This window comes from Tachysurus vachellii, chromosome 2, assembly GCF_030014155.1.
Source record: "Tachysurus vachellii isolate PV-2020 chromosome 2, HZAU_Pvac_v1, whole genome shotgun sequence".
Lineage (NCBI taxonomy): Eukaryota > Metazoa > Chordata > Actinopteri > Siluriformes > Bagridae > Tachysurus > Tachysurus vachellii.
This window is the reverse complement of record NC_083461.1, coordinates 1,756,004-2,044,361: the sequence shown is the minus strand read 5'-3', so window position 1 is coordinate 2,044,361 and position 288,358 is coordinate 1,756,004. Positions and strand designations below refer to the sequence as shown.

Here is a 288,358-nt window from a genome sequence, read left to right as displayed (position 1 = left end):
TTGCCGCTGCTGCGCTAAAGTTGCTGGGACACATGAGACGTATACTGTACAGTGACGCCACACTCGGCGCTGTGATGGTTCTCTAGCCGGTGGAAAGGCAAACCGTTTCTTAGAAGGTTCGCCAGTGGAACCAATTTTGAACCAGCACCAGCCCAAGCTCTGAACCAGCACCCGGTTCTTTCCGGTGGAAAAGAGGCATGAGAGGCTCAAAGCAGTTCCATCAGAACCTTGCCCCTATACACAAAATGAGCTCCACTGACACTCAAGTTCTTTCACTCAACCGTATCACACCGTGTCTTCTTCAAGCTTCCGGTATGTCAAGATACAAGAGGAAGCAGTGTTGGCAGCAGGTATGTACATATCAAAAAAGACTGCCAGATGATCAGACAACCCTAAGTCAATAGTGGACAACTGAGACACAAAAGATCCATTAGATATCACAAGGTCTAAAATATGTCCTTTGTTATGTGTCGTACAGTCAACATACTGATACAATCCAAAGCACTCCAGCAAAGCCAAGAAACCCTTTGTTAAAGCAGACTCCTTTTTGTCCATCTGGATATTAAAATCCCCCAAAAAAAGAGTTCTCTCAAATTTGAGGCACAGATATGACAGCAGATCCGCAAACTCCGATAAGAAGTCTTTGTTTGCTTTAGGAGGCCGGTAGACTGTAGCTATAGCAGTTGAGTGACACTCGGAAACTGACAAAACGAGACATTCAAATGAAGAAAACAGAGGAATTGTTACGGGTCTCAATTTGTATTGCTGGTTGTACAATACAATAATGCCACCACCTCTACCAGTGGATCGCGGGAGATCGAATAACCGTTAGCCAGCAGGAGTAAGTTCATTAAAGAGAAGACCGTCCGATTGTTTGTGCCATGTTTCGACTAGACTTAAAAAGTCGAGTTTTTCTTCCAGAATGATGTCAGATATAGTCACAGCTTTGTTGTTGACAGAGCGAGCATTAAAAAACGCTGATTTCAAAAGGCTCAGGGATTTAGAAAACACTCGTGTACGCTCTTTATATGAGAGCACAGACAAATTGTTATAGTTAATCCCAGCAGGGTTATACACCAACCTGTGGGGTTTTCGAAGAAATGTAGGATAGGAAACAGCATCAGATGATGAACAAGTAAAACTGCGCCTTGAAGAGCGATGTAAGTAGCGATTACGCCGGAGTATACCAGCATCACCACAGTTAGCGTAGGTATCATGTGCCAGATAATAATTCCATTTCAAGTTCAACAGTTGGCGAGCAGTGTACCTCAGTGCCATGCAGGAGGAATCCACACCAACAGCAGACCCGCAGAAGTGTAAATCCTGAGCAGGGCAACAGGAGATTTGGTTCCAGCGGCAGACGTTGAGAATTAGGGATAAAAAGCTGACGAGTAAAACGTAATCCCACATCGCAGTACAATAAAACAAAATATTGTTCACTCTTCCGATGCTCCAAAACTGTTGTCTGATAATTCAAACAAACAAACAAAGCGGGAGAAAGGAGCGGCAGCCAACATGCGCCAGCGTTCCCCTTCAAGCCGGAAGTAAACAACCTTGCAACACCTTGATGCAACACCTTGTAGAGATGTGCCTATCTCAGGCGTCATCGGGCATCAAGGCTTAGGAAGAACAACATAAAGAGTAGGCTGCTGGTCTCTTTTTACCGCTCTACAATAGAGAGTGTGTTAGTGTACTGCATTTCAGTGTTGTACTCCAGCTGCACTGCAGCAGACAAGAAAGCCCTTCAAAAAATAGTAAACACATCCCAAAAAATCCACTACCCTCCCTGGAAAGCATTGCTCACTCCCATTATCTCTCTAGGGCCAAAAACATCATCAAGGACACATCCCACCCAGGACACCACCTGTTTAATCTTCTGTCCTCAGGCAGGAGTTACAGATCATTAAGAGCAAAAAGAACAGTTTCTTCCCAGTTGCTGTCAGGACTTTAAACTCAATGCACTAATCTCAAACACCATTCCAACCATGCTATTGTTATCTATAGTCACTTATTTCACTTAAATCTCTTCTGTCTATGCTGCTGCTATTCTTATATATGGTCACTTTACAAAATAGGCACTTTATTACTATCAATGGTCACTTTACTCAATGGTCACTTTATTCAGATTACTTAATGTGAATATCACTTGGTGTATTTGTGTGTAAAAGTGTATTGTTATTGTCTGTGGTAATGTCTGTTTTTCTTACACCAATCAGGAGTAGGGTTAGGGTTAGTAACGTATGGTGAGAAGTTTACTAGTTAAGTCCTGTATCTAAAGTACAGTTAAAGTTCACATAGTGAGGGTTTAAAACTGAAATTCAAATATATAATCAAAGGATTAATCACTATTCAGATGTTACACACTAGTTCTGTGAAAAAGAAAGTACACTCTCCTTCAATTCTATGGTTTTATTCATTAACGTCCAAATAACAATTGCACCCAACTTCCATAAACAATCTAATAGCCTCCGTTAACAAGAAGTATACAGTCAAAATGAAACAAAAGGTGGGAAAGCTGGGAAAAAAATTGTTTATTGTTGATGACATTTATACACAGTTCTCTTAAGATCTCACCATCTCAATGAAGTCATGGTTCCTGTTTCTCTCAGTATATTGACCTCCTTTTCATAGTTCTGCTTCTTTTTGAGGAATTAGTGGAAGAAAATGAATGACTGTTGGTTTACTGGACATTATCTGCTTTGTAAAAATTAAAAATGTCCCTAAAACTATGACACATGGCCATAAAAGTGAGTTGTTAACTGTGTGAGGGGGAAATGCCTTTTGTCTATCTGTGTGTATCTGGAACATCTCACATCTATCAGTAATCACATTCTACTGTAAATCATTTTGATGCTGAATCAGCAGTTTGTTAACTTCCTGTTCAGTGTGTTAAAGGACCCAGACTTTGGTATTTTTCAGAGCAACACACACACACACACACACACACACACACTTCATAGTATGCACACAGTGTAAAGGAGCAGATCTCAGTGTTTATAATGATTTATAATCCCACTCTCAGTGTTTATAATGATTTATAATCCCACTCAGTGTTTATAATGATTTATAATCCCACTCTCAGTGTTTATAATGATTTATAATCCCACTCAGTGTTTATAATGATTTATAATCCCACTCTCAGTGTTTATAATGATGTATAATCCCACTCTCAGTGTTTATAATGATTTATAATCCCACTCTCAGTGTTTATAATGATGTATAATTTCACTCTGAGTTTATAATGATTTATAATCTCACACTCTGTGTGTCACCCAGATGAGGATACAGAGTGTCACTGGATCTAATGTGAATTACAGTGCCTTGCAAAAGTATTCATACTCACTGAACTTTTTCACACGTTACAACCACACTTTAAAACCTCCCTGACCTGAGAGAGGTCTGAGTGAAAAGATTCGGAAGTTGAAGTGATTCAGCAGAGCTTTACCCACCTAAATTACGGGCTGATATCATACAAATAAAGTGTGACTGGCCTGATGAACATGTGTGTGCAGGGCACTCAAAACATAACAATGGAAGAAAGGCCCTTTACAGTATTCTCATAATTCATCTGCAAGATGCATGTCAAAGCACTGACAGTGGAAATGGACATGATTATAATCGCAATGTGCAGCAACAGAGAAAGGTTTTCCTTTACTGGCTCATGGAAATGCACAATGTGCACAGTGGACTTACTGAGGTGAAAGTGAGGGGAAAGTGACAGCATACCAGGTGCACTTGAGAAACAGCCTTTTTATTGGACTGAACACAGAAATATCTGACAAAGTGAAAAAACTATGCATCATGTGGGAAACCAGGAAACTGAGCGTCACTGAACTGCATGGTCTTCATGCAGAGAAACTGCTCACACAAAGCAGGCTGCAGAAGACGGGGGAAAAAGAGAAGCACAAGCTCACAAAGTTCAACTCACAGTGATGCAAACAATGGTCCAAGGGGCAAAAACCTGATCTCCTTGAGGAAGGAGACAACCTTGAGGAGAAAGAGGCAGAGGCAAAGGAGGAAGAGCGCGTGAGAGTTGATGTTTTATTTGAGGAGAAGGAGATCACTGGGCAAAGTAATGCCCTTAAAAACAAGACGTGGAATGTGCATGAGCATCAACATCTCAGGTCGGGGTCAAGGAGGTCAGTCCTGAAGGGATGAGTGAGTCAAAATCTTTGATGCTTTGCAATGAAGAAACGCTTCAGCTAACTTCTGATTCTGACTTAAATGCTAAAGTTTTGAATGCTATTGATTTTCTTGAAACGAAACATGCTCCACAAGGCACATAAGCAAAGTACACTTTAGATGCCTATAAGCACATGACAGTACACACATTAAATGTAGAAGGGAAATACATTGTGTTTTTAGTAGATTCTGGTGCAGGAATTTCTGTGATAAAAATGAATAAAATTGAACAGGTGACAAAAATGAGAGGTTAGATCCCTGAATACACCAGAGCTTCGAGGTGTGTGGCCTCTGGGTTGAGGTACGGGCCTACCTGGATGAGACTCATGGAACTTCTGGAGAAGATTGGGGACTAGGATATCATTAGGTACCCATAAGTGTTCCACAGGTCCATACCCCTCCCAATCGAAGAGATACTGTAGAATCCCACCTCGACATCTGGAGTTTACTTTACCGAGTAAATCCCGGTGTCGTCTTCAAGGGTAGGGGGGGGGGGGTACTTCTTTGGCACCAGGACCTGGGAGACAGGGAAGAGAGACAGGTGAGTAATATGGTTTGAAGTGAGATACATGAAAGACTGGGTGTATCCGATAAGTGCTTGGGAGTTTGAGTTTAAATGCCACCGGATTGATCTCCTTCATGATTTTGAAGGGTTCAATGTAACGAACTCAGCTGTTTCCAGGGAAGCTTGAGACGAATTTTCCTCATGGACAACCATACCTTCTGACCCTCTTGGGACAACGGAGTGGATGAAAAACAAGTATCTGCTGCCCTCTTGTGTCTTCTACTGGCTCCCTTCAACTGATGATGCGCTGAGTCCCATACCCTCTCACTCTCACGGAACCAGTAATCGATTGACGGAACACCCGAAGGTTCAGCCGAACAGGGAAAGAAAGGTGGCTGGTAGCTGAGTACACACTGAAATGGCGTTAAGCCAGTGGTTTGTTGCCTCAGGGAGTTCTGTGCATACTCAGCCCATGGGAGGAACTGACCCCAGGTGTCCTGGTGGAGTTGACAGAATGCTCTGAGGAATTTACTGATGTATTGGATCTTCCTTTCAGCCTGACCATTAGATTGAGGATGATATCCGGAGGAGAGACTGACTAGAAGTTTTCTTACTTCTTAGGTAAATAAATCATTGTACAATGGCCTCATTTCTGATCTTCTTGATGCAGTCCAATGAATAAAATCTATTGCTATATGTGAATTTGAAGCACATACATGGAAGACTGACTCCATTTCACAGGGTAATGCCAAAGCAGATGCAGCAGCAGCAAAAAAAAAAAAATCCTCTGTGTATAAAGAAACTTTGTGTATTTTGAAAATATGAACTCCCACAGATGACCTTGAGGATCTTCATGCATGTTTCACAGCAGAAGAAAGAGCAGGTTTGGTACTGTACAGCCCCAATGACAAACCATGCTTGCCAAATAAATTGTTTCCTTACTACAATAAGTTGATTCATGAGTAAGACCATGCATCAAAAGGAGGGAGGTACGCCAGTATCTACGGATATCGGTACACCAAGGGCTCCCAAATATTTTGTGAGCGATGCTGTGTTATTGTGCATCTTTCACAAATAAATAAGCAGGTGAAGGAGACACTGCCTAAGGTGACTGGATGGTGGTGAAGGATTTCAGGAGGAAAAGCTGGAGAGCCAGGCAGTGGCGTGGGTCCTGACGTTCTTTCTTGCTCCTTTTAGCAGCTGTAGTTTGCTGATTTTTCTCTTGGTGCTGCCACAAGCTAACAATAGCTAATGTAGCCTGCTTGGATATTATGTTTTATAACACAACATTGTTCGTATGTGATATATATTTTGATGGATGAATGTATTGTTATGGCCCTTTAAGTTGCACCCTATCCTCAAGCATAGTTAATGGATGTCTTAAGCTCATTGGCTCAAGGCTTGATCTGTTAATTTGGATAAGTGTGATTGGATGGGGGCGGGTCTTTGTCGTGAGGAATTGACGACGAGAAGAGAGAGTCGGACATTTTTTTTTGTTTGTTTGTTGTGTGTGCTGGAGAGACACGTGGAGGTGTCGCTCATTAAACGGATCTTCCGAGGACATTTTTTTTGTTTGTTTGTTTCTTTCCACCAGTTGGTACTGTCAGTGTGGCAGTATACAGTGTTCAATGGACACTTTGAAATAAATAGCGACTTTCGTGGAGCTATTTTTTTGTTTTTGGAGCATTTTGCCAAAGTTTGCTGCGGATTATAGGTGTTGTTCCCGAACTTTCCTTTTGCCACTGAGGGAAAAGTGCTCATGCGTTTGTTCGTGGATCACAAAGGCTATTTCCGAGTAACCTAAGTGGAATATATATTTATTTTTCCTTTGACCCTGGAGTCAAGACTACGAAGGACTGTGAGTAAGTTTTTTTTTTTCCGTTGTTCTATCGTTAAAAAAAAAGAAGGGGTGAAGTAGCTTGTCGCCACAACGCTCACAAGCATCGTACAGGCCTGCAACGTTTTTTTTTTCTCTCTTTGTTTTGCTAATTTGGTCATGACCATAACATGTTTCAGTGAAAAACATTAGTAAGGTTAAAGATAGAAAGCTCATTGCGAATTCTAAGTGGTTTTTGTTAAATAATAAAGGGAAAAATATTGTTTTATTTGTCTTCTGTCATGCGATTTATTTACTAAATGACTATTTAAGTGTTGTTGGTTACACGGCTAATTTTCTTTGTTTAAATTCAATACATACACTGTGATTGGTGACTTGCTTAAGTTGTTTTTTGATCTAGTTAATGAACCCAGAGCGCTCTTATCGTAAAGGGTGGGATAGGAGTGCTACATATAAAATGGAGGCACCGCTGGGATAGTTAATTTTTTCCCCTTAAATTTTGGCAGTTACAGATGCTCTTTGTGTAGTTAGTATGGCGACATCCCTAGAACTTTCAAAGCCTGAGTTGATTGAATGGTGTAAGGGACTAGGAGTTGACCCTTCACATGCTCTGATTATTTGTGGTGTACCAACTGAGGCAGATGTCTCTATTATAGAAGATATTGTCCAGACAGTGAAGGTGTTTGGAAGAGTTAGGGTCAGGGGTGATAAGTACAGTTCTCAACTGAAATGTCACTTGGTTCTGTGTGAGTGTCGTTACCCTGTAGACCCAGAACGTACTCCTCCTGAGATTAGACCTGCCCAGGGTGAACCCTGGAAAACAATATTGTTGACTCCATTAGTGAGTGCTCCTGAGCAATTTTCTGATAAACTTAGCAGATTATTGAGAGAGGAGGGAAAGACAATGGATGATGTTAGAGCCCTTTTCCCTCAGGGAACTGTTTCAGGTAGCTCCCCTGATAGTATTATTAGGGCAGTAGGAGATCTGCTGGAGAAAACTATGAAACCACCCAGTGAGAGTAACACATTTAGACGATTGAGAGCTTTCTCAGGGAAAACTCCCACACCGCCAGGTGAGGAGAATTTTGACCATTGGCTTGACCAAGCCCAATTAATGGTGGAGGAATGTAGCTGTTCAGACCGAGAGAAGCGTTCCAGAATTGTTGAGAGCTTGAGAGGCCCTGCCTTAGACATTATTCAGGCAGTGAGGTTGAATAATCCAGAAGCTAGCCCCTCTAATTACCTACAGGCATTGGAAAATGTATATGGCACTTCTGAATCTGGTGAGGACCTGTATTATGCTTTCAGAAATTTACACCAACAGGCTGGTGAAAAGATTTCAGATTTTTTGCAGAGGCTGGAGAGATCCCTTCGCAAAGTTGTGCAGAGAGGTGGCCTAGCACCTTCAAGAGTGGATCAAGCTAGATTAGAGCAGCTCATCAGGGGCTCCTTAGAATCTGACCTGACACTAGTACATCTCCGTCTTAGGGAGAGAAAACAGAAGCCTCCTACATTCTTGCAGTTGATGAATGAACTCCGAGAGGAGGAAGAGAATAAAGCCACTCGCCACAAGCTACATGCTTCCGTAAGGCAGGTCCAAACTGTGGCCGAACGGAAGTCAGAATCTACTGAAATTCAGGAGTTAAAAAATGAAATCAAAGTTTTGACCTCCAAACTTGATGGGTTAACAAAAACCAGAGACACCGAACGCGAGACGAAAAGTAAAAGCCTTAAATCATCAGCTGAGTCCAGAACAGAAGGTGATGTTCAAGTTTTGCAGAAACAAATGAAACAGCTTAACGAGCAGCTCAGTGTATGGACTGTGGCCCATCGTCCCATGGAGCGTGGAGAATCTAAATGGAATGAAGGAAAAAATCAGCCTACTCACCGTAAGAAGCACATGTTTCACAGCGAATCATTTGAGTTCTTTTGCTACCGGTGTGGGGAAGATGGCCACATTGCATCTCATTGCAATTCCCTCGAAAACAACCCAAAAGTTATCCACAAACTGATAAGTGCTCTGCGGAAAAATAAGAGTGGAAGAGATTCGGCTGAGACTACAGTAGCGACCAGGAACTGTTCAGTGCGGAGAAGCACAATACATCCTCACAGGTCCAATGCGATTCCGGCAGGATTAGTTGGTCCATCTCCTTTTGCTAAAGTAACAATTGAGGGACAACACTGCAAGGCCTTGCTGGACAGTGGGTCTCGAGTCACCATAGTGTTTGAGAGCTGGTATAAGAAGCACCTATCTCATGTTCCACTACAGGCGCTGACTAACCTTGCTATCTGGGGTCTTAGTGACTCCACTTATCCTTACAGGGGTTATATTTCTGTAGATTTAGCATTCCCCTTTAATAAGCAGTGTTCTAAAGAAAAAGTTACACTTTTAGCTTTGGTGTGTCCTGATCCCAAGAGTCCTGAAGCTGTGTCTGTTATTTTGGGCACAAACGCCCCTAAGCTTAAGACCTTATTGGCCAGCTGTGAAGAGTTTGCTGATCACAGTACTATTCAGTCATTTCGGATACTCCCCTTTGAGTGGAACGTAAAAAGACAACCCGTTGAGTCACACTGCAGAGAAACTAAAGATGTGGTCGGTCATGTGAAATGGATGGGACCAGGCTCGCTAAACCTTCCACCTCGTAGTACTATCTATCCAGTATGTAGGGTTACACCCCATCAGCCTTTAGAAAACAGCATACTTCTAGTGGAGTCTACTGAAGTCAATAAACTTCCGGCCAGTGTATTGGTTCCCTCCTTGGTGATGACCTCATCATCTATTGATGTAACTAATTTCTCCTTACCCCTGCGGAATGAATCTCAGAAAGGAATATCTATTCCAATGGGTACTCTTCTTGCTCAGGTATTCACTGTGGACACGGTAGCCGTACCTCAGAAATCCACAGCTACAGAAAAGATTTTGGATCCTTCCTTGTTCGATTTTGGCAGTTCACCCATGCCGGAGGCCTGGAAACGTCGTTTAGCCCAAAAGTTGTCAGAGAGAGCGGGAGTCTTCTCCTTGGACGAATGGGATGTGGGATTGGCTAAAGGGGTAGAACACCACATCAGGCTCATTGATACTAAGCCATTTCGTGAACGATCCAGACGAATCACTCCGGCTGATATAGAGGACGTCCGCCGCCACTTGCAAGAACTGTTGGCTGCAGGGATTATTAAAGAATCACGTAGCCCATATGCATCTCCTATAGTGATAGCTAGAAAGAAGAATGGTCGAGTGCGCATGTGCATTGATTATCGCACTTTGAATTCTAGAACCATCCCGGATCAGTACACTATGCCACGCATTGATGATGCTCTTGACTGCTTGACTGGTAGTAAATGGTTTTCTGTCCTTGATTTGAGAAGTGGATACTACCAAATAGCAATGGCAGAGGAAGATAAAGAGAAGACCGCTTTCATTTGCCCGCTGGGTTTCTATCAATTTGAACGAATGCCACAAGGGATAACAGGAGCCCCGGCGACATTTCAACGTTTGATGGAGGCTGCGGTTTTGAGATATGAATCTATTGCAAGTGATTGTTTACTTGGATGATCTAATAGTGTTTGGGAAAACACTCGAAGAGCACGAAGAACGGCTCTTAAAGGTATTGGATCGGCTGGAGGAGTGTGGTTTAAAACTCTCGATTGATAAATGCCAGTTCTGTCAGCCACAAGTAAAATATGTGGGACATATTGTTTCTTCGGCTGGTGTAGCCACCGATCCAGACAAGGTGAGGGCTGTACTAAACTGGAAGAAGCCCACCGATTTAAAGTCCCTTCGGTCCTTTTTAGGCTTTTGTGGATATTATCGTCGCTTCATTGCAAATTATTCCATTATTGTCAGACCACTCACTGAGTTAACGAAGGGCTACCCACCGGCTCAAAAGAAATGGAAAGTAAACAATCATAGAAGACAGCATTACTTTAAGGTGCGTGAGCCTTTTGCTGAAAGATGGGATGAAGCATGTGACTCTTCATTTAAGAAAATCATACATTGCCTTACCAATGCCCCAGTGTTAGCCTTTGCTGACACCAGTAAGCCTTACATCTTGCATGTGGATGCGAGTCTTGATGGTTTGGGAGCGGTACTCAACCAACAATATCCTGAAGGCCTGCGTCCAGTTGCTTTTGCCAGTCGAAAATTGAGTCAATCGGAACGTAACTACCCAATTCATCAGCTGGAATTTCTTGCTTTGAAATGGGCCATAGTGGATAAGTTTCATGATTATTTGTATGGTGCTAAATTCACTGTGAGGACAGACAATAACCCACTTACTTATGTGACCACCACTGCCAAACTCAATGCTACGGGCCACCGATGGTTAGCTGCATTGACGACATATGACTTCAATGTACAATATAAACCAGGAAAAAACAATGTTGATGCTGACCTCTTGTCCAGGAATGCGCTGGACGGATCGGAAGAATGGGAGGTCATTCCACCTTCTGGCGTTAAAGCTGTGTCGACAGGTCTGCACTGGCAAGACCGATGTTGTTCCCCGACGTGTGGATCAGCTTGGGGTCCCTCCAGATGCCCTCCCTGATGTTTTCTCATTTCCTACAAAACTTGAAATAAGCCCTCTTGAGCGGTTGAGTCAAATAGAATTAGTTCAAGCTCAAAGAGCAGATGCAGCCCTCGGAGTAGTATTAAAGCAGTTAGAGGATGGAAAATCCATTCTAGAATTAAGTTCGCAAGACAGAGAAATTGTGATACTCCAAAGAGAGAATTCTAAAATCCTTTTGAAGAAAGGTTTACTGTCTCGCCTCATTCAGAGGCATGGAAAAGAAGTGTATCAGTTGATACTGCCTGCTGAGTTCCGACCAATGGTCCTAAAAGCTATGCATGATGACATGGGTCATTTTGGAACAGAACGCACCATAGAGCTCATTAAGGACAGATTTTACTGGCCTCGAATGGCTTTTGACATCACTCAATACATCAAGAATTGTGGCAGGTGTGTTGCGCGTAAAACAGTGCCCCAGAGATCTGCACCACTACATCGGATCACTAGTACTGGTCCCCTAGATTTAGTGTGTATAGATTTTTTGTCCATTGAGCCTGACTCAACAGGAATTGGCAATGTGTTGATTGTGACTGATCATTTCACTCGATATGCCCAGGCATTCCCGACACTAAATCAAAAGGCACTGACAGTTGCAAAAGTACTGTTTCAGAAATTTTTTGTTCATTATGGACTACCAGCTCGGATTCATTCCGATCAAGGACGTGACTTTGAGAGTCAACTCATTAAGGAGTTGCTAGGAATACTTGGAATCAAAAAATCACGAACCTCCCCATATCACCCTCAAGGAGATGCACAACCTGAGAGATTCAATCGTACCTTGCTGTCTATGCTGGGAACTCTCGACCCTAAAAAGAAAGCGAGATGGAGTCAACAAGTGAGCCAGCTTGTGCACGCATACAACTGTACTAGAAATGATGCCACTGGGTTTTCTCCATATTTTCTAATGTTTGGCAGGGAAGCAAGATTGCCTATTGATTTGTGCTTTGGAATATCTCCTGATGGTGAAAACGAAATGAAGTATCGTCAGTATGTAGACACGATGAGGCATGAACTGAAAAGTGCGTATGAGCTAGCTGCAAAAGCTGCTTACAAAAACCATGAGAGAAACAAAAGACTCTATGACACCAGAGTCAGAAATCAGATTCTTGAAGAAGGTGATCGAGTACTAATGCGTAACTTGGGTCTCCCCGGGAAGCATAAGTTGCAATATAAATGGAATCCATTCCCTTACATTGTAGTGGAGAAGCTTCCTAATATACCTGTCTACCGAATTAAGCCTGAACGAGGGTTTGGTGTTGCAAAGACAGTACACCGTGATCACCTTCTGCCGATTGGGTACTTGGTAAGAATGCCTGTGGACAAGCAGGAACCGCCAAATGTCCAGCAGCCAAGGACAAGAGCCCAACGGGCTACCCTGTTGGAAGAGATTAATAAACAGGGCGAGCCTAAAAGTGAGTCAAAGGACTTGCACGAAGAGTGGACTTCTGAATCTGAAGAAGAGGATGGGTATCCTTTGATGCAATTTAGCTTTCCTCAGCCACAGTGGTTAGAGACCTCTCCTAAAGTTGATGATTTCTTAACTGTGCTGACTGATGCTGGTGCTAGGGATAAGACTAGTGTCCCAAAAGTGGCTGAGACTGAAAACAGAGATGAATTGGTAACCGATGATGAAGGTATGCTAGAGACAGCACACCCTCTACCACCTGTCCAGGAACCGGTGGTGGACACTGAACTAGAGGGGGGAGACGTCCTTTCTTCTAGTGCCTCGGATGAGGAGGTAGAACCTGTCCCTGATATCAGACCGAAAAGAGAAGTAAAGCCTGTTATTCGTCTTAGTTATGATGAGCCAGGAAAGCCAATAAATCAGCCAGTTAAAATAGTACACAGAGGTATGACGATTCAAATTTCTTATCAGTAAGAAATCAGAAACACCTAAGTTTATTATAGTAATTTTCTTGTAGTCTGGAACAAAGCCATCCTTTCTTATTCAATTTTGCCGTTAACACAGATGTTAGGCCTATATTTAAGTCTCATGAGGACATGAGGACATTCTAGAAGGGGGAGGATGTAGCCTGCTTGGATATTATGTTTTATAACACAACATTGTTCGTATGTGATATATATTTTGATGGATGAATGTATTGTTATGGCCCTTTAAGTTGCACCCTATCCTCAAGCATAGTTAATGGATGTCTTAAGCTCATTGGCTCAAGGCTTGATCTGTTAATTTGGATAAGTGTGATTGGATGGGGGGCGGGTCTTTGTCGTGAGGAATTGACGACGAGAAGAGAGAGTCGGACATTTTTTTTTGTTTGTTTGTTGTGTGTGCTGGAGAGACACGTGGAGGTGTCGCTCATTAAACGGATCTTCCGAGGACATTTTTTTTGTTTGTTTGTTTCTTTCCACCAGTTGGTACTGTCAGTGTGGCAGTATACAGTGTTCAATGGACACTTTGAAATAAATAGCGACTTTCGTGGAGCTATTTTTTTGTTTTTGGAGCATTTTGCCAAAGTTTGCTGCGGATTATAGGTGTTGTTCCCGAACTTTCCTTTTGCCACTGAGGGAAAAGTGCTCATGCGTTTGTTCGTGGATCACAAAGGCTATTTCCGAGTAACCTAAGTGGAATATATATTTATTTTTCCTTTGACCCTGGAGTCAAGACTACGAAGGACTGTGAGTAAGTTTTTTTTTTTTCCGTTGTTCTATCGATAAAAAAAAAGAAGGGGTGAAGTAGCTTGTCGCCACAACGCTCACAAGCATCGTACAGGCCTGCAACGTTTTTTTTTTCTCTCTTTGTTTTGCTAATTTGGTCATGACCATAACATGTTTCAGTGAAAAACATTAGTAAGGTTAAAGATAGAAAGCTCATTGTGAATTCTAAGTGGTTTTTGTTAAATAATAAAGGGAAAAATATTGTTTTATTTGTCTTCTGTCATGCGATTTATTTACTAAATGACTATTTAAGTGTTGTTGGTTACACGGCTAATTTTCTTTGTTTAAATTCAATACATACACTGTGATTGGTGACTTGCTTAAGTTGTTTTTTGATCTAGTTAATGAACCCAGAGCGCTCTTATCGTAAAGGGTGGGATAGGAGTGCTACACTAACATGAATCCACGTCGCTCTCTTTGCAACCTTCAACGCAGTCTGCATGGTCAGAAGTACGTGAAAAGCCACTGCCTGGCTCACGTAAAGTGTCTGAGTCAGAAGAAAACCCTGATATATCACAGCTTGCTCAGAGAAAAAGCAGCTTCATCTGAACCCGCAGGACAAGGAGACACACACCTCACACACTGAGAGAGTAACACATATAGGCAGACACCTACGACAGCAGACGACTCTGAGTGCGTAGTATTATGTACTGACTATGACACCAGTTTCTTACACACACACACAGAGTTAGAAGCTTCTGTTAGGATGAGGAGCCCTCGGGACTGACTTACTCAGACTGATCCAGACCCAGACAAAGGCGAATGCGGACAGTAGAGACTGTGACTTTCAAAGAAGTTACAGCTTTTGCCTTTAATTGCTTTTTTATGTACAGTTCCTGTCCCCATATTGTCCACTGAAGAACATGTATTTTATGAAGCATTCATGGAAACCTTATAGGGGAAATGATGCGCTGAGGTGAGATTGTATGTGATCAAGCTTAGCTTTACGAATATATGAATATACTCATGATTGATTGATTAACTATACAGTTATTTAGACTTTTTAAAGCTTAGATCTTTGTTACTGATTAATTATGTCGCTTTGTAGAAGCCAACATTCTGTTTTCCTATTTAAGCTTAGACAAAAATAATAAAATTTAATGCGGCTTAGGGCCACATGCACCAAATTCGGATATGTTGTAGACGCTGGTCTGAAGTTTGTTACTATGATTTTTATAAGTGATCCGAGTACCGGAACTTCCGGTACCGGGTCTCAAAGTGGCCTTTTTTCCCATAGACTCCCATTATAAAATTTGGAGGTTTATAACTCTGCAAGCTTTCGAAGTATCTACACCAAACTCGGCCAGCTCCTTTAGGGTGAGACTCTGAACAAAGGTTTAAATTGGTGTATCAACTGGCCTTTCGGTTGTCCCGCAGCCCCGCCCCCAAAATATGCAAAATCAAAAAACTTTTTACAACATGGACATGTGACATATCAAAACACTCAGAACAATGAGGCGAACTTCCTCACGTTTATTCGAATGACTTCACATGCTCGTCTCCACTCCAAATGCCTCCAAATGTTTTGGCACCCTATTTTTCTGTCCACTTGCCTCCAAAAGTAACACTGACCCTTATGTTCACTCGTCTCCAAAAAGCACCGGCCTTTGCGAATACTTGCCTCATCAAAGCCAACGTCAAAGTTGGTCGCGACGAACTTTACAAATCTAGTTATTATTAAAATTCTGTATATTGTCCCAGGGCCAAAAGGAGGGAATTGTGATGGAAATTTTTACTAAAAAGAATGATTTTTAATCCCACTCTGTGTATATAATGATTTATAATCCCACTCTGTGTTTATAATGATTTATAATCTCACTCTCTGTGTGTCACCCAGATGAGGATGAAGTTCTTTTTTCAGTCTGGTTCCTCTCAAGGTTTCTTCATATGATCTCAGGGACTTTTTCTTCCACACATTTGCCTCGGGCTTCCTCATTAGGGATACATTTTAATTTAATTTTAAAATGTTATCATTGTTAATATATTATATTATTATTATTATTATTAGGTGACTTGTACATGAAGAGTGACACTTGATAATAAAGGTGATTAAGAAAGTAAAAGAGTGGAATGAGTTTGATTGCGAAAATAAATCTTTAGATTAGATTATATCAGTGTCTGAGCCTCACATTTCTGACACATAGCTTTACATGTAGACTCTTGACACTGACAATAAAGTGCACTGTATGTGGTTTATACACTTTGAGAGACTCAGAGTGTTGAGTTATACAGCATCGCCACGAGTCAGTGTGTTTCAGTTCGGTTTAATGACTCGGCTTTGTGTTTGATGCATTTTTGAGATTCAAAATCAAAACCTGCTGATAGCTTGGGAGATAAAGTGAAAGTGGATCATTTTCTGGATATAAAAACTCCTGACGCACCTTTTCAGGACACTCGCTTACTCTCAGGCTGAGCTGAAACCATCACGGGAGAGAAAACAGGTAAGAATCAACACATTGATTCAGCACCAATCATTTCATCTTTATGTTTCAGATGAACGGTCACTTGTACCAGCAGCTCATTTACTGTGTGTGATGTAAGTAATAAACACTGTGTGTTGGTGTTACAGTAAAATAATGACAGGTGAAGGCTGGGTGTGATTTATTGTCTAATAACTGCGTTTCATTCCTCTCGTTCCACTGCAGTTTATCACTTACTACATTTTTTATTTATCAAAATACCTTTTCAACAATTTAGAGTTGTGGAACATCCACGAAACGAGTTAGTTCCTGTTCTCAAATTCGTTCTCTCAGCTACAGTGGGGTGAAAAAGTATTTGCCCTCCTGTTAAAACATAACTGTGGTTTATCACACCTGAGTATAATGTCTCTAGCCACACACACCCAGGCCTGATTACTGACACATCTGTTCACTATCAATAAATCACTTAAATAAGATCTGAGTGACAAAGTGATGTAGACCAAAAGATCCTCAAAAGCTACATCATGCCGAGATCCAAACACATTCAGGACCAAATGAGAAAGAAAGTAATTGAGATCTAACTTCAAGTTAATAAGACAAAAAATTACAGCTTTTGTTATTAAGGAACTGTAAAGAAGTGTAAACTCATCTGTCCTGAAGATGTGGGAAAACTGGAGAGTTGCAGCTTCACACAGCGATGATGTTCCACATCACAAATTCACACACACACACACACACACACACACACATTCACACACTTATACACACACACACACATTCACAAACTTATACACACAAACACACACACACACACATTCACACATGCATTCTCTCTCTCTCACACACACACACACATTCACACACTTATACACACACACATACTGTATATACACACACACACACACATACACACACATTCTCTCTTTCACACACACACATACACACACATTCTCTCTCTCTCACACACACACACACACACACACACACACACACACACACATACACACACATTCTCTCTCACACACACACATTAATCAGTTTTGGTTTTGTCTCTTCTCTGCTTTATAGAACAACGTCATGGCCAGTAAGAGTAAACAGTGGGTTCTCCTGGCAGCAGGTTCTAAAGGATGGGAAGACTACAGTGTCCAGGTGAGAATATTAAACACATTTGGTGTTAGATGTTGTGCAGACGTGATGCAGATATGTTACACAGTATGAGTCTATTTTTAATTGTTTTTATATGTATAGATCAGTAAAATGATCAATTTCTGTTGCAGGCCAACGTGTGTCACGCTTACCAGGTGATGCACCGTAACGGCATTTCAGATGATCAGATTGTGGTGATGATATATGATGATATCGCTTATAATCAGCAGTGAGTATCGTGCTCGAGATTAGAATAATAACTCAGATTACACAAGGCAAGTTTTCTTTTTATAGGTTGTGTAAATGTGTGATTTTCTTTTATTATGTAATTGTACAGTTTTAGTATTGTTTTGTTGTTGTTTTTAAATGTTCATCCTGTGGTTTATTTTCATCATGATATCATGTAAATAATCCCACAATGCATCAGACATTACAGTATTGTACAGTACAGTGATGTTCCAGTTGTCTGACTCATGTGATGTAATTATATTTTTATTTATTCTATTCTTCATATTCAGAAATTCTGTATCTTATGTATAATTGTATAATGAATATATAATAATAATTATGTATAAATAAATATAATAAATAGAATAATATAATAATTAGAGTATTATTTTAGTTGTATATGTTATATTTGTGTTCAGAAATCCAAGTCCTGGAAACATCATCAACGTACCAAACGGCCCAAACGTTTACCCCGGGGTTCTAAAGGACTACACCGGAGAGGTAATGTGTTCTGTAATAAATAAATAAATAAATACTCTGATGGGGTTATTAAGTTTTTTGGAGTGGAGTTGATGGTTTTAACGGTTCATTATTAGGATGTTTCAGCTGAAAACTTTCTGGCCGTTCTGCGTGGAGATTCGGCTGCTGTCAAAAAATCAGGACCAAAAAAAGTAATACGAAGGTAGAAATCATCTCCATTCTTTTTCTTCACCAATTCTATGTATAATTCAGATGACTGTTTACGAGTTAATAAGATCCTTTAAGGGAAAGATGGAGAGAGGGAAAGGGGGATTACGGAGTGCATCAGAAATGTGTTTTCTGCACCATGGAGATTCTCCTCATAAAGACAGAAGATTGTGTTAGTTTCCCAAGTCGAGTTTTCTGTCCTCTTTACCTTATTTGTTTGAGTCTGTGTGAGTATTAATATAGCCATAAAACAGTAAAACCTTGTCATCACAAGTTGCTGCTCTGAAACTGCTCACTTGGCTCAACTGCTGTGTTTATTATGATCAGCGTTTGTGTCTTTTGAGTGAAACACGGCGCTCTCTGATATTATAAATCATTATAAACACTGAGAGTGGGATTATAAATCATAATTAAACCTACATGGCTGTTAGGCTGGTCGCTTAGCAACTGGAACCCAATCATAATCCAAACCGTGAGTGAAAACCTGATATCAGGTGAAAACCAGGACGCAGAGACACTTAACACAAACGGCTCGGTAGATACAGTCAGGAGACTAAACACTGAACATCACAGAAGTGTGTGTCGTAGCGAGGGGGAAATACGACACACTGAAGTCTGATACAGAGGAACCAACGTCTGGTCGACTACAGGACAAAGTTGAGACAAGAAAGATGAGAAAGCTGTGAAAGATAACAGAAGCTGCTCGGGTGATGAAGCACAGAGCTGAACTTTTTTCCTCACCGACGTGAAAGCGTGAGACGAGCCTTTATTTAAAGAGGTCACGCGCCGGATTTATCCAATCAGGATGTAGATACGTGAATATGTAAATAAGAAGAAGGTTGCAGCAGGTTTAGGAATGTAGAGTGTAGAGAAACATCAGATTGTGAAGAGCCAGGATTCAGTGTTAACTCCAGGGAAAGTAGGAGCAGTGTGAAACCTCAGACTACACAAACACACCATCATGTTTACACCGGTTTATAATCACACACGGACACGGATCAGTGTGAGGAACTCTAAAATGTGTGAAGGCTTTCTTTTGTATCATTAGTTGTTATGGGATCAGTGATGTGAGGACTCTAGATGATAAAGAGCTCATCTTCACTCTGCAGAATAAATGTCACATAATATCTGTTTTCTCTTTCAGTGTTGAAAATGATTCGATCTTCATCTACTTATCAGATCATGGAAATAAAGGAATATTTCACTTTCCTAACTCCACTGTAAGTTCAGTACATCGTGTCCTCTCGTGCGTCCGAGCCGTATTCTGAGCTCCGACAGTAACGTCGCTGTGTGTCTCGATCAGATCTTTCTGATCCTTCACTCCTCAGTTCATGAATCAACTTTTCTTTTTTATCTTGTTTCTGTTCCAGCTTTATGCACATGATCTCATTAGCACAGTGAAGGCCATGTCAGAGAATCACAAGTTCTCTAAGGTATGTGTTTTAACTCTTAAAGGACATTTCAGCACAGCTCTGTATCTAAAAGTGTTATTACCTGACAAATCAAGCTCAATACAAATCAAGGTCCTGACCATCACTCTATCTGAAAAACAGCTTTAAAAAACATTCAGTCGAAGCCAAGATCAAAATATCAGATATCAGAAATCACATCAAATAAAGATAAGAACAAGCACAGACTCGAACTGTGGGGTTTCGTTATAACTGAAGAGTTCATGTGCTTTGTATCAAGTAGAAACAGGAAGTGAGAGAAATAACAACAGCAGAAGTTCAGAACTTTGGTGAGGCGCCCTCTGTTGGTCAAGAGAGGAAACAAACAGGTGTAGCTGATAGTCTCCTTCGTGCTAGTGTCCTGTGTTTTAGTTCCTTTCTCTCTATTCCTTTAAAAATAAACAGCACAGATTATAGCACAGCTCTATCTGGATTCTGATTGGTCAGATGCAGTTCTGATTATTTTCCTATAACGGTGCTGACCCTAATCGTTTTATTTACCTTATTACCTTATAGCTATACCATAATTAATTAAACATTGATTGTAATATTTATGATAATATTTTTATTTAGTTACATTTAATATTCAGATATCATCCTGTCACTCAGATCAGTCACCATCACCTTCATTTGGTTAAACATTCCACTACCCTGGGGTTAAAAGTGGGGTTAAATTCAGCACAGTGTAAAAAATTCTTCAGAGTAAACGTCTTTATATACTCGGTGTGTGTGTGTGTGTGTGTGTGTGTGTGTGTGTGTGTGTGTGTGTGTAATGAGTAAATACATTAATTTAATAGACCCTCAGTGTTCATGTTTGTACTACGGAGCTCTCTTCATGTTTTCCCTCAGTGTGTCTCTCATTTATAAACCGTGAGAATGTTAATAATCCCAAAACTTTTAAACCTTTATATTTTTGTGTCTTTACATGTGTTTGTGTTTTTGTGTGATTTTGCTGATCTTTTGTAAATCCTGGTCAACGTTTGCAGATGGTGATTTATTTGGAATCGTGTAATTCAGGGTCCATGTTGGATCATCTGTCTGAGAGCAGAGGTTCGTACCGAACTGACCAGTTCCAGCACTGATGTGTTCAGGTTCGTTCTTCTCACGTGATTGACAGCTCTTCATCCTTTCGTTTCAGTGTATGCGGTTTCTTCGTGCAGGCCTGATGAATACACCTACGCCTGTTTCTTTGACAAGAAAATGAATACCTTTCTTGCAGACATCTTCTCCTTTAACTGGCTGCACCACATGGACACAGTTAGTGTTTGTTTTTATTCTTCTTCTGACAAAAATTTCTGACATGTTTGTGAAGTATTCGATTTAGACATCGTTCATTTATCATCACCTTAAGGTGAAACCCACCGTCACGTCGTTCGGAGAGCAGTTTTCCTACCTGGAGAAAAACGTGAGTAAGGATGCGAGGAAGGCGGGAGTGACTGAGACACCGTGTAACTATGGCGACAAGGTGTGTACAACAACAGTAACAAAGCTTATCTTCCATAACAAAACAAGTAATTAACGCTGGAAAATGTTGTATTATTGTTGAAAATAAAATAACAATATTTGGTGTAACGTCTGATTGTTTTCCTTCCTGCACGCTATTTAGAGCATGATGAAGTTAATGTTGAGTGAAATTCTTGGAGAATCGTCCGTCTCTGTCAGTGAGGCCTCCACGCCTCGACCCCTGAACGTTCAAGTGTGTGATGTTGTAGAAACTACCGAAGTTCCACTGATCGTGCAAGAAAACAGGATTAAAAACGAACAGGACGCAGAAAAAAGACAAGCGCTGCAAAGACAATACGACGATCTTAAAGAAGTGAGTAAGTCACTTCTACAGAACTGAATCATTTCAGTCTGAATCGTGAATCGACTCAATCCTCACACTCACTGTGTCCAGACCCTGAGTCTTATTCACAAACATAACTCTAGAATGATAGACGTAATAAAGATGAAGCTGTGAAGACGTGATGTGGTGATGAGTGAAGAGGCTGATGATGATTTTTACTCCTTTTACACCACAACAATCTGACGATAATAAAAACATTTCATCTTGAATTAATTCCTGTTTTTAACCTACAGATGTTGGAAGTGAATATAAGCAGCTTCAGTGTGTAACAGTAAAACTTTACAAATTCACCAGTGTTTATTACTCAGTTGTGTCACATCACACATTTCTGCTCAGGGTCATGATTTTGCTATATTCTACCATACCTTAATTCTCACTCTTGACTGCAAATATGTGCCTTAAACCCATCTCTGTACTCAATTCCTACACTCGCAGACACTCTCGTCCACAGAGCAGAGGTCACAATCCCAGTAACCTCATCTACCCTCCTCTGTTGTGTAAGTCTCAAACAGTGGTGGTAGGTGGGCTCTGGAATTGCCAGTCTGCTGTGAAAAAAGCTGATTTTATCTCTGCTTTAACTTCCCATTACTCCTTTGATTTTCTTGCGCTAACAGAGACCTGGATATCCCCACAGAACACTGCTACACCAGCTGCTTTATCCTCTGCCTATGCTTTCTCTCACTCACCACGAGAAACAGGCAGGGGTGGTGGTACAGGTTTATTGCTGTCAAAGAAATGGTGCTTTACACCTCTCCTCTTGTCTCATTTAACCATCTCCTCTTTTGAATTCCATGCCATTTCAGTTACCTCTCCAATTAACCTTGTTATCATTGTTGTTTACCGCCCTCCTGGTCCCCTAGGTGACTTCTTGGAAGAAATGGACACACTGCTTAGTGCTTTCCCTTCTGATAGCTCCCCCCTGACAGTGCTTGGTGACTTCAACCTCCCCTCTGACAAGCTACATTCTTCTTCCCTCCTGTCTCTTCTTGACTCATTCACACTCACACTCAACAGCTACATCCCCACACACAAAGGAGGCAATGTGCTGGACCTGGTTTTCACCCGTCCTTCTCCAGCTACAGACGTGACTGCTACCCCACTACACGTCTCTGATCATCACCTGGTATCCTTTACCATCACTCTCCCTACCCTACCTAAAACTACCTCTCACCCCCTCGCTCTAACCCGCCGCAACCTTTACTCTGTCTCCCCTTCTTCTGTAGCTTCTGGCACTCTTTCTTCCCTTCCTGATCCTGAGTCTTTTTCCTCACTGCCCTTGGACTCGGCCACAGATACTTTCCTCTCATCTCTTTCCTCAACTATGGACTTCCTCTGCCCTATGTCCACTAAACCCAAGAAAACTTCTTGTTCTTCTCCTTGGCTTTCAGATGTGCTGCGCAACAATCGAAGAGAGCTAAGATCATCAGAGAGAAAGTGGAAGAAATCACAACTTGATGCAGATCTTGATTCTTACCGAACACTCATGGCCAAGTTCTCCTCAGATGTGACTTCTGCCAAGACTTCCTTCTACAAGGAAAAGCTTGAAGCTTCCTCACATGACCCTCGGAAATTCCACAACATCATCTCTTCTCTGCTCAACCCCCCGGCTCCACCTTCTTCATCCTCCCTGACTGCAGAAGACTTTGCTTCTTTCTACCAGGAGAAGATTGAGGAAATCTGCCGGACCTTCACTTCAGCCCCGACTGCACTTACATCTCAGAGTATGGACTCCCCTACACCTTTGTTGTCACATTTCTCAACTGTAACAGCAGAAGAGATTCTAAAACTCATCCAGTCTTGCAATCCTACCACCTGCCCATTGGATCCACTCCCTTCCACTTTGCTGCAGACCATCTCGCAAGACCTTCTGCCCTTCATTACAACTATCACCAATAGATCCATAGCATCTGGTCAGGTACCAACTACCTTCAAGAGAGCAAGGGTTATTCCCATCCTGAAGAAACCTGCTCTGGATCCATCAGACATCAGTAACTACAGACCGGTATCACTTCTCTCGTTTCTTTCAAAAATTCTTGAACGCATTGTCTTTAATCAACTGTCTGTCTATCTCTCACAGAACAACCTCCAAGACCCCAACCAGTCTGGCTTTAAAGCAGCTCATTCCACAGAGACAGCCCTTTTAGATGTCTCTGAGAAACTACATGCTGCTAGATCAGCCAATCTCTCATCTGTCCTTATCCTCCTTGACCTTTCAGCAGCGTTTGATACGGTCAACCATAAGACTCTCTTAGCCACCCTCAGGAGTCTTGGGATATGCGGATCAGCTTGGGAATGGTTCGCTTCCTACCTGGAAGGACGCTCATATCAGGTAACATGGAGGGGAGTGACATCTGCTCCACGCAGACTCTCCACTGGCGTCCCACAAGGCTCAGTACTTGGTCCTCTTCTTTTCTCCCTGTATACTCACTCTCTTGGTGAAGTTATTTCCTCACATGGGTTCTCTTACCACTGCTATGCTGATGATACACAACTTATCTTCTCTTTCCCACCCGCAGATGCCACAGCTTCTGACCGGATCTCTGCATGTCTGGCAGAAATTTCATCATGGATGACTGCTCATCAGTTAAAGCTTAATCCTAGCAAAACTGAGCTGCTCTTCATCCCAGGTGATTCATCCCCAGGTCATGATCTTGCTATATCCTTGCACAACGATCTGATCTCCCCTTCAGCCACAGCTCGCAACCTTGGGATAACCATGGACAATCAACTGTCCTTTTCCTCTCATGTTGCTAATGTGACTCGCTCATGTCGGTTTCTTCTCTACAACATTAGAAGGATTCGACCATTTCTGTCCACACAGGCTGCTCAGGTACTTGTTCAGTCTCTTGTCATTTCTAGACTGGATTACTGCAATGCACTGCTGGCAGGTCTACCTATGAACGCAATCCGTCCTCTGCAAATGATCCAAAATGCAGCTGCCCGGCTTGTTTTCAACCTGCCAAAGTTCTCGCATACCACCCCGCTGCTGCGATCCCTCCACTGGCTTCCGGTAGCTGCACGCATCAGATTCAAAACACTGATGCTGGCCTACAAAGCCAAAAATGGACCAGCTCCCTCTTACCTCAAAGCCCTCATCACTCCTCGCACTGCACCCCGCACCCTCCGATCTACCAGCACTGCTCGACTGATTCCACCATCTCTCAGGGTAAGAGGCAAGTATACTACAAGACTCTTCTCTGTACTGGCACCAAGGTGGTGGAACGAACTTCCCCTAGAGGTCCGGACAGCTGAGTCACTGGCTATTTTCAAGCGGCGGTTGAAGACCTACTTATTCAGGAAACACTTCAACTAGCACTTCTTTCATTATCTTTTGCATTTAAAAAAAAAAAAAAAACACACCTTTGACACTTTCATTGTAACTTTGAACAAATGTTTTAAACTCATGGTATCTTAAGTATGTAACTTAGTGATCCAGCATTAATGTATTCAATGTTAGAGATTTAAGCACTTATGTACGTCGCTCTGGATAAGGGCGTCTGCCAAATGCTGTAAATGTAAATGTAAATGATGAAACTCCGCCCATTATATACTTAACCCCGCCCCTTCATGCTACCTACATGTTAGATTGTTATTCAGTGATGAACTTTAATGTCATTATGTCAGAAATTCTGGATGAATTACATTTTATCATGTAACATAAAAAGCCTTTTGTATTTTATAAACAGTCACTTTAAATGTCTTTATGATTAAATGTGTGTCATGATCACATTTGTAGAAGAGGAAGACTATGGATGAAGCACTGCAGAAGATTGCAGAGCGACTGGAAGCCCCACAAACTCTGAGGGAAAAATGTGAGGTGACTCGTACGTACGAGCTCAAAGTCGTGGCTGAACATTTTAAGAACAATCTCTTCAACTGGGAAAAGGAGCCGGTATGTGTGGTTTGTATGTTACACAATAATAAGTAAATAATCTTCACTTTTATGTTGTGATTTTTCCAAAACAATAAACTGAATAATCCAAGACATGTTATCAGAATCCTGAAAACTGTGTAAAAGATGTTTAAAGTTGAATCCTGTTGTGGTCCAAAGATAATATGTAATATGATAATATGTAAATAATCCATTATGTACAGTACAGTACAGTATGTAGCTTTATTAAAAAAGCTCTTTTTTTAATAATATAGTAATAATGTAATAGTTTGTACAGGCTGCAAACACTTAACACATTTTACATTTAAAGGCTATTAAAGGTAGGAACTTGACCTCTAGTGAGAAAGTGATTTGACTCTGAATCGACTCACCTGCAAATAGAACATGGCTTTACTTAAAATAAATAATCGATTTACTATTATTATTATTATTATTATTGTTGTTGTTGTTGTTGTTGTTGTTGTTGTTGTAAAATTTTGTGGCTTGTTCTGTAGATGTGCAGATCATACTAACTTATAGTCATCTCTCTCTCACTCTCTCTCTCTCTCTCTCCTTCTCTCTCTCTCTCTGTCTGTCTGTCTCTCTCTTTCTCTCTCTCCTTCTCTCTCTCTCTGTCTGTCTGTCTCTCTATCTCTCCCTCCCCTTCTTTCTCTCTGTCTCTGTCTCTCTCTCTCTCTCTCTCTCTCTCTCTCTCTCTCTCTCTCTCTCTCTCTCTCTCTCTTTCTCTCTCTCTCTGTACAGTTTGTTGTCACTCGTTCACACCTGCAGGTTTTAGTCAATCTGTGTGAGTTTGGGCTGAAAGTTGAAAGGTTTGTTGATGACTTTCACAATTTCATATTCAATTTAAATTAAAAATGTTCAGTCCATTCTAATTTTACTTCTAATTTAATTTCTACTTTGTTTATTTCCATCAGCATCACTGAAGCCATCACTCATGTGAGCCAAGAGATTACTTTTTAAAGAAATCACACGCTCATTTTCTTTCACACTTTTTCTTACTTGTAATAAACTGAGGGCATTTTGTGTAGATCATCTTTTTAAAAACAACATTGTACTTTTTTCCCTTCTTTTTTTCATTATGATGCTTTTCTAAGCACATATTAATCAACTTTTTAACTAAAATGACAATAACAACAAACCCTGTCAAACACCATAATAAAGAAACTGCAAAGAAAAAAGCTTATTTTTTTAAAATAATTTTTTGTATTAAATTTTGCCTCAAATTAGATCTAAGACACTGACCGCCAGATCCGTGTTAAAGGGCAATGTGCTGCAATACCGGTACTGACCACCAGGTGTCAGAAATTACATACATGAATTACAGTTTTTTTCAGTCGCTAACAAGCGTTTGTCCAAACAGTTGTCACATTTTCAAAACTCTAAACACAATTAGCACAGCATCAGTCTTTTGTGGCCATACCATTCACACATTTCATGTCGTTTTCACACAATATGCAATCAGTGAACACATTTCCACAATGCTTACATTTTCTTAACAGACAAGCTATACCTCCCAACAAAATTATGGATTGTTTTTGTAGTATTCACGAATGTTAACACACAACATCCCACAATAGCAAAAACAATATTCCAAACCTTAGATACAGTATAAAAACCTCTGCTTCTGCAATGATATCAGTTCAAAAACAATATATCTCAGCTGATAATAAACAAACAATTGAATAATTGACACGCAGCTGATTTATGTTGGGTGAATTGGGCCAACCACAGCTGATTCCAGTCTGGCTTAGACTCAGTGGCAGGGGTTATTTTTTTCTATTACTATAAAATGAGGACTTTGAGGAGTGATGTTTTTGGAAACAGAAACAGAAAAAGACAAACACTGTAATGTCTGGACGTGGAAGAGGAAGAGCAAGGGGCCCAGGGAGAAGACCAGCTCCAGTGAGAGATGCAGGGCCAGGGAGAGGTGCAGTGAGAGGTGCAGTGAGAGGTGCAGTGAGAGGTGCAGTAGGAGGTGCAGGTGCATTGAGAGGTGCAGGTGCAGGAAGAGGAGCAGGCCAAAGGAGACGGCAAGGTAGAGGTGTAAGAATGCGTGGTGGTGGCATTCCAAGGGCTGCAAGAACAGTAGTCAGTGATGAAATTCGTGCCACTATCATTGACCATGTAATCAACCACGGTCTCTCACTAAGAGAGGCTGGTGAAAGAGTGCAACCCAATTTGAGGCGGTCAACGGTTGCCTCCATTATTCGCATCGTTCAACAAACCAACAGGTAAGTATTGCATTTTACATGGATTGTTTCTATTCTCAATTGACATGTCAATAAGGTCATACAGTAATGCATATGTTGATTTTTTTCCCCTCTAAAGAATGCAACGTCTTCCACCCTCTGGGGGAAGAGGAAAGCTCCTCAATAATGATCAAGAGCTTGCAATTGTAGAAATGGTTGTTGCAAATAATGCAATAAAACTGCATGAAATTAAAACTAGAATTGTGGAGGACCATGAGATATTTGGCAATATAGAAAGCATCAGCCTCACAACCATTACACGGACATTGTCCAAACAGAGAGTGCGGATGAAGCAGCTCTACACTGTTCCCTTTGAGAGGAACAGTGAGAGAGTCAAGGAGCTACGACGACAATATGTCCAGGTATAGTGTATATTCAATTCAATGTCCAGTTATATAAGCTTTGCACTTTGCAAGTAGGTAACCTACACAGTAATAGGTTACAGTACAGTACGGTATACAGTAATGACATGATATACATAAACTTTGTTTCAGAGAGTTATGGAATTGAAGGCCAACCAGGCCCTTCATGAATTCATTTACATAGATGAGGCAGGATTCAATCTATCCAAAAGGCGTCGACGTGGACGAAATATAATTGGAAAAAGGGCCACAGCTGATGTGCCAGGACAGAGAGGGGCAAACATTACCATGTGTGCAGCAATGGCAAATGCAGGATTACTCCTTCACAGATGTCAGGTTGGACCCTATAATACCGAGCGCCTCCTTGCCTTTCTCAATGATCTCCACCAGCGCCTGGTACCAGAGCAGGATCAGGAGGGTGAAAACATGAGGACCTTTGTAATTACCTGGGACAATGTTGCTTTCCATCATTCGCAAGCAATAACAGCATGGTTTGAAGTCCACCCAAGACTGATAAGTCTCTTCCTTCCACCCTATTCACCTTTCCTCAACCCCATAGAGGAGTTCTTTTCTGTATGGAGGTGGAAGGTTTATGACCATCAGCCACATGACCAGATGTCCCTCCTTGAAGCCATGGATGCTGGCTGCAGGGACATCACAGTTAGAGATTGCCAAGGGTGGATCCGACATACCAAGCGGTTTTATCCCAGGTGAATCGCCTTGGATGATATCAGATGTGATGTTGACGAAAACATGTAGCCTAACCCTGAAGATCTCAGGGATTAGATACATTAATTTTGTGCTATTTTTAGTTCCCCCCTTTCTTATCTGGGCTTTTTGCTGTTTTGTTTTTTGTTTTGTTTTTTGTTTTTCAGAATGCTCTTATTTATGATATTTTGTTCACTGTAAGCAATACTGTAAAACTTTTTCTGTTCTATTATATTGTGTTTCTACTGTACCTCCTTTAGTAAACAGTAAAGAAAAAAATAACTGATTTGCTTTTTACTGGAATGCGTTTGAATGTGAACATTACTGTACATGTGGACATACAGTTCCCAACTAAGAAGTTTTGTGTAAAAGGTGGATTGCATGTTACCTGAAACATAAAAGTCTTTCTAGTTTTTCTAATGTCAACAACAGCCAGTATTTTGAAACCTGGTGTACTTTGATTGACTGCATATACCTTGTGAAGTGAAAACAAGTGTTATTCTTTGACAGAATAATTTTATTTTGAGTCAGATTTCCAGTGTTTCGGTAAAGTTACTGTGTGCAGAGAAAGATGTGTTCTGTTTTGAAATGGAGAGTTAGTATATATTTAACAAAATGTGTTTTTGAGAGGAAAATTATCAATTTGGCCAATTGTGTTTTGTAGGTATAAGTCTGTGTTAAGAGTTTAGAAAAATTATCTTAAGTATAGGTAAGCGCTTGTTAGCGATTGAAAAAAACTGTAATTCAGCAAAAGCAAGCAGGTTTTAATTATTTTAATGATTTTAAACAGCAGTAAACACACAAATTAAATATCTGTAATGTTGCTTTTTTTAATGTGAAAGAGTTCTAACTCTATATAACTCTAAATAAATATATATATATATATATATATGCCATGCCGTTTAGGAAATTATTCATGAGAGAATTGAATGAAAAGTCTGAATATGTTGAATGGATTCTGACGTCATCAAGACACACCCGATATCACTTGAGTAAAGTTGGCCACATATTCACAGACTCGAGTTTCCCGAGTCAATAACTCCTGAGCTAAACGCTCTAATTACACAAATAACACCTCTTTATTGTAGTAATGTAGAGACGCAGCTACAACACAATTCTCCTCAATATCAGCTTTCCTTCGCGTTGGATAAAATACACAAGTCTCTGTGCGAACACCTAGAGACAGATTCCAAGGGACCGTCTGCAAAGTGCAAAAAGCGAATACAAAAGAATTCAATAACTTGACCAGACTGTCAGAATCCATTCAATATATAATATATTCAGACTTTTCATTCAATTCCCTCATGAATAATTTCCTAAATGGCATGCCATTATATATATATATATATATATATATATATATATATATATATATGTATATATATATATAAAATTGTTACTAAAAAGTAAAAATAGTTTGTAAGGATTTGGAATTCACAAATAGATCAACTGGAGGCCAAAAACCTCACTACAGCATCCATTAGGAACTGCACATCATACTAAACATTATTCACACACATTCTATTTATAAATAAACAAGTTAATAAAAATAATTAATAAAAATTATGATTTTACTCTCACTAAAGTGTGGGGTCATTGGCAGTTCATTTGTAATCTGTAATGGAGTTAGTCAACATGACATGAGAGCATTTCTGATAAACCTTCACTTTCAGTTCAGTTCCATACGCTTTTAAATATGATTATAAATGATTTTAAAAAATCATACAGCTGACTGCAGCATGTTTATTAATTCTTCCTCCGTCATTAGCTTTAATTTTACTTGTGATAAGTGTATGTTAGTTAGCTCTCTGATGGTGAAGATTTCAGCCTTAGAGGTGTGCATCCAGACACTAGAGAGGGTTAGCGATAGTAGTGTAGTTTCTGCAGGGGAAAATATGTATAGGCGATATATATTAAATATATCTAATATTAATCTTGAATTTTTGTATTATATTCATCTTTATATTATTCTTTATATTTACCTTTTGTTTTAAATTTGTTTTTACGTTTTGTTCTGTAAAGCTGCTATGAGGCAATGTCAACTGTAAAAACTTGAATAAACTTGAATTGAATTGAATCTATCATTAATTCCTTTAGAGAAAAGGTATTTTAACATTAACACTGTGCTTCCTTGTTAAAACATCAGTTTAAAGATCAGGGCCCGTATTCATGAACACACTCAGTGTAGAATTTGTCTTAGTGACATAAATCTCACCAAATTCTAAGAAATGTGGGAGTTTCCCCTTAAAATAAAGAGAAGATCGCAGTAAAGATAAAAGTTCTTCATGAGGCATCTTAACCCTTAGCTCATAAGGTGTAAAAGTGTTAGGAGTAGTGAGGAGGACTTTTAAGAGGATGAAGAGTTTCTTTATCAGAGGAGAAAATGGCTGAAAGGTGAAGAGGGAGAAGAAATGTGTTGTATACAATATTTAATAATGACAGTGAGTTAATAAGATGACAGAGATTAGATCGTGTAAGGATTATTTTTGTGACCAATTTTTTAGAGATAATGTCTCAGACACGACGCAGAAATCTGTGTGTGTGTGTATATATATATATATATATATATATATATATACAGTGTATATATATATATATATATATACACTGTATATATGCTTTGACTTATGCTGTAGACTGTGATGGCAATGATAACTAAACAATATGCTTTTTATCTCCATCTATGTTAAAGATACATTTTTATTTAGAAAATTACATTTTCTTTGCTTTACATGTGGTGTTTTACTGACTGTGTTCTACTGTAATGATTTTGTGCAGCGTAATTCATGATATTTCAAGCTCTTATACAATATAAATAAATTACATATGAATTCATATAGAATTTTTTAACTTGCTTTATTAGTTTACGATGACACCTCTCATCCTAATTAAAGAGAAAATTTGTTTATTAATAAATAAAGTTCTCTAGAAGTGAAATAGTTAAATATATATTCAGATTCAGAGGCAGAGACGTTACTGAGACACATTTTGCACAGATTTCTTTTATTGTATAAAATATTCTTTACAAAGTCCTAAAGAAGAGAAATAATCCCAGCTGAGAGAAAGAGACTTTTTTCATCAGTAGCTCAATTATATTAATTTTGTTCATTTTAACTAAAACTTAAATTTCACTTTTACCTAGCCAAACCTATTTTTATTATGTAAAGATTTTGTCTTGTTTTTCAAAAGTAGCTTTTACAGACACCACAATTTGGTTTTATGAGGAAAGTCTTCCAATAATCATTAAAGAGTTAAATCTATGTTTTATATATTAAACTGAATAAAAAAAGCACATTTATCAACATGATGCAGTTAACAAATGGTAAATCTTCTCATTTTATTCAAAATGTTGTACATCCTGTTTTTAAAGACTAAGTTCATTTATGCGAGAACTTGTTAATAAGCAACACAGTTTATGGCAGGTTGTGGAAATTTGATTGAATTTGATCATTTCTTCCTCTCTGCTTTATTTCTTCATCAGTGGTCTTATTGTTTTTCTATGCTCCATTTGTATTCTTCTTTGATGCTGAGGGAAACAAACAAACAAAAAAAAACATGAAACAAATGAGCTGATGTTTGAGTAGATTATTAATAAACCCAGTATCATCAAACAGAAGTATTACACACGTGTACTCTGATCCATCCGTAGCACGCACACGTTGCTTTCCGCTCACAACAACTTTCACCTGCAGAAGAAAGAAAGAGAGAAACTCAGGATTGCACAAATAACTCAAATAACATAAATGTCAGGACTCAGCCCGGACTTTGGCAACGTGCATTTGTTTATGTTCCTTTTGTGTTCTGTTGCTGTTCTTACGCAGTAAATTTGAATAATTTATGTTTGATGCTGAATCTAATCACCTCTTCCGAAGGCTGTTTCATAATTTTCTGTTTAGCTTGATTTTGTCCCGAAGGCACAAGTTGTCTGTCTGAACCTTTAAATTGTTTAGAGCTGCGCTGACTCATGGTCTCCTTTTTTTCTGGAAATGGCATAAGAACATTTTTAATTTTAATATCTAACATTACAGAAATACATTACAGCAGATTCATTTTTCTAACAGCAGCCTGGAAATCACAGGTTTATATATAAACAGTGTAAGAGTAACTCACACACACACAAACACACACACACACACACACACACACACACACACACACACACACACACACACACACACACACACAGCCATTTTACACGTAGCTAAAATAATACTTCAAAAGTAAATCTGCAAAAATCAGTAAATTGTTCTTTATACAAATGTTAAATCTACTCTATAATTTAGTCTTTAACACATTGTTCATTACTTCAGATACTTTTACCTCATTATTATTATTATTATTATTATTATTATTATTATTATTATTATTATTATTATTATAAATACAATACAATAAGGCTACAAACACAGAGAGATTCTCACCTGACAATATCTCACTCTTATAAAGACAGATGGAGTCTTTTCGGTTTTCAGCACAGCCTTTATAATTTCAACTCAGTTTAACTTTTGCTTTCGTTTGTTACAGGTTCTCCAAAAAAAAAAAAAAAAAACATTTCTGAGAAGTGTTCAGTAAAACTTCATCAAACCAGCCAAACAGGTCCCTCAGAGCTTTCCTTTGTCACACACCAGCTTAAAACTTCTGACTTATTTCTCACATTCAGATATTCCGCGCCTGAGTTGTTATGATGATTAATGTTAATCAACAAAAACAATATAATATACAATTTTTCAAGATTTCAAATTAAGTTTAAACTTGACATTGTTTGATTTTTTTTCTTTTCAAATAACACATTCTTAAGCAATGATCGTAAGTGTTTGTTACACCAGCTAAACAGGTTCCTTAATGCATTCCTGTACATTACAAGAAACACATCAGTCTTCAACACAAAAATGTTCAGACCCTACACACGCAAGTCTGTCTACACAATCTAATGTCAGGGACTCGGACTTGTTATGGTGATATAAACAGTGCCATCCATTCATTATATTTTTTAGCACATACACTGTCGCTTAAAAGTTTATGAACCCTTTAGAAGTACCTGTTTTTCTGCATAAATATGCCAAAAACATCATCAAGTTATAAAAAGGAAACAAAGTGAATGCAATGAGCTCAAACAAATGACTCAAAAATATATTTCTTCATTTAATTATTTAGAAAAATGATCCAGCATTACAGATCTGTGACTTGCTAAGTATGTTAAGCTTTTCTTTCAGTATCTGTTGTGACTCCTTGTGCAGTAATAACTGTAAGTAAAGTGTCCAGTAACTTTTAATAAGTCCTGCACAATGTCTCAGAAGAATTTTATTCTGTTCCTCAGTACAGAAGAGCTTCAACACTGAGATTTTACTGGGTGCTCTCACATGAAATGCTCGTTTCAGATCCTTCTACAATTTTTCTTTTGGATTAAAGTCAGGACATTGACTTGGTCATTCTAAAACACTATCTTTGTTCCTCTTTAATCATTCTCTGGTACACAGCCTTGGTACTTGGGCTTGTTGTCTTGGTGTATGACCCATTTTCTCTTGAGGTTCAGTTCATGGACAGATGTTCTGAAATTTTCATTTAGAGATCACTGGCATAATCTAAATTCATTGTTCCATCAATGATGGCAAGTTTTCCTGGCCCAGCTCCAGCAATACAGGCCAAAAGCATGATGCTACCACCACCATGTTTAACAGACGGTAAAAGGTTCTTATGCTGGAATTCAGAATATTCCTTTCTCCAAAAATAATGCTTCTCATTTTAAAACAAAAAGTTCTATTTTGTTTTTATTCCTCCACAAATTATTTCTCCAATAGTCTTGTCCACATGATCTTTAGTAAACTTCATGGACAGCAGTGTTCTTTTTGGAGAGTAGTGACTTTCTCCTTGTGACTCTGCACACTGAGGATGTTCAGTGTTTACCTGATGGCAGGCTCATGAACATTGACATTAGCCAAAGTAATAGAGGCATTTAGTTGTTTAGAAATTCCCCTGTATTCCTTTCTGACCCAACAGACTGTTACTTTTGGAGTGATCTTTGTTTGTTGAACACTTCTGGGGATGTACCAATGGTCTTAAATTTTCTGCATTTCTACAGAATCTGTCGGACTATAGATTTTTGGAGTCCAAACACTTTTAAGATGATTCTGTAACTTTTTCCAGCCTCATGAGCAACAATAACTCTCTTTTAAGTTAGTTTTTTTTTACCATGATCAACTTCCACAAACATGCAGCATGAACATTAGACTTTGATATATCTCTGTTCTTTAAATAAAAAGAACAGTACCTATCCCATTGACTAAAATCAGATAGACTGATAGAATTTGACTTTAAAAGTAAATGCTAATCATATAGTTTCACATACTTTTGCCTTTCACAGACAAATAACATTGAAACAATTTCCTGAATAACAAAATTACCAAGTATAATATTTGTGTCTACTTTCTTTGATTGTTCTGCTTTTGGGACTTGTGTGAAAGTCAGATGATGTTTTGGGTCATATTTGTGTAGAAATATAGAAATTTCTACAGGGTTCACAAACTTGCAAGAAACCTTAGGATTCCACAGGCTTTGGCTTTGACGATAGCAGCAAATATGCTATGATATAAAACTTATGTCCCATCGAAATGTGACCGACTTTGTGTTCACATAAAGTGAGATTGAGAGGACTCAGGTACGGTTAAGGCAACTTTATTGAAAACAACAGCAAAAAGTTCCAAAATGTGAAGAAAACACAAAATCAGAAACCGGCAATAGTCAGGCAAACAGCAAGAACTTGGGCTGTGCAAAACACATGAGCTAGTCAAAATTCAGATAATCATGCTGAACATCTACTTCACAGTGTGTGGAATGAAAGATATCCCTTTTAAACAGTAACGGTTAGTGTGTGTGGTGATTGAGAACAGATGTGTGATCAGTAAGACAGGTGATCAGTATGGAGTTTGCAGGAGGTGCCCCTTCACACAACCCCCACTTTAGGATGGTGATCTTTCTCTGTCTACCCCTGGGTAAGTACCACAACATTCTGGGTCACTGGCATGGAATTCTTGTCTGAGGTTGGGGTTGAGGATGTCATGAGCTGATACAGAGCACTGTTCCTCCAAGAGGTAACTTTCCCACTTGATTGGGTAATTCAGTTTGCCATTACACTGTGTAAGTTTGACATGGTCTTGACTAGGTAAGCTTGTTGGTCTTTTTTCTTTGGTTTCTTTTTCCCCTGTTTGTTTTGGTGAGGAGTTAGGAAAGTTCCACTGTATTTCAGTCAGGTCCACTTGAGTCAAAATAAAGACAATTCTTTTAGACATATACTTAAATTTTTATTTGCAAGATTGTTAAAATTACATTTGGCAGAATGGCTCTGTTCTGAATTCCCCATCCTTTTCATGAGCTTCATGAAAGCTAGTCGGGGAACAGCAGCAGCTTCTGGGGACAATCTCCCATTTAAACTGGGAAAGCAGCAAAAAAAAAAAAATCCTCCCCAAACAGACCATCCCAGGCAATCATCCCTGGCTCTTCCTGCTAAACTGAAGAGCCAGCAGAGGATTAAAATGAGCATTTCAATAAGCCCATCTTATTAGTAATAATAATAAAAAAATAAATAATAATAATAATAATAATAATAATAATAATACCAGTAGAACTACCTAAAGCTAGGGCTAATGAAATAGTAAAAAAGCCCATTAGTTACTGAAGCAATATTTATTTCAACTACAGATCACAAGCATTACTCATAGCTTTCTGAGCCTCAAGGATGGCTCAAGTATCTGGCCAGAGGTACCGTTCATAAGCTGCCAAAGACCATCTTCCCATAGCTTTCAGGGTAGAAATGGAAGTAGAGGAATCTGCAGTTGTACTGTAGCAGCCCCTATTCGCAACGAATGAGCTGAATAACACTCTGGGGAAAGCCCGCATTATTGACAAAGCAGGTGGAAACTGGATGCAAACCAGCTTCTGGACATAGGCTTTCCCTCCTCTGTTGAAAATAATGGGTCCTCCATGGGAGCTTGTGGACAACACCTCAGATAAGCCAGCATGGAAGACAGAGGACAATAAGCAGAGTTAGTTTCAGAAACAAAAACAAAAGATCCTTCCCGAATTCCTATCAGTTTTTGAGTGCTTTAGAAATATGGTGAAGTGGTGTGAAAAAACTGAAACATCAGAAATTGTGAGCTCATGTGATGAATTAAAGGAATCTGTGCGTGTAGAAAACTTGCCACCTCTGAGAAAGCCATAGAAAGCCATAAGCAAAACAGATTCTCACATTATATCAGAATAAATCCCAAAGCATCCCTCTTTCAGACGTGATATTAATTTTTGCAAAAGTGGAAGTGTGAGAGGGAGACGATGATCATTGCCTTTAGGTTTCTCTTTTTAAGTCCATTAAGTAGGAGACGAATTGATGAATTTTTGAGCAAGCTGATGGTGGATGGATCCAAGCAGCGCAGGTGGAATTGGATGCCGGCAATCATACTTTTGATGGATGAAGGCTGCATTTTACGGGACTCAAAACAGTGGACTATAAAAGCACTAACATATGAAACAGGAAGTACATCTACATTGAAGGTGGCACAGAAAGAACTAAAATGAGACCAAGCAGTCTCATATATTTTTAATGTCGATTTTGCTAGACCACTACGCATGTACTTTGCTGCTGAATGCAAATAAGATTGAAGGGTCATGTCTAATCTATAACAGTTTGGCTGAAAAGAGGGCAGACCAAGCTGGCTGGCGCTGAATCCGGACACAGGAGGTGGAATTTCTGAAGTTCAAATCGAGAAAGAGAATCAGCGATTTGATTATTTAAACCTGGAATGTGAACAGCTCGAAAAATGAAGTTATCCATGACAAATAGCCAAGTAAGGCACCTGACGAATGTGTGGATAAACAGAACTGATGGGCGACCTTTGTTAATAATATTAACAATTGGCTCATTGTCACAAAAAAACAGAATTTGCTTTCTAGACCATTGTTTTCCCCACAGAATACAAGCTATCACTATGGGATATAATTCCAACAGAGCAGTGGACATGTTATCAAGGCACAGAAAGCAGTTCCTTTGGCCATTTACTAGCAAACCACTGACCATTAAAACCCCCCCAAAACCAATGGAAGGCACAGCATCTGTATGCAATTTAAGGGCTGCAGAAGACTCCAGATCCTCATGATGAAAAAAAAAGAAATGCCATTCCAATTTTCAAGGACCAAAGACCAGAACCTGAGATCTGATCTGCAGCCCGCATCTAAGGTAACATTGTCCTTAAGATCTTTAACTGATTTGGATAGATTCTGGCAATAAAAGACCTGCCTTGGGGAATTATACGCATCGCAAAATTAAGATGGCCTAGTAGAGAACGCAAATCTCTTTTTCAAAAAGATACAGACATCTGAGCATTTCTCATGATTTCTCTAATGTGATTTAATTTCTCAATGGGCAACGAGGCTTGCATTAGATTAGAATCTAATGTAATGCCTAAAAATTCAATGACTGTAAGAGGGCCTAAAGTTTTTTCCTCAGAAAGAAGAATACCTAAATCTGCAAAAGTTTGTCTTAACGCCGAAATGCATCTTTCTGGCTTTGCAGTTTTTTTTTTTTTAAATCATCTAAAAGAAGATGGAGCACATGCGGTAATTTGCAGTTATTAAGGAGAATCCAACATAGCCATAAGTGAGCCTGACCAAAAAATATAATTTCTTTTCTCCATTTAATTCCAAATAAATGCCACTGCGAAGGGTGTAAAGGCATAACTTTGAAGGCATCTGAAATATCTGCCTTTGCGAGCCATGCACCCATACCTGCTATCTTAATCATTTTAATTGCGTCGTCAACGGTTGCATAAAACAGAGAAAACGGAGCCAGAGGAATAAGACTGTTAATACTCTGAGCAGCATCTTTATGAGGTGCGGACAAGTCAAAAATTAAGCGCTTCTTTCCTGAATATTTTTGAGTAGCTATCCCTATAGGATTAATCCGACAAATTGAGAAAGGAGATTTTTCAAAAGGTCCAATTAGAAATCCTTTCTTACTGTAACTTCATTTTCCAACAAAGAATCAACAGTTTCAGGTTCTTTAAAAGCAGAAAGCAAATTATTACAGAAAAAAGAATAAGTAGGCAACCAAGACAATCCTGCAAAAAACCTTGGATAAGTCCAGTTAATAAATAATTGACAAAGCAGCGGTTAGGATGCTTTCTCAGTGCCTGCCCCAGCTTTGGAACATTGACAGGGGTTCATGGCTTTATTTCTTTTTTTCCCTTTTCATAAAGCAGGTTAGTCTTGGGTACACAGATTTTGGGTGCCGTCCCCACAGTAACTACAAGCATGAGCATATTTACTATTATAGAATTTGCAAATATTTTGCAAATGCAGACATTTTGCAAATGGTGTCACCATAGAGTCAACAGTTTTAGATGGCTTAGAAACCAGGCTTAGATGGAGGAGATGCAGATTTTGGGCATACAGTAGATTGAGAGTGTGAGAATGAGAGCCACAGATCGAGCAGGAGAGAGCTTGATGACCAGTGAAATGTCTGCTTATGAGGTTTAAGTCAACTACAGACCAGTCCAATCTTTGATTAAGACGTTGAATGAACATAGCAGCTTTTGTGGAGAATGATTTATGATATTCATAGAAGAGAGTTCCTCCATAAGTCAAAGCCAAGTCAGAAATGATTGCTAAATACGTGTCCAGCTTCTCTCAGATGACGTCTCTGTAAACCCCAAATGCCACATTAAATTCAGCCAGTGTTAACATTTTTGAAAGTCGGGGGTCGCTCTCTGTAAGCATAACAGACACATCACCGCAATCACCAATGCGCTTCTCACTCATTTCTGAGCACAGCAACATTTTCACCAGGTTTACATCATTACCTGCTATGATTTGGCTTCTTAACTGATGAGAAATCGCAGCAGCCGGCGGAAAGAATAGAGAGCTTGTAATCATGGGAACTGCACTTCCCATGGTTCTTCATGGTATAGTCACTGAATTGATGACGTCATCATTCTGCTGCGGAGTAAACACGGGCAGCCGCGCCGTGGCCGATGAGGGCCAGGGATGGGAAAGTTTGCCGAGGACCTAGATGTTGGACCGGACTCAAGAGCTTGAATTCTGGAGTTCATGTCGGAGAGCGAAAACTGAATGCTGGACAAGGCTGACAACACTGGGTCATTGCTTGGGACTGAGGAAGAGTAGACTTCTTAGGTTGAGACGTCAGAACCACCTGCTCACTTGGGTGCAACATCAGCCGAAGTGGAAGCCGGTTCAAGGTTCTTTCTCTTCTGCGCTTGTTTCTTGCCGGAGAGTGAAGGAGGAGGAACATCTGCTGCTGGGACATACATTTTTTCACAGAGCAAAGCGAACAATTCCTTATGCGTAGCTGCAGTCGGTGCCAGGATATTGTGTCTGTACAAGATTTCCAGTAACTTCGGAAGCAGCCAGTCAATGATGCTGGGAGGACTAACCTGACAAGAGCTCCGGGGGACAGAAGCGTTGCTTTCGTCATAAATCACTTCCTCTGCTTGACTTAACGTTATTTGTTGCTGAGTTTCTTCGGTGGATTCAACTTGCCATGGATCTGTATCATTTGCGGCGGTGGACATGGTCAGCAGTTGGGCGAGTACAGCAAAGTAAAAGCGTAAACTCATTTTATTGCAAAAAGCTGCGCTCTTGCAAGCAATGCAGAGGAAACAGCCAAGCAGACAGACTGCAAATGCATTTAAATACGGCGCCCTGTTTGAAAAAGAGCAATTGAGCGCTTAGGAATCAGATCAGCTGAGGGGGCTGGATTAGAAATTTTTGACAATCAGCTGATAGCCGAACTTGACTATGCGGCCTGCCTGAACTGACGCTGAACGCTATATTTTTATATTCCTCCTCGAATGCCGCTGATTTTGTCGGCTGTTCAGAGGGGGGAAGCTCCTCCACGCCCACATCAAGCTCCTTGGAGCTTGACGTGGAAAAAGTCTTGCTCACTTCCGGGTCGGGAGAAATCGCAGCGCGAGCTCCCGAACCGAAACCGAGCAAACGGAGTTAGGGGAGAGGGAAAGAGAAAGGGAACTGTCTCTTGCTCCATTTCCGCTAACTTAACCTGCAAACCCCATGATCGAAAACGCCACGCCGCCTCGGCGGATGCGGGACTCGAATCATAGGCGCAGCTGAAGCTGAAAATACAGCCAGGCGGGATCGGAGAATACACCGAGGGAATAGCTCAAAATGCATGCGGGCGGCTCCCTCGAGAGACACTTCTTCCAAACAAACAATGCAAAGAGAGTGCGTGTCGTCCCGCGTGATAAAGCGGGGGCACGGATGCACGTATCTCTTAAAATGCTTAGATTGCAACATATTGTTTCTCTCCCTTTTTAGACAGGACAAACAATTGACACACATACACAGAGCGCTTCCTGAAGACAAAGAAGCTGGAGTAGTGTGACATAGATGCCCTTATATGGACTTACGGTTGCGTAATCACTCCGTCATGTGTCCTTCCCGATGTGTGCACACAGAGCTTCAGACACAACTTCCTTACAGAAGCATTCCCATAGCGTCAGCACTGACGCAGCGTCGAGTTCCCTCGAAAGGGAACAATATATGTAAACTCCATGTGATCTTTTACAACAACACAACATTTATCAGACTGTATATTTATAATCACACCCCCAGTGTCACCCAGATGAGGATGAGTTTCCCCTTTGAGTCTGGTTCCTCTCAAGGTTTCTTCCTTTACCATCTAATGGAGTTTTTCCTCCCCACAGTCACCTGAGTCACCTCAGACTTGCTTATTGGGGATAAATACATACACATTTAAATATATCTAATATTAATCTTGAATTTTGTATTATATTAATCTTTATATTATTCTATATATTAACCTTTTGTTCTATGTTTATGTTCTGTAAAGCTGCTTTGAGACAATGTCAGTTGTAAAAAGTGCTATACAAATAAACTTGAATTGAATTGAATCTATCATTAATTCCTTTAGAGAAAAGGTATTTTAACATTAACACTGTGCTTCCTTGTTAAAACATCAGTTTAAAGATCAGGGCCCGTATTCATGAACACACTCAGTGTAGAATTTGTCTTAGTGACATAAATCTCACAAAATTCTAAGAAATGTGGCAGTTTCCCCTTAAAATAAAGAGGAGATCGCAGTAAAGATAAAAGTTCTTCATGAGGCATCTTAACCCTTAGCTCATAAGGTGTAAAAGTGTTAGGAGTAGTGAGGAGGACTTTTAAGAGGATGAAGAGTTTCTTTATCAGAGGAGAAAATGGCTGAAAGGTGAAGGAGAAGAAATGTGTTGTATACAATATTTAATAATGACAGTGAGTTAATAAGATGACAGAGATTAGATCGTGTAAGGATTATTTTTGTGACCAATTTTTTAGAGATAATGTCTCAGACACGACGCAGAAATCTGTGTGTGTGTGTGTGTGTGTGTGTGTGTGTGTGTATACAGTATATATATATATATATACTGTATATATGCTTTGACTCATGCTGTAGACTGTGATGGCAATGATAACTAAACAATATGCTTTTTATCTCCATCTATGTTAAAGATACATTTTTATTTAGAAAATTACATTTTCTTTGCTTTACATGTGGTGTTTTACTGACTGTGTTCTACTGTAATGATTTTGTGCAGCGTAATTCATGATATTTCAAGCTCTTATACAATATAAATAAATTACATATGAATTCATATAGAATTTTTTAACTTGCTTTATTAGTTTACGATGACACCTCTCATCCTAATTAAAGAGAAAATTTGTTTATTAATAAATAAAGTTCTCTAGAAGTGAAATAGTTCAATATATATTCAGATTCAGAGGCAGAGACGTTACTGAGACACATTTTGCACAGATTTCTTTTATTGTATAAAATATTCTTTACAAAGTCCTAAAGAAGAGAAATAATCCCAGCTGAGAGAAAGAGACTTTTTTCATCAGTAGCTCAATTATATTAATTTTGTTCATTTTAACTAAAACTTAAATTTCACTTTTACCTAGCCAAACCTATTTTTATTATGTAATGATTTTGTCTTGTTTTTCAAAAGTAGCTTTTACAGACACCACAATTTGGTTTCATGAGGAAAGTCTTCCAATAATCATTAAAGAGTTAAATCTGTTTTATATATTAAACTGAATAAAAAGTAAATTTATCAACATGATGCAGTTAACAAATGGTAAATCTTCTCATTTTATTCAAAATGTTGTGCATCCTGTTTTTAAAGACTAAGTTACTGATTTAATATACTGTATGAGAAAACTTGTTAATAAGCAACACAGTTTATGGCAGGTTGTGGAAGTTTGATCATTACTTCTTTTACCAGAGGTCCAATTCTCCATCAATACTGTATTTGTATTCTGTTTTGATGCTGAGGGAAACAACAAAAAAACAAAAACAAACATGAAACAAATGAGCTGATGTTTGAATAGATAATTAATAAACCTAATATCGCAAAACAGAAGTATTACATATGTGCGCTGTGATCCATCCTTAGCACGCACACGTTTCTTGCTCCTAACAATAACTTCCGTCTGCAGAAGAAAGAATGAGTGAAACTCAGGATTGAACAAATAACATAAATAACTCAAATAACATAAATAACACAAATAACACATCACTGAAACACTAATACAAATAATCTTAGCTTTAGTCTTATTCTAATAAGATATTTTCACATCCTAAGCTGTTCTTATGCAGTAAATTAGAATTTTTGGTTTGGTGCTGAGCAAAAATCCACTTTTGTAAACTTTTAGTTCACGTTAAAAATCTAATCACCTCATCAAAAGGCTGGCTCATAAATTTCTGAAATAGTTTGACAGCTTGATTTTGTCCCAAAGGCATTAGTTGTCTGTCTGAACCTTTAAATTGTTTTGAGCCCTGCTGATAATGTCATGGTCTCCTTTTGATCTGGAAATGGCATAAGAACATTTTTAATTTTAATATCTAACAGTACAGAAATACATTACAGCAGATTTATTTTTCTAACAGCAGCCTGGAAATCACAGGTTTGTTAATTAACAGTATCTAAAATAATACTAAAATAGCTAAAATAATACTGCAAAAGTAAATCTGCAAAGGGACCCTTTTTTACGAATACCACAAATCTTTCTCAGCCAAATCAGCCACGTTCATCCATAGATTCAACCAAAAACTGGACTGGTCGGCAGTGGACCTAGCTCTCATCAGCAGACACTTTACCGGCCATCATGCGCTGTCCTGTTCCCTATGCGTGCCTTCACACACACCCCTTCTCTATGCCTGAGATCCGCTAAACCCACTAGCGCGGCAGACCGCTTACCCAAAGCCAGCGACGAAGAACAGGTCAAACCCATGATCCATACTCCCATGTGTTATAATTTCAATGAAAATGTGTGCAGGTTTCCCAATTGTAAATATGTTCATGCTTGCATGAACGTCCCTCTAGACGTAGCGACTAGGAAGTATTCGGGAAAAAAGCGGCTAATCATAGACTCATCAGCCCCTCATAACAACCCTCATGTGCCTAGTATTAACAGCTCGATCCCTCTCCCTAACTTTTCCCTGTTCTACGCTTCGGTCGACAACGCTATCCTATTCATCAAAATAGCTGGCCAAGGGGCATGGCTGGGCAAAGTCGACGTTGTAGACGCTTTTAAAATCATGCCGCTCCATCCATCACAACGGCACCTGTTTGGAGTTCAATGGCACCAAAGAATTCACCGTCAGACTCACTTTCGGCTGCCGCAGCAGCCCTCGCATCTTCAATAGCTTATCAGAAGCGCTCTGCTGGATTCTCCTAAATAATTGCAAGCTGCCATTTGTCCTTCACCTATTAGACGATTTTCTCATCGTAGACTACCCAAACTCTCAACCTGAGCGATGCATTAACACCCTAAAAGTAACCTTCAAAAAGTTAGGCATCCCCCTCTCAGACAAAAACCGTGGGTCCATCACACTCATTAGAATTCCTCGGGTTTAATTTAGACAGCAACCTAATGCAAGCTTCGCTGCCTGACGATAAACTTGATCGCATTAGGAAAGCCTTAAAAGACATCCTACTACGCGACGCCATTACAAAAAAAAACTGCTCTCTTTTCTAGGACATCTAAATTTCGCGATGCGGATCATCCCACAAGGTCGCTCCTTTATTTCTAGACTCCTCGACATTTCTGGTCCGTCCTCTGCAAAGGATGGAACGGAATTTCCTTCTTTCACAACGACGTGGTAGAAACTTCCGTCGCGCTAAAGTTCTTTACCGAGAGAGGATTCGGTGGGTTTTTCCATAACCAGTGGTTTGCCAGCGCTTGGCCAAAAGAATTGTCAGCCCTCCCTCCTAACGTCCTGTCCACAGCTCTGTTAGAATTATACCCTATCGTCGTGGCGTGCATCCTTTGGGGTAACCAGTGGTCCAGGAAACGAATCCTCGTTTATTGCGATAACGAAGCAACCGTCCACATTATTAACAAAGGGCGTTCCTCAGTCCCCTTCATCAATAAGTTCCTAAGGTGTCTCATGTGGACTTGCATTACTAGGAGCTTCACGCTGCGCACAGCTCACATACCCGGCCTCGATAATACCATAGCTGACTGCCTGTCTCCTTTCAAATTTCAGGAGTTCAAAACGCTGTGCTCAGACGCCTCTCTTTCGAGCCTGCCTTGCCCAGCATTCGCCCAGACTGTCCTCGACTAAGCCCTACTCTGCAGTCCTACCTTTCCGCAGCTTCTAAGTACATGAGATCAAGTATAGCTAAATCCACATTAAAAATGTATGACTCCGCTTGGGCTCGATTCGCTAGTTTCAGCGCTTATTTCTCAGTTCCTGTTTTACCAGTTAACATTGTTATCGTGAGCGCTTTTATCACGCACAGATTCTTAGTGAGAAAAATGCAACCTACCTCCATCAAAAGTCAAGTCTCAGGCATCCAATTCCATCTAACATGCCTGGACCCATCCGTCCACAGTCTGCTGGGGCATCCATCCATCCGCCTGCTCCTCGATGGCATCAGAAAAGAAACACCAAAAGGCAAAGACAAACGACTCCCTCTCACTCTCCCACTAGTCAAAAAACTGGTCACTAAACTGTGGCAGGGGTGCTTTAGCCCCTACGTGGATTCAGTTCTGGAAGCTGTATTTCTCTTCGCTTTCTATGGGTTTCTCAGGGTCGGCAAATTCACCACACGCACCAATAATTTCGATGCCTTCTATGACCTCACGGTGTCTGATCAACCTCTCATGCAGCCGAGTCTCCAGGCGCACACTTCCCCAGCCTCACGGTGTCTGATATCACCTTTGACGAACATTACTTTTCTATTTTTCTAAAACACTCTAAATCTGACAGAGATTCTAAAGGCATTCCCGTAATGATTGCTCACACTAATACAGCTTTCTGCACTTTTCATTCTATGTCCTGGTATCTGGGTTTCCACCCTCACGCACGCCCTGACGAACCGCTATTCATAACCGAGGAGAGAAAAGCCATGACGAGATCCTGGATCGCCGCCCGTCTACGCTACGCATGCCAATCCTGCGGCCTCTCTCTAGAGCTCTACACATCCCACTCCTTCCGCATCGGAGCAGCTACAACGGTAGCCTCGGTCACCACGACCCCCACTTTGAAACGGCGTGCCAATGATCTTCTGCGGCATTCGAACGCTACGTGCGTCCGGGAATTCAGGACACCTTGGATGCGCAAAAAGTCATGGACTCCATCTGATCACGTTATGTCATCGTGACGTGCTCTTTCTCTCTTCCTCTCCCCCTCCTCCTTCTCCTCTGTTCCGCCTAGTTCTTTGCATTTCACCCCGCATACCTGTATATCAAACTCTCACGCAGCCGAGTCTCTGGGCGCACGCTTCCCCAGCCACTCCACTACAGCTAGTGGTTATGCAGTGCTGTTGCCGCAGTTGCAGGGAGTATTTAGCTTAACCCCCAAGATCCGCACTCAGCCTACCCGACCACAGCAACATGCTTGTTGCTATCCAGCCGCCTGTCGCTCAGCCCGGGGTGATGCTTCCCCCGATTGCAGCTAGCTCCGGTCAAGCACTCAATATCAGCGCACGAGCACCCAAGCCCCTTCAGGGCGCACGCTTCTCCTATCCGCCACCATTACGTCCGGCGAACACACAAAACACGCTCGTCCTCAAAGCAACATGCTGTTGCATATCTGCGCATCTGCTCAGCCCAGGGTGACGCTTCCCCTGATCTTCGATCGCGCCGCACGGGTCAACTACCCCCCCCCCCCCATTTTGGTATTGGTATAGCACAACGCATCAGTTATGTTGGGGGAACTCTTTGGCATATGGTTGGTTTTGGGGGTCTCTCTCGATTCTCCAGACGCCGCTCTCCCTCCTCCGTCCATGCATGCGCATGGAAGGCGCACGAGAAAATTAGCCCAGAACAGAACCATACCGCCAACACTAACTGTATGCATATCGCTCAGTAAACCTTCTTCTTGACAAAGTGGTCCTGACTGAAATTAAGCTTTGCGTTAGTTCAGGCAGGCCTTGGAGTCAAGTGCAGCTGCTAATTAGCCGTTTCCGGCGCGCCCAATCCGGTACAACTTCCTTAAATCCCGACCCTTTAAATTCCCCTCTCTCGATCTGCTCTCACGCACCACCGCTGCTGCATTTCTAATCCCCCCTCCACCCTGCCTCCTCCCAGCCAGAACCCATCGTCCCTTCCATCAGTACCTTCCCGCATCGCGTCTCCTTCCCCTCTTCTTCTCCCTTCCCCTCCCCCCTCTCTCCCCTATTCTATTCACCAATCCATGTCTTTTCGAACTGCAAGCGAACTCTTCAATTACATGCACGCCTTGGTTCTGTTCTGTAGCAGGGGGTGTCTTCGATTCTCCAGCCGCCACTCTCCCTGCTCCATCCATGCATGCACATGGAAGGCACACGGGAAAATTAGCCCAGAACAGAACCATACCGCCAACACTAACTGAATGCATATCGCTCAATAAACCTTCTTGACAAAGTGGTCCTGACTGAACTGATGGTTCCAGTTCCTTTCACATTTCCTGCTTACACCATCAGACTGAACAAGCTTCAGGAACACAAAAACTGATTCCCTTTCACCCCTGTGAAAGGCAGTTCTGTATTCGACATACCGAGAATTTGTTTTGAACTGTTTCAGCTTCCGGGTTTGACCACTGCTTGGCCTGTGCTGTACTTTTATCTCATGTATGTTATCTTATCTTATATTCACTTATGTATGTTGCTCTGGATTATGTATGTCACCTGTAAATGCTGTAAATGTAAATGTTATCTGATCACCAGACATTTTGACTGATTTGACATGTCCTTAAAAAAAACCCACATTTCTGTGAAGTGATTGGAAAATGTTCATCAAACCAGCTCAACAGGGTCCTCAAAACATTCCTGAACATTAGAAAAACACCAGCTTAAAAATTTCTGACCTTTTCTGTCACATTCATATTTTCGAGTGATTAACATCACTCTTCAAAAACAAAACCAACATCATAAACAATATAATTCTTTTTCATTGTTAATCCAATTGTTAATTGTTGTCTTTTTCATTGTTAATTCCATTGTTAATTGTTGTCTCCAATGATACAAGAGGTAAATTCATTCATTTAAAGAATTTTTTTATTATAATAGATTAAAGCTCTTGCATTTGTGTCCACAAAAATCCACGAGACAATTATACATTACACATAAAATATCTTTATTATAGAGATTATACATTTCTTGATATAGATCATGTCATTGAAAATAGATCTGTGTGAAGTTTAAGTTCATTGTTGGGCAACTTTTATATGCCAGAGCTCAATTATTTTTGTTTAAAAATTAAAATTTACACTGAAACCCATCTTCCACCCAGTCATACATAGTTTTTTAATTTTTCTTTTAAATGTGGCTTTTACATGCACAATTTAAGTAAGTTTTATGAAGAAAAGTTAAAAGTATGTTAATATTTAGCTCGTTAGAACTTATGTAAATTAACCACACAGCTCTTCACAGTTCTTCACCAGAGGTCCACATTTCCATCTATGGTGAATCTGCACTCTTCTGTGATGCTGATGGATATAAAAAAGATAAAAAAAGGAAGCATAAAACAATCAGATGGTGATTAGATCATTAATAAACAAAAAAAAAAAGTATCGTAAAACAAAAGCATTACATACGTCACAGGCTTTAGTTTGCCGTTATGGTAGACATAAATACTCTTCTTACGCCTCATAATCAATTCCCTCTGCCGAAGAAAGAACGAGTGAGAACACAAATAACACGTATCATTGACACTCTAAAAAAAAACAATGTCAGGCTTGAAATACAATAATCTTTTTCTACTGGAGAAAAAGGAGCAAATTCATCTGTCAATATTACAAGACAGTGTCTTAAATGTGTCTAGAAATAGGTTTAATAATCTTTGTTTTTGGTTATTTAATTTAATATACAAGATATTTTCCTAAGATGTTTTTATCTAGTGAAGAGAGTTTTGATACTCGTTCTTCTTCTATTAAGTTCAAATAAAATCACCTCATCATAAGGCAGCCTCATAATTTGTTGAAAAAAACTGTCTGCATGAAAGATGGATTGATTTTGTTCTCCATGAAGGGTCAGTTGTCAAAGGTGAACTGCCACAGGAACAAGCGCACCTACAGCCCTGATGATGATTCATGGTCTTCTCTTCTTCTGGAAATGACATTAAAACACTTTTAATTATAATATCAAACAGTACAGAAATATATTACAGCTGAGTCATTATTCAAACAGCAGCCTGCAAATCACAGGTTTATATATTAACTCAACACACAAAGGTGTTTTTACATGTAGCTAAAATAAAAAGGTAAATCTGCAAAAATCAGTAAATTGTTCTTTTGTAAAGATAATAATAATAATAATAATAATAATAATAATAATAAGCTACAGATTTTTAAGTCATCACCATAACATTACTCATTACTACAGATCCCTTTACTTCAACAGTATTACTATTTAATAAAAATTGAAGATCACAAATTTACTGTAAATTGAAATCTAATGATATAATCAGAGCTTGTACAGTTTTTTTTTTTTTGTCCTAGGACAGTTTGAATTTTTTTATTTATTTATTTTATTGATTTTAGGCTATGAACACAGAGACATGCTCAGCTGATGATGTCTCACCCTGGGACTGACGCATTTTGCCAGCCAGATTTTGTCCCGAAGGCACAAGTTGTCTGTCTGAACCTTTAAATTGTTTAGAGCTGCGCTGACTCATGGTATCCTTTTTTTCTGGAAATTGCATAAGAACATCTTTAATTTTAATATCTAACATTACAGAAATACATCACAGCAGATTCATTTTTCTAACAGCAGCCTGGAAATCACAGGTTTATATATGTATCATCATCATGATCATCATTATTTTTGTTATTATTATTATTATTATTATAAATACAATACAAAAAGGCTAAAACCACAGAGTGATTATCACCTGACGATATCTAACACTAAGACGGATGGAGTGTTTTCAGTTAGATGGATTTCAACACAGCCTTTATAATATCAGCTCAGTTTAACTTTTGCTTTCATTTGTAACAGGTTCTTTGCCCCCCCGCAAAAAAAAAAAACAAAACAAAAAAACAAAACAAAAAAAACACATTTCTGTGGAGTTTTCAGTAAAACCTCATCAAACCAGCCGAACAGGTCCCTCAAAGCTTTCCTTTGTCTTAGAAAAACACACCAGCTTAAAACTTTCTGACTTATTTCTCAGATTCAGATACTTCGAGCCTGAGTTGTTATGATGATTAACGTTAATCAACAAAAATAAACAATATAATATACATTTTTTCAAGATTTCATATTAAGTTTAAACTTAACATTTAAATGATTAAGCCATATTTAGAAGTGATCTTTCATCTAGTAAACTCTGTCACACACTGTTGTGTTTTAAAACATTTAAAAAAAAAAAAAATTCCAAATTAATCTTCTATCTGTACTTCTAATTACTGTATATTTATAAGAGTTTAAAGATTCCACCCTGCAGTTATCAGAGATTTTATAAGCAGGAATGTTTGTGTCTGATTTTAGTTTCATGCTAAAAGCTCAGGTTAATTTTTGTTGTATTGAAATCAGAGGCTCATGAGAAATTTTTCACGAGAATTAAAACAATAAATGTACAGTAATATCCTATATCTGAATAATAAAATATATTATTTCTATGTGTTGTGGGTTTTAGGTGAGTCCTAACTGATAATATTCTAGTAATATCTATCCACTTTTTCTTTACAGATTTGTTAGTCGATATCAGTTCATCTTCACTGATCACGGCACCATGAACATCACCACACAAACACAAATACAACCCCTCAGTATCTCAGCCACTGACGGCGATCCATTGACAGCCTCATCATGCCATGTCTCACACAGTGGCCAGGTACCCACTGTCACCCCGCTGTCGCTGGTCCCTCTAACAATTGTGTTCAGCTCAGATCTTCACCAGACTTGACCTCAGAACTACATATTATCTGGATCAGGCTTGAAACACAATAATCTTTTTCTACTGGAGAAAAAGGAGCAAATTCATCTGTCAATATTACAAGACAGTGTCTTAAATGTGTCTAGAAATAGGTTTAATAATCTTTGTTTTTGGTTATTTAATTTAATATACAAGATATTTTCCTAAGATGTTTTTATCTAGTGAAGAGAGTTTTGATACTCGTTCTTCTTCTATTAAGTTCAAATAAAATCACCTCATCATAAGGCAGCCTCATAATTTGTTGAAAAAAACTGTCTGCATGAAAGATGGATTGATTTTGTTCTCCATGAAGGGTCAGTTGTCAAAGGTGAACTGCCACAGGAACAAGCGCACCTACAGCCCTGATGATGATTCATGGTCCTCTCTTCTTCTGGAAATGACATTAAAACACTTTTAATTATAATATCAAACAGTACAGAAATATATTACAGCTGAGTCATTATTCAAACAGCAGGGTGCAAATCACAGGTTTATATATTAACTCAACACACAAAGGTGTTTTTACATGTAGCTAAAAAAAAAGGTAAATCTGCAAAAATCAGTAAATTGTTCTTTTGTTTAAAAAAAAAAAATAATAATAATAATACGGAAGCGTATTGCATTCACTTGAGTAAAAAAAATCTACTCTGTTTTTCTGAATTAACGACTTAATTTTTCAGGAAAAATTTTGTTTTGCTCTGTTTTTCTGAATTAACGACTTAATTTTTCAGGAAAAAAAACATTTTGCTCTGTTTTTCTGAATTAACGACTTAATGTGGATTGCATAGAAGTAAACATGTCCCGCCTTTCAAGTTTAATCCGGTTTTATTTTACTTTGGGTTTGAGACATTGGGAGATACTGCTGTCTTTAAATAATATAAATGGTGTTGTTATTAGTGCATCAACTTTGCGCAGACACCTCAAGACTTTGCGCCTGTTCAGACGAAAAGAACATTCTGATCTGCTTGACGTTGCTGTGTGTCTTTAGGATCAGTTGAACCGATATGGTCTGCTTCACGGTAGCCGTATCACCATTCGTGAAAACCCGTCGATTGCACCATTCATGCAGATCCCATATGGTTTGAGTTTATCATATGAATCAACATGCCATAAAAAGTTCGGGCCTGGATTATGATACAAACGTCGCCAAAGACGATTCCGGTGCCTCAGTTGCGCTCCATGGGGATCCAGTATTTTCAACAATTGCCTGATTTTCTCTTGTGTCACCACATAGCCAGCCTGAATGCATTTCAGATGCATCATCTTATATCCGTGAAGCATACCATATCGGTTCAACTGATTAAACTTGAAAGGCGGGACATGTTTACTTCCATGCAATCCACATTAAGTCGTTAATTCAGAAAAACAGAGCAAAAAAAATTTTTTTCCTGAAAAATTCTCATAATTTTGAGATAAGTAAGTCGTTAATTCAGAAAAACTGAGCAAAAAAAAATTTGTCCTAAAAAATTATCTCATAATTTTGAGATAAGTAAGTCGTTAATTCAGAAAAACTGAGCAAAAAAATTTTTTTCCTGAAAAATTAAGTCGTTAATTCAGAAAAACAGAGTAGATTTTTTTTTACTCAAGTGAATGCAATACGCTTCCGTATAATAATAATAATAATAATAATAATAATAATAATAATAATAATAATAATAATCAGCTTATCCTTACTTTTGCTTTCCCTTTTTAAAGTAAACCACATTCCAGTGAAGATGATGGTATGTCTTCATTGAACCAGCTGAATAGGTTCCTCATTGCATTCATGTGCATAAAAAAATCAGATCCTATACACAAACAGTTCAGGGTACAGATCAGGGCAGATACAGTAACCCACCAACAACGACATTAGAGCCTTCACAGCGAATGGGTGACAACTCTGCGACATAGTCGCAAATACAAAGCTTGCCCACAGGAGCACCACAACTCTCTGTTTCACATGTCTAACGGGTTTGATCTCATCAGTGAAACACACGCTGAGAAACCTGAAAGAGCTCTAGTTATAGGCGACTCCATCTTAAGGCATGTGAAATTAGCTCAGCCTTTAGGGGTCCAGCAGCACTGGTTAGGTGTCTTTCAGGAGCCAGGTTGCAGGACATAGCAGGTAATCTTAGGGTCTTAGGCAAGCATCTGTACTTTAAGGGAGCTTTCTAGGTAGGAGCTAATAATATACACCTTCTTAAGTCAGTGTGTAAATTAGTGAAGGCGATGTCCGATGCTCTAGTATGATCTGGTCCCATCCCAATGTGGCATGGCAATGTAGCTAACAGCAGGTTATGGTCGCTGAACTGCTGTATGTCCAGGTGGTGCTCCGAAAACCATGTGGGCTTCATAGATAATTGGAGCACTTTCGAGGGCAAGGTTGGCCTGTTAGGACAGGACGGTCTCCGTTCCACTCAGGAAGGTGCTGCTCTCATTTCTTGCAGCATAGCACATAGTTTAAGAGCAGTCCTAGTTAATCAGTGACAATCCAGAGACAGGGCCAGGGAACAGACAAGCAGGCTAATCCGACCGTCTGCTAGCTGCATTGAGTCGTCACCCAGGGTTCGCAATATAGAGACTGTGTCTGTTTCCTGAGCTAAACATTCATTCATTCATTTTCTACCACTTATCCGAACTACCTCGGGTCACGGGGAGCCTGTGCCATCTCAGGCGTCATCGGGCATCAAAGCAGGATACACCCTGGACGGAGTGCCAACCCATCGCAGGGCACACACACACACACTCTCATTCACTCACAAACACACACACTACACACAATTTTCCAGAGATGCCAATCAACCTACCATGCATGTCTTTGGACCGGGGGAGGAAACCGGCTTGTCCACCCAGTTATAGTTATATACATCAGCCACGTCTAACAGACAGATGAGGAGGTGTTGCAGTTACTCAAGATGATAAGCTCTGCGTCAAGCAAGAATCTAGACACATGTTTAATGCTGTATAGAAATACAGGCTAATTTAAGACAATAAAAATAATCATAAATTTTTATTTAATACTGTATCTAAATTAACTAGGAATAAAAACCCTTATTTGTGCACACCATCTATTTGTAGAAGTAATGACTTACTGCTACAGATACAGAGTAACTCTGGATGATCTTTCTATTACATCATGTGCAGCAGTAAAAGACCTCGGTGTGATTATTGATACTGGTCTCTCATTTGAAGCTCACATAAATAATATCACAAGGGTAAATCCATACTGTATATAGCTATTGCAGTACATTGTGAAATGAAACAACATTCTTCCAGGACCATGGTGCTACACAAGACAAGACAGAGCTGCATAAGACAAGACACAACTACATAGAACAACACAACACTTAGGACTGAACAGGTTGTTGGCTCTACACCAGGCAGTTAGAAGGTGAACTACGACATTGTAGTAAGTCCACTGTAGAAAGTGCACTGAGCTGAGCGCCGTGCTGATATGATCATCCTACCATTAAGTCCATCTCACCTTCCTCCTGCATCTGTATTAGAGGCAAATTATATATAAAAATATTTGTTTTTCTTGTCTTGAAGATGAACATAGTTGATAGTTGCTCTAATGTAACTGTTAATGGATAAGAGGTGTTATGTTAAAGTGTAAGAAAAGATTGTACTAGCACTTTTTATTTGTTTTTACTATTCTTGTTTTTTTGGTATATTAAACATAAACTTTACAACGGCTGATGAACAAAGAGATGTTTACATGATGGTATAGAACTTTAAGACAGTCTTTTCTTTATAAAAGGTTTATATCAAAGCTTAGTATAACTTTTGTTTGAGTTTTTTTTTTTCCAAAAAAAAAACACATTCTTATGCAATGATCGCAAGTGTTTGTTACACCAGCTAAACAGGTTCCTTAACGCATTCCTGTACATTACAAGAAACACATCAGTCTTCAACACAAAAATGTTCAGACCCTACACACGCAAGTCTGTCATAAACAGTGCCATCCATTCATTACATTTTTTAACACATACACTGTCGCTTGAAAGTTTGTGAACCCTTTAGAAGTTCCTATATTTCTGCATAAATATGCCAAAAATATCATCAGATCACATCACCAAGTTATAAAAGTAAACAAAGTGAATTCAATGAGCTTAAACAAATGATCCAAAAATATATTTCTTCATTTAATTATTTAGAAAAATGATCCAGCATTACAGATCTGTGACTTGCTAAGTATGTTAAGCTTTTCTTTCAGTATCTGTTGTGACTCCTTGTGCAGTAATAACTGTAAGTAAAGTGTCCAGTAACTTTTAATAAGTCCTGCACAATGTCTCAGAAGAATTTTATTCTGTTCCTCAGTACAGAAGAGCTTCAACACTGAGATTTTACTGGGTGCTCTCACATGAAATGCTCGTTCCAGATCCTTCTACAATTTTTCTTTTGGATTAAAGTCAAGACATTGACTTGGTCATTCTAAACCACTATCTTTGTTCCTCTTTAATCATTCTCTGGTACACAGCCTTGGTACTTGGGCTTGTTGTCTTGGTGTATGACCCATTTTCTCTTGAGGTTCAGTTCATGGACAGATGTTCTGAAATTTTCATTTAGAGATCACTGGCATAATCTAAATTCATTGTTCCATCAATGATGGCAAGTTTTCCTGGCCCAGCTCCAGCAATACAGGCCAAAAGCATGATGCTACCACCACCATGTTTAACAGACGGTAAAAGGTTCTTATGCTGGAATTCAGAATATTCCTTTCTCCAAAAATAATGCTTCTCATTTTAAAACAAAAAGTTCTATTTTGTTTTTATTCCTCCACAAATTATTTCTCCAATAGTCTTGTCCACATGATCTTTAGTAAACTTCATGGACAGCAGTGTTCTTTTTGGAGAGTAGTGACTTTCTCCTTGTGACTCTGCACACTGAGGATGTTCAGTGTTTACCTGATGGCAGGCTCATGAACATTGACATTAGCCAAAGTAATAGAGGCATTTAGTTGTTTAGAAATTCCCCTGTATTCCTTTCTGACCCAACAGACTGTTACTTTTGGAGTGATCTTTGTTTGTTGAACACTTCTGGGGATGTACCAATGGTCTTAAATTTTCTGCATTTCTACAGAATCTGTCGGACTATAGATTTTTGGAGTCCAAACACTTTTAAGATGATTCTGTAACTTTTTCCAGCCTCATGAGCAACAATAACTCTCTTTTAAGTTAGTTTTTTTTTACCATGATCAACTTCCACAAACATGCAGCATGAACATTAGACTTTGATATATCTCTGTTCTTTAAATAAAAAGAACAGTACCTATCCCATTGACTAAAATCAGATAGACTGATAGAATTTGACTTTAAAAGTAAAAGTAATTTGGGTCATATTTGTGTAGAAATATAGAAATTTCTACAGGGTTCACAAACTTGCAAGAAACCTTAGGATTCCACAGGCTTTGGCTTTGACGATAGCAGCAAATATGCTATGATATAATTTCAACTTATGTCCCATCGAAATGTGACCGACTTTGTGTTCACATAAAGTGAGATTGAGAGGACTCAGGTACGGTTAAGGCAACTTTATTGAAAACAATAGCAAAAAGTTCCAAAATGTGAAGAAAACACAAAATCAGAAACAGGCAATAGTCAGGCAAACAGCAAGAACTTGGGCTGTGCAAAACACATGAGCTAGTCAAAATTCAGATAATCATGCTGAACATCTACTTCACAGTGTGTGGAATGAAAGATATCCCTTTTAAACAGTAACGGTTAGTGTGTGTGGTGATTGAGAACAGATGTGTGATCAGTAAGACAGGTGATCAGTATGGAGTTTGCAGGAGGTGCCCCTTCACACAACCCCCACTTTAGGATGGTGATCTTTCTCTGTCTACCCCTGGGTAAGTACCACAACATTCTGGGTCACTGGCATGGAATTCTTGTCTGAGGTTGGGGTTGAGGATGTCATGAGCTGATACAGAGCACTGTTCCTCCAAGAGGTAACTTTCCCACTTGATTGGGTAATTCAGTTTGCCATTACACTGTGTAAGTTTGACATGGTCTTGACTAGGTAAGCTTGTTGGTCTTTTTTCTTTGGTTTCTTTTTCCCCTGTTTGTTTTGGTGAGGAGTTAGGAAAGTTCCACTGTATTTCAGTCAGGTCCACTTGAGTCAAAATAAAGACAATTCTTTTAGACATATACTTAAATTTTTATTTGCAAGATTGTTAAAATTACATTTGGCAGAATGGCTCTGTTCTGAATTCCCCATCCTTTTCATGAGCTTCATGAAAGCTAGTCGGGGAACAGCAGCAGCTTCTGGGCACAATCTCCCATTTAAACTGGGAAAGCAGCAAAAAAAAAAAAATCCTCCCCAAACAGACCATCCCAGGCAATCATCCCTGGCTCTTCCTGCTAAACTGAAGAGCCAGCAGAGGATTAAAATGAGCATTTCAATAAGCCCATCTTATTAGTAATAATAATAAAAAAATAAATAATAATAATAATAATAATAATAATAATAATAATAATAATACCAGTAGAACTACCTAAAGCTAGGGCTAATGAAATAGTAAAAAAGCCCATTAGTTACTGAAGCAATATTTATTTCAACTACAGATCACAAGCATTACTCATAGCTTTCTGAGCCTCAAGGATGGCTCAAGTATCTGGCCAGAGGTACCGTTCATAAGCTGCCAAAGACCATCTTCCCATAGCTTTCAGGGTAGAAATGGAAGTAGAGGAATCTGCAGTTGTACTGTAGCAGCCCCTATTCGCAACGAATGAGCTGAATAACACTCTGGGGAAAGCCCGCATTATTGACAAAGCAGGTGGAAACTGGATGCAAACCAGCTTCTGGACATAGGCTTTCCCTCCTCTGTTGAAAATAATGGGTCCTCCATGGGAGCTTGTGGACGACACCTCAGATAAGCCAGCATGGAAGACAGAGGACAATAAGCAGAGTTAGTTTCAGAAACAAAAACAAAAGATCCTTCCCGAATTCCTATCAGTTTTTGAGTGCTTTAGAAATATGGTGAAGTGGTGTGAAAAAACTGAAACATCAGAAATTGTGAGCTCATGTGATGAATTAAAGGAATCTGTGCGTGTAGAAAACTTGCCACCTCTGAGAAAGCCATAGAAAGCCATAAGCAAAACAGATTCTCACATTATATCAGAATAAATCCCAAAGCATCCCTCTTTCAGACGTGATATTAATTTTTGCAAAAGTGGAAGTGTGAGAGGGAGACGATGATCATTGCCTTTAGGTTTCTCTTTTTAAGTCCATTAAGTAGGAGACGAATTGATGAATTTTTGAGCAAGCTGATGGTGGATGGATCCAAGCAGCGCAGGTGGAATTGGATGCCGGCAATCATACTTTTGATGGATGAAGGCTGCATTTTACGGGACTCAAAACAGTGGACTATAAAAGCACTAACATATGAAACATTGACAGGAAGTACATCTACATTGAAGGTGGCACAGAAAGAACTAAAATGAGACCAAGCAGTCTCATATATTTTTAATGTCGATTTTGCTAGACCACTACGCATGTACTTTGCTGCTGAATGCAAATAAGATTGAAGGGTCATGTCTAATCTATAACAGTTTGGCTGAAAAGAGGGCAGACCAAGCTGGCTGGCGCTGAATCCGGACAAAGGAGGTGGAATTTCTGAAGTTCAAATCGAGAAAGAGAATCAGCGATTTGATTATTTAAACCTGGAATGTGAACAGCTCGAAAAATGAAGTTATCCATGACAAATAGCCAAGTAAGGCACCTGACGAATGTGTGGATAAACAGAACTGATGGGCGACCTTTGTTAATAATATTAACAATTGGCTCATTGTCACAAAAAAACAGAATTTGCTTTCTAGACCATTGTTTTCCCCACAGAATACAAGCTATCACTATGGGATATAATTCCAACAGAGCAGTGGACATGTTATCAAGGCACAGAAAGCAGTTCCTTTAGCCATTTACTAGCAAACCACTGACCATTAAAACCCCCCCAAAACCAATGGAAGGCACAGCATCTGTATGCAATTTAAGGGCTGCAGAAGACTCCAGATCCTCATGATGAAAAAAAAAGAAATGCCATTCCAATTTTCAAGGACCAAAGACCAGAACCTGAGATCTGATCTGCAGCCCGCATCTAAGGTAACATTGTCCTTAAGATCTTTAACTGATTTGGATAGATTCTGGCAATAAAAGACCTGCCTTGGGGAATTATACGCATCGCAAAATTAAGATGGCCTAGTAGAGAACGCAAATCTCTTTTTGACAAGGATACAGACATCTGAGCATTTCTCATGATTTCTCTAATGCGCTTTAATTTTTCAAAGGGCATCGAGGCTTGCATCCGATTAGAATCTAATGTAATGCCTAAAAATTCAATGACTGTAAGAGGGCCTAAAGTTTTTTCCTCAGAAAGAAGAATACCTAAATCTGCAAAAGTTTGTCTTAACGCCGAAATGCATCTTTCTGGCTTTGCAGTTTTTTTTTTTTAAATCATCTAAAAGATGGAGCACATGCGGTAATTTGCAGTTATTAAGGAGAATCCAACATAGCCAAAAGTGAGCCTGACCAAAAAATATAATTTCTTTTCTCCATTTAATGCCAAATAAATGCCACTGCGATGGATGTAAAGGCATAACTTTGAAGGCTTCTGAAATATCTGCCTTTGCGATCCATGCACCCCTACCTGCTATCTTAATCATTTTAATTGCGTCATCAAAGGTTGCGTAAAACAGAGAAAACGGAGCCAGAGGAATAAAACTGTTAATACTCTGAGCAGCATCATTATGAGGTGCGGACAAGTCAAAAATTAAGCGCTTCTTTCCTGAATATTTTTGAGTAGCTATCCCTATAGGATTAATCCGACAAATTGAGAAAGGAGATTTTTCAAAAGGTCCAATTAGAAATCCTTTCTTACTGTAACTTCATTTTCCAACAAAGAATCAACAGTTTCAGGTTCTTTAAAAGCAGAAAGCAAATTATTACAGAAAAAAGAATAAGTAGGCAACCAAGACAATCCTGCAAAAAACCTTGGATAAGTCCAGTTAATAAATAATTGACAAAGCAGCGGTTAGGATGCTTTCTCAGTGCCTGCCCCAGCTTTGGAACATTGACAGGGGTTCATGGCTTTATTTCTTTTTTTCCCTTTTCATAAAGCAGGTTAGTCTTGGGTACACAGATTTTGGGTGCCGTCCCCACAGTAACTACAAGCATGAGCATATTTACTATTATAGAATTTGCAAATATTTTGCAAATGCAGACATTTTGCAAATGGTGTCACCATAGAGTCAACAGTTTTAGATGGCTTAGAAACCAGGCTTAGATGGAGGAGATGCAGATTTTGGGCATACAGTAGATTGAGAGTGTGAGAATGAGAGCCACAGATCGAGCAGGAGAGAGCTTGATGACCAGTGAAATGTCTGCTTATGAGGTTTAAGTCAACTACAGACCAGTCCAATCTTTGATTAAGACGTTGAATGAACATAGCAGCTTTTGTGGAGAATGATTTATGATATTCATAGAAGAGAGTTCCTCCATAAGTCAAAGCCAAGTCAGAAATGATTGCTAAATACGTGTCCAGCTTCTCTCAGATGACGTCTCTGTAAACCCCAAATGCCACATTAAATTCAGCCAGTGTTAACATTTTTGAAAGTCGGGGGTCGCTCTCTGTAAGCATAACAGACACATCACCGCAATCACCAATGCGCTTCTCACTCATTTCTGAGCACAGCAACATTTTCACCAGGTTTACATCATTACCTGCTATGATTTGGCTTCTTAACTGATGAGAAATCGCAGCAGCCGGCGGAAAGAATAGAGAGCTTGTAATCATGGGAACTGCACTTCCCATGGTTCTTCATGGTATAGTCACTGAATTGATGACGTCATCATTCTGCTGCGGAGTAAACACGGGCAGCCGCGCCGTGGCCGATAAGGGCCAGGGATGGGAAAGTTTGCCGAGGACCTAGATGTTGGACCGGACTCAAGAGCTTGAATTCTGGAGTTCATGTCGGAGAGCGAAAACTGAATGCTGGACAAGGCTGACAACACTGGGTCATTGCTTGGGACTGAGGAAGAGTAGACTTCTTAGGTTGAGACGTCAGAACCACCTGCTCACTTGGGTGCAACATCAGCCGAAGTGGAAGCCGGTTCAAGGTTCTTTCTCTTCTGCGCTTGTTTCTTGCCGGAGAGTGAAGGAGGAGGAACATCTGCTGCTGGGACATACATTTTTTCACAGAGCAAAGCGAACAATTCGTTATGCGTAGCTGCAGTCGGTGCCAGGATATTGTGTCTGTACAAGATTTCCAGTAACTTCGGAAGCAGCCAGTCAATGATGCTGGGAGGACTAACCTGACAAGAGCTCCGGGGGACAGAAGCGTTGCTTTCGTCATAAATCACTTCCTCTGCTTGACTTAACGTTATTTGTTGCTGAGTTTCTTCGGTGGATTCAACTTGCCATGGATCTGTATCATTTGCGGCGGTGGACATGGTCAGCAGTTGGGCGAGTACAGCAAAGTAAAAGCGTCAACTCATTTTATTGCAAAAAGCTGCGCTCTTGCAAGCAATGCAGAGTAAACAGCCAAGCAGACAGACTGCAAATGCATTTAAATACGGCGCCCTGTTTGAAAAAGAGCAATTGAGCGCTTAGGAATCAGATCAGCTGAGGGGGCTGGATTAGAAATTTTTGACAATCAGCTGATAGCCGAACTTGACTATGCGGCCTGCCTGAACTGACGCTGAACGCTATATTTTTATATTCCTCCTCGAATGCCGCTGATTTTGTCGGCTGTTCAGAGGGGGGAAGCTCCTCCACGCCCACATCAAGCTCCTTGGAGCTTGACGTGGAAAAAGTCTTGCTCACTTCCGGGTCGGGAGAAATCGCAGCGCGAGCTCCCGAACCGAAACCGAGCAAACGGAGTTAGGGGAGAGGGAAAGAGAAAGGGAACTGTCTCTTGCTCCATTTCCGCTAACTTAACCTGCAAACCCCATGATCGAAAACGCCACGCCGCCTCGGCGGATGCGGGACTCGAATCATAGGCGCAGCTGAAGCTGAAAATACAGCCAGGCGGGATCGGAGAATACACCGAGGGAATAGCTCAAAATGCATGCGGGCGGCTCCCTCGAGAGACACTTCTTCCAAACAAACAATGCAAAGAGAGTGCGTGTCGTCCCGCGTGATAAAGCGGGGGCACGGATGCACGTATCTCTTAAAATGCTTAGATTGCAACATATTGTTTCTCTCCCTTTTTAGACAGGACAAACAATTGACACACATACACAGAGCGCTTCCTGAAGACAAAGAAGCTGGAGTAGTGTGACATAGATGCCCTTATATGGACTTACGGTTGCGTAATCACTCCGTCATGTGTCCTTCCCGATGTGTGCACACAGAGCTTCAGACACAACTTCCTTACAGAAGCATTCCCATAGCGTCAGCACTGACGCAGCGTCGAGTTCCCTCGAAAGGGAACAATATATGTAAACTCCATGTGATCTTTTACAACAACACAACATTTATCAGACTGTATATTTATAATCACACCCCCAGTGTCACCCAGATGAGGATGAGTTTCCCCTTTGAGTCTGGTTCCTCTCAAGGTTTCTTCCTTTACCATCTAATGGAGTTTTTCCTCCCCACAGTCACCTGAGTCACCTCAGACTTGCTTATTGGGGATAAATACATACACATTTAAATATATCTAATATTAATCTTGAATTTTGTATTATATTAATCTTTATATTATTCTATATATTAACCTTTTGTTCTATGTTTATGTTCTGTAAAGCTGCTTTGAGACAATGTCAGTTGTAAAAAGTGCTATACAAATAAACTTGAATTGAATTGAATCTATCATTAATTCCTTTAGAGAAAAGGTATTTTAACATTAACACTGTGCTTCCTTGTTAAAACATCAGTTTAAAGATCAGGGCCCGTATTCATGAACACACTCAGTGTAGAATTTGTCTTAGTGACATAAATCTCACCAAATTCTAAGAAATGTGGCAGTTTCCCCTTAAAATAAAGAGAAGATCGCAGTAAAGATAAAAGTTCTTCATGAGGCATCTTAACCCTTAGCTCATAAGGTGTAAAAGTGTTAGGAGTAGTGAGGAGGACTTTTAAGAGGATGAAGAGTTTCTTTATCAGAGGAGAAAATGGCTGAAAGGTGAAGAGGGAGAAGAAATGTGTTGTATACAATATTTAATAATGACAGTGAGTTAATAAGATGACAGAGATTAGATCGTGTAAGGATTATTTTTGTGACCAATTTTTTAGAGATAACGTCTCAGACACGACGCAGAAATCTGTGTGTGTGTGTGTGTGTATATATATATATATATATATATATATATATATATTACACTAAACAATATGCTTTTTATCTCTAGCTATGTTAAAGATACATTTTTAATTAAATTACATTTTCTTTGCTTTACATGTGATGTTTTACTGTGATGATTCTGATATTTCAAGCTCTTATACAATATAAATGATTACATATGAATTCATATAGAATTTTTTAACTTGCTTTATTAGTTTACGATGACACCTCTTATCCTAATTGAAGAGAAAATTTGTTTATTAATAAATAAAGTTCTCTAGAAGTGAAATAGTTAAATATATATTCAGATTCAGAGGCAGAGACGTTACTGAGACACATTTTGCACAGATTTCTTTTATTGTATAAAATATTCTTTACAAAGTCCTAAAGAAGAGAAATAGTCCCAGCTGAGAGAAAGAGACTTTTTTCATCAGTAGCTCAATTATATTAATTTTGTTCATTTTAACTAAAACTTAAATTTCACTTTTACCTAGCCAAACCTATTTTTATTATGTAAAGATTTTGTCTTGTTTTTCAAAAGTAGCTTTTACAGACACCACAATTTGGTTTCATGAGGAAAGTCTTCCAATAATCATTAAAGAGTTAAATCTGTTTTATATATTAAACTGAATAAAAAGTAAATTTATCAACATGATGCAGTTAACAAATGGTAAATCTTCTCATTTTATTCAAAATGTTGTGCATCCTGTTTTTAAAGACTAAGTTACTGATTTAATATACTGTATGAGAAAACTTGTTAATAAGCAACACAGTTTATGGCAGGTTGTGGAAGTTTGATCATTACTTCTTTTACCAGAGGTCCAATTCTCCATCAATACTGTATTTGTATTCTGTTTTGATGCTGAGGGAAACAACAAAAAAAACAAAAACAAACATGAAACAAATGAGCTGATGTTTGAATAGATAATTAATAAACCTAATATCGCAAAACAGAAGTATTACATATGTGCGCTGTGATCCATCCTTAGCACGCACACGTTTCTTGCTCCTAACAATAACTTCCGTCTGCAGAAGAAAGAATGAGTGAAACTCAGGATTGAACAAATAACATAAATAACTCAAATAACATAAATAACACAAATAACACATCACTGAAACACTAATACAAATAATCTTAGCTTTAGTCTTATTCTAATAAGATATTTTCACATCCTAAGCTGTTCTTATGCAGTAAATTAGAATTTTTGGTTTGGTGCTGAGCAAAAATCCACTTTTGTAAACTTTTAGTTCACGTTAAAAATCTAATCACCTCATCAAAAGGCTGGCTCATAAATTTCTGAAATAGTTTGACAGCTTGATTTTGTCCCAAAGGCATTAGTTGTCTGTCTGAACCTTTAAATTGTTTTGAGCCCTGCTGATAATGTCATGGTCTCCTTTTGATCTGGAAATGGCATAAGAACATTTTTAATTTTAATATCTAACAGTACAGAAATACATTACAGCAGATTTATTTTTCTAACAGCAGCCTGGAAATCACAGGTTTGTTAATTAACAGTATCTAAAATAACACTAAAATAGCTAAAATAATACTGCAAAAGTAAATCTGCAAAGGGACCCTTTTTTACGAATACCACAAATCTTTCTCAGCCAAATCAGCCACGTTCATCCATAGATTCAACCAAAAACTGGACTGGTCGGCAGTGGACCTAGCTCTCATCAGCAGACACTTTACCGGCCATCATGCGCTGTCCTGTTCCCTATGCGTGCCTTCACACACACCCCTTCTCTATGCCTGAGATCCGCTAAACCCACTAGCGCGGCAGACCGCTTACCCAAAGCCAGCGACGAAGAACAGGTCAAACCCATGATCCATACTCCCATGTGTTATAATTTCAATGAAAATGTGTGCAGGTTTCCCAATTGTAAATATGTTCATGCTTGCAGCTATTGCGGGGACGTACATCCAAAGTCCGTATGTCCCAGGAGGATGCGCGCTCCCTCCAAAAAGAAAAAATAAAGCCATCGCCTGTCAATGTTCCCGAACTTGACAAAGCCTTGATGAAGCATCCAAATCGCTGTTTTGTTCATTTCTTGACTTCCGGTCTTGTTCACGGTTTTACGGCCGGTTTGACTTCGCTCCCCCTTCATTCTTACATCTGTAACGATCTTCAGTCCGCCCTCACGGAACCTGAAGTAGTTGACAGTCTGCTGGCTAGTAGATAAAGAATACATGATTGGCCCCTTCGACAGTTCCCCATTCCCAGTCTTTAGGATTAACCCTCTAGACGTAGCGACTAGGAAGTATTCGGGAAAAAAGCGGCTAATCATAGACTCATCAGCCCCTCATAACAACCCTCATGTGCCTAGTATTAACAGCTCGATCCCTCTCCCTAACTTTTCCCTGTTCTACGCTTCGGTCGACAACGCTATCCTATTCATCAAAATAGCTGGCCAAGGGGCATGGCTGGGCAAAGTCGACGTTGTAGACGCTTTTAAAATCATGCCGCTCCATCCATCACAACGGCACCTGTTTGGAGTTCAATGGCACCAAAGAATTCACCGTCAGACTCACTTTCGGCTGCCGCAGCAGCCCTCGCATCTTCAATAGCTTATCAGAAGCGCTCTGCTGGATTCTCCTAAATAATTGCAAGCTGCCATTTGTCCTTCACCTATTAGACGATTTTCTCATCGTAGACTACCCAAACTCTCAACCTGAGCGATGCATTAACACCCTAAAAGTAACCTTCAAAAAGTTAGGCATCCCCCTCTCAGACAAAAACCGTGGGTCCATCACACTCATTAGAATTCCTCGGGTTTAATTTAGACAGCAACCTAATGCAAGCTTCGCTGCCTGACGATAAACTTGATCGCATTAGGAAAGCCTTAAAAGACATCCTACTACGCGACGCCATTACAAAAAAAAAACTGCTCTCTTTTCTAGGACATCTAAATTTCGCGATGCGGATCATCCCACAAGGTCGCTCCTTTATTTCTAGACTCCTCGACATTTCTGGTCCCTCCTCTGCAAAGGATGGAACGGAATTTCCTTCTTTCACAACGACGTGGTAGAAACTTCCGTCGCGCTAAAGTTCTTTACCGAGAGAGGATTCGGTGGGTTTTTCCATAACCAGTGGTTTGCCAGCGCTTGGCCAAAAGAATTGTCAGCCCTCCCTCCTAACGTCCTGTCCACAGCTCTGTTAGAATTATACCCTATCGTCGTGGCGTGCATCCTTTGGGGTAACCAGTGGTCCAGGAAACGAATCCTCGTTTATTGCGATAACGAAGCAACCGTCCACATTATTAACAAAGGGCGTTCCTCAGTCCCCTTCATCAATAAGTTCCTAAGGTGTCTCATGTGGACTTGCATTACTAGGAGCTTCACGCTGCGCACAGCTCACATACCCGGCCTCGATAATACCATAGCTGACTGCCTGTCTCCTTTCAAATTTCAGGAGTTCAAAACGCTGTGCTCAGACGCCTCTCTTTCGAGCCTGCCTTGCCCAGCATTCGCCCAGACTGTCCTCGACTAAGCCCTACTCTGCAGTCCTACCTTTCCGCAGCTTCTAAGTACATGAGATCAAGTATAGCTAAATCCACATTAAAAATGTATGACTCCGCTTGGGCTCGATTCGCTAGTTTCAGCGCTTATTTCTCAGTTCCTGTTTTACCAGTTAACATTGTTATCGTGAGCGCTTTTATCACGCACAGATTCTTAGTGAGAAAAATGCAACCTACCTCCATCAAAAGTCAAGTCTCAGGCATCCAATTCCATCTAACATGCCTGGACCCATCCGTCCACAGTCTGCTGGGGCATCCATCCATCCGCCTGCTCCTCGATGGCATCAGAAAAGAAACACCAAAAGGCAAAGACAAACGACTCCCTCTCACTCTCCCACTAGTCAAAAAACTGGTCACTAAACTGTGGCAGGGGTGCTTTAGCCCCTACGTGGATTCAGTTCTGGAAGCTGTATTTCTCTTCGCTTTCTATGGGTTTCTCAGGGTCGGCAAATTCACCACACGCACCAATAATTTCGATGCCTTCTATGACCTCACGGTGTCTGATCAACCTCTCATGCAGCCGAGTCTCCAGGCGCACACTTCCCCAGCCTCACGGTGTCTGATATCACCTTTGACGAACATTACTTTTCTATTTTTCTAAAACACTCTAAATCTGACAGAGATTCTAAAGGCATTCCCGTAATGATTGCTCACACTAATACAGCTTTCTGCACTTTTCATTCTATGTCCTGGTATCTGGGTTTCCACCCTCACGCACGCCCTGACGAACCGCTATTCATAACCGAGGAGAGAAAAGCCATGACGAGATCCTGGATCGCCGCCCGTCTACGCTACGCATGCCAATCCTGCGGCCTCTCTCTAGAGCTCTACACATCCCACTCCTTCCGCATCGGAGCAGCTACAACGGTAGCCTCGGTCACCACGACCCCCACTTTGAAACGGCGTGCCAATGATCTTCTGCGGCATTCGAACGCTACGTGCGTCCGGGAATTCAGGACACCTTGGATGCGCAAAAAGTCATGGACTCCATCTGATCACGTTATGTCATCGTGACGTGCTCTTTCTCTCTTCCTCTCCCCCTCCTCCTTCTCCTCCGTTCCGCCTAGTTCTTTGCATTTCACCCCGCATACCTGTATATCAAACTCTCACGCAGCCGAGTCTCTGGGCGCACGCTTCCCCAGCCACTCCACTACAGCTAGTGGTTATGCAGTGCTGTTGCCGCAGTTGCAGGGAGTATTTAGCTTAACCCCCAAGATCCGCACTCAGCCTACCCGACCACAGCAACATGCTTGTTGCTATCCAGCCGCCTGTCGCTCAGCCCGGGGTGATGCTTCCCCCGATTGCAGCTAGCTCCGGTCAAGCACTCAATATCAGCGCACGAGCACCCAAGCCCCTTCAGGGCGCACGCTTCTCCTATCCGCCACCATTACGTCCGGCGAACACACAAAACACGCTCGTCCTCAAAGCAACATGCTGTTGCATATCTGCGCATCTGCTCAGCCCAGGGTGACGCTTCCCCTGATCTTCGATCGCGCCGCACGGGTCAACTACCCCCCCCCCCCATCTTGGTATTGGTATAGCACAACGCATCAGTTATGTTGGGGGAACTCTTTGGCATATGGTTGGTTTTGGGGGTCTCTCTCGATTCTCCAGACGCCGCTCTCCCTCCTCCGTCCATGCATGCGCATGGAAGGCGCACGAGAAAATTAGCCCAGAACAGAACCATACCGCCAACACTAACTGTATGCATATCGCTCAGTAAACCTTCTTCTTGACAAAGTGGTCCTGACTGAAATTAAGCTTTGCGTTAGTTCAGGCAGGCCTTGGAGTCAAGTGCAGCTGCTAATTAGCCGTTTCCGGCGCGCCCAATCCGGTACAACTTCCTTAAATCCCGACCCTTTAAATTCCCCTCTCTCGATCTGCTCTCACGCACCACCGCTGCTGCATTTCTAATCCCCCCTCCACCCTGCCTCCTCCCAGCCAGAACCCATCGTCCCTTCCATCAGTACCTTCCCGCATCGCGTCTCCTTCCCCTCTTCTTCTCCCTTCCCCTCCCCCCTCTCTCCCCTATTCTATTCACCAATCCATGTCTTTTCGAACTGCAAGCGAACTCTTCAATTACATGCACGCCTTGGTTCTGTTCTGTAGCAGGGGGTGTCTTCGATTCTCCAGCCGCCACTCTCCCTGCTCCATCCATGCATGCACATGGAAGGCACACGGGAAAATTAGCCCAGAACAGAACCATACCGCCAACACTAACTGAATGCATATCGCTCAATAAACCTTCTTGACAAAGTGGTCCTGACTGAACTGATGGTTCCAGTTCCTTTCACATTTCCTGCTTACACCATCAGACTGAACAAGCTTCAGGAACACAAAAACTGATTCCCTTTCACCCCTGTGAAAGGCAGTTCTGTATTCGACATACCGAGAATTTGTTTTGAACTGTTTCAGCTTCCGGGTTTGACCACTGCTTGGCCTGTGCTGTACTTTTATCTCATGTATGTTATCTTATCTTATATTCACTTATGTATGTTGCTCTGGATTATGTATGTCACCTGTAAATGCTGTAAATGTAAATGTTATCTGATCACCAGACATTTTGACTGATTTGACATGTCCTTAAAAAAAACCCACATTTCTGTGAAGTGATTGGAAAATGTTCATCAAACCAGCTCAACAGGGTCCTCAAAACATTCCTGAACATTAGAAAAACACCAGCTTAAAAATTTCTGACCTTTTCTGTCACATTCATATTTTCGAGTGATTAACATCACTCTTCAAAAACAAAACCAACATCATAAACAATATAATTCTTTTTCATTGTTAATCCAATTGTTAATTGTTGTCTTTTTCATTGTTAATTCCATTGTTAATTGTTGTCTCCAATGATACAAGAGGTAAATTCATTCATTTAAAGAATTTTTTTATTATAATAGATTAAAGCTCTTGCATTTGTGTCCACAAAAATCCACGAGACAATTATACATTACACATAAAATATCTTTATTATAGAGATTATACATTTCTTGATATAGATCATGTCATTGAAAATAGATCTGTGTGAAGTTTAAGTTCATTGTTGGGCAACTTTTATATGCCAGAGCTCAATTATTTTTGTTTAAAAATTAAAATTTACACTGAAACCCATCTTCCACCCAGTCATACATAGTTTTTTAATTTTTCTTTTAAATGTGGCTTTTACATGCACAATTTAAGTAAGTTTTATGAAGAAAAGTTAAAAGTATGTTAATATTTAGCTCGTTAGAACTTATGTAAATTAACCACACAGCTCTTCACAGTTCTTCACCAGAGGTCCACATTTCCATCTATGGTGAATCTGCACTCTTCTGTGATGCTGATGGATATAAAAAAGATAAAAAAAGGAAGCATAAAACAATCAGATGGTGATTAGATCATTAATAAACAAAAAAAAAAAGTATCGTAAAACAAAAGCATTACATACGTCACAGGCTTTAGTTTGCCGTTATGGTAGACATAAATACTCTTCTTACGCCTCATAATCAATTCCCTCTGCCGAAGAAAGAACGAGTGAGAACACAAATAACACGTATCATTGACACTCTAAAAAAAAAACAATGTCAGGCTTGAAACACAATAATCTTTTTCTACTGGAGAAAAAGGAGCAAATTCATCTGTCAATATTACAAGACAGTGTCTTAAATGTGTCTAGAAATAGGTTTAATAATCTTTGTTTTTGGTTATTTAATTTAATATACAAGATATTTTCCTAAGATGTTTTTATCTAGTGAAGAGAGTTTTGATACTCGTTCTTCTTCTATTAAGTTCAAATAAAATCACTTCATCATAAGGCAGCCTCATAATTTGTTGAAAAAAACTGTCTGCATGAAAGATGGATTGATTTTGTTCTCCATGAAGGGTCAGTTGTCAAAGGTGAACTGCCACAGGAACAAGCGCACCTACAGCCCTGATGATGATTCATGGTCTTCTCTTCTTCTGGAAATGACATTAAAACACTTTTAATTATAATATCAAACAGTACAGAAATATATTACAGCTGAGTCATTATTCAAACAGCAGCCTGCAAATCACAGGTTTATATATTAACTCAACACACAAAGGTGTTTTTACATGTAGCTAAAATAAAAAGGTAAATCTGCAAAAATCAGTAAATTGTTCTTTTGTAAAGATAATAATAATAATAATAATAATAATAATAATAATAATAATAATAATAAGCTACAGATTTTTAAGTCATCACCATAACATTACTCATTACTACAGATCCCTTTACTTCAACAGTATTACTATTTAATAAAAATTGAAGATCACAAATTTACTGTAAATTGAAATCTAATGATATAATCAGAGCTTGTACAGTTTTTTTTTTTTTTTGTCCTAGGACAGTTTGAATTTTTTTATTTATTTATTTTATTGATTTTAGGCTATGAACACAGAGACATGCTCAGCTGATGATGTCTCACCCTGGGACTGACGCATTTTGCCAGCCAGATTTTGTCCCGAAGGCACAAGTTGTCTGTCTGAACCTTTAAATTGTTTAGAGCTGCGCTGACTCATGGTATCCTTTTTTTCTGGAAATTGCATAAGAACATCTTTAATTTTAATATCTAACATTACAGAAATACATCACAGCAGATTCATTTTTCTAACAGCAGCCTGGAAATCACAGGTTTATATATGTATCATCATCATGATCATCATTATTTTTGTTATTATTATTATTATTATTATAAATACAATACAAAAAGGCTAAAACCACAGAGTGATTATCACCTGACGATATCTCACACTAAGACGGATGGAGTGTTTTCAGTTAGATGGATTTCAACACAGCCTTTATAATATCAGCTCAGTTTAACTTTTGCTTTCATTTGTAACAGGTTCTTTGCCCCCCCGCAAAAAAAAAAACAAAACAAAAAAACAAAAAAAAAAAACACATTTCTGTGGAGTTTTCAGTAAAACCTCATCAAACCAGCCGAACAGGTCCCTCAAAGCTTTCCTTTGTCTTAGAAAAACACACCAGCTTAAAACTTTCTGACTTATTTCTCAGATTCAGATACTTCGAGCCTGAGTTGTTATGATGATTAACGTTAATCAACAAAAATAAACAATATAATATACATTTTTTCAAGATTTCATATTAAGTTTAAACTTAACATTTAAATGATTAAGCCATATTTAGAAGTGATCTTTCATCTAGTAAACTCTGTCACACACTGTTGTGTTTTAAAACATTTAAAAAAAAAAAAAATTCCAAATTAATCTTCTATCTGTACTTCTAATTACTGTATATTTATAAGAGTTTAAAGATTCCACCCTGCAGTTATCAGAGATTTTATAAGCAGGAATGTTTGTGTCTGATTTTAGTTTCATGCTAAAAGCTCAGGTTAATTTTTGTTGTATTGAAATCAGAGGCTCATGAGAAATTTTTCACGAGAATTAAAACAATAAATGTACAGTAATATCCTATATTTGAATAATAAAATATATTATTTCTATGTGTTGTGGGTTTTAGGTGAGTCCTAACTGATAATATTCTAGTAATATCTATCCACTTTCTCTTTCTTTTCAGATTTGTTAGTCGATATCAGTTCATCTTCACTGATCACGGCACCATGAACATCACCACACAAACACAAATACAACCCCTCAGTATCTCAGCCACTGACGGCGATCCATTGACAGCCTCATCATGCCATGTCTCACACAGCGGCCAGGTACCCACTGTCACCCCGCTGTCGCTGGTCCCTCTAACAATTGTGTTCAGCTCAGATCTTCACCAGACTTGACCTCAGAACTACATATTATCTGGATCAGGTTCTGGAAGGAAATGAGTGGAAGACAGTCTAAGAGTATTGTGTAATGTAATATGTTCTCCCCCAGCACTGGACAGATGGTCGTCCATCCATTCATGATATTCACTGATCACAAAAATCTCAAGTACCTCAAATCATCCAAACATTTGAACCCTCGCCAAGACTGATGGGTCCAGTTCTTTTCACATTTCCTGCTTACACCATCAGACTGAACCAGCTTCAGGAACACAAAAGCTGATTCCCTTTCACCCCTGTGAATGGCAGTTCTCTATTCGACATACCGAGAATTTGGTTTGAACTGTTTCAGCCTCCGGGTTTGACCACTGCTTGGGCTGTGTACTGTTATCTCATGTATGTTATCTTATCTTATATTCACTTATGTATGTCGCCCTGGATAAGGGCGTTTGAAAATGCTGTAAATTTAAATGTTATCTGATCACCAGACGTTTTGACGTTTTGACCGTTTTTATTCTTGTCTTTAAAAAAAAAAAAAACACATTTCTGTGAAGTGTTTGGAAATGTTCATCAAACCAGCTCAACAGGGTCCTCAAAACATTCCTGTACATTAGAAAAACACCAGCTTAAAAATTTCGGACTTTTTCTGTCACATTCATATTTTCGAGTGATTAACATCACTCTTCAAAAACAAAACCAACATCATAAACAATATAATTCTTTTTCATTGTTAATCCAATTGTTAATTGTTGTTTTTTCATTGTTAATTCCATTGTTAATTGTTGGCTCCAATGATACAAGATGTAAATTTATGCCAGAGCTCAATTATTTAATTTCATTATCAACTAAAAATTTAAATTTACACTGAAACCCATCTTCCACCCAGTCATACATAGTTTTTAAATTTTTCTTTTAACCTTCCTATTTTCCCTGGGTCTTTTTGACCCAGCTGGAAGAATTTAATGTGTCATAACTTCGGTTTTCTTCCACATATTTGCCTGAAATTTTGCAGAATTTCTAGAAATGGGTTTATGGGTTTTTTATTTATGGGTAATCTTTCATTCATTCATTTTCTACCGCTTATCCGAACTACCCCGGGTCACGGGGAACCTGTGCCTATCTCAGGCGTCATAGGGCATCAAGGCAGGATACACCCTGGACGGAGTGCCAACCCATCACAGGGCACACACACACACACACACACACTCTCATTCACTCACACAATCACACACTAGGGACAATTTTACCAGAGATGCCAATCAACCTACCATGCATGTCTTTGGACCGGGGGAGGAAACCAGAGTACCCGGAGGAAACCCCCGAGGCATGGGGAGAACATGCAAACTCCACACACACAAGGTGGAGGCGGGAATCGAACCCCGACCCTGGAGGTGTGAGGCGAACGTGCTAACCACTAAGCCACCGTGCCCCTGGGTAATCTTTGTTTTTGGTTATTTAATTTAATATACAAGATATTTTCCTAAGATGTTTTTATCCAGTGAAGATAGTTTTGATACTCGTTCTTCTTCTTCTATTAAGTTCAAATAAAAGCACCTCATCATAAGGCAGTGTCATAATTTGTTGAAAAAAAAACTGTCTGCATGAAAGATGGATTGATTTTGTTCTCCATGAAGGGTCAGTTGTCAAAGGTGAACTGCCACAGGAACAAGCGCACCTACAGCCCTGATGATGATTCATGGTCTTCTCTTCTTCTGGAAATGACATTAAAACACTTTTAATTATAATTAAATATCAAACAGTACAGAAATATATTACAGCTGAGTCATTATTCAAACAGCAGGGTGCAAATCACAGGTTTATATATTAACTCAACACACAAAGGTGTTTTTACATGTAGCTAAAAAAAAAGGTAAATCTGCAAAAATCAGTAAATTGTTCTTTTGTTTAAAAAAAAAAAATAATAATAATAATACGGAAGCGTATTGCATTCACTTGAGTAAAAAAAATCTACTCTGTTTTTCTGAATTAACGACTTAATTTTTCAGGAAAAATTTTGTTTTGCTCTGTTTTTCTGAATTAACGACTTAATTTTTCAGGAAAAAAAACATTTTGCTCTGTTTTTCTGAATTAACGACTTAATGTGGATTGCATAGAAGTAAACATGTCCCGCCTTTCAAGTTTAATCCGGTTTTATTTTACTTTGGGTTTGAGACATTGGGAGATACTGCTGTCTTTAAATAATATAAATGGTGTTGTTATTAGTGCATCAACTTTGCGCAGACACCTCAAGACTTTGCGCCTGTTCAGACGAAAAGAACATTCTGATCTGCTTGACGTTGCTGTGTGTCTTTAGGATCAGTTGAACCGATATGGTCTGCTTCACGGTAGCCGTATCACCATTCGTGAAAACCCGTCGATTGCACCATTCATGCAGATCCCATATGGTTTGAGTTTATCATATGAATCAACATGCCATAAAAAGTTCGGGCCTGGATTATGATACAAACGTCGCCAAAGACGATTCCGGTGCCTCAGTTGCGCTCCATGGGGATCCAGTATTTTCAACAATTGCCTGATTTTCTCTTGTGTCACCACATAGCCAGCCTGAATGCATTTCAGATGCATCATCTTATATCCGTCAAGCATACCATATCGGTTCAACTGATTAAACTTGAAAGGCGGGACATGTTTACTTCCATGCAATCCACATTAAGTCGTTAATTCAGAAAAACTGAGCAAAAAAAATTTGTCCTAAAAAATTATCTCATAATTTTGAGATAAGTAAGTCGTTAATTCAGAAAAACTGAGCAAAAAAATTTTTTTCCTCAAAAATTAAGTCGTTAATTCAGAAAAACAGAGTAGATTTTTTTTTTACTCAAGTGAATGCAATACGCTTCCGTATAATAATAATAATAATAATAATAATAATAATAATCAGCTTATCCTTACTTTTGCTTTCCCTTTTTAAAGTAAACCACATTCCTGTGAAGATGATGGTATGTCTTCATTGAACCAGCTGAATAGGTTCCTCATTGCATTCATGTGCATAAAAAAATCAGATCCTATACACAAACAGTTCAGGGTACAGATCAGGGCAGATACAGTAACCCACCAACAACGACATTAGAGCCTTCACAGCGAATGGGTGACAACTCTGCGACATAGTCGCAAATACAAAGCTTGCCCACAGGAGCACCACAACTCTCTGTTTCACATGTCTAACGGGTTTGATCTCATCAGTGAAACACACGCTGAGAAACCTGAAAGAGATCTGGTTATAGGAGACTCCATCTTAAGGCATGTGAAATTAGCTCAGCCTTTAGGGGTCCAGCAGCACTGGTTAGGTGTCTTTCAGGAGCCAGGTTGCAGGACATAGCAGGTAATCTTAGGGTCTTAGGCAAGCATCGGTACTTTAAGGGAGCTTTCCAGGTAGGAGCTAATAATATACACCTTCTTAAGTCAGTGTGTAAATTAGTGAAGGCGATGTCCGATGCTCTAGTATGCTCTGGTCCCATCCCAATGTGGCATGGCAATGTAGCTAACAGCAGGTTATGGTCGCTGAACTGCTGTATGTCCAGGTGGTGCTCCGAAAACCATGTGGGCTTCATAGATAATTGGAGCACTTTCGAGGGCAAGGTTGGCCTGTTAGGACAGGACGGTCTCCGTTCCACTCAGGAAGGTGCTGCTCTCATTTCTTGCAGCATAGCACATAGTTTAAGAGCAGTCCTAGTTAATCAGTGACAATCCAGAGACAGGGCCAGGGAACAGACAAGCAGGCTAATCCGACCGTCTGCTAGCTGCATTGAGTCGTCACCCAGGGTTCGCAATATAGAGACTGTGTCTGTTTCCTGAGCTAAACATTCATTCATTCATTTTCTACCACTTATCCGAACTACCTCGGGTCACGGGGAGCCTGTGCCATCTCAGGCGTCATCGGGCATCAAGGCAGGATACACCCTGGACGGAGTGCCAACCCATCGCAGGGCACACACACACACACTCTCATTCACTCACAAACACACACACTACACACAATTTTCCAGAGATGCCAATCAACCTACCATGCATGTCTTTGGACCGGGGGAGGAAACCGGCTTGTCCACCCAGTTATAGTTATATACATCAGCCACGTCTAACAGACAGATGAGGAGGTGTTGCAGTTACTCAAGATGATAAGCTCTGCGTCAAGCAAGACACATGTTTAATGCTGTATAGAAATACAGGCTAATTTAAGACAATAAAAATAATCATAAATTTTTATTTAATACTGTATCTAAATTAACTAGGAATAAAAACCCTTATTTGTGCACACCATCTATTTGTAGAAGTAATGACTTACTGCTACAGATACAGAGTAACTCTGGATGATCTTTCTATTACATCATGTGCAGCAGTAAAATACCTCGGTGTGATTATTGATACTGGTCTCTCATTTGAAGCTCACATAAATAATATCACAAGGGTAAATCCATACTGTATATAGCTATTGCAGTACATTGTGAAATGAAACAACATTCTTCCAGGACCATGGTGCTACACAAGACAAGACAGAGCTGCATAAGACAAGACACAACTACATAGAACAACACAACACTTAGGACTGAACAGGTTGTTGGCTCTACACCAGGCAGTTAGAAGGTGAACTACGACATTGTAGTAAGTCCACTGTAGAAAGTGCACTGAGCTGAGCGCCGTGCTGATATGATCATCCTACCATTAAGTCCATCTCACCTTCCTCCTGCATCTGTATTAGAGGCAAATTATATATAAAAATATTTGTTTTTCTTGTCTTGAAGATGAACATAGTTGATAGTTGCTCTAATGTAACTGTTAATGGATAAGAGGTGTTATGTTAAAGTGTAAGAAAAGATTGTACTAGCACTTTTTATTTGTTTTTACTATTCTTGTTTTTTTTGTATATTAAACATAAACTTTACAACGGCTGATGAACAAAGAGATGTTTACATGATGGTATAGAACTTTAAGACAGTCTTTTCTTCATAAAAGGTTTATATCAAAGCTTAGTATAGCTTTTGTTTGAGTTTTTTTTTTCCAAAAAAAAAACACATTCTTATGCAATGATCGCAAGTGTTTGTTACACCAGCTAAACAGGTTCCTTAACGCATTCCTGTACATTACAAGAAACACATCAGTCTTCAACACAAAAATGTTCAGACCCTACACACGCAAGTCTGTCATAAATAGTGCCATCCATTCATTACATTTTTTAACACATACACTGTCGCTTGAAAGTTTGTGAACCCTTTAGAAGTTCCTATATTTCTGCATAAATATGCCAAAAATATCATCAGATCACATCACCAAGTTATAAAAGTAAACAAAGTGAATTCAATGAGCTTAAACAAATGATCCAAAAATATATTTCTTCATTTAATTATTTAGAAAAATGATCCAGCATTACAGATCTGTGACTTGCTAAGTATGTTAAGCTTTTCTTTCAGTATTTGTTGTGACTCCTTGTGCGGTAATAACTGTAAGTAAAGTGTCCAGTAACTTTTAATAAGTCCTGCACAATGTCTCAGAAGAATTTTATTCTGTTCCTCAGTACAGAAGAGCTTCAACACTGGGATTTTACTGGGTGCTCTCACATGAAATGCTCGTTTCAGATCCTTCTACAATTTTTCTTTTGGATTAAAGTCAAGACATTGACTTGGTCATTCTAAACCACTATCTTTGTTCCTCTTTAATCATTCTCTGGTACACAGCCTTGGTACTTGGGCTTGTTGTCTTGGTGTATGACCCATTTTCTCTTGAGGTTCAGTTCATGGACAGATGTTCTGACATTTTCATTTAGAGATCACTGGCAAAATCTAAATTCATTATTCCATCAATGATGGCAAGTTTTCCTGGCCCAGCTCCAGCAATACAGGCCAAAAGCATAATACTACCACCACCATGTTTAACAGATGGTAAAAGGTTCTTATGCTGAAATTCAGTATATTCTTTTCTCCAAAAATAATGCTTCTCATTTTAAAACAAAATGTTCTATTTTGATTTTATTCCTCTACAAATTATTTCTCCAGATCAGTCCTCTGTCTTGTCCACATGATCTTTAGTAAACTACTTGGACAGCAGTGTTCTTTTTGGATCCTCAGACCTGATATGCAACATCTTGACCTTGAATGTGAACATGTGAACTTGCATGTTTCTGTGTACAATTCCGAGCACACAGGAACAAGTTTGGGTCTAGATCCTGTCGTTCTTAGAAACCAAGAAATGTCAGCTGTAAAGGCAGAGGCTGGATTGGATTCTGTAGCCTTTTCCCACAGTACCCAGAAACCTCTGCAACACACCTGACAACAATCTTCAAGCTCAGAGCAGACAATGCTAAACATTATTCAGGCCAATCTAAGTTAAACTTAGTATTGGACACTGAGCTCCTCAGAGTCCAATGAAAAGTATTAGTTCCTTGTTCGTGTCAGAAGAAACTGCAAAGCTCCACTAACTAAGCCTGCAAGACCCTTTATCTAAGTTTACATGCTGCCTCAGCAAAAGCAGAACCAAAGCCACTAGGTGCAGGTGCTTAGCTGAAGAAAAGCTTTGTGTACTATTTACAGCAAGTAACTTTCTGAACTTGCTCGATCTCCTAATATTTTAAATATATATTTTTTACCCTAGTGTAGACAGTAAGGGACAAACAATAAACACAAACATACACAGAGTGCTCGCTGAAAACAATGAAGCTGGAGTAAAGTGAATAGAAGCCCTTTTATGGTATTAATGGCTCTCTCTCCTTTGTCACATGACCTCTCCGAGGCGATAAATCTGCATGATTTCATACAGTGGGAAAGGGAATTAGCACCCTGGTATAATGACCACACACATACCAAAACAATTAGCCCAGTAAATTAGAACATTAAAGACATCAAACTCAATTATTAGTTATTATTCAATTATCATGGAAGTAGAGCCTTCTGAGCTACAATAACACAGTTCTATCTATAGCCACTCTATCTGTGAAGATAATTTTCATATAATGTCATGAAAACCAGATATTGCTACTGTCAAATTCTTCAGAATTTCCTAGAATGAGGAAACAGGAAACCAGACAACAGTCAGGTTGTAGATGTATAGGAAATTTATTAAGTCTATGCAAGTGGTGTAATAAACACAAAGAGGTGATACACAGTGATAGTCTGATCAACCACATTTTTATGTCTCCAGAGTATGTTTGGTATCTGGTCTGATTTTAGCCAGGTCTGATCTGACATATCATTAAAAACACACAGACTAAGTACAAACATCTTTAAGAACCGGTCCACGTTATGATAGATCAAACATATAGTAGGACGTCTTCTTAGTGATCATATTCTCAGAACAACACTTTTACATGTCACACAGTTATAATATGTAAATCATCACAATCATATACATTTGGGTACAATTAAAATCAACACAAGCAAATAAAGAAGAAAAACAAAGGAATCCCCCAGTGGTCAGGAGTGGTACTGCAGCACACTGCTGTAGAATCATTTTAATAAACAAATCAAATGAAGATTAAACTGAGCTCTCACTGTCAGTACTATTACACATGATGAAACTTTACTAACCTACAAATCTAAATATTCAGAAACCCTAAGATTAATATAGTGATTAAAATTGTTAGACTTAAATTTTAGATGGTAAAATGTGCCACATGATTCTGTATTGTACTTTAACTGTGTTGTTGCTAAATATGCAACAAATTTAACAACTAAAAATCAGAAATTAATTTAATAATAATAATAATAATAATAATAATAATAATTATTATTAAATATATTATAATAAAAATTATAATTATAATTATTACTAATTATTTAAAACTGACTGATGATTTTCTATTACAAATACACCAGGATGATTCTTTGTTCCCCAAAATCAAAAAGTTCTAAAAAGATTTAAAAATCTGAAATTAAATGATTATGATATTGAAAGAAAAAAGAGAATGAAATCAGATGACTGAAGTCTTGTGTGTTTTCTTTAGAAAGAAATCTCCTTGCTCACACGAGTAATGGCTTCGTTGATGCTGAAGGAATCAAAGACAGAAATTAGAAAAACAAATAAAAATATGGATAAATTCCAGTTTAGAGTAAATACTGATAAAGCCATCACATACCTCTTAACCTTCAGCCCAGACTCACACAGATTCACCAGAACCTGGAGATGTAGATGAGTGACAACATGCTAAAGAGAGAGAGAGAGAGAGAGAGAGAGAGAGAGAGAGAATTGTTTAATCTTGACTCCAGGTCGTGTTTGTTAATGAAATAAATCATGTTAACTCACCGGCTCCTTTTCCCAGTTGAAGAGATTGTTCTTAAAATGTTCAGCCACGACTTTGAGCTCGTACGTACGAGTCACCTCACGTTTTTCCCTCAGAGTTTGTGGGGCTTTCAGTCGCTCTGCAATCTTCTGCAGTGCTTCATCCATAGTCTTCCTCTTCTACAAATGTGGTCATCATACACAATATTAGTACAGAATTAATGTCCAATCTATAAATCTAATATCTAATACAGAACCCTAACCCTGTTTCATTTGTGTTAATGTGTAATTCATCATTAAAAAGTAAACTGTCATTTTTAACACTATTGTTATGTCACAAGTTTCTCATTAACCTGCAGTGACCAGGTGATGCTGCACCTTTTCTATTTAAACCCCAGGGCTAAATGTCATTATGTTATTATGTTGGCTTTGTAGAAGCCAACATTCTGATTTCCTTTATAAGCTTATTATTATTATTATTATTATTATTATTATTATTATTATTATTATTATTCTTAGCCACAAATTTATCAAGAGTAACTCGTCCTAGGGCTTTCGAGCCACATGCACCAAATTCGGATATGTCGTAGACCCTGGTCTGAAGTTTGTTGCTATTACTTTTCTAAGCGATCGGAATTCCGGCATTCCCGGTACGGAAGCTGAAAGTGGCCTTTTTTAGTATCCGCTTCCATTATAAACTTTGGAGGTTTATAACTCGGCAAGTTTTCGAGCGATTTACACCAAACTCGGACAGGTTCTTTAGGACGTTACTCCGGACAAAGTTCCGGACTCGGCGTTCCGACTGAACTTTCGGTTTTCCCGTAGTCGACGATGGAACGTCCCATAGACTTGAATGGGGAATCCCTAAAATTCCTCTAAGCTTTCACACACGCAGCGTGCGCAGAGCTCAGGCACGGCTTCTCTCCTGTGTTCTATGCAGTACAATAATAAGTAGAATCCCATAATGACTGCAGTATTGACATGAAATGTCCAAACCCTCAGTAGCCACTTTTTGCCAAAAGTATTGGCACCCCACCGGGTATACTGGTGACATCACGTGACGTCACGTGTAGCCCCGCCCCCAGAATAAGCGAAATAAAAAATGAGCACAATATGGACATGTCATATATCAAAACACTCAGCCCAATGAGGGGAAGTGCCTCACGTGTATTTTGGTCACGTCACATGACGTCACGTGTATAGCCCCGCCCCCAAAATAAGCGAAATCAAAAATTTGCACAACATGGACATGTGACATATCAAAACACTCAGCACAATGAGGGGAAGTGCCTCACGTGTGTTATGGTCACGTCACGTCACGTGTCGTCACGTGTCGTCACGTGAAAATAAAAAATGAGCACAACATGGACATGTGACATATCAAAACACTCGGCCCAATGAGGGGAAGTGCCTCACGTGTATTTTGGTCACGTCACGTGTCGTCACGTGTATAGCCCCGCCCCCAAAATAAGCGAAATCAAAAATTTGCACAACATGGACATGTGACATATCAAAACACTCAGCACAATGAGGGGAGCTGCCTCACGTGTATTTTGATCACGTCACGTGAAGTCACGTGTAGTCCCGCCCCCAAAATAAGCGAAATCAAAAATTTGCACAACATGGACATGTGACATATCAAAACATTCAGAACAATGAGGGGAACTGCCCCACGTGTATTTTGGTCACGTCACGTGGTCATGTGTAGCCCCGCCCCCAAAATAAGCGAAATCAAAAATTTGCACAACATGGACATGTCATATATCAAAACACTCAGCCCAATGAGGGGAAGTGCCTCACGTGTGTTATGGTCACGTCACGTCACGTGTTGTCACGTGTCGTCACGTGAAAATAAAAAAATTAGCACAACATGGACATGTGACATATCAAAACACTCAGCACAATGAGGGGAACTGCTCATGGGTATTCGGATCACGTCACATGCTTATGTCCGCTCGCCTCCAAAAGTATTGGCACCCTAGCGGTCCAGTAGCTTTCACAATCTTTCTGTCCACTTGCCTGCAAAAGTAACACTGACCCTTATGTCCACTCGCCTCCAAAAAGCACCGGCCTTTGCGAATACTTGCACCGTCAAAGCCAACATCAAAGTTTGTCTCGACGAACTTTACAAATCTAGTTAATATTTGATGTTAATTCTTGAAATCTAGGCGTGGTCGAGCACCGGTTTGTGAATGGAGAACAGAGCCGAGGGGATCGAGTGGTGAGGATCTCACACACATACACACACACATAAACACGCACACACACACATACACACACACATACACATACACACACACACACTTTTATCTGGATACCTGACCCGATCTCATCCACATAACAAATGTCACCTGTATGTAGCAGGTGTGGGCGGGGCTTAGTATTTGAATTGCAGAGTTTGATTAAAAAATTGTGTAAAAGTTGCTGTAAAAGTTTTCTTACGCTTCTTTAAAGAGTTTACACTTCTTCATGTGACAACAAGAACTAGCTCTAATAGATATTAAATGTTACTTTAAACTGAAAGTATGGTGTCATTTATTAAATAAAGGAAATGTAATCATTGTAAAGTTTCTGTTGTGTTATAGGAATTAAACACTTTAGGGACATGGTGTTACTTCATCACTAAATTCATCAATATTTCTACATTTCTGTAAATCTGCTTTATTACAATCTACAATGTTAACAGTTCTACACAAATAAAACTGAACTGAATATTTCACTGTAACATCACACAGTTTATTAGGTTCATATTTCCTTTATTTTCTACTCAGAATGAAGAACTTTAAATAAACTGCAGTTCAGTAGAAGTGGAAGTGGTTTACTCACTCGTACAAGATCATCATATTGTCTTTCCAGGATCTTTTTTTTTTCAGGGTCCTTTTCATTTGTAATCCTGTTTTTTTTTATTAGCAGTGGAATCTCTATGGTGTCTATCAGGTCAGTCACTGTGAAGTCAGTAGGTGGGACTGGTCTGGCTTTTGTGACAGGGGCTCTCAATACAGGGGTGGGTGATTCACAAAGGACTTCACTCAACATTACTTTAGATATGTTCTAAATAATGTTGAAAGAATAAAAAAGAATAAAAAGAATAAAATTTAGGTGTTCTAAATAATGTTGAAAGAATAAAATAGAAATTAACATTTTACTAAATAAATCACTGTATGATTCGTTTTACTGATAAAACACAAACCTTTGCATTGGTAAATCATTTGCTTATTACAGTAGTTGAATTTGTTTTTGTGATGCACTGTTAAAGTTTTTTTAAAGTAATGCTTTACTTTATTTATTAATTGGCCATCCATTCATGGTGGAATGACTAAGTCTTTAAAATACTATATAAATATATATAAAACATACCATGTCACCGTAGTTACAAGGCGTCTGAGACACTTTAGCAAGTCTCGGAGCCTCACTGACTTTTTGGTTCACATAGACAAACTGATCTCCAAATGAAGTCGTGTTAAGTTTTACCTTTAGAAAGAAGAAAAGAATAAAAACAAATGAATAAATAGTTTCAAATATCTATTTCCATATATATCCATATGTGTATTCATCTATATAACACTAACGGTCTCAGTGTGTCGTAGCCAGTAAGCAGTGAAGACATCAGAAAGACAAGTGTTTAATCTTTTGTCCTCGTAACAACCATAGCTGTTTTCATCAGGCTTGCATGCTGCAACTGCATAAACTGAAATATAAAAATAAAGGACTTTTAGACGTATGAGAATATTAAAATTAATTATTACTTTTTAATTTAATAAATTGTACTAACCGTTGCTTTCCTTCAGCTGATCCAGCATTGATCCAGAATGACACGCTTCTATATAAATCACCATCTACAAACATTGACCAGGATTTAAAGAAATTCTGATTGTGAGCTCGACAAACATGAGACTTTCCAGTCATCACCACACACTTGATCAGTGTACACCTACACATTGCAGGTAATTATCTAATCAGCCAATCATGAGGCAGTATGTAAATAATATATGTGTAATATATAAATCACACAGATACAAGTCAAGAGTTTCAGTTATTGTTCACATCAAACATCAGAATGGGGAAAATTGTAGAGATTTTAATTGTATTTAAAACATATAATGCCTGTCCATGACCATGAGAATTAACTGTCACTTCTTAAAATTTTATAATAGACTTTCTGTAGGATTTTGACTAAGAACTTTGGGTGTTTGTTAATTTACATATCTACTGAAACTGTATATTTTACCACTTAAAAGAATTAAACACTGTAAGGAACCTAGACTCGGTATTTGAACCTATATTCTCTCACCACTTGGTCTTCTGTAGATGACCAAAGAGAAATACAATTCAAAACTCAACAACACTGTGGTGCAATCTGTGATATTTGTAATATATTATATCTTTTTGCACAGAAATATGAAATAGAAAGAATAAAATTAAACAAATTTATTTTTAAAATACTTACCTTTGAAAATTTGCCTGCCTTTGACATTGCTGTCACTGTTTTAATGAGGTCATCTGCATAAAGCTGTAACAGAAAACATCTGATTATTACTAATCCTGATCTCAGTATTATATGGTACTTAATATATAGAGACTTGTTGTGTCCACTTCCTTCATTATTAATTTACAGTTGTGCTAAAAAGTTTGCATACCCTAAAAGAAATTGTTAAACATTGCCATTCATTTGGAAAATATGACTGATAATGCAAAATAATTTTTTTTCATATTTAAAGATAGTGGTGATGTGAAGTTATATGAAGTTGATGTAATTATCACATACATTGAGGGAAAAAATTATTAACATTTATTTCTGTATATCTCTTATTGATTTGTACGTTTGTTCACTGACAAAGAAACAGTCAGTCTATCATTTTAATTGTAGGCTCATTTTAACAGTGAGAGACAGAATAACAACAAAAGTGCTTTTCAAAAAAAAATTATCAATTGATTTACATTTTAATGAGTGAAATAAGTGTTTGACCTCCTATCAATCAGCAAGATGTCTGTCTCCCATATGACTTTTACACAGGTAACGAGTTAGTCTTAAAGGAAAATGCTCCTAATCTCAGCTTGTTGCTTGTATTAAAGACACCTGTACACAAATACAATCAATTAATCAGATTCAAAACTCTTCACCATGGCCAAGACCAAAGAGCTGTCCAAGGATGTCAGGGACAAGATTGTAGACCTACACAAGTCTGGAATGGGTTACAAGACCATCGGCAAGCAGTTTGGTGAGAAGGAGACCACAGTTGGGGTGATTATTCACAAATGGAAGAAACACAAAATAACTCTCTCCCTTGGTTTGGGACTCCATGCAAGATCTCACTCCAGGGAGTTTCAGTGATCATGAGAACGGTGAGGAATCAGCCCAGAACTACAAAGGAGGATCTTGTCAATGATCTCAAGGCACCAAGAAAACAAATGGTAACACACAATGACCTGAAGGACTGAAATCCTGCAGTGCCCACAAGGTCCCCCTGCTAAAGAAAGCACAAGTACAGGATCGTCTGAAGTTCACCAATGAACATCTGAATGATTCAGAGGACAGGTGAAATTGTTGTGGTCAGATGAGACCAAAAGCAAGCTCTCTAGCATCAACTCAACTTGCCGTGTTTGGAGGAGGAGGAATGCTGCCTATGACCCCAAGAACAACATCCCCACCATCTAACATGGAGGTGGAAACATTATGCTTTGGGATGTTTTTCTGCTAAGGGGACAGGACAACTTCACTGCATCAAAGGGATGATGGACAGGGCCATGTACCGTCAAATCTTTGGTGAGAACCTCCTTCCCTCAACCAGGGCATTGAAAATGGGTTGTGGATGAGTATTCCAGCATGAAAGTGGCCTAGCCAGTCTCCAGACAAAATATGTGGAGGGAACTGAAGGTTCGAGTTGCCAAACGTCAGCCTCAAAACATTAAGGACTTGGAGAGGATCTGGAGTGGGAAAAAATGTTGTGTATGAAGCCGCCCAGAGACTGTCATCCCTTCTTTTGAACCAATGTTATGTCAGTCAGCTGTATGGTCTGGTCTTTATCAGCAGTCAGGTCTGCATTGAACTCAGAGTTTACGATGACCCATTAGTTCCTCAGGAGCTCTCAGTTGCACTATTATGAACTATTGTGGAAATTACATTATTTACATTTACACTATTTAATGTAGAGTGTCACCCAAATGAGGATGGTTCCCTTCTGAGTCTGGTTCCTCTAAAGGTTTCTACCTCATATCATCTCAGGGAGTTTGTCCTTGCCGCCGTCTCCTCCGGTTTGCCTTTTTAAAATTAATTTTAATTAATTTAATTCATTCATTCATCTTCTACCGCTTATCCGAACCACCTCGGGTCACGGGGAGCCCGTGCCTATCTCAGGCGTCATCGGGCATCAAGGCAGGATACACCCTGGACGGAGTGCCAACCCATCGCAGGGCACACACACACACTCTCATTCACTCATGCAATCACACACTACAGACAATTTTCCAGAGACCTACCATGCATGTCTTTGGACCGGGGGAGGAAACCAGAGTACCCGGAGGAAACCCCCGAGGCACGGGGAGAACATGCAAACTCCACACACACAAGGTGGAGGCAGGAATCGAACCCCCAACCCTGGAGGTGTGAGGCGAACGTGCTAAACATTAAGCCACCGTGCCCCCCCTCACTTTGGATTCATTTGAAGTAATAAAAAACTTAATAAGGAAACAAGAGCAATAATAAAGGACTCTGTGTCCTTCATAAAGCATTATATTACACTGTAAAAAATTAACTGTAAAATTTACAGTAACTTACTGGCAACTTTGGTTGCAAATACTGTAAAATTTCCAAGAGTACTGTAAATCATAAACTACAATTTTACTGTAAAAAACACAGCACACTGCCTTATATACATGTATATGCTGTACATTTTTTACAGCTGTAACTAAAATTTAAGTCGAAATAATGTTTATGAATGCAAGTGAAATTACAAGAGCAACAATGAACTTACATGTACTGCTATACATTTTACAGTAAAGTAGAGCATTTGATGTGGAATTCAATTCACTATTTGTTTGCTGTAAGTTAAAGCATTTTTGTCAAATAAAACTTACAATAACAGGTTCACTAACATAAATTTATTGTAATGGCTATTTAACATAACCAGATTCCAAAATGTATTTGGTGAAACAATAAAAAAAAAAGGAGATTGCACATTGTAAGGCTTGAGCCTTGGAAAAAACCTCAGAGAACAGCAGCACTTAAATATTAACTATGCAGTGCACACATTCCTAAAGTGATTGTTCTGAAGTCATTAACTAAAGAAATGGTCTGAACTGTGCCTACCTTAAAGGCAAGAATATGAACTTGGAAATCAGAGTGTAATTCTATTGAAATACTTTAAATGACAAGCCATTCAAAGTCCATTAGTTTACGCAACATGTTACTAATAGGGATTTTTGATAAGGAGAGAGAATGGTTCAGAGACAACAACAAAAACAGGGCACAGAGAGAGCTAACTGTGGAAGGAATATAGGACTGAGAATATAATTGTGAATAGAATACAGGAACAGAGGTGGCAAAAATCAATTTATAAAATGGCCATTAAAGTGAGAAGAAAAAAAACAGTACAGGACAAAGAGGTACAAGAGCTACAGTAGAAAGCAAATAATTGATGGAGACAGACACAAAGTAAAGCAACAAACCTTGAATGATCAATGCGGGTGAATCCGGTAATCCCTCTCTTTCCATGTCGGCTGCAGTTGCTGCTGCCTAAGAAAAACAAAAATTAATTTTGCATTAAATATTTGCAATTAAATATTTAAGACATTAAAAATCTAAATGTTATACTTACATCAGCTTCAATTAGAAGTGATTCTGTTCTCTCTTTTAAATGGGCCATTAAGAGTTTCAAGATGCACAGGACAAGAAAATTTCCCTCTTGATACTTTGACAGAACAGCACACACCTCTTTGTTTGTTGGTTTTTCTTGAAAAAATCTTAGAATCCTCTTTCCTTTCCCTTCAATGCTCTCCATGATTTTTTGTAGCAGTGAGATGTCAGTAAGCAATTGGAAATGTAAAAAGATCCCCTTCAGACAAAACAGGTAAGGCCATGAGTTCTTTAGTTCAGACAGTGGTGGAGTGGCGTTTATATCACGGCGCTGACGGTAATATGTGACCTCCATCAACTTGTGAAGTTCTCCTCTATTGGCTCCAGACATTCCTTCAGTAGAATGAAGCAGCACTATTTGCTTGTGCTTCTCTTCTAGAGTGTCATCATTTTCTCCTGCAGGAAACTCCTCCGGCTGCCAACTGACACAACCATATTGATCAGCCAGCCTTCTTGAGCTCTGGCTTACAGTTCTACATGATGATCGCAGTCGTTCTTTTCTCCGATGAGCTAAAGTGTTGTTTCTGTTTACATGTTCAACACGGGTTTTAACTTGTAAGAGCAAAGAGGCATACCCACTACCTATTTTTGTTCCATCAGACAGAACATCAGCAAAGCTGTCCGGGTACTGCTTAACAATATTCTGCACTACAATCTGACACTGTGCCTTTGATGGGTTTACTTCATGTTTTTGCATGTTATCCACTAACATTCTTACTAGCTTCCTTCAATCAGCTGGTGATGGTCTTTTTTTATTTGCAATGGCCAGTTTAATTTTGGAAGGCATGACTTCCCAAGGCACCTTAAATGTTTCAGCCCAGGCGCAAGAAAAAGCAAGCAGTAGAACGAGATGGTGTAGAACTCTCTGATCCTGGGCTTGACATATCCGAAAGAATTTGACGCGATGATCGTTGGGGAGTCGAGCAGCTGGATTGTTCTAACACAAATAACCAAATTTTAAAAAAAAATTCATTTGAACATGAAACATTTTACAATACGAGACAAATGGACATTAGTCATTTTAAATCAAATCAAATAAAACATACCTTCATTTTTTCATGCATTCAGTAGTTTGCGGCATTGTATAGGCCTGAGGAATTCCATGAGGTCTTCTTCTTTGACATACCGGAGGTCATCTTTTGTCTCAACACCAATAGCAGAAAGACCATGGATAAATTTTTGAAGCGTTTCATCAGAGAGACCAGGTAACGAAGAGGAGATGGCAAGTTTTATTTCCTCTAAATTAGACATACCTTAAAAAGATGGAAAAGAGTGTAACACAATCACAGACAAGCCACATGTGTTATACTCCTGGAGAGGGTAATAATCTAATATATCCTCTTGAAGTACACAGACATGTCTTGGGTCCTCATCTGTTATGCAGTATACACCCAAATCCACCAACCGGACAGCACACCGTTTCTCAGACACAAAGTAAAGTAAACCACAGAATTCTGGTGAACAAGAATTAGTTTAATTCTGCCAACCTCCAAACCCTCATCATTAATGGCCAAAAGAACAACCATGCCTTTCCTGTACTTTGTTCCTTTCAAAGTGATTTCAGTAGCTACTAATGTATTGCCTGGCTGAAAATCAAAATGATCAACTGATTCCCTGATCGCTTCGTTAAAATCACAAGAATAAAATTCAGAGCCTTTTTCAACTTGCACAGAAAGCTGAAAGAGGTTTCCAGCACTTAAATAGGCTTGGAGAAGCTGGTGCCTTTCTGCAAGTGTTGCACATACATTTTTTAAGTTGTGCAATTTTCTAGCACATTGTTTAAAAAAGGTACGTTTGCTCTCAAACCGCATAGTCCATAAGCGAATGAGTGGTACAAATTGTTTTATAAGCTCTGGGTAATGGCACAAGTAGTGATGTTTAGGCTTGAGAGGCTTAGAAGGGAAAGTCACATACCTAAAATGAATGTACTCATCAATGAGCACTTTCAGATAAGCAACCTGATCTGCCAGTATCGCTGGTGCACAAATTAGGTCTACAATTTGTCTGAGGAGTAGAACGAGCTGCCACCCTTCTGATTCTGGATCCTTAATTCGGTGTCCAACAATAACTGGTAAAAGTCTTAGAAGACACCAGTTCTGAACAGCGTGACCACAAAGCTTCTCACTCCCCAAGTTAACCTCAACTGGCTTATTGGCAGCATCATTTCCCATGTACTTAAACTGTTTAATATAGCAATTAAGCTCTGTGAAAGTAAAGAATTTTTCTTGATTTACCAAGTAATCAATGTACAACTTAAGATCAGATGCCACAACACCCTCAAAGAGGTCATGTCCAAGGCAGGGGGGCAAGCAAGGCTGACAAACATGAAAAGAATTCAGCTGATTAAAAGGAGAGTTAAATTTGACTCCATCAACTACATTATCGCCTAAGGTAGCAAGTTCCTGAATGTTTCTCTTGTAAGACTCCACAGTTTGCCTCATAGCAGGTTCTAAAGGTGTGGCATGGAATGAGTCTCTCTCAATGGTGCAATACCTGCAGGAATGTAGGCTTCGGCTAAAGTTCTCGACAAAACCACCAATCATGTGGGATCCCAGGTTGTCACCTACGATGGAACACAAAGAAGCTTTCAAAGTTTTGCCATCATTCACCACAACACCATTCTCCACAAGATCTTTGAAATCTTCAATTAGTGATCTAAAAACATGAGCTGGTCCAAAGTACTTAAAATCTTGCTCATTACACAAAAGAACAAGTTGCATGTAGTCTATGTTTGACCTGTTGTGAGGTAAAATATCAGACAAGGTGAGATAAACTGCCAGTAATTTGTGTTTTTTTTCTAGCTGAGCCTAAAGGATTTACCACCTCAAATGAATCCTGGTAAATGATCAAACCCAGAGATGATGGATCAGTTTGAAAGAGAGAATTTTCAGAAAAATTCTTACCATCCTTTACATCCTTTACATCATTTTCAGCTGTTTGCGAGTGCATCTGTTCATATTGATCCCTCACAGACTGGCACTGAAACAGAGCACTGATGGTCTATATAACTGGGACATATTGAGCAAAGCACTCTTTCCCATTTCTTTCACTGACTCCTAAAAAAAATAGGGACTGGCTCAACATAGTGGAAATCTTGCTTGAAAGTAGTCTTTCTCCTCTGTGCTGTACTTAGAACTCCACTATTACATGCTGTCAGCAAGTCCTCCCTAGACAACTGATCAATCACATCATTAATCCTTTCCTCTGGTAATTCAAGCAAAGCAAGCTTTTCTCTCAGTTTGCTAAGAAAATATGACTGCCCAATGTCATGGATGTTTTGAAATTCTTCAACAATGCCTTGAATGGTAGACTCAGGCAATAGCAATTTAGCTTGCAGTTTCAGATAGAAGAGGGTTAAATTTCTTAGAAAAAGAGATTCATCCACAAATTCAGAAAGATTTTGCTCCACAACTTCTGATCTCTCACTCTCAGACACGACATCTGAAACTGGGGTTTCCATGGTCATAGCAGGCTCTATCAGATGGTTTACAGAGCACATTTTATGTGTATGTGATGCAAATGTACAGATGCAGCGACTCAAAGTTGTTCTTTTCCAACGTGTGACTGACCTTAGTCAGACTTTCATCACACCATTATCACACGTTTAGCAGACCTTTGTCATGAGCCCCCCCTCTCTACAGGCAGCTCACAAATACTCTCTGACCCTGACTTTACAGGTCAGAGAGAACATTTTTTTAAGAGTATAGAAGCAGTTTTCTCTTTCACCTTTTACCTGTCCAGCATAAATAAATAAATATGTATATATATATATATATATATATATATATATATACAGGGAGTGCAGAATTATTAGGCAAATGAGTATTTTGACCACATCATCCTCTTTATGCATGTTGTCTTACTCCAAGCTGTATAGGCTCGAAAGCCTACAACCAATTAAGCATATTAGGTGATGTGCATCTCTGTAATGAGAAGGGGTGTGGTCTAATGACATCTACACCCTATATCAGGTGTGCATAATTATTAGGCAACTTCCTTTCCTTTGGCAAAATGGGTCAAAAGAAGGACTTGACAGGCTCCGAAAAGTCAAAAATAGTGAGATATCTTGCAGAGGGATGCAGCACTCTTAAAATTGCCAAGCTTCTGAAGCGTGATCATCGAACAATCAAGCGTTTCATTCAAAATAGTCAACAGGGTCGCAAGAAGCGTGTGGAAAAACCAAGGCGCAAAATAACTGCCCATGAACTGAGAAAAGTCAAGCGTGCAGCTGCCAAGATGCCACTTGCCACCAGTTTTGCCATATTTCAGAGCTGCAACATCACTGGAGTGCCCAAAAGCACAAGGTGTGCAATACTCAGAGACATGGCCAAGGTAAGAAAGGCTGAAAAACGACCACCACTGAACAAGACACACAAGCTGAAACGTCAAGACTGGGCCAAGAAATATCTGAAGACTGATTTTTCTAAGGTTTTATGGACTGATGAAATGAGAGTGAGTCTTGATGGGCCAAATGGATGGGCTCGTGGCTGGATCGGTAAAGGGCAGAGAGCTCCAGTCCGACTGAGACGCCAGCAAGGTGGAGGTGGAGTACTGGTTTGGGCTGGTATCATCAAAGATGAGCTTGTGGGGCCTTTTCGGGTTGAGGATGGGGTCAAGCTCAACTCCCAGTCCTACTGCCAGTTTCTGGAAGACACCTTCTTCAAGCAGTGGTACAGGAAGAAGTCTGCATCCTTCAAGAAAAACATGATTTTCATGCAGGACAATGCTCCATCACACGCGTCCAAGTACTCCACAGTGTGGCTGGCAAGAAAGGGTCTAAAAGAAGAAAAACTAATGACATGGCCTCCTTGTTCACCTGATCTGAACCCCATAGAGAACCTGTGGTCCATCATCAAATGTGAGATTTACAAGGAGGGAAAACAGTACACCTCTCTGAAGAGTGTCTGGGAGGCTGTGGTTGCTGCTGCACGCAATGTTGACGGTGAACAGATCAAAACACTGACAGAATCCATGGATGGCAGGCTTTTGAGTGTCCTTGCAAAGAAAGGTGGCTATATTGGTCACTGATTTGTTTTTGTTTTGTTTTTGAATGTCAGAAATGTATATTTGTGAATGTTGAGATGTAATATTGGTTTCACTGGTGAAAATAAATAATTGAAATGGGTATATATTTGTTTTTTGTTAAGTTGCCTAATAATTATGCACAGGAATAGTCACCTGCACACACAGATATCCTCCTAAAATAGCTAAAACTACAAACAAACTAAAAACTACTTCCAAAAATATTCAGCTTTGCTATTAATGAGTTTTTTGGGTTCATTGAGAACATGGTTGTTGTTCAATAATAAAATTAATCCTCAAAAATACAACTTCCCTAATAATTCTGCACTCCCTGTATATATATATATAAACATGCATCACCAAGCTTAACAACACTGCACTATTAGAGACATCAGTTTTAATAGGAATCCTCAGATTTTTTTTTTGATTTTTCATTTCATTTTTACTTACCAAAATGAAAACTAAGACAAATATACTGTATGCCAAGAACATGATTTGAACCAAGGACAAGATCTTTTCAGGACGTGCATCTAGGACCTGTTTAGACTTTAACCCTCTTATTACAGTATGTTGCAGGTCAAATTGACCTCAAATTGCTAAGGTTTGTCATTGCCATAGTACATATGATATTTATATAACCCTTGTGCAAACATAGGGTCTATTTGACTCATCTGGAAAGTTTAATGTGTCATAACTTGGGTTTCCTTCCACATATTTTCCTGAAATTTACCAGGACTGTTCCAAATTATGAACATTGCAAGTAAAATTAATACTTTCCTCCTCAAGTCCTCCCGAGTCAATTTGACCCGGCCACATTTAGTGGGCAATAGGTCACACTTTTGCCCTTTTCAGCACAATGAACATACATACAGACACAAAAATGCACACATAAAATGTCCACTAACACACACACTCAAAACACACACTCACACCCCACACACACACTCACACACACACACACACACACACACACACACACACACACACACACACACAAATTGGGCATTGCATTTCATTAGGCCTCCAGAAAAAAAGCCACACATTTGTAAATATTTCACACTTTTGATATGCCTTTGCCTAGCAGAGGGCAAAATATGATCTAACGAAATAATGCTACACACACACACACACACACACACACACGTTGTGTTTTCATATTCAAATCATATTTAATGGTCAAAATGGTTTCAAAACAATCTTCTGGCTTTCAAAGAGACAATGCTCCGAGATAGATTCATTTCAATTATGCAACACCTTCCAACAGACAAATTTACTGCGGTCTCCGACATCTGGACACGCTTCAACAAGAACTGTGCTGAGAGTTTCACTCCAGGAGAACACATGACCATAGATGAACAGCTGTTCCCTACCAAGGTTCGTTGTCTATTCACACAGTATATCGCAACCAAGCCAGACAAATTTTGGATCAAGTTCTGGATGGCCACAGATTTGGAGACCAAATATGTCTGCTATGCATCTCCTTACTTGGGAAAGGACCACAGTCAACAAAAGGGAGAGAGGCTGGCAGAGAGCGTGGTCATGAATCTGATGGAGCCATTTTTGGATGATGGCAGAAATGTCACGTCGGTCAATTTCTTTACTTCACTGTCACTGTTCTCCTTTTGTTCTTCTTAAAGACCTGACACACCTCATCTTCACTGAACTGAATTTTAGGTGTGTTGGAGTCAGGGCTTACAGGAGGTGAAAATTGGGCTTTTTCAAACCTGCAGTAGAACTCATTCAGGTTGTCTGCCAGTTGTTGATTCACCACAGTACTGGGGGATGGTGTCGTGTAGTTGGTGATGGCTTTCAGACCTTTCCACACTGAAGCTGAGTCATTAGTGGAAAACTGAGCTCGTAGCTTTTCAGAATAATTTCTCTTTGCCACTCTGATCTCCTTTTCTAGTGTGTATTTGGCCTGTTTGTACAAGACTCTATCCCCATGAGCACTTTGCACAAAAATGCTGAAAGCAGCACATGCGAGAACCAGAAACTGAGGTTTGTTGGATGGATATGTTTCCTACTGTAAGTGCAACGTGTCAAAGCGTTACAAGAGGTGTGATTACCCCGTTGACATTTTCACAGTTCTTCAGCTCGATTCTCCTCCTGCTTTTGTTGTGCAAACACCCCCATCACCTGTGAGGCCAGGCACATTTGCATTTGTTCACTCAGAGTAGCTCAGATCCAAGGCAGGCCAAACCTCTGTGTGTGACATGGAAACCTTCAGAAATGCCCAAATAAATAAATGCCTAAATAAATGCAAAATAGTCTGTTTTGTTTATAAAAAATTGCGTGAAAACACAATGAAAAGTTGCTAATACAATGACATGGGGTATATTTGACTCATCTGGAAAGTTTAATGTGTCATAACTTGCATTTCCTTCCACATATTTGCCTGAAATTTACCAGGATTGTTCCAAATTATGAACTTTGCAAGTAAAATTAATTTTGTCTATTTTCATTGAAATATTTGTTCATAAAATAAATACTTTACTCCCGAGTCAATTTGACTCCGCCACATTTAGTGGGCAATAGGTCACACTTTTGCCCTTTTCAGTGCAATGAACATAAATCCAGACACAAAAATGCACACATAAAATGTACACTAACACACATACCCAAAACACACACACACACACACACACACACACACACACACACACACACACACAAACTGGGCATTGCATTTCATTGTGTGTGTGTAGCCCGTTTTTGGGTGATCAGATGGCATCTGGTAGGCAAAATAGACATAAGTGTAAAATGATTACAAATATAAGCTGATCACACAGAATGGAGATCATTGTAGAATTTTTGATTTGTAAGCATTCAAGTCAATTTGACCTGGAAAAAAACAGTTTTTATTATTTACTGACATTAAAAATGGTCAAAATGGTTTTAATTTAATTTAGAGACGTTTCATTGGTTAATGCCAGCAGCTGTTACACTGATCATGGCGCCACCTGATGGATCAATGCGTCATTGCAACAGACGCGCATAGGGGCGTGAATGAGGCAGCTACTCATTAACTACCTCAGAGTGGGGGAACAAGATCATTGTAGCACTCCTGGTGGATGTCTGGCAGAATCACACAGCGATCATGCAGTGATTATGCAGTAGTCAAACAGCAATTCTGAGCTGCTGCATCTGCAGATGCAGGGGCTCAAAATTGTTCCTTTTCAACGTGTGACTGACCTTAGTCAGACATTCATCACAAATTTATCACACGTTTAGCAGACTTTTGTCATGAGCCCCCCTCTCTACAGGCAGCCAAGGACATGTGAATATTCTAATGTAGCCACCCCCATTTTTAGCTGTTGTAATGCAATTCCAGGGCACAACCAGAAGATGGGGCTTTGCTCACAAATACTTTCTGGCCCTGACTTTACAGGTCAGAGACAACATTTTTTTAAGAGCATAGAAGCAGTTTTCTCTTTCACCTTTTACCTGTCCAGCAGGAAGATATTAGGAAGGACCTGAAACTTTAATGTCATTATCACACAATGGAGAGAGACAGACAGACAGATGGATGTTGTATTTGGTGACACTGTGGGTTTTGAACTTGTACAAATTAAAGTCAGTTTATATATATATATATATATATATATATATATATATATATATATATATATATATATATATATATATATATATAATAATAAAACATGCATCACCAAGCATAACAACACTGCACTATTAGAGACATCAGTTTTAATAGGAATCCTCAGATTTTTTTTTTTCATTTTTCATTTCATTTTTACTTACCAAAATGAAAACTAAGACAAATATACTGTATACCAAGAGCGTGATTTGAACCGAGAACAAGATATTTTCAGGACATGCATCTAGGACCTGTTTAGACTTTAACCCTATTATTACAGTATGTTGCAGGTCGGATTGACCTACAAGTTTTTAAAAAATTAAACAAATAGTTAAAAGTATTTTTTCCGCTTAAAACTTCCTCAACATGTAAAATAAAATTGGTGAACATCACATATTTGCAACCCTCCCTACAGTCGTAGGGTTAGAGTACTGTAGGTGTAAATGTAGGACTTTTTTGTTTGCAGCTGTGAGACATATTTAATTCTCACACTCTCCTACAGTATATTGTCTTGACATCATCTATAAGGTGCCAAAATGCAGTTTTGTTATGACTTTTGATTGGAACAACATAACCTGTAACAATTTGTTCACAAACTACAACCTGGGCCAGGAGCTTCTAAAGAAAAAGTCCATGTTTGTCTTCACATACTGTTCAGAACAGCCAGTAACAACAATAATGTCTTACTGCCCCAACAAGGGAAAAACTTTATTCTCATGAGCACTTTGCACAAAAATGCTGAAAGCAGCACATGCGAGAACCAGAAACTCAGGTTTGTTGGACGGAGATGTTTCCTACTGTAAGTGCAACGTGTCAAAGCGGTACAAGAGGCACATCTTCTCTAAGGACCAAGGACCCAGCTGCTGTACAGTGAGGATCCAGGACAGGATGTCACCTTGTGCACCAGCACGCCAGGTAAGAGTCTCTGAGCATGTACAGTACAGCAAGTACTGTACAGTGGAGTACGTTTATGAATTTATGTTGTTTGTGTCTTGGGATCAGCAATAAAACACACTAATCATCATCCTCTTCTTTCCAGGTTGTTACTGGGGGAAAAGAAAGAGGAAAAAGCAGCCAGGTCTGCAGCCATCTGATGATGGCAAGACTAACATGTGAACCACATCACAGCGTGGTCTGTACAAATGACCATTCACAGGGTCCACACTGTGATACCATGTCCCTCATATAATGTGTAGATGCCCACATATGCACCTTCTTCATTTCTACCTATAAATGTTTGTATTTCTGTACATTGTGTCATGTGCATAGTGTATAGACACATCACATGTGCGCTGTGGCGACGTACATATATTGTGTTCATATTGTCAATATTATATTGTGGTTGGCTGTTGTGTTCATTTTTGGTTTAATATTTCTGGAAATATTAATGTTTTAGTTAATCTGAAATAACTTAAAAATAGACAAAAAAACGGTGGTCCACAAAAACAAAAGCTTAATCAAATTATGTACCTAGAGCCTTTTTTGACAGTTTAACCTTCAATATCAAAAACAATAATATTTGTTTTTTTTACATTTTAGAAATCTGCTGCACTATTACAAGAAAAAATGCTGAGAATACCTGAAGAAGGCTTAGTAGAAAAAAAAAAAACAGACCATGTCTTCTTACAGCTCACTTTATGCGTTACGTGGCAAACTAGCATCTCATGGTTTCGTTGCTAAATCCTTTTCACATGCTCCACTATTACCTGGGGTTTCTATTTTTGTGCTGTGACACTGGGGACAACAAAATGTTAACCGTTTCTACAAAATATAAAGGTTCATTTGTATTTATTTAAAACTTGCACACAAACTGTTGCTGAATTTTAACAACTTTGACGTGGTAAAATGACGTGTCCTCATGCTGGTGTTTAGTTTGAGATCATCTCACACTAGCCGATACATGGGAAAGTCAATGGAAACAACAAACCTGCTGAAAATTGTTTAGTGCTTAAAATAGGAACCAGAGCTTATTCTGTGTTTTTGGGGCTATAAATGAGGGCACAAGGCAACTGTGGACTGAAATATAAGATTTGTTTATTAATTCTCTACTAAACAGAAATTTTAATACAACCAGTGAAGTCATTTAGAGACATCTGTGGGAATGAACATGTTGCTAAAATTAGCTTAAATAGGAACACAAAAAATACACTGTGGTATTTGTCATATTTGTTAATGTAAATAGTCTGAAAACATTTAAAATAAAGCACTTCTTGGCACATCATCGGTCTCAACATACATTTTTAATCTGATTTAATGTTCAGTGTCTGAAATTTAATTTCAGGTTAAACAGCCACATCTCATCAGTAATGTTGGAATCTTTATATTCAGCCCTTTTTCACTTACAGGCTCTTAATATTTCTGGAAATGTTCATGTTTTATTAATCTCAAATAACTTTAAAATGGACAAAAACAGTGGTCCACAAAAACAAAAGCTTAATTAAAAACCTTCAATATCAAAAAACAATAATATTAGTTTTTTACATTTTAGAAAACATCTGCACTATTTCAAGAAAAAATGCTGAAAAAACCTGAAGAAGGCTTCAGTAGAAAAAAACACAAAAGTAAAAAATACAATTTCTCTATTTTATTTTAACATGAGCGTAAACGTCTTCATGGCTCTTGGCTCTGGAAGTTCTGGAGGATGAAGGTTTTTTAGCAAAACTCACAGCTGCATAGTTCAAGACATCATCATCATCAGCAGTCTGATGAAGAACAAGAGCCGTTTATTAATCAGAGCGGATTAAAAGACTAAAATAATGACTACACTGATATTTAGGTGAATAGATTTCTATTAAAATTCTCTGTGCATTCAGATGTGGATTTATTTAACAGAACAGAATCCCAGTTAATAGAAGACTGGATTACCTGATTGGTGGGAATTTGATGGTTGCTTGATGAAGCATCTGAAAAATAAAACACACAAGTAACATGATGCAACAACTTTATACAATACCTCTATAAATAACAGCAAATAAGAGGAAACAAACCTTTTCGGTGATTTTTATATAAAACTCCAACCAGAAGTGTGATTACGATAACAGAGAATATATTGGAGGCTATTAAGGAAATAATCCAGTTGTGTTCGCCTGGAATGATGAAAATACACACAATGTATAAATCTACAACTTGTATAAATATTGTATGATTTATGAACAGTGAGAGGTTGTCGCTATGGAACATTCTGTTATAGACAGTGAAAGGAAACCAAATTATTACTTGTTTCTGGGCTGCTAGATGAATCTCCTTGTGTAGTTTTAGATGTATTACGGTGTGTCTTCTCTTTGTCTTTACAGATAAATGAGAAAAGCAGCAAATAAACAGAAATGATACTAAATATAAATAAAGTGAAATATTCAACATTTAATACATATGTAGACATAATTCTGGTTAAAGTGTTGATCTGGAATTAGCAGGTTATCAGAGTAAAACTGTTTACCTGCAAATTGCAGACGTGTTCCAGAAGTGAACTTCACTACATTTACTTCCATATCTCCACAGAAATATTCTCCTTTATCATTTTTGCTTGTTTTTTTAATACTGAGATCAAATTTATTGTCATTTACACTAATACTGAAACGAGCATCATTAAATCCTTCATCAAATTTGTAGCCCAATTCGTTCATGTATAGTTTTGCAAAATACTGAAGTAATTTTTGTGAACTCTGTCTGTACCAAACTACATTAACTTTCTTTGTGACACTGCTAATGTTACACTTCATAGTTACATCTTCTCCACGCTTTACTGTTATCACATCAATCTCCTTGATGTCAGAAGTTTTCACTGTAAAAACGTTTAATATTTAATGTCAGTAAATGAGTTAAATATAAAATATTATAGTTTAACATTAAAGTTTCAGAAAGTTACTCACCAGCTGTGAAGAGAGAAAAAAGAGCACAAAGAGCGACAAAGAGTCTGATCATCGTTCCTGTTCAGACCAAGTGATCTAATGAACTTGTGTGTTCAGTAGAAAACCAGGTCCAGACTCGCATCTGATTGGATGTTTTGACGATGTGGACTGATTTGATTGGTCCATTAGCCATAATGAGGTGTGAAGCTCACAATGAATTCTTGTCTATTCTGATGGTGTGACGAGTCACATGACTTTACAGATATGATACACTGGAACTTTATCAGTCCTGTGTGCTGAAATCTCTCTAAAAAATGTTAATCTTCTACTTTGACTCAAACTTAAGAACGTAGCTTTACTTTAGAGCTTCCAGTTAAAGCTTAAGCTCCAGTTTTTACCTTCAATGACCTTAAATATTTATTTACTTTCATATTTTTGTAGTTAAATATACAAAAACATATTTAACCATCCCAGTAAGAAGCATTGAAAAACACACTTCTGATACTTGTTAATGGCATTTTGTTTTCTTTGAACACTAATAATAGCATAAAACATGTCCATGTCATCTGAACCCATAGGTTCTTAACAAAAGTCATGAACTCATTTAACAAATGAACTACAACAGTTTAAGAAACCTTGTTCAGTCTCAGACACGTCTCAACCATCAGTTATGAACTGGTGCGATTTGGGGGATGTCAGGATGTAGCCCGGACTTTTTCCGTGTACCTTTAGTTTATGTTTTGTGTTCACGCGTCTGAACCACTCTATTCCTTCCCACCTCAGCAAACCTGCCTCTTATGTGTCTAACTGTCTTTCTTATTTATTCATGCTGTGTTGCTTTTTACATCGCAGAATCTTTGTTTTATCTCTGTAATGCCTTCATCTTCTGTGTTTTGTTTTTTGAATCTTGGTTTTCTCCCCCACCCCCCAGTGTGTCCCAGTTTTTGTTGTGTTGTGTTTTTATTTAATAAATCTTGTGTTTTTAGCTATCCCTGCATTTTGGTGTGAATTTTATTCACGAAGACACCCCTGTTCTCTGACAGAAATTTTCCGCCACTCTCCGACCCAGCAGGATAGCGTCTAGCCTGGCAAAATATTATGGCAGCATTTTTTTGCATTATTCTTTCTGCCCTTTAGCTTTTTGGTTTGTTCCCTGGAGTTTTAGTTTATTTTTCATTTTTCTTTTTTTTTTTTAGTGGACATCACGCATCTGTTCTAGTAGAGGACGCCGCCTCACTTCCTGTTTTCCCGTGGAGGACGCCAAGCCCGGATAAATAGAGAGGGTTGCGTCAGAAAGGGCATCCGGCATAAAACATTGCCAAATTTAACCATGCAAATCGTCGGTACGAATTTCATATCGGATCGGTATGCCATCCACCGCCATTGGTGCTGTTGACCTACAGGGCACCGGTGGAAATTGGGCTACTGTTGGTCGAAGAGGTAGAGGAGGGAGGAGAGTGCACAGACAGAGAGAGAAAAGAAAAGGTGAGTGTAGGACTGAGAATAGGAACTCTGAATGTTGGTACTATGACATCGAAAGGTAGAGATCTGGCTGATATGATGGAGAGAAGGAAGGTGGATATACTGTGTGTACAGGAGACCAGGTGGAAGGGTAGCAAGGCTCGTAGTATAGGAGCAGGTTTCAAGCTGTTTTATTATGGTCTGGATAGTAAGAGAAATGTGGTAGGTGTGGTCCTGAAGGAGGAGTTTGTGAGGAATGTTCTGGAAGTGAAGAGAGTGTCAGACAGGGTGATGAGTCTGAATTAGAGATTGAAGTGGTGATGTTGAATGTTCTTAGTGGTTATGCCCCACAGGTAGGTTGTGAGTTAAAGGAGAAAGAGAAATTCTGGAGTGAATTAGATGAGGTGATGGAGAGTATTCCCACGGGTGAGAGAGTGGTGATAGAAGCGAATTTTAATGGACATGTTGCTGAGGGAAACACAGGTGATGAGGAGGTGATGGGCAAGTTTGGAGTTAAGGAAAGGAACCTTGAAGTACAGATGGTAGTGGACTTTGCTAAGAAGATAGACATGGCTGTGGTTAACATTTATTTTCAGAAGAGGGAGGAACATGTGACTTACAAGACTGGAGGCAGGAGAACACAGGTAGACTACATCCTATGTAAAAGAGGCAATCTCAAAGAGATTAGTGACTGTAAAGTGATAGTGGGAGAGAGTTTAGCCAGACAGCATAGGATGGTGGTGTGTAGGATGACTCTGATGGTCTGAAAGATGAAGAGGTCAAAGATAGAGAAGTAAACCAAGTGGTGGAAGCTGAAAAAGGTGGAGGAATTTAGACAGAAGTTGAGGCAGGCTCTGGGTGGTCAGGTAGTGCTGACAGATGACTGGGAAACTACAGCAGAAGTGATCAGGGAGACAGGGAGAAAGGTGCTGGGTGTGTCATCTGGAAGGAGGAAAGAAGATGAGATGTGGTGGTGGAATGAGGAAGTTCAGGATAGTATCCAGAGGAAGAGATTAGCCAAGAAGAATTGGGATATGGACAGGACTGAAGAGAATAGACAGGAATACAAGGAGTTACAGCGCAGATTGAAGAGGGAGGTGTCTAAGGCCAAGCAGAAGGCATATGACGAGTTGCAGACTAGGTTAGACACTAGAGAAGGAGAGAAGGCCTTGTACAGGTTAGCTAGGCAGAGGGATCGAGATGGGAAGGATGTGCAGCAAGTTAGAATTATTAAGGTCAGAGATGGAAGGGTGCTCACAAGTGAGGAGAGTGTACAGAGGAGATGGAAGGAATTCTTTGATGAGCTGATGAATGAGGAAAATGAGAGGGAAAAAAGAGTAGAAGGGGTGAACTCTGTGGATCAGAAAGTAGATAAGATTAGAAAGGATGAAGTCAGGAAGGCTTTGAAGAGGATGAAAAGTGGAAAGGCAGTTGGTCCTGACTACATCCCGGTAGAGGTCTGGAAGTGTCTAGGAGAGGCAGCAGTGGAATTTTTAACTAGTTTGTTCAACAGGGTTTTAGAGAGGGAGAGGATGCCTGAGGAATGGAGAAGGAGTGTGTTAATGCCGATCTTTAAGAATAAGGGTGACGTGAAGAGTTGCAGCAACTATAGGGGGATAAAGCCACATGATGAGCCATACAATGAAGCTGTTGGAAAGAGTAGTGGAAGCTAGGTTAAGAAAGGTAGTGAAAATTTGTGAGCAGCAGTATGGCTTCATGTCCAGAAAGAGCACAACAGATGCAATTTTTTCTCTGAGAATGTTGATGGAGAAGTATAGGGATGGTCAGAGGGAGTTACACTGTGTGTTTGTAGACTTGGAGAAAGCATATGACAGGGTGTCAAGAGAAGAACTGTGGTACTGTATGAGGAAGTCAGGAGTAGTAGAGAAGTATGTCAGAGTGGTGCAGGACATGTACTGTATGAGAGGAGCAGAACAGTGGTAAGGTGTGCTGTAGGTCAGACAAAGGAGTTCAAAGTGGAGGTGGGACTGCATCAGGGATCGGCTCTGAGCCCCTTCCTGTTTGCTATAGTGATGGACCAGTTGTCAGAGGAGGTCAGACAGGAGTCTCCTTGGACGATGACGTTTGCAGATGACATTGTGATCTGTATTGAGAGCAGGGAGCAGGTGGAGTTCAACCTGGAGAGGTTGAGGTTTGTGCTAGAGAGACGAGGAATGAAAGTCAGTCGTAGTAAGACTGAGTACATGTGTGTGAATGACAGGGAGGGAAGTGGAACAGTAAGGTTACAGGGTGAAAAGGACAAGAAGTGGAACAGTAAGGTTACAGTGTGAAGAGGTGAAGAAGGTACAGGAGTTTAAGTACTTGGGGTCAACAGTCCAGAGTAATGGAAAGAGTGGGAAAGAGGTAAAGAAGTGAGTGCAGGAAGGTTGGAATTGGTGGAGAAAGGTGTCAGGAGTTCTGTGTGATAATATCAGCAAGAAATATCAGCAAGAATCAAGGGGAAGGTGTACAGGACAGTGGTGAGACCAGCCATGCTGTATGGTTTAGAGACAGTGTCACTGATGAAGAGACAGGAGCTGAAGATGTTAAGGTTCTCTTTGTGAGTGACAAGATTGGACATGATTAGGAACGAGTACATCAGAGGGACAGGTCATGTTGGACGTTTGGGGGACAAAGTTAGGGAGGCCAGATTAAGATGGTTTGGACATGTTCAGGGAGGGAGAGTAAGTATATTGGTAGGAGAATGTTGGACATGGAGCTGCCAGGCAGGAGGCAAAGAGGAAGGCCAAAGAGGAGGTATATGGATGTAATTAATGATGATATGAAGCTATTAGATGCAAGTGTTGAGGATGCAGAAGATAGGGATAGGGGGAGAGAGATGATTCGCTGTGGCGACCCCTGAAGGGAAAAACTGAAATAAGAAGAAGAAGGAACAGTAATATTGGTAATATATTCCACAGCACTGGAATAGTTATAAAATACACAGCACAGTAACAGTAATGTAATCCAAAGCATGGAAACAGTAATATTCGATACAGGACAGGAACAGTAATATTATCCACAGCACAAGAAGAAAAAATTTACAGCATTGGAACAGTAATATAAAAAACTGTGTAAAATCTGATAAGCAGAGACCAAAAAAATGTCCAGTTAGGCTGGTCGGCAAACAGCAGCAGCAAAGGAGATGCAGGAGCCTGACAGGGCTTATTGTACTGGAGACTTCAACAAACCCAAACTCAGAAGAGAAACTGTGTTTTAAACCTAATGCTTGCAGCTACTGGAAGCCAGTGAGGGAGCACAGCAATGGGGTGGTGTATGATAACTTTGGAAGGTTGAAAAATCCAAAGACCCTTTCTAAGGTCAAGTTGTGCTTAGATGTAAACCTGCCATCAGAGGGTTTCAGAGACTGAACAAGCACCTGAGTGGCCTGTGTGGATAAAAATGGCCGCATACTTCTGATGTTGTGAAAGAGAAACCAACATGAACATGTTAAATTGGCAATGTGTGAAGAAAAGGACATTTGCTTATTCATGGTTACTCCAAAGTTGAGTGCAATGGATGAAGGGGATATCAGCAAATTGTACAGGGAGAGCACAAGATCCTGACATGGGGATCAATCACCTGGGACAAACAGCAGTTTGGTTTTGCTGGGATTGAGTTTCAGTTGATTAGCTCCGAGCAGAAGCCATTGTGGATGAGGGCAGGTAGGAAGGAAAAGACAAGTAACCTATGGGAGGACAGCTTTACTAAGAAGGTGAGGGACAAATGTGAACCAAGTGGTGAGCCGTGTGTCACAATAGAAAAGCTGCATGGAGCGGATATTGATCCCCTCCGTGTTACCTGTTATGAGCAATCTTCCAGGTATGAGACAAATATTTGTTTCTCCATGAATATCAAGTCTTGTGGTTGGCTGTATTATACAGTGCAGAAAAGTCAGGGTCGGGGGCTGAGAGGGAATGGATGAGGACACATGACAGCTTGGCTGATCTAGCATCACGTAATTTTTCAGTGACAGCCGTTAAACTCAACAACTAGAAAGGCAGCGATGTTCATAGTGGACTGTTTTCTTTTGGAATGCCTACAAATCCCAACCTTGCCCTTTCTTCCAATCAGATGACTCTTCCAACCTGCCTCTGCCCATTTATACCTGCCCTCAAACCACCCAATACTAATTAATCAATTCGGAATCTATGCAAAAAAACCAGGGGTCTCATTTATAAAACTGTGTGTAGGATCCCTACTAAAAGTTTACGTATGCCCAAAAGCCAAAAATGGCGTACGCCAAAAAAAATTCCGATTTATAAAACCGTGCGTACGCACTACTGTAAGCAATGTTCCCTTTATAAATCACAGATCACCCACAGATGTGCGTACGTCAACCAGCCTCAAATCCCGCCCTGTACACGCCCATTTTTAACCATAAATAGTCAATGCAAATCACTGCGCGGGCACGAGAGTGGACCTCGTTATAATGAGTTTCCTCTGCGCTCTGCGGGTTAAAAACGGGGTGAGGAGCCAGCGTCTCAGGGGGTAGCCACTGTCGCCTGCAGGTTATAATTATATTAAAAGCAACATTGTTATAATTATATTAAAAACAAAATTGTTACAGTTTCTACTTTTTAATATTGTTAAACTCACCAAGAAGCCAGCCATCACGTACTGCGCCTGCATTTAGTCTGTTCACTACAGTTATGTGTCAAGATAAAGGAATCATGTGTTGTACCAGCCCAGCGTGCCACAGTGAGGGTTGTGAGGGTCATGTTGGAGTCACATACAGTATGATTTGCACATTAATAGAATGCACATGCTTTCTATTAACATAAGCACATTCATTTTCAGATGGTGCCCTTATAGCAACATGAGCGCAGTCAATTGCGCCAATTACATTTGGGAAACCAGACATTGCTGCAAATTGCATTTTAGTTTCGGCCTGTTCTCGCACAGTGTAGGGGAACCTGATGTATCGACTACCCATATTAAGTATACCATTCAAAACGACAGATATTATGGCACTCAGAGATGGCTGTGATATACCAGACCTTTAGGGTGAGATGATAGATTCCAATAGAATTATTTCATATACAAAAAGGTCTTAGACACAAAGTTGAGGATTACTTATAGTTTTTTTTATATAAATAATTTACCTGTCTGCCAATTCCCGCTGGAAACAGCCGGTTGCCAAGAACCCCAGAGTGGTGAGGACTTGTATTTGGACTGGGATAGCGTGGTTCCGGCGTCTTGCCCTCTCTAATACTGGACCCAATTCAGCACATAGGTCTAAGAGCACAGCTCTAGGGAATCTAAATCAGCTTATTAGCCAGTCATCATAATGGGCCAGTCATCATCATGGTCCCTGAAAACTTGTTCTCTCCTTATTCTGTCATTGGCGTAATCCTCCAACAGTGCCAGCAGTGCCATCATGAAGCATTACATACCCGGGTCACCGGAGGATTTATATGTTTCTAGCAATTAGACTGATCGTTAACACCTTGACAAAATCACAGAATTAATTTGTGGGCGAAAATTTAAGACGAAAATGTTATAGTGAACACATACTTCTTCATGATGGTTTTGTAATGAACACCGTAATAGTTAGGACCGATGATGAGTAGCGATTGTGCTTCATGACTGTATTTGCAGACTTTGACATTTTATGATAGCTATATGTACATTAAGGAAAATATTTCGTAAACACGTCTCAAAGTTTGCTTAAAGGTGCGCACATTTTCCCGTCAAGTTTGTTTTTTCATAGATCACAACCTTTGAGCGAAAACTGGCGTACGCACGTTTCCAGCCCCGTTTTGTGCATACGCACGCTTTATAAATGAGACCCCAGATCACAATGACAGATCCCATTAAGGTAGAGTTTTAATCTGATACCAAATATTCTTACTTTAGGAAAGTGTTTTTTCTTTTCTTCCCTCTTCTTAATCCTCTTCCACCTGGTTGACATTTGCTGTTTTTAATGTTGGCTGTTGACTCTGTTGTGTTACACTTTATAATATAATAACTGCATATTCATTTAAAAAAGCTGTCATTTTGACCTCTGACCTTTTCTTACACACTGAGTTTATTTGGCACTTTATGTGCCAGTGTTACAGAACGGTTGTCTTGTTGGTCAGGTGTAAGGTGTAAGTCAGGTGTAAGGTGTAAGTCAGGTGTAAATTATCATTGTTTAATAGAGAACTTTCGTTCTAGTGTGAATGTGTTGGTCACTGCAACACCATCTTTACAAGAAAGATACTGACATGTCCATGTGTTGAAGTGATGAACTATATTAATTTTATTTTTAAAGTATTCCCTCTCTACTTATTACTGAAGTTTCTCAATAATGTAATGTGTCTCTGAACTTCAATTTCTGTTCTAATGTTCTAATGTCTTGCTTTATAAAAGTCTAACAATTCTTTGTGTCATTTTGTCACGGGACGCAGGATAAAAGGGACCCAAACGCAGGATAGGAAAATAAACAGGGTTTAATAACGAAAAACATGAAACATAACACAGACTAGACCAAACAAAGACAACAGTTGATTCCACGCTGCACAAGGCAACGCGGCACAGTTAAATACAAAAGACAATGAGACACGATTAGGAACAGGTGTGGAGACAGGGAGGGGCAGACGAAGGCGGGGCAGACACGTGACGAGGAACGTAAACAAAGGCACATGGCCAAGAGTCCGGGCTGAGTCCTGACACATTTGTTTGTATCTTTCAGATACAAAACCACAGAAATGTTTCCATTAACAGTGTCACACACACACACACACACACACATACACATACACACACACACTCACACTATCTGGTGTGATGGAAAGTACAGCACAAACAAAGGTGTGAAACTGCCGGACTTATACTGCAGACTACAACAGCACTTTGCCTAAACATTTTGCAATAACACTGTATATGTTTTATTCAGGTTAATCCTTAGCATTCTACATGATATTTATTTGAGGCATTTTATTAATAAAGTTAAGCTTTTGTGTTTTAGCCTGAGATTCTATTGTAAAAACATTTAGCTACAGTCTAAAACGCTTTGAAACACTCGTCTCTGAAAATCAGAAACCACATGCTATTTCTGTTAAACTGAAACTACTGCATGGTGTGACAAAGAGCTGCTGCAGACAATAACAATGACTGAACATATGAACTTTACCATCACTTAATATTTATAAGTCCTGTTGATTATCACAAGGAGGCGAAAGCCTGTGCCAGGCTAAAAACGAACCTTAGACAGCCGTTCACTCAACCATCATGTTCTCTAATGTTTGCTCCCTTAGAATACATCCAAGTCCAGCAAGTTACACAGCATGAGTTTAGAAACTGCTGTGTCTTTGGGCAGAGACATGGCTCAGTGACAGAGCTCAGGATACCATCATTCACCAATATGGGCTCAGCTGTTTTAATGCTGAGAGGAATGCACCTGTGTATGGTAAGGCACATGGAAGTGGCTTGTATGTTTACCTCCCGACTGAATAGTGCAAGAACTTCGTGCTAGTTTTATAGTTACTGCCCATTGCTGGTGGAGATTGTGACTGATAGATGCTGACCATGCACACCTATTGTGTTGAAATGCTTTGAAAGTTTAAACTCATTGGACTTCCTTCAGTTTTTATCCAAAACACACATTGGATGATGCCATTGCTACCAGCCTCCACCTGGACTGGCTATTCTACTTGATATACTCAAAAATGTTCGTGTTAAAGGGACAGCCCTCTCCTGGCCCAGGCCTTATTTGACTGACCATTATCAGTTCGTAGATCTAAATGGTGACATATTTACGCATGCTATGGTTATGTTCTGTGTTCCACAAGGTACTGTTTCAGGCCCACTGCTTTTCTCCTTATATATGCTAGCCCATGCATCCATCCATCCATCCATCCATCTTCTACCGATTATCCGGGGCCGGGTCGCGGCGCAGCAGTCTAAGCAGGGACACCCAGGCTTCCCTCTCCCCAGATACTTCCTGCAGCTTCTCCGGGGGAATACCGAGGCGTTCCCAAGCCAGCCGAGAGACATAGTCCCTCCAGCGTGTCCTAGGTCTTCCCCGGGGCCTCCTCCCGGTTGGACATGCCCGGAACACCTCCACAGGGAGGCGTCCAGGAGGCATCCGGAACAGATGCCCGAGCCACCTCAGTTGACTCCTCTAAATGTGGAGGAGCAGCGGCTCTACTCTGAGCTCCTCCCGAGTGACCGAGCTCCTCACCCTATCTCTAAGGGAGCGCCCAGCCACCCTGCGGAGGAAACTCATTTCGGCCGCCTGTATCCGGGATCTTGTCCTTTCGGTCATGACCCAAAGCTTATGACCATAGGTGAGGGTAGGAACGTAGATCGACTGGTAAATAGAGAGCTTCGCCTTGCGACTCAGCTCTTTCTTCACCACAAAAGACCGGTATATCGACCGCATCACTGCAGAAGATACACCGATCCGCCTGTCAATCTCCCCCTCCATCCTTCCTCCACTCGTGAACAAGACCCCAAGATACTTAAACTCCTCCACTTGAGGCAGAGGCTTTCCACCAACCTGAAGGAGACAAGCCACCCTTTTCCGGCTGAGAACCATGGCCTCGGACTTGGAAGTGCTGATTCTCATCCCCGCCGCTTCACACTCGGCTGCAAACAGTCCCAGTGCATGCTGAAGGTCCTGATTTGAAGAAGCCAATAGGACTACATCATCTGCAAAAAGCAGAGACGAAATCCCGTGGTCCCCAAACCGGACTCTCTCCCGCCCCCGACTGCGCCTAGAAATCCTGTCCATATAAATAATGAACAGGACCGGTGACAAAGGGCAGCCCTGCCAGAATCCAACATGCACCGGGAACAAGTCTGACTTACTGCCGGCAATGCGAACCAAACTCCTGCTCCGGTCATATAGGGACCGGACAGCCCTTAGCAGAGGGCCCCGGACCCCATACTCCCAGATCACCCCCCACAGATCACCACGAGGGACACAGTTGAATGCCTTCTCCAGATCCACAAAGCACATGTGGACTGGTTGGGCAAACTCCCATGAACCCTCCAGCAAACTGGTGAGGGTATAGAGATGTTCCAGTGTTCCACGCCCTTGGTGCAATTATTTGTAAATTTGAGATTAGCTTCACTGTTTTGCTGATGGGACACAACAATATGTTTCAGTTATGTCAGATGTTAGTCACTAGCGTTATAAGATTGAAGATTGTGTTAAGGACATTAGACCCCATGTCTGTCACATCTTAGCCCCCATGTCTGTGTCACATCGCAGGCTCTGGATGTTCTGGAGGATGAAGGTTTTTTAGCAAAACTCACAGCTGCATAGTTCAAGACATCATCAGCAGCAGCAGTCTGATGAAGAACAAAAGCCGTTTATTAATCAGAGTGGATTATAAGACTAAAATAATGACTACACTGATATTTAGGTGAATAGATGTCTATTAAAATTCTCTGTGCATTCAGATGTGGATTTATTTAACAGAACAGAATCCCTGTTAATAGAAGACTGGATTACCTGATTGGTGGGAATTTGATGGTTGCTTGATGAAGCATCTGAACAATAAGACACACAAGTAAAGATGAAATTCACATCATACAACAACTTTATACAATAACTCTATAAACAACAACAAATAAAAATAAACAAACCTTTTCTGTGATTTTTATATAAAACTCCAACCAGAAGTGAGATTACGATAACAGAGAATATATTGGAGGCTATTAAGGAAATAATCCAGTTGTGTTCGCCTGGAATGATGAAAATACACACAATGTATAAATCTACAACTTGTATAAATATTGTATGATTTATGAACAGTGAGAGGTTGTCGCTATGGAACATTCTGTTATAGATAGTGAAAGGAAACAAAATTATTACTTGTTTCTGGGCTGCTGGATGAATCTCCTTGTGTAGTTTTAGATGTATTACGGTGTGTCGTCTCTTTATCTTTACAGATAAATCAGAAAAGGAGAAAATAAACATAAATGATACTAAATATAAATAAAGTGAAATATTCAACATTTAATACATATGTAGACATAATTCTGGTTAAAGTGTTGATCTGAAATTAGCAGGTTATCAGAGTAAAACTGTTTACCTTCAAAACAGTGTTCCAGATATGAACTTTACTACACTTCCTTCCATTTCTCCACAGAAATATTCTCCTTTATCATCTTCTGTTGTTTTTTTAATACTGAGATCAAATTTACTGTCATTTACACTAATACTGAAACGATCATCATTAAATCCTTCAACAAATTTGTAACCCAATTTTTTATCCTTGTATAGTTTTGCAAAATACTGAAGTAATTTTCCTGAACTCTGTCTGTACCAAACTACATTATCTTTCTTTGTGACACTGCTAATGTTACACTTCAAAGTTACATCTTCTCCACACTTTACTGTTATCACATCAATCTCCTTGATGTCAGAAGTTTTCACTCTAAAAACATTTAATATTTAATGTCAGTAAATGAGTTAAATATAAAATATTATTGTTTTACATTAAAGTTTCAGAAAGTTACTCACCAGCTGTGAAGAGAGAAAAAACAGCACAAAGAGCGACAAAGAGTCTGATCATCGTTCCTGTTCAGACCAAGTGATCTAATGAACTTGTGTGTTCAGTAGAAAACCAGGTCCAGACACACGCCTGATTGGATGATTTGAAGCTGTGGACTGATTTGATCGGTCCATTAGCTGTAATGAGGTGTGAAGCTCACAGTGAATTCTTGTCTATTCTGATGGTGTGACGAGTCACATGACTTAACCAGTCAAGTTTATCAGTCCTGTGTGCTGAAATCTCTCTGATAGAAGTTTAATGAAGAGCAAAAAAATTTTTTGTTTATCTTTTACTTTGTCAAACTAAAGAGCACAACTTTACTTTAGAGCTTCCAGTTTAAGCTTAAGCTCCAGTTTTGTACCTTTAATGACCTTTAATATTTATTTACTTCCATATTTTTGTAGCTAAATATACAAAAACAATCTCTTAATGGTTCCATTCCAGTGACAAGCATTTAAAAACACACCTCTGGTACTTGTTAATGGCATTTTGTTTTCTTTGAAGTAAACACTAATTATAGCATAAAACTGGGGCCTGTTTCAGAAAGCAGGTTAAGTGAAAACTCTGAGTATGTTAACCCTGAAATGAGGGAAACTCTGGGTTTTCCGTTTCAGAAAGGGAGGTAAGTTAAACCCAAGAAAGCAGGTTAAGTTAAGCCCGTTTCTGAAAGAGAGGTAACTTAACCTAACCTGGTTGGGAGCAGGTTTTCTTCGGTAAACTCAGAGTTTCTTTCGGTCTCCTCCCCTTTTTAAAGGGGAAGCGACGTTTAAACACGTCATTCATTGCCCACGTTTCAGTTACGCAGTTCGCAGCAACGCGAATGTGGGATGTGGTAGCTCAGTGGTTAAGGTATTGGAATACTGATCAGAAGGTGAGGGGTTCAAATCCCAGGTCCACTAAGTTTTTCTGGACACAATTGCTCAGTTGTATAAATTGAAACAAAATATATGTCACTCTGGGTAAGGAGGTCTGTTAAATGCCGTAAATGTAAAATTAATGAAGTGGCGTGTCGTTTTATGGATGATCCTGTTGATGAAGAGTCTGTATTAATTCTTTTAAGTGGATTTTTGTCACATCTCTATGCATTTTTATTTGAGCGGTAACGTTATTCTTTACAGTCAATAAGCTCCATAATCTCATCCATCCTTACGTCAGCCATCACGGCCGTGCTCCTTCATCCGAGCAGATGCTTTGCATTAACTTACGTTTCTTTGCAAATGGTAGTTTTGTGTATAACATCGGGGATGCAGAACATATTAGTAAGGCTACTGATTGCAGAGCGGTCAGGAAAGTGTGTCTCGCTCTTAAGCGCTTTCTGAAAATTTTTGTGTTGTTTCCTGATAAAATAAAATACTGTTTTTCCGGTTTCACCTCTGATATTATAACAGTTGGGAATTTACTCTAAAATACTTCTTAATTACTAACTACAAATTACATCTTCAACCAGTCTAATTAGATTAATGTAATAATTACTATCTCTAGAAAGTATTGGTCTACTTACTTATTAATTACTTTCTAAATCCCAAATCAACATCAACCACTTGAACAATAAGGAGAGACAAGAAATAAACAATATACAATTGCATGAATTATCCTTGAATTGAACAAAGTGTGTAACTAAGGGGAGAAGTTTACATGAAAAATATTTAAAAAAAAAACTTTAAAGGTATATATATATATACACCTTTTAAAATTTGATGTTAAATCCACTATAGTTTTATACAGCAGTGTTTCTTTTTTCTTAAATACATGTTAAAATTCTCCATATGCTTGCATAAGCACTTCCGGTTCTGCTGGCAAGAAATATGCGAATTTTCTTTTGTCTGACGTTGTTGCCATGGTGACTCGTAATATCTGCGCTCCATGGATAATGGCTTTTTTCAGTTGTAGTGCACGCGCTGAACTCAGAGTCAGTCAACTTAGAGTTGATAAAACTAACTCTTTTCAGCTGTTCTGTAACCGAAAACTCAGTTTCCCATCTCGGAGTTTGTCAACTCAGAGTTCAAGTTTAAACTCCGAGTTGGTTGAACCTCCTTTCTAAAACGGCCCCCTGGTCATCTGAACTCATAACAAAAGACTTAACAAAAGTCATGAACTCATGTAGGTTTGCATTCAACAAATGAACTACAACAGTTTAAGAAACCTTGTTCAGTCTCAGACACGTCTCAACCATCAGTTGTGAACTGGTGAGATTTGGGGGATGTCAGGATGTAGCCCAGACTTTTGCCATGTGCCTTTAGTTTAACTTTTGTGTTCACGCGTCTGCCCTATTCTTGTCTATTCCTTCCCAGCTCAGCACACCTGTCCCTTATGTGTCTAATTGTCTTCCTTATTTATTCGTGCCTTATTGTGAATCCTCGTCTTTGTTTTATCTCTGCAATATCTTCGTGGTCTGTGTTTTTTTAAGTCCCATTAATGAATTCCTGCCCAGACTCAGCCCGGACTTTGGCCATGTGCTTTTGTTGATGTTCTGTGTTCACGTGTCTGCCCCGCCTTTGTCTCTTCCTCCCCGCCTCTGCACACCTGTTCCTCATGTGTTAATTGTTGTTAGTATTTAGTCGAGCCGTGTTGCCTTGAGCAGCGTGGAATCCTCTGTTGTCCGTTTAATTAATGATTGGTGAACTTGGGATTAGCTTCACTTTTATGCTGATGGGACACAACAATATGTTTCAGTTATGTCAGATGTGAGTCACTAACTTAATAAAATTGAAGATTGTGTGAAGGACATCAGACAGTGGAGGCTTACAAACTACATCCTGCTTTACTCTGACAGGCAGAAGTTCTTGTACTAGGACCACATGGAGTCAGAAGTAAGCTTTCTGATTCCAGAGGAACTCTGGTCTTTGTTTCATTACGTGCAGCAGTAAAAGACCTTGGTGTGATTACTGACTCCTGTCTCTCTTTGCTGACTGTGGAGCAGTTGGACACTTTATGTCCCAGGAAGCCCCCATGTCTGTCACATCTTAGCCCCCATGTCTGTGTCACATCGCAGGGCACACACACTCTCATTCACTCACTCACGCAATCACACACTATGGACAATTTTCCAGAGATGCCAATCAACCTACCATGCATGTCTTTGGACCGGGGGAGGAAACCGGAGTACCCGGAGGAAACCCCAGAGGCACGGGGAGAACATGCAAACTCCACACACACAAGGCGAAGGCGGGAAACGAACCTCCACCCCTGGTGGTGTGAGGCGAACGTGCTAACCACTATGCCACCATGCTCCCATTGAAGACTTCAGCAGGAAGGAATTAGTGTTAAGTCTATAATGAACTCAGACATTACCCTGACCCATTTGTTTCTCAGGTACTGATATCTCAGGAGTACTTGGTTGCAGAATTCTACTTGACTTCAAACTGTTGTAGTCACACAGTTGTATGATGGCACTGTGGGCACATATGCACTTTGTTAGGGGGATACAGAACATCATCAGCCTCTTCTTCACTGTAGTGGGTGTTTAAGTGTGTAAAAGTGTATTATTAATTGCTAGTCCAACACCATACTGATATTGGCCACCAGGAGGTTGCCTCTCCAGATGAATGTATAAGCACCTCCCACTTCTTTCAGAGAACCTTTGCATAGGAGCCTTCACTGAGAGCAGCAATATCTATACTTTTCTATTAGAGCGTGCTCCCTTAGCCTTTGTCTTTGAAGTCTTACCTAGCAGGTTAGCAGGGCAGTGGCTGGCCATGAACAACCTCTGGGCACTACTGCAAAATGCCCTACCAAATGTAGACTGGGGCAATGCACCCAGTTACAGTGTCTGGAAGCAGTGAGGGCTGTCAGGAGTCTTGTTGAAGAAGATGTTATGTACTGGCAAGAGGAGGCTTACACTCAAGGCTGTTCCCCATTTCACCACAAGGGATAGCCAATGGCAGCAGATTAGCAAGTTAGCAAGAAAGCATGCAATGCCTACTTACTGCACTTCCACACAAGTTGCATCATGTCACCATACATACAAACACACACACACACACACACACACACACACACACACACACACACACACACACACACACACACATGCACCTACATTTCCCATTTAATAATAGCTTTATTCCTGAGAAATGTAGATTTGTTAGAACTCTGTTAGAAAAGACAGCAGGATAAAAGATCCATAACCAGACCATAGGGTGACAGCCATGAGAGTGAGTAACACCATTTGATTAGGGGAAAACTTTAGAATGAGAGCGTGAACCACAACTTCAGCATTAAAGCCTACACAGTGGAGCAAATAGGTGATGATTAGGTGACATAGCTGCAAAGCCAAAGCTAATGCTAAGGCTCACTTCACTGGAACTGAGAGGCTCAAAGCAGTTCCATCAGGACCTTGCCCCTGTACACAAATTGAGCTCCATGGACACTCAAATTCTTTCACTTAACCTTAACACACCGCATCTTCTTCAAGCTCACTATGTGCACAGGGACATTGTCATGCTAGAACAGTGTTTGTCCTTAATGTCTTACTTCCAGTGAAGTGGAATCTTAAACTGCACCATTCATAGACATTCTAGACAAGTCTACACTTTCACCTTTGCTCTGTGTGCATTGTTTCTAGGGAAAGATATCAACAGTAAGTTGTGAAAGTATGGTGTGAATGGGTAAGCTAGCATCTTGTGGTTTGGTTGCTAAATCCTTTTCACATGCTCCACTATTATCTGAGGTTTCTATTATTGTGCTGTGACACTGGAGACAACAAAATGTTAACCGTTTCTACAAAATATAAAGGTTGTATTTGCATTTATGCAAAACTTGCACACAAACTGTTGCTGAACTTTAACACCTTGACGTGGTAAAAACCACACACTGTCCTCATGCTGGTGTTTAGTTTGAGATCATCTCACACTAGACGATGTGTTTAGTGCTTAAAATAGGAACCAGAGCTTATTCTGTGTTTTTGGGGGCTATAAATGATGGCACAAGTCAAATGTGGACTGAACTGTAAGATTTGTTTATTAATTCTCTACTAAACAGAAATTTTAATACAACCAGTGAAGTCATTTAGAGACATCTGTGGGAATGAACATGTTGCTAAAATTAGCTTCAATAGGAACACAAAAAATACACTGTGGTATTTGTCATGTTTGTTAATGTAAATAGTCTGAAAACATATAAAATAAAGCACTTCTTGGCACATCATCGGTCTCAACATACATGTTTAATCTGATTTAATGTTCAGTGTCTGAAATTTAATTTCAGGTTAAACAGCCACATCTCATCAGTAATATTGGAATCTTTATATTCAGCCCTTTTTCACTTCCGGCTCTTAATATTTCTGAAAAAGTTAATGATTTAGTTAAAACAGAAAAAAAGTTTAAACAAATTGTCCACCAAGAAGCTTTTCTTGACAATTTAACCTTCAAAATCAAACAATAATATTAGTTTTTTACATTTTAGAAATCATCTGCACTATTTAAAAAAAAATGCTGAGAAAAACTGAAGAAGGCTTCAGTAGAAAAAAACACAAAAGTAAAAAATACAATTTCTCTATTTTATTTTAACATGAGCATAAACATCTTCATGGCTCTTGGCTCTGGATGTTCTGGAGAATGAAGGTTTTTTAGCAAAACTCACAGCTGCATAATTCAAGACATCATCATCAGCAGCAGTAGTCTGATGAAGAACAAAAGCCGTTTATTAATCAGAGTGGATTATAAGACTAAAATAATGACTACACTGATATTTAGGTGAATAGATGTCTATTAAAATTCTCTGTGCATTCAGATGTGGATTTATTTAACAGAACAGAATCCCAGTTAATAGAAGACTGGATTACCTGATTGGTGGGAATTTGATGGTTGCTTGATGAAGCATCTGAAAAATAAGACACACAAGTAAAGATGAAATTCACAACATACAACAACTTTATACAATAACTCTATAAATAACAACAAATAAGAGGAAACAAACCTTTTCTGTGATTTTTATATAAAACTCCAACCAGAAGTGAGATTACGATAACAGAGAATATATTGGAGGCTATTAAGGAAATAATCCAGTTGTGTTCGCCTGGAATGAGGAAAATACACACAATGTATAAATCTACAACTTGTATAAATATTGTATGATTTATGAACAGTGAGAGGTTGTCGCTATGGAACATTCTGTTATAGACAGTGAAAGGAAACCAAATTATTACTTGTTTCTGGGCTGTTGGGTGTTGTTGTATTACGGTGTGTCTTCTCTTTGTCTATACAGATGAATCAGAAAAGCAGCAAATAAACAGAAATGATACTAAATATAAATAAAGTGAAATATTCAACATTTAATACATATGTAGACATAATTCTGGTTAAAGTGTTGTCTGGAATTAGCAGGTTATCAGAGTAAAACTGTTTACCTTTAAATTGCAGACGTGTTCCAGATGTGAACTTCACTACATCTCCTTCCATTTCTCCACAGAAATATTCTCCTTTATCATCTTCTGTTGTTTTTGTTATATTGAGATCAAATTTACTGTCATTTACACTAATACTGAAACGAGCATCATTAAATCCTTCACCAAATTTGTAGCCCAATTTGTTCGTGTATAGTTTTGCAATAAACTGAGGTAATTTTCCTGAACTCTGTCTGTACCAAACTACATTATTTTTCTTTGTGACACTGCTAATGTTACACTTCATAGTTACACCTTCTCCACGCTTTACTGTTATCACATCAATCTCCTTGATGTCAGAAGTTTTCACTGTAAAAATGTTTAATATTTAATGTCAGTAAATGAGTTAAATATAAAATATTATAGTTTTACATTAAAGTTTCAGAAAGTTACTCACCAGCTGTGAAGAGAGAAAAAAGAGCACAAAGAGCGACAAAGAGTCTGATCATCGTTCCTGTTCAGACCAAGTGATCTAATGAACTTGTGTGTTCAGTAGAAAACCAGGTCCAGACTCACACCTGATTGGATGATTTGAAGCTGTGGACTGATTTGATTGGTCCATTGGCCGTAATGAGGTGTGAAGTTCACAGTGAATTCTTGTCTATTCTTATGGTGTGACGAGTCACATGACTTTACAGATATGAAACTCTTGAACTTCATCAGTTTTTACCTTTAATGACCTTAAATATTTATTTACTTTCATATTTTTGTAGTTAAATATACAAAAACATATTTAACCATCCCAATAAGAAGCATTGAAAAACACACTTCTGATACTTGTTAATGGCATTTTGTTTTCTTTGAGGTAAACACTAATAATAGCATAAAACATGTCCTTGTCATCTGAACCCATAGGTTCTTAACAAAAGTCATGAACTCATTTAACAAATGAACTACAACAGTTTAAGAAACCTTGTTCAGTCTCAGACACGTCTCAACCATCAGTTATGAACTGGTGCGATTTGGGGGACGTCAGGATGTAGCCCGGACTTTTTCCGTGTGCCTTTTGTTTCTGTTTTGTGTTCACGCGTCTGAACCACTCTATTCCTTCCCACCTCAGCACACCTGCCTCTTATGTGTCTAACTGTCTTTCTTATTTATTCATGCTGTGTTGCTTTTTACATCGCAGAATCTTTGTTTTATCTCTTTAATGCCTTCATCTTCTGTGTTTTGTTTTTTGAATCTTGGTTTTCTCCCCCACCCCCCAGTGTTTCCCAGTTTTGGTTGTGTTGTGTTTTTATTTAATAAATCTTGTGTTTTTAGCTATCCCTGCATTTGGGTGTGAATTTTATTCACGAAGACACCCCTGTTCTCTGACAGAAATTTTCCGCCACTCTCCGACCCAGCAGGATAGCGTCTAGCCTGGCAAAATATTATGGGAGCAGTTTTTGTATTATTCTTTCTGCCCTTTAGCTTTTTGGTTTGTTCCCTGGAGTTTTAGTTTATTTTTCATTTTTTTTTTTTTTTTTTTTTAGTGGACATCACGCATCTGTTCTAGTAGAGGACGCCGCCTCACTTCCTGTTTTCCCGTGGAGGATGCCAAGCCCGAATAAATAGAAAGGGTTACGTCAGAAAGGGCATCCGGCGTAAAACATTGCCAAATTTAACCACGCAAATCGTCAGTATGAATTTCATATCGGATCGGTATGCCATCCACCTCCATTGGTGCTGTTGACCTACAGGGCACCGGTGGAAATTGGGCTACTGTTGGTCGAAGAGGTAGAGGAGGGAGGAGAGTGCACAGACAGAGAGAGAAGAGGAAAGGTAAGAGTGTAGGACTGAGAATAGGAACTCTGAATGTTGGTACTATGACATCGAAAGGTAGAGAGCTGGCTGATATGATGGAGAGAAGGAAGGTGGATATACTGTGTGTACAGGAGACCAGGTGGAAGGGTAGCAAGGCTCGTAGTATAGGAGCAGGATTCAAGCTGTTTTATTATGGTCTGGATAGTAAGAGAAATGGGGTAGGTGTGGTCCTGAAGGAGGAGTTTGTGAGGAATGTTCTGGAAGTGAAGAGAGTGTCAGACAGGGTGATGAGTCTGAAGTTAGAGATCGAAGTGGTGATGTTGAATGTTCTTAGTGGTTGTGAGTTAAAGGAGAAAGAGAAATTCTGGAGTGAATTAGATGAGGTGATGGAGAGTATTCCCTCGGGTGAAAGAGTGGTGATAGAAGCGAATTTTAATGGACACGTTGCTGAGGGAAACACAGGTGATGAGGAGGTGATGGGCAAGTTTGGAGTTAAGGAAAGGAACCTTGAAGTACAGATGGTAGTGGACTTTGCTAAGAAGATAGACATGGCTGTGGTTAACACTTATTTTCAGAAGAAAGAGGAACATAGAGTGATTTACAAGAGTGGAGGTAGGAGATCACAGTTAGACTACATCCTATGTAGAAGAGGCAATCTGAAAGAGATTTGTGACTGTAAAGTGATAGTGGGAGAGAGTGTAGCCAGACAGCATAGGATGGTGGTGTGTAGGATGACTCTGATGATCTGTAAGATGAAGAGGTCAAAGATAGAGAAGTAAACCAAGTGGTGGAAGCTGAAAAAGGAGGAATATTGTGAGGAATTTAGACAGAAGTTGAGGCAGGCTCTGGGTGGTCAGGTAGTGCTGCCAGATGACTGGGAAACTACAGCAAAAGTGATCAGAGAGACAGGGAGAAAGGTGCTGGGTGTGTCATCTGGAAGGAGGAAAGAAGATAAGGAGACTTGGTGGTGGAATGAGGAAGTTCAGGATAGTATCCAGAGGAAGAGATTAGCCAAGAAGAAGTGGGACATGGACAGGACTGAAGAGAATAGACAGGACTACAAGGAGTTACAGCGCAGAGTGAAGAGGGATGTGTCTAAGGCCAAGCAGAAGGCATATGACGAGTTGTACACTAGGTTAGACACTAGAGAAGGAGAGAAGGACTTGTACAGGTTAGCTAGACAGAGGGATCGAGATGGGAAGGATGTGCAGCAAGTTAGAATTATTAAGGTCAGAGATGGAAGGGTGCTCACAAGTGAGGAGAGTGTACAGAGGAGATGGAAGGAATACTTTGAGGAGCTGATGAGTGAGGAAAATGAGAGGTTAAAAAAGAGTAGAAGGGATGAACTCTGTGGAACAGAAAGTAGATAAGATTAGAAAGGATGAAGTCAGGAAGGCTTTGAAGAGGATGAAAAGTGGAAAGGCAGTTGGTCCTGACGACATCCCGGTATAGGTCTGGAAGTGTCTAGGAGAGGCAGCAGTGTAATTTTTAACTAGTTTGTTCAACAGCGTTTTAGAAAGTGAGAGGATGCCTGAGGAATTGAGCAGAAGTGTGTTAGTGCCGATCTTTAAGAATAAGAGTGACGTGAAGAGTTGCAGCAACTATAGGGGATAAAGTTGATGAGCCATACAATGAAGCTGTTGAAAAGAGTAGTGGAAGCTAGGTTAAGGAAGGTGGTGGAAATTTGTGAGCAGCAGCATGGCTTCATGCCCAGAAAGAGCACAACAGATGCAATTTTTGCTCTGAGAATGTTGATGGAGAAGTATAGGGATGGTCAGAGGGAGTTGCACTGTGTGTTTGTAGACTTGGAGAAAGCGTATGACAGGGTGTCAAGAGAAGAACTGTGGTACTGTATGAGGAAGTCAGGAGTAATAGAGAAGTGTGTCAGAGTGGTGCAGGACATGTATGAGAGGAGCAGGACAGTGGAATGGTGTGCTGTAGGTCAGACAGAGGAGTTCAAAATGGAGGTGGGACTGCATCAGGGATCGGCTCTGACCCCATTCGTGTTTGCTATAGTGATGGACCAGTTGTCAGAGGAGCTCAGACAGGAGTCTCCTTGGACGATGACGTTTGCAGGTGACATTGTGATCTGTAGTGAGAGCAGGGAGCAGGTGGAGGAAAACCTGGAGAGGTGGAGGTTTGCGCTGGAGAGAAGAAGAATGAAAGTCAGTCGTAGTAAGACTGAGTACATGTGTGTGAATGAAAGGGAGGGAAGTGGAACAGTAAGGTTGCAGGGTGAAGAGGACAGGACAGGAAGTGGAACAGTAAGGTTACATGGTGAAGAGGTGAAGAAGGTACAGGAGTTTAAACCAGTTATGTGTGATAGGAAAATATCAGCAAGAATCAAGGGGAAGGTGTACAGGACAGTGGTGAGACCAGCCATGCTGTATGGTTTAGAGACAGTGTCACTGAAGAAGAGACAGGAGCTGAAGATGTTGAGGTTCTCTTTGGGAGTGACAAGATTGGACAGGATTAGGAACGAGTACATCAGAGGGACAGGTCATGTTGGACTTTTGGGGGACAAAGTTAGGGAGGCCAGATTAAGATGGTTTGGACATGTTCAGAGGAGGGAGAGTAAGTATATTGGTAGGAGAATGTTGGACATGGAGCTGCCAGGCAGGAGGCAAAGAGGAAGGCCAAAGAGGAGGTATATGGATGTAATTAATGATGATATGAAGCTATTGGGTGCAAGTGTTGAGGATGCAGAAGATAGGGATAGGGGGAGAGAGATGATTCGCTGGTCGGCAAACAGCAGCAGCAAAGGAGATGCAGGAGCCTGACAGGGCTTATTGTACTGGAGACTTCAACAAACGCAAACTCAGAACAGAAACTGTGTTTTAAACCTAATGCTTGCAGCTACTGGAAGCCAGTGAGGGAGCACAGCAATGGGGTGGTGTATGAGAACTTTAGAAGGTTGAAAAATCCAAAGACCCTTTCAAAGGTCAAGTTGTGCTTAGATGTAAACCTGCCATCAGAGGGTTTCAGAGACTGAACAAGCACCTGAGCGGCCTGTGTGGATAAAAATGGCCGCATACTTCTGATGTTGTGAAAGAGAAACCAACATGAATATGTAAAATTGGCAATGTGCGAAGAAAAGGACATTTGCTTATTCATGGTTACTCCAAAGTTGAGTGCAATGGATGAAGGGGATATCAGCAAATTGTCCAGGGTGAGCACAAGATCCTGACATGGGGATCAATCACCTGGGATAAACAGCAGTTTGGTTTTGCTGGGATTGAGTTTCAGTTGATTAGCTCCGAGCAGAAGCCATTGTGGATGAGGGCAGGTAGGAAGGAAAAGACAAGTAACCTATGGGAGGATATAGCTTTACTAAGAAGGTGAGGGACAAATGTGAACCAAGTGGTGAGCCGTGTGTCACAATGGAGAAGCTGCATGGAGCGGATATTGATCCCCTCCATGTTACCTGTTATGAGCAATCTTCCAGGTATGAGACAAATATTTGTTTCTCCATGAATATCAAGTCTTGTGGTTGGCTGTATTATACAGTGCAGAAAAGTCAGGGTGGGGGGGGGGAATGGATGACGACACATGACAGCTTGGCTGATCTAGCATCACGTAATTTTTCAGTGACAGCCGTTAAATTCAACAACTATAAAGGCAGCGATGTTCATAGTGGACTGTTTTCTTCTGGAATGCCTACAAATCCCAACCCTGCCCTTTCTTCCAATCAGATGACTCTTCCAACCTGCTCCTGCCCATTTACACCTGCCCTCAAACCACCCAATACTAATTAATCAATTCGGAATCTGTGCAAAAAGACCAGGGGTCTCATTTATAAAACTGTGTGTAGGATCCCTACTAAAAGTTTACGTACGCCCAAAAGCCAAAAATGGCGTACGCCAAAAATAATTCCGATTTATAAAACCGTGCGTACGCACTACTGTAAGCAATGTTCCCTTTATAAATCACAGATCACCCACAGATGTGTGTGAACCAGCCTCAAATCCCGCCCTGTACACGCCCATGTTTAACCATAAATAGTCAATGCAAATCACTGCGCGGGCACAAGAGGGGACCTCGTTATAATGATTTTCCTCTGCGCTCTGCAGGTTTAAAAATGGGTTGAGGAGCCAGCGTCTCAGGGGGTAGCCACTGTCGCCTGCAGGTTATAATTATATTAAAAACAACATTGTTATAATTATATTAAAAACAAAATTGTTACAGTTTCTACTTTTTAATATTGTTAAACTCACCAAGAAGCCAGCCATCACGTACTGCGCCTGCATTTAGTCTGTTCCCTACACTGTTATGTGTCAAGATAAAGGAATCATGTGTTGAACCAGGCCAGCGTGCCACAATGTTTGTGAGGGTCATGTTGGAGTCACATATGATTTGCACATTAATAGAATGCACATGCTTTCTATTAACATAAGCAAATTCATTTTCAGATGGTGCCCTTATAGCAACATGAGCGCAGTCAATTGCGCCGATTACATTTGGGAAACCAGACATTGCTGCAAATTGCATTTTAATTTCGGCCTGTTCTCGCACAGTGTAGGGGAACCTGATGTATCGACTACCCATATTAAGTATACCATTCAAAACGACAGATATTATGGCACTCAGGGACAGCTGTCATACACCAGACCTTTAGGGTGAGATGATAGATTCCAATAGAATTATTTCATATACAAAAAGGTCTTAGACACAAAGTTGAGGATTACTTATAGTTTTTTTTATATAAATAATTTACCTGTCTGCCAATTCCCGCTGGAAACAGCCGGTTGCCAAGAACCCAAGAGTGGTGAGGACTTGTATTAGGACTGGGATGGCATGGTTCCGGCGTCTTGCCCTCTCTAATACTGGACCCAATTCAACACATAGATCTAAGAGCACAGCTCTAGGGAATCTAAATCAGCTTATTAGCCAGTCATCATAATGGGCCAGTCATCATCATGGTCCCTGAAAACTTGTTCTCTCCTTATTCTGTCATTGGCGTAATCCTCCAACAGTGCCAGCAGTGCCATCATGAAGCATTACATACCCGGGTCACCGGTTATTTATATGTTTCTAGCAATTAGACTGATCGTTAACACCTTGACAAAATAACAGAATTAATTTGTGGCGAACATTTAAGACGAAAATGTTATAGTGAACACATACTTCTTCATGACGGTTTTATAATGAACACCGTAATAGTTAGGACCGATGATGAGTAGCGATTGTGCTTCATGACTGTATTTGCAGACTTTGACATTTTATGATATATGTACATTAAGGAAAATATTTCGTAAACACGTCTCAAAGTGCGCACACGTACGCACGCTTTATAAATGAGACCCCAGATCACAATGACAGATCCCATTAAGGTAGAGTTTTAATCTGATACCAAATATTCTTACTTTAGGAAAGTGTTTTTTCTTTTCCTCTTCTGCCTGGTCAAGATTTGCTGTTTTTAATGTTGACTGTTGACTCTGTTGTGTTACACTTTATAATATAATAACTGCATATTCATTTAAAAAAGCTGTCATTTTGACCTCTGACCTTTTCTTACACACTGAGTTTATTTGGCACTTTATGTGCCAATGTTACAGAACGGTTGTCTTGTTGGTCAGGTGTAAGGTGTAAGTCAGGTGTAAATTATCATTGTTTAATAGAGAACTTTTGTTCTAGTGTGAATGTGTTGGTCACTGCAACACCCTCTTTACAAGAAAGATACTGACAGGTCCATGTGTTGAAGTGATGAACTATATTAATTTTATCTTTAAAGTATTCCCTCTCTACTTATTACTGAAGTTTCTCAATAATGAAATGTGTCTCTGATCTTCAACTTCTGTTCTAATGCTCTAATGGCTTGCTTTATAAAAGTCTAACAATTCTTTGTGTCATTTTGTCACGGGACGCAGGATAAAAGGGACCCAAACACAGGATAGGAAAATAAACAGGGTTTAATAACGAAAAACATGAAACATAACACAGACTAGACCAAACAAAGACAACAGTTGATTCCACGCTGCACAAGGCAACGCGGCACAGTTAAATACAAAAGACAATGAGACACGATTAGGAACAGGTGTGGAGACAGGGAGGGGCAGACGAAGGCGGGGCAGACACGTGACGAGGAACGTAAACAAAGGCACATGGCCAAGAGTCCGGGCTCAGTCCTGACACATTTGTTTGTATCTCTCAGATACAAAACCACAGAAATGTTTCCATTAACAGTGTCACACACACACACACACACACACACACACACACACACACACACAATCTGCTGTGATGGAAAGTACAGCACAAACAAAGGTGTGAAACTGCCGGACTTATACTGCAGACTGCAACAGCACTTTGCCTAAACATCTTGCAATAACACTGTATATGTTTTATTCAGGTTAATCCTTAGCATTCTACATGATATTTATTTGAGGCATTTTATTAATAAAGTTAAGCTTTTGTGTTTTTGCCTGAGATTCTATTGTAAAAACATTTAGCTACAATCTAAAACGCTTTGAAAAACTCGTCTCTGAAAATCAGAAACCACATGCTATTTCTGTTAAACTGAAACTACTGCATGGTGTGACAAAGAGCTGCTGCAGACAATAACAATGACTGAACATATGAACTTTACCATCACTTAATATTTATAAGTCCTGTTGATTATCACAAGGAGGTGAAAGCCTGTGCCAGGCTAAAAACGAACCGTAGACAGCCGTTCACTCAACCATCATGTTCTCCAATGTTTGCTCCCTTAGAATACATCCAAGTCCAGCAAGTTACAGTACACAGCATGAGTTTAGAAACTGCTGTGTCTTTGAGCAGAGACATGGCTCAGTGACAGAGCTCAGGATACCATCATTCACCAATATGGGCTCAGCTGTTTTAATGCTGAGGGGAATGCACCTGTGTATGGTAAGGCACATGGAAGTGGCTTGTATGTTTACCTCCCGACTGAATGGTGCAAGAACTTGGTGCTAGTTTTATAGTTACTGCCCATTGCTGGTGGAGATTGTGACTGATAGACGCTGACCATGCACACCTATTGTGTTGAAATGCTTTGAAAGTTTAAACTCACTGGACTTCCTTGTTGGTGTTAAAGGGACAACCCTCTCCTGGCCCAGGCCTTATTTGACTGACCGTTATCAGTTCGTAGATCTAAATGGTGACATCTTTACGCATGCTATGGTTATGTTCTGTGTTCCACAAGGTACTGTTTCAGGCCCACTGCTTTTCTCCTTATATATGCAAGCCATTGGTGCAATTATTTGTAAATTTGGGATTAGCTTCACTTGTGCTGATGGGACACAACAATATGTTTCAGTTATGTCAGATGTGAGTCACTAGCGTTATAAGATTGAAGATTGTGTTAAGGACATCAGACAGTGGAGGCTTACAAACTACATCCTGCTTAACTCTGACAGGCAGAAGTTCTTGTACTAGGACCACATGGAGTCAGAAGTAAGCTTTCTGATTCCAGAGGAACTCTGGTCTTTGTTTCATTACGTGCAGCAGTAAAAGACCTTGGTGTGATTACTGACTCCTGTCTCTCTTTGCTGACTGTGGAGCAGTTGGACACTTTATGTCCCAGGAAGCCCCCATGTCTGTGTCACATCTTGGCTCTCCCTTTTTATTATGATGTCATAATCGTGCTGGAGTTCCTGCCTGCAGTTTGCACATAATGTACCTATTGTCTTTAACCATTAGATAATTTCAAGCATACCTAATCTATCATTTGAAGACTTCAGCTTGAAGGAATTAGTGTTAAGTCTATAATGAACTCAGACATTACCCTGACCTATTAGTTTCTCAGGAGTACTTGGTTGCAGTCACACAGTTGTATGATGGCACTGTTTGCACATATGCATTTTGTTTGGGGGATACGGAACATCATTAGCCTCTCATTCATTGTAGTTGGTGTTTATTTGAAGCTGCGTAGAAGTGTATTACTAATTGCTAGTCCAACACCATAGTGTACTGATATTGGCCACCAGGAGGTAGCCTCTCCAGAAGAATGTATAAGCACCTCCCACTTCTTTCAGAGAAACTTAGAAGCCTTCACTGAGAGCAGCAATATCCATACTTTTCTATTAGAGTGTGGTCCCTTAGCCTTTGTCTTAGAAGTCTTACCTACTGTAGCAGGTTAGCAGGGCAGTGGCTGGCCATGATCAACCTCTGGGCACTACTGCAAAATGCCCTACCAAATGTAGCCAGGGGCTGCAAAGCATCCAGTTACAGTGTCTGGAAGCAGTGAGGGCTGTCAGGAGTCTTGTTGAAGAAGATGTTATGTACTGGCAAGAGGAGGATTACACTCAAGGCTGTTCCCCATTTCACCACAAGGGATAGCCAATGGCAGCAGATTAGCAAGTTAGCAAGAAAGCATGCAATGTCTACTTACTGCACTTCCCCACACACACACACACACACACACACACACACACACACACACACACACACACACATGCACCTACATTTCTCATTTAATAATAGCTTTATTTCTGAGAAATGTATATTTGTTAGAACTCTGTTAGAAAAGACAGCAGGAAAAAAGATCCATTTCCAGACCATTAGAGTGACAGCCATGAGAGTGAGTAGCATCATTTCATTAGGGGAAAACTTTAGAATGAGAGCGTGAACCACAACTTCAGCATTAAAGCCTACACAGTGGAGCAAATAGGTTATGATTAGGTGACATAGCTACAAAGCCAAAGCTAATGCTAAGGCTCACTTCACTGGAACTGAGAGGCTCAAAGCAGTTCCATCAGAACCTTGCCCCTGTACACAAAATAAGCTCCATTGACACTCAAGTTCTTTAACTCAACCTTAACACACCGTGTTTTCTTCAAGCTCAATTTGTGCACAGGGACATTGTCATGCTAGAACAGTGTTTGTCCTTAATGTCTTACTTCCAGTGAAGTGGAATCTTAAACTGCACCATTCATAGACATTCTAGACAAGTCTACACTTTCACCTTTGCTCTGTGTGCATTGTTTCTAGGGAAAGATATCAACAGTAAGTTGTGAAAGTATGGTGTGAATGGGTAAGCTAGCATCTTGTGGTTTGGTTGCTAAATCCTTTTCACATGCTCCACTATTACCTGAGGTTTTTATTTTTGTGTTGTGACACTGGAGACAACAAAATGTTAACCGTTTCTACAAAATATAAAAGGTTGCATTCGTATTTATGCAAAACTTGCACACAAACTGTTGCTGAATTTTAACACCTTGACGTGGTAAAAACCACACACTGTCCTCATGGTGGTGTTTAGTTTGAGATCATCTCACACTAGATGATACATGGGAACGTTAATAGAAACAACAAACCTGAAACAATTTAGTTTCAAAATGTGTTTAGTGCTTAAAATAGAAACCAGAGCTTATTCTGTATTTTTTGTGGCTATAAATGATGGCACAAGTCAACTGTGGACTGAACTGTAAGATTTGTTTATTAATTCTCTACTAAACAGAAATTTTAATACAACCAGTGAAGTCATTTAGAGACATCTGTGGGAATGAACATGTTGCTAAAATTAGCTTAAATAGGAACACAAAAAATACACCGTGGTTTTTGTCATATTTGTTAATGTAAATAGTCTGAAAACATTTAAAATAAAGCACTTCTTGGCACATCATCGGTCTCAACATACATGTTTAATCTGATTTAATGTTCAGTGTCTGAAATTTAATTTCAGGTTAAACAGCCACATCTCATCAGTAATGTTGGAATCTTTATATTCAGCCCTTTTTCAATTCCGGCTCTTAATATTTCTGAAAAAGTTAATGATTTAGTTAAAACAGAAAAAAAGTTTAAACAAATTGTCCACCAAGAAGCTTTTCTTGACAATTGTCAGGGATCAGTGCAGACTTTTGGACACGTGCTAATGTTGTTGTTATTATTGTCACGTGTCTGCCCCGCCTTCGTCTGCTCCTCCCTGCCTCCTGACCTGCTTCCCATCCTGTGATTGACTGTGTGTGTATATATGTGAGCCGCGTTGCCGATGGCAGGGCGGATTCATTAGTGTAGTTTAGTTATGTGTAACTTACGTTAGCTCTCCGTGTCGTGTGGATGTATGTTTGTTTCCCTTGTGTATTAAACCCCTATCATTTGAAGCTATCCTGCCTACGGGTCTGTCTCCTTCCCACCGTATCCGGGGGCCTGACAACAATTTAACCTTCAAAATCAAACAATAATATTAGTTTTTTACATTTTAGAAAACATCTGCACTATTTCAAGAAAACATGCTGAGAAAAACTGAAGAAGGCTTCAGTAGAAAAAAACACAAAAGTAAAATATACAATTTCTCTATTTTATTTTAACATGAGCGTAAACGTCTTCACGGCTCTTGGCTCTGGATGTTCTGGAGGATGAAGGTGTTTTAGCAAAACTGACAGCTGCATAGTTCAAGACATCATCAGCAGCAGCAGTAGTCTGATGAAGAACAAGAGCCGTTTAATAATCAGAGCAGATTAAAAGACTAAAATAATGACTACACTGATATTTAGGTGAATAGATGTCTATTAAAATTCTCTGTGCATTCAGATGTGAATTTATTTAACAGAACAGAATCCCAGTTAATAGAAGACTGGATTACCTGATTGGTGGGAATTTGATGGTTGCTTGATGAAGCATCTGAACAATAAGACACACAAGTAAAGATGAAATTCACAACATACAACAACTTTATACAATAACTCTATAAATAACAACAAATAAAAATAAACAAACCTTTTCTGTGATTTTTATATAAAACTCCAACCAGAAGTGAGATTACGATAACAGAGAATATATTGGAGGCTATTAAGGAAATAATCCAGTTGTGTTCGCCTGGAATGATGAAAATACACACAATGTATAAATCTACAACTTGTATAAATATTGTATGATTTATGAACAGTGAGAGGTTGTCGCTATGGAACATTCTGTTATAGACAGTGAAAGGAAACCAAATTATTACTTGTTTTATTGCGGCTGGGTGTTGTTGTATTACGGTGTGTCTTCTCTTTGTCTTTACAGATAAATCAGAAAAGAAGAAAATAAACAGAAATGATACTAAATATAAATAAAGTGAAATATTCAACATTTAGTACATATGTAGACATAATTCTGGTTAAAGTGTTGATCTGGAATTAGCAGGTTATCATCGTAAAACTGTTTACCTTCAAATTGCAGACGTGTTCCAGATGTGAACTTCACTACATTTCCTTCCATTTCTCCACAGAAATATTCTCCTTTATCATCTTCTGTTGTTTTTGTAATATTGCGATCAAATTTACTGTCATTTACACTAATACTGAAACGAGCATCATTAAATCCTTCACCAAATTTGTAGCCCAAAACGTTCTTGTATGATTTTGCAATAAACTGAGGTAATTTTCCTGAACTCTGTCTGTACCAAACTACATTATCTTTCTTTGTGACACTGCTAATGTTACACTTCATAGTTACACCTTCTCCACGCTTTACTGTTATCACATCAATCTCCTTGATGTCAGAAGTTTTCACTGTAAAAATGTTTAATATTTAATGTCAGTAAATGAGTTAAATATAAAATATTATAGTTTTACATAAAAGTTTCAGAAAGTTACTCACCAGCTGTGAAGAGAGAAAAAAGAGCACAAAGAGCGACAAAGAGTCTGATCATCGTTCCTGTTCAGACCAAGTGATCTAATGAACTTAGATGTGTGTTCAGTAGAAAACCAGGTCCAGACTCACATCTGATTGGATGATTTGAAGCTGTGGACTTATTTGATTGGTCCATTAGCTGTAATGAGGTGTGAAGCTCACAGTGAATTCTTGTCTATTCTGATGGTGTGACCAGTCACATGACTTTACCAGTCCAGTTTATCAGTCCTGTGTGCTGAAATCTCTCTGATAGAAGAAGTTTAATGAAGAACAAAAAAATTTTTTGTTTATCTTTTACTTTGTCAAACTAAAGAGCGCAACTTTACTTTAGAGCTTACAGTTTAATCTTAAACTCCAGATTGGTACCTTTAAAGACCTTTAATATTTATTTACTTCCATATTTTTGTAGCTAAATATACAAAAACAATCTCTTAATGGTTCCATTCCAGTGACAAGCATTTAAAAACACACCTCTGGTACTTGTTAATGGCATTTTGTTTTCTTTGAAGTAAACACTAATTATAGCATAAAACATGTCCTGGTCATCTGAACTCATAACAAAACACTTAACAAAAGTCATGAACTCATGTAGGTTTGCATTCAACAAATGAACAATTTCTCTATTTTATTTTAACATGAGCGTAAACATCTTCATGGCTCTTGGCTCTGTATGTTCTGGAGGATGAAGGTTTTTTAGCAAAACTCACAGCTGCATAGTTCAAGATATCATCATCAGCAGCAGCAGTCTGATGAAGAACAAGAGCCGTTTATTAATCAGAGCAGATTAAAAGACTAAAATAATGACTACACTGATATTTAGGTGAATAGATGTCTATTAAAATTCTCTGTGCATTCAGATGTGGATTTATTTAACAGAACAGAATCCCAGTTAATAGAAGACTGGATTAATAAAAGACGGAATGCGACGCTGTGATCATCGGAGACTCCATCGTCTGCCACATCCGTGCTACTGCAGCTAAAGGTAAGGTACACATTCGCTGTTTACCTAGTGCTCGTGTTCTTGATGTCGCTGCACAGGTACCTGGGATCCTGAGCAAGCACACCGGAGCTGGGGTTCTTCATTCCGGCATAAACGACACCAGCCTGAGGCAGTCGGATCACCATTCACTCACTCCCCCACCCCCCATTGCCCCTACACTGAATAAACTGCGCTACTAGCATTGTTTTCATCTGACTTCCTGAATTAGTGCTGTTGTTTCGTGGCCACCTCCCTAGAGTGCCCTACACAATGAACATATGTTTTTAAATAGAAACAGAAAAAATGGTCACACTTTGATATTTGTGGAATTTATTAATACATTAAAAATACTCTAAAAATCATTTAAAATAAAGAACTTTAACAAACATTTTTAATCTGATTCAAAGTTCAGTGTCTGAAATATAATTTCAGGTTAAACAGCCACATGTCATGGAGTAACCAGGTCCTTCCCTCACTCACCAGCATTCACATCACCCTGAGTACTAATCAGCACCACCTATTCCGCATTCAGCAATCAACACACACCCTATATAAGCCACTCTCAGTCACTCACTCATTGTCTGGTCTCGTATGTACTAACATGATTTTCTCTGCAGTCATTCAAGCTCCAGACTCCCGTTTGTCTCACAGCAGTTGGCTACCCCTCCTTCGTCCTCGCTTTTGGACAGGATTCGCTCCTATATATATATACTTCCTGAAGTTAAGGATTCAGTTACTGGAATTCCTGAGATATCCCCTACAGGTGTGTTTGTGTGTGTTGCAACGTTTTGGTGCTTCGTACTTTCTTTCCTGATATATATGTTCATGGACTTCAATAAACCTCACTCTGTTTTGCTTACCTTGGTCCGTAGCGTGTGACCTAATACCGTAAGCAAGATGAACGTTCCAGCATCGGATCCCATTCGCTAACTAGTGGATCTTCTTCGCTCATCGCTACAATCCAGCACCACCACACCTGTCACAGCACCGTCTTCATCTGCCACCATAGTCGCATCCCCCATGGCCAGCCCGGCACCCTACTGTGGTTCGGCAGAGAATTGCACTGGATTTTTGCTTCAATGTTCACTTGTGTTCGAGATGCAGCCGCAGCAATACCCCACCAAACGCTCAGACGAAGGTGAATGTGTTGCAGCCACATTCCTAAAAAAAATATAATAATTAGTATCATGTATTTGCAAAGTACAAAGCAACACACCAGTATTACTAATACTGAGAACATAAAAAGGGGTAAATGTGGCTTACACTGGATGAATGTCGCTCGCGTTGCTGCGTGCCCTCGTGCGAGTATCAGACGCAGGTGAACGTGTTGCAGCCACATTCCTAAGAAAATATCATAATTGGTATCATGTATTTGCAAAGTACAAAGCAACACAATTAATAGAATGTATTTTCCACATCAGTAATACAAATATTCTGCACGCATAATAGAAAAAAATGGTTACATGTGTACACAGCTCATCGACACCACATCAATACATTTACACCCGAACAGATAGTCACGTAAACAAGACTAGTTGAGGCATAAACACTAGTCAAAATATATTCTAAATAGTGATATTGCTATATAACATATTGTATATTCACATTGCATTAATCAGCATACAGCTTAATAAGAACTAACATTTTAAGGTAAATAAAAGTTGCCAATTATGAGACGTTTCTATAAAGTCACTCTTAATATCTGCTTGCAAATAGTCTGTATACAATACTGTCACGTACGTGGGATAAAAAAGTGACCCAAATGCAGGACAGCTTAACAGAAACGGGATTTAATAACCAAAGAAAAAACACGAAACAGGACACAGACAAAACCAGACATGAAGACAAGCACAGAAGACAATAGGATTCCGTGCTGCACAAGGCAACGCGGCTCAATTAAATAACACAAATAATTAATAAACATGAGGGGCAGGTGTGCAGAAGCGGGGCGGAAAAGACAAGGGCGGGGCAGACACGTGAACATGAAACATAAACAAACGGCGCATGGCCAAAGTCCAGGCAGAGTCCTGACAGAACCCCCCCTCAAGGCGCGGCTCCCGACGCGCCAAACCGTCCTGACAGTCCCAACGGGTCCAGGAGGGGGGAGCAAGGCACACGGCGAGGCAGGTGGGGGGAGCAAGGCACACGGCGAGGCAGGTGGGGGGAGCAAGGCACACGGCGAGGCAGATGGGGGGAGCAAGGCACACGGCGAGGCAGGTGGGGGGAGCAAGGCACACGGCGGCGCAGCCAGAGTGGCCGAGCGATGTCTACAGCCGAACAGGAGGGCCGAGCAACGTCCACGGCCGAGCGACGTCCACAGCCGAACAGGAGGGCCGAGCGACGTCCACAGCCAAACAGGAGGGCCGAGCGACGTCCACAGCCGAACAGGAGGGCCCGAGCGACGTCCACAGCCGATCAAGAGGGCCCGAGCGACATCCACAGCCGAACAGGAGGGCCCGAGCGACGTCCACAGCCGAACAGGAGGGCAGAGCGACGTCCACAGCCAAACAGGAGGGCCGAGCGACGTCCACAGGCGAACAGGAGGGCCGAGCGACGTCCACAGCCGATCAGGAGGGCCCGAGCGACGTCCACAGCCGAACAGGAGGGCCCGAGCGACGTCCACAGCCGAACAGGAGGGCCCGAGCACCTCCCCCGAGGCACCGGAGCCAGACCCACCTCTCGGGAACCAGGAAAAGGGGAGGGAGGGCAGGGGGAAAAATCCACCACAGAACAGAAAAAAAAAATCCAGGGGGTAAAACACGGGCCTGCAACACCCCCCGTGGACAGGAAGTGGGGCGGCGTCCTCAACGGAAAACCGAATGTGAAGCGACGACCCCCACCGGACAGATGCGGGGCAATGTCACAGGACACCGAAAAAACAGAACAAAACTCGGGCTGGTGACACGGCCCGCAACCAGGAAGTGAGGCGGCGCCCCCCGCGGAAAAGCCGGAAGCGGAGCGGCGTCCCTCACCGGAAAAATGCGGACCGATGCCACAAAAACCCGCAAAGCCCAGGGGGAAAAAAATCCAATAAGAAAAAAAAAAAAAAAAAAATAGCTCCATATCGGCCCGGTCCGAGCTTCAGCTGTCCTGCTGGGTCCTGGTCTGGCGGAATCCTTCTGTCACGTGCGCGGGATAAAAAGGGACCCAAATGCAGGACAGCTTAACAGAAACGGGATTTAATAACCAAAGAAAAAACACGAAACAGGACACAGACAAAACCAGACATGAAGACAAGCACAGAAGACAATAGGATTCCGTGCTGCACAAGGCAACGCGGCTCAATTAAATAACACAAATAATTAATAAACATGTGGGGCGGGTGTGCAGAAGCGGGGCGGAAAAGACAAGGGCGGGGCAGACACGTGAACATGAAACATAAACAAACGGCGCATGGCCAAAGTCCAGGCAGAGTCCTGACAAATACAGTATATATAATTTTACATCACACAAGATTTCAACAAATGTAAGTAAAACTTACTCTTCAGAAATTATATCCTCGCTCGCGGATCAAGGCGCTCTTCAAAATACAAACGTTCGTAGTCGGAGTCATGCTCTTCATCTTCATCTGAGGAAACTTCCTCAGCTGTAAAGCGTTTCATCTTCCCAGCGCGTTGATAAGTGAATGAATCTTTGTGCTTGAAAACTTTGAATGAAAACTTTGTGCTTCTTACATTGTTTGGGGGCGTTGATCTTATTTGCATAGCCCGCTCAGGTAAATTTCATATGAATGGCACGCACGGCGGTAGGTGGGATCACATTAGTGGTAATGAGGTCGAGCCAGAAAAACTGTACCTCTCTTTACTTACATACAGATTACACAAAAAGACAATATTTGCTTTCGATTTTAATTAGCTCATTTAAAAGTAGACATTTCAGGCTTTCATTAGACATAGGTATCATGTTCGTGTGATAAGTATTGGCGGAGTTATCAGTTCATGTTTGTAACGTGTTTCAGGAAGAAGGTCAAGTTCACAGAGATGTCTGAATGCACAACCTGGTTATTTTCTTTATTTGCCAAAAGACAGCTTTTTGTTGTTAATATGAAGGCACTCAAATAAAAGTAGACACTTCACAGTTTCGAATGATGTATTACATGTATGTGTATGACTATGAATGACGGAGTATTTTAAGTGGACTTCACGTTGAAGAGGAAAAAATGTGCCAAAGACGCGCCGGCGCGTCTTTCGACCCCAGAGTGTTAAAAGCCCTCACCAGAATAGTCCTTTCCAGTCAAATATCAGGAGTATGCCAATCCCAATCGAGCTTCGCAGCTACCACCTCTTAGGCCATGGGATTGCGCGATTGATCTTCTACCAGGTGAACCAGTGCCCAGGGGAAGGATCTCGCTCAAGGCTATATCCGTCTATCTACCTCTACAGCCGCATCCAGCTACTTCTTTGTATCTAAGAAGGACGGAGGCCTCCGACCATGTATTTACTACCAGTCACTCAACAGTATCACCAGCAAGTTCCGCTATCCCCTTCCCCTCGTCCCAGCTGCCCTGGAACAACTACGTGACTGCAAGATCTTCACTAAGCTTGATCTAAAAAGTGCGTACAACCTGGTCAGAATCCGCTCTGGTGAAGACGGCGTTCGTGACCCCGACAGGCCACTACGAATATTTAGTGATGCCATATGGCTTAGTGAACATGCCATATTGCTTAGTGAACATGCCATCTGTCTTCCAGGACTTTATACACCATGTGTTCTGGGACTTCCTGAATCAGTTCGTGATTGTCTATATCGATGATATCCTCATCTTTTACAATTCTTTACCAGAACATATCCAACATGTCACTGCAGTCCCGCGGAAGCTCCGGGAACACCATTTGTACCTCAAAACCAAAAAGTGTGAGTTCCATACCTCCCATAAAGCCTTTCTAGGCTATGAGGTATCATCGCCTGGAATTTCTATAGATGAGGGGAAGGTAAAAGCTGTTTAGAATTGGCTAATTCCCAACACCATCAAGGAGCATCAATGCTTCCTGGGATTTGCTAAATTCTACAGATGGTTTATCCACAACTTCAGCCTCATAGTCACACCCCTCACCTTACTCCTCTGAAGCAAACCGAAATCCCGGTGCTGGTCTCTCTTAGCTACGAAAGCCTTCGAAGAGCTGAAAGAAGCCTTCACCCAAGCTCCGGTCCTCATTCATTCCAATCCACAACTTCCCTTCACCGGAGAAGTTGTAACCTTGCTACATTATTAAGGCCCACAAAAAAATATTACGCATATACTTTTGCTTTTTTGTTGTTAAAAAGAGGCACAGTTTATATATATATATATATATATATATATATATATATATATATATATATATATATATATATATATATATATATATATATATATATATATATATATAGATTTTATTTGTGTTTCAGGCCTTAATTTAAGTTCACTGTTTGTTTTGAGCTGGTGGTGTTTAAGTTTGTATGCCTTATATAAAACATTATTTATGTTGTTAATTTTGGGGATTTTTAGGTTGAAACCCTATTGTAGGGGAAGATACTTTTATTTTGAAAGATCATACCTGGGAGGAAGGCCTCAAAAATAAAGTAGGAAATGGTTAGAGGGTATGGCATGCTGTTCTGTCCTACAAAGGTATTTCTGGAGGATTTCCTGAGTTTTGGAATCCCTTTTTCCAGAACATGTATGTCTCTTTGTTGAAATAAATGTGGATTTAATTGCTGCTGAGTTTCAAGAGACAGGTGGATTTTTTGGATTTTTCCTTCAACACTTTTAAAGACCACCTTCGGATTTATCTCTTTTTCTGGATTACTCACATTTCTATAAGGACTGATTGGGGAACTAACTAAGGACTAACAAAAGACAGTCAGCTAAGTGATGAAGATTTTGTATTTGTAGTTCTATTCTAAACTATGCACATGAATTTAATCCTGTTGTGTGTAATTCAGCCGTGTCTTTTTTTCCCCATTAACCAGATCTTTCCTATATAGTAAAACACAGTATTAGAGTGCCTGAACATTACTGTAACTAGGGGTCTAATGATTTATTGAGACAGACTTGTTACAAAGTAGACGCCTCCACTACAGGTGTTGGGGCAGTTCTGTCACAACCCCGCAGTAAAACCTATGTACTCCATCCATACGCCTTCTTCTCCCACAAGTTCACCCCGGCAGAGGTCAATTATGACATAGGTAACTGCGAACTCCTAGCCATACAACTTGCCCTGGAAGAGTGGAGACACTAGTGTAAGGGCGCCCAATCCCCATTTACAGTTTTCACGGATCACAAGGATTTACTATATCTCTTAGACGCTAAAAGGTTGAACCCTCGTCAGGCTCCCTGGGCCTTGTTCTTCACTCGCTTCAACTTCACCATCACCTACCGTCCAGGAGTGAAGAACAAGAATGCTGATGCTTTAATTCAATTCAATTCAATTCAAGTTTATTTGTATAGCGCTTTTTACAATGGACATTGTCTCAAAGCAGCTTTACAGAACATAAACATAGAGCAGAAGGTAAACATAAGGAGTAATATAAAGAATTAGCATAATAAAAATTCAAGTTATATAGTTCACATTATGTATGTATGTATATACTGTACAGTATGTATGTATGTATTTATCCCCAATGAGCAAGTCTGAGGTGGCTCAGGCAGCAGTGGCAAGGAAACCTTGAGAGGGACCAGACTCAAAGGGGAACCCATTTCATATTCCACCTCATATGGGTGACACTAGATGGTGTGAGTACAAATATACAGTCAAACAAATGTTGTATTGGTGTAAGGATCACATGGAGTTCAGATCTCCTCTTAGTATCACAGAGTCTAACTGGAGCTGGTAGATCAGTAGATCTGTCTCAGGATTTTCACGGAGTCAGCCTCATCTCAGTGGAGGTCCAAAATCTTCATTGCACGGAAGACGATCGGAGCTGGTACAATGTCTGTATGCCTCGGGATGGGTAGAAAGAGAGAAGCAGTGTAGAGGGTTTAACATATCTGCTGTTCATAAAAATGTGCAAGTCTAATGTAATAGTGCACAATATTATGGGATGTATTATGTGTACTCCTGACTAAAGAGATGAGTTTTTAATCTACATTTAAACTGGAAAAGTGTGTCTGATCCCTGATCACTATCAGGAAGACTATTTCAAAGTTTGGGAGCTAAATAAGAAAACGCTCTACCACCTTTAGTAGACTTAGATATTCTGGGAACTAGCAGAAGTCCTGAGTTTTGTGATCTCAGGGAGCATGAAGGATTGTAACTAATTAGATACATGGGAGCTAAACCATTATGAGCCTTGTTTGTAAGTAGCAGCAGTTTGTAATCAATTCTAAACTTAACAGGTAGCCAGTGTAGAGATGATAAAATTGGGGTTATATGGTCATACTTTCTTGTCCTAGTGAGAACTCTGGCAGCTGCATTTTGGACTAACTGTAGCCTATTTATTGAAGATGCAGGACAACCACCCAGTAACGCATTACAATAGTCCAGTCTAGAGGTCATGAAAGCATGAACTAGCTTCTCAGCATCAGAGACAGACAGGATGTTTCTCAGCTTGGCAATATTTCTAAGGTGGAAGAAGGCTGTTTTTGTGGTCTGGGCGATATGATTTTCAAAAGACAGGTTGCTGTATAATATAACACCCAGGTCTTTCACTGTCGAGTTACTAGTAACAGTACATCCCTCTAAATGGAAGTTAAATTGTGAGAGTTTCTGTGTACTGGTGTTTGGACCTATAAGTAGTATTTCTGTCTTATCAGAGTTTAAGAACAGGAAATTGCAGCTCATCCAGTCTTTTATCTCTCTAAGCCATTGAGTTAATTTGGACACTTTAGCTATTTCATCTGGTTTTGATGAGATATATAACTGTGTGTCGTCAGCATAGCAGTGGGAACTAATCCCATGTCTTCTAATAATGTTCCCTAATGGAAGCATGTATATCGAGAAAAGCAGAGGTCCTAGAACTGATCCTTGAGGGACCCCACGATTAACTGGTAATAAACTGGAGGATTCACCATTTAATTCTACAAAATGGTATCGATCAGACAGGTAGGATCTAAACCAACTTAAAGCCTGTCCATGAATACCTGTGTAATTTTGTAAGCGATCTAGGAGAATGTTGTGATCTATAGTGTCGAATGCAGCACTAAGGTCAAGTAGAACTAATAGTGACATACAGTCTTTGTCCGAAGCTAAGAACAAGTCATTTGTGACTTTCACAAGTGCAGTTTCTGTGCTATGATGGGGCCTGAAACCTGATTGAAACTCTTTAAGGATATTGTTCTGCTGTAAGAAGGAGCTCAGTTGAACAGAGACAACCTTTTCTAGTATTTTAGACATAAACGGAAGATGTGAAATAGGTCTGTAATTTGATAGTTCATTAGGATCTAAATTAGGTTTTTTGATGAGTGGCGTAATAACTGCCAACTTGAATTTAAAGAATTGGATTTAAAGACGTAACCTAAAGATAACGAGGAGTTAATAATATAAAGAAGAGGCTCACCAGCTTTATGTAACACATCTTTCAGTAATTTAGTTGGAATGGGGTCTAGTGAACAAGTTGTTGATTTAGCTGTTGTAATAAGTTTATCTAACTCTTCCTGTCCTGTGCTTGTAAAGCATTGTAATTGTGTGTTTAGAGCCTTAGGTGAGGCTGGGTCACTAGTTGCTTTCATATGTTGAGCGTCACCTTTTTTTTTCCTGATATTTTTGATTTTGTCAGTGAAGAAACTCAGTCTTCACTATTGAGCTGTGATGGAATAGTTTGTTCAGATTTCTGTTTTTTTTGTTAATCTAGCCACTGTGCTAAATTAAAAACCTAGGATTGTTCTGGTTATTTCTTATGAGTTTGCTCAGGTGCTCAGCCCTGGCCGCTTTTAGAGCCTGTCTATAGTTGGACATACTTTCCTTATACACAATTCTGAAAACCTCTAATTTAGTTTTTCTCCACTTTCGCTCGAGGTTACGGGTTTCTCTCTTGAGGGTGTGAGTATGACTATTATACCACGGTGCAAGAGTTTTATCTCTAACCTTCTGTAATCGGATTGGGGCAACAGTGTCTAATGTGCTAGTGAATATATCACCTATGCTGTTAGTTATTACATCTAGATCGTTTGTGTTTAAGGTTACAGTAAGAAGTCCAGACAGATCAGGCAGGTTATTTGTGAATCTGTCTTTAGTGGTCGGAATAATAGTTCTACCGAGTCGATAACGTGGTGAGACACAGTTAGTCTGTTCTACAGGTAGTGTGTACGTTATGAGGTAATGGTCTGTGATGTCATCACTTTGAGGTATGATATCTATGTCATTGACGCCTATTTTGTGTGATATTATTAAATCTACTGTATGATTACGACGGTGAGTTGCTCTAGTGATGTTTTGTTTAACCCCAAATGAGTTTAGTAGGTCCATAAATGTGAGTCCTAACGCATCGTTTGTGTCATCAACATGAATGTTAAAATCTCGTACAATTAACGCTTTATCAAAGTTAACCAATAGGTCTGAAAGAAAATCTGAGAATTCTCTAAGAAAATCAGTGTAGGGCCCTGGGGGTCTGTACATGGTCGCTAGAGCAAGAGACATCAGGAATTTTTTCATGTGCATGTGCGATAGTGCTTGTCCTTTATGTTAATTCAAAAGAATTAAATCTATACTGTGTTCTCTGGGTACCAGTAAGGGAATCACTGAAGATAGTGGCAACACCACCTCCACGACCAGTCTGACAAGGCTCATGCAACTTAGATATATCCTGACGGTGTAGACTCATTTAGACCGATGTAGTCATTTGGCTTAATCCAAGTTTTGGTAAGGCAGAGTGCGGTAAGGCTATTTTCTGAAATGATTTCATTTACAATAAGTGCTTTGGGAGCAAGTGATCTAATGTTCAGGAGCCCAAACTTTAGGAACTGTTTTTGTATGTTTCTTTGGCATTTTTCTGGTCTGATTACAGACACAGTTTCTATCGGATGAGCTATGTGTGCATTTATGTCAATGTGTTGAGGTGAAGGATGGCTATTGAATTTTGGATTTAAAGCGTAGTTTACGAGTCAGAAGGTGTGCAGCGCCCTGGAGATGTGGTCCGAGAGGATCTCCATTCCAACTCTGCTGGGGTGCAGGCCGTCAGCACGGAACAGCCTAGGATGCTCCCAGAAAACATTCCAGTTATCAATAAAGAGTACTTTCTGAGCCTGACACCATGACTGTAGCCATTCATTTAAAGCAAGAAGTCTGCTGAACCTTTCAATTCCTCGCTGGTATGATGGAAGGGGTCCAGACACGATGATCCTCAAAGTGGGCACTGTTCTGCGAACTGTCTCTACCAGGGTGTTGAAATCCCTCTTCAGGATCTCTGACTGCCTCAGGCTGGTGTCATTCGAGCCAGCATGAAGAACCACAGCTCCGGTGTTTCTGCTCACAACCCTAGGTACCTGTTTAGCGACATCAAAAACACAAGCACCAGGTAAGCAGTGAGTGCGAGCCTTACCTTTAGCCACAGTAGCATGGACGTGGCGGACGATGGAGTCTCCGATGGTCTGTCTTGCAAAGGGGGGCAAAGCAGTTCCGTTTGGGGATCTCGAAGACCGGTGGCGGTGGAGGAGGAGAGGTCCTCGACCGGGGCCCAGCACGCGTCCATTGCTGCACCCAGGATCCGCGGTGCCCTGGCGCAGGAGTGAACAGCGCCTGGGCAGGAAACTTCCTGGGTGTGCTGGGTCTGGACAGAGAAACACAGAGAGTAGAGGTGGAGAGAGTAGAAATTACACGTGTCAAAACAGTCAAAATTGAACAAAAGTCTAAGAGTATAGGTCAGCCTGCGATATGTCCACTTGGAGGCGGGCTCTAAGTTCCGACACTCCCTTATCCTTTGTCTTAGAAGTCTTACCTAGCAGGTTAGCTGGCCATGAACAACCTCTGGGCACTACTGCAAAATGCCCTACCAAATGTAGACTGGGGCAATGCACCCAGTTACAGTGTCTGGAAGCAGTGAGGGCTTTCAGGAGTCTTGTTGAAGAAGATGTTATGTACTGGCAAGAGGAGGCTTACACTCAAGGCTGTTCCCCATTTCACCACAAGGGATAGCCAATGGCAGCAGATTAGCAAGAAAGCATGCAATGCCTACTTACTGCACTTCCATACAAGTTGCATCATGTCACCATACATACAAACACACACACACACACATGCACCTACATTTCCCATTTAATAATAGCTTTATTCCTGAGAAATGTAGATTTGTTAGAACTCTATTAGAAAAGACAGCAGGATAAAAGATCCATATCCAGACTAGAGATGAGCCGGATACTCGGTTGAAACGAGTATCCGGTACGGATAAAGCACTTCTGCCGAGTACGAGTATAATATGAGTAATACGAGTCAATATCTGTGTTCGGATTGAATGAAAATCATCATTGGGTAGCTGATTGTGTCAGTGTTCTGTGATAGGCTAGTCACAGCGCCCCTCCCCTACACACATAAAGATGTATTGTGTTGTTGTGTCTCGCTCTGCTCACTCACAGTCACACACAGAACAGCTCTCTGTCTCTCCCTCAGTCACTCGGGTTCGCGGGTATTTTCCGTTAACGTTTAGGGTTTCTTCAGCTTTTTACTTCGGGTTGTAACATTAATAATATGTATATTACGACTGAGAATAAGTTAATAATACGTATATTTTTCTAATCAGCAATAAATATAACAATTTCTGATCAACCCATATCAATTGCATGCTTAAAATAACATACCGGTTAAAGCCCCGTCCATTTCAAGACAAGTCCCGCTTACTTCCGGGTTAGGCCCCACCCACTCCGAGTACAGATACAGATAATTCATATGGTTAACAGATACAGATACAGATAATGCTGTACTCGCTCATCCCTAATCCAGACCATAGGGTGACAGCCATGAGAGTGAGTAACATCATTTTATTAGGGGAAAACTTTAGAATGAGAGCGTAAACCACAACTTCAGCATTAAAGCCTACACAGTGGAGCAAATAGGTTATGATTAGGTGACAATGCTAAGGCTCACTTCACTGGAACTGAGAGGCTCAAAGCAGTTCCATCAGAACCTTGCCCCTGTACACAAATTGAGCTCCATTGACACTCAAGTTCTTTCACTTAACCTTAACACACCGTGTCTTCTTCAAGCTCACTTTGTGCACAGGGACATTGACATGCTAGAACAGTGTTTGTCCTTAAAGTCTTAATTCCAGTGAAGGAAGTGACACTGGAGACAACAAAATGTTAACCATTTCTACAAAATATAAAGGTTGCATTCGTATTTATGCAAAACTTGCACACAAACTGTTGCTGAACCTTAACACCTTGACGTGGTAAAAAACCACACACTGTCCTCATGCTGCTGTTTAGTTTGAGATCATCTCACACTAGACGATGTGTTTAGTGCTTAAAATAGGAACCAGAGCTTATTCTGTGTTTTTGGGACTATAAATGATGGCACAAGGCAACTGTGGACTGTATTGTAAGATTTGTTTATTAATTCTCTACTAAACAGAAATTTTAATACAACCAGTGAAGTCATTTAGAGACATCTGTGGGAATGAACATGTTGCTAAAATTAGCTTAAATAGGAACACAAAAAATACACCGTGGTTTTTGTCATATTTGTTAATGTAAATAGTCTGAAAACATTTAAAATAAAGCACTTCTTGGCACATCATCGGTCTCAACATACATGTTTAATCTGATTTAATGTTCAGTGTCTGAAATTTAATTTCAGGTTAAACAGCCACATCTCATCAGTAATGTTGGAATCTTTATTTTCAGCCCTTTCTCACTTCCGGCTCTTAGTATTTCTGAAAAAGTTAATGATTTAGTTAAAACAGAAAAAAAGTTTAAACAAATTGTCCACCAAGAAGCTTTTCTTAACAATTTAACCTTCAAAATCAAACAATAATATTAGTTTTTTACATTTTAGAAATCATCTGCACTATTTCAAGAAAAAATGCTGAGAAAAACTGAAGAAGGCTTCAGTAGAAAAAAACACAAAAGTAAAAAATACAATTTCTCTATTTTATTTTAACATGAGCGTAAACGTCTTCATGGCTCTTGGCTCTGGATGTTCTGGAGGATGAAGGTTTTTTGGCAAAACTCACAGCTGCATAGTTCAAGACATCATCATCAGCAGCAGCAGTCTGATGAAGAACAAGAGCCGATTAAAGAGCAGATTAAAAGTCTAAAATAATGACTACACTGATATTTAGGTGAATAGATGTCTATTAAAATTCTCTGTGCATTCAGATGTGGATTTATTTAACAGAACAGAATCCCAGTTAATAGAAGACTGGATTACCTGATTGGTGGGAATTTGATGGTTGCTTGATGAAGCATCTGAACAATAAGACACACAAGTAAAGATGAAATTCACAACATACAACAACTTTATACAATAACTCTATAAATAACAACAAATAAAAAATAAACAAACCTTTTCTGTGATTTTTACATAAAACTCCAACCAGAAGTGAGATTACAATAACAGAGAATATATTGGAGGCTATTAAGGAAATAATCCAGTTGTGTTCGCCTGGAATGAGGAAAATACACACAATGTATAAATCTACAACTTGTATAAATATTGTATGATTTATGAACAGTGAGAGGTTGTCGCTATGGTACATTCTGTTATAGACAGTGAAAGGAAACCAAATTATTACTTGTTTCTGTGCTGTTGGGTGTTGTTGTATTACGGTGTGTCTTCTCTTTGTCTTTACAGATAAATCAGAAACACAGCAAATTAACAGAAATGATACTAAATATAAATAAAGTTAAATATTCAACATTTAATGCATATGTAGACATAATTCTGGTTAAAGTGTTGATCTGGAATTAGCAGGTTATCAGAGTAAAACTGTTTACCTTTAAATTGCAGACGTGTTCCAGATGTGAACTTCACTACACTTCCTTCCATTTCTCCACAGAAATATTCTCCTTTATCATCTTCTGTTGTTTTTTAATACTGAGATCAAATTTATTGTCATTTACACTAATACTGAAACGAGCATCATTAAATCCTTCATCAAATTTGTAGCCCAATTTGTTCATGTATAGTTTTGCAATAAACTGAGGTAATTTTCCTGAACTCTTTCTTTCTTTGTGACACTTTCAGTGTTACACTTCATAGTTACATCTTCTCCACGGTTTACTGTTATCACATCAATCTCCTTGATGTCAGAAGTTTTCACTGTAAAAATGTTTAATATTTGATGTCAGTAAATGAGTTAAATATAAAATATTATAGTTTTACATTAAAGTTTCAGAAAGTTACTCACCAGCTGTGAAGAGAGAAAAAAGAGCACAAAGAGCGACAAAGAGTCTGATCATCGTTCCTGTTCAGACCAAGTGATCTAATGAACTTAGAACGTGAACGTGTGTTCAGTAGAAAACCAGGTCCAGGCTCACACCTGATTGGATGTTTTGAAGCTGTGAACTGATTTGATTGGTCCATTAGCCATAATGAGGTGTGAAGTTCACAGTGAATTCTTGTCTATTCTGATGGTGTGACGAGTCACATGACTACAGATATGATACACTGGAACTTTATCAGTCCTGTGTGCTGAAATCTCTCTGAAAGACCTTTTTATTAATGAAGAGCAAAAAATGTTTATCTTCTACTTTGACTCAAACTAAAGAACGTAGCTTTACTTTAGAGCTTCCAGTTAAAGCTTAAGCTCCAGTTTTTACCTTCAATGACCTTAAATATTTATTTACTTTCATATTTTTTCAGTTAAATATACAAAAACATATTTAACCATCCCAGTAAGAAGCATTGAAAAACACACTTCTGATACTTGTTAATGGCATTTTGTTTTCTTTGAGGTAAACACTAATAATAGCATAAAACATGTCCTTGTCATCTGAACCCATAGGTTCTTAACAAAAGTCATGAACTCATTTAACAAATGAACTACAACAGTTTAAGAAACCTTGTTCAGTCTCAGACACGTCTCAACCATCAGTTATGAACTGGTGCGATTTGGGGGATGTCAGGATGTAGCCCGGACTTTTTCCGTGTGCCTTTTGTTTCTGTTTTGTGTTCACACGTCTGAACCACTCTATTCCTTCCCACCTCAGCACACCTGCCCCTTATGTGTCTAACTGTCTTTCTTATTTATTCATGCTGAATTGCTTTTTACATCGCAGAATCTTTGTTTTATCTCTGTAATGCCTTCATCTTCTGTGTTTTGTTTTTTGAATCTTGGTTTTCTCCCCCACCCCCCAGTGTTTCCCAATTTTGGTTGTGTTGTGTTTTTATTTAATAAATCTTGTGTTTTTAGCTATCCCTGCATTTGGGTGTGAATTTTATTCACGAAGACACCACTGTTCTCTGACAGAAATTTTCCGCCACTCTCCGACCCAGCAGGATAGCGTCTAGCCTGGCAAAAAATTATGTGAGCATTTTTTTGTATTATTCTTTCTGCCCTTTAGCTTTTTGGTTTGTTCCCTGGAGTTTTAGTTTATTTTTCATTTTTCTTTTTTTTTTTAGTGGACATCACGCATCTGTTCTAGTAGAGGACGCCGCCTCACTTCCTGTTTTCCCGTGGAGGATGCCAAGCCCGGATAAATAGAGAGGGTTGCGTCAGAAAGGGCATCCGGCGTAAAACATTGCCAAATTTAACCATGCAAATCGTCAGTACGAATTTCATATCGGATCGGTATGCCATCCACCGCCATTGGTGCTGTTGACCTACAGGGCACCGGTGGAAATTGGGCTACTGTTGGTCGAAGAGGTAGAGGAGGGAGGAGAGTGCACAGACAGAGAGATAAGAGGAAAGGTAAGAGTGTAGGACTGAGAATTGGAACTCTGAATGTTGGTACTATGACATCGAAAGGTAGAGAGATGGCTGATATGATGGAGAGAAGGAAGGTGGATATACTGTGTGTACAGGAGACCAGGTGGAATGGTAGCAAGGCTCGTAGTATAGGAGCAGGATTCAAGCTGTTTTATTATGGTCTGAATAGTAAGAGAAATGGGGTAGGTGTGGTCCTGAAGGAGGACTTTGTAAGGAATGTTCTGGAAGTGAAGAGAGTGTCAGACAGGGTGATGAGTCTGAAGTTAGAGATTGAAGGGGTGATGTTGAATGTTGTTAGTGGTTATGCCCCATAGGTAGGTTGTGAGTTAAAGGAGAAAGAGAAATTCTGGAATGAATTAGATGAGGTGATGGAGAGTATTCCCACGGGTGAGAGAGTGGTGATAGAAGTGGATTTTAATGGACATGTTGCTGAGGGGAACACCGGTGATGAGGAGGTGATGGGCAAGTTTGGAGTTAAGGAAAGGAACCTTGAAGGACAGATGGTAGTGGACTTTGCTAAGAGGATAGACATGGCTGTGGTTAACACTTATTTTCAGAAGAAAGAGGAACATAGAGTGATTTACAAGAGTGGAGGTAGGAGATCACAGTTAGACTACATCCTATGTAGAAGAGGCAATCTGAAAGAGATTTGTGACTGTAAAGTGATAGTGGGAGAGAGTGTAGCCAGACAGCATAGGATGGTGGTGTGTAGGATGACTCTGATGGTCTGTAAGATGAAGAGGTCAAAGATAAAGAAGTAAACCAAGTGGTGGAAGCTGAAAAAGGTGGAATGTTGTGAGGAATTTAGACAGACGTTGAGGCAGGCTCTGGGTGGTCAGGTAGTGCTGCCAGATGACTGGGAAACTACAGCAGAAGTGATCAGGGAGACAGGGAGAAAGGTGCTGGGTGTGTCATCTGGAAGGACGAAAGAAGATGAGTTTTGGTGGTGGAATGAGGAAGTTCAGGATAGTATCCAGAGGAAGAGATTAGCCAAGAAGAATTGGGACATGGACAGGAATGAAGAGAATAGACAGGAATACAAGGAGTTACAGCGCAGAGTGAAGAGGGAGGTGTCTAAGGCCAAGCAGAAGGCACATGACGAGTTGTACACTAGGTTAGACACTAGACAAGGAGAGAAGGACTTGTACAGGTTAGCTAGGCAGAGGGATCGAGATGGGAAGGATGTGCAGCAAGTTAGAATTATTAAGGTCAGAGATGGAAGGGTGCTCACAAGTGAGGAGAGTGTACAGAGGAGATGGAAGGAATACTTTGAGGAGCTGATGAATGAGGAAAATGAAAGTGGAAAAAAAGAGTAGCAGGGGTGAACTCTGTGGAACAGAAAGTAGATAAGATTAGAAAGGATGAAGTCAGGAAGGCTTTGAAGAGGATGAAAAGTAGAAAGGCAGTTGGTCCTGACGACATCCCGGTAGAGGTCTGGAAGTGTCTAGGAGAGGCAGCAGTGGAATTTTTAACTAGTTTGTTCAACAGGGTTTTAGAGAGTGAGAGGATGCCTGAGTAATTGAGCAGAAGTGTGTTAGTGCCGATCTTTAAGAATAAGGGTGACGTGCAGAGTTGCAGCAACTATAGGGGGATAAAGTTGATGAGCCATACAATGAAGCTGTTGGAAAGAGTAGTGGAAGCTAGGTTAAGGAAGTTAGTGAAAATTTGTGAGCAGCAGTATGGCTTCATGCCCAGAAAGAGCACAACAGATGCAATTTTTGCTCTGAGAATGTTGATGGAGAAGTATAGGGATGGTCAGAGGGAGTTGCACTGTGTGTTTGTAAACTTGGAGAAAGCGTATGACAGGGTGTCAAGAGAAGAACTGTGGTACTGTATGAGGAAGTCAGGAGTAGTAGAGAAGTATGTCAGAGTGGTGCAGGACATGTATGAGAGGAGCAGGACAGTGGTGAGGTGTGCTGTAGGTCCGACAGAGGAGTTCAAAGTGGAGGTGGGACTGCATCAGGGATCGGCTCTGAGCCCATTCGTGTTTGCTATAGTGATGGAACAGTTGTCAGAGGAGGTCAGACAGGAGTCTCCTTGGACGATGATGTTTGCAGATGACATTGTGATCTGTAGTGAGAGCAGGGAGCAGGTGGAGTTCAACCTGGAGAGGTTGAGGTTTGTGCTGGAGAGAAGAGGAATGAAAGTCAATCATAGTAAGACTGAGTACATGTGTGTGAATGACAGGGAGGGAAGTGGAACAGTAAGGTCACAGGGTGAAGAGGACAGGAAGTGGAACAGTAAGGTTACAGTGTGAAGAGGTGAAGAAGGTACAGGAGTTTAAGTACTTGGGGTCAACAGTCCAGAGTAATGGAGAGAGTGGGAAAAAGGTAAAGAAGTGAGTGCAGGAAGGTTGGAATTGGTGGAGAAAGGTGTCAGGAGTTCTGTGTGATAGGAAAATATCAGCAAGAATCAAGGGGAAGGTGTACAGGACAGTGGTGAGACCAGCCATGCTGTATGGTTTAGAGACAGTGTCACTGAAGAAGAGAAAGGAGCTGAAGATGTTGAGGTTCTCTTTGGGAGTGACAAGATTGGACAGGATAAGGAACGAGTACATCAGAGGGACAGGTCATGTTGGACGTTTGGGGGACAAAGTTAGGGAGATTAAGATGGTTTGGACATGTTCAGAGGAGGGAGAGTGAGTATATTGGTAGGAGAATGTTGGACATGGAGCTGCGAGGCAGGAGGCAAAGAGGAAGGCCAAAGAGGAGGTATATGGATGTAATTAATGATGATATGAAGCTATTGGGTGCTGAGGTTGAGGATCCAGAAGATAGGGATAGGTGGAGAGAGATGATTCGCTGTGGCGACCCCTGAAGGGAAAATCCGAAAGAAGAAGAAGAAGGAACAGTAATATTGGTAATATATTCCACAGCACTGGGATAGTTATGAAATACACAGCACAGTAACAGTAATGTAATCCAAAGCATGTAGAATATTACTGTTTCCATGCTTTGATTACACTACAGGACAGGAACAGTAATATTATCCACAGCACAAGAAGAAAAAATTTACAGCATTGGAACAGTAATATAAAAAACTGTGTAAAATCTGAGAAGCAGAGAACAAAAAACTGTCCAGTTAGGCTGGTCGGCAAACAGCAGCAGCAAAGGAGATGCAGGAGCCTGACAGGGCTTATTGTACTGGAGAATTCAACAAACCCAAACTCAGAAGACAAACTGTGTTTTAAACCTAATGCTTGCAGCTACTGGAAGCCAGTGAGGGAGCACAGCAATGGGGTGGTGTATGAGAACTTTGGAAGGTTGAAAAATCCAAAGATCCTTTCAAAGGTCAAGTTGTGCTTAGATGTAAAGCTGCCATCAGAGGGTTTCAGAGACTGAACAAGCACTTGAGTGGCCTGTGTGGATAAAAATGGCCGCATTCTTCTGATGTTGTGAAAGAGAAACCAACATGAACATGTTAAATTGGCAATGTGCGAAGAAAAGGACATTTGCTTATTCATGGTTACTCCAAAGTTGAGTGCAGTGGATGAAGGGGATATCAGCAAATTGTCCAGGGAGAGCACAAGATCCTGACATGGAGATCAATCACCTCGGATAAACAGCAGTTTGGATTTGCTGAGATTGAGTTTCAGTTGATTAGCTCCGAGCAGAAGCCATTGTGGATGAGGGCAGATAGGAAGGAAAAGACAAGTAACCTATGGGAGGACATAGCTTTACTAAGAAGGTGAGGGACAAATGTGAACCAAGTGGTGAGCCGTGTGTCACAATAGAAAAGCTGCATGGAGCGGATATTGATCCCCTCCGTGTTACCTGTTATGAGCAATCTTCCAGGTATGAGACAAATATTTGTTTCTCCATGAATATCAAGTCTTGTGGTTGGCTGTATTATACAGTGCAGAAAAGTCAGGGTGGGGGGCTGAGAGGGAATGGATGAGGACACATGACAGCTTGGCTGATCTAGCATCACGTAATTTTTCAGTGACAGCCATTAAACTCAACAACTAGAAAGGCAGCGATGTTCATAGTGGACTGTTTTCTTCTGGAATGCCTACAAATCCCAACCTTGTCCTTTCTTCGAATCAGATGACTCTTCCAACCTGCCTCTGCCCATTTATACCTGCCCTCAAACCACCCAATACTAATTAATCAATTCGGAATCTATGCAAAAAGACCAGAAAACAAAAGACAAAACTGTGTGTAGGATCCCTACTAAAAGTTTACGTATGCCCAAAAGCCAAAAGTGGCGTACGCCAAAAAAATTCAGATTTATAAAACCGTGCGTACGCACTCCTGTAAGCAATGTTCCCTTTATAAATCACAGATCACCCTCAGATGTGGGTACGTCCACCAGCCTCAAATCCCGCCCTGGACACGCCCATTTTTAACCATAAATAGTCAATGCAAATCACTGCGCGGGCACGAGAGTGGACCTCGTTATAATGAGTTTCCTCTGCGCTCTGCGGGTTAAAAATGGGTTGAGGAGCCAGCGTCTCAGGGGGTAGCCACTGTCACCTGCAGGTTATAATTATATTAAAAGCAACATTGTTATAATTATATTAAAAACAAAATTGTTACAGTTCTACTTTTTAATTTTGTTAAACTCACCAAGAAGCCAGCCATCATGTACTGCATTTAGTCTGTTCCCTACATTGTTATGTGTCAAGATAAAGGAATCATGTGTTGAACCAGGCCAGCATGCCACAATGTTTGTGAGGGTCATGTTGGAGTCACATATGATTTGCACATTAATAGAATGCACATGCTTTCTATTAACATAAGCAAATTCATTTTCAGATGGTGCCCTTATAGCTCCATGAGCGCAGTCAATTGCGCCGATTACATTTGGGAAACCAGACATTGCCTCAAATTGCATTTTAATTTCGGCCTGTTCTCGCACAGTGTAGGGGAACCTGATGTATCGACTACCCATATTAAGTATACCATTCAAAACGTGAGATATTATGGCACTCAGGGACGGCTGTGATATACCAGACCTATAGGGTGAGATGATGGATTCCAGTAGAATTATTTCATATACAAAAATGTCTTAGACACAAAGTTGAAGATTACTTATAGTTTTTTTATATAAATAATTTACCTGTCTGCCAATTCGCGCTGGAAACAGCCGGTTGCCAAGAACCCCAGAGTGGTGATGACTTGTATTTGGACTGGGATGGCATGGTTCCGGCGTGTTTCCCTCTCTAATACTGGACCCAATTCAACACATAGATCCAAGAGCACAGCTCTAGGGAAAATAAATCGGCTTATTAGCCAGTCATCATAATGGGCCAGAAAATCATCATGGTCCCTGAAAACTCGTTCTCTCCTTATTCTGCCATTGGCATAGTCCTCCAACAGTGCCAGCAGTGCCATCATGAAGCATTACATACCCGGGTCACCGGTTATTTATATGTTTCTAGCAATTAGACTGATCGTTAACACCTTGACAAAATCACAGAATTAATTTGTGGGCGAAAATTTAAGACGAAAATGTTATAGTGAACACATACTTCTTCATGACGGTTTTGTAATGAACACCATAATAGTTAGGACCGATGATGAGTAGCGATTGTGCTTCATGACTGTATTTGCAGACTTTGACATTTTATGATAGCTATATGTATATTAAGGAAAATATTTCGTAAACACGTCTCAAAGTTTGCTTAAAGGTGCGCACATTTTCCCGTCAAGTTTGTTTTTTATAGATCACAACCTTTGCACGAAAACTGGCGTACGCACGTTTCCAGCCCCGTTTTGTGGGTTCGCACGCTTTATACTGTAAATGAGACCCCAGATCACAAAGACAGATCCCATTAAGGTAGAGTTTTAATCTGATACCAAATATTCTTACTTTAGGAAAGTGTTTTTTCTTTGCTTCCCTCTTCTTAATCCTCTTCTGCCTGGTCAAGATTTGCACAAGATTTAGTGTTGGCTGTTGACTCTGTTGTGTTACACTTTATAATATAATAACTGCATATTCATTTAAAAAATTCATTTATTCATTTATTTGGCACTTTATGTGCCAGTGTTACAGAACGGTTGTCTTGTTGGTCAGGTGTAAGGTGTAAGTCAGGTGTAAATTATCATTGTTTAATAGAGAACTTCGTTCTAAGGTGAATGTGTTGGTCACTGCAACACCCTCTTTACAAGAAAGATACTGACATGTCTGTGTTGAAGTGATGAACTATATTAATTTTATTTTTAAAGTATTCTCTCTCTACTTATTACTGAAGTTTCTCAATAATGTAATGTGTCTCTGAACTTCAATTTCTGTTCTAATTTTCTAATGTCGTGCTTTATAAAAGTCTAACAATTCTTTGTGTCATTTTGTCACGGGACGCAGGATAGGAAAATAAACAGGGTTTAATAACGAAAAACATGAAACATAACACAGATTAGACCAAACAAAGACAACAGTTGATTCCACGCTGCACAAGGCAACGCGGCACAGTTAAATACAAAAGACAATGAGACATGATTAGGAACAGGTGTGGAGACAGGGAGGGGCAGACACGTGACGAGGAACGTAAACAAAGGCACATGGCCAAGAGTCCGGGCTGAGTCCTGACACATTTGTTTGTTAGATACAAACCACAGAAATGTTTCCATTAACAGTGTCACACACACACACACACACACACACACACACGCTATCTGGTGTGATGGAAAGTTCCAAACAAAGCACAAACACAAAGTTCCAAAAACAGCACAAACAAAGGTGTGAAACTGCCGGACTTATACTGCAGACTGCAACAGCACTTTGCCTAAACATTTTGCAATAACACTGTTTATGTTTTATTCAGGTTAATCCTTAGCATTCTACATGATATTTGTTTGAGGCATTTTATTAATAAAGTTAAGCTTTTGTGTTTTAGCCTGAGATTCTATTGTAAAAACATTTAGCTACAGTCTAAAACGTTTTGAAACACTCGTCTCTGAAAATCAGAAACCACATGCTATTTCTGTTAAACTGAAACTACTGCATGGTGTGACAAAGAGCTGCTGCAGACAATAACAATGACTGAACATATGAACTTTACCATCACTTAATATTTATAAGTCCTGTTGATTATCACAAGGAGGTGAAAGCCTGTGCCAGGCTAAAAACAAACCTTAGACAGCCGTTCACTCAACCTTCATGTTCTCCAATGTTTGCTCCCTTAGAATACATCCAAGTCCAGCAAGTTACACAGCATGAGTTTAGAAACTGCTGTGTCTTTGAGCAGAGACATGGCTCAGTGACAGAGCTCAGGATACCATCATTCACCAATATGGGCTCAGCTGTTTTAATGCTGAGAGGAATGCACCTGTGTATGGTAAGGCACATGGAAGTGGCTTGTATGTTTACCTCCCGACTGAATGGTGCAAGAACTTGGTGCTAATTTTATAGTTACTGCCCATTGCTGGTGGAGATTGTGACTGATAGATGCTGACCATGCACACCTATTGTGTTGAAATGCTTTGAAAGTTTAAACTCATTGGACTTCCTTCAGTTTTTATCCAAAACACACATTGGATGATGCCGTTGCTACCAGCCTCCACCTGGACTGGCTATTCTACTTGATATACTCAAAAATGTTGGTGTTAAAGGGACAGCCCTCTCCTGGCCCAGGCCTTATTTGACTGACCATTATCAGTTCGTAGATCTAAATGGTGACATATTTACGCATGCTATGGTTATGTTCTGTGTTCAACAAGGTACTGTTTCAGGCCCACTGCTTTTCTCCTTATATATGCTAGCCCATCCATCCATCTTCTACCGATTATCCGGGGCCGGGTCGCGGCGCAGCAGTCTAAGCAGGGACACCCAGGCTTCCCTCTCCCCAGATACTTCCTGCAGCTTCTCCGGGGGAATACCGAGGCGTTCCCAAGCCAGCCGAGAGACATAGTCCCTCCAGCGTGTCCTAGGTCTTCCCCGGGGCCTTCTCCCGGTTGGACATGCCTGGAACACCTCCCCAGGGAGGCGTCAAGGAGGCATCCGGAAAAGATGCCCAAGCCACCTCAGCTGACTCCTCTCAATGTCGAGGAGCAGCGGCTCTACTCTGAGCTCCTCCCGAGTGACCGAGCTCCTCACCCTATCTCTAAGGGAGCGCCCAGCCACCCTGTGGAGGAAACTCATTTCGGCCGCCTGTATCCTAGATCTTGTCCTTTCAGTCATGACCCAAATCTCATGACCATAGGTGAGGGTAGGAACGTAGATCGACTGGTAAATAGAGAGCTTCGCCTTGCGGCTCAGCTCTTTCTTCACCACAAAAGACCGGTAGTCTGACTTACTGCCGGCAATGCGAACCAAACTCCTGCTCCGGTCATATACGGACCGGACAGCCCTTAGCAGAGGGCCCCGGACCTTATACTCCCAGAGCACCCCCCACAGATCACCACGAGGGACACAGTTGAATGCGTTCTCCAGATCCACAAAGCACATGTGGACTGGTTGGGCAAACTCCCATGAACCCTCCAGCAACCTGGTGAGGGTATAGAGATGGTCCAGTGTTCCACGCCCTTGGTGCAATTATTTGTAAATTTGGGATTAGCTTCACTGTTGTGCTGATGGGACACAACAATATGTTTCAGTTATGTCAAATGTGAGTCACTAGCGTTATAAGATTGAAGATTGTGTTAAGGACACCAGACAGTGGAGGCTTACAAACTACATCCTGCTTAACTCTGACAGGCAGAAGTTCTTGTACTAGGACCACATGGAGTCAGAAGTAAGCTTTCTGATTCCAGAGGTACTCTGGTCTTTGTTTCATTACGTGCAGCAGTAAAAGACCTTGGTGTGATTACTGACTCCTGTCTCTCTTTGCTGACTGTGGAGCAGTTGGACACTTTATGTCCAAGGAAGCCCCCATGTCTGTGTCACATCTTGGCTCTCCCTTTTCATTATGATTCAATCATGCTGGAGTTCCTGCCTGCAGTTTGCACATAATGTACATTTTGTCTTTAACCATTAGATAATTTCAAGCATACCCAATCTATCATTTGAAGACTTCAGCTTGAAGGAATTAGTGTTAAGTCTATAATGAACTCAGACATTACCCTGACCTATTAGTTTCTCAGGAATACTTGGTTGCAGTCACACAGCTGTATGATGGCACTGTTTGCACATATGCATTTTGTTTGGGGGATACAGAACATCATTAGCCTCTCATTCATTGTAGTTGGTGTTTATTTGAAGCTGAGTAGAAGTGTATTACTAATTGCTAGTCCAACACCATAGTGATATTGGCCACCAGGAGGTAGCCTCTCCAGAAGAATGTATAAGCACCTCCCACCTCTTTCAGAGAAATGTAGAAGCCTTCACTGAGAGCAGCAATATCCATACTTTTCTATTAGAGTGTGCTCCTTAGCCTTTGTCTTAGAAGTCTTACCTAGCAGGTTAGCAGGGCAGTAGCTGGCCATGAACAACCTCTGGGCACTACTGCAAAATGCCCTACCAAATGTAGCCAGGGGCTGCAAAGCATCCAGTTACAGTGTCTGAAAGCAGTGAGGGCTGTCAGGAGTCTTGTTGAAGAAGATGTTATGTACTGGCAAGAGGAGGCTTACACTCAAGGCTGTTCCACTATTCACCACACGGGCTAGCCAATGGCAGCAGATTAGCAAGTTAGCAAGAAAGCATGCAATGTCTATTTACTGCACTTCCACACAAGTTGCATCATGTCACCATACACACACACACACACACACACACACATGCACCTACATTTCTCATTTAATAATAGCTTTATTTCTGAGAAATGTAGATTTGTTAGAACTCTGTTAGAAAAGACAGCAGGAAAAAAGATCCATTTCCAGACCATTAGAGTGAGTAAGATCATTTCATTAGTGGAAAACTTTAGAATGAGAGCGTGAACCACAACTTCAGCATTAAAGCATTTACAGGTTAACAAATAGGTGATGATTAGGTGACTTAGCTGCAAAGCCAAAGCTAATGCTAAGGCTCACTTCACTGGAACTGAGAGGCTCAAAGCAGTTCCATCAGAACCTTGTCCCTGTACACAATATGAGCTCCATTGACACTCAAGTTCTTTCACTCAACCTTAACACACCGTGTCTTCTTCAAGCTCACTTTGTGCACAGGGACATTGTCATGCTAGAACAATGTTTGTCTTAAAGTCTTACTTCCAGTGAAGTGGAATCTTAAACTGCACCATTCATAGACATTCTAGACAAGTCTACACTTTCACCTTTGCTCTGTGTGCATTGTTTCTAGGGAAAGATGTCAACAGTAAGTTGTGAAAGTATGGTGTGAATGGGTAAGCTAGCATCTTGTACTTTGGTTGCTAAATCCTTTTCACATGCTCCACTATTACCTGAGGTTTCTATTTTTGTGCTGTGACACTGGAGACAACAAAATGTTAACCGTTTCTACAAAATATAAAGGTTGCATTTGTATTTATGCAAAACTTGCACACAAACAGTTGCTGAACCTTAACACCTTGACGTGGTAAAAAAAACACACTGTCCTCATGCTGGTGTTTAGTTTGATCATCTCACACTAGACGATGTGTTTAGTGCTTAAAATAGGAACCAGAGCTTATTCTGTGTTTTGGGGGCTATAAATGATGGCACAAGTCAACTGTGGACTGAACTGTAAGATTTGTTTATTAATTCTCTACTAAACAGAAATTTTAATACAACCAGTGAAGTCATTTAGAGACATCTGTGGGAATGAACATGTTGCTAAAATTAGCTTAAATAGGAACACAAAAAATACACTGTGGTATTTGTCATGTTTGTTAATGTAAATAGTCTGAAAACATTTAAAATAAAGCACTTCTTGGCACATCATCGGTCTCAACATACATGTTTAATCTGATTTAATGTTCAGTGTCTGAAATTTAATTTCAGGTTAAACAGCCACATCTCATCAGTAATGTTGGAATCTTTATATTCAGCCCTTTCTCACTTCCGGCTCTTAATATTTCTGAAAATGTTAATGATTTAGTTAAAAAAAAAAAAAGTTTAAACAAATTGTACACCAAGAAGATTTTCTTGACAATTTAACCTTCAAAATCAAACAATAATATTAGTTTTTTACATTTTAGAAAACATCTGCACTATTTCAGGAAAAAATGCTGAGAAAAACTGAAGAAGGCTTCAGTAGAAAAAAAACACAAAAGTAAAATATACAATTTCTCTATTTTATTTTAACATGAGCGTAAACGTCTTCACGGCTCTTGGCTCTGGATGTTCTGGAGGATGAAGGTTTTTTAGCAAAACTCACAGCTGCATAGCTCAAGACATCATCATCAGCAGCAGCAGTCTGATGAAGAACAAGAGCCGTTTAATAATCAGAGCAGATTAAAAGACTAAAATAATGACTACACTGATATTTAGGTGAATAGATGTCTATTAAAATTCTCTGTGCATTCAGATGTGGATTTATTTAACAGAACAGAATCCCAGTTAATAGAAGACTGGATTACCTGATTGGTGGAAAATTGATGGTTGCTTGATGAAGCATCTGAACAATAAGACACACAAGTAAAGATGAAATTCACAACATACAACAACTTTATACAATAACTCTATAAATAACAACAAATAAAAATAAACAAACCTTTTCTGTGATTTTTATATAAAACTCCAACCAGAAGTGAGATTACGATAACAGAGAATATATTGGAGGCTATTAATAAGGGAATAATCCAGTTGTGTTTGCCTGGAATGATGAAAATACACACAATGTATAAATCTACAACTTGTATAAATATTGTATGATTTATGAACAGTGAGAGGTTGTCGCTATGGAACATTCTGTTATAGACAGTGAAAGGAAACCAAATTATTACTTGTTTCTGGGCTGCTGAATGAATCTCTGTGTATTGTTCCAGATGTATTACGGTGTGTCGTCTCTTTATCTTTACAGATAAATCAGAAAAGGAGAAAATAAACAGAAATGATACTAAATATAAATAAAGTGAAATATTCAACATTTAATACATATGTAGACATAATTCTGGTTAAAGTGTTGATCTGGAATTAGCAGGTTATCAGAGTAAAACTGTTTACCTTCAAATTGCAGACGTGTTCCAGATGTGAACTTCACTACATCTCCTTCCATTTCTCCACAGAAATATTCTCCTTTATCATCTTCTGTTGTTTTTTTAATACTGAGATCAAATTTGTCATTTACACTAATACTGAAACGAGAATCATTAAATCCTTCATCAAATCTGTAGCCCAAATTGTTCTTGTATAGTTTTGCAAAATACTGAGGTAATTTTCCTGAACTCTGTCGGTACCAAACTACATTATCTTTCTTTGTGACACTGCTAATGTTACACTTCATAGTTACATCTTCTCCACGCTTTACTGTTATCACATCAATCTCCTTGATGTCAGAAGTTTTCACTGTAAAAACGTTTAATATTTAATGTCAGTAAATGAGTTAAATATAAAATATTATAGTTTTACATTAAAGTTTCAGAAAGTTACTCACCAGCTGTGAAGAGAGAAAAAAGAGCACAAAGAGCGACAAAGAGTCTGATCATCGTTCCTGTTCAGACCAAGTGATCTAATGAACTTGTGTGTTCAGTAGAAAACCAGGTCCAGACTCACACCTGATTGGATGATTTGAAGCTGTGGACTGATTTGATTGGTCCATTAGCTGTAATGAGGTGTGAAGCTCACAGTCAATTCTTGTCTATTCTGATGGTGTGACGAGTCACATGACTTTACCAGTCCAGTTTATCAGTCCTGTGTGCTGAAATCTCTCTGATAGAAAAAGTTTAATGAAGAGCAAAACATTTTTTTGTTTATCTTTTACTTTGTCAAACTAAACATGTTAGTTAGTTAGTTTTGTACCTTTAATGACCTTTAATATTTATTTACTTCCATATTTTTGTAGCTAAGTATACAAAAACAATCTCTTAATGGTTCCATTCTAGTGACAAGCATTTAAAAACACACCTCTGGTACTTGTTAATGGCATTTTGTTTTCTTTGAAGTAAACACTAATTATAGCATAAAACATGTCCTGGTCATCTGAACTCATAATAAAACACTTAACAAAAGTCATGAACTCATGTAGGTTTGCATTCAACAAATGAACTACAACAGTTTAAGAAACCTTGTTCAGTCTCAGACACGTCTCAACCATCAGTTATGAACTGGTGAGATTTGGGGGATGTCAGGATGTAGCCCGGACTTTTGCCATGTGCTTTTGTTGATTTTCTGTGTTCACGTGTCTGCCCCGCCCTTGTCTCTTCCTCCCCGCCTCTGCACACCTGTTCCTCATGTGTTAATTGTTGTTAGTATTTAGTCGAGCCGCGTTGAATTGAGCAGCGTGGAATCCTCTGTTGTCTGTTGTTGACGTGTCGTTGTCCTGTTGTTGACGTGTCGTTGTCCTGTTGTCTTTTGTCTAGTCTGTGTCTCGGTTTCATGTTTTTTAAATGATTAAATCCAGTTTATTTTACGCTATCCCCTGCATTTGGGTCTGTTTCATTGACAATTCCACAGCACAGGAACAGTAATATTGGTAATATATTCCAAAGCACTGGAATAGTTATGAAATACACAGCACAGTAACAGCAGTGTAATCCAAAGTATGGAAACATTAATATTCGATACAGGACTGGAACAGTAATATTATCCACAGCACAAGAAGAAATAATTCACAGCACCAAAACAGTAATATTAAAAACAGTGTAAAATCTGAGAAGCAGAGTACAAAAAACTGTCCAGTTAGGCTGGTCGGCAAACAGCAGCAGCAAAGGAGATGCAGGAGCCTGACAGGGCTTTTTGTACTGGAGAATTTATCAAACCCAAACTTAGAACAGAAACTCCAAAATACTTCCACACGTCACATGCAGCACATGTGGGGACGATGTTTTTTTATGTTTACATTCACTGCATTTCGGAGATGAGTAGAGCACACAGACAATTCTTTTTTAAAAATGCTAGTTTAATGATTTTAGGAAGAGTTAGGCCTTTACCTGTCATTTGATGACAGCCAGTGAATCAGCTATTTTGACATTTAAGGGAAGTTCATTTTACTGGCTAGGTGCCAAAAGAAGAGTTCTGATGGTTAACTACCTTGTACTCTGAGATATGGTTGGACCAATCATGCAGTGCTAAAGGTCAGAGAGAGCATGGTGCAGTGTGAGGAGGGATAAGTGCTTTGAGGTAAAATCATTCAAAACCATTTTTGGGTTTGTTGGTAAGAATCAGTGTCAAGAAACCTAATGCTTGCAGCTACTGGAGGCCAGTGAGGGAGCACAGCAATGGGGTGGTGTATGAGAACTTTGGAAGGTTGAAAAATCCAAAGATCCTTTCAAAGGTTGAGTTGTGTTTAGATGTAAACCTGCCATCAGAGGGTTTCAGAGACTGAACAAGCACCTGAGTGGCCTGTGTGGATAAAAATGGCCGCATTCTTCTGATTTTATAAAAGAGAAACCATCATGAACATGTAAAATTGGCAATGTGGGAAGAAAAGGACAGTTGCTTATTCATGGTTACTCCAAAGTTGAGTGCAATGGATGAAGGGGATATCAGCAAAGTGTCCAGGGTGAGCACAAGATCCTGACATGGGGATCAATCACCTGGGATAACCAGCAGTTTGGTTTTGCTGGGATTAAGTTTCAGTTGATTAGCTGTCATTCATGATGATATGTCAGCCAGAAATGCTGAAATCCGAGCAGAAGCCATTGTGCATGAGGGCAGAAAGGAAGGAAAAGACAAGTAACCTATGTGAGTACTGTATATAGCTTCACTAAGAAGGTGAGAAAAGTGGGAGAAAAGTGAACCAAGTGGTGAGCCTTGTGTGTCACAATGGAGAAGCTACATGGAGCGGATATTGATCCCCTCCATGTTACCTGTTATGAGCACTCATCCAGGTATATCAAGTCTTGTGGTTGGCTGTATTATACAGTGCAGAAAAGTCAAGGTGGGGGGGGTGGGAGGCAGTGGATGAGGACACATGACAGCTTGAGTTATCTAGCACCATGTAATATTTCAGTGACAGCCGTTAAACTCAACAACTAGAAAGGCAGCGATGTTCATAGTGGATTGTTTTCTTCTGGAATGCCTTCAAATCCCAACCCTGCCCTTTCTTCCAATCAGATGACTCTTCCAGACTGCTCCTGCCCATTTACACCTGCCCTCAAAACCACCCAATGCTAATTAATAAAATCGGGAATCTATGCAAATAGAACCATATGACATTGACAGATCACATTAAGGTGGAGTTTTACTCTGATACCAAATATTCTTTTTTCAGAAAAGTGTTTTTTTCCCTTCTTCCCTCTTCTTAATCCTCTTCCACCTGGTTGAGATTTGCTGTTTTTAATGTTGACTGTTGACTCTGTTGTGTTACACTTTATAATATAATAACTGCATATTTATTTAAAAAAGCTCTCATTTTGACCTCTGACCTTTTCTTACACACTGAGTTTATTTGGCACTTTATGTGTCAGTGTTAAAGACCAGTTGTCTTGTTGGTCTTGTTTGACTGACTGTTTCGTAGATCTAAATGGTGACTTCTTTATGCATGCTATGGTTATGTTCTGTGTTCCACAAGGTTCTGTTTCAGGCCCACTGCTTTTCTCCTTATATATGCAAGCCCTTGGTGCAATGATTGGTGAACTTGGGTTTAACTTCACTTTTATGCTGATGGGACACAACAATATGTTTCAGTTATGTCAGATGTGAGTCACTAACTTAATAAAATTGAAGATTGTGTGAAGGACATCAGACAGTGGAGGCTTACAAACTACATCCTGCTTAACTCTGACAGGCAGAAGTTCTTGTACTAGGACCACATGGAGTCAGAAGTAAGCTTTCTGATTCCAGAGGAACTCTGGTCTTTGTTTCATCATGTGCAGCAGTAAAAGACCTTGGTGTGATTACTGACTCCTGCCTCTCTTTGCTGACTGAGAAGCAGTTAAACACTTCATGTCCCAGGAAGCCCCCATGTCTGTCACATCTTAGCCCCCATGTCTGTGTCACATCGCAGGGCACACACACTCTCATTCACTCACTCACGCAATCACACACTATGGACAATTTTCCAGAGATGCCAATCAACCTACCATGCATGTCTTTGGACCGGGGGAGGAAACCGGAGTACCCGGAGGAAACCCCAGAGGCACGGGGAGAACATGCAAACTCCACACACACAAGGCGGAGGCGGGAAACAAACCTCCACCCTTGGTGGTGTGAGGCAGACGTGCTAACCACTATGCCACCATGCTCCCATTGAAGACTTCAGCAGGAAGGAATTAGTGTTAAGTCTATAATGAACTCAGACATTACCCTGACCTATTTGTTTCTCAGGAATACTTGGTTGCAGAATTCGACTTGACTTCAAACTGTTGTAGTCACACAGTTGTATGATGGCACTGTGGGCACGTATGCACTTTGTTAGGGGGATACGGAACATCATCAGCCTCTTCTTCACTGTAGTGGGTGTTTAAGTGTGTAAAAGTGTATTATTAATTGCTAGTCCAACACCATACTGATATTGGCCACCAGGAGGTTGCCTCTCCAGAAGAATGTATAAGCACCTCCCACTTCTTTCAGAGAACCTTTGCATAGAAGCCTTCACTGAGAGCAGCAATATCCATACTTTTCTATTAGAGTGTGATCCCTTAGCCTTTGTTTCAGAAGTCTTACCTAGCAGGTTAGCAGGGCAGTGGCTGGCAATGAACAACCTCTGGGCACTACTGAAAAATGCCCTACCAAATGTAGACTGGGGCAATGCACCCAGTTACAGTGTCTGGAAGCAGTGAGGGCTGTCAGGAGTCTTGTTGAAGATGTTATGTACTGGCAAGAGGAGGCTTACACTCAAGGCTGTTCCCCATTTCACCACAAGGGCTAGCCAATGGCAGCAGATTAGCAAGTTAGCAAGAAAGCATGCAATGCCTACTTACTGCACTTCCACACCAGTTGCATCATGTCACCATACATACAAACACACACACACACACACACACACACACACACACACACACACACACACACACACACACACACACACATGCACCTACATTTCCCATTTAATAATAGCTTTATTCCTGAGAAATGTAGATTTGTTAGAACTCTGTTAGAAAAGACAGCAGGATAAAAGATCCATATCCAGACCATAGGGTGACAGCCATGAGAGTGAGTAAGATCATTTCATTAGGGGAAAACTTTAGAATGAGAGCGTGAACCACAACTTCAGCATTAAAGCCTACACAGTGGAGCAAATAGGTTATGATTAGGTGACATAGCTGCAAAGCCAAAGCTAATGCTAAGGCTCACTTCACTGGAACTGAGAGGCTCAAAGCAGTTCCATCAGAACCTTGTCCCTGTACACAAAATGAGCTCCATTGACACTCAAGTTCTTTCACTCAACCTTAACACACCGTGTCTTCTTCAAGCTCACTTAGTGCACAGGGACATTGTCATGCTAGAACAGTGTTTGTCCTTAAAGTCTTACTTCCAGTGAAGTGGAATCTTAAACTGCACCATTCATAGACATTCTAGACAAGTCTACACTTTCACCTTTGCTCTGTGTGCATTGTTTCTAGGGAAAGATATCAACAGTAAGTTGTGAAAGTATGGTGTGAATGGGTAAGCTAGCATCTTGCAGTTTGGTTGCTAAATCCTTTTCACATGCTCCACTATTACCTGAGGTTTCAATTATTGTGCTGTGACACTGGAGACAACAAAATGTTAACCGTTTCTACAAAATATAAAGGTTGTATTTGTTTTAATGCAAAACTTGCACACAAACTGTTGCTGAACTTTAACACCTTGAAGTGGTAAAAAACCACACTGTCCTCATGCTGGTGTTTAGTTTGAGATCATCTCACACTAGACGATGTGTTTAGTGCTTAAAATAGGAACCAGAGCTTATTCTGTGTTTTTGGGGGCTATAAATGATGGCACAAGTCAACTGTGGACTGAACTGTAAGATTTGTTTATTAATTCTCTACTAAACAGAAATTTTAATACAACCAGTGAAGTCATTTAGAGACATCTGTGGGAATGAACATGTTGCTAAAATTAGCTTCAATAGGAACACAAAAAATACACTGTGGTATTTGTCATGTTTGTTAATGTAAATAGTCTGAAAACATTTAAAATAAAGCACTTCTTGGCACATCATCGGTCTCAACATACATGTTTAATCTGATTTAATGTTCAGTGTCTGAAATTTAATTTCAGGTTAAACAGCCACATCTCATCAGTAATGTTGGAATCTTTATATTCAGCCCTTTTTCACTTCCGGCTCTTAATATTTCTGAAAAAGTTAATGATTTAGTTAAAACAGAAAAAAAGTTTAAACAAATTGTCCACCAAGAAGCTTTTCTTGACAATTTAACCTTCAAAATCAAACAATAATATTAGTTTTTTACATTTTAGAAATCATCTGCACTATTTCAAGAAAAAATGCTGAGAAAAACTGAAGAAGGCTTCAGTAGAAAAAAACACAAAAGTAAAATATACAATTTCTCTATTTTATTTTAACATGAGCGTAAACGTCTTCATGGCTCTTGGCTCTGGATGTTCTGGAGGATGAAGGTTTTTTAGCAAAACTCACAGCTGCATAGTTCAAGACATCATCAGCAGCAGCAGCAGTCTGATGAAGAACAAGAGCCGTTTATTAATCAGAGCAGATTAAAAGTCTAAAATAATGACTACACTGATATTTAGGTGAATAGATGTCTATTAAAATTCTCTGTGCATTCAGATGTGGATTTATTTAACAGAACAGAATCCCAGTTAATAGAAGACTGGATTACCTGATTGGTGGGAATTTGATGGTTGCTTGATGAAGCATCTGAACAATAAGACACACAAGTAAAGATGAAATTCACAACATACAACAACTTTATACAATAACTCTATAAATAACAACAAATAAAAATAAACAAACCTTTTCTGTGATTTTTATATAAAACTCCAACCAGAAGTGTGATTACGATAACAGAGAATATATTGGAGGCTATTAAGGGAATAATCCAGTTGTGTTTGCCTGGAATGATGAAAATACACACAATGTATAAATCTACAACTTGTATAAATATTGTATGATTTATGAACAGTGAGAGGTTGTCGCTATGGAACATTCTGTTATAGACAGTGATAGGAAACCAAATTATTACTTGTTTTATTGCGGCTGGGTGTTGTTGTATTACGGTGTGTCTTCTCTTTGTCTATACATATAAATCAGAAACGCAGCAAATACACAGAAATGATACTAAATATAAATAAAGTGAAATATTCAACATTTAATACATATGTAGACATAATTCTGGTTAAAGTGTTGATCTGGAATTAGCAGGTTATCAGAGTAAAACTGTTTACCTGCAAATTGCAGACGTGTTCCAGATGTGAACTTCACTACATCTCCTTCCATTTCTCCACAGAAATATTCTCCTTTATCATCTTCTGTTGTTTTTTTAATACTGAGATCAAATTTACTGTCATTTACACTAATACTGAAACGAGCATCATTAAATCCTTCATCAAATTTGTAGCCCAAATCGTCCTTGTATGGTTTTGCAAAATACCGAGGTAATTTTCCTGAACTCTGTCTGTACCAAACTACATTATCTTTCTTTGTGACACTGCTAATGTTACACTTCATAGTTACATCTTCTCCAGGCTTTACTGTTATCACATCAATCTCCTTGATGTCAGAAGTTTTCACTGTAAAAATGTTTAATATTTAATGTCAGTAAATGAGTTAAATATAAAATATTATAGTTTTACATAAAAGTTTCAGAAAGTTACTCACCAGCTGTGAAGAGAGAAAAAAGAGCACAAAGAGCGACAAAAAGTCTGATCATCGTTCCTGTTCAGACCAAGTGATCTAATGAACTTGTGTGTTCAGTAGAAAACCAGGTCCAGACTCAAATCATTGCCATGCTGCTCCAAGTCTGAAGTCTTGTGTTAAACGCTGCTGAAAGGTCGAGTAGGATTGAGGACAGATGACAGCTTGGCTGATCTAGCAGCATGTAGTTTCTCAGTAACAGCTATTAAACTCGACCACTAGAGAGTCAGCGATGTTCATAATGGACTTCTTCTGGGATGCCTACAAATCCCACCCCCGCCCTGCCTTCAAATCAGATCACGCTTCCCTCCTGCAAACTTAAACCCGCCCTCAGAACCAAACAATGCTGGTGGTACAGTTTAGATTCTACGCTACAGGACAGTTTAGATTGCGTGGACTAGGACATGTCTGGGTGTGACTTTATGATGGAGGTTTACTCACATACCATAAAGTTCCATTAGGAAAGTGTTTTTTCCCTTGTTCTCTTTTGTTCTTTCTTTTTCTTTTCCTCTGTCTGATATTTGTTGTTTTTATTGCTGACTGTTGATTTCAAGCCTTCATTTTAACCTCTGACCATTTTTTTGCCACTTAATATGTCAGTGTTAAAGAACTGTTGTCTTCTTGTGTTCTACTGTGGCGAGTGTAATGTTGTTACACTAGATTATTTAAATTACTATTAATTATTTGCACTAAAAACAAGCCTTTTATTTTGAAATTCTTATCAGAAGCAATTGCATAGTTATGAATGGTCATGTGACCACAAGCAAAATGTTATTTTTTATTTCTTTTTCTACAAATATAAATTTTATTTCTTTATTGGTTTTGTTTCCTCTCTTTCTTTTTGAAAACATTAACCTTTAAAAAGAATGGTTAGTAAGCATTGTTCAAGTTATGTGTAAGCGTGAGGGTGGAGCTGACGTAACTTCCGGTGTACGCTCTCTTTCGCGGGATTTCAATGCGATGAGAGGTATGTTTTATCGGCTCCTCAAAAAAAAGTGTTCAAAATCATTTAATTACTTACTTGTTTTGGGTTTTCTACACAATGTGATTTTTAGTAATTTTTTTTTGGTGTTAAGACATTATTAATCCAAGTTCTGAACATTGAAAAATTATGTAAAAGGATGTTTAATGCAAAGTGAATTCGTGTAGTAGGCTGCTGAAGCTTATTACATGATGATGCACACTTAAATTTATACACTCATTACTGTAATGATCCAACAGATTTATACGTATATAAATGTATGTGTAATGATTGACAGGCACTTCTAGAACAGACGTAATCCTGTTACTGCCTGATGGTGTCTGTTATGTGTAATGCAGGTATGTAAATGGATCATTTCAGTGTTGGTTCCTGTTCTTAGATTTTCTTCCTCATATTACAATTGTATGTGGTTGATGATTATTTTATGTTTTAATGTTTGCTCTCTTTCGCGGGATTTCAATGCGATGAGAGGCACTTCTAGAACAGACGTAATCCTGTTACTGCCTGATGGTGTCTGTTATGTGTAATGCAGAGATGAGAGATCCTGAGAAGCCACAAGTAAACCATTTGACAACTGCATCATGGTATGAAGTTTCTTTCATTCTAAAAATACACAACGCAGAAGAAAACCCACCACAAAATGGTGCCATGACCCGTCGTTTGGTTTGCTGGTAGCTGACCGCCTGGGATGCTGAAAATGTGACCATCTTTCCTGGGATTGCGGTGACATCGTTGATTTGCGTGACTGGAACGGCTCACCTGTGACTGGTTTGGACTCTGACATATTTATCTTTTGAAAGGACAACTGTTATTTTTCATTTCCAAGTACGGACATTTGTCTTTTAAGGACTTTTGATTTAAGGTCAAATCTTATTTTTTGTGTGTTGGTGAAAATTGAGTGAATTAGTTATGACTGATGAAAGTTTCATATTTGAACACAGCATGATAGCTGGTAGAGGTAGGGGTGCTTTACTAACCACACCTGACAGAGGTTTTCAGTTAATGGGTCCTCAGTACACAAGCACTGGGAGGGGAGAAATGCTGAGATTGTTAAACCTGACATAGGCTGTAGTCCAACAACAAAACCTGGCAACCCAGAGTGTACCAATAATGAATCAGGACTCTCAGATGACATGAGTAACCTCATTAGACATATTGGATCTGAAATTGGTGAAGCTATCAGGGACAGTTTGTTGCAGACTAGACATTCAGGTATGTCGTCTAGTGGTTGTTTTGGAGTGTGAGTGTGTTTTCTCTAGGCATTCGTTGGATTGCGTTGAAGCAAAAGGGTTTTGTCACCGCATTCGGTTGACCGATGACAAACCTTTCTGGTTACCTTATCGCAGAGTTTCCCCAGCTCACTATCAAAAGTTGAGAGAGACGCTCGATGAGATGGAACAGATGGAGATAATCAGGAAATCGACCAGTGAGTTTGCGTCACCGTTGGTGTTGGTTTGTAAAAAGAACGGTGATTTACGGTTGTGCACTGACTTTCAGTGGCTTAACGCTCATACGGTGAAGGACGCACATCCACTCCCTCACCAAGCAGATGTTCTAGCGGTGTTGGGGGGCATACCTTATTTTGTACCATGGATTTAACATCAGGGTACTACAACATTCCTTTACATGAGGAGGATAAGAAATTTACAGCTTTCAGTTCTCCCCTAGGTTTACATGAGTACAACCGTTTGCTGCAAGGGCTCTGCAACAGTCCTGCTACATTCATGAGAATGATGTTGACTGTTTTCGGTGATCAAAATTTCACGAGTTTGCTCTGTTACCTAGATGATCTGTTAGTTTTTGGTAAGACAGAGGAAGAGAGTTTACAGAGACTGGAGTTGGTGTTTCAACGTCTCCGAGATCACAACTTGAAACTTTCACCCTCCAAGTGTAGGTTTTTGCGTAGATCAGTCAAATTCTTGGGTCACATTATTTCACAGGACGGAGTGGCTAGTGATCCTATGAAGGTAGAGGCTATTATAAATGTGTCCGAGAGTGACTTGATGGAAGTTGATGGTGTTACCCCGTCTGTGGGAAAAATCAGGTCATTTCTGGGCATGGTCGTGTACTATCAACATTTCCTTGAAAATTGTTCCATGATTGCAAAGCCTCTCTTTCAGTTAATGACCGGTCAGAAGAGACCTAGAAAAGGGAGGGGTGCGGGAAAAAGGTTGGGAGCGGTCCGGAAACTCACTCCTAATGACTGGACTGAGGAATGCAGAGGCACGTTCGAGAATCTCAAGACTGTGCTGGTAGATCAGGTCCTACTTGCTCACCCTGACTTTTCAAAACCATTTTTACTGACAGTAGATGCTTTGATGAGTGGACTTGGGGCTGTACTATCTCAGGTTCAGGAGGGTCATGCGGTTGCAAGGCCAATCGTCTTTGCATCAAAGTCGCTTAATCATGATCAGTCTAAGTATCCGGCTCATAGGCTCGAATTTTTGGCTATGAAATGGGCCATTTGCGATAAATTCAGTCATTGGCTTCGCGGGCACAGGTTTACGGTTTCGACGGATAACAACCCACTCAAGTATATCTTGACCAAGCCGAGGCTTGATGCCTGCGAACAGAAAATAGGCATGCAGAGTGACTATTAGTGTATGTTATTATTGAAACTGTGTATATGGCATGGTTTTTCAAATGTTAGATTGGGGATTAGCTACCCTCGGTCTATCTGAATCTCTAATGGGATAGCTTCAATGCTGTACAACCTACGGTGGGTTATGGGTAATGACTACGCTGATATGTCGATGTTGGGTTGTCCCATAATCTAGTGTAAAACAGTGGGGGTGAATGTGCGAGTGTAATGTTGTTACACTAGACTATTTAAATTACTATTAATTATTTGAACTAAAAGCAAGCCTTTTATTTTGAAATTCTTATCAGAAGCAATTGCATAGTTATGAATGGTCATGTGACCACAAGCAAAATGTTATTTTTTATTTCTTTTTCTACAAATATAAATTTTATTTCTTTATTGGTTTTGTTTCCTCTCTTTCTTTTTGAAAACATTAACCTTTAAAAAAGAATGGTTAATAAGAATTGTTCAAGTTATTGTCATGATTCAGCCCGGACTTTTGGCCATGTGCATTTGTTGTCGTTCCTCGTCACGTGTCTGCCCCGCCTTTGTCTGCTCCTCCCTGTCACCACACCTGCTCCTTATTGTCATCATTGTCTTAATTGTATATAAGTTAGCCGCGTTGCCGATGGCAGCGCGGATCATTAGTTACGTTTACCCCTCGTCATGTCTAGTCTCTGTTAAGTGTTGTCATTTGTATTATTTAGTTATCGTCATTTTTGTCCATGTCTTCCTCATTTATTAAACCTCCCTCTTTTGAAGCTATCCTGCGTACGGGTCTGCCTCCTTCCATCCCCGGACGTGACAGAATGATCCGCCTTAAAACCCAGCAGACCCAGCAGGATAGCTTCCAGCTCGGACCGGCTTTTTTCCTTTTTTCTTTTCTCGGTGACATCGCTCCGCCCATTTTCCGGTGAGGGACGCCGCTCCACTTTCGGTTCCGTCCGAAGCGGTCGTCGCCTCACTTCCGTCGCGGAGGATGTCACCAACCCTTTTTTGCCCCTTTTTTTATTTTTTGGTGCCCTGCGGCATCGCCCCGCTGTTTTTCCGGTGAAGGACGTCGCTCCAGTTCCGGTTTCATCCGAGGAGGGCGTCGCTTCACTTCTTCCGCGGGGGGTGCTGCAGGCCCAGGGCGATGGACCTTCCCACCCTCCCACCCTTGGTCATCAGGTCGTGAGGCTGGCTGCGGTGTGTCGGGGTTGCGTTCGGCCCTTCAGCTCGGCTGTGGATATCGCTCGGCCCTTCAGCTCGGCTGTGACATCATTCGGCCCTTCAGCTTGGCTGAGGATATCGCTTGGCCCTTCAGCTCGGCCATGGAAGTCGCGTGGCCCTTCTGCTCGGCCGTGGATGTCGCTCGGCCCTTCTGCTCGGCTGTGGACGTCGTTCGGCCCCTCTGCTCGGCTGAGGATGTCGCTCGGCCCTCGCTGCTGTGCCGCCGTGAGCCTTGCTCCCCCCATCTGCCTTTGCCGTGTTCTTCGTTCCCCCATCTGCCTTTGCCGTGTTCCTCGTTCCCCCATCTGCCTTCGCCGTGTTCCTCGTTTCCCCCATCTACCTTCGCCGTGTCCCTTGCTCCCCCCATCTGCCTTCGCCATGTGCCTCGCCCCCCCCTCCTGGACTCTGCCAGGGTTTGGCGCTTCGGGAGCTGCGCCTTGGGGGGGGGTTCTGTCATGATTCAGCCCGGACTTTTGGCCATGTGCATTTGTTGTCGTTCCTCGTCACGTGTCTGCCCTGCCTTTGTCTGCTCCTCCCTGTCACCACTCCTGCTCTTTATTGTCATCATTGTCTTAATTGTATATAAGTTAGCTGCGTTGCTGAATGCAGCGCGGATCATTGTTGCGTGTACCCCTTGTCATGTGTAGTCGTTATATTGTTTAATTTATCGTCTTTTTGTCTATGTCTTCCTGTGTTTATTAAACCCCCCTCTTTTGAAGCTATCCTGCGTACGGGTCTGTCTCCTTCCGTTGGTGTTAAGACATTATTAATCCAAGTTCTGAACATTGAAAAATTATGTTTAATGTAAAGTGAATTCACGTAATGGCCGCCATTACGCGTGTAGTAGGCTGCTGAAACTTATTACATGATGATGCACACTTAAATTTATACACTCATTACTGTAATGATCCAAGAGTATTACACGTATATAAATGTATGTGTAATGATTGACAGGCACTTCTAGAACAGACGTAATCCTGTTACTGCCTGATGGTGTCTGTTATGTGTAATGCAGGTATGTAAATGGATCATTTCAGTGTTGGTTCCTGTTCTTAGATTTTCTTCCTCATATTACAATTGTATGTGGTTGATGATTATTTTATGTTTTAATGTTTGCTCTCTTTCGCGGGATTTCAATGCGATGAGAGGCACTTCTAGAACAGACGTAATCCTGTTACTGCCTGATGGTGTCTGTTATGTGTAATGCAGAGATGAGAGATCCTGATAAGCCACAAGTAAACCATTTGACAACTGCATCATGGTGTGAAGTCTCTTTCATTCTAAAAATACACAACGCAGAAGAAAACCCACCACACTACCACATCAGTATTCTTTCTAAAGTTGGACATGGTTTCTGACACACACACACACACACACACAGATGGAACACAAATTTCTCAAGCTAACAGCAACATGAGGCCATTAAGGTGTGAAACTGTCAAACTCATATGCCCCTTTTCCACCAAAAAGAACCGGGTGCTGGTTCAGAGCTATCACTCCTGCTGGTTCAAAGTTGGTTCCACTGGCGAGCCTTCTAAGAACTGGTTTGCCTTTCCATCGGCTAAAGAGCCATCACAGAGCCAAGTCTGACGTCACTGTATATGTGTCACGTGTCCCAGCAACTTTAGCGCATCATCAACAATGGCGGATGTTGCTTTACTGTTAATGCTCATGGCTTTGTGAACCTACATTAACATCCGAACGCGGCGAATCCAACGTGTACATGCAGCTCCATGTAATCTGTATAAACGGAGGTTGTTATCGAGAAAGTACATAAAAAAGTTATTTTATCATTAACACAGAAAAAAGTTAGCCTTAGCATGTAGCTACTTACTATCATGTGTGCTGATAATGAATCATATTGCGGTAAAGTAAAAGTGTATTAAACATTAAGTATACTTAAGGTACATTATCAAATGCGCTAACAGTAGCCCCGCCCACAGCCCCTGACACAAGCGGTGCTTTGGCTGTCGAAAAAGAAAGAACTGGTTCTAAATTAGGCTCTGGCTCTGAACCAGCACTCAAACTGCCTCGGTGGAAAAGGGGCAATAGACTCATGCAGCTATATATGTTTGAAATGACAATAAAAGCTCCTTGACTTGACTCAGTGTTTTATTTGGGCTTATCATAATTATTCATATGTTTGCAAAATTGTCAGTTTATATTTTACTCTGTTATTGAGTCCTTTAAGCTGGATATCAGGCCTTACACAGTTAGAGCCCAGTTTCTAGCTCAGTCTGAATAGTGCTCTTAACATACATGTTATTTATTAAAGATATTTTTAATGAATTTCAGCTTTTGTGTTTTGGCCTGAGATTCTAACATAAAGACATTTAGACTGTTAACGTGACCCAGAAAAAGTGTGTGTGTGAGCTGCTGGCTAAAACACCCAGCCTCTGAAACTCAGAAACCACAATGCTATTGCATTTAAACTGAGACTACAGCGTAGTGTGAGAGAGATCGCTGCTGCAGCCAGTAACACTTCTACAAATGTGTTAAGAGTATTTTCAGACATGGATTGAACACTTCAGTCTACTCTCATGAGTGTTTCTAGGCTTGTTAGGAGCTTTGGCTCATAATCCCAGGTTTGTTTTCACACAGAAATTAATTCTAAACTATGGATTATTTCTACTGGACAATCTTTTAAAGTAAAGGATAATATTACAAGGACATCCTTCTAGCTCTTTGTGCACAAGTTTGGAATAAATAAATATGGTTTTATGTTTTATGCAGTTACTTATTAAATTATTCATATTTTTGAAAAAGAATTTGAGACGATTATGTATATTAGTGATGGCCAGTTCGTGAACGAATCGTTCTTTTGAACCGGTTCTTTTTAGTGAACTGGATGAACCGGTTCACCAAATCGGACTGATTCGTTTTAAACAGTTCGCGTCTTGAGTCAGCGCTGATCCACAAGTCACTAAAGTTACTCACTTTCCGTCATGCCTGACAGCCCCTCTGACTCTAAATAAACTAATATCCCAGAGTATATGTAACACTAAACTGAACTGAACACCTGTACACTAAACTGAGACATGTTGTGCTGAGAGAACTGAGACATGTTGTGCTGAGAGAACTGTGAGTTTGAGCTGTTGATACTGCGCATGAATCACTGAACTGATACAGCGAATCATCAGTACACTGAACTGAGAACTGTTTCTTTCGGACACGTCCGACATACTGAGAACCGATGAGCTGTTGTTACTGCGCATGCGTAAATCACTGAACTGATACAGTAACAAATGTAAACAATTATGATTTAATGTCTTGTCAACATATGAGTGTTTATCTCAGTTGCATTAGTTTTTGAAACAACTGATGGAGCGAAAGAAACATTTCAAAATTATGCTTTTTTTGTAAGTTTTTGTAAGTTGATGAAAGTTAGTTTATTAACTTTATATGTTTAAGACACGTAAAACATCCACGTTTGCACATCAATGCCTGTACTGGGTGTTTTAGTTGCAAAACTTAAATGTAAGAAACGTATTCAACTAAAAATATGATTACAAAGAACTTTTTAAATGTGTTAAATTGATTGTATTTATATCTGCCGGCAGCGGCGGGATGAAGGAATTTACGTCATTAAGTCAGGACATAAAAAACTGGTGAACTGGATTATTGAACTGGTTCATTAAAACGAACTGTCCGAAAGAACCGGTTCGCGGAAAAGAACCGAACTTCCCATCACTAATGTATATCACATTTGTAAAGGCTTCATAGAGTTGTAACAAATTCTTGCTATTCATTCAATCTGTGTAATATCCAAGCCTGATTGCATCATGTTTGAACCCTTGCCTGGTGTCTCTGTTTTACAGTTTGACCTTTTTTTATTGCTTGTAGCCTGGAAACCATCACTAATGTATAGAAAAATAAACAAAGTACGATTCCTCCTGTGACAAGCACATTTGAGATGACAACCATCTTGGACAGCCAGCAATTCTGGAGTTCACTGCCATTTTGTATGCCTCTGCATTATTTAATACCGGCTCTCTTCAGTTTTTGAGTATCACGCCTTGCTCCTGTGTTTCTCTGCCTGTTTTTGACCCCAGTTTCTTCCCGTTTTCCTGTTATAGCCTCGAATTTTGATGCCCTGTTTGTTGATTAGACTGTTTACTGTTTAGAAGTTTGGAGTGTCTTAGGATTTGTTTGCCATGAACTATTTACCCCGCTTTACCTGAGCTTGGATATTTGCCACTGTTTAAACCGTGTAACATTTTTTTCGTGAGTTCTGCCTGGAAAATGTATTTTTACTGCTGTTTTACCTGCCATAGCTATAATAATTTGTTTTTGTTCACACCATTGCCTACCATTTGCTGTGACTGTTTTCCTGAACACTGTTTGAACATTCTGTTTCTGTGGATTGTTTATCTGCCTGAGAGCTCATTAAAGACTCTTCAGTTTTACGTCTGTCTCACATTTGGGTCAGCTGTTCTTCCTGACACAAAGGTGCAAGTAAGAAATTTTTAAAAAGGGCCAAAATGTGATGACTAGATGACGAGGTCAGAGCATCTCCAAAATGACAAATCTTGTGGGGATTTCCCTAGTATGCAGTACTTAGTACTAAATGTGGTGTTACCACTTGTGGCCTGATACAGTTATGGTCACCCAAGGCTTGTTTATGTGCATGAAGAGTGAAGGCTAACCGGTGTGGTCTGATCCCACAAAATACCAACTGTAGTCAATTTGCTCTAAAGGTTAATGGTGACTATGATAGAAAGGTGGCAGAACACACAGCTCATTGCAGTTTGCTGTGCATGGCACTGCATAGCCTCAGATATGTCAGAGTGCCCAGGCTGACCCCTGTTTATTGTCAGATGTGCCAACAATTGTCATGCTCTGGGCCAAAGCCCCTGTGAATTTCTCCGTGTTTCTCCCCATTTTCATTTTTTCAAGTGTTTTCTTGACTCTCAAACTTATGTGGATGACCTCATGAAGTGGTTTCTCACCCTCATGTTCATTTAGGATCCACTGAACCATGCCATTTTCATTGCAGCCTCTCCCCAGTTTAATGCAAATTCAATGCTTTAAATTGTTAGTTACTAGCAATGAAGGTAGCCCTGGAGGAGTGGAGGCACCAGCTAATGGAAGCTAAGAAGCTATTTATTGTTTAGACTGACTTCAATTGCTGAATAATATTCAGACTAAATAAGTTGGTCTTCAACCGTCGTTTGAAAATAGCCAGTGTCTAAGTTCTTACCAGCCATACTGAATGCCCTGTTCCATGAACCTCTTGATGCTATGACTGTAGTTGATGGTAGTTCTTGGGTTTGTGTAGTTCTTGGGTTCTGATGCCATCTACCCTCCTTCAGTCATGGATGCCTTCATGTGGGAGTTTGAGCTCTCCTGACCCCTGCCTCAGTTGATCTAACGCGATCAAACCTAATGGCCCCCCTGGTCATTTGTCTGTCAATGATTACCCGCTGCTTCCCCTGGTCCACCAGTAGGTTTCCTGGTTCACCTAACACCCCAGCTCCAGTAGAACACTGGGCCTGCTGAGGTCACATTTCTGTTGGCCATCCATGGAACCAAAACTCAGTCCTTTGTCTCCACACCGGAGCAGTTTGCATGGATAAAAACCTCTTGCACAAAATGACTTGTCTTTTGCAGGTTTTGATGCATGTGACATGCCATCCTTCTAAAATGTGCTGTTCATCACTTTAGAAGAAGAAACATGAAAATAATGGCTGCAATTTTGCATAACAGTGAGCAAAAAGTGATGAAACTGCAACTGATCCACAGTTCAGAAGGAATTCACACAAGAGATGAATCTCCTTGATGAAGATGATGCACAACCTGTGCCCTGCTAGAGTGTGCATAAAAGTCTATGAGGACTTGTCCCCCTTAACTGGTCTAATAAATAAAGGGTATTAATTAATGAATGCTCTCACACTATGTGATTACTAAAGAATTAAACTGTAAAACACATCTTGACTTATGCTCGCAAAACCTTTAGACAGAGTGCTGCTGCAGTCTACGAGTGGCAGATTCATCACCTTTAATGTGGTTAAAACCTTAATGGCCTCACACTTCTGTTTGGTTTGAGCTGTTTGTGCTCTGGTTTCCATCACACCAGTGAATGTGTCAGTGTTAGTGGAAACAGCTCAGTGGTTTAAAGTGGTATAAACTAAAACGTTGATTGAAAAGTTGGTTGAAACATATGGCCTCACATGTATTCATGATTCTACATTAAGATAAATAAATAAATAAATAGGGAAAGAAAGAAACAAAGAAAGAATGAAATTAAACATTTATCAGATGCATTTAAATCATGTATTGAATAACAATTTATTTTTCAGTACTGTTGAGTTAGTATTTATTCAGTACATTCATTGCAGCTCTACATGAGAATGAAACATCTGAGACTTTTTTCTTTGAAAAATATATTAAAGCCAAAAAAAAAATACTACAACCATGCTACATTTGTTATTGCAAAACATGTGAATAAAATCACAGACCAAGATGGAATATTAAGATCTCAGAATTAAAGAGGGCTATGGGATTTTATATTTATTATAAATATTAGTCGATTAACTGAATAAAATAAAAAAATCTAGGTAGAAAAACAAAGCAATTACTACAAAAGTCCTAAGAGGCCATGCATTATTATTTTTTTTTCTTTCTTGTTTTATCGTGATCATGACTTAATTTTCTCGTGGTTTTTGCAAAAAAACATGTTCTAGATCAGTGGTCTTCACTATTTTTTTCATGTGAGCCACACTGATAGGACAAAGTCAATAGGAGAGCCACTTTCACCGCAAAGTATGCCAAGTTATTCAGTCTTAAATAGCTTATCTGCTTAAATACAATGTACAATATTGCAATACAATAATTACTCGAGTTGCGGATGACGCATGCTCCCCATCAGTTACCTCTTTTGTCACTGTCACATTGCTTTGTTGCTGTTCATTTTGTGCGCGGGATTGTTTGATAAGAAATCGATCCATTGTTTAGTCCGTGTGTTCAGTAAACACAAGTTGTTAACTAGCATGAAACACAAACTAGCTTCTGGCAGGCCGCCAAAAACTGGCTATTGCGCAGAACGCAGTGAGTCAGTGACGAGTCAAATAATATATATAAATATATATTATTATTTGTAATAGAGCACATTCATTTTTCTATGCTTCCCTGATTGTTTTTAATGTTATTTAAATTAAAAATACATTTTAACCACATGATCATATCACCGTATTATTTACTGCCATGCGAGCCGCCTATTAAAGCTTGGCGAGCCGCAGGAGGCTCACGAGCCGCGCAATGAGTAACACTGTTCTAGAGGCAGCAAAAGCTCAGTAATGCAGCATCATGGATCATTGTGTTGGCTTTGATCAGGGACTTAAACTGAAACAACTCTCTGTCTGTCAGTGATTGACAACTTCCACATAAGTGTCTGACACTTAAGAAGGAGGCTGTGATGTCTGCAACTTTATTATTGTTATTTTTCTCGCTATACAATTAAGAAAACTGATTTTTATTATGTCGAGATCACAACAAAACAAGAAAGAAAATATGTAATAATGCATGTTAATTACAGCAAAAGTGAAACTAACACATTTTTCCTATTTTTTTTTACAAAAAAAAAAGATTGTAAAGATAATAACCAGAAAGGCAAGAACTCCAACTCTAAACATGGAAAGATAGCTCATCACCTGAATCTGGAAACAACAACCTGTGTGGAAAAATACAGATGCTTTAAAACACTTATTTTTAAGCCTATTTTTTTATGAAGAAGAGGTCTTACTTATCTTCAACTTTTCTGGTTCTTTATTATGAAAATACTCACAATGTATAAATCTACAACTTGTATAAGTATTGTATGATTTATGAACAGTGAGAGGTTGTCGCTATGGAACATTCTGTTATAGACAGTGATAGGAAACCAAATTATTACTTGTTTTATTGCGGCTGGGTGTTGTTGTATTACGGTGTGTCTTCTCTTTGTCTATACAGATAAATCAGAAACGCAGCAAATAAACAGAAATGATACTAAATATAAATAAAGTGAAATATTCAACATTTAATACATATGTAGACATAATTCTGGTTAAAGTGTTGATCTGGAATTAGCAGGTTATCAGAGTAAAACTGTTTACCTTCAAATTGCAGACGTGTTCCAGATGTGAACTTCACTACACTTCCGTCCATTTCTCCACAGAAATATTCTCCTTTATCATCTTCTGTTGTTTTTGTAATATTGCGATCAAATTTACTGTCATTTACACTAATACTGAAACGAGCATCATTAAATCCTTCACCAAATTTGTAGCCCAAAACGTTCTTGTATGATTTTGCAATAAACTGAGGTAATTTTCCTGAACTCTGTCTGTACCAAAGTACATTATCTTTCTTTGTGACACTGCTAATGTTACACTTCATAGTTACATCTTCTCCACGCTTTACTGTTATCACATGAATCTCCTTGATGTCAGAAGTTTTCTCTGTAAAAATGTTTAATATTTAATGTCAGTAAATGAGTTAAATATAAAATATTATAGTTTTACATTAAAGTTTCAGAAAGTTACTCGCCAGCTGTGAAGAGAGAAAAAAGAGCACAAAGAGCGACAAAGAGTCTGATCATCGTTCCTGTTCACACCAAGTGATCTAATGAACTTGTGTGTTCAGTAGAAAACCAGGTCCAGACTCAAATCATTGCCATGCTGCTCCAAGTCTGAAGTCTTGTGTTAAACGCTGCTGAACGGTCGAGTAGGACTGAGGACAGATGACAGCTTAGCTGATCTAGCAGCATGTAGTTTCTCAGTAACAGCTATTAAACTCGACCACTAGAGAGTCAGCGATGTTCATAGTGGACTTCTTCTGGGATGCCTACAAATCCCACCCCCGCCCTGCCTTCAAATCAGATCACGCTTCCCTCCTACTCGTCCAAACTTAAACCCGCTCTCAGAACCAAACAATGCTGGTGGTACAGTTTAGATTCTACGCTACAGGACAGTTTAGATTGCGTGGACTAGGACATGTCTGGGTGTGACTTTGATGATGGATGTTTACTCAGATACCATAAAGTTCCATTAGGAAAGTGTTTTTCCCTTGTTCTGTTTTGTTCTTTCTTTTTCTTTTCCTCTGTCTGATATTTGTTGTTTTTATTACTGACTGTTGACTTCAAGCCTTCATTTTAACCTCTGACCTTTTTTTTGCCACTTAATATGTCAGTGTTACAGAACTGTTGTCTTCTTGTGTTCTACCACATCAGTATTCTTTCTAAAGTTGGACATGGTTTCTGACACACACACACACACACACACACACACACACACACACACACACACAGATGGAACACAAATTTCTCAAACTAACAGCAACATGAAGCCATTAAGGTGTGAAAATGTCAAACTCATATGCCCCTTTTCCACCAAAAAAAACCGGGTGCTGGTTCAGAGCTAGCGCTGGTACTGGTTCAAAGTTGGTTCCACTGGCGAACTTTCTAAGAACCGGTTTGCCTTTCCACCGGCTAAAGAGCCATCACTCTTCACGAGTCTGACGTCACTGTATACGTGTCACGTGTTCCAGCAACTTTAGCGCAGCAGCGGCAAACACAAACACATCAACAATGGCGGATGTTGCTTTACTCTTAATGCTCATGGCTTTGTGAACCTACATTAACACCCAAACGCGGCGAATCCAACGTGTACGTGCAGCTCCATGTAATCTGTATAAACGGAGGTTATCGAGAACGTACATAACGTTATATTATCATTAACACAGAAAAAAGTTAGCCTTAGCATGTAGCTACTTACTATCATGTGTGCTGATAATGTATCATATCGCGGTAAAGTAAAAGTGTATTAAACATTAGTATACTTAAGGTACATTATAAAATGCGCTAACAGTAGCCCCGCCCACAGCCCCTGACACAAGCGGTTCTTAAGTCTAGACCAGCAACGTTTTGGTGCTACTTAAGAACCACTTTTCCTGGTTCAGAGCCGGTGCTTTGGCTGTCGAAAATGAAAGAACTGGTTCTAAATTAGGCTCCGAACCAGCACTCAAACTGCCTCGGTGGAAAAGGGGCAACAGACTCATGGAGCTATATATGTTTGAAATGACAATAAAAGCTTCTTGACTTGACTTGACTTGACTCAGTGTTTTATTTGGGCTTATCATAATTATTCATATGTTTACAAAATTGTCAGTTTATACTTTACTCTGTTGTTGAGTCCTTTAGGCTGGATATCAGGCATTACACAGTTAGAGCACGGTTTCTAGCTCAGTCTGAATAGTGCTCTTAACATACATGTTATTTATTAAAGATATTTTTAATGAATTCCAGCTTTTGTGTTTTGGCCTGAGATTCTAACATAAAGACATTTAGACTGTTAACGTGACTCAGAATAAGTGTGTGTGTGAGCTGCTGGCTAAAACACCCAGCCTCTGAAACTCAGAAACCACAATGCTATTGCATTTAAACTGAGACTACAGCATAGTGTGAGAGAGATCGCTGCTGCAGCCAGTAACACTTCTACAAATGTGTTAAGAGTATTTTCAGACATGGCTTGAACACTTCAGTCTACTCTCATGAGTGTTTCTAGGCTTGTTAGTGTCAGGACCCCGGATACGGAAGGATAGAGACAGACCCGTAGGCAGGATAGCTTCAAATGAAAGGGGTTTAATACATAAGGGAAACAGACAAACATATCCACACGACACGGGGAACTAACGTAACTAAACTAAACTAATGAATCCGCGCTGCCATCGGCAACGCGGCTCACATATATACACACAGACAAGTCAATCACACAATGGGGAACAGGTGTTGAGACAGGGAGGAGCAGACGAAGGCGGGGCAGACACGTGACAATAACAAAAACATTAGCACGTGTCCAAAACTCCGCGCTGATCCCTGACAGTTAGGAGCTTTGACTCATAATCCCAGGTTTCTTTTCACACAGAAATTAATTCTAAACTATGGATTATTTCTACTGGACAATCTTTTAAAGTAAAAGATAATATTACAAGGACATCCTTCTAGCTCTTTGTGCACAAGTTTGGAATAAATAAATATGGTTTTATGTTTTATGCAGTTACTTATTAAATTATTCATATTTGTGAAAAAGAATTTGAGACGATTATGCATATTAGTGATGGCCAGTTCGTGAACGAATCGTTCTTTTGAACCGGTTCTTTTTAGTGAACTGGATGAACCGGTTCACAAAATCGGACTGATTCGTTTTAAACAGTTCACGTCTTGAGTCAGCGCTGATCCACAAGTTACTAAAGTTACTCACTTTCGGTCATGCCTGACAGCCCCTCCAACTCTAAATAAACTAATATCCCGGAGTATATGTAACACTAAACTGAACTGAACACCTGTATACTGAACTGAGACATGTTGTGCTGAAAGAACTGTGAGTTTGAGCTGTTGATACTGCGCATGAATCACTGAACCAATACAGCGAATCATCAGTACACTGAACTGAGAACTGTTTATTTCGGACACGTCCCACATACTGAGAACCGTTGAGCTGTTGTTACTGCGCATGCGTAAATCACTGAACTGATACAGTAACAAATGTAAATGGTTATGATTTAATGTCTTATCAATGTATGAGTGTTTATCTCAGTTACATTAGTTTTTGAAACAACTGATGGAGCGAAAGAAACATTTCAAAATTATGCTTTTTTTGTAAGTTTTTGTAAGTTGATGAAGATTAGTTTATTAACTTTATATCTTTAAGACACGTAAAACACCCACGTTTGCACATCAATGGCTGTACTGGGTGTTTTAGTTGCAAAACTTAAATGTAAGAAACGTATTCAACTAAAGTTATGATTACAAAGAACTTTTGAAATGTGTTAAATTGATTGTATTTATATCTGCCGGCAGCGGCGGGATGAAGGAATTTACGTCATTACGTCAGGACGTAAAAGAACTGGTGAACTGGATTATTGAACTGGTTCATTAAAACAAACTGTCCGAAAGAACCGGTTCGCGGAAAAGAACCGAACTTCCCGTCACTAATGTATATCACATTTGTAAAGGCTTCATAGAGTTGTAACAAATTATTGCTATTCATTCAAGCTGTGTAATATCCAAGCCTGATTGTATCATGTTTGAACCCTTGCCTGGTGTCTCTGTTTTACCGTTTCAACTTTTTTTATTGCTTGTAGCCTGTAAACCAACACTAATGTATAGAAAAATAAACAAAGTACGATTCCTCCTGTGACAAGCACTTTTGAGATGACAACCATCTTGGACAGCCAGCAATTCTGGAGTTCACTGCCATTTTGTATGCCTCTGCATTATTTAATGACACCGGCTCTCTTCAGTTTTTGAGTATCACGCCTTGCTCCTGTGTTTCTCTGCCTGTTTTTGATCCCAGTTTCTTCCCGTTTTCCTGTTATAGCCTCGAATTTTGATGCCCTGTTTGTCGATTAGAATGTCTACTGTTTACAAGTTTGGAGTATCTTAGGATTTGTTTGCCATGGACTATTTACCCCGCTTTACCTGAGCTTGGATATTTGCCACTGTTTAAACCGTGTGATGTTTTTTTTGTGAGTTTTGCCTGGAAAATGTATTTTTACTGTTGTTTTACCTGCCATAGCTATAATAATTTGTTTTTGTGCACACCATTGCCTACCATTCGCTGTGACTGTTTTCCTGAACACTGAATGTTCTGGTTCTGTGGATTGTTTATCTGCCTGAGAGCTCATTAAAGACTGTTCAGTTTTACGTCTGTCTCACATTTGGGTCAGCTGTTCTTCCTGACACAATGGTGCAAGTAATAAATTTTTAAAAAGGGCCAAATTGTGATGACTAGATGACGAGGTCAGAGCATCTCCAAAATGACAAATCTTGTGGGGATTTCCCTATTATGCAGTACTTAGTACTAAATGTGGTGTTACCACTTGTGGCCTGATACAGTTATGGTCACCCAAGGCTTGTTTATGTGCATGAAGAGTGAAGGCTAACTGGTGTGGTCTGATCCCACAAAATACCAACTGTAGTCAATTTGCTCTAAAGGTTAATGGTGACTATGATAGAAAGGTGGCAGAACACACAGCTCATTGCAGTTTGCTGTTCATGGCACTGCATAGCCTCAGATATGTCAGAGTGCCCAGGCTGACCCCTGTTTATTGTCAGATGTGCCAACAATTGTCATGCTCTGGGCCAAAGCCCCTGTGAATTTCTCAGTGTTTCTCCCCATTTTCATTTTTTCAAGTGTTTTCTTGACTCTCAAACTTATGTGGATGACCTCATGAAGTGGTTTCTCACCCTCATGTTCATTTAGGGTCCACTGAACCATGCCATTTTCATTGCAGCCTCTCCCCAGTTTAATGCAAATTCAATGCTTTAAATTGTTAGTTACTAGCAATGAAGGTAGCCCTGGAGGAGTGGAGGCACCAGCTCATGGAAGCTAAGAAGCTATTTATTGTTTAGACTGACTTCAATTGGTGAATAATATTCAGACTAAATAAGTTGGTCTTCAACTGTCGTTTGAAAATAGCCAGTGTCTAAGTTCTTACCAGCCATACTGAATGCCCTGTTCCATGAACCTCTTGATGCTATGACTGTAGTTGATGGTAGTTCTTGGGTTTGTGTAGTTCTTGGGTTCTGATGCCATCTACCCTCCTTCAGTCATGAATGCCTTCATGTGGGAGTTTGAGCTCTCCTTACCCCTGCCTCAGTGCATCTAACGCAATCAAACTTAATGGCCCCCTGCTCATTTGTCTGTCAATGATTACCCACTGCTTCCCCTGGTCCACCAGTAGGTTTCCTGGTTCATCTGACACCCCAGCTCCAGTAGAACACTGGGCCTGCTGAGGTCACACTTCTGGTGGCCATCCATGGAACCAAAACTCAGTCCTTTGTCTCCACACCGGAGCAGTTTGCATGGCTAAAAACCTCTTGCACAAAATGACTTGTCTTTTGCAGGTTTTGATGCATGTGACATGCCATCCTTCTAAAATGTGCTGTTCATCACTTTAGAAGAAGAAACATGAAAATAATGGCTGCAATTTTGCATAACAGTGAGCAAAAAGTGATGAAACTGCAACTGATCCACAGTTCAGAAGGAATTCACACAAGAGATGAATCTCCTTGATGAAGATGATGCACAACCTGTGCCCTGCTAGAGTGTGCATAAAAGTCTATGAGGACTTGTCCCCCTTAACTGGTCTAATAAATAAAGGGTATTAATTAATGAATGCTCTCACACTATGTGATTACTAAAGAATTAAACTGTAAAACACATCTTGACTTATGCTCGCAAAAATCTTTAGTCAGAGTGCTGCTGCAGTCTACGAGTGGCAGATTCATCACCTTTAATGTGGTTAAAACCTTAATGGCCTCACACTTCTGTTTGGTTTGAGCTGTTTGTGCTCTGGTTTCCATCACACCAGTGAATGTGTCAGTGTTAGTGGAAACAGCTCAGTGGTTTAAAGTGGTATAAACTAAAACGTTGATTGAAAAGTTGGTTGAAACATATGGCCTCACATGTATTCATGATTCTACATTAAGATAAATAAATAAATAAATAAATAATTAGAGAAAGAAAGAAATTAAACATTTATCTTCAGATGCATTTAAATCATGTATTGAATAACAATTTATTTTTCAGTACTGTTGAGTTAGTATTTATTCAGTACATTCATTGCAGCTCTACATGAGAGTGAAACATCTGAGACTTTTTTCTTTGAAAAATATATTAAAGCCAAAAAAAAATAAAATACTACAACCATGCTACATTTGTTATTACAAAACATGTCAATGAAATCACAGACCAAGATGGAATATTAAGATCTCAGAATTAAAGAGGACTATGGGATTTTATATTTATTATAAATATTAGTCGATTAACTGAATAAAATAAAAAAATCTAGGTAGAAAAACAAAGCAATTACTACAAAAGTCCTAAGAGGCCATGCATTATTTTTTTTTTTTCTTTCTTGTTTTATCGTGATCATGACTTAATTTTCTCGTGGTTTTTGCAAAAAAACATGTTCTAGAGCAGTGGTCTTCACTATTTTTTTCATGTGAGCCACACTGATAGGACAAAGTCAATAGGAGAGCCACTTTCACCGCAAAGTATGCCAAGTTATTCAGTCTTAAATAGCTTATCTGCTTAAATACAATGTACAATATTGCAATACAATAATTACTCGAGTTGCAGATGATGCATGCTCCCCATCAGTTACCTCTTTTGTCACTGTCACATTGCTTTGTTGCTGTTCATTTTGTGCGCGGGATTGTTTGATAAGAAATCGATCCATTTTTTAGTCCGTGTGTACAGTAAACACAAGTTGTTAACTAGCATGAAACACAAACTAGCTTCTGGCAGGCCGCCAAAAACTGGCTATTGCGCAGAACGCAGTGAGTCAGTGACGAGTCAAATAATATATATAAATATATATTATTATTTGTAATAGAGCACATTCATTTTTCTATGCTTCCCTGATTGTTTTTAATGTTATTTAAATGAAAAATACATTTTAACCACATGATCATATCATCGTATTATTTACTGCCATGAGAGCCGCCTATTAAAGCTTGGCGAGCCGCAGGAGGCTCGCGAGCCGCGCAATGAGTAACACTGTTCTAGAGGCAGCAAAAGCTCAGTAATGCAGCATCATGGATCATTGTGTTGGCTTTGATCAGGGACTTAAACTGAAACAACTCTCTGTCTGTCAGTGATTGACAACTTCCACATAAGTGTCTGACACTTAAGAAGGAGGCTGTGATGTCTGCAACTTTATTATTGTTATTTTTCTCGCTATACAATTAAGAAAACTGATTTTTATTATGTCGAGATCACAACAAAATAAGAAAGAAAATATGTAATAATGCATGGTAAATTACAGCAAAAGTGAAACTAACACATTTTTCCTATTTTTTTTTTTTTACAAAAAAAAAAAGATTGTAAAGATAATAACCAGAAAGGCAAGAACTCCAACTCTAAACATGGAAAGATAGCTCATCACCTGAATCTGGAAACAACAACCTGTATGGAAAAATACAGATGCTTTAAAACACTTATTTTTTAGCCTATTTTTTTATGAAGAAGAGGTCTTACTTATCTTCAACTTTTCTGGTTCTTTATTATGAAAATACACAGAATGTATAAATCTACAACTTGTATAAATATTGTATGATTTATGAACAGTGAGAGGTTGTCGCTATGGAACATTCTGTTATAGACAGTGAAAGGAAACCAAATTATTACTTGTTTCTGGGCTGCTGGATGAATCTCTGTGTGTTGTTCCAGATGTATTACGGTGTGTCTTCTCTTTGTCTATACAGATAAATCAGAAAAGAAGAAAATAAACAGAAATGATACTAAATACAAATAAAGTGAAATATTCAACATTTAATACATATGTAGACATAATTCTGGTTAAAGTGTTGATCTGGAATTAGCAGGTTATCAGAGTAAAACATGTCCTGGTCATCTGAACTCATAACAAAACACTTAACAAAAGTCATGAACTCATGTAGGTTTGCATTCAACAAATTATTTTAACATGAGCGTAAACGTCTTCACGGCTCTTGGCTCTGGATGTTCTGGAGGATGAAGGTTTTTTAGCAAACTCACAGCTGCATAGTTCAAGACATCATCAGCAGCAGCAGCAGCAGTCTGATGAAGAACAAGAGCCGTTTATTAATCAGAGCGGATTAAAAGACTAAAATAATGACTACACTGATATTTAGGTGAATAGATGTCTATTAAAATTCTCTGTGCATTCAGATGTGGCTTTATTTAACAGAACAGAATCCCAGTTGTGGGAAAATAATTTTTAAGTCATTGGTTTATTTCATTTTAGTTCCAGCATATTACTGTGGATAATATAGAAGCCCAATCAAGTTACAATGCTAGTTAAATTCAAACTTCACATTAGACTTGTGGTTCCTGTATCTCATAAATATCAAAGGAAAGGGGCAAGGTAACTCAGGGTATCATCTGTCTCTTTGCACCATTTGTCCCATTGTTATGTTGATGGTATTAAGGGTGGGTGAAATTCAAGGATCTGGTGTGGGGGCTGTTGCATCCTTTCATGCTTTGATTGTCACCTGAGTGTTATGTTTGGAATCTGATGGGACTGCCCCCTACAATGTGTATATTTACAATGTATTACAACTTTAAGTCAGACTTGATGACTGCAGCGCCCGTGCCAGTACGCTCTGACTTGCAGACTCGTTTCATCGTGTATCTACATTAAAGACTACTGCACAAGGATATCCAAGTCTCCTGGTCTTCTCTGGAAAAAGTTTACAACACAGTTAATAGAAGACTGGATTACCTGATTGGTGGGAATTTGATGGTTGCTTGATGAAGCATCTGAACAATAAGACACACAAGTAAAGATGAAATTCACAACATACAACAACTTTATACAATAACTCTATAAATAACAACAAATAAAAATAAACAAACCTTTTCTGTGATTTTTATATAAAACTCCAACCAGAAGTGAGATTACGATAACAGAGAATATATTGGAGGCTGTTAAGGGAATAATCCAGTTGTGTTCGCCTAGAATGATGAAAATACACACAATGTATAAATCTACAACTTGTATAAATATTGTATGATTTATGAACAGTGAGAGGTTGTCGCTATGTTTCTGTTATAGACAGTGAAAGGAAACCAAATTATTACTTGTTTTATTGCGGCTGGGTGTTGTTGTATTACGGTGTGTCTTCTCTTTGTCTATACAGATAAATCAGAAACGCAGCAAATAAACAGAAATGATACTAAATATAAATAAAGTGAAATATTCAACATTTAATACATATGTAGACATAATTCTGGTTAAAGTGTTGATCTGGAATTAGCAGGTTATCAGAGTAAAACTGTTTACCTTCAACAACCAAAAGGGTTCCAGATGTAAAGTCTGGTGAACTGCCCAGCATTTCTACACAGAAGTATGTTCCTGTATCGTCTTCTTTGACATATTTAATGTTGAGATTAAACAATTTTACATCACTAAAACTGAAGCGTCCATCATTAAATTCTGGACTAAATCTGAAATCTTTCTCCCCTGCTCTCGCTACCAACTGAGGAAGCTTTCCAAAACTCTGTTTCAACCAAACAAGTTTAGCGTTGTCACTGGACACGCCACATTTTATAGTAACATTTTCTCCAATCTTTATTTTTTTAAATTGAATCTCCTTGATGTTAGAAGGTTTCACTGGAAAAAAAAAAACACATTGTTTAATGGTTTTTAGTAATAAAGTCAAATGTGTCATGAATTCTTTAATATAAAAATATAAAATGTAACTCACCTGATGTTAAGAGGCAAAGAGCAACAAAGAGTGTGATCATCATTCTTGTTCAAACAAAGTGATAGTGATGTTAGGAACTCAGACGGTTCAGTAGAAAACCAAGTTTAGAGTCAACCCCTGATTGGATGATTTGAAGCTGTGGTCTGATTTGATTGGTCCAGTGGCTGTAATGATAACTGATGGTGGAGTTAATACCCAGATATGACATGATCTCATCCAAGCAAATATTTTAATTACATAAAATAGTAAGTTACATAACTTAGGTCACATTAGTCCAGCAGCAATGATTCAACCTTTGTCAAATCACTGGTGGAATCCTGGAATCCGGCTTTTAGAGGTATAGCCACAGAGCCAGACAAACACGGTTGTATGCCAACAGAATAACATCCCATCAGCAGCACATACCCCAACCCCACCAGGGCCTTTTTAACACTTACAGGTAGATTAAATCTCAATTAACCTATGTAAGGGAAAAACTGATGTCTCAGTAGTTGTAGATTTTGAAATCATTGAAAGAAGTTGCCCGAATGCTTAAAATGAACTGGAATCTTCATTATCCATATAGACCACAAGCATCAGGTCAAGTACAGAGAGCAAACAGGATGTATTTTACAGGAAAAGTAGTGAAGGAAGTTGCCAGAATGCTACTATGTCAAGGAAAAAGTCTCAGGACTCATGTCTCACACTGTAAAGTAGATCTATCACCTGCAGGGATAGACTAGGACACACAGACCAGTAAGGAGCCCAGGGAGGAACTGAAGGCAGTAGGCCTCGGGGGTCAACCCGGGGGTGAAGACTTCCTTATAGAATTCCCCTTTTATTAGCTTATCCCTACCTAACTGGTCCTTAGGTGTCATAACACTGCAGATTAGGGAAAGTAAACTAAAAAAAAAACTATACGATCACAGAGATTTTGAAACTAAAAACTATACGACATAGATCCTGAATATAAACTGTAGTATGGAAATATTGCTCTCCTGTTTCTCTCTCTCTCTCTCTCTCTCTCTCTCTCTCCTTCTTTTGTTTTGTGTGTGTTACAGATACAAGAACTGGAAATCCCGGCAACAACCAAGGCAACAGAAGCACCAAACACACTGACCTCTGGAGACATCTGCAGAACAATTCCTCAGGACTGGCAGACAACCACAATTCTTCCTGACCTCATTCACCTGATCGACAAACTGGATATTTTATATCAAGCTACCATGTACAGCTTTGTCATCCTGGTGACTATGATAAACACTGCAGAAGCTTTGGAATCCAGAACTAACATATTTACGGCGTTGATGAATATGTCCAGAAATGCTTTGTTTGCTGGGAAAGATGTATGCTTGCCTCATCCTCCATCTGTAGGGGCAGGAATTCCCTGGGTAGCACACCCCATTTCTGATTGTGACACCTGCTCTCTATTACGCACAGACAGTAGTAGGTTCAACAGAAGCACATGCCACAATATCACAGTACCTTCAGCTGTGCAGTGCTGTACTCCAGGCATGCAGCTATGCAATATGACATCAACATCACCCATAATGACTGATTTGCTTTTACCCTTTTCATTTCACTGGTGTGTTGAAGCATATCCCTCAAACTCACCAAGTTTGGGAGAAATTCCTCGTGCTGCTTGTGACTTTATGTATGAGGTGAGGGCTGTATTATCATCTACAAGACGAAAAAATAACAACATAGAACCATGTATTTTACAAACTAAATCATGGTTTAAATTGCTGTCTATTAATATGTGGTGCAAAATTCCCTCCCCAGTAGGCACATATTGGCTATGTGGAACATCAATTTATAGCGAGTTGCCGGCCCAGTTTAATGGACAGTGTACCTTAGTCTATGCTCTTCCAGCCATTAGGGAGTATTTAGGGGCCAAACAAAGTCAACTCCCAGATATTGCTAATGGAATACCCACAGTTACGGGGATTACCCCCTTCTGTCAGTTGGAAAGATGACTGTATTCCAGGCCTTACATGTGCCCAAACATGGTGGTCAAGAACTCTTGGAGCATTAATCCCAAGCTACGGAGTTATGCAGGCTCTAGACCAAGTGAGGAGTCTATCAAATGAAGTGCAGAAGCTAGCAAATGATACAGCTCTCGCCATTGGTAACATCTCCAATACACTGGCATCGCATAAGATCATGATTCTACAGAACAGAGTGGCATTAGACTATATCCTTGCTGCACAAGGGGGAGCTTGTACTATTATTGGTCCTGAATGCTGCACTGGCTTGGTTGACCCAACCATTAACCTAAGCAGAATACAAAAAGACATAAGGGACTTGTCAATGAAACTTCACAATATGACTACAGTGAATTCCTCTTGGTTCAGAAACATTTTTGGAGATTCATGGTTATGGATTAAGGATATAGCAGTTCTATTTAATTTTCTGTCTTATGCACTGCTGTATACAGAAAATTCCTGTTCCCTCTAGAAAGGAAGTAAGTGCACTAACCAAAAAGAACTATTACCCTTAACCACATCAAGGGACACCAAAACGGGAAGTAAGTTTTTGCCTGCAACTCAACGTTGCAAGAATACTGGCTCTATGTTAACATACTCAGGCCAGAGAAATTTTGTAAATAGAAAGCTGAGCATGACTTGAATCTTTCTTTTTTTGATTTTATTTTATTATTACTATTATTGAATTGAATCTTTTGTGAGAGTTATTAAAACTCTCAAAGGGGGAATTGTGGGAAAATAATTTTTAAGTCATTGGTTTATTTCATTTTAGTTCCAGCATATTACTGTGGATAATATAGAAGCCCAATCAAGTTACAATGCTAGTTAAATTCAAACTTCACATTAGACTTGTGGTTCCTGTATCTCATAAATATCAAAGGAAAGGGGCAAGGTAACTCAGGGTATCATCTGTCTCTTTGCACCATTTGTCCCATTGTTATGTTGATGGTATTAAGGGTGGGTGAAATTCAAGGATCTGGTGTGGGGGCTGTTGCATCCTTTCATGCTTTGATTGTCACCTGAGTGTTATGTTTGGAATCTGATGGGACTGCCCCCTACAATGTGTATATTTACAATGTATTACAACTTTAAGTCAGACTTGATGACTGCAGCGCCCGTGCCAGTACGCTCTGACTTGCAGACTCGTTTCATCGTGTATCTACATTAAAGACTACTGCACAAGGATATCCAAGTCTCCTGGTCTTCTCTGGAAAAAGTTTACAACACAGTTAATAGAAGACTGGATTACCTGATTGGTGGGAATTTGATGGTTGCTTGATGAAGCATCTGAACAATAAGACACACAAGTAAAGATGAAATTCACAACATACAACAACTTTATACAATAACTCTATAAATAACAACAAATAAAAATAAACAAACCTTTTCTGTGATTTTTATATAAAACTCCAACCAGAAGTGAGATTACGATAACAGAGAATATATTGGAGGCTGTTAAGGGAATAATCCAGTTGTGTTCGCCTAGAATGATGAAAATACACACAATGTATAAATCTACAACTTGTATAAATATTGTATGATTTATGAACAGTGAGAGGTTGTCGCTATGTTTCTGTTATAGACAGTGAAAGGAAACCAAATTATTACTTGTTTTATTGCGGCTGGGTGTTGTTGTATTACGGTGTGTCTTCTCTTTGTCTATACAGATAAATCAGAAACGCAGCAAATAAACAGAAATGATACTAAATATAAATAAAGTGAAATATTCAACATTTAATACATATGTAGACATAATTCTGGTTAAAGTGTTGATCTGGAATTAGCAGGTTATCAGAGTAAAACTGTTTACCTTCAACAACCAAAAGGGTTCCAGATGTAAAGTCTGGTGAACTGCCCAGCATTTCTACACAGAAGTATGTTCCTGTATCGTCTTCTTTGACATATTTAATGTTGAGATTAAACAATTTTACATCACTAAAACTGAAGCGTCCATCATTAAATTCTGGACTAAATCTGAAATCTTTCTCCCCTGCTCTCGCTACCAACTGAGGAAGCTTTCCAAAACTCTGTTTCAACCAAACAAGTTTAGCGTTGTCACTGGACACGCCACATTTTATAGTAACATTTTCTCCAATCTTTATTTTTTTAAATTGAATCTCCTTGATGTTAGAAGGTTTCACTGGAAAAAAAAAAACACATTGTTTAATGGTTTTTAGTAATAAAGTCAAATGTGTCATGAATTCTTTAATATAAAAATATAAAATGTAACTCACCTGATGTTAAGAGGCAAAGAGCAACAAAGAGTGTGATCATCATTCTTGTTCAAACAAAGTGATAGTGATGTTAGGAACTCAGACAGTTCAGTAGAAAACCAAGTTTAGAGTCAACCCCTGATTGGATGATTTGAAGCTGTGGTCTGATTTGATTGGTCCAGTGGCTGTAATGATAACTGATGGTGGAGTTAATACCCAGATATGACATGAGCTCATACAAGCAAATATTTTAATAAACTGACAAATCTTTCTATGTGGCTGTTTTCTCTGACTCCAGTGATCATAGAACTCTATCCAGATAATCACAGTGCACTGGAAAGTCCGAGATGACCTGCAAAGCTGAACTCAGCAGTTATTCACTTAGTTTATGTATTAATACATTTTTTTCTCTAACTGACCTTAAAGCAATGAATACAAAAAAATGTGAAAAACACAAAAAGAGTGATGAGATCTCCACTAGAGGTGTGAACAGGTGTGTAATTCCCATTCCACCTGCTCCAGAAGAATTTATGGAAAAACAATCACAAAGACTAAGTGTAAAATATTTGACATGGTCAAGATTGAGTTTGCTTACTGTGTTGAGTGCAGGATTGTTATGTTTCCCAAGGCTCGGGTAGGAATGAGGAGATGGGAGGCAGGCTTGGGACAACTGAACAAATACTTTTTTTTATTATTTTTTAATATATAATTTATCTTTAAAAATGTCTTTTCTATTAGCATATGATTGAATTTCATCAGTTTCATTTTTCCTCCTGGTTCCATGCTGTATGCTAATGCACCCAGTTACAATGTGTGGAATCAGAGAGGTTTGGCGGCATCTTGGTGAAGATATTATGTACTGGGAAGGGGAGGCTTACATACAAGCCTGTTTCCCAATTCACCACTAGGGCTAGCCAGCAGAAGCAGGCTGAAAATGAGAAGATTAGCAAAAAATCATGAAAATTACTGCACTAATACACTAGTCTCCTCACATCACCCTGTGGACAAAGCTCCATGGACGCTTGAGTTCTTCCACTGAAACTTCACGCACCATGTCTATGATCCTATTAAGTGGAATCTACATCATTCAAAGACATTCTAGACATTTCTATACTTTCACCTTTCACTGTTTCTAGAGGAAGATGTCAAAGTATGGTGTGAGTGGGTAATCTATCATCTCATGGTTTGGTCACTGAATGAATCCTTTTCACTATTATAACCTGAAATTTCTATTATTATCCTGGGACACTTGAGACAACATAATGTTAACCATTTCTACTAAAGATAATGATTACATTCTTTTCATTCATTTTTTTTTTCATTCATCTTCTACCGCTTATCCGAACTACCTCGGGTCACGGGGAGCCTGTGCCTATCTCAGGCGTCATCGGGCATCAAGGCAGGATACACCCTGGACGGAGTGCCAACCCATCGCAGATTACATTCTTATTTATGCAAAACTTGCACACAAACTACTGCTGCATTTTAACACCTTTTATGTGGCATAAACCACATGCTGTCCTCATGCTGGTGTTTGGTTTAAGAACATCTCATACTAGACAATACATGTTAAAGTTAATGGAAACAACAAACCTGCTTAAACCTGCTTGTTTCAAAACTGCTTAAGTGTTTAGTGCTTATACACATTTCATTCATATACATTTTTGAATATAATCAGTGAGGCCCTTTAGAGACATCTGTTCCAATGAACATGTTTCTAATTTTCTTCAATAGGAAATATACAGTGATGCCTCGAGATACGAGTGCTTTGACATACAAATTTTTTGAGATACGAGCTGTGATTCGACCATTTTTTTGCCTTGCGATACGAGCAAATTTTTGAGATACGAGCATCCGAGCCGCTGCTGCCGCCGAAACAAAGATCCCCAACAACCACGTGTGCTCTGTTTCCCCGCCTCAGCTTCCTGCGTCTCACTTTCTCTTCCAAAAGTTCTCACTTTTTTTTAAAGCCGCCATTCCACTGCACATGACAAACGACGGCCTATTAAACGGAAGTCATTAATTTCCTATGGAGAGTCGCAAAGGTGCTGTGAGGTGACGACCATCTGAGGATCCATAATTTTCGGATCCATTTTGAGCGTTGGATCCCTAAAAAAATGTGAACTTGTGTGACTACACCGCATCCGATATGCCGACCGGACAGGTTTTTATTAAAACGACTGGCAGATGTTAGTGAGGAAAGAGTGACAAAAAAGGCAAAAATAAGTGAAGAAAAAAGCGGTGAAGAAAACTAAGCAAAATTAATGTATAGAAAACAGAAATTGTAGCAATTAAGTTAAGAGAATTTCAGTTAAGTTCGTTAATTTTAGTGAAGTTTAGTTAAGTTCCATTTAAGTGTAAAGTATCATTAAAAGTGTACAGTAGCGAGTAAGTGAACGAAAGTGAAAGTGTAATTCCTCTGCCTGTTTACTCCTCCCTCAACCTCCGTGCGCATCTTCCGTAAAATAAAACCATTTTTTTTCTTAACATTCGCTTTTATTACTGTATGTTTTTTATACAATATTTGTCATTTATAAATACAGTACTGAACATTTTTCATATTCAAAACACAAACAAAACAACTTGAGTGGAATTTTGTGAGCTGGAACGGATTAATGGGATTTCAATTAAATTAAATGAGAAAATTGCTTTGAGATACGAGCAATTTGAGAATTTGTGGAATTTGTTGGTGAATCTTGACTTGAATGAATGACTTACAGGCTCGGATCACCATTCACTCACTCCCCCACCCCCATTGCCCCTACACTGAATAAACTGCGCTACTAGCATTGTTTTCATCTGACTTCCTGAATTAGTGCTGTTGTTTCGTGGCCACCTCCCTAGAGTGCCCTACACAATGAACATATGTTTTTAAATAGAAACACAAAAAATGGTAACACTTTGATATTTGTGGAATTTCTTAATACATTAAAAATACTCTAAAAATCATTTAAAATAAAGAACTTTAACAAATTTTTTAATCTGATTCAAAGTTCAGTGTCTGAAATATAATTTCAGGTTAAACAGCCACATGTCATGGAGTAACCAGGTCCTTCCCTCACTCACCAGCATTCACATCCACCTGAGTACTAATCAGCACCACCTATTCCGCATTCACCAATCAACACACACCCTATATAAGCCACTCTCAGTCACTCACTCATTGTCTGGTCTCGTATGTACTAACATGATTTTCTCTGCAGTCATTCAAGCTTCCTTCGTCCTTGCTTTTGGACAGGATTCGCTCCTATATATATATATATATACTTCCTCAAGTTAAGGATTCAGTTACTGGAATTCCTGAGATATCCCCTACAGGTGTGTTTGTGTGTTGCATCGTTTTGGTGCTTCGTACTTTCTTTCCTGATATATATGTTCATGGACTTCAATAAACCTCACTCTGTTTTACTTACCTTGGTCCGTAGCATGTGACCTAATACCGTAAGCAAGATGAACGTTCCAGCATCGGATCCCATTCGCTAACTAGTGGATCTTCTTTGCTCATCGCTACAATCCAGCACCACCACACCTGTCACAGCACCGTCTTCATCTGTGGCCGTAGTTGCATCCCCCATGGCCAGCCCGGCACCCTACTGTGGTTCGGCAGAGAATTGCACTGGATTTTTGCTTCAATGTTCACTTGTGTTCGAGATGCAGCCGCAGCAATACCCCACCAAACGCTCCAAAATAGCTTTCATCAATTCACATTTCCGAGGGAAGGCTCTCGAATGGGCAAATTCTTTGGGGCAACAAAACTCCCTGACGGTACAGTCATATAAACTCAAGTGTTCTATCTTTTCTCCATCACTCTATTTGTATTTCACCTCTCCTTGACTCCGGTTCAGCCGGTAACTTCATCTACTCGAAACTATGTACTGCAACTCCCTTCAGGTCCCCAAGATCAGAGTTCCAAGCCCACTCCATCACCGGCAAACCATTAAACAGAGCCAACATACACCATATTGCAGGACTAGTGACGCTGACAGCGGCAGCGCTGCATGTGGAGGATATCACTCTTCTGGTTCTGTAGAATTCCACCTCGGATATCATCCTCGGGTATCTGTGGCTTATACAACACCACCCGGATCTCTCTTGGGAAACGACTGAGGTGAAGAGGTGGCATTCTCACTGTTTGTCGCCCTGTTTCCCCTCAACAGCCTTTACGACGCAGTCCATCAATATCCAGAGTACGAGTACGTACCACTTCCATTAAAAGCCCTCACCAGAATAGTCCTTTCCAGTCAAATATTAGGAGTATGCCAACATATTCTGTCCCAATCGAGCTTTGCAGCTACCACCTCTTAGGCCATGGGATTGCGCAATTGATCTTCTACCAGGTGAACCAGTGCCCAGGAGAAGGATCTCGCTCAAGGCTATATCCGTCTATCTGCCTCTACATGGCCTCCGACCATGTATTTACTACCAGTCACTCAACAGTATCACCAGCAAGTTCCGCTATCCCCTTCCCCTCGTCCCAGCTGCCCTGGAACAACTACGTGACTGCAAGATCTTCACTAAGCTTGATCTAAAAAGTGCGTACAACCTGGTCAGAATCCGCTCTGGTGAAGACGGCGTTCGTGACCCCGACAGGCCACTACGAATATTTAGTGATGCCATATGGCTTAGTGAACTTGCCATATTTCTTAGTGAACATGCCATATGGCTTAGTGAACATGCCATCTGTTTTCCAGGACTTTATACACCATGTGTTCTGGGACTTCCTGAATCAGTTCGTGATTGTCTATATCGATGATATCCTCATCTTTTACAATTCTTTACCAGAACATATCCAACATGTCACTGCAGTCCCTCGGAAGCTCCGGGAACACCATTTGACACAGTTTCTATCGGATGAGCTATGTGTGCATTTGTGTCAATGTGTTGAGGTGAGGGATGGCTATTGAATTTTGGATTTAAAGCGTAGTTTACCATTCAGAAGGTGTGCAGCGCCCTGGAGATGTGGTCTGAGAGGATCTCCATTCCAACTCTGCTGGGGTGCAGGACGTCAGCACGGAACAGCCTAGGATGCTCCCAGAAAACATTCCAGTTATCAATAAAGAGTACTTTCTGAGCCTGACACCATGACTGTAGCCATTCATTTAAAGCAAGAAGTCTACTGAACCTTTTATGAGCAGGATAAAAGATCCATATCCAGACTAGAGATGAGCCGGATACTGGGTTGAAACGAGTATCCGGTACGGATAAAGCACTTCTGCCGAGTACGAGTATTATATGAGTAATACGAGTCAATATCTGTGTTCGGATTGAATGAAAATCATCATTGGGTAGCTGATTGTGTCAGTGTTCTGTGATAGGCTAGTCACAGCACCCCTCCCCTACAGTGATAGGCTAGTCACAGCGCCCCTCCCCTACAGTGATAGGCTAGTCACAGTGCCCCTCCCCTACAGTGATAGGCTAGTCACAGCACCCCTCCCCTACACACATACAGATGTATTGTGTTGCTGTGTCTCGCTCTGCTCACCCACAGACACACACAGAACAGCTCTCTGTCTCTCCCTCAGTCACTCGGGTTCGCGGGTCTTTTCCGTTAACGTTTAGGGTTTCTTCAGCTTTTTACTTCGGGTTGTAACGATAATAATACGTACTTACTAACCAGTAGAGTTCTGGTAAACGTGGGTTCGTTCAAATGTGGTGCTTGCTTGGTAGAATGCGTCTCTGCCTGTTGGAGATTTTTTGTCTTTTTTAAACCTTCAGCTGTCTCTACCCAGTAACCAGACACTGAGTGTCTGACACGATTTTGCTGTATTTCACAAAAACATAAAGGTAGTAAGCTAGTGTTATAAATATTACAAATTAATTATTAAGCTACACACACTCTCTCACACACACCTGGTGTTGAAAGAAAAAAAAAAAAGAACCAAAAAATAAAAAAAAAATCACACTGATCATGAAAAAATTAAAAGTTAAAAAAGAAAGTTATCTTGTTCATTACATTTTACTTCATAATTGCACTGCATTGTTTTGTTTTCATTGCTGCAAAACTTGTTCTGTAATATAGTTCGTTTGCTATCGTGATCAAAACCATTGATCTGAAGCTCAATCCTGATGCTGTCCTGTAAATATTTTTCTAATCAGCAATAAATATAACAATTTCTGATCAACCCATATCAACTGCATGCTTAAAATAACATACCGGTTAAAGCCCCGCCCATTTCAAGACAAGTCCCGCTTACTTCCGGGTTAGGCCCCACCCACTCCGAGTACAGATACAGATAATTCATATGGTTAACAGATACAGATACAGATAATGCTGTACTCGCTCATCCCTAATCCAGACCATAGGGTGACAGCCACGAGAGTGAGTAACATCATTTCATTAACTTTAGAATGAGAGCGTGAACCACAACTTCAGCATTAAAGCCTACACAGTGGAGCAAATAGGTAATGATTAGGTGACATAGCTGCAAAGCCAAAGCTAATGCTAAGGCTCACTTCACTGGAATGAGAGGCTCAAAGTAGTTCCATCAGAACATTGCCCCTGTACACAAAATGAGCTCCATTGACACTCAAGTTCTTTCACTCAACCTTAACACACCGTGTCTTCTTCAAGCTCACTTTGTGCACAGGGACATTGTCATGCTAGAACAGTGTTTGTCCTTAAAGTCTTACTTCCAGTGAAGGAAGTGACACTGGAGACAACAAAATGTTAACCGTTTCTACAAAATATAAAGGTTGCATTCGTATTTATGCAAAACTTGCACACAAACTGTTGCTGAACTTTAACACCTTGACGTGGTAAAAACCACACACTGTCCTCATGCTGGTGTTTAGTTTGAGATCATCTCACACTAGACGATGTGTTTAGTGCTTAAAATAGGAACCAGAGCTTATTCTGTGTTTTTGGGGCTATAAATGAGGGCACAAGGCAACTGTGGACTGAACTGTAAGATTTGTTTATTAATTCTCTACTAAACAGAAATTTTAATACAACCAGTGAAGTCATTTAGAGACATCTGTGGGAATGAACATGTTGCTAAAATTAGCTTAAATAGGAACACAAAAATACACTGTGGGATTTGTCATATTTGTTAATGTAAATAGTCTGAAAACATTTAAAATAAAGCACTTCTTGGCACATCATCGGTCTCAACATACATTTTTAATCTGATTTAATGTTCAGTGTCTGAAATTTAATTTCAGGTTAAACAGCCACATCTCATCAGTAATGTTGGAATCTTTATATTCAGCCCTTTTTCACTTCCGGCTCTTAATATTTCTGAAAAAGTTAATGATGTAGTTAAAACAGAAAAAAGTTTAAACAAATTGTCCACCAAGAAGCTTTTCTTGACAATTTAACCTTCAAAATCAAACAATAATATTAGTTTTTTACATTTTAGAAATCATCTGCACTATTTCAAGAAAAAATGCTGAGAAAAACTGAAGAAGGCTTCAGTAGAAAAAAACACAAAAGTAAAAAATACAATTTCTCTATTTTATTTTAACATGAGCGTAAACGTCTTCATGGCTCTTGGTTCTGGATGTTCTGGAGGATGAAGGTTTTTTAGCAAAACTCACAGCTGCATAGTTCAAGACATCATCAGCAGCAGCAGTCTGATGAAGAACAAGAGCCGTTTATTAATCAGAGCAGATTATAAGACTAAAATAATGACTACACTGATATTTAGGTGAATAGATGTCTATTAAAATTCTCTGTGCATTCAGATGTGGATTTATTTAACAGAACAGAATCCCAGTTAATAGAAGACTGGATTACCTGATTGGTGGGAATTTGATGGTTGCTTGATGAAGCATCTGAACAATAAGACACACAAGTAAAGATGAAATTCACATCATACAACAACTTTATGCAATAACTCTATAAATAACAACAAATAAAAATAAACAAACCTTTTCTGTGATTTTTATATAAAACTCCAACCAGAAGTGAGATTACGATAACAGAGAATATATTGGAGGCTATTAAGGGAATAATCCAGTTGTTTTCGCCTGGAATGATGAAAATACACACAATGTATAAATCTACAACTTGTATAAATATTGTATGATTTATGAACAGTGAGAGGTTGTCGCTATGGAACATTCTGTTATAGATAGTGAAAGGAAACCAAATTATTACTTGTTTCTGGGCTGTTGGGTGTTGTTGTATTACGGTGTGTCTTCTCTTTGTCTATACAGATAAATCAGAAACGCAGCAAATAAACAGAAATGATACTAAATATAAATAAAGTGAAATATTCAACATTTAATACATATGTAGACATAATTCTGGTTAAAGTGTTGATCTGGAATTAGCAGGTTATCAGAGTAAAACTGTTTACCTTCAACAACCAAAAGGGTTCCAGATGTAAAGTCTGGTGAACTGCCCAGCATTTCTACACAGAAGTATGTTCCTGTATCGTCTTCTTTCACATATTTAATGTTGAGATTAAACAATTTTACATCACTAAAACTGAAGCGTCCATCATTAAATTCTGGACTAAATCTGAAATTTTTCTCCACTGCTCTCCCTACCAACTGAGGAAGCTTTCCAAAACTCTGTTTGAACCAAACAAGTTTAGCGTTGTCACTGGACACTTCACATTCTATAGTAACATTTTCTCCAATCTTTATTTTTTTAACTTGAATCTTCTTGATGTTAGAAGGTTTCACTGGAAAAAACACATTGTTTAATGGTTTTTATTAATAAAGTCAAATGTGTCATGAATTTTATAAGATTCTTTAATATAAAAATATAAAATGTAACTCACCTGATGTTAAGAGGCAAAGAGCAACAAAGAGTGTGATCATCATTCTTGTTCAAACAAAGTGATAGTGATGTTAGGAACTCAGACAGTTCAGTAGAAAACCAAGTTTAGAGTCAACCCCTGATTGGATGATTTGAAGGTGTGGTCTGATTTGATTGGTCCAGTGGCTGTAATGATAACTGATGATGGAGTTAATACCCAGATATGACATGAGCTCATACAAGCAAATATTTTAATAAACTGACAAATCTTTCCATGTGGCTGTTTTCTCTGACTCCAGTGATCATAGAACTCTATCCAGATAATCACAGTGCACTGGAAAGTCCGAGATGACCTGCAAAGCTGAACTCAGCAGTTATTCACTTAGTTTATGTATTAATACATTTTTTTTTCTAACTGACCTTAAAGCAATGAATACAAAAAAATGTGAAAAACACAAAAAGAGTGATGAGATCTCCACTAGAGGTGTGAACAGGGGGGTATTCCAGAAAGCAGGTTATGTGACATACCTGGGTATGTTTAAGGGTAAGTTTGTGGATAACCTCAACTTTCGGTTCCAAAAACGGAGGTAACTTTCTGGGTATGTATGTAACCATAGCAACTGACTCTCTGAAGATAACCTGCTCTCGAGCAGGTTATGTTTCAGTGTAACTTCGTTTCAGAAGGTTGGTGAGCATGGCGTGCCCTTTTGATGAGGATCCTGTGGACGTAGAAGCACAAATTATACGAGTTTTTTTTCGTCGGGAGAGGGTTATAAGACCGCGTATTGATGTGTTTGCATACCCTAATGAATATTTGAAAGAGCGTTATCGTTTTTCAAAAGATTCGTTAGTTTATTTAACACGTCTTTTAAAACCGCATATCGCAAATGTGACAAACCGCGGTTCTGCGCTTAGTACAGAAAACATTCTGTGCATAGCACTTAGGTTTTTTTGCATCTGGCCATTTTTTGTACAGTGTGGGTGATTCAGAGCATGTGTGAAAGGCAACTGTGTGTAGAGCCGTTCGTACAGTATGTCTGGCACTTAAACAGTTCTTACCCACGTTTGTGCAGTTCCCTGGCCATAAACCCTTTGCTTATTATTAAAGACGAATTCCACAGAGTGGCAGGTTTGTCCTTTGTAGTAAAATCTATGACGCATATTTAATATTTAGTCATATTATTTATATCTATACATTTATTCATTATGCGCACACACTTCATACTTCCATAACTTTCTGTTTCACTCACATTCCTATTAAAGCTCCACCAATAAATGAGGGAGACTATGTTAATAGGAAATCTATTCATAGTATCAATGTGCAGGTAACAACTTAATTTTTTCCCTTCTTAAAATCATTAAAGTCATTACTTTTTCCACTAACTAGGTAATATGTGAGGCAACCCAAATCATTACCAATGTCGAGGCAAAATGGTCAGGATCTGTGCATGATGCCAGAATTTTCCGCGAGTCATCATTATGCCAGACATTTCAGCAGAGTGTTTTGCTTTATACAATTGTTTCTTTTTTCCCTTTTTACTATATTTGTGGTGTACACTTCAATCATTACAGGACAGTACAATGGTTACTTGCTGGGGGACAGAGGATACCCTTGTCTGCCCTATTTAATGACACCCTACCCTGAACCTGAGCCTGGACCACAGACAAGGTTTAACCTGGCTCACAGCCGAACACGGGCCAAGGTGGAGATGACTATAGGGATCCTCAAATCTCGGTTTCAGTGTCTGCGTGGGCTCCAGGTTAGTCCAGAGAGGGTATGCGACATTATAGTGGCTTGTGTTGTGCTTCACAATATTGCCACTATAAGAGGAGAGAGCCACCCTCCTTGTATTGAGGAAGATGGCCCAGAGGAACACCTACAGATTTTAGAGGCCAACAGAGATGGAAGACTTTTGAGAGACAGGATCTGTCAAAATTACTTTTATTAACTTTTTTGCACTGGTCTGCCAGGCAGTTTATTTCTTTATTTCCTGAAAAACAATAAAAGTAAATTCAATAAAATGTTTTTTTTTTTTATATTGCTTTACACATTTACACATACATACATTTTATATACATGCATACATACACACACACACACACACACACACACATATATATATATATATATATATATCTCTATATATATATATATATATATATATATATATATATATCACACACACACACACCTCACTCACACAACACTTTTAACATGCAACAGATTAATATTCAGACAAGTTCTCACCTTAAGGCGATGCTCCAGTAATTCAATTTCAAGTGCTGCTTTTTTAATGAAGAGCCTTTTCTCTTCCATTTGAAGCTGTATAAGGTCCATCTCCATGTCACTTTTTCTTATTTGTTTTTGAAGATGGACCTTATACAGCTCCTTTGCTGGCAACTAGGAAGGTGGAAAAAATGTAATGAATGAGATTGTTTGGTCAGACAATAAAATTCAAATATGGACACCTGGACACAAATTCTTACCCTGCTTAGATTGTGTGCTGAGGTTGAAGGACCCTCATCTGTGGGCAAATCCCTAGGTATGTACTGTGAAAGGACAATGACAGTTTGTTAATCTAATGCAAAAAGGGGCCATACATTATAATGGTATGCATCATACCTCAGTGGATCTACCAGCATTGTCCACTTCTGTCACAGCAGATGTGGTCTCTTCATCGTCATCTTCATCATCTTCATCCTACAGGAGAAATATTCAAGTATACATTATCTGGCAAAAAAAATAAATATCTAAAAGCAACTAAAGGTACCTGACAACAAATCACTTACAACTGTGAGAGACTGTGTTCTTTCTGGAGGGTCCAATAATACAATCCGTTTATCAGTACCTATAAGAACACACAACCCATTAAATTCTCAATATTATCAAAAAAAATAATACATGAAAAGTGTAACATGTCAGACTAAGATCACAGTAGCCTATACATCATATGCAGTTAAATAAAAATGAATCTTGTTCAAAAAGCCTTTAAGTGACAGAGATAGTAATTTATTAGGACAAAAAAATGAAAACAAATCATAGAGGTAAACTTACATTTCACCATTTTTTCACCATCACTTGTGGTGCATGGTGTGTGCGATGAACTGCCCCCTGGAATGCCAGCAACCACTGGTCGCCCTTTATTAAGGGACAGAGCCAGCTCCTCAGATGGGGTGAGGGGAGGTGGTGGTGGGCCCCCGCCAGTTAGACGGGCTTCAGTCTTCTTTCTATTAGCTACATGACAGAATGAATATACTAAATCCTGTTATAATAATAGTTCAGTAATTGTGTAATCAAATATTACCTTTTTGCAGAATGTTTTTGTGTTTCATTTTGACTTGGCTTAAAGTTCTTGTGGCTCCAGAAGGATTACACCTTATTAAATAAGAAATATACATTATTATTTTAAACTAAAGAAATAAATGGCAGGAAAAGTAAATGCTTTCATAGTGATATAACATATTCAAAAGGATGTATAAGTCATTTATTTTGCATTATAATAAAACGGGAGCCAATACCAAATTTGTAATTTAATACACTCACGCATTTACTCTGTCCGTTATTTTTTGCCAAGCCAACTCTCTTGCTTTAGCCGATGCAGCTGTATTGCTTCTTTTTAATATTATTGGCTTCAACTCCTCATAAGCGTGCATTAAAACCTCCAACTCCGACTCTGTGAAATACGCCGCTCTCTTTTTTCGCTTTGAGTTTCCATGGTGACTTGTGAAATCGGCGATCCATTGAAAATGTCTTTATATATGCACCGTGCACGTGCATAAACTCTGGGTAACCAGTTGGAGGTTGATTAAACTAACTCTTCTCAGGTGTTTTGGAACCGACATACTCATGGTACAGTATGCCTGTGTGGGGTAAATCAACCCAGAAGTTATGATTTATCAAATGATAAGTTAACCAAGCTTTCTGGAATACCCCCCAGGTGTGTAATTCCCATTCCACCTGCTCCAGAAGAATTTATGGAAAAACAATCACAAAGACTAACTGTAAAATATTTGACATGGTCAAGATTGAGTTTGCTTACTGTGTTGAGTGCAGGATTGTTATGTTTCCCAAGGCTCGGGTGGGAATGAGGAGATGGGAGGCAGGCTTGGGACAACTGAACAAATACTTTTTTTTATTATTTTTTAATATATAATTTATCTTTAAAAATGTCTTTTCTATTAGCATATGATTGAATTTCATCAGTTTCATTTTTCCTCCTGGTTCCATGCTGTATGCTAATGCACCCAGTTACAATGTGTGGAATCAGAGAGGTTTGGCGGCATCTTGGTGAAGATATTATGTACTGGGAAGGGGAGGCTTACATACAAGTCTGTTTCCCAATTCACCACTAGGGCTAGCCAGCAGAAGCAGGCTGAAAATGAGAAGATTAGCAAACAATCATGAAAATCACTGCACTAATACACTAGTCTCCTCACATTACCCTGTGGACAAAGCTCCATGGACGCTTGAGTTCTTCCACTGAAACTTCACGCACCATGTCTATGATCCTATTAAGTGGAATCTACATCATTCAAAGACATTCTAGACATTTCTATACTTTCACCTTTCATTGTTTCTAGAGGAAGATGTCAAAGTATGGTGTGAGTGGGTAATCTATCATCTCATGGTTTGGTCACTAAATAAATCCTTTTCACTATTATAACCTGAAATTTCTATTATTATCCTGGGACACTGGAGACAACATAATGTTAACCATTTCTACAAAAGATAATGATTACATTCTTATTTATGCAAAACTTGCACACAAACTGCTGCTGCATTTTAACACCTTTTATGTGGCATAAACCACATGCTGTCCTCATGCTGGTGTTTGGTTTAAGAACATCTCATACTAGACAATACATGTTAAAGTTAATGGAAACATCACACCTGCTTAAACTGTTTCAAAACTGAGGAAGTGTTTAGTTGTTAAAATAAAAACATTCATTGAGAACAACTCACACTAGACAATACATGTTAAAGTTAATGGAAACAACAAACCTGCTTAAACCTGCTTGTTTCAAAACTGCTTAAGTGTTTAGTGCTTATACACATTTCATTCATATACATTTTTGAATATAATCAGTGAGGCCCTTTAGAGACATCTGTTCCAATGAACATGTTTCTAATTTTCTTCAATAGGAAATATACAGTGACGCCTCGAGATACGAGTGCTTTGACATACAAATTTTTTGAGATACGAGCTGTGATTCGACCAATTTTTTGCCTTGCGATACGAGCAAATTTTTGAGATACGAGCATCTGAGCTGCTGCTGCCGCCGAAACAAAGATCCCCAACAACCACGTGTGCTCTGTTTCCCCCTCCTCAGCTTCCTGCGTCTCACTCGGTTAAAGCCGCCATTCCACTGCACACGACAAACGACGGCCTATAAAACGGAAGTCATTCATTTCCTATGGAGAGTCGCAAAGGTGCTGTGAGGTGCCGACCATCTGAGGATCCGTAATTTTCTGATCCGTTTTGAGCATTGGATCCGTTAAAAAATGTGAACTTGTGTGACTACACCGCATCCGATATGCCGACCGGACAGGTTTTTATTAAAACGACTGGCAGATGTTAGTGAGGAAAGAGTGACAAAAAAGGCAAAAACAAGTAAAGAGAAAAGCGATGAAGAAAATTAAGCAAAATTAATGTATAGAAAACAGAAATTGTAGCAATTAAGTTCAATTAAGTTAAGAGAATTTCAGTTAAGTTCGTTAATTTCAGTGAAGTTTAGTTAAGTTCCATTTAAGTGTAAAGTAGCATTAAGAGTGTACAGTAGCGAGTAAGTGACCGAAAGTGAAAGTGTAAATCCTCATAATGCCTGTTTACTCCTCCCTCAACCTCCGTGCGCATCTTCCGTGAAGTAAAACCAGTTTATTTTTTAACATTCTCTTTTATTACTGTATGTTTTTATACAATATTTGTCATTTATAAATACAGTACTGTACATTTTTCATATTCAAAACACAAACAAAACAACTGGAGTGGAATTTTGCGAGCTGGAACGGATTATTGGGATTTCAATTAATTTAAATGGGAAAATTGCTTTGAGATACGAGCAATTTGAGAATTTGTGGAATTTGTAGGTGAATCTTGACTTGAATGAATGACTTACAGGCTCTTAAAATTTCTGGAAAAGTGGAAAATACCAAAATTCAAGTGGTCCACAAAAACTTAAGCAAATTATGTACCAAGACATGTAGTATGTTCTTGATATTTTAACCTACAAAATCAAACAAAAATGTATATGTTTTTACATTCTAGAAATAATGTTAAGAATTTCAAGAAAAAATGCTGAGAGCACTGGTTTACAGTAGAAATAACTCAAAAGTAATAAAATGTCATTTCTCTATTTTATTTTAACTTGAGCATAAACGTCTTCATGGCTATTGGCTCTGGATGTTCTGGAGGATGAAGCAAAATTCACAGCTGCATAGTTCAAGACATCATCATCAGCAGTCTGATGAAGAACAAGAGCTGTTTATTAATCAGAGCAGATTAAAAGTCTAAAATAATGACTACACCAATATTTAGGTGAATAGATGTCTATTAAAATTATCTGTGCATTTAGATGTGGATTTATTTAACAGAACAGAATCCCAGTTAATAGAAGACTGGATTAATAAAAGACGGAATGCAACTCTGTGATCATCGGAGACTCCATCGTCTGCCACATCCGTGCTACTGCAGCTAAAGGTAAGGTACACATTCGCTGTTTACCTAGTGCTCGTGTTCTTGATGTCGCTGCACAGGTACCTGGGATCCTGAGCAAGCACACCGGAGCTGTGGTTCTTCATGCCGGCATAAACGACACCAGCCTGAGGCAATCGGATCACCATTCACTCACTCTCCCACCCCCCATTGCCCCTACACTGAATAAACTGCGCTACTGGCATTGTTTTCATCTGACTTCCTGAATTAGTGCTGTTGTTTCGTGGCCACCTCCCTAGAGTGCCCTACACAATGAACATATTTTGTGTTAATGTTTTTAAATAGAAACACATAAAAAATGGTCACACTTTGATATTTGTGGAATTTCTTAATACATTAAAAATACTTTAAAAATCATTTAAAATAAAGAACTTTAACAAACATTTTTAATCTGATTCAAAGTTCAGTGTCTGAAATATAATTTCAGGTTAAACAGCCACATGTCATGGAGTAACCAGGTCCTTCCCTCACTCACCAGCATTCACATCCATCTGAGTACTAATCAGCACCACCTATTCCGCTTTCACCAATCAACACACACCCTAGAGTATATAAGCCACTCTCAGTCACTCACTCATTGTCTGGTCTCGTATATACTAACATGATTTTCTCTGCAGTCATTCAAGCTCCAGACTCCCGTTTGTCTCACAGCAGTCGGCTACCCTTCCTTCGTCCTTGCTTTTGGACAGGATTCGCTCCTATATATATACTTCCTCAAGTTAAGGATTCAGTTACTGGAATTCCTGAGATATCCCCTACAGGTGTGTTTGTGTGTGTTGCAACGTTTTGGTGCTTCGTACTTTCTTTCCTGATATATATGTTCATGGACTTCAATAAACCTCACTCTGTTTTGCTTACCTTGGTCCATAGCGTGTGACCTACAGTAATACCGTAAGCAAGATGAACGTTCCAGCATCGGATCCCATTCGCTAACTAGTGGATCTTCTTCGCTCATCGCTACAATCCAGCACCACCACACCTGTCACAGCACCGTCTTCATCTGCCACCGTAGTCGCATCCCCCATGGCCAGCCCGGCACCCTACTGTGGTTCGGCAGAGAATTGCACTGGATTTTTGCTTCAATGTTCACTTGTGTTCGAGATGCAGCCGCAGCAATACCCCACCAAACGCTCAGACGAAGGTGAACGTGTTTCAGCCACATTCCTAAAAAAAATATCATAATTAGTATCATGTATTTGCAAAGTACAAAGCAACACAATTAATATAATGTATTTTCCACATCAGTAATACAAATATTCTGCACGCATAATAGAAAAAAATGGTTATATGTGGACGTACTGTTCTTGATGCTGCGTGCCCCGTGCGAGCATCAAACGAAGGTGAAAGTGTTGCAGCCGGTGCAGGTGAAGACAAGAGGGATGCAGCCACATTCCTACAAAAGTTTTTAATAATTAATATAATGTATTCTCCACAGTAACAACCTTATAAAGCAATAACTAAGGCAGTTAAACATAGATGAGATAAAATAATTGGGTACAGAGATGTATATGTTTGTTAACGGGCCATTACCGGACATACAGTATTTATGGCTAAACATTAACACATGACATATCTCCGGGCACATTTACAGCTCATCGACACCACATCGATACATTTACACCCGAACAGATAGTCACGTAAACAAGACTAATTGAGGCATAAACACTAGTCAAAATATATTCTAAATAGTGATATTGCTATATAACATATTGTATATTCACATTGCATTAATCAGCATACAGCTTAATAAGAACTAACATTTTAAGGTAAATAAAAGTTGCCAATTACGAGACGTTTCTATAAAGTCACTCTTAATATCTGCTTGCAAATAGTCTGTATACAATACAGTATATATAATTTTACATCACACAAGATTTCAACAAATGTAAGTAAAACTTACTCTTCAGAAATTATATCCTCGCTCGCGGATCAAGTCGCTCTTCAAAATACAAACGTTCGTAGTCGGAGTCCTGCTCTTCATCTTCATCTGAGGAAACTTCCTCAGCTGTAAAGCGTTTCATCTTCCCAGCGCATTGATAAGTGAATGAATCTGTTAAAACTTTGTGCTTCTTACATTGTTTGGGGGCGTTGATCTTATTTGCATAGCCCGCTCAGGTCATTTTCATATGAATGGCGCGCACGGCGGTAGGTGGGATCACATTAGTGGTAATGAGGTCGACCCAGAAAAACTGTACCTCTCTTTACTTACATACAGATTACACAAAAAGACAATATTTGCTTTCGATTTTAATTACCTCATTTAAAAGTAGACATTTCAGGCTTTCATTAGACATATGTATCATGTTCGTGTGATAAGTATTGGTGGAGTTATCAGTTCATGTTTGTAACGTGTTTCAGGAAGAAGGTCAAGTTCACAGAGATGTCTGAATGCACACCCTGGTTATTTTCTTTATTTGTCAAAAGCACAGCTTTTTGTTGTTAATATGAAGGCACTCAAATAAAAGTAGACACTTCACAGTTTTGAATGATGTATTACATGTATGTGTATGACTATGAATGACGGAGTATTTTAAGTGGACTTCACGTTGAAGAGGAAAAAATGCGCCAAAGATGCGCCGGCGCGTCTTTCGACCCCAGAGGGTTAAAAGCCCTCACCAGAATAGTCCTTTCCAGTCAAATATCAGGAGTATGCCAACATATTCTGTCCCAATCGAGCTTCGCAGCTACCACCTCTTAGGCCATGGGATTGCGCGATTGATCTTCTACCAGGTGAACCAGTGCCCAGGGGAAGGATCTCGCTCAAGGCTATATCCGTCTATCTACCTCTACAGCCGCATCCAGCTACTTCTTTGTATCTAAGAAGGACGGAGGCCTCCAACCATGTATTTACTACCAGTCACTCAACAGTATCACCAGCAAGTTCCGCTATCCCCTTCCCCTCGTCCCAGCTGCCCTGGAACAACTACGTGACTGCAAGATCTTCACTAAGCTTGATCTAAAAAGTGCGTACAACCTGGTCAGAATCCGCTCTGGTGAAGACGGCGTTTGTGACCAAGGCAGGCCACTACGAATATTTAGTGACGCCATATGGCTTAGTGAACATGCCATATGGCTTAGTGAACATGCCCTCTGTCTTCAAGGACTTTATACACCATGTGTTCTGGGACTTCCTGAATCAGTTTGTGATTGTCTATATCGATGATATCCTCATCTTTTACAATTCTTTACCAGAACATATCCAACATGTCACTGCAGTCCCTCGGAAGCTCCGGGAACACCATTTGTACCTCAAAGCCAAAAAGTGTGAGTTCCATACCTCCCATATAACCTTTCTAGGCTATGAGGTATCATCGCCTGGAATTTCTATAGATGAGGGGAAGGTAAAAGCTGTTTAGAATTGGCCAATTCCCAACACCATCAAGGAGCATCAATGCTTCCTGGGATTTGCTAACTTCTACAGATGGTTTATCCACAACTTCAGCCTCATAGTCACACCCCTCACCTTACTCCTCTGAAGCAAACCGAAATCCCGGTGCTGGTCTCCCTTAGCTACGAAAGCCTTCGAAGAGCTGAAAGAAGCCTTCACCCAAGCTCCGGTCCTCATTCATCCCAATCCACAACTTCCCTTCACCGGAGAAGTTGTAACCTTTCTACATTATTAAGGCCCACAAAAAAATTTTTTTTTTTTGCTTTTTTGTTGTTAAAAAGATATATAATCTTTTTAACAACAAAAAAGCAGAAGTATATGCGTAATATTTTTTTGTGGGCCTTAATAACACAAATAAAATATATATATACATATATATATGTATATATAGATTTTATTTGTGTTTCAGGCCTTAATTTAAGTTCACTTCGGATTTATCTCTTTTTCTGGATTACTCACATTTCTATAAGGACTGATTGGGGAACTAACTAAGGACTAACAAAAGACAGTCAGCTAAGTGATGAAGATTTTGTATTTGTAGTTCTATTCTAAACTATGAACATGAATTTAATCCTGTTGTGTGTAATTCAGCCGTGTCTTTTTTTCTCCATTAACCAGATCTTTCCTATTTAGTAAAACACAGTATTAGAGTGCCTGAACATTACTGTAAGTAGGGGTCTAATGATTTATTGAGACAGACTTGTTACAAAGTAGACGCCTCCACTACAGGTGTTGGGGCAGTTCTGTCACAACCCCGCAGTAAAACCTATGTACTCCATTCATACGCCTTCTTCTCCCACAAGTTCACCCTGGCAGAGGTCAATTATGACATAGGTAACTGCGAACTCCTAGCCATACAACTTGCCCTGGAAGAGTGGAGACACTGGTGTAAGGGCGCCCAATCCCCATTTACAGTTTTCCCGGATCACAAGGATTTACTATATCTCTTAGACGCTAAAAGGTTGAACCCTCGTCAGGCTCCCTGGGCCTTGTTCTTCACTCGCTTCAACTTCACCATCACCTACCGTCCAGGAGTGAAGAACAAGAATGCTGATGCTTTAATTCAATTCAATTCAAGTTTATTTGTATAGCGCTTTTTACAATGGAAATTGTCTCAAAACAGACGGGTGGCAGACGGGAGAAGCAAGGCACACGGCGAGGTCGGCGGGGGGAAGCAAGGCACACGGCGAGGCCGGCAGGGGGGAGCAAGGCACACAGCGAGGCCGGCAGGGGGGAGCAAGGCACAAGGCGAGGCCGGCGGGGGGAAGCAAGGCACAAGGCGAGGCCGGCGGGGGGAAGCAAGGCACAAGGCGAGGCCGGCGGGGGGAAGCAAGGCACGCGGCGGCGCAGCCAGAGAGGGCCGAGCGACGTCCACGGCCGAGCAGAAGGGCCGTGCGACGTCCACGGCCGAGTAGAGGGGCCGAGTGCAACCCCCGACAAACCGCGGCCTGGTTCGCGCATCCAAAACCCAGAATGGGAGGGAGGGTGGGGAAAATCTCTGCCACTCTGGGGTGGCGGCCATCTTGTGAGCGGGCTCTGGGGCGGCGGCCATCTTGCGAGCGGGCTCTGGGGCGGCGGCCATCTTGCGAGCGGGCTCTGGGGCGGCGGCCATCTTGCGAGCGGGCTCTGGGGCGGCGGCCATCTTGCGAGCGGGCTCTGGGGCGGCGGCCATCTTGCGAGCGGGCTCTGGGGCGGCGGCCATCTTGCGAGCGGGCTCTGGAGCCTCCTGCTGATGGAGTCTGGTCTGCAAAACACGTTGTAAGACCTGCTCCATTGTAGGTCTGGGAGCTTCCTCTGTGTCCTGTGCCCGCATTCTCCACCAGTGTAGGGCACTTAGAGGGATTGGACACAAAGGAACAAGCATAGAGACGGGATTAAGGCAAGCAAGGTCGTGATTTTATTATTTCCTCCCAGGTTGGTGCAATTTTAATGCAGCAAAAGGTAAATGAGAAAGAATATAATAATCAGTTCCTTCCTTTGCGGTGCTTGGGAAGAGATCCCGGCTCCAATTCCAGACAGCAGAAGGGGGGGGCGCTGTGACCAGGGGAAACAGTCCTTCTCCAGAAGTATACCATGGGCTGGATCGGCGATCTGAAGCTCTGGATCCGCGGGAGGTCCCTGAAAAGAATGCCAAAGGGATAACGTCTAATCGTTCCATTAGGCACGCCCCCTTACCTCCCGGTAGCCGCTGAGCCTGGCTCTCCCGTGTGTTGCACAGCCAGAGGGTGAGTGCTTACAGCGGCACTCCTGATTGGCTCTCAGCTTTTCGGCGGGAATTCTGCTCCCCCGCCTTGCACGCTGAATCCTTTTTAGCGCTTTCTCAGCGGTGCTGTCCACGGTGCTTAATCGCCGCCTTTTTAGCGCTTTTTGGGGGCGAGGAGCGGTATCTTGGCTGTGTGGGACGGCGGTGCATGCTCCATCGTCACAATGCCCCCCCCCTTAGCTCCGAGCCCCCGGCTGGCAGACGGGAGAAGCAAGGCACACGGCGAGGTCGGCGGGGGGAAGCAAGGCACACGGCGAGGCCGGCAGGGGGGAGCAAGGCACACAGCGAGGCCGGCAGGGGGGAGCAAGGCACAAGGCGAGGCCGGCGAGGGGAAGCAAGGCACAAGGCGAGGCCGGCGGGGGGAAGCAAGGCACAAGGCGAGGCCGGCGGGGGGAAGCAAGGCACGCGGCGGCGCAGCCAGAGAGGGCCGAGCGACGTCCACGGCCGAGCAGAAGGGCCGTGCGACGTCCACGGCCGAGCAGAGGGGCCGAGTGCAACCCCCGACAAACCGCGGCCTGGTTCGCGCATCCAAAACCCAGAATGGGAGGGAGGGTGGGGAAAATCTCTGCCACTCTGGGGTGGCGGCCATCTTGCGAGCGGGCTCTGGGGTGGCGGCCATCTTGCGAGCGGGCTCTGGGGCGGCGGCCATCTTGCGAGCGGGCTCTGGGGCGGCGGCCATCTTGCGAGCGGGCTCTGGGGCGGCGGCCATCTTGCGAGCGGGCTCTGGGGCGGCGGCCATCTTGCGAGCGGGCTCTGGGGCGGCGGCCATCTTGCGAGCGGGCTCTGGAGCCTCCTGCTGATGGAGTCTGGTCTGCAAAACACGTTGTAAGACCTGCTCCATTGTAGGTCTGGGAGCTTCCTCTGTGTCCTGTGCCCGCATTCTCCACCAGTGTAGGGCACTTAGAGGGATTGGACACAAAGGAACAAGCATAGAGACGGGATTAAGGCAAGCAAGGTCGTGATTTTATTATTTCCTCCCAGGTTGGTGCAATTTTAATGCAGCAAAAGGTAAATGAGAAAGAATATAATAATCAGTTCCTTCCTTTGCGGTGCTTGGGAAGAGATCCCGGCTCCAATTCCAGACAGCAGAAGGGGGGGGCGCTGTGACCAGGGGAAACAGTCCTTCTCCAGAAGTATACCATGGGCTGGATCGGCGATCTGAAGCTCTGGATCCGCGGGAGGTCCCTGAAAAGAATGCCAAAGGGATAACGTCTAATCGTTCCATTAGGCACGCCCCCTTACCTCCCGGTAGCCGCTGAGCCTGGCTCTCCCGTGTGTTGCACAGCCAGAGGGTGGGTGCTTACAGCGGCACTCCTGATTGGCTCTCAGCTTTTCGGCGGGAATTCTGCTCCCCCGCCTTGCACGCTGAATCCTTTTTAGCGCTTTCTCAGCGGTGCTGTCCACGGTGCTTAATCGCCGCCTTTTTAGCGCTTTTTGGGGGCGAGGAGCGGTATCTTGGCTGTGTGGGACGGCGGTGCATGCTCCGTCGTCACAGTATGTATGTATGTATGTATGTATGTATGTATGTATTTATCCCCAATGAGCAAGTCTGAGGTGGCTCAGGCAGCAGTGGCAAGGAAAAGCTCCCTTAAATTGGTAAAGGAAGAAACCTTGAGAGGAACCAGACTCAAAGGGGAACCCATTTCATATTCCACCTCATATGGGTGACACTAGATGGTGTGATCACAAATATACAGTCAAACAAATGTTGTATTGGTGTAAAGATCACATGGAGTTCAGATCTCCTCTTAGTATCACAGAGTCCAACTGGAGCTGGTAGATCTGTAGATCTGTCTCAGGATTCTCACAGAGTCAGCCTCATCTCAGTGGAGGTCCAAAATCTTCATTGCACAGAAGACGATCGGAGCTGGTACAATGTCTGTATGCCTCGGGATGGGTAGAAAGAGAGAAGCAGTGTAGAGGGTTTAACATATCTGCTGTTCATAAAAATGTGCAAGTCTAATGTAATAGTGCACAATATTATGGGATGTATTATGTGTACGTCTGACTAAAGAGATGAGTTTTTAATCTACATTTAAACTGGGAAAGTGTGTCTGATCCCTGAACACTATCAGGAAGACTATTTCAAAGTTTGGGAGCTAAATAAGAAAACGCTCTACCACCTTTAGTAGACTTAGATATTCTGGGAACTAGCAGAAGTCCTGAGTTTTGTGATCTCAGAAAGCGTGAAGGATTGTAACGTGTTAGAAGACTAGTTAGATACATGGGAGCTAAACCATTAAGAGCCTTGTACGTAAGTAGCAGCAGTTTGTAATCAATTCTTAACTTAACAGGTAGCCAGTGTAGAGATGATAAAATTGGGGTCATATGGTCATACTTTCTTGTCCTAGTGAGAACTCTGGCAGCTGCATTTTGGACTAACTGTAGCCTATTTATTAAAGATGCAGGACAACCACCCAGTAACGCATTACAATAGTCTAGTCTAGAGGTCATGAAAGCATGAACTAGCTTCTCAGCATCAGAGACAGACAGGATGTTTCTCAGCTTGGCAATATTTCTAAGGTGGAAGAAGGCTGTTTTTGTGGTCTGGGCGATATGATTTTCAAAAGACAGGTTGCTGTATAATATAACACCCAGGTCTTTCACTGTCGAGCTACTAGTAACAGTACATCCCTCTAAATGGAAGTTAAATTGTGAGAGTTTCTGTATACTGGTGTTTGGACCTATAAGTAGTATTTCTGTCTTATCAGAGTTTAAGAACAGAAAGTTACAGCTCATCCAGTCTTTTATCTCTCTAAGCCATTGAGTTAATTTGGACACTTTAGCTATTTCATATGGTTTTGATGAGATATATAACTGTGTGTCGTCAGCTTAGCAGTGGGAACTAATCCCATGTCTTCTAATAATGTTCCCTAATGGAAGCATGTATATCGAGAAAAACAGAGGTTCTAGAACTGATCCTTGAGGGACCCCACGATTAACTGGTAATAAACTGGAGGATTCACCATTTCATTCTACAAAATGGTATCGATCAGACAGGTAGGATCTAAACCAACTTAAAGCCTGTCCATGAATACCTGTGTAATTTTGTAAGCGATCTAGGAGAATGTTGTGATCTATAGTGTCGAATGCAGCACTAAGGTCAAGTAGAACTAATAGTGACATACAGTCTTTGTCCGAAGCTAAGACCAAGTCATTTGTGACTTTCACAAGTGCAGTTTCTGTGCTATGATGGCCTGAAACCTGATTGAAACTCTTTGAGGATTTTGTTCTGCTGTAAGAAGGAGCTCAGTTGAACAGAGACAACCTTTTCAAGTATTTTAGACATAAACGGAAGATGTGAAATAGGTCTGTAATTTGATAGTTCATTAGGATCTAAATTAGGTTTTTTGATGAGTGGAGTAATAACTGCCAACATGAATTTAAAGAATTGGATTTAAAGACGTAACCTAAAGATAACGAGGAGTTAATAATATAAAGAAGAGGCTCACCAGCTTTATGTAACACATCTTTCAGTAATTTATTTGGAATGGGGTCTAGTGAACAAGTTGTTGATTTAGCTGTTGTAATAAGTTAATCTAACTCTTCCTGTCCTGTGCTTGTAAAGCACTGTAATTGTGTGTCTAGAGCCTTAGGTGAGGCTGGGTCACTAGTTGCTTTCATATGTTGAGCGTCACCTATTTTTTTCCTGATACTTTTGATTTTGTCAGTGAACAAACTCAAAGTCCTCACTACTGAGCTGTGATGGAATAGTTTGTTCAGATTTCTGTTTTTTTTTGTTAATCTAGCCACTGTGTTAAATAAAAACCTAGGATTGTTCTGGTTATTTCTTATGAGTTTGCTCAGGTGCTCAGCCCTGGCCGCTTTTAGAGCCTGTCTATAGTTGGACATACTTTCCTTATACACAATTCTGAAAACCTCTAATTTAGTTTTTCTCCACTTTCGCTCGAGGTTACGGGTTTCTCTCTTGAGGGTGTGAGTATGACTATTATACCACGGATAGTGCCAGATAGTGGCAACACCACCTCCACGACCAGTCTGACAAGGCTCATGCAACTTAGATATATCCTGATGGTGTAGACTCATTTAGACCGATGTAGTCATTTGGCTTAATCCAAGTTTTGGTAAGGCAGAGTGCGGTAAGGCTATTTTCTGAAATGATTTCATTTACAATAAGTGCTTTGGGAGCAAGTGATCTAATGTTCAGGAGCCCAAACTTTAGGAACTGTTTTTGTATGTTTCTTTGGTTTCTATCGGATGAGCTATGTGTGCATTTGTGTTAATGTGTTGAGGTGAAGGATGGCTATTGAATTTTGGATTTAAAGCGTAGTTTACCAGTCAGAAGGTGTGCAGCGCCCTGGAGATGTATTCCGAGAGGATCTCCATTCCAACTCTGCTGGGGTGCAGGCCGTCAGCACAGAACAGCCTAGGATGCTCCCAGAAAACATTCCAGTTATCAATAAAGAGTACTTTCTGAGCCTGACACCATGACTGTAGCCATTCATTTAGAGCAAGAAGTCTACTGAACCTTTCAATTCCTCGCTGGTACGTTGGAAGGGGTCCAGACACGATGATCCTCAAAGTGGGCACTGTTCTGCGAACCGTCTCCAAGAGGGTGATGAAATCCCTCTTCAGGATCTCTAACTGCCTCAGACTGGTGTCATTCGAGCCAGCATGAAGAACCACAGCTCCGGTGTTTCTGCTCACAACCCTAGGTACCTGTTCAGCGACATCAAAAACACAAGCACCAGGTAAGCAGTGAGTGCGAGCCTTACCTTTAGCCACAGTAGCATGGACGTGGTGGACGATGGAGTCTCCGATGATCACAGCGGTCTGTCTCACAAAGGGGGGCAAAGCAGTTCCGTGTGGGGATCTCGAACACCGGTGGTGGTGGAGAAGGAGAGGTCCTCGACCGGGGCCCGGCACGCGTCCTCCACTGCTGCGCCCAGGATCCGCGGTGGCCTGGCGCAGGAGTGAATAGCGCCTGGGCAGGAAACTTCCTGGGTGTGCTGGGTCTGGACAGAGAAGCACACGGAGTAGAGGTGGAGAGAGTAGAAATTACACACGTCAAAACAGTCAAAATTGAACAAAAGTCTAAGAGTATAGGTCACCCTGCGATATGTCCACTTGGAGGTGGGCTCTAAGTTCCGACACTCCCTTAGCCTTTGTCTTAGAAGTCTTACCTAGCAGGTTAGCAGGGCAGTGGCTGGCCATGAACAACCTCTGGGCACTACTGCAAAATGCCCTACCAAATGTAGACTGGGGCAATGCACCCAGTTACAGTGTCTGGAAGCAGTGAGGGCTGTCAGGAGTCTTGTTGAAGAAGATGTTATGTACTGGCAAGAGGAGGCTTACACTCAAGGCTGTTCCCCATTTCACCACAAGGGATAGCCAATGGCAGCAGATTAGCAAGTTAGCAAGAAAGCATGCAATGCCTACTTACTGCACTTCCACACAAGTTGCATCATGTCACCATACATACAAACACACACACACACACATGCACCTACATTTCCCATTTAATAATAGCTTTATTCCTGAGAAATGTAGATTTGTTAGAACTCTATTAGAAAAGACAGCAGGATAAAAGATCCATATCCAGACTAGAGATGAGCCGGATACTCGGTTGAAACGAGTATCCGGTACGGATAAAGCACTTCTGCCGAGTACGAGTCTTATACGAGTAATACGAGTCAATATGTGTGTTCGGATTGAATGAAAATCATCATTGAGTAGCTGATTGTGTCAGTGTTCTGTGATAGGCTAGTCACAGTGCCCCTCCCCTACAGTGATAGGCTAGTCACAGCGCCCCTCCCCTACAGTGATATATTAGTCACAGCGCCCCTCCCCTAAACACATACAGGTGTATTGTGTTGCTGTGTCTCGCTCTGCTCACTCACAGTCACACACAGAACAGCTCTCTGTCTCTCCCTCAGTCACTCGGGTTCGCGGGTCTTTTCCGTTAACATTTAGGGTTTTTTACTTCGGGTTGTAACATTAATAATACATACTTACTAACCAGTAGAGTTCTGGTAAACGTGGGTGCTTGCTTGGTAGAATGCGACTCGCATTGCGTCTCTGCCTGTCGGAGATTTTTTTTCTTTTTTAAACCTTCAGCTGTCTCTAACCAGTAACCAGACACTGTGTGTCTGACACGTTTTTGCTGTATTTCACAAAAACATAAAGGTAGTAAGCTAGTGTTCTAAATATTACAAATTAATTATTAAGCTACACACACTCACACACACACACCTGGTGTGGAAATAAAAAAATAAAAAAGAACCAAAAAAAAAAAAAATTCACACTGATCATGAAAAAATTAAAAGTTAAAAAAGAAAGTTATGTTGTTCATTACATTACATAATTGCACTGCATTGTTTTGTTTTCATTGTTGCAAAAATTGTTCTGTAATATAGTTCGTTTGCTATTGTGATCAAAAACATTGATCTGAAGCTCAATCCTGATGCTGTCCTGTAAATATTTTTCTAATCAGCAATAAATATAACAATTTCTGATCAACCCATATCAATTGCATGCATAAAATAACATACCGGTTAAAGCCCCGGCCATTTCAAGACAAGTCCCGCTTACTTCCGGGTTAGGCCCCACCCACTCCAAGTACAGATACAGATAATTCATATGGTTAACAGATACAGATACAGATAATGCTGTACTCACTCATCCCTAATCCAGACCATAGGGTGACAGCCACGAGAGTGAGTAAGATCATTTCATTAGGGGAAAACTTTAGAATGAGAGCGTGAACCACAACTTCAGCATTAAAGCCTACACAGTGGAGCAAATAGGTTATGATTAGGTGACATAGTGTCACGGAGTCACCAGGTCCTTCTCTCACTCACCAGCATTCACATTCCCCTGAGTACTAATCAGCACCACCTGCTCTGCATTTTTCAATCAACACACACCCTATATAAGCCAATCTCAGTCACTCACTCTTTGTCTGGTCTCGTATGTACTAACGTGATTATTCCCCGCAGTCATTCAAGCTCCAGACTCCCGTTTGCTTTACAACAATTGGCTCTCCTTCCGTCTCCCTCGCCTTCGGGGCTACAGGATTATTCTCCAGCATCTACTAGCTCCTGTCAAGGATCCTGTCTCTCTTATCCCTGTGTTTTCCCCAGCGTGTGTGTTTGTGCGTGCTGCAACTTTGTGGTGCTTCTTACAGATCATTTGCGATACATCTGTGCACGGACTTCAATAAAACATCTCGTTGGTTTTGCTTACCCTGGCCCGTGGCTTGTGTATCATTACACATAGCTGCAAAGCTAATGCTAAGGCTCACTTCACTGGAACTGAGAGGCTCAAAGCAGTTCCATCAGAACCTTGCCCCTATACACAAGCTCCATTGACACTCAAGTTCTTTCAATCAACCTTAACACACCGTGTCTTCTTCAAGCTGACTTTGTGCACAGGGACATTGTCATGCTAGAACAGTGTTTGTCCTTAAAGTCTTACTTCCAGTGAAGTGGAATCTTAAACTGCACCATTCATAGACATTCTAGACAAGTCTACACTTTCACCTTTGCTCTGTGTGCATTGTTTCTAGGGAAAGATGTCAACAGTAAGTTGTGAAAGTATGGTGTGAATGGGTAAGTTAGCATCTTTGGTTGATTGGTTGCTAAATCCTTTTCACATGCTCCACTATAACCTGAGGTTTCTATTTTTGTGCTGTGACACTGGAGACAACAAAATGTTAACCGTTTCTACAAAATATAAAGGTTGCATTCGTATTTATGCAAAACTTGCACACAAACTGTTGCTGAACTTTAACACCTTGACGTAGTAAAAAACCACACACTGCCCTCATGCTGGTGTTTAGTTTGAGATCATCTCACACTAGACGATGTGTTTAGTGCTTAAAATAGGAACCAGAGCTTATTCTGTGTTTTTGGGGCTATAAATGAGGGCACAAGGCAACTGTGGACTGAACTGTAAGATTTGTTTATTAATTCTCTACTAAACAGAAATTTTAATACAACCAGTAAAGTCATTTAGAGACATCTGTGGGAATGAACATGTTGCTAAAATTAGCTTAAATAGGAACACAAAAAATACACTGTGGTATTTGTCATGTTTGTTAATGTAAATAGTCTGAAAACATTTAAAATAAAGCACTTCTTGGCACATCATCGGTCTCAACATACATGTTTAATCTGATTTAATGTTCAGTGTCTGAACTTTTATTTCAGGTTAAACAGCCACATCTCATCAGTAATGTTGGAATCTTTATATTCAGCCCTTTTTCACTTACAGGCTCTTAATATGATTTAGTTAAAACAGAAAAAAGTTTAAACAAATTGTCCACCAAGAAGCTTTTCTTGACAATTTAACCTTCAAAATCAAACAATAATATTAGTTTTTTACATTTTAGAAATCATCTGCACTATTTCAAGAAAAAATGCTGAGAAAAACTGAAGAAGGCTTCAGTAGAAAAAAACACAAAAGTAAAATATACAATTTCTCTATTTTATTTTAACAAGAGCGTAAATATCTTCATGGCTCTTGGCTCTGGATGTTCTGGAGGATGAAGGTTTTTTAGCAAAACTCACAGCTGCATAGTTCAGGACATCATCAGCAGCAGCAGCAGTCTGATGAAGAACAAGAGCCGTTTATTAATCAGAGTGGATTAAAATACTAAAATAATGACTACACTGATATTTAGGTGAATAGATGTCTACTAAAATTCTCTGTGCATTCAGATGTGGATTTATTTAACAGAGCAAAATCCCAGTTAATAGAAGACTGGATTACCTGATTGGTGGGAATTTGATGGTTGCTTGAGGAAGCATCTGAACAATAAGACACACAAGAAACATCATACAACAACTTTATACAATAACTCTATAAACAACAACAAATAAAAATAAACAAACCTTTTCTGTGATTTTTATATAAAACTCCAACCAGAAGTGAGATTATGATAACAGAGAATATATTGGAGGCTATTAATAAGGGAATAATCCAGTTGTGTTCGCCTGGAACGATGAAAATACACACAATGTATAAATCTACAACTTGTATGAATATTGTATGATTTATGAACAGTGAGAGGTTGTCGCTATGGAACATTCTGTTATAGACAGTGAAAGGAAACCAAATTATTACTTGTTTTATTGCGGCTGGGTGTTGTTGTATTATGGTGTGTCTTCTCTTTGTCTATACAGATAAATCAGAAACGCAGCAAATAAACAGAAATGATACTAAATATAAATAAAGTGAAATATTCAACATTTAATACATATGTAGACATAATTCTGGTTAAAGTGTTGATCTGGAATTAGCAGGTTATCAGAGTAAAACTGTTTACCTTCAAATTGCAGACGTGTTCCAGATGTCAACTTCACTACATTTACTTCCATTTCTCCACAGAAATATTCTCCTTTATCATCTTCTGTTGTTTTTTTAATACTGAGATCAAATGTATTGTCTTTTACACTAATACTGAAACGAGCATCATTTAATATATCAATAAATTTGGAGCCCAAATCGTTCTTGTATGATTTTGCAATAAACTGAGGTAATTTTCCTGAACTCTGTCTGTACCAAACTACATTATCTTTCTTTGTGCCACTGCTAATGTTACACTTCATAGTTACATCTTCTCCACGCTTTACTGTTATCACATGAATCTCCTTGATGTCAGAAGTTTTCACTGTAAAAATGTTTAATATTTAATGTCAGTAAATGAGTTAAATATAAAATATTATAGTTTTACATTAAAGTTTCAGAAAGTTACTCACAAAGAGTCTAATCATAGTTCTGATCAATGCTGGTGGTACAGTTTAGATTCTACGCTACAGGACAGTTTAGATTGCGTGGACTAGGACATGTCTGGGTGTGACTTTGATGATGGAGGTTTACTCAGATACCATAAAGTTCCATTAGTAAAGTGTTTTTTCCCTTGTTCTGTTTTGTTCTTTCTTTTTCTTTTCCTCTGTCTGATATTTGTTGTTTTTATTGCTGACTGTTGACTTCAAGCCTTCATTTTAACATCTGACCTTTTTTTTTGCCACTTAATATGTCAGTGTTACAGAACTGTTGGCTTCTTGTGTTCTACCACATCAGTATTCTTTCTACAGTTGGACCTGGTTTCTGACACACACACACACACACACACAGATGGAACACATATTTCTCAAACTAACAGCAACATGAGGCCATTAAGGTGTGAAACTGTCAAACTCATATGCCCCTTTTCCACCAAAAAGAACCGGGTGCTGGTTCAGAGCTAGCACTGGTGCTGGTTCAAAGTTGGTTCCACTGGTGAACCTTCTAAGAACCGGTTTGCCTTTCCATCGGCTAAAGAGCCGTCACAGAGCCGAGTCTTACGTCACTGTATACGTGTCACGTGTCCCAGCAACGTTAGCGCAGCAGCAGCAAACACAAACACATCAACAATGGTGGATGTTGCTTTACTGTTAATGCTCATGGCTTTGTGAACCTACATTAACATCCAAACGCGGCGAATCCAACGTGTACGTGCAGCTCCATGTAATCTGTATAAACGGAGGTTGTTATCGAGAAAGTACATAACGTTATTTTATCATTAACACAGAAAAAAGTTAGCCTTAGCATGTAGCTACTTACTATCATGTGTGCTGATAATGTATCATATCGCGGTAAAGTAAAAGTGTATTAAACATTAGTATACTTAAGGTACATTATAAAATGCGCTAACAGTAGCCCCGCCCCCAGCTACTTATTGAGTCCTTTAGGCTGGATATCAGGCCTTACACAGTTAGAGCCCGGTTTCTAGCTCAGTCTGAATAGTGCTCTTAACATACATGTTATTTATTAAAGATATTTTTAATGAAATCCAGCTTTTGTGTTTTGGCATGAGATTCTAACATAAAGACATTTAGACTGTTAACGTGACCCAGAATAAGTGTGTGTGTGAGCTGCTGGCTAAAACACCCAGCCTCTGAAACTCAGAAACCACAATGCTATTTCATTTAAACTGAGACTACAGCGTAGTGTGAGAGAGATCGCTGCTGCAGCCAGTAACACTTCTACAAATGTGTTGAGTATTTTCAGACATGGCTTGAACACTTCAGTCTACTCTCATGAGTGTTTCTAGGCTTTTTAGGAGCTTTGGCTCATAATCCCAGGTTTGTTTTCACACAGAAATTAATTATAAACTATGGATTATTTTTACTGAACAATCTTTTAAAGTGAAAGTTAATATTACAATGACATCCTTCTAGCTCTTTATAGCACTTCATGCACAGGATTGGAATAAATAAATATGAGCATGTTTTATACAGTTACCTATTATTCATATTCAGGAAAAATTATTTGAGACTATTATATCACATTTGTAAAGGCTTCATAGAGTTGTAACAAATTCTTGCTATTCATTCAAGCTGTGTAATATCCAAGCCTGATTGCATCATGTTTGAACCCTTGCCTGGTGTCTCTGTTTTACCGTTTCAACTTTTTTTATTGCTTGTAGCCTGTAAACCAACACTAATGTATAGAAAAATAAACAAAGTACGATTCCTCCTGTGAAAAGCACTTTTGAGATGACAACCATCTTGGACAGCCAGCAATTCTGGAGTTCACTGCCATTTTGTATGCCTCTGCATTATTTAATGACACCGGCTCTCTTCAGTTTTTGAGTATCACGCCTTGCTCCTGTGTTTCTCTGCCTGTTTTTGACCCCAGTTTCTTCCCGTTTTCCTGTTATAGCCTCGAATTTTGATGCCCTGTTTGTCGATTAGACTGTCTACTGTTTACAAGTTTGGAGTATCTTAGGATTTGTTTGCCATGGACTATTTACCCCGCTTTACCTGAGCTTGGATATTTGCCACTGTTTAAACCGTGTGATGTTTTTTCGTGAGTTTTGCCTAGAAAATGTATTTTTACTGCTGTTTTACCTGCCATAGCTATAATAATTTGTTTTTGTGCACACCATTGCCTACCATTCGCTGTGACTGTTTTCCTGAACACTTTTTGAACGTTCTGTTTCTGTGGATTGTTTATCTGCCTGAGAGCTCATTAAAGACTGTTCAGTTTTACGTCTGTCTCACATTTGGGTCAGCTGTTCTTCCTGACACAAAGGTGCAAGTAAGAAATTTTTAAAAAGGGCCAAATTGTGATGACTAGATGACGAGGTCAGAGCATCTCCAAAATGACAAATCTTGTGGGGATTTCCCTAGTATGCAGTACTTAGTACTAAATGTGGTGTTACCACTTGTGGCCTGATACAGTTATGGTCACCCAAGGCTTGTTTATGTGCATGAAGAGTGAAGGCTAACCCGTGTGGTCTGATCCCACAAAATACCAACTGTAGTCAATTTGCTCTAAAGGTTAATGGTGACTATGATAGAAAGGTGGCAGAACACACAGCTCATTGCAGTTTGCTGTGCATGGCACTGCATAGCCTCAGATATGTCAGAGTGCCCAGGCTGACCCCTGTTTATTGTCAGATGTGCCAACAATTGTCATGCTCTGGGCCAAAGCCCCTGTGAATTTCTCCGTGTTTCTCCCCATTTTCATTTTTTCAAGTGTTTTCTTGACTCTCAAACTTATGTGGATGACCTCATGAAGTGGTTTCTCACCCTCATGTTCATTTAGGATCCACTGAACCATGCCATTTTCATTGCAGCCTCTCCCCAGTTTAATGCAAATTCAATGCTTTAAATTGTTAGTTACTAGCAATGAAGGTAGCCCTGGAGGAGTGGAGGCACCAGCTCATGGAAGCTAAGAAGCTGTTTATTGTTTAGACTGACTTCAATTGGTGAATAATATTCAGACTAAATAAGTTGGTCATAAACCGTCGTTTGAAAATAGCCAGTGTCTAAGTTCTTACCAGCCATACTGAATGCCCTGTTCCATGAACCTCTTGATGCTATGACTGTAGTTGATGGTAGTTCTTGGGTTTGTGTAGTTCTTGGGTTCTGATGCCATCTACCCTCCTTCAGTCATGGATGCCTTCATGTGGGAGTTTGAGCTCTCCTGACCCCTGCCTCAGTGCATCTAACGCGATCAAACCTAATGGCCCCCCTGGTCATTTGTCTGTCAATGATTACCCGCTGCTTCCCCTGGTCCACCAGTAGGTTTCCTGGTTCACCTGACACCCCAGCTCCAGTAGAACACTGGGCCTGCTGAGGTCACACTTCTGGAGGCCATCCATGGAACCAAAACTCAGTCCATTGTCTCCACACCGGAGCAGTTTGCATGGCTAAAAACCTCTTGCACAAAATGACTTGTCTTTTGCAGGTTTTGATGCATGTGACATGCCATCCTTCTAAAATGTGCTGTTCATCACTTTAGAAGAAGAAACATGAAAATAATGGCTGCAATTTTGCATAACAGTGAGCAAAAAGTGATGAAACTGCAACTGATCCACAGTTCAGAAGGAATTCACACAAGAGATGAATCTCCTTGATGAAGATGATGCACAACCTGTGCCCTGCTAGAGTGTGCATAAAAGTCTATGAGGACTTGTCCCCCTTAACTGGTCTAATAAATAAAGGGTATTAATTAATGAATGCTCTCACACTATGTGATTACTAAAGAATTAAACTGTAAAACACATCTTGACTTATGCTCGCAAAACCTTTAGACAGAGTGCTGCTGCAGTCTACGAGTGACAGATTCATCACCTTTAATGTGATTAAAACCTTAATGGCCTCACACTTCTGTTTGGTTTGAGCTGTTTGTGCTCTGGTTTCGATCACACCAGTGAATGTGTCAGTGTTAATGGAAACAGCTCAGTGGTTTAAAGTGGTATAAACTAAAACGTTGATTGAAAAGTTGGTTGAAACATATGGCCTCACATGTATTCATGATTCTACATTAAGATAAATAAATTAATAAATAAATAAATAGAGAAAGAAAGAAAGAAAGAAAGAAAGAAAGAAAGAAAGAAAGAAATTAAACATTTATCAGATGCATTTAAATCATGTATTGAATAACAATTTATTTTTCAGTACTGTTGAGTTAGTATTTATTCAGTACATTCATTGCAGCTCTACATGAGAGTGAAACATCTGAGACTTTTTTCTTTGAAAAATATATTAAAGCCAAAAAAAAATACTACAACCATGCTACATTTGTTATTGCAAAACATGTCAATGAAATCACAGACCAAGATGGAATATTAAGATCTCAGAATTAAAGAGGACTATGGGATTTTATATTTATTATAAATATTAGTCGATTAACTGAATAAAATAAAAATAATTTAGGTAGAAAAACAAAGCAATTACTACAAAAGTCCTAAGAGGCCATGCATTATTATTTTTTTTTTCTTTCTTGTTTTATCGTGATCATGACTTAATTTTCTCATGGTTTTTGCAAAAAAACATGTTCTAGAGCAGTGGTCTTCACTATTTTTTTCATGTGAGCCACACTGATAGGACAAAGTCAATAGGAGAGCCACTTTCACCGCAAAGTATGCCAAGTTATTTAGTCTTAAATAGCTTATCTGCTTAAATACAATGTACAATATTGCAATACAATAATTACTCGAGTTGCGGATGATGCATGCTCCCCATCAGTTACCTCTTTTGTCACTGTCACATTGCTTTGTTGCTGTTCATTTTGTGCGCGGGATTGTTTGATAAGAAATCGATCCATTTTTTAGTCCGTGTGTACAGTAAACACAAGTTGTTAACTAGCATGAAACACAAACTAGCTTCTGGCAGGCCGCCAAAAACTGGCTATTGCGCAGAACGCAGTGAGTCAGTGACAAGTCAAATAATATATATAAATATATATTATTATTTGTAATAGAACACATTCATTTTTCTATGCTTCCCTGATTGTTTTTAATGTTATTTAAATGAAAAATACATTTTAACCACATGATCATATCATCGTATTATTTACTGCCATGCGAGCCGCATATTAAAGCTTGGCGAGCCGCAGGAGGCTCGCGAGCCGCGCAATGAGTAACACTGTTCTAGAGGCAGCAAAAGCTCAGTAATGCAGCATCATGGATCATTGTGTTGGCTTTGATCAGGGACTTAAACTGAAACAACTCTCTGTCTGTCAGTGATTGACAACTTCCACATAAGTGTCTGACACTTAAGAAGGAGGCTGTGATGTCTGCAACTTTATTATTGTTATTTTTCTCGCTATACAATTAAGAAAACTGATTTTTATTATGTCGAGATCACAACAAAATAAGAAAGAAAATATGTAATAATGCATGGTTAATTACAGCAAAAGTGAAACTAACACATTTTTCCTATTTTTTTTTTTTACAAAAAAAAAAGATTGTAAAGATAATAACCAGAAAGACAAGAACTCCAACTCTAAACATGGAAAGATAGCTCATCACCTGAATCTGGAAACAACAACCTGTATGGAAAAATACAGATGCTTTAAAACACTTATTTTTTAGTCTATTTTTTTATGAAGAAGAGGTCTTACTTATCTTCAACTTTTCTGGTTCTTTATTATGAAAATACACACAATGTATAAATCTACAACTTGTATAAATATTGTATGATTTATAAACAGTGAGAGGTTGTCACTATGGAACATTCTGTTATAGACAGTGAAAGGAAGCCAAATTATTACTTGTTTCTGGGCTGCTGAATGAATCTCTGTGTGTTGTTCCAGATGTATTGCGGTGTGTCGTCTCTTTATCTTTACAGATAAATCAGAAACGCAGCAAATAAACAGAAATGATACTAAATATAAATAAAGTGAAATATTCAACATTTAATACATATGTAGACATAATTCTGGATAAAGTGTTGATCTGGAATTAGCAGGTTATCAGAGTAAAACTGTTTACCTTCAAATTGCAGACGTGTTCCAGATGTGAGCTTCAATACACTTCCTTCCATTTCTCCACAGAAATATTCTCCTTCATCAACTTCTATTGTTTTTTTAATACTGAGATCAAATTTACTGTCATTTACACTAATACTGAAGCGATCATCATTAAATCCTTCAACAAATTTGTAGCCCAAATCGTTCTTGTATGGTTTTGCAAAATACTGAGGTAATTTTCCTGAACTCTGTCTGTACCAAACTACATTATCTTTCTTTGTGACACTGCTAATGCTACACTTCATAGTTACATCTTCTTCAAGCTTTACTGTTATCACATCAATCTCCTTGATGTCAGAAGTTTTCACTGTAAAAATGTTTAATATTTAATGTCATTAAATGAGTTAAATATAAAATATTATAGTTTTACATTAACGTTTCAGAAAGTTACTCACCAGCTGTGAAGAGAGAAAAAAGAGCACAAAGAGCGACAAAGAGTCTGATCATCGTTCCTGTTCAGACCAAGTGATCTAATAAACTTGTGTGTTCAGTAGAAAACCAGGTCCAGACTCAAATCATTGCCATGCTGCTCCAAGTCTGAAGTCTTGTGTTAAACACTGCTGAAAGGTCGAGTAGGACTGAGGACAGATGACAGCTTGGCTGATCTAGCAGCATGTAGTTTCTCAGTAACAGCTATTAAACTCGACCACTAGAGAGTCAGCGATGTTCATAGTGGACTTCTTATGGGATGCCTACAAATCCCACCCCCGCCCTGCCTTCAAATCAGATCACGCTTCCCTCCTGCAAACTTAAACCCACCCTCAGAACCAAACAATGCTGGTGGTACAGTTTAGATTCTACGCTACAGGACAGTTTAGATTGCGTGGACTAGGACATGTCTGGGTGTGACTTTGATGATGGAGGTTTACTCAGATACCATAAAGTTCCATTAGGTAAGTGTTTTTTCCCTTGTTCTCTTTTGTTCTTTCTTTTTCTTTTCCTCTGTCTGATATTTGTTGTTTTTATTGCTGACTGTTGATTTCAAGCCTTCATTTTAACCTCTGACCATTTTTTTGCCACTTAATATGTCAGTGTTAACTGTTGTCTTCTTGTGTTCTACTGTGGCGAGTGTAATGTTGTTACACTAGATTATTTAAATAACTATTAATTATTTGCACTAAAAACAAGCCTTTTATTTTGAAATTCTTATCAGAAGCAATTGCATAGTTATGAATGGTCATGTGACCACAAGCAAAATGTTATTTTTTATTTCTCTTTCTACAAATATAAATTTTATTTCTTTATTGGTTTTGTTTCCTCTCTTTCTTTTTGAAAACATTAACCTTTAAAAATAATGGTTAGTAAGCATTGTTTAAGTTATGTGTAAGCGTGAGGGTGGAGCTGACGTAACTTCCAGTGTACGCTCTCTTTCGCGGGATTTCAATGCGATGAGAGGTATGTTTTATCGGCTCCTCAAAAAAAAAGTGTTCAAAATCATTTAATTACTTACTTGTTTTGGGTTTTCTACACAATGTGATTTTTAGTAATTTTTTTTTGGGGGTTAAGACATTATTAATCCAAGTTCTGAACATTGAAAAATTATGTTTAATGTAAAGTGAATTCACGTAATGGCCGCCATTACGCGTGTAGTAGGCTGCTGAAGCTTATTACATGATGATGCACACTTAAATTTATACACTCATTACTGTAATGATCCAACAGATTTATACGTATATAAATGTATGTGTAATGCTTGACAGGCACTTCTAGAACAGACGTAATCCTGTTACTGCCTGATGGTGTCTGTTATGTGTAATGCAGGTATGTAAATGGATCATTTCAGTGTTGGTTCCTGTTCTTAGATTTTCTTCCTCATATTACAATTGTATGTGGTTGATGATTATTTTATGTTTTAATGTTTGCTCTCTTTCGCGGGATTTCAATGCGATGAAAGGCACTTCTAGAACAGACGTAATCCTGTTACTGCCTGATGGTGTCTGTTATGTGTAATGCAGAGATGAGAGATCCTGAGAAGCCACAAGTAAACCATTTGACAACTGCATCATGGTGTGAAGTCTCTTTCATTCTAAAAATACACAACGCAGAAGAAAACCCACCACAAAATGGTGCCGTGACCCGTCGTTTGGTTTGCTGGTAGCTGACCGCCTGGGATGCTATGCTGAAAGTGTGACCATCTTTCCTGGGATTGCGGTGACATCGTTGATTTGCGTGACTGGAACGGCTCATCTGTGACTGGTTTGGACTCTGACATATTTATCTTTTGAAAGGACAACTGTTATTTTTTATTTCCAAGTACGGACATTTGTCTTTTAAGGACTTTTGATTTAAGGTCAAATCTTATTTTTTTTTCGTGTTGGTGAAAATTGAGTGAATTAGTTATGACTGATGAAAGTTTCACATTTGAACACAGCATGATAGCTGGTAGAGGTAGGGGTGCTTTACTAACCACACCTGACAGAGGTTTTCAGTTAATGGGTCCTCAGTACACAAGCACTGGGAGGGATGAAATGCTGAGATTGTTGAGTGCTAGACCTGACATAGGCTGTAGTCCAACAACAAAACCTGGCAACCCAGAGTGTACCAATAATGAATCAGGACTCTCAGATGACATGAGTAACCTCATTAGACACATTGGATCTGAAATTGGTGAAGCTATCAGGGACAGTTTGTTGCAGACTAGACATTCAGATATGTCGTCTAGTGGTTGTTTTGGAGGAAACAGTACCGTTTCTGACCCTAAGATGCCAAATGCAACCATTATTGATGCTTCTAAGTTAAACTTAGTATTAAAGGCAGAGATAACTGCACCTCCTTATTATCGTGGAGATGGTACAGATAAGTGTTCCATGTTGGAGTGGGAAGAACTGATGCGAGTGTACTTAAACAAAAAGGAAGTGGTAGAATCAGAAAGGGTTGAAGAAGTAATGAATAGGCTAATGGGGAGGGCCAGGGACATTATAAAGGTCTGGCTGAGCAACAGAATAGTAACTCCCACTGTAGATGCTGTGTTCACAGTATTGAGACACCATTTTAGCGATTCCAGTAGATCTGGAATGCCTTTAGCTGATTTCTATTCTGTGAAACCGTATTCAAATGAGAGCCCACTGGATTATTGGTTAAGGTTGAACAAAGCAGCTGAGGTGGCTGAGCGAAGCCTTAGAGAGGAAGGCAGAACCTTGGAAAATCGAAGCAGAGAACTGGCTGTCATGTTTATTCGTCATTGTCCTGATAAGGAACTGTCTATTGTGTTCAAAAGCAAACCTACTCAGTCGTGGACAGCTTCTGAGGTCCAAGAGGGATTAGATGAGATGCTTAGGGAACGGAAAGCGACAAAGAGGGTTGCGTGTCAACAAACAGCCAGGGTTCTGGAGCCCATTGATGATCCAACTTCTCTGCCTCCTCATAGGTCAGAAACAGCCACACCAGCAACCGATAACACTTTAGACAAAGTTCTGACCATGCTAGAAAAGACTCTTGTGTGTAATGCTCAAACTGTGCGTGGTGGTTGGCCTAAGAATTCTAACAAACAGAGCCGTGGATGTAAAGTTTGTAACAGCAAAGACCATAGTACTACTACTCACTGCAGGATGTATAATCTCTGCTTTAAGTGTTTTTCTTCTGGACATATGAGCTTTAACTGTGAGAAAACCATGCCCAGGGAAAGCGCTGGCAGACAAGATAATGTCGCGTCTCAGGGAAACTAGAGAGCCTCCGTTGGGGGGAGGGCAATGTGGGGCAAAATGATGGTTCCTCATTGGACGCTGATGTTGAATCGGTTTATTCAATTTATTGTGAGAGTGTAAGCAAAGATAAAACTGTGATTTTTCAAAATACTATTCAGTCAATGCAGAATGACAGTCTGTTTTACACCAGTGTTTTGGTACAGGACAAGGTTTGTCTTCAGGGAATGTTGGACAGTGGTTCTATCGCGACTACTTTGAGTGCCAGTGTGGTGCCTCAACTGAGAAAAGCTGGAGTCCTAGATCAAGAGTTGTTTCCCCCGTCAGACATTGTCCTGGTTGGGTGTGGTGGGTAGCAGACTAGTCCTGCAGGTATATGTGATCTGAAACTTGAGGTGTATGGTTTCAGTTTTAGTGTGGTTTTGCAGCCAATGAGCAAACACCTTGTCTGGGGTCGGCTGCCACCAGGGCTGAAACTCTCAGTGGGCAGCACGGTTGTAATTGAACCTAGTACTTCTCGCTGTGTCCACCGTAACGTGCTTGTCGGTAGAGTAATCTCTCCCTTATGGGGCGACGGTTGGTTTCCGGTAAAAATGATAAACCCGACAAACTCAGAAATTGTGCTGCGCAAAAATGCGAAATTGGCTGATGTCTACCCGTGCATTGCTTTGGAAGATTTTGATCATGTGCAAGGACAACGAGTTTTCCAGAATGTAGCCATGAACAGCGGTAGTTCCTGTGGTAGCTTATCAGTGAAGAGCTCAGTGACTGGTGCTAATCACTTCAATGACATTAGTTTGGATGAGCTGGGCCTAAAGGACTTAAACTTAAATGACTGTGAGGTGTCGCCTTTTTGGAGAAGCAAGCTCATTGATCTGATAAAAAAATATGAGTGTGTTTTCGCTAGGCATTCGTTGAATTGCGGTGAAGCAAAGGGGTTTCGTCACCGCATTTGGTTGACCGATGACAAACCTTTCCGGTTACCGTATCGCAGAGTTTCCCCAGCTCACTATCAAAAGTTGAGAGAGACGCCCGATGAGATGGAACAGATGGAGATAATCAGGAAATCGATCAGTGAGTTTGCGTCACCGTTAGTGTTGGTTTGGAAAAAGAACGGTGATTTACGGTTGTGCACTGACTTTCAGTGGCTTAACGCTCGTACGGTGAAGGACGCACATCCTCTCCCTCACCAAGCAGATGTTCTAGCGGCGTTGGGGGGGGGAATACTTTATTTTGTACCATGGATTTAACATCAGGGTACTACAACATTCCTTTACATGAGGAGGATAAGAAATTTACAGCTTTCAGTTCTCCCCTAGGTTTACATGAGTACAACCGTTTGCCGCAAGGGCTCTGCAACAGTCCTGCTACATTCATGAGAATGATGTTGACTGTTTTCGGTGATCAAAATTTCATGAGTTTGCTCTGTTACCTACTGTAGATGATCTGTTAGTTTTTGGTAAGACAGAGGAAGAGAGTTTACAGAGACTGGAGTTGGTGTTTCAACGTCTCCGAGATCACAACTTGAAACTTTCACCCTCCAAGTGTAGGTTTTTGCGTAGATCAGTCAAATTCTTGGGTCACATTATTTCACAGGACGGAGTGGCTAGTGATCCTATGAAGGTGGAGGCTATTATAAATGTGTCCGAGAGTGACTTGATGGAAGTTGATGGTGTTACCCCGTCTGTGGGAAAAATCAGGTCATTTCTGGGCATGGTCGTGTACTATCAACATTTCATTGAAAATTGTTCCATGATTGCAAAGCCTCTCTTTCAGTTAATGACCGGTCAGAAGAGACCTAGAAAAGGGAGGGGTGCGGGAAAAAGGTTGGGAGCGGTCCGGAAACTCACTCCTAATGACTGGACTGAGGAATCCAGAGGCACGTTCGAGAATCTCAAGACTGTGCTGGTAGATCAGGTCCTACTTGCTCACCCTGACTTTTCAAAACCATTTTTACTGTCAGTAGATGCTTTGACGAGTCGACTTGGGGCTGTACTATCTCAGGTTCAGGAGGGTCATGCAGTTGCAAGGCCAATCGTCTTTGCATCAAAGTCCCTTAATCATGATCAGTCTAAGTATCCGGCTCATAGGCTCGAATTTTTGGCTATGAAATGGGCCATTTGCGATAAATTCAGTCATTGGCTTCGCGGGCACAGGTTTACGGTTTGGACGAATAACAACCCGCTCAAGTATATCTTGACCAAGCCGAGGCTTGATGCCTGCGAACAGAGATAGGTTGCGAAACTGGCCCCTTATGAATTTGACATAACATACATACATATTGAGTAGGGAGCCTTTTGCTGCTTCCAGGATTTTACACAGGCTGACCAGAACACCGTATGACATCTTGAGGCATGAAGCTGAGACCCTTGGGGTTTAGCAGGTGCAGGGTATGTTTCACTTATCTTGCGGAGGAGGAGGTTGTTGTGGAAATGTCTGGGTCACAGAAGTGTTGTGAAGTGACTAACCTGGTTCAGAGTTTTGCTCCAGGGAGAGTGTCCTGTGAGGAGATGTGAGCTGTATTCCATTCTCATCATCACTGGGAGGAAGGTGCGGCAGCTAGAGCAGTCGCATATGTTCAACATTTGAAGGGGTTGGAGGATGAGGCACAGTGCCCACTCGACAAGCTTACCCACGATGAGCTGCTTGAAAAACAATGTCATGACCCAGTGATTAGTAGGGTGAGATTCTTTGTGGAGCGAGCTAGACGTCCCTCTAGGAGAGAAAAGGTTCACGAGTCGAAAGAAACTGTACGGATACTCAGACAGTGGGGCAAATTTACGTTCAGGTTAGGTATACTTTACCGGGTGTCTAAGAATCCTATGACCAAGAATAAATCTTACCAGTTTGTTGTGCCTGCAGCTTTAAAGAATTTGGTCCTAAAAGGGGTGCATGATGATGCTGGTCATCAGGGCCAGCACCGCACTCTTTGGCTTGCAAGGCAGAGATTCTACTGGAACTCTATGGAGAAAGACGTGAAACTATATGTGTCGCAATGCAAGAGATGTGTATTAAGCAAAACTCCTGAGCCGCAGGCTAGAGCACCACTTGTATCCATAATGATGACAGCACCACTAGAGTTGGTTTGTATCGATTTCTGGACAGCTGAAGATGTCAATAACAAGTCAGTTGATGTGTTGGTAATAACCGACCACTTCACAAAGCTTGCATGTGCGTATGTTTGCCCAAATCAAACTGCGAAGTCTGTTGCCCGTGTTCTGTGGAACAACTTCTTTTGTGTATATGGTTTCCCAGCCCGAATCCATTCTGACCAGGGTGCAAACTTTGAAAGCTCGCTGATTGCAGAAAAGTTGAATTTGTCAGGTGTCTCCAAATCTCACACCACTCCTTACCACCCTATGGGTAATGGTCAGACTGAAAGGTTCAATCGTACTCTTGGTGACATGATAAGGTCCTTGCCTCCAAGGTCTAAAGCTAATTGGCCTCAGATGTTGAACACACTTGTAAGGACTCTGCCCGGACTCTGGCCACGTGCGTTTGTTTACGTTTCTCGTCACGTGTCTGCCCCGCCTTCGTCTGCTCCTCCCTGTCATCACACCTGATCCTTATTGTGTCATTGTCCTTTTTGTATTTAACTGTGCCGCGTTGCCTCGTGCAGCGCGACATCTACTGTGGTCTTAGTCCTGTTTAGTCCCATCTCGAGTCTGTGTTCCTGTTTTGTGTTTTGTCATTAAACCCTGTTTATTTATGCTATCCTGCGTTTGGGTCCGCTCTGTTCCGTGATCATTACAACACTGACCTTTTCATACAATTGTACCAGGCATGAGACTACTGGCTACCCACCATTCTTTTTGATGTTTGGTCGTACCCCGAGATTGACAGTAGATGTTCTGTTTGAGAGTGTAATCTTGGATGGGGGGACTGTTGACCTGAGTAAATATGTCCAGTCTCTGGGGAAGGATTTAAGGGAGGCAATGTCACTTGCACAGCAAAATGCACGTCAGCAGCAAAACAAACAGGCTGAACATTATGATCGCAAATGCAAGGGTCATTCATTAGAGTTGGGTGATAGAGTTCTTCTGGCAAACAAAGGGGAAAAAGGAAAAAGAAAATTAGCAGATCGTTGGGAGAGCACGGTGTACATTGTTGTGAGTAAGAACTGTTCTTTGAATACATACAAGATTCGCCACCCGGTTAATGGTCATGTCAGAACTGTACATCGGAACCTGCTAATGCCTGTAAATTTTTTACCATTGCCTGCTTGGGGGATTCAGTAAATTCAGAATGTGACTTGAGTTCAATTTGTGCTTCATCAAGTGCTGACCTCCAGAAGAGTGACACTATAGACAGAACTTCTCAATGGATTGCTGACTTGGGTGTAGTTGCAGGGAGGGAGAATGATGCATTGAGTGATGATGTGATTCACAGTAGTGAACATGAGACTTGTAACCTCGAAGTGGGGCAACACACTGAACAGGTTGAAGGGGTAGAGTGTCAAGACGTTTCTGAAAGCATGTCCAGTACTTCAGTGTCTGCATACATTGCATCAAATGATGAGACGTATGTCAGATGTACAGAATGTAGACTCTGTATCCCAAACCGTCGCTCCTACTGTTGATCATGTCTGTGATGTTTCTGCTGTTGTTAGAGAGATACCTGTGGGTTCATCCCAAGATACTTCACAGTCTTGTCACAACGTAAGAGACTCTGGTGAACAGCAGGGACCAAGAACAAGATTTGGTAGATTGATTACGCCTGTGCATAGACTGATACAAACAATGTCAACTCAAAGAGTTTGTCCTGCTCTGGAAGTTTAATTTTTTTAAATGTATTTCTTTTGTTGTTTCTGAGGGTAATTGTTTGAATGGGCTTCTGTTAATTTGATGGGTGAAGTAACCTTCCATGGTCCACAACTCACGAGTTTGCTTGAGAAAATAGGCATGCAGAGTGACTATTAGTGTATGTTATTATTGAAACTGTGTATATGGCATGGTTTTTCAAATGTTAGATTGGGGATTAGCTACCCTCGGTCTATCTGAATCTCTAATGGGATAGCTTCAATGCTGTACAACCTACGGTGGGTTATGGGTAATGACTACGCTGATATGTCGATGTTGGGTTGTCCAATAATCTAGTGTAAAACAGTGGGGGTGAATGTGGCGAGTGTAATGTTGTTACACTAGATTATTTAAATTACTATTAATTATTTGCACTAAAAATTGCATAGTTATGAATGTTATTTTTTATTTCTCTTTCTACAAATATAAATTTTATTTCTTTATTGGTTTTGTTTCCTCTCTTTCTTTTTGAAAACATTAAACTTTAAAAATAATGGTTAGTAAGAATTGTTAAAGTTATGTGTAAGCGTGAGGGTGGAGCTGACGTAACTTCCGGTGTACGCTCTCTTTCGCGGGATTTCAATGCGATGAGAGGTATGTTTTATCGGCTCCTCAAAAAAAAGTGTTCAAAATCAGTTAATTACTTACTTGTTTTGGGTTTTCTACACAATGTGATTTTTAGTAATTTTTTTTTTTGGTGTTAAGACATTATTAATCCAAGTTCTGAACATTGAAAAAGGATGTTTAATACAAAGTGAATTAACGTAATGGCCGCCATTACTCGTGTGGTAGGCTGCTGAAACTTATTACATGATGATGCACACTTAAATTTATACACTCATTACTGTAATGATCCAAGAGATTTACACGTATATAAATGTATGTGTAATGATTGACAGGCACTTCTAGAACAGACGTAATCCTGTTACTGCCTGATGGTGTCTGTTATGTGTAATGCAGGTATGTAAATGGATCATTTCAGTGTTGGTTCCTGTTCTTAGATTTTCTTCCTCATATTACAATTGTATGTGGTTGATGATTATTTTATGTTTTAATGTTTGCTCTCTTTCACGGGATTTCAATGCGATGAGAGGCACTTCTAGAACAGACGTAATCCTGTTACTGCCTGATGATGTCTGTTATGTGTAATGCAGAGATGAGAGATCCTGAGAAGCCACAAGTAAACCATTTGACAACTGCATCATGGTGTGAAGTCTCTTTCATTCTAAAAATACAAAACGCAGAAGAAAACCCACCACACTACCACATCAGTATTCTTTCTAAAGTTGGACATGGTTTCTGACACACACACACACACACACACACACACACACACACACACACAGATGGAACACAAATTTCTCAAACTAACAGCAACATGAGGCCATTAAGGTGTGAAACTGTCAAACTCATATGCCCCTTTTCCACCAAAAAGAACCGGGTGCTGGGTCAGAGCTAGCACTCCTGCTGGTTCAAAGTTGGTTCCACTGGCGAGCCTTCTAAGAACTGGTTCGCCTTTCCCCCGGCTAAAGAGCCATCACAGAGCCGAGTCTGACGTCACTGTATATGTGTCACGTGTCCCAGCAACTTTAGCGCAGCATCAACAATGGTGGATGTTGCTTTACTGTTAATGCTCATGGCTTTGTGAACCTACATTAACATCCAAACGCGGCGAATCCAGCGTGTACCTGCAGCTCCATGTAATCTGTATAAACGGAAGTTGTAATCGAGAAAGTACATAACGTTATTTTATCATTAACACAGAAAAAAGTTAGCTTTAGCATGTAGCTACCTACTATCATGTGTGCTGATAATGTATCATATCGTGGTAAAGTAAAAGTGTATTAAACATTAGTATACTTAAGGTACATTGTCACATGTGCTAACAGTAGCCCCGCCCACAGCCCCTGACACAAGCGGTGCTTTGGCTGTCGAAAAAGAAAGAACTGGTTCTAAATTAGGCTCTGGCTCTGAACCAGCACTCAAACTGCCTCGGTGGAAAAGGGGCAACAGACTCATGCAGCTATACAGGGAGTGCAGAATTATTAGGGAAGTTGTATTTTTGAGGATTAATTTTATTATTGAACAACAACCATGTTCTCAATGAACCCAAAAAACTCATTAATAGCAAAGCTGAATATTTTTGGAAGTAGTTTTTAGTTTGTTTGTAGTTTTAGCTATTTTAGGAGGATATCTGTGTGTGCAGGTGACTATTACTGTGCATAATTATTAGGCAACTTAACAAAAAACAAATATATACCCATTTCAATTATTTATTTTCACCAGTGAAACCAATATTACATCTCAACATTCACAAATATACATTTCTGACATTCAAAAACAAAACAAAAACAAATCAGTGACCAATATAGCCACCTTTCTTTGCAAGGACACTCAAAAGCCTGCCATCCATGGATTCTGTCAGTGTTTTGATCTGTTCACCGTCAACATTGCGTGCAGCAGCAACCACAGCCTCCCAGACACTCTTCAGAGAGGTGTACTGTTTTCCCTCCTTGTAAATCTCATATTTGATGATGGACCACAGGTTCTCTATGGGGTTCAGATCAGGTGAACAAGGAGGCCATGTCATTAGTTTTTCTTCTTTTAGACCCTTTCTTGCCAGCCACGCTGTGGAGTACTTGGACGCGTGTGATGGAGCATTGTCCTGCATGAAAATCATGTTTTTCTTGAAGGATGCAGACTTCTTCCTGTACCACTGCTTGAAGAAGGTGTCTTCCAGAAACTGGCAGTAGGACTGGGAGTTGAGCTTGACCCCATCCTCAACCCGAAAAGGCCCCACAAGCTCATCTTTGATGATACCAGCCCAAACCAGTACTCCACCTCCACCTTGCTGGCGTCTCAGTCGGACTGGAGCTCTCTGCCCTTTACCGATCCAGCCACGAGCCCATCCATCTGGCCCATCAAGACTCACTCTCATTTCATCAGTCCATAAAACCTTAGAAAAATCAGTCTTCAGATATTTCTTGGCCCAGTCTTGACGTTTCAGCTTGTGTGTCTTGTTCAGTGGTGGTCGTTTTTCAGCCTTTCTTACCTTGGCCATGTCTCTGAGTATTGCACACCTTGTGCTTTTGGGCACTCCAGTGATGTTGCAGCTCTGAAATATGGCAAAACTGGTGGCAAGTGGCATCTTGGCAGCTGCACGCTTGACTTTTCTCAGTTCATGGGCAGTTATTTTGCGCCTTGGTTTTTCCACACGCTTCTTGCGACCCTGTTGACTATTTTGAATGAAACGCTTGATTGTTCGATGATCACGCTTCAGAAGCTTGGCAATTTTAAGAGTGCTGCATCCCTCTGCAAGATATCTCACTATTTTTGACTTTTCGGAGCCTGTCAAGTCCTTCTTTTGACCCATTTTGCCAAAGGAAAGGAAGTTGCCTAATAATTATGCACACCTGATATAGGGTGTAGATGTCATTAGACCACACCCCTTCTCATTACAGAGATGCACATCACCTAATATGCTTAATTGGTTGTAGGCTTTCGAGCCTATACAGCTTGGAGTAAGACAACATGCATAAAGAGGATGATGTGGTCAAAATACTCATTTGCCTAATAATTCTGCACTCCCTGTATATCGAGAAAAGCAGAGGTCCTAGAACTGATCCTTGAGGGACCCCACGATTAACTGGTAATAAATAGGATTCACCATTTAATTCTACAAAATGGTATTGATCAGACAGGTAGGACCTAAACCAACTTAAAGCCTGTCCATGAATACCTGTGTAATTTTGTTAGCGATCTAGGAGAATGTTGTGATCTATAGTGTCGAATGCAGCACTAAGGTCAAGTAGAACTAATAGTGACATACAGTCTTTGTCCGAAGCTAAGAACAAGTCATTTGTGACTTTCACAAGTGCAGTTTCTGTGCTATGATGGGGCCTGAAACCTGATTGAAACTCTTCGAGGATATTGTTCTGCTGTAAGAAGGAGCTCAGTTGAACAGAGACAACCTTTTCTAGTATTTTAGACATAAACGGAAGATGTGAAATAGGTCTGTAATTTGATAGTTCATTAGGATCTAAATTAGGTTTTTTGATGAGTGGAGTAATAACTGCCAACTTGAATTTAAAGAATTGGATTTAAAGACGTAACCTAAAGATAACGAGGAGTTAATAATATAAAGAAGAGGCTCACCAGCTTTATGTAACACATCTTTCAGTAATTTAGTTGGAATGGGGTCTAGTGAACAAGTTGTTGATTTAGCTGTTGTAATAAGTTTATCTAACTCTTCCTGTCCTGTGCTTGTAAAGCACTGTAATTGTGTGTTTAGAGCCTTAGGTGAGGCTGGGTCACTAGTTGCTTTCATATGTTGAGCGTCACCTTTTTTTTTCCTGATACTTTTGATTTTATCAGTGAAGAAACTCAGTCTTCACTACTGAGCTGTGATGGAATAGTTTGTTCAGATTTCTGTTTTTTTTGTTAATCTAGCCACTGTGCTAAATTAAAAACCTAGGATTGTTCTGGTTATTTCTTATGAGTTTGCTCAGGTGCTCAGAGCCCTGGCCGCTTTTACAGCCTGTCTATAGTTGGACATACTTTCCTTATACACAATTCTGAAAACCTCTAATTTAGTTTTTCTCCACAAACGCTCGAGGTTACGGGTTTCTCTCTTGAGGGTGTGAGTATGACTATTATACCACGGTGCAAGAGTTTTATCTCTAACCTTCTGTAATCGGATTGGGGCAACAGTGTCTAATGTGCTAGTGAATATATCACCTATGCTGTTAGTTATTACATCTAGATCGTTTGTGTTTAAGGTTACAGTAAGATGTCCAGACAGATCAGGCAGGTTATTTGTGAATCTGTCTTTAGTGGTCGGAATAATAGTTCTACCGAGTCGATAACGTGGTGAGACACAGTTAGTCTGTTCTACAGGTAGTGTGTACGTTATGAGGTAATGGTCTGTGATGTCATCACTTTGAGGTATGATATCTATGTCATTGACGCCTATTTTGTGTGATATTATTAAATCTACTGTATGATTATGACGGTGAGTTACTCTAGTGATGTTTTGTTTAACCCCAAATGAGTTTAGTAGGTCCATAAATGTGAGTCCTAACGCATCGTTTGTGTCGTCAACATGAATGTTAAAATCTCCTACAATTAACGCTTTATCAAAGTTAACCAATAGGTCTGAAAGAAAATCTGAGAATTCTCTAAGAAAATCAGTGTAGGGCCCTGGGGGTCTGTACACGGTCACTAGAGCAAGAGACATCAGGGATTTTTTCATGTGCATGTGCGATAGTGCTTGTCCTTTATGTTAATTCAAAAGAATTAAATCTATACTGTGTTCTCTGGGTACCAGTAAGGGAATCACTGAAGATAGTGGCAACACCACCTCCACGACCAGTCTGACAAGGCTCATGCAACTTAGATATATCCTGACGGTGTAGACTCATTTAGACCGATGTAGCCTGTAGGTAAGGCTATTTTCTGAAATGATTTCATTTACAATAAGTGCTTTGGGAGCAAGTGATCTTATGTTCAGGAGCCCAATTTTTAGGAACTGTTTTTGTATGTTTCTTTGGCATTTTTCTGGTCTGATTACAGACACAGTTTCTATCGGATGAGCTATGTGTGCATTTGTGTCAATGTGTTGAGGTGAAGGATGGCTATTGAATTTTGGATTTAAAGCGTAGTTTACCAGTCAGAAGGTGTGCAGCGCCCTGGAGATGTGGTCCGAGAGGATCTCCATTCCAACTCTGCTGGGGTGCAGGCCGTCAGCACGGAACAGCCTAGGATGCTCCCAGAAAACATTCCAGTTATCAATAAAGAGTACTTTCTGAGCCTGACACCATGACTGTAGCCATTCATTTAAAGCAAGAAGTCTACTGAACCTTTCAATTCCTCGCTGGTACGTTGGAAGGGGTCCAGACACGATGATCCTCAAAGTGGGCACTGTTCTGCGAACCGTCTCCACCAGGGTGTTGAAATCCCTCTTCAGGATCTCTGACTGCCTCAGGCTGGTGTCATTCGAGCCAGCATGAAGAACCACAGCTCCGGTGTTTCTGCTCACAACCCTAGGTACCTGTTCAGCGACATCAAAAACACAAGCACCAGGTAAGCAGTGAGTGCGAGCCTTACCTTTAGCCACAGTAGCATGGACGTGGCGGACGATGGAGTCTCCGATGATCACAGCGTCGCGGTCTGTCTCGCAAAGGGGGGCAAAGCGGTTCCGTTTGGGGATCTCGAAGACCGGTGGTGGTGGAGGAGGAGAGGTCCTCGACCGGGGCCCAGCACGCGTCCACTGCTGCACCCAGGATCCGCGGTGCCCTGGCGCAGGAGTGAACAGCGCCTGGGCAGGAAACTTCCTGGGTGTGCTGGGTCTGGACAGAGAAGCACACGGAGTAGAGGTGGAGAGAGTAGAAATTACACGTGTCAAAATTGAACAAAAGTCTAAGAGTATAGGTCACCCTGCGATATGTCCACTTGGAGGCGGGCTCTAAGTTCCGACACTCCCTTAGCCTTTGTCTTAGAAGTCTTACCTAGCAGGTTAGCTGGCCATGAACAACCTCTGGACACTACTGCAAAATGCTCTACCAAATGTAGACTGGGGCAATGCACCCAGTTACAGTGTCTGGAAGCAGTGAGGGCTGTCAGGAGTCTTGTTGAAGAAGATGTTATGTACTGGCAAAAGGAGGCTTACACTCAAGGCTGTTCCCCATTTCACCACAAGGGATAGCCAATGGCAGCAGATTAGCAAGTTAGCAAGAAAGCATGCAATGCCTACTTACTGCACTTCCACACAAGTTGCATCATGTCACCATACATACAAACACACACACACACACACACACACACACATGCACCTACATTTCCCATTTAATAATAGCTTTATTCCTGAGAAATGTAGATTTGTTAGAACTCTATTAGAAAAGACAGCAGGATAAAAGATCCATATCCAGACTAGAGATGAGCCGGATACTCGGTTGAAACGAGTATCCGGTACGGATAAAGCACTTCTGCCGAGTACGAGTATAATATGAGTAATACGAGTCAATATCTGTGTTCGGATTGAATGAAAATCATCATTGGGTAGCTGATTGTGTCAGTGTTCTGTGATAGGCTAGTCACAGCGCCCCTCCCCTACAGTGATAGGCTAGTCACAGCGCCCCTCCCCTACACACATACAGATGTATTGTGTTGCTGTGTCTCGCTCTGCTCACTCACAGTCACACACAGAACAGCTCTCTGTCTCTCCCTCAGTCACTCGGGTTCGCGGGTATTTTCCGTTAACGTTTAGGGTTTCTTCAGCTTTTTACTTCGGGTTGTAACATTAATAATACGTATATTACGACTGAGAATACGTTAATAATACGTATATTTTTCTAATCAGCAATAAATATAACAATTTCTGATCAACCCATATCAATTGCATGCTTAAAATAACATACCGTTTAAAGCCCCGTCCATTTCAAGACAAGTCCCGCTTACTTCCGGGTTAGGCCGCACCCACTCCGAGTACAGATACAGATAATTCATATGGTTAACAGATACAGATACAGATAATGCTGTACTCGCTCATCCCTAATCCAGACCATAGGGTGACAGCCATGAGAGTGAGTAACATCATTTTATTAGGGGAAAACTTTAGAATGAGAGTGTGAACCACAACTTCAGCATTAAAGCCTACACAGTGGAGCAAATAGGTTATGATTAGGTGACATAGCTGCAAAGCTAATGCTAAGGCTCACTTCACTGGAACTGAGAGGCTCAAAGCAGTTCCATCAGAACCTTGCCCCTGTACACAAATTGAGCTCCATTGACACTCAAGTTCTTTCACTTAACCTTAACACACCGTGTCTTCTTCAAGCTCACTTTGTGCACAGGGACATTGACATGCTAGAACAGTGTTTGTCCTTAAAGTCTTACTTCCAGTGAAGGAAGTGACACTGGAGACAACAAAATGTTAACCATTTCTACAAAATATAAAGGTTGCATTCGTATTTATGCAAAACTTGCACACAAACTGTTGCTGAACTTTAACACCTTGACTTGGTAAAAAACCACACACTGTCCTCATGCTGGTGTTTAGTTTGAGATCATCTCACACTAGACGATGTGTTTAGTGCTTAAAATAGGAACCAGAGCTTATTCTGTGTTTTTGGGGCTATAAATGATGGCACAAGGCAACTGTGGACTGAACTGTAAGATATGTTTATTAATTCTCTACTAAACAGAAATTTTAATACAACCAGTGAAGTCATTTAGAGACATCTGTGGGAATGAACATGTTGCTAAAATGAGCTTAAATAGGAACACAAAAAATACACTGTGGTATTTGTCATGTTTGTTAATGTAAATAGTCTGAAAACATTTAAAATAAAGCACTTCTTGGCACATCATCGGTCTCAACATACATGTTTAATCTGATTTAATGTTCAGTGTCTGAAATTTAATTTCAGGTTAAACAGCCACATCTCATCAGTAATGTTGGAATCTTTATATTCAGCCCTTTTTCACTTCCGGCTCTTAATATTTCTGAAAAACTTAATGATTTAGTTAAACAGAAAAAAAAGTTTAAACAAATTGACCACCAAGAAGCTTTTCTTGACAATTTAACCTTCAAAATCAAACAATAATATTAGTTTTTTACATTTTAGAAATCATCTGCACTATTTCAAGAAAAAATGCTGAGAAAAATTGAAGAAGGCTTCAGTAGAAAAAAACACAAAAGTAAAAAATACAATTTCTCTTTTATTTTAACATGAGCGTAAACGTCTTCATGGCTCTTGGCTCTGGATGTTCTGGATGATGAAGTTTTTTTGGCAAAACTCACAGCTGCATACTGTAGTTCAAGACATCATCATCAGCAGCAGCAGTCTGATGAAGAACAAGAGCCGTTTATTAATCAGAGCAGATTATAAGACTAAAATAATGACTACACTGATATTTAGGTGAATAGATGTCTATTAAAATTCTCTGTGCATTCAGATGTGGATTTATTTAACAGAACAGAATCCCAGTTAATAGAAGACTGGATTACCTGATTGGTGGGAATTTGATGGTTGCTTGATGAAGCATCTGAACAATAAGACACACAAGTAAAGATGAAATTCACAACATACAACAACTTTATACAATAACTCTATAAATAACAACAAATAAAAATAAACAAACCTTTTCTGTGATTTTTATATAAAACTCCAACCAGAAGTGAGATTACAATAACAGAGAATATATTGGAGGCTGTTAAGGGAATAATCCAGTTGTGTTCGCCTGGAATGATGAAAATACACACAATGTATAAATCTACAACTTGTATAAATATTGTATGATTTATGAACAGTGAGAGGTTGTCGCTATGGAACATTCTGTTATAGACAGTGAAAGGAAACCAAATTATTACTTGTTTCTGTGCTGTTGGGTGTTGTTGTATTACGGTGTGTCTTCTCTTTGTCTATACAGATAAATCAGAAACACAGCAAATTAACAGAAATGATACTAAATATAAATAAAGTGAAATATTCAACATTTAATGCATATGTAGACATAATTCTGGTTAAAGTGTTGATCTGGAATTAGCAGGTTATCAGAGTAAAACTGTTTACCTTAAATTGCAGACGTGTTCCAGATGTGAACTTCACTACACTTCCTTCCATTTCTCCACAGAAATATTCTCCTTTATCATCTTCTGTTGTTTTTTTAATACTGAGATCAAATTTACTGTCATTTACACTAATACTGAAACGAGCATCGTTAAATCCTTCATCAAATTTGTAGCCCAATTTGTTCATGTATAGTTTTGCAATAAACTGAGGTAATTTTCCTGAACTCTGTCTGTACCAAACTACATTATCTTTCTTTGTGACACTTTCAGTGTTACACTTCATAGTTACATCTTCTCCACGCTTTACTGTTATCACATCAATCTCCTTGATGTCAGAAGTTTTCACTGTAAAAATGTTTAATATTTGATGTCAGTAAATGAGTTAAATATAAAATATTACAGTTTTACATTAAAGTTTCAGAAAGTTACTCACCAGCTGTGAAGAGAGAAAAAAGAGCACAAAGAGCGACAAAGAGTCTGATCATCGTTCCTGTTCAGACCAAGTGATCTAATGAACTTGTGTGTTCAGTAGAAAACCAGGTCCAGGCTCACACCTGATTGGATGTTTTGAAGCTGTGGACTGATTTGATTGGTCAATTAGCCATAATGAGGTGTGAAGTTCACAGTGAATTCTTGTCTATTCTGATGGTGTGACGAGTCACATGACTTTACCAGTCCAGTTTATCAGTCCTGTGTGCTGAAATCTCTCTGATAGAAGAAGTTTAATGAAGAGCAAAACATTTTTTTGTTTATCTTTTACTTTGTCAAACTAAAGAATGCAACTTTACTTTAGAGCTTACAGTTTAAGCTTAAGCTCCAGTTTTGTACCTTTAATGACCTTTAATATTTATTTACTTCCATATTTTTGTAGCTAAATATACAAAAACAATCTCTTAATGGTTCCATTCCAGTGACAAGCATTTAAAAACACACCTCTGGTACTTGTTAATGGCATTTTGTTTTCTTTGAAGTAAACACTAATTATAGCATAAAACATGTCCTGGGGCCTGTTTCAGAAAGCAGGTTAAGTGAAAACTCTGAGTATGTTAACCCTGAAATGAGGGAAACTCTGGGTTTTCCGTTTCAGAAAGGGAGTTATGTTAACCCCAAGAAAGCAGGTTAAGTTAAGCCCGTTTATGAAAGAGAGGTAACTTATACTCAGAGTCAGTTACCATAGTAACTTACTCTGTGAACCTAACCTGGTCGGGAGCAGGGGGGTATTCCAGAAAGCTTGGTTAACTTACCATTTGATAAAACATAAATTCTGGGTTGATTTACCCCAAACAGGCATACCATGAGTATGTCGGTTCCAAAACACCTGAGAAGAGTTGGTTTAATCAACCTCCAACTGGTTACCCAGAGTTTATGCGCGTGCACGGTGCATGTATAAAGACATTTTCAATGGATCGCCGATTTCACGAGTCACCATGGAAACTCAAAGCGAAAAAAAAGAGAGCGCCGTATTTCACAGAGGTGGAGTTGGAGGTTTTAATGCACGCTTATGAGGAGTTGAAGCCAATAATATTAAAAAGAAGCAATACAGCTGCATCGGCTAAAGCAAGAGAGTTGGCTTGGCAAAAAATAACGGACAGAATAAATGCGTGAGTGTATTAAATTACAAATTTGGTATTGGCTCCCGTTTTATTATAATGCAAAATAATAATGAAGTATGACTTATACATCCTTTTGAATATGTTATATCACTATGAAAGCATTTACTTTTCCTGCCATTTATTTCTTTAGTTTAAAATAATAATGTATATTTCTTATTTAATAAGGTGTAATCCTTCTGAGCCACAAGAACTTTAAGCCAAATCAAAATGAAACACACAAACATTCTGCAAAAAGGTAATATTTGATTACACAATTACTGAACTATTATTATAACAGGATTTAGTATATTCATTCTGTCATGTAGCTAATAGAAAGAAGACTGAAGCCCGTCTAGCTGGCGGGAGCCCACCACCACCTCCCCTCACCCCATCTGAGAAGCTGGCTCTGTCCCTTAATAAAGGGCAACCAGTGGTTGCTGGCATTCCAGGGGGCAGTTCATCGCAAACACCATGCACCACAAGTGATGGTGAAAAAATGGTGAAATGTAAGTTTACCTCTATGATTTGTTTTCATTTTTTGTCCTAATAAATTACTATCTCTGTCACTTAAAGGCTTTTTGAACAAGATTAATTTTTATGTAGGCTTATTTTATTTAACTGCATATGATGTATAGGCTACTGTGATCTTAGTCTGACATGTTACTCTTTTCATGTATTATTTTCTTTGATAATATTGAGAATTTAATGGGTTGTGTGTTCTTATAGGTACTGATGGACGGATTGTATTATTGGACCCTCCAGAAAGAACACAGTCTGTCACAGTTGTAAGTGATTTGTTGTCAGGTACAGTACCTTTAGTTGCTTTTAGGTATTTTATTTTTTTTTTTTTGCCAGATAATGTATACTTGAATATTTCTCCTGTAGGATGAAGATGATGAAGAGACCACATCTGCTGTGACAGAAGTGGACAATGCTGGTAGATCCACTGAGGTATGATGCATACCATTATAATGTATGGCCCCTTTTTGCATTAGAGTAACAAACTGTCATTGTCCTTTCACAGTACATACCTAGGGATTTGCCCACAGATGAGGGTCCTTCAACCTCACACAATCTAAGCAGGGTAAGAATTTGTGTCCAGGTGTCCATATTTGAATTTTATTGTCTGACCAAACAATCTCATTCATTAAATTTTTTCCACCTTCCTAGATGCCAGCAAAGGAGCTGTATAAGGTCCATCTTCAAAAACAAATAAGAAAAAGTGACATGGAGATGGACCTTATACAGCTTCAAATGGAAGAGAAAAGGCTCCTCATTAAAAAAGCAGCACTTGAAATTTAATTACTGGAGCATCGCCTTAAGGTGAGAACTTGTCTGAATATTAATCTGTTGCATGTTAAAAGTGTTTTGTGTGTGTGTGTGTGTATGTGTGTGTGTGTAAAGCAATATAAAAAAAACATTTTATTGAATTTTACTTTTATTGTTTTTCAGAAAATAAAGAAATCAACTGCCTGGCAGACCAGTGCAAAAAAATTAATAAAAGTAATTTTGACAGATCCTGTCTCTCAAAAGTCTTCCGTCTCTGTTGGCCTCTAAAATCTGTAGGAGTTCCTCTGGGCCATCTTCCTCAATACAAGGAGGGTGGCTCTCTCCTCTTATAATGGCAATATTGTGAAGCACAACACAAGCCACTATAATGTCACATGCCCTCTCTGGACTAACCCGGAGCCCATGGAGACACTGAAACCGAGATTTAAGGATCCCTATAGTGATCTCCACCTTGGCCCGTGTTCGGCTGTGAGCCAGGTTAAGAGTGTACAGTAGCGAGTAAGTGAACAAAAGTGAAAGTGTAAATCCTCCGCCTGTTTACTCCTCCCTCAACCTCCGTGCGCATCTTCCGTAAAATAAAACCAGTTTATTTTTTTAACATTCTCTTTTATTACTGTAAGTTTTTATACAATATTTGTCATTTATAAATACAGTACTGAACATTTTTCATATTCAAAACACAAACAAAACAACTGGAGTGGAATTTTGCGAGCTGGAACGGATTATTGGGATTTCAATTAATTTAAATGGGGAAAATTGCTTTGAGATACGAGCAATTTGAGAATTTGTGGAATTTGTTAGTGAATCTTGACTTGAATGAATGACTTACAGGCTCTTAAAATTTCTGGAAAAGTGGAAAATACCAAAATTCAAGTGGTCCACAAAAACTTAAGCAAATTATGTACCAAGAGCCTTTTCTTGATATTTTAATATCTACTAGGTCTGAGATCACCAAACACTTAAAATAGCAATTTATCTGGATGTCCCGGGTTCGGGGTCTCACACCAAAAAAAATTATATCAGAATTGTGTGTCTGCACTTATATGTAATCTAGTCTCATTTAGTATAACTGCTTGAATAAAGCACCAACACAAAATAAATTAACCAAAATGAATAATGTATTTACTAATTTTCTTTTGTTTCACTTTTAAACTGTATTGCAGGTTTGTGTAACTTTCTTGTTCTGTTCAATTTTAACAAAAAAAAAAAACAACAAATTTTTTAAATTGAGCACAATTTACCCATTTAACAATAAGAGATATTTAACAATTCCAATAACAACAAAAGAAAGAAATATCCCAAATAGTCCATAGACAAATGCATAAATACCAAAGTTCCCGGTTGAGGTAACGTTGAAAGAAGAAAGAAAAAAAAAAAAACTGTGGGGTCCTTTGGGGGCGTACAGTCCTGTGGGGGCGCAGTCCATCCGAATAGATTCCAGAGTAACACGTCCTTATCGACCCGAATCCAATGCAATCACACCGCGATGAAACAGTCCCAGCTCATAAAACACACACGTTGCAAAACCTAATGCAATGAAACAGTTCAGACATGTATTTTGACAGAGATTCGCAAGGATGGATAAAGTTGAACAGCCGCCAAAAACATGCAGCACGCATCTTTCACCACTACTGGCGCACAAGTGACGTCAGCAACACTCGACTCAACTTCTCTAATACATTTCACACCCCAAAAAAATATATATATACCCACATATATACATATCTTACATGACTAAACATGTTATGCATTAGATAGAAAAAGAAAAGAAAATATGTATATAAGTGCAAATAAGAAACACTTATTCTAAGTATGGTAAATAATGACAGATTTATTGGATCTATCAGTTAAATTATTCGAGTGGGTTACACATAGTTCAAGACATCATCATCAGCAGTCTGATGAAGAACAAGAGCTGTTTATTAATCAGAGCAGATTAAAAGTCTAAAATAATGACTACACCAATATTTAGGTGAATAGATGTCTATTAAAATTATCTGTGCATTTAGATGTGGATTTATTTAACAGAACAGAATCCCAGTTGTGCTCGTGTTCTTGATGTTGCTGCACAGGTACCTGGGATCCTGAGCAAGCACACCGGAGCTGTGGTTCTTCATGCCGGCATAAACGACACCAGCCTGAGGCAGTCAGATCACCATTCACTCACTCCCCCACCCCCCATTGCCCCTACACTGAATAAACTGCGCTACTAGCATTGTTTTCATCTGACTTCCTGAATTAGTGCTGTTGTTTCGTGGCCACCTCCCTAGAGTGCCCTACACAATGAACATATGTTTTTAAATAGAAACACAAAAAATGGTCACACTTTGATATTTGTGGAATTTCTTAATACATTAAAAATACTCTAAAAATCATTTAAAATAAAGAACTTTAACAAACATTTTTAATCTGATTCAAAGTTCAGTGTCTGAAATATAATTTCAGGTTAAACAGCCACATGTCATGGAGTAACCAGGTCCTTCCCTCACTCACCAGCATTCACATCCACCTGAGTACTAATCAGCACCACCTATTCCGCATTCACCAATCAACACACACCCTATATAAGCCACTCTCAGTCACTCACTCATTGTCTGGTCTCGTATGTACTAACATGATTTTCTCTGCAGTCATTCAAGCTCCAGACTCCTCTTTGTCTCACAGCAGTCGGCTACCCTCCCTTCGTCCTTGCTTTTGGACAGGATTCGCTCCTATATATATATATATATATATATATATATATATATATATATATATATATATATATATATATATATAATATACTTCCTCAAGTTAAGGATTCAGTTACTGGAGTTCCTGAGATATCCCCTACAGGTGTGTTTGTGTGTGTTGCAACGTTTTGGTGCTTCGTACTTTCTTTCCTGATATATATGTTCATGGACTTCAATAAACCTCACTCTGTTTTGCTTACCTTGGTCCGTAGCGTGTGACCTACTACCGTAAGCAAGATGAACGTTCCAGCATCAGATCCCATTCGCTAACTAGTGGATCTTCTTCGCTCATCGCTACAATCCAACACCACCACACCTGTTACAGCACCGTCTTCATCTGCCGCCGTAGTCGCATCCCCCATGGCCAGCCCGGCACCCTACTGTGGTTCGGCAGAGAATTGCACTGGATTTTTGCTTCAATGTTCACTTGTGTTCGAGATGCAGCCGCAGCAATACCCCACCAAACGCTCCAAAATAGCTTTCATCAATTCACATTTACAAGGGAAGGCTCTCGAATGGGCAAATTCGTTGTGGCAACAAAACTCCCTGACGGTACAGTCATACAAACGTAAGTGTTCTATCTTTTCTCCATCACTCTATTTGTATTTTACCTCTCCTTGACTCCGGTTCAACTTCATCTACTCAAAACTATCAGAGATAGATCAGCGTTCCAAAGGCACTCCAAGCCCACTCCATCACTGGCAAACCATTAAACAGAGCCAACATACACCATATTGCAGGACTAGTGATGCTGACAGTGGCAGCGCTGCATGTGGAGGATATCACCCTTCTGGTTCTGGAGAATTCCACCTCGGATATCATCCCCGGGTATCCGTGGCTTATACAACACCACTCGGATCTCTCTTGGGAAACCATTGAGGTGAAGAGGTGGCATCCTCACTGTTTGTCGACCTGTTTCCCTCAACAGCCTTTACGACTTAGTCCATCAATATCCAGAGTACGAGTACGTACCACTTCCATTAAAAGCCCTCACTGTCATTTGTGACTTTCACAAGTGCAGTTTCTGTGCTATGATGGGGCCTGAAACCTGATTGAAACTCTTCCAGGATATTGTTCTTCTGTAAGAAGGAGCTCAGTTGAACAAAGACAACCTTTTCAAGTATTTTATACATAAACGGAAGATGTGAAACAGGTCTGTAATTTGATAGGTCATTTGGATCTAAATTAGGTTTTTTGATGAGTGGCGTAATAACTGCCAACTTGAAGGATTTAAAGACGTAACCTAAAGATAACAAGGAATTAATAATACAAAGAAGAGGCTCACCAGCTTTATGTAACACTTCTTTCAGTAATTTAGTTGGAATGGGGTCTAGTGAACAAGTTGTTGATTTAGCTGTTGTAATAAGTTTATCTAATTCTTCCTGTCCTGTGCTTGTAAAGCACTGTAATTGTGTGTTTACAGCCTTAGGTGAGGCTGGGTCACTAGTTGCTTTCATATGTTGAGCGTCACCTATTTTTTTTCCTGATACTTTTGATTTTGTCAGTGAAGAAACTCAAAGTCCTCACTACTGAGCTGTGATGGAATAGTTTGTTCAGATTTCATTTTTTTTTGTTAATCTAGCCACTGTGTTAAATAAAAACCTAGGATTGTTCTGGTTATTTCTTATGAGTTTGCTCAGGTGCTCGACCCTGGCCGCTTTTAGAGCCTGTCTATAGTTGGACATACTTTCCTTATACGCGATTCTGAAAACCTCTAATTTAGTTTTTCTCCACTTTCGCTCGAGGTTACGGGTTTCTCTCTTGAGGGTGTGAGTATGACTATTATACCACGGTGCAAGAGTTTTATCTCTAACCTTCTGTAATCGGATTGGGGCAACAGTGTCTAATGTGCTAGTGAATATATCACCTATGCTGTTAGTTATTACATCTAGATCGTTTGTGTTTAAGGGTACAGTAAGAAGTCCAGACAGATCAGGCATGTTATTTGTCTTTAGTGGTCGGAATAATAGTTCTACCGAGTCGATAACGTGGTGAGACACAGTTAGTCTGTTCTACAGGTAGTGTGTACGTTATGAGGTAATGGTCTGTGATGTCATCACTTTGAGGTATGATATCTATGTCATTGACGCCTATTTTGTGTGATATTATTAAATCTACTGTATGAGTTGCTCTAGTGATGTTTTGTTTAACCCCAAATGAGTTTAGTAGGTCCATAAATGTGAGTCCTAACGCATCGTTTGTGTCGTCAACATGAATGTTAAAATCTCCTACAATTAACGCTTTATCAAAGTTAACCAATAGGTCTGAAAGAAAATCTGCGAATTCTCTAAGAAAATCAGTGTAGGGCCCTGGGGGTCTGTACACGGTCGCTAGAGCAAGAGACATCAGGGATTTTTTCGTGTGCATGTGCGATAGTGTAACAAAGGACAAGCACTTCAAAAGAATTAAATCTATACTGTGTTCTCTGGGTAACAGTAAGGGAATCACTGAAGATAGTGGCAACACCACCTCCATGACGAGTCTGACAAGGCTCATGCAACTTAGATATATCCTGACGGTGTAGACTCATTTAGACCGATGTAGTCATTTGGCTTAATCCAAGTTTTGGTAAGGCAGAGTGCGGTAAGGCTATTTTCTGAAATGATTTCATTTACGATAAGTGCTTTGGGAGCAAGTGATCTAATGTTCAGGAGCCCAAACTTTAGGAACTGTTTTTGTATGTTTCTTTGGCATTTTTCTGGTCTGATTACAGACACAGTTTCTATCGGATGAGCTATGTGTGCATTTGTGTCAATGTGTTGAGGTGAAGGATGGCTATTGAATTTTGGATTTAAAGCGTAGTTTACCAGTCAGAGGGTGTGCAGCGCCCTGGAGATGTGGTCCGAGAGTATCTCCATTCCAACTCTGCTGGGGTGCAGGCCGTCAGCACGGAACAGCCTAGGATGCTCCCAGAAAACATTCCAGTTATCAATAAAGAGTACTTTCTGAGCCTGACACCATGACTGTAGCCATTCATTTAAAGCAAGAAGTCTACTGAACCTTTCAATTCCTCGCTGGTACGTTGGAAGGGGTCCAGACACGATGATCCTCACCGTGTGCACTGTTCTGCGAACCGTCTCCACCAGGGTGTTGAAATCCCTCTTCAGGATCTCTGACTGCCTCAGGCTGGTGTCATTCGAGCCGGCATGAAGAACCACAGCTCGGTGTTTCTGCTCACAACCCTAGGTACCTGTTCAGCGACATCAAAAACACAAGCACCAGGTAAGCAGTGAGTGCGAGCCTTACCTTTAGCCACAGTAGCATGGACGTGGTGGACGATGGAGTCTCCGATGATCACAGCATCGCGGTCTGTCTCGCAAAGGGGGGCAAAGCGGTTCCGTGTGGGGATCTCGAAGACCGGTGGAGGAGGAGAGGTCCTCGACCGGGGCCCGGCACGCGTCCTCCACTGCTGCACCCAGGATCCGCGGTGCCCTGGCGCAGGAGTGAACAGCGCCTGGGCAGGAAACTTCCTGAGTGTGCTGGGTCTGGACAGAGAAGCACACGGAGTAGAGGTAGAGGGAGTAGAAATTACACGTGTCACACAGCTCTAATGTGTCATCGCCTGCACTCAGAGGCAGAGACATAACCGACATGATGTTATAGAGCAAGTACAACAGAGATAAAAGATGTACTAGCGGTAGTTGGGCTAACAGGCTAGTGATGCTAACCAGCTAGCAGCCGTTGCTGGGAAAACAAATAAAGATATCAGAAAGTAAGGAGTTAAAGTATAAACTCAAGATAAATCGAAATTGAATAAAAATACTCAGCCAAGCAAACAAATGCGACGCAGCAAACAATTAAAACACTGCGTTTATATGACCATAGACGCTACAATCTAACTGCAACACAAAAAATATGCGCCAACCCGGTGGCTAAGGCTGTTGGCGAGCCCCCACTGTCGTCGTTAATGCAGGTTCAGTGGCCTCCGACTTCCGTATGGCATAACACAAACCAAAACCGAATAATTCAAGGACCACTACAAGCTCACAGCTTGGAAGATGCAAGAACTCCAACGCTGCTACACGCTGCTGCTGCTACACCCAGACCAGCGGTTGTGCTTTATCCCACATCCACATGCTTGACGAGGAATCTGAGCAACCAGAGACCATCCTTCTATCCTCCATGATTGTCAGTACCATTCAGTGGACACCTGAAGAGAAAAATACTGTCCATCCACCACCGGAATGTCCACCCAATGTTCAGTTCATACCTTCACCTCAAGACATGCCCCTCATTAACCAAATACATACCTCTGTTGGCACTGGTCACCTTGGCATCAGTCGAACCCTCTCACTCCTCCAATCTAATGATCAGACTGAGAGGAAAATTCAAGACAAAAGTAAGTTCCTCCAAGCTTTCTGTCAGCTCCAGCTGGACACCTGTGGTCAGTTCCTCCCATGGGCACTTTCACTCTCCCCTCTCTCCCAGGTCCTAGTGCCCCCTTTCCTTTCCCTAGTGCCATCTTTCCTGATATATATGTTCATGGACTTCAATAAACCTCACTCTGTTTTGCTTACCTTGGTCCATAGTGTGTGTATCATTACACCACATCTCATCAGTAATGTTGGAATCTTTATATATAGCCCTCTTTCACTTATAGGCCCTTAATATTTCTGGAAATATTAATGTTTTAGTTAATCTGAAATAACTTAAAAATGGACAAAAACAGTGGTCCACAAAAAGTTTAATCAAATTGTGTACCAAGAGCCTTTTTTTGACAGTTTAACCTTCAATATCAAAAACAATAATATTTGTTTTTTTACATTTTAGAAATCTTCTGCACTACTTCAAGAAATGCTGAGAAACCCTGAAGAAGGCTTAGTAGAAAAAAAACACCATGTTTTCCTACAGCTCAATTTGTGCATCACGTGGCAAGCTAGCATCTTGTAGTTTGGTTGCTAAATTCTTTTCACATGCTCCACTATTACCTGAGGTTTCTATTTTTGTGCTGTGACACTGGAGACAACAAAATGTTAAACGTTTCTACAAAATATAAAGGTTGCATTCGTATTGATGCAAAACTTGCACACAAACTGTTGCTGAACTTTAACAACTTTGACGTGGTTAAAAACCACACACTGTCATCATGCTGGTGTTTAGTTTGAGATCATCTCACACTAGACGATACATGGGAATGTTAATGGAAACAACAAACCTGCTTAAATTGTTTAGTGCTTAAAATAGAAACCAGAGCTTATTCTGTGTTTTTTGGGGCTATAAATGATGGCACAAGGCAACTGTGGACTGAACTGTAAGATATGTTTATTAATTCTCTACTAAACAGAAATTTTAATACAACCAGTAAAGTCATTTAGAGACATCTGTGGGAATGAACATGTTGCTAAAATTAGCTTAAATAGAACACAAAAAATACACTGTGGTATTTGTCATGTTTGTTAATGTAAATAGTCTGAAAACATTTAAAATAAAGCACTTCTTGGCACATCATCGGTCTCAACATACATGTTTAATCTGATTTAATGTTCAGTGTCTAAAATTTAATTTCAGGTTAAACAGCCGCATCTCATCAGTAATGTTGGAATCTTTATATTCAGCCCTTTTTTTACTTACAGACTCTTAATATTTCTGGAAAAGTTAATGTTATATTACTCTGAAATAACTTTAAAAATGGACAAAAACAGGGCCACAAAAGCTTAATTAAAAACCTTTAATGTCAAAAACAATATTAGGTTTTTTTACATTTTAGAAATCATCTGAACTATTTCAAGAAAAAATGCTGAGAAAAACTGAAGAAGGTTTCAGAAAAAATATTATTTGTCTATTTTATTTTAACATGAGCATAAACGTCTTCATGGCTCTTGGCTCTGGATGTTCTGGAGGATGAAGGTTTTTTAGCAAAACTCACAGCTGCATAGTTCAAGACATCATCATCAGCAGCAGTCTGATGAAGAACAAGAGCCGGATATTAATCAGAGCAGATTAAAAGACTAAAATAATGACTACACTGATATTTAGGTGAATAGATGTCTACTAAAATTCTCTGTGCATTCAGATGTGGATTTATTTAACTGAGCAAAATCCCAGTTAATAGAAGACTGGATTACCTGATTGGTGGGAATTTGATGGTTGCTTGATGAAGCATCTGAAGAATAAGACACAAAATATACAAAATATATCAAAATATACTAAAGGTGTTAGAACGTAGAAATTGCAATACTGTGAAGAATCCATGGAATAATTACACATCAGACATGAGCACCAAAGTGAAGTCTAGTATTGTCTGTATTGTAAAGATATAATGTCTTGAATAGATCATGACTCAAGATAAGTGTGGAGATTTATTTTACTGTAAACTTTTTTTCACAGCAATCTACTCAAGTACGTTGTGATATTAATAAAAATGTCCTTATGCTAGTACAAGTCGTTTAGAGTATGTTTGAACTCAGGAGATTGTGACCTCTGTTGGTGTTGTACAGTAAATCTTTCAGAAGTCAGAAACCAGGAAAACAGCCAACAGCCGGGTTGTAGAAGTATAGGAAATTTATTAAGTCAATGCAAATGGTGGAATAAACACAAAGAGGTGACACGCAGTGATAGTTTGATCATCAACGTTTTTATGTCTCCAGAGTATGTTTGGTATCTGGTCTTATTTTAGCCAGGTCTGATCTGACATATCATTAAAAACACACAGCCTAAGTACAAACATCTTTAAGAACCAGTACACTTTATGATAGATCAAACATATAGTAGGACGTCTTCTTAGTGATCATATTCAAAGAACAACACATTTACATGTCACACAGTTATAATATGTAAATCATCACAATCATATAGATTTGGGTACAATTAAAATCAACACAAGCAAATAAAGAAGAAAAACAAGGGAATCCCCCAGTGGTCAGGAGTGTTACTGCAGCACACTGCTGTAGAATCATTTTAATAAACAAATCAAATGAAGATTAAACTGAGCTCTCACTGTCAGTACTATTACACATGATGAAACTTTACTAACCTACAAATCTGCATAGTCAGAAACCCTAAGATTAATATAGTGATGGAAAATTGTTAGACTTAAATTCTAGATGGTAAAATGTGCCACATGATTCTGTACTGTACTTTAACTGTGTTGTTGCTAAATATGCAACAAATTTAACAAATAAATTTCATAAATTGTTAATTTTTAATTTTTAATAATTATTTAAAACTGACTCATGATTTTCCATTACAAATACACCAGGATGATCCTTTGTTCCCCAAAATCAAAAATCTGAAAGACATCAGTATGATATTGAAAGAAAAAAGAGAATGAAATCAGATGACTGAATTCTTGTGTTTTCTTTAGAAAGAAATCTCCTTGCTCACACGAGTAATGGCTTTGTTGATGCTGATTGAATCAAAGACAGAAATTAGAAAAACAAATAAAAATATGAATAAATTCCAGTTTAGAGTAAATACTGATAAAGCCATCACATACCTCTCAACATTCAGCCCAGACTCACACAGATTCACCAGAACCTGGAGATGTAGATGAGTGACAACATGCTAAAGAGACAGAGAGAGAGAGAGCGAGAGAGAGAGAGAGAGAGAGAGAGAGAGAGAGAGAGAGAGAGAGAGAGAGAGAGTTTAATCTTGACTATTGCACCTACAGTACAGCTGTTTCTTTTTTCACTGACCTTTATGTTCCTAATCCATTAAACTCCAGGTCGTGTTTGTTAATGAAATAAATCATGTTAACTCACCGGCTCCTTTTCCCAGCTGAAGAGATTGTTCTTAAAATGTTCAGCCACGACTTTGAGCTCGTACGTACGAGTCACCTCACGTTTTTCCCTCAGAGTTTGTGGGGCTTTCAGTTGCTCTGCAATCTTCTGCAGTGCTTCATCCATAGTCTTCCTCTTCTACAAATGTGATCATCATACACAATATTAATACAGCATTAATATCCAATCTATAAATCTAATATCTAATACAGAACCCTAACCCTGTTTAATTTGTGTTAATGTGTAATTCATCATTACAAAGTAAACTGTCATTTTTAACACTATTGTAATGTCACAAGTTTCTCATTAACCTGCAGTGACCAGGTGATTCTGCACCTTTTCTATTTAAACCCCAGAGCTAAATGTCATTATGTCATTAATATTTGATGTTAATTCTTGAAATCTAGGCGTGGTCGAGCATCGAGTGGTGAGGATCTCACACACACACACACACACACACACACACACACACACACACACACACACACACACTCTCATCTGGATACCTGACCCGATCTCATCCACATAACAAATGTCACCTGTATGTAGCAGGTGTGGGTGGGGCTTAGCATTTGAATTGCAGAGTTTGATTAAAAAATTGTGTAAAAGTTGCTGTAAAAGTTTCCTTACGCTTCTTTAAAGAGTTTACACTTCTTCATGTGACAACAAAAACTAACTCACTAATAGATATTAAATGTTATTTTAAACTGACAGTATGGTGTCATTTATTAAATAAAGAAAATGTAATCATTGTAAAGTTTCTGTTGTGTTATAGGAATTAAACACTTTAGGGACATGGTGTTACTTCATCACTAAATTCATCAATATTTCTAGATTTCTGTAAATCTGCTTTATTACAATCTCCAATGTTAACAGTTCTACACAAATAAAACTGAATATTTCACTGTAACATCACACAGTTTATTAGGTTCATATTTCCTTTATTTTCTACTCAGAATGAAGAACTTTAAATAAACTGCAGTTCAGTAGAAGTGGAAGTGGTTTACTCACTCGTATAAGATCATCATATTGTCTTTCCAGGATCTTTTTTTTTTCAGCGTCCTTTTCATTTGTAATCCTGTTTTTTTTTATTAGCAGTGGAATCTCTATGGTGTCTATCAGGTCAGTCACTGTGAAGTCAGTAGGTGGGACTGGTCCGGCTCTTGTGACAGGGGTGGGTGATTTACAAAGGACTTCACTCAACATTATTTTAGATATGTTCTAAATAATGTTGAGAAAGAATAAAATAGAAATGAACATTTCACTAAATAAAATAAAATACAGTAAGAATTTAAATGTTGAATCATACTTTATGATTCGTTTTACTGATAAAACACAAACCTTTGCAATGGTAAATCATTTGCTTATTAGTTGAATTTGTTTTTAGTGACCCATTGTTTAAGTTTTTTTAAAGTAATTCTTCACTTTATTGATTAATTGGCCATCCATTCATTGTGAAATGACTAAGGCTTTAAAATACTATATAAATATATATAAAACATACCATGTTACCGTAGTTACAAGGCGTCTGAGACTTTTTAGTACGTCTCGCAAAGTCACTGACTTTTTCGTTCAGGTAGGAAAACTGATCTCCAAATGAAGTCATGGTAAGTTTTACCTTTAGAAAAAAGACAAAAATGTGAAAAAATTAATAAACATTTCCAAATATATATTTCCATATATATCTATATGTGTATTCATCTATATAACACTAACAGTCTCAGTGTGATGTAGCCAGTAAGCAGTGAAGACATCAGAAAGAAAAGTGTTTAATCCTTTGTCATAGAAACAAGCATAGCTTTTTTCAACAGGACTGCATGCTGCAACTGCATAAACTGAAAGAAAAACATAAAAGACTTTTAGATTTCTTCTTCTTCCGCAAACATCATTGTCCACAGAGATTCCTGTCTGGCTTCATCTGTCAAACTGTCCATCACCACAGCAAACAAGAAGGGACTCAAAGCCGATCCTTGATGTAGCCCCACCTCCACTTTGAACTCCTCTGTCTAACCTACAGCACATCTCACTGCTGTCATACTCCTCTCATACATATCCTGAACTACACTGATGTACTTCTCTTCCACTCCTGACATCCTCATACAGTACCATATCTCCTCTCTTGGCACCCTGTCATACGCTTTCTCTAAATCCACAAAGACGCTGTGCAGCTCCTCCTGACCGTCTCTGTACTTCTCCATTAACATTCTCAAAGTAAAACTTGCATCACTCATGCTCTTTCTGGGCATGAAGCCATACTGCTGCTCACAAATATTCACTTCCTTTCTTAGCCCAGCTTCCACTACTCTTTCCCATAGCTTTATTGTGTGGTTCATCAACTTTATACCTCTGTAGGTGCTACAACTCTGTACATCACCCTTGTTCTTAAAGATCAGCACTAGAACACTTCTCTTCCTTTCCTCAGGTATCTTCTCACTCTCTAAAATCCTGTTGAACAATCTAACAATCTAAAAACTCCACTGCTGTCTCTCCTATACACTTCCACACCTGCACAGATATGTCATCTGGACCAACAGCCTTTCCACTTTTGATTCTCCTCAGATCCTTCCTCACCTTATCCTTTCAAATCTTTGCTATTTCCTGTTCTACAATATTCACCTTTTCCCCCTGTCCTTCCCTCATTATTTTCCTTATTCATCAGCTCTTCAAAATACTCTGCACATTCTCCTCACCTGTCAGCACCTTTCCATCTTTATCTTTAATAACTCTTATCTGTTACACATCCTTCCCATCTCAAGCTCTCTGTCTCACTAATCTGTACAAGTCTCTCGCCTTCCATCATGTCTAACCTGGCGTACAACTCTTAGTATGCTTTCTATTTGGCCTTTGTCACATCCCTCTTCACTCTGTGCTGCAATTCCTTGTAATTCTGTTACACTGAACTTTCTTCAGTCCTTTCTTCGTCCCACTTCTACAGCCTCTTCCTCTGAACACTGTCCTGTACTTCCTCGTTCCACCACCATTTTTCATTATCTTCATTTCTCCTTACAATGGACACACCTAGCACCCTCCTACCTGTCTCCCTGATCATTTCTGCTGTAGTTTCTCAGTCAACTGGAATCTCTTCCTGACAACCCAAAGCTTGTCTCTGAATTCCTCATGACATTCTTTCTTTCTCAACTTCCACCACTTGGTCTTCTTTCATCTCCTTTCTAATCCAACAGTAGCACAATTTGGCGGTCATTGTTAATACGGGCCTTGACTGATCCATTATGGAATTCACACTGACGACGCTCATGTTTAAATTTGCCACGTTTTATGCCAGATGCCCTTCCTGAAGCAATTCTCCCTATTTATCTGGGCTTGGGATCGGCACAGAAATCATTGGTTTGCAACCCGTGTGTCGAGATTAAGGGACTTTTAGACAAATGAGAATAATAAAAATAACTCAATTATATTTAAATAATTTGTACTAACCTTTGTTGTCCTTCAACTGATCCAGCATTGATCCAGAACGACACGCTTCTATATAAATCACCATCTACAATCATTGACCAGGATTTAAACAAATTCTGATTGCGAGCTCGACAAACATGAGACTTTCCAGTCATCATCACACACTTGTTTAGGGACACGTGTACACCTACACATTCAGGTAATAATCTAATCAGCCAATCATGAGGCAGTATGTAAATAATATATAAATCACACAGATACAAGTCAAGAGTTTATAATAGACTTTCTGTACAATTTTGACAATACGTATTTGTTTGTTAATTTACATATCTATTGAAACTGTATATTTTCATATACATATGTATATTCAGAAGATTTAAACATTGACGCTATAGGAATGCTTCTTTGAGGAAGTGGTGTCTGAAGCACTGTGAATTACTCCAGCTTTTATTTGTCTGGAGGAAGCAGGAGTGGATGCCCGGGTTACATACATAAACTGGTGTAGTTCCTTTTCGAGGGAACTCAACACTTTGTCAGAGTTCGAGCAGCCTGGGAATAGAATATCAATAGCCCTACAGGACTTGGGACCCTAGAGTGGGGTCTAGGTCCTGGTTATAGAACCTAATAAAGGTGTGTGGAGAGGACCACCCTGCCACAGCACAAACATCTTTAAGGTGAACACCCCTGGCTAAGGCACTGGACAAGGCGATAACTCTAGTGGAGTGAGCACTGATGCCAAGAGGCAAAGCAAGACCATGCACCTCATAGGCCTGGTTAATGGCCTCCACTACCCAGTGCACCAGGCACTGTCTGGAAACAAGATTACCCCTTTTCTGGCTTCCAAAACAGAAAACAAAGGGTGGACGGGTTATGCCACAAACTCGAGCGGTGGGCATGAGACCTCAAGGCCCTTACTGGGCATAGCAAATGCAGCCTTCTTGTTCTGTCGACTCATGGGGAAGAAGATAGTTGGCCTGCAGGATGATTGGAGAACCCGCCATTCTGGGCACCTTAGGGACATATCCTGCCATGGGGTGCAGGATAGCCTTGGACCTGCCAGGGGCAAATTCTAGGCAGGCAGGGGTGATCGACACAGCCTGCAAATCTCCCACTCCTCCCATAGAGAGGTCCCAGGAAGGAAGGTGCTGTCTGCAGGAAGGCCTCAGCTGCCTAACACCACGCAGAAAGTGAGAGACCAGAGGGTGCCTACCCAAGAAAGCCCCGAGAACAGGTTCATGGCTCACAGCAATGGCATCCACATACACCTTTAAAGTCTGACCTTCTGACCACAAATGAGCTCTTTTAGCAGGTCAGCTTGGTATGCAAAACTGTGCAGCACTGCACCAGCTTAACCTACAGAATTGTAGGCCTTCCGTAAAAGGCTGAGGAGAATAAGCAGGCAGAATATGGGTCATTACACAGCCTCAACACCACAGTGTAGAGGTCTGCAAAACTGAGAGACGCATGAACAGAGGTGGAAGGTGGTAGCATTTATGAAACTCAGAGCAGACAACGCTAACCTCTCATATGACCATTCTAAGCTAAGCTTAGTAACAGCATGTGTGATCACCTCTAAAAGCTAGTCAAAAAACAGAGAATGCGGTTTCCATCCAACTGCTGCTTGCTCCTCATTGACCGCATCGAACTCCTCAGAGTCCGATGTAGAAAAATACATTAATAATAATTCCACACTCGAGAAATCAACAAAGTGAGTTCCCAAAACCGAAGCGGAAAAATGAAAGCCAGGAACTTGGCTGGAGTACAGGTAACCAAGTGCGTATTGAGTTTAGGGACAAAGTGCAATAATAGTTCTTCGTTCAAGTCAAGAGAAATCGTAAAGTGAGCTCCCAGGGTTGAAGCAAAGATATCAGAGTCAGCAGAGAGGGCGAGAAAAAGGGCTCACCCTTCCCGCCTTCCTTTTTCACTTAATTAACCTGCAACCTTCATGACCGAAGCTGCCTCAAGAGACACAGAACTCCTGCCTGGAATGCAGCCAGCAAAAGCGAAGATTGCGAAAAGCAATCGCTCATAAAAAATCTTCTTTTGCCCTTGTCTTAGACAACAAGACAGGCAATGGACATTAACATACAGAGAGTTTGTCTTGAAGACAAGAAGCTAGAGTAATGTGACATAGATGCCCTTATATAGACTCTCCTTTTATCGCTTAGTCACGTCTCAATCCTGAGCCATTAAATTGGCATGTGTGCGCACAGAGCTTTAGACACCACCTCCTCAAAGAAGCGTTCCCATAGCCTCAGCCATGACACAGCGTCGAGTTCCCTCAAAAGGGAAATCAACAGCACTGTGGTGCAATCTGTGATATTATTGTTCTATTATATGTTTTAACAGAAAACAGAAATATGAAATAGAAATAACATAATGAAATAAATTTATATATGCTTTAAAATACATACCTTTGAAAATTTGCCTGCCTTTGACATTTCTGTCACTGTGTTAATGAGGTCATGTGCATAAAGCTGTAACAGAAAACATATGATTATTACTAATCCTGATCTCAGTATTATATGGTTCTTAATATATAGAGACCTCTTGAGTCCAGTTCCTTCATTATTCATATACAGTTGTGCTAAAATGTTTGCATACCCTGAAAGAAACTGTTAAACATTGTTTTTCAAATGAATGGCAATGTTTAACAATTTATTTCAGTGTATGTAAACATTTTCAAATATTTTGTACCACCTATAAAGAAAGATTATAATTTTAATGGTAGGTTTATTTTAACAGTGAGAGACTAAAAAACATCAAAAAGATTCAGAAAAACACATTTAAAATAAAGTTATAAATTGATTTACATTTGTGAAATAAGTAATTCAGGCTGATTTTAAATGTGCTTTATAAATAAAATTGAACTGAACTGAATTGAAATAAGTATTTGATTCCCTATCAACCAGCAATATTTCTGGCTCCCGGGTGTCTTTTATATACGTAATGAGCTGAGATTAGGAGGACTGTTTTAAAGGTAAATGTCCTGTCCCTTATCTATCCAAGAAAGAACGAGTACAGGACTGCCTGAAGTTCACCAATGAACATCTGAATGATTCAGAGAAGAACTGGGTAAAAGTGTTGTGGTCAAATGTGACCAAAATCGAGCTCTTTGGCATCAACTTAACTCACCATTTTTGGAGAAGGAGGAATGCAGCCTATGACCTCCGTCAAACATGGAGGTGGAACTATTATGCTTTGTATTGTTTTTCTGCTAAGGGGACAGGACAACGTCACTGCATCAAAAGGACTCTGGATGGGGCCATGTACCTTTAAATCTTGGGTGAGAACCTCCTTCCCTTAACCAGGGCATTGATAATGTGTTGTGGATGGGTATTCCAGCATGACAAGTGACCTAGCCAGTCTCCAGATCTTAATCCCATAGAAAATCTGTGCCAGGAGCTGAACTTTAAACTTTAATGACTTGAAGAGGATCTGCAAAGAGGAGTGGGACAAAACTACAAGAAAAGTCTGACCTCTGTAATTGGCAACAAGGGTTTTGCCACCAAGTATTAAGTCATGATTTGAGATGAGGTCAAGTGAGATAAACTGATGGCAAGATGAATGCAGCATGTTATCAGAAAATAATGCCAATTTCCATTCTAAAGCATGAAAGCTGCACATGGGACAATCTCAGATGTTCCATCATGACAATGATACAAAGTCAGGGCTGTCAAGTGTCACACATTGAGAGTGACAGTCACGCATTTTGGTCTTTTGTCACGTTCTCCCACCACACATCGTATTTCTCACGCAGAAAAACGTTTTGACTATTTATCATATATTTAATAAGCCGCAGCGCCCAAAATGTATCAGTCCGCACCGCTATCTCTATGGAACCGGGCAGGAATCAACCGCGTCTCAGTTCTTAGTCGAGCCTGACACTTATCAGCCAATCAAAAAAAGAGGCTACACAATAGCCAATCAGAAAATAGCACTTTCTGGGTAAGATTTAACGCAACAACCAATTAAAAAACCAAAAAAAACATTCATTAGGGAGGAGATTTTCAATGGTCAAAACAAAACAATCATGTCCCTAAAAATGTCTGGACTTGAGCCGAATCTGTTGTCACACTTGCCTGTCTTCAAAACTTGAGAGCCCTGCAAAGTACAAGACAAGGTTGAACCTCCAATGGCTACAGCAGAAAAAGGTGAAGGTTCTGGAGGCCATCACAGTTTCATGTGATCTAAATATCATTCAGCCACTTTGGGGGGATCATAAACATGCAGTTTGTGTAGGACAACCAAAATGTTTACAGGAACTGGAGTCATTTTGCCAAGAAGAATAGGTAGCTCTACCACCTGAGAGAATTAAGGACCTCATGCGCAATTATTACAAAAGACTGCATGCTATCATTGCTGCTAAAGGGGGAAACACACCATATTAATAACTAAAGGTATGCAAACTTTTGAACAGGAATTATTTTCTTTTTTGTTATGTTTTGTTTCATGATTGTTCGATTCTTTTATGCCGAACACATTAACTTGAGTATTATAAGAAATGAAAACAATTGTTTTGCCTTCTCACTCATGTTTTCTTTAAAAATGGTTCACATCCTGCAAATTTTCCGCAAAGTATGGAAACTTTTGAGCACAACTGTAACGGCGCTCAGCTAAGTGTTTTTGCAAACTTTTGTTTAACTCACAAATTTGACTTTTTTTTAACAATTGTCTTGTTCTTTATGCCAACAAAGTTAAATATAAAGGACAGTTTTAGACATCTAGATCATCACCTATAAACCAAAATAATATTTAAACATCTGATCTTCCTGGACCTTAGACTGCCAAACCCCATCCTCTGTCACTTCACACAACTCTGGACAACTAACTTCTGTTCTTACTTCACATCACTAAAGAATAATGATTTCTTCTCTACAATATCAGGAGGTCTGTCTCTGAACACCATCCAACTTCTTTGTCTGATCCAGAATGCAGCTTAATCCTCATTACAAGCACTCAACTCTAAATGCAGTAGAGAAAGAGATAATTTACTAAACTTACTGTAGAATTTGGAAATTTGAAGATACCAAGACCTCCATGGTCTGATAGGTAGATGAACACAGTATCATTTTTACCACTGAAAGAGAAGATAATCAAAATAATAAAAGTCTATTTGTATTTTCAAACACATTGTATACACTCATGTATATTGACAGATTTATTGTTATTTTTAATGTCTACTAGAATAAACAGAAGGTTTGGAGCTGATTTGAAGTGAAATATTTGTATTTGGAATCTGTTGCTGTTAACTTTCTACAGAACAGTCAGTGCTGGGAATCAGACCATCATTAGGCTGAAAAATCACACAAAACCTTGAAAAAAATCACTGGTGAACTCAAGAAGGGACCCCAGAAGGGCTTATTGCAATATTAACACCACTGGAAAGTCTCAAAAACTGGGAAAGCAGAGGAGAGTTTGCCCCAAATGTCTAAAAATAATCCTGTACAAATCTGAAACAACAAAGTAAGCAGTACTGGATCAATACTGGATCAATACTGGATCAATACTGGATGTAGAAACTACATCACACTACCTGAGCACTACTTAGACAAGGCCCTTCCTCAAAACCCAGCATACAAACACCACACAGTCAAGAAGCAGAGTGGCAGCGATTAGAAATAGCCAAAATAGTCAAAATCATTCTTCAGTATTTCACAAAGCTGGTTGAAACTTACACAAACACTTACTGCAGCAGGAGAGTTTATAAACTAGTCTGAAGAAGTTTTTTATGAATGTGAACAAAAAATATTTTCACATTTAAGATTTTGTTAAGATCATATTTCTTTATATATTTTTTATATAAAACAATGGCTGAATGAACCTGAACAATATAAAAAGTAAAATTGACCTACAGTAATGGACATAAATACCTTTGTATGACTTTTTTTGCTCCTGTTTTCTTGACAGCAGATGAATCTCCACGCAGTACAGCAAGAAAGTTGTCAGCTGTAACATCCTGATAATGGACCATTTAAAAAGGTATTTACATCATCATCATTTAGCAGACACCCTTAGCTAGAGCGACTTACATTTTATCTCATACAACTGAGCAATTGAGGGATAAAGGCCTTGCTCAGGGGCCCAGCAGTGGCAGCTTGGTAGACATAGGAATCGAACTCACAACCTTCCGATTGGTAGCCCAACATTTTAACCACTAGGCTACCACATCTACCAAAAGGTAGATTCCAAATCACAAAAAAGGAAAAACAATAAAGTATAATGTGAGTATTTAATGTTTGTGTGTATAGAATACATTACCGCTTTAGTGTAGTCCGTTGGAACCCCAGTGTAAACATTAGGTCCATTTGGTACATTAATGATTTTACCCTTATCAGGGTTACTGCAGAAAAATATCACATTTTATTATGAATATTTATTCATCATATCATTATATAACTGGTGACACAGTGATACAGTGAGTAGCTCTGACACCTCACAGACCCACATACAGCTCCATAAGGTACTGACTATGTGGAACCTACTTTTTTTTAGGTTCTCCAGACTTCTTGTGCCGTAAAGTCATGCCAGTTGATGGACTGGATTAGATAAATTGCCACTGAGGGTGAATGAATGTGTAAATGTGTGTCTGTTGCCCTGTGATGGACTGGTGTTTCAACTAATGTGAGTTTTCCAACCTCATTCCAGCATTACAGAGAGAGACAAAATACCAATTGTGGTACCAAACAAACATCTAACCTCAGGTGTCACCAAAAAGTAAACCATTTCCACTGAATTTCCAATCAATCCCAAAAAATGAAATACGCTTCAGGAACAAGGTGAAGAAAAAATAAGTGCACCCTATAATTCAGTAACACGTAGAGGTCCATTTATTAACAATAACATGAAGTATGAAGTTTTTCAGACTCTCACTTTGGTTTGGAGAAATCTCTCACTCTTTTTTACAACATTTCTTTGGTTCAGTTGCTCTTAAGTGCTACAGCATTTCCATATGATTAAGGTCTAGACATTGGGAAGATTGTCAACTGTCTTGAAGGGTCTCTATTTGGAAACAAGTCTTCTAACTGTGAAATAGTGAATTTCAAATTGTGTAGAACCTTATAAAGGTCTTCTATATAGAGAGAGTCAGACTTAAGATTAACTAATCTTGTGCTTTCATTAGGAAATCGTGGTTGTTAATTATTCTTTTATTGATTGTGGTAGCAATCATTAAATTGAATTGAGTTGAAGTGAATTAAATTGAACAATTTTTTCCCACCTGATTTCTAAATGTTGGTTTCATTTTTGTGAAACAAAATCACTACAAATTTTAAAGAAGTTGGTGAGGACCACACATGAATAAGGACATACTTCTGCAATCTTGTTGTAGATCCAACAAAATGATCCTGTTGATGGAAAATTTTTAATTATACTTCTAAACTGTAAAACTCACCGTATATGATTAGCGATGTCGTCATACATCATCACCACCATCTGATCATCTGGAATCCCATTCTGGTGCATGACTTGGTAAGCGTGACACACATCGGCCTGCAACAGAAAATATAGTTAGGGATTTTTTTTTAACAAAAGAAAATGTAACAGAATGTCGCATGTATTCTATTTTTGTATTACAAAATACTTTAGAATATTTTTGTTTGTCATCAACCTATTTACAAAAACCCTGTAAAAACAAGCCTATGATTTTAATATTCTCACCTGATGCCTGTAGTTTGTCCAACCTGTAGAACCCGCTGCCAGGAGAACCCAGTGTTTGCTTTTGCCTGCTGCCATTTCAACTACAAAGTTCCTACAAAGCAGAAAATTATTATTTGTCACTGGACCAACAAAACTGAGTATTGCTAATTAAAATAAAATAAACACATCATATTTATTGTGCCCCACTTCTGACGAATTCTGTATTATCACTGGTCAAAAGGTGTCGATTAATCTTCTACTGTATAACAACAGCTTTGACATTAGAGAGAAGAGAAGCTGGTGAAGAAACGATGAAGGATTTAAAGCTGTTAATGGAAGTGAGAACAGGAACTAACCTGTTTCATAAACATGAAATGTCAATATAAACAGATAAAAAGTAGATTCATTAATCAAAAAAAATATATATATATTTCTTGCCAAATTTTTGTTATTAATGGAATACACTTGTTATGGGAAAATAATGTACTTTATTGTAGTACTGTGGTGATTTATTTTATAATCATTAAATACTTCAAATTCTCATACAACCTGTTTATAAAAGTCTTAAGATTATGTTTATCACTCAGTATTTTACTGTAACTTTATCACATACTGTGTCTTATTACTTACAAAAGAATTCACTTAGCTTTCATTTAATTAAAGCTTTCTGTTAATAAACTGTAAATAAAACCTTTTCACTTTAATTGGATTATTAGTGTTAAAACAGAAGTAATGTGTTAGTTCTTACCTTGGTTCTTTCTCTCCTGCGTCTGTTTCAGCTCTCTCTTAGTTAGAACTGAAGTGTCCTGAAGAGGTGCGCTGGGGTATTTATTATCAGGGGTTTCGTGAGACATACTGTCATTTGCAACTAAAGGAAGATTTCCAGTGAACTAGGAGTTCAAAAGAATTATTGAGAAATTCAAATGCAAACTCAGTCACACCCATTTTCCGTTTTAATGTTGTTCACAGCATTGAGATACATGAGTCACGTTAATGAGGGTTTATATAAAGCTGTGAAAGCTTGGCTGAAATTACATGTTAATATATTACTTATACCTGTTAATATGTCCAAGCTCAACAATCACATCCTACAAGTGACTTAATAACTTTATTAATTTTATTAAAATACAGCTGTTTCTGTAAAACTTTAACAACTGTTCTCAGACCAGTCCTTCACACTTACTGGTTTATCATCTAGGATCAACACTGATTGATGTAGTATGTGAACCACAGTCAGAACCATCACAGACAAAAGGAGTATCAGACGCTCATTAACATAGAGAGTGTAACCTTGTTAACATTAAAAACTTGAAGTCATGATTCCAGCAGTATTTAAGACTTGCTGTTTGAATGTCTGTGGTTAAGTCCTCACTGAACCTGAGGTACTCCTACATGTCTTAGGTCTGAGATACTGCAGATAAATGTCTTTAGCAGGATGTGTGCTAGTAAAATATATTGGTTAAGAAAAACAAACAAGAAGGAAGTGCTGGGGTGTTATTAGTGTATTACAGATTGTTGTTGGTGGTTGCTATGTGATCCTGGGTGATATGTGATCCTGGGTGAAGAACTGAAGTGATTGTAAATTTCTTCAGAAAGAAATCTCCTGGATCACGTGATCAGTGGCTTCAGTTATGCTGAGACAAACAACAACATCAGACAGGACTGAACAAGTTTAATTAAATACGTCTTTTATTCTAGTGACATGAATCTGTTTCATCTGTTTCAATCCGTTTCTCTTTGCCCTCCTGTGACTGGTATTTAGTGTAATACACAGATGCCAGATTTCACTTTGGATTCGTTTGAAGTAATAAAAAACTTTATAAGGAAACAAGAGCAATAATAAAGGACTCTGTGTCCTTCATGAAGCATTATATTAGTTATTTATTATTTAGTTAATTTATAAGTTATTTACATTAAATCCTAGAATAAATGTTTAACCAAAATTTTATCAATATAGTATCAAAACTACAGTATATTTCCATCTAAATACATTCATGTGAATCTGTAAATATTAGGGCTTTAAACAAACTGCATCTCAGTAGAAGTGGAAGTGACTTACTCACTCTTTTAAGATAATTATTTTTAGTTTGAATTAGCAGTGGAACTTCTGTAGTGTCTATCACCTCAGACACTTGTCAGTAAGCTGGGATGATCTGAACCCCCTGAAAGAGTCGTGTGTGATTCACCAAGAAATTTGTTGAAAATTAATATACAATTAATTAATGTTCTAAAATTAAAGAAAATAATTAAATAGACTTCAACATTTCATTAGATAAAATGAAATACTTTAAGCATTTAAACATTGTTGGTGAGTAATTTTTTTGTTGATAAAATGCTTTTTCATGTTTCAAGAAATGCTTTAATTAATTTGTATTAGATATGACAAAGACTTACAAATGAATATAAAATATGACAATTATTTTTAATAAAGCATGTCAACATAACATTTTAATAAAGCATGTCAACATAATTACACAGCATCTGAGAGTCAGGTAGAAAAACTGATAAACAAATAATCTAAATATTTACTGTATATTATTTATTATATTTCCATATGAGTCTTCATCATATATAACAATAACTCTCATGATAAGTATTTAATATGTTGTCATAATAAGAATCACAGCTTTTTTTCCTCAGGCTTTTAGTAACTTGACCATGAATACTGACCCAGTGGAAACCCAATGAACAATTTTGGTGCAAACAGGAGAGTCAGGGCAGGCATTTATTTCTGAAGTGAATTAGGCAGCTGTGGTTTTATGTTTTTTTTGCATACAATCCAGGTTAGTACCCAGACATCCCTTTTAGAGAGCTTCCTTCTGTTACTCCTGTTGGATGTGGTTTGTCATTCATGGTAGTCCGGATTATCCTGGATGTTGTGACTCTCGATACACTACAAAAACTTGCTGTTTCATCTTTTGGACTTCAATATGTCTCCCATTACGGTGTGTGGCAGAATTTTATGTACAGCTCTGCTGTTTCTCTGCTAATTCAACCTTCATGCTTAGCTCTTACTTATCAGATTGTGAAATCAGTGAAGATTGGCCACCAGGCCATGCAAATATAGATGCGAAACCACCAACACGTTATTGGCCAGTGGATTTATGTAATGATTGGGGTGTAGGAGAGGACATGTAGCTAAGGACTGGATGTAGGTGAGGATGGGGATTTACGCATGGCAAAGGATCTATTTGAGGATTGGTAAGCACAGTGATTCAGGAGGGGGCAGGGATGTAGGAGACTGTTACGACCCTGAGTTAAGTCTAGGGGGTTCTCAGGGTCGCAACTGGCGATTACCGAGCTGGCTGTGGAAAGGATGGAAAAGGCTAATCGGTTGCATACACAATTAACCATCAACAGTAATAACATAGGCGGACACAATACTTGTGATGATTTTTCTTTACTGTACTGTACAATGTGACATCAATCTTATTTACAATAATATATACAAAAATATACAAAATGGTTTAGAACTACTACCACAGACAGGACTGGACAATGGTGGCACCAGAGAAAAGAAACATCTACAAACAAGTAAAACTGAAATCCGAACTACGCTATACTTCTCTTGCTAACTAAAATACAGGGGGAGACACCCACCCCTTACCTTACCATATCTTGACAGAGTTTAGGTGAAACATCAGACATGATCTTTACCCTTGGACTTTTCAATGACATTCATTAACTAAAAGAGAAGAATAAAACTAAACAAAGCTAATTTAACCATCTACATTTGTCAATGCCAGAGTATAGTCAGTTTGAATTGTATCAGGTGGAAAGTCCATGTGATTGCAATGGAGGAAAAAGTTATGGCTCTTGAGAATAAATGTGAAGATCTAGAAGGTAGATCTCGCCGCAATAACATCCGTATAATCGGGTTATCTGAGCAATGTGGCACGGTTACCGCGGCATCTACCTCCGCTTTGCTTAAGGAAGCGCTTAACTTGGATAAAGCACCTCTTATTGATCGTGCTCATCGATCCTTAAACCCCAAGCCCAAACCTGGAGAGCGGCCACGTACAATAATAGCCCATTTACATTATTACGCAGACTGTGTCGACATCCTTCAACGTGCCAGGACCCAGCAGCGAATCAAGATTGGGGACTCTCCATCTTTCCGGATCACACAGCCCGGACGGCGAAAGCACGTGCTGCCTTTAATGATGTCAGGAGGCAACTCAGGGACATTCCAGGCATACGGTATGGTCTGATATATCCTGCCCTCCTCCGGATCACAACGAGTCGAGGGGTTACAAAGGATTTCATATCCCCTGGGGAGGCTGCCGTCTTTATTAAAACCCTTAAATAGTTATAACTGATTTTGAGTGCCACCTGCCTACAAAATGACTTTGAATGTCTATATAACATAAATATGTAACATCAAAGTAAATTTGACTTTGAGACATAAGTAACAGTGGCACAAATATTTTATTATTTTGATATACAAATATCTTTCTCAGGTTCACACAAGTTGCACTGTTCTAGTTGAATGTACACCCTGTAATTTAAGTTACACATTTTATTATTGTTGTGCAGGGGCTCTTGCTGAGTTTGGAGAAGCATGAAGATGACTGTTAGGTCTAATACACGGAGTTTAGTTGTTTTGTTAATGACTCCTAGTGGAGTCTGCAGCGGTACCTTATCGTTTAAGCATGGGGTAATAGTAGGTGCGGGGGGAGGGGGTCTATCTCTTATTTTTGTCTTTTCCCTTTTTATTTTTTGGAGGTCGAATTGTGGTTGCAGTTTCAGTTATGATATAAATTAAACATGACAAGTATTAAAGCTTTAAATGCAAGATTTGTTAGTTGGAATATCAAGGGTTTGGGGAGTGCTGTCAAACGCTCAAAGGTGTTTTCTCATTTAAAGCGTTTAAAGCCTGATATTGTTTTTCTGCAGGAGACCCACATGCGAAATAATGACCAGACACGGCTGAGTTGTCCCTGGGTTGCGGAAGTATTCCATTCCAGCTTTAATTCTAAAGCCAGAGGGGTTGCCATTCTGATTAGTAAATCAGTTCCATTCACACAGACCAAAATCATTTCAGACAAGGATGGCAGGTATTTGATCATTTTAGGGACTATATACCAGGTTCCAGTGCTACTTGTCAATGTATATGCACCAAATTTTGATAATCCTAGTTTTTTAAATAATCTGTTTAAGAAACTACCATCTTTAAATGATGTATTTTTGGTATTTGGTGGGGACATGTATTGTGTTGTGAATTCCCAGCTAGACCGTTCTACAGTCAGCTTGAATCAGTCACAAATGGCTAGAACTCTAAGTAGTTTTATGTCCAACAATGGCTACATTGACCCCTGGAGGGATCGCAATCCAACTGGCAGACAATACTCCTTTTATTCACATGTACACCAGACATTTTCTCGTATTGGCTATTTTTTTTATTGATGCCAGACTGATGCCCAAAGTGACAGATACTTGTTATCATCCTATTATTATTTCAGACCATTCGTCTTTAACCTTGGACATTCAGTTCTCTTCTGGATCTCGTTACTCTACCCACTGGAGATTTAACATATCTCTTGTGTCTGATGACAAATTTCATAAATTTATTGTAAGTACAATTGAGGATTTTATATCTCTCAACCAATCTGAATCGGAACCCATTTCTAAGACGCTCCTGTGGGAATCTTTAAAGGCCTACTTACGGGGTCAGATTATTTCATATTCTGCTCATTTGAAGAAATTAAGAACGTCAACCATTCAAAAATTATCAGCCGATCTGGAATCTGTGGATCAACAGCTTGCCTCATCCACGTCTCCTGATTTGTTAAGTGGCGTGTGGTATTAAAAACAGAGTTAGACTTGATCACAACTAATGAAGCAGAGCGGTTACTTCTACATTCTCGGGCCAAATACTACGAATATGGAGACAAATCTGGAAGATTACTAGCTCACCGATTGCGTCGACAAGCAGCCTCACGTTTAATACCTCGTGTTAGAGATGAGTCGGGGATGTTGGTGGAGGAACCTGACCTTATAAATTCAGTATGTTCATCCTTATATAAATCTTTGTATAGTTCTGAATTTCCTTCAGATTTGACTGATATGGATGCGTTTTTGCAAGACCTAGACTTTCCGGATATGAGCACAGATGCAATTCTCCACTTGGATTCTCCACTGACTACGCAAGAACTTACACTGGCACTACAAAATATGCAAAATAATAAGTCTCCTTGGCCAGACGGGTTTCCGGTTGAATTTTTCAAGGCATTCCATAATCAACTCATTCCGCTGTTACATGCTGTTTATGTAGAATCTCTGTCAAATGGCTCTCTTCCTTTCACTTTGAGACAGGCCTCTATTAGCGTTCTTTTGAAAAAGGGCAAGGATCCCGAACTTTGTACTTCTTACAGACCTATCTCTTTGATGGATGTCGATACAAAAGTTCTCGCGAAAGCCTTGGCATGTCATCCAGAGAAGGTGCTTCCGACAATTATATCTCAGGAGCAGACAGGCTTCATAAAAGGATGGCAGCTTTTTTACAATGTTCGTACTTTATTAAGTGTTATTTACTCGAAAGGAACCGCTGCCATTCCAGAAGTTGTAATCTCTGTTGACGCAGAAAAGGCATTTGACAGAGTTGAATGGAGTTACTTGTTTGCAGTTTTGAAGAAGTTTGGTTTTGGTAATGTTTTTATATCTTTGTAGGCTGCTTCTTTGTAAAGAAAAAGGAGGAGGTCTCCGCCCGTGCATTGACTAACGAGCGCCGAACGATATCACAGTCAAGTTCTGCTACTTGCTCCCCCTCGTGCCGTCAGCCTTAGAACAGCTCCGCCGGGCCCGGCTCTTCACAAAGCTGGACCTGCGTTGCGCGTATAACCTCATCCGGATCCGAGAGGGGGATGAATGGAAGACCGCCTTCTCGACCCAATCAGGCCACTACGAGTATTTAGTCATGCCGTTCGGCCTTTCGAACAGTCCAGCCGTGTTCCAATCATTCATCAACGACGTGTTCTGCGATATGTTAAATCGCTGGGTGATTGTGTACATAGTCGATATCCTGCTCTACTCCGAGACCATGGAAGAACACATCCGGCACGTGCGGGCCGTACTAGAATGCCTCATCCAGCACCATTTGTACGCCAAAGCCGAGAAGTGTGAATTTCACCGAACCTCCACGATCTTCCTAGGCTACGTCATCTCAGCGGAGGGGGTCGCGATGGACGACTCCAAAGTGCGCGTGGTACTGCAATGGCCTCAACCGCAGAGCATTAGAGAGTTACAGCGCTTCCTGGGTTTTGCCAATTTCTACCGTTGCTTCATCCACGGGTTCAGCACGATCGCAGCACCGCTCACGTCCATGACAAAAAAGCATCAACTCGGCTTACCTGGTCTCCTGAGGCTGTGACAGCGTTCCGACGCCTGAAGGAGAGCTTCACCTCGGCTCCCATCCTCCATCACCCCGATCCTGGCCCTCCATTTATCGTGGAGGTGAACGCCTCGAACACGGGAATCGGAGCGGTGCTATCGCAATGCCAGGGCCTGGCCAACAAAATGTTCCCGTGCGTGTACTTCTCGCACAAACTCTCCCCGGCAGAGCGCAACTACGACGTGGGGGACTGCGAGTTGCTTGCCATGAAAGCAGCGTTCGAGGAATGGCGGCACTGGCTTGAGGGCGCCCAACATCCGTTTACCGTCCTAACCGATCACAGAAATCTGGAATATCTCCGTGCCGCTAAACGCATGAACCCACGTCAGGCAAGGTGGGCCATGTTCTTCACTTGCTTCTGATTCACGGTGACCTACAGACCCGGAAGCAAGAACGCCAAAGCGGATGCCCTGTCCCGAATGTTCTGGGAGGCCGGCCCAGACACACCTCAACACCACGAGCCCATCATCTCAGAAGCCTGCATCCTTGCACCTATACAGTGGGACATTATGACGGAGATCAGCCAGGCCGATGCGCAGAAGCCACCGCCTACAGAGTGTCCGCCGTCGAAAGTCTACGTGCCCGAGAATCTACGTACAAACCTCCTAGAACTCCTGCACTCCACGCCCAGCTCCGGCCATCCCGGCATTGCCGGGACCACACGCCTAGCTCAGAACCAGTTTTGGTGGCCATCCCTGTCTGCGGATGCACGAGAATTCGTCCACGCTTGCGCTGTCTGCAGCACCTCCAAGCTCTCTCGTCAATTCCCCGAGAGCTTACTGCTGCCATTGCCCACGCCACAACGACCCTGGTCCCACATCACGCTCAACTTCCTCACTGATCTTCCCCGCTCTAACAACTGCACGGTTATCCTCACAGTCGTCGACCGCTTCTCTAAAGCGTGCCGCCTGATTCCCCTGCCAAAGCTCCAGTTGGCATTCGAAACCGCCGAGGCGCTGTGTAACTTCGTCTTCCGCTACTACGGCCTGCCCGAAGACATCGTATCCAATCGAGGTCCCCAGTTCACCTCACGAGTCTGGTCAGCATTCTTCAAACAGCTCAAATCAGCCTCACCTCGGGGTATCACCCGCAAGCCAATGGGCAGATGGAGCGACTAAACCAAGAGCTTATCCGAATCCTCCGCTCCTATTGTCAAAATAACCAGGCCGACTGGAGCAAATACTTACTGTGGGCTGAGTATGCACAGAACTCGCTCATCAAACCCGCCACCAGCCTGACCCCGTTCCAGTGCATCCTGGGTTTCCAGCTTCCCCTGTTCCCGTGGTCCGGCACGCCCTATGAGTTGCCGGCCATTAATGATTGGTTTCGCCATAGCGAGGAGACCTGGAGCGCGGCACACCGGCAGCTGCAAAGAGCTATCTGCAGACAAAAGACGCAAGCTGACCGACATGGCCGAGAGCACCCCGACTATCAACCCGGTCAGTGGGTCTGGCTCTCTACCCGTGACCTCCGTCTCCGCCTGCCCTGTCACAAACCCCAGATACGTGGGACCGTTTCGGATCACTAAGCGAATCAACCCAGTCTCTTACCGCCTGGCACTCCCTCCGACGTACCGTATCTCCCCGACCTTTCACGCCTCACTGCTGAAACCTGCTGAAGGACCAACAAGAGACCCAGAGGGCTCCGCCGGCCCATCCGCGCCTCTCCTGGTCGGCGACGAAGAGGCGTACCGGGTCCGTGAGCTGCTGGACTCCAGACGCAGAGGAGGTCACCTGGAATACCTGGCCGACTGGGAGGGGTACGGACCGGAAGAACGCTCACCGCCGACTTCCACCAGCGGCACCCAGACAAACCTGCTCCCCGGTCTTGTGGTCAACCCCGGCGTCGCACTTGCTCTCACGTCGGGAGCCGCTTGTGGAAGGGGCTCTGTCACGGTCAGCGCACCTGCCTCACCACCCGACCAGCAACGGAGAGAAGCGTCTCCGGAATATTAACGGTTCCAGAATACACACCCCAGCATCCACCACGGAGCCTAATTAGCGCACCAGCTGTTTCCTATCAGCCAGCGTGCATAAATACCCACCTTGAACTTGGCCTCACCGCAAAGTCTTGATTTGCGTTAGCAGTCAGTCTGAGCGTTTCCTACTGGTTGTTTCCGGTTTTGATTCAGTTTCTGTCTCTCAATTCCCTGATTGTTTGCCGCCTGCCCTGACCTTTTGCCCGTTCTCTTGTTTCTGATTTTGCCTGCCCTCCGATATCGTCTCTGCCATGATTTACCCTGCCTGTCTGTTGCTGTATTTGTGAATAAATTGCGCTGCACATGGATCACCAGCTGTACAACTCCTCCTTACACATACATTCTTTTTTTTTTTTTTTTTTTTTTTTTTTTAAATATGTATTTATTTATTTTTTTGCTTGTGTTTTTTTTATGGGGGAAAAAAAGGCAAATGTTGTATACAAATGTGTTGGTTATTGTTATCCAAGTGTCTTCACGTTTTTTTTTTGTGTGCAAACCAATAAATATATGAAACAGAGATGTGTGCTCTCTTCTCTTCTCTGTGTCCCAATAAGTGACATGAAAGTGTTATGTCCCCAGCTAGTCTAGGGTTGGGGGAACGAGTAACAGAATAAAAATCGTCTGATGTGTGGAGGCTGCAAGGTTCAATTCCCAACCCCAGGGCTTTTAACAAAGACCAAAACTCAACATCAAAAACAAGTTCTTTTATTTTCCAAATGTGGGAGGATCTCAAGGCTTGAAGACGGGGCAAGGCCAAAATAAGAAACATAAACCCTCTAACTATTAGAAAGAAACTAATTAAACTACAAAAGAAAACAAAACAAAATTTACAATACTAAACTAACTCCTTAACTAGCTTAAACAAGAGAAAACAACATGTGAAAGAAAATGGCACCCACCTCTCTACAAATCCCTTCCCAAAGAATTAACAACAAACTGAGTAGGTCAAGAAATAACAAAAGTACGTACAAAAGAGTTAACTTACAAAGAAAAATGAGTTTTCCTATAATAGGTAACCTGTACAACAAGATGGTTAACACAATAAGACTTTAGGAGAAATTCGATCATCCAAATATAAATCAATCCTTTTTAGGGTGTAGGAAGAGAAGCCTCACAACACAGCCTCCACACCAGTGTTGTATAAAGTAGTAGAAACAATACTTGAGTAAAAGTACATGTATTGTACTAGAAAAAGACTTTGGTAGAAGTGAAAGTTACCTTTTAGAATATTACTCAAGTAAAAGTCTTAAAGTATCTGATATTTACTGTACTTAAGTATCAAAAGTCATTTTCTGATATTTAATGTACTTAAGTATTTGAAGTAAAAGTAAAAAGTAAAATTTCAGTGATTTTTGGTAGGCATAAGAGCAGGGGCGGTTCTATGGTTTCATCTTTAGGGGGTTTTAGCCCTCAGTGAGAATTTAAAACAAGAAGAGTTTTATATTATATATTATATGACTACATAGTAAGCCAAATGTTATGGTATTATTAAATGGCAAAAGTGGACACCAAAATTTTATGCATGATGTAATGATGCCAGTCTTGAATCAGATCAGTTCATGTATGTGTGCGTTCTCTACAAACAGTGTGTCCAATGAATGCAGTCATTAATAAAAAATATTCACAAGACAAAGAAAAAATCAATAAATGTTATTTTTATTTAGTATTGAATGGATTGTTTGCATTAATATTTTGTTTGTGCTACAACTCTGGTAATAAGAATAGTGACATTTCACTGCTTTTGGTTGCCGTCTTTGCGGCTTTCCGCCGATTAACGTTATAGATAAACGCCTCCAGTTCTGACTGTGCGTGTGCACGCTGCGCGTACCTGTGCTTCTCCGTAGAGCGTGCGGAGCGTAATGTAATCTAGGAGCAATGATTCGCCAAACCTCCCTTATTGCAGTCACACACATTTCTTCTGATTTTATTTTGTAGTAACAAGTAACAAAGATGCTTAGTGGAAATATAGCGGAGTAAAAGGAGACATTTTATCTAGGAAATGTAGTGGAGTCAAAGTGAAAGTTGACAAATTTAAATAGCGAAGTAATGTACAGATACGTGACATTTGTACTTAAGTACAGTAACGAAGTATTTGTACTCTGTTACATTACAACACTGCTCCTCACACACACAGCTCTTCTTCTTGTGGTGTTTTATGGCGATTTGGCAGACCAACAAAAATGTGCATTACCGCCACATACTGATCTGGAGTGTAGAGCGAACACAGAAAGGAAAGAAGAGGGGAGAGAAAAAAAAAACCTAAATTCTATCTATCGTTTCTGTGTCTTTTAGATATTTAAATAACAATTCTTGAGTTCTCGAATGCCCATACTCGCTTCCCAGCAGTACCTTTAGAGAAATATTGTCCACTCCTATCCACCCTAATTCCAGAAATAACTGAAATCTGTCCCTTTCATATGCAGGACACTTATCTAGTATGTGCCTCACTGTTTCCAATTACCCACACTTCTCACATTCACCCAATTCGTGTTTTCCTATTCTAAAGAGATTATGGTTTAGTGCAGTATGTCCAATTCTTAATCTCCTGATGACGACATCCTTCTTTCTATTTCCCAAGCTTTTCCTCTCAATTCCAACATTCTCCTGTATCTGGAACAGATGTCTTCCTTTAGTCCCACTATTCCATACTTCCTGCTATCTTTTACGTACTTCTGATGAAATTACTGCCTTTAATTCAGCTCTACGCAAAGCTACCTTAATGTCTATCTGAGAATGATTCAAAGCTTTCCTCTTTAGCAGGTCCACCGTTTCATTTCCATCCGCACCAACATGAGCAGGTACCCAAAGAAAGTTTACCTCCACCTTCATCTGCCTAGTTCTAAACAGACTCTGATTTGGAATTTCCATTTCATAGACTAGTGAGGGCTGCCATTGAGTCACTACAAATCATTGTTCTTTCTGGTTGGACCTGTCCACTGTAGGGCTAGTATGATAGTTCAGAGGCAAAAACTGACACTTGATCTGAAAGTCTTTTTGCAATCTTTGTCTCAAGAGCAGGGATATATACTTTATATGTTGGAGCTGAAAAATCGTGAAATTGCTCCTTCTGTTTCTTTACCAGCTCCAACTTGTTCACCTCCTTCCTTACTATCCAACCAAAGCTTGTTATTTCCCTGTACTCATGTTCGCAACATTCTTTCAAAATCAATCTAGCTGGATGATTTTCCAGATGACCCTT

General features: G+C 39.9%; 6 protein-coding genes, 7 long non-coding RNA genes, 2 pseudogenes and 1 gene segment (V, D, J or C); 7 read left to right on the top strand and 9 right to left on the bottom strand.

Annotated features, from left to right (window-relative positions):
- The first annotated feature begins 17,259 nt into the window (after nt 1–17,259).
- Nucleotides 17,260–26,389, top strand: LOC132861868 (legumain-like). The gene is made up of 13 exons (XM_060893493.1): nt 17,260–17,331; nt 17,460–17,557; nt 17,976–18,057; nt 18,153–18,238; nt 19,388–19,463; nt 19,614–19,676; nt 20,678–20,741; nt 20,830–20,948; nt 21,043–21,156; nt 21,298–21,507; nt 25,274–25,429; nt 26,171–26,238; nt 26,344–26,389. Exons 1-13 carry the CDS (start codon nt 17,260–17,262, stop codon nt 26,387–26,389), a joined length of 1,254 nt encoding a protein of 417 aa, XP_060749476.1.
- Nucleotides 26,390–27,731: 1,342 nt separating this feature from the next.
- Nucleotides 27,732–28,754, top strand: LOC132842050 (uncharacterized). The gene is made up of 2 exons (XM_060864758.1): nt 27,732–28,040; nt 28,173–28,754. Exons 1-2 carry the CDS (start codon nt 27,759–27,761, stop codon nt 28,752–28,754), a joined length of 864 nt encoding a protein of 287 aa, XP_060720741.1. The 5' UTR covers nt 27,732–27,758.
- Nucleotides 28,755–32,068: 3,314 nt separating this feature from the next.
- LOC132861873 (uncharacterized) lies at nt 32,069–33,272 on the bottom strand. The gene is made up of 4 exons (XR_009649983.1): nt 33,170–33,272; nt 32,610–32,728; nt 32,376–32,434; nt 32,069–32,274 (listed from the first exon to the last, which is right to left on the bottom strand). It is a non-coding gene; the product is annotated as an uncharacterized LOC132861873 (long non-coding RNA).
- Nucleotides 33,273–43,956: 10,684 nt separating this feature from the next.
- On the top strand, nt 43,957–45,399 carry LOC132842049 (uncharacterized; annotated as a pseudogene).
- Nucleotides 45,400–65,624: 20,225 nt separating this feature from the next.
- Nucleotides 65,625–66,924, top strand: LOC132840739 (uncharacterized; annotated as a pseudogene).
- Nucleotides 66,925–80,549: 13,625 nt separating this feature from the next.
- On the bottom strand, nt 80,550–276,643 carry LOC132861792 (legumain-like). 2 transcript variants are annotated; one of them, XM_060893358.1, is made up of 14 exons: nt 276,540–276,643; nt 275,813–275,903; nt 275,547–275,644; nt 274,415–274,496; nt 274,027–274,112; nt 273,158–273,233; nt 270,568–270,630; nt 268,175–268,238; nt 266,456–266,574; nt 266,244–266,357; nt 83,737–83,961; nt 80,935–81,090; nt 80,768–80,835; nt 80,550–80,677 (listed from the first exon to the last, which is right to left on the bottom strand). In XM_060893358.1, the coding sequence occupies exons 2-14, from the start codon at nt 275,885–275,887 to the stop codon at nt 80,632–80,634; spliced, it is 1,272 nt and encodes a 423-aa protein (XP_060749341.1). In that variant the 5' UTR covers nt 275,888–275,903; nt 276,540–276,643; the 3' UTR covers nt 80,550–80,631. The 2 variants fall into 2 exon arrangements, with proteins under 2 accessions (XP_060749341.1, XP_060749349.1); XM_060893366.1 differs by lacking the exons at nt 80,550–80,677; nt 80,768–80,835; nt 80,935–81,090; nt 83,737–83,961 and adding exons at nt 263,690–264,366; nt 264,457–264,524; nt 264,722–264,877; nt 265,751–265,960.
- On the bottom strand, nt 84,478–85,609 carry LOC132861824 (uncharacterized). Its single transcript, XR_009649975.1, has 3 exons — nt 85,358–85,609; nt 84,683–84,746; nt 84,478–84,598 (listed from the first exon to the last, which is right to left on the bottom strand). It is a non-coding gene; the product is annotated as an uncharacterized LOC132861824 (long non-coding RNA).
- Nucleotides 88,386–89,519, bottom strand: LOC132840646 (uncharacterized). Its single transcript, XM_060862458.1, has 3 exons — nt 88,725–89,519; nt 88,576–88,642; nt 88,386–88,408 (listed from the first exon to the last, which is right to left on the bottom strand). Exons 1-3 carry the CDS (start codon nt 89,472–89,474, stop codon nt 88,386–88,388), a joined length of 840 nt encoding a protein of 279 aa, XP_060718441.1. The 5' UTR covers nt 89,475–89,519.
- Nucleotides 160,743–162,215, bottom strand: LOC132840208 (uncharacterized). The gene is made up of 4 exons (XM_060861700.1): nt 162,048–162,215; nt 161,540–161,959; nt 161,032–161,069; nt 160,743–160,868 (listed from the first exon to the last, which is right to left on the bottom strand). Exons 1-4 carry the CDS (start codon nt 162,097–162,099, stop codon nt 160,743–160,745), a joined length of 636 nt encoding a protein of 211 aa, XP_060717683.1. The 5' UTR covers nt 162,100–162,215.
- Nucleotides 170,223–170,921, top strand: LOC132861229 (uncharacterized). Its single transcript, XR_009649911.1, has 3 exons — nt 170,223–170,337; nt 170,630–170,690; nt 170,887–170,921. It is a non-coding gene; the product is annotated as an uncharacterized LOC132861229 (long non-coding RNA).
- Nucleotides 181,705–182,723, bottom strand: LOC132840024 (Ig kappa chain V-III region PC 7043-like). The segment is given in 3 exon segments: nt 181,705–181,858; nt 182,232–182,583; nt 182,672–182,723. Coding segments are annotated over 3 exon segments (558 nt in total).
- On the bottom strand, nt 204,206–226,729 carry LOC132861833 (uncharacterized). Its single transcript, XR_009649978.1, has 3 exons — nt 226,713–226,729; nt 226,481–226,582; nt 204,206–204,327 (listed from the first exon to the last, which is right to left on the bottom strand). It is a non-coding gene; the product is annotated as an uncharacterized LOC132861833 (long non-coding RNA).
- LOC132861819 (uncharacterized) lies at nt 207,188–208,009 on the bottom strand. The gene is made up of 4 exons (XR_009649974.1): nt 207,885–208,009; nt 207,749–207,811; nt 207,510–207,662; nt 207,188–207,252 (listed from the first exon to the last, which is right to left on the bottom strand). It is a non-coding gene; the product is annotated as an uncharacterized LOC132861819 (long non-coding RNA).
- On the top strand, nt 207,521–208,009 carry LOC132861839 (uncharacterized). The gene is made up of 2 exons (XR_009649980.1): nt 207,521–207,593; nt 207,667–208,009. It is a non-coding gene; the product is annotated as an uncharacterized LOC132861839 (long non-coding RNA).
- Nucleotides 230,635–233,843, bottom strand: LOC132860386 (uncharacterized). Its single transcript, XM_060891578.1, has 4 exons — nt 233,792–233,843; nt 233,352–233,703; nt 232,821–232,960; nt 230,635–230,765 (listed from the first exon to the last, which is right to left on the bottom strand). Exons 1-4 carry the CDS (start codon nt 233,841–233,843, stop codon nt 230,635–230,637), a joined length of 675 nt encoding a protein of 224 aa, XP_060747561.1.
- On the top strand, nt 242,357–243,027 carry LOC132861223 (uncharacterized). Its single transcript, XR_009649909.1, has 3 exons — nt 242,357–242,430; nt 242,736–242,796; nt 242,993–243,027. It is a non-coding gene; the product is annotated as an uncharacterized LOC132861223 (long non-coding RNA).
- Nucleotides 276,644–288,358: the final 11,715 nt, after the last annotated feature.

Coding starts and splice junctions, on each gene's coding strand:
- LOC132840208 (XM_060861700.1), bottom strand. CDS start 162,099: ATGATCAGACTCTTTGTCGCTCTTTGTGCTCTTTTTTCTCTCTTCACA. Junction 161,070..161,539: donor TGTCTACATATGTATTAAAT/GTTGAATATTTC, acceptor CTTATTGTTCAG/ATGCTTCATCAAGCAACCAT. Junction 160,869..161,031: donor ATCAATTTTCCACCAATCAG/GTAATCCAGTCT, acceptor GTTCTTCATCAG/ACTGCTGCTGCTGATGATGA.
- LOC132840646 (XM_060862458.1), bottom strand. CDS start 89,474: ATGTTAGTGGATAACATGCAAAAACATGAAGTAAACCCATCAAAGGCA. Junction 88,643..88,724: donor CACTTCTAATTGAAGCTGAT/GTAAGTATAACA, acceptor TGTTTTTCTTAG/GCAGCAGCAACTGCAGCCGA. Junction 88,409..88,575: donor ACCCGCATTGATCATTCAAG/GTTTGTTGCTTT, acceptor TTATATTCTCAG/TCCTATATTCCTTCCACAGT.
- LOC132842050 (XM_060864758.1), top strand. CDS start 27,759: ATGCAACGTCTTCCACCCTCTGGGGGAAGAGGAAAGCTCCTCAATAAT. Junction 28,041..28,172: donor TACGACGACAATATGTCCAG/GTATAGTGTATA, acceptor ACTTTGTTTCAG/AGAGTTATGGAATTGAAGGC.
- LOC132860386 (XM_060891578.1), bottom strand. CDS start 233,843: ATGATCAGACTCTTTGTCGCTCTTTGTGCTCTTTTTTCTCTCTTCACA. Junction 232,961..233,351: donor CTGCAATTTGAAGGTAAACA/GTTTTACTCTGA, acceptor ATAAAAAAATAG/ACTAAAAAATAAGTGTTTTA. Junction 230,766..232,820: donor CTTTACAATCTTTTTTTTTT/GTAAAAAAAAAA, acceptor TCCGGTGTGGAG/ACAATGGACTGAGTTTTGGT.
- LOC132861792 (XM_060893358.1), bottom strand. CDS start 275,887: ATGGCAGCAGGCAAAAGCAAACACTGGGTTCTCCTGGCAGCGGGTTCT. Junction 273,234..274,026: donor GCAAAAAAAGTCATACAAAG/GTATTTATGTCC, acceptor CTTCTCTTTCAG/TGGTAAAAATGATACTGTGT. Junction 268,239..270,567: donor AGGCAGGCAAATTTTCAAAG/GTATGTATTTTA, acceptor CAATGATTGTAG/ATGGTGATTTATATAGAAGC.
- LOC132861868 (XM_060893493.1), top strand. CDS start 17,260: ATGGCCAGTAAGAGTAAACAGTGGGTTCTCCTGGCAGCAGGTTCTAAA. Junction 20,742..20,829: donor TCATCTGTCTGAGAGCAGAG/GTTCGTACCGAA, acceptor CTTTCGTTTCAG/TGTATGCGGTTTCTTCGTGC. Junction 21,157..21,297: donor CGTGTAACTATGGCGACAAG/GTGTGTACAACA, acceptor CACGCTATTTAG/AGCATGATGAAGTTAATGTT.